At 46.6% G+C, this 219,514-nt stretch overlaps 6 protein-coding genes across 12 annotated transcripts; 5 read left to right on the top strand and 1 right to left on the bottom strand.

The window, feature by feature from the left end:
• The first annotated feature begins 4,957 nt into the window (after nucleotides 1-4,957).
• Nucleotides 4,958-18,280, top strand: RAB29 (RAB29, member RAS oncogene family). Its single transcript, XM_073319869.1, has 5 exons — nucleotides 4,958-5,846; nucleotides 10,434-10,505; nucleotides 12,782-12,963; nucleotides 15,693-15,814; nucleotides 16,880-18,280. The coding sequence occupies exons 1-5, from the start codon at nucleotides 5,723-5,725 to the stop codon at nucleotides 16,995-16,997; spliced, it is 618 nt and encodes a 205-aa protein (XP_073175970.1). The 5' UTR covers nucleotides 4,958-5,722; the 3' UTR covers nucleotides 16,998-18,280.
• A 4,911-nt stretch (nucleotides 18,281-23,191) lies between these two features.
• NUCKS1 (nuclear casein kinase and cyclin dependent kinase substrate 1) lies at nucleotides 23,192-48,118 on the top strand. Of its 2 annotated transcripts, XM_073320259.1 has the most exons (8): nucleotides 23,194-23,441; nucleotides 33,448-33,497; nucleotides 34,452-34,557; nucleotides 37,894-37,949; nucleotides 38,419-38,568; nucleotides 39,632-39,784; nucleotides 40,147-40,296; nucleotides 42,407-48,118. In XM_073320259.1, exons 1-8 carry the CDS (start codon nucleotides 23,425-23,427, stop codon nucleotides 42,607-42,609), a joined length of 885 nt encoding a protein of 294 aa, XP_073176360.1. In that variant the 5' UTR covers nucleotides 23,194-23,424; the 3' UTR covers nucleotides 42,610-48,118. The 2 variants fall into 2 exon arrangements, with proteins under 2 accessions (XP_073176361.1, XP_073176360.1); XM_073320260.1 differs by lacking the exon at nucleotides 40,147-40,296 and having other exon boundaries at nucleotides 23,192-23,441.
• Nucleotides 48,119-71,125: 23,007 nt separating this feature from the next.
• On the top strand, nucleotides 71,126-111,070 carry SLC45A3 (solute carrier family 45 member 3). 4 transcript variants are annotated; one of them, XM_073320081.1, is made up of 5 exons: nucleotides 71,126-71,206; nucleotides 96,344-96,777; nucleotides 97,445-98,272; nucleotides 100,430-100,695; nucleotides 105,528-111,070. In XM_073320081.1, exons 2-5 carry the CDS (start codon nucleotides 96,606-96,608, stop codon nucleotides 105,963-105,965), a joined length of 1,704 nt encoding a protein of 567 aa, XP_073176182.1. In that variant the 5' UTR covers nucleotides 71,126-71,206; nucleotides 96,344-96,605; the 3' UTR covers nucleotides 105,966-111,070. The 4 variants fall into 4 exon arrangements, with proteins under 4 accessions (XP_073176182.1, XP_073176185.1, XP_073176184.1 ...); XM_073320084.1 differs by having other exon boundaries at nucleotides 71,132-71,206; nucleotides 96,349-96,777; XM_073320083.1 differs by lacking the exon at nucleotides 71,126-71,206 and adding an exon at nucleotides 91,353-91,433.
• A 7,271-nt stretch (nucleotides 111,071-118,341) lies between these two features.
• Nucleotides 118,342-136,538, top strand: LOC140901282 (Krueppel-like factor 15). 3 transcript variants are annotated; one of them, XM_073319842.1, is made up of 3 exons: nucleotides 118,342-118,429; nucleotides 122,629-123,713; nucleotides 127,329-136,538. In XM_073319842.1, exons 2-3 carry the CDS (start codon nucleotides 122,755-122,757, stop codon nucleotides 127,498-127,500), a joined length of 1,131 nt encoding a protein of 376 aa, XP_073175943.1. In that variant the 5' UTR covers nucleotides 118,342-118,429; nucleotides 122,629-122,754; the 3' UTR covers nucleotides 127,501-136,538. The 3 variants fall into 3 exon arrangements, with proteins under 3 accessions (XP_073175943.1, XP_073175944.1, XP_073175945.1); XM_073319843.1 differs by lacking the exon at nucleotides 118,342-118,429 and adding an exon at nucleotides 119,280-119,588; XM_073319844.1 differs by lacking the exon at nucleotides 118,342-118,429 and adding an exon at nucleotides 120,087-120,164.
• A 3,169-nt stretch (nucleotides 136,539-139,707) lies between these two features.
• ELK4 (ETS transcription factor ELK4) lies at nucleotides 139,708-161,975 on the top strand. The gene is made up of 5 exons (XM_073320297.1): nucleotides 139,708-139,920; nucleotides 146,409-146,624; nucleotides 149,230-150,117; nucleotides 151,479-151,595; nucleotides 153,622-161,975. Exons 2-5 carry the CDS (start codon nucleotides 146,418-146,420, stop codon nucleotides 153,718-153,720), a joined length of 1,311 nt encoding a protein of 436 aa, XP_073176398.1. The 5' UTR covers nucleotides 139,708-139,920; nucleotides 146,409-146,417; the 3' UTR covers nucleotides 153,721-161,975.
• Nucleotides 161,976-164,600: 2,625 nt separating this feature from the next.
• Nucleotides 164,601-202,780, bottom strand: MFSD4A (major facilitator superfamily domain containing 4A). The gene is made up of 10 exons (XM_073320296.1): nucleotides 202,314-202,780; nucleotides 193,591-193,789; nucleotides 193,187-193,426; nucleotides 180,631-180,799; nucleotides 176,494-176,609; nucleotides 172,515-172,688; nucleotides 169,709-169,856; nucleotides 169,136-169,206; nucleotides 167,174-167,294; nucleotides 164,601-165,143 (listed from the first exon to the last, which is right to left on the bottom strand). The coding sequence occupies exons 1-10, from the start codon at nucleotides 202,541-202,543 to the stop codon at nucleotides 165,079-165,081; spliced, it is 1,533 nt and encodes a 510-aa protein (XP_073176397.1). The 5' UTR covers nucleotides 202,544-202,780; the 3' UTR covers nucleotides 164,601-165,078.
• Between the last annotated feature and the right edge of the window lie 16,734 nt (nucleotides 202,781-219,514).

Genomic DNA, 219,514 nt, shown 5'->3' on the forward strand with positions numbered 1-219,514 from the left:
AGGCACTTAAAACCAGACTCCATCGTAGAAAATGCAGGGGACATCTTTGTGTTGGTAGGGAACTGAACTGGATGGTCCAATCTTAACACTCTTCATCCTATGAAACTCTCCAAAGAAAGAGACTGAATCGCAAACTGGGTTATGCTCCCTTACTTTGACAAGGGTATTGGGAAGTTAAAATTAAATACTTCAAGCATGCTGTGGCCTAACCATGTAAAAGCTTAGTGATGCAAGGCTTCCCTACAGCACTGGTTCGGCAGGAGAGGAAAGGCGAGGCTGCAGATAGACCACTTGGATCTGCAGGCTAGCAGATGGAGGTCTGGGGAAATTCTGTTGCAGTTTCTATAGCAGAGTCCATCCTCAAGGATCCCAAAGAATTTACACCATTACTTCACATTCAGCTACCACAGGGCTGAAGGAAGACACCAAACCAGCACACGCAGGACCTCTTGGAATGCCAGGACAAGCCCCTACTCTTACAGATCATGCCAAGATGCTCTCTGATAGTTACGTAATGCAGACAGAAGGCCGGCTGAAAATTCCCCACAGGACTAGATCCTACAAGCTCCTGATATCCTTGAGGAAGGGAGCTGCCTGGCCCTGCTGGAGCAAGGTCCCATACCGGCAACAGTCTGGATCCCTACCTCTGTTTCAGAAGGGAGAAGCATGCAGCTGTCCCTGCTTCCACCGGAGACGCACATAACTGGTCGAAACATTTTCATGTTTTAAATAGAAATGGCTTTTCAACAAAATGGGAACTTTCTCACACACACACAAAATCCCACTTTTTAAAATTCCGGAGGGGTTGTTGAAAAAACAAATGCTTGTGGGAGGGAGACGGGGGCATACTCCATTGAGGGCGGGGGAGGGAGTATATGTGCAAGACAGCTTGCCAATCAGCTTTAAGGATAACCTTTTGGTTCATGGATTATAAACTTGAACGAGGAAGCGTTGACAGCTTAGCCACTTCGCTATCCCTGTGGCAGGGTCACTGAGTGGACAGCCAGGAAGCTGATGTCTGTTCTCAGTGGATTTCAAAAGGCAGGAGTTCACCCGGTTGGTCGAAGGTTGCTCTCTTGTATCACTCTGAAACCTGTCTCTGGTCCTTGTTTATGCTAAGGGGTTTGCATGAGTCTTATTCATGCGGCACATCTGGCTTAATAATTGATTTGGAACACGATACATGGTCTGAATTAATAATATCTTGTCTAGTACATTGTGCTTTAATGTATGTCAAGTCCAGCAGCCTCTTGATTAAAGATCTTTCTCTGGGCTCATCTTGGCTCTCGCTAAAGCTCTCCAGCAACTCAGTGTTGTAACGATCAATGGAATATATGTAAACATTTGTATGCATAGCAAGCAACACGTGTCCCATGAAAAAGATAGATTGTAGTCCACCAGCTCTACCCTCCCAGCCATAGCTCTGTGTTCAGATGGCTCCCTGTAAATTCAGCGGGAGTTCTAGGCGGAGAATGCCAGGTTTTTTTTAGCCACTTGATGTGCGTCAGAACCCTTTGCTGTTTTTGTAATCACAATCTCTGATGGCAGGGCATCTCTATTAACATGTATCTCCTCTTCTCCCATCATCTGTTTGTCAAGGGATATGCCAGCTGAAGACTCTCAGGCCCATGCACAGTGAATGCTAAGCAACCTCCCAGACCCGCTGGTACTGGAGCCCGCAACCAGCACCACGTTCCCTGCAGCTGCAGCCTTTTTCCTTTTTTTAAGACCATGGACCATTTATTATCCTGCATGTATGTGCTTTTTTACTGCTCGTCTGAGCAAGGGTCACCTTGTGTTGTCTGAAACCAACCCAAGCTGTCTCGCTGCATTAAGGACAAGTGAACACCAGTGCGATCTCATTTACTCCCACAGTCTCTCATCTGAATCTGTGTCCTGCTGCATAGCTTGTCATGCTGGGTTCTGATTCTCCCCTGTGTAAGTGAGTGAGAGAAATTTTACATTTTGCGGCAGGCATTCGCAGGTGAGAAGTAACTTTGCTTTGCAAAGTCCCCTTTAATTGGAAGTACCCATCACTCTGCTTCCTCTAACAAACAGCCCAATATGAATAAAAGCCTAAGCGATTTCTTGCCACTGTCTATTTATTCACTGGAATCTGTGGGAAGATTTCTTAATGGCTGTTTTTTCAGACAGAACCTTGCTTTTGGTTCCCTTCGCCAGCTTTGAGTGTTCAAAAATCTTGGGTGAAATCGTGCCCTTGAGCCAGACTCCTAAAAATCCTGATTTTTTTTTCTAATGTTATTTTTATTTGCCTTCTAGTTTTTCAGCCATTAGGGTATTTTTTAATTTTTCTATACAACTGCAGCGGTACAACTTCAGATTTCATTTTTTTTAAAGTGAGATTCTATGATCACAAGACTCCAGAACCTGGAGCCAGATATCACAAGAGCTGGCGTTACTGGGAGCTGCTTGCGTCTTGCTCGTGCCAGTTGGTCTCACTGTCCTCCGTGTTGTTCCTAGGGAATTTAACATTAGAACAGGTGGTCTGATACCTGATTGGAAGCTTGATGGAGCCAGGTCTGAGACATGGGAGTAAAACCTACAAACTTGCTCGGTTCTTTCTTCTTCACATCAAAATTTTAACAGATCAAAATTCCTTTATCCCTGACCCATATTCTATGAAAATTTTTTTCATGATTATTTCTTCACTCCACCCTTTGTGTTAAATCATTATTTAACATTTAGAGTGTAATAGTCTGTACAGGTCTCAACCAGGGAAGGACTTCACGGTGCAATAGAAACATACAATGAAAAACAGTCCCTGCCACAAACAGTATACAATTGCAGTTTATACTTAATCCTAATGAATGCTGAAATTCCTGGTCTTTGCCAATTTGAGACTTTGTAGCTGGGGTCCAATGCAGTTCCTCCTGCTTTAAATGCAGAAGCCCTTACCCTCTGAGATGAAGGAGAATCTCCATTATCTCTTAGCACTATAGGGCCTATGACTGCATGCTACCCAGCATAAGGGCAATGGCAGCAGTTCATTACAATATGTGCTTACATCGTATCTTCTAACAATTTCCATACCTTTTGTAGCTCTTAATTAAACCTCACTTCATCTCTTTGAAGTCAGTAAGCAATGTGCTTATTGAGCGCTATCTGTGTACTCAGGGGCATACACCTGTAGAGGCTACTATGTCTTTGAAGAGCTCACCGTATTTACTGTAAACTGGATATGGCAAATACAATTCAGACATGTGATACGTGCGCTGAAGATATCATTTTATAGGAGCCCATTAATTAATAGAAATGACTAGAAAATATGGGAAAGAAATTGGGTAATCTACCTTTTTTGGTCAAAATTTGAACCAAACAGTTTTTCCTCAAAATTCAGAAAATTTTGACCAGGTACCAAAGTGGAAGAGAAGCAGGCTGAATTATTTGTGACTTTTTTGGGGAGGAGGGGTGTGTGATAAGTTCATCCTTTTTTATATTTGAAATTTCAATGATAAAAAAGTTGAAAAAACAAAGTTTTAAAAATGTCAATAACTGAAATAAAAAAATTCATTGGGTGGGGTGGAGGTACATGATCATGCCTTTGTGGAATAAATGAATTTCGGCGAGGAAAGGGAAGTCACACAAAGGACTTCTTGAATGAAAAAGTCATTAAACAACAATCGATGCCTATTACATAGACCTTTTCATCAGTAGCTCTCAAAGCACAAAGATGGTCAGTGTCATTATCCCCTTTTTACAGATGGTGAAACTGAGGCACAGGGCAGGGAAGTGGCTTGTCCAAGAGCACTCAGCAGGCCAGTGGCAAGTCAGGAAAAAGAATGCAGGAGTCCTGAGTCCGTCCCATGCACTATCCCCTAGGCTACAGCAAGGGAGCAACAGAGGTGAGATTAGATCTCATGAGTCTTGGACCCCCCATTGCTCTACCTATAGCCTACACTGCCTTTCAGAGATGGAACTAGAACCCAGGAGTCCTGGCTCTCTGCCTGCAAAGTGTATTCTGCACCACGCATAGTGCTGGTTAAATGTCCTTAATGTAATCCTGTGTAGGGGCAGCTCTTTTACTTAAAAAAAAAAAAAAAAAAGGCATTGATCCAACAGTAGAGAGAGAGAGGGAGAAGTAGCTTTACAAAAATCACAGCATTCAGAGTAACAGCCGTGTTAGTCTGTATTCGCAAAAAGAAAAGGAGGACTTGTGGCACCTTAGAGACCAACCAATTTATTTGAGCATGAGCTTTCGTGAGCTACAGCTCACTTCATCGGATGCATACTGTGGAAACTGCAGAAGACATTATATACACAAAAAGAAAAGGAGTACTTGTGGCACCTTAGAGACTAACCAATTTATTTGAGCATGAGCTTTCGTGAGCTACAGCTCACTTCATCATCACTTCATCATTATATACACAGAGACCATGAAACAATACCTCCTCCCACCCCACTCTCCTGCTGGTAATAGCTTGAAAGCTTATGCTCTAATAAATTGGTTAGTCTCTAAGGTGCCACAAGTCCTCCTTTTCTTTTTGCGAATACAGACTAACACGGCTGCTACTCTGAAACTTATCTAAAGTGATCACTCTCCTTACAATGTGTATGATAATCACGGGCCATTTCCAGCACAAATCCAGGTTTTCTCACCCTCTGCCCCCCCCCCCAAACTCACTCTCCTGCTGGTAATAGCCCATCCAAAGTCAGCACTCTCTTTACAATGTGCATGATAATCAAGGTGGGCCATGTCCAGCACAAATCCAGGTTTTCTCACCCCCCCACCCCCATACACACACAAACTCACTCTCCTGCTGCGTGTCCCTTTAAGAATAGACAGTGGTCCCGCTTCTCCTCCCTACAGACTACACTTCCCACCAGCCCCTGCGCCCGCAGGCTCCCCTCTCTGTCTCACTTTTCTCCGCGGTGCCTGATGGGTAATGCAGTTTTCTGGTGGGGCGGAGCTCGTGCAGCCACCTGACCGTCTCACATGACAGCAGCTGGCAAAGGGGCTGGTGGCTGCTGAAAGGGGAGCAGCTTCTGCTCTGTCCCGCTAGGCGGAAGCAGGGTTAGGTCTTTACCTCCATCAGTCCTAGTAGTAAGCAGAGGAAGCAACCATTGCGGAGTGTAGGAAGACTTTCCCCCCAGCCTGTGTGATGAGTGTGGCAGGACTCAGCTGTCCCTCCAGTGCAACTGCATGAAGATTGAAAGGCTAGGAAACGTTCTGGGTTTGGCTGTTGATTTATTTTATGTTCTTCTTCTTCATCCTGTGGATAATTCTTCTTTGGGACTAGTTATTTTTTAACTTGCTTTCACTGCAAGCCAACCAGAGGGGTGTACGTCTGCAAGAGGGAGCAGAAGTTATTAAGAAGCTAATTCTGTCTCTCTGAGCGGTACAGAGAAGGCCATGTCTGCAGGAGGAAGCAGAAAGTTATGCACTGTAGCTAGGTAATGGTATGCCCTTCTCTCTAAGTGAAGGGCATTCTGTATAAAACACTGTATCTCTAGGGAAGAGCAGAAAGTTATACAGAAACTAGACCACTCTGTCTGCGTGTGTTGTGCAGAGCAGATCATGTCTGTGAGAGGGGAAATAAGTATTTACAAACTTTGGCTAGCACATGTGTGTCCACTTCTGTGAGAGTTTTCCACAAGAGAAAGTGGTTTTGGCTCCCTCACCCCCTTGAGTTACATGTGCTCAGATTAGACTAAAGATGCTTGAATAATAAAGAGAGTGTGGTTGTGTTTAGTTGGTATAAAAATGGGGCACAATGACCATATGTTTAAAGTTCTGATCATTGGAGATGCTACAGTTGGGAAGACGTCGCTGGTGCAGCGATATGCCAACGACAGCTTCAACAAGCACTACAAATCCACCGTGGGAGGTGAGTGATCATCAAAAGGTAGCTGCATGCAGCGATCTATTTGTAAGGGGGAAATCAGCAAAACTTTCAAATACTGCTCCACTCTGTTCTAAACTATATGTTCAGTGTCTCTAAATGTGGAATATTTTCCCAGCTGGGGATGTGTATTTCCCTCTCCTCTTGGTATATTTTTCTGTGGATTGCGTTGTCATTTGCTAAATTATAATGTTTGTGCACTGCTTTGAAGGTTGGAAGCACTGTGCCACTGTGAAGTATTATTAAGCTTATTACAACATGCTGGTTTGTAGTTAGAAATCCTTTGTGAGACTTTTCTTTCCTTGCTAGGGCTTCCATTATCTTCCCATCAGTAGTGTCTTACTGGGGCAAATTCTGCAGTATATATGCTGGCAAAACTCCTGTTGATATCAGGGAGAGTTTGACCTGAGTAAGAGCTGCAGGATTTGATTCCCGGAAAGATAGTAGTGGGCGACAGCTATCAGAAAGGAGAATACCTCCGACATCTTTTACCATTGCATGTTTGTCAGCAAGGATTTTTGTCAACAGGGCGAGCTGTCTCCTTCATGAGAAGGCCAAGAGTTTGTAATGGACTGGTCTAATGAAGGATTGAAGTGTGGAAGGTATTACTGTTGTCACAAAGGGGGAAATTAGGATGGTTGTATCTTAGCACTTACTATATGAGTGGACCACTGTGGCATAGTGTTGTTGTTGTGCCATTAAATAGCTGTTGTGTTCCATGTTCCACCCCAGAAGTGCCAGCGTTTCAGTGCTGGTTGAAGAGATCACTGTATCTACTTCGTGGTCTAAATTTTCAAAAGAGATTTTGGGTGCAAAGAGACCAGATTTTTAGAGGGTGGATGCCTGGGACTTCCTGAAAATTAGGTCCTTTTATACTGGGCTCCCAGAATCAATAGTCACTCTTGAAAATGTAGGCCATAATTTATCTCGTGTTTGTAAAGTGCTCTGGGGTCATTTTAAGATGAAAAGTGTTGTAGAAATATACTGTATTATTCTTATTTATTGAGGGTCCTTTGCTCATAGACAGAGATGTGAACATTGTTTCTCCTATACCCTCCAGCAGTAAAAACCTGAAGTAACTCAACAAAAGGAGCACTTTTCAGCCTGCAAGTATAATATTTTGCATTTCCTTCAGCATCATACAACTGAGGACCTCCTGTTGCTTTACACCTGTTATTTAATTAGGCCCCTGTTGACAGATGGGCTAGTAATTTTTCTGATCTTACAGAAAAGGATCTGGGCAGCCTGACTCTAGCCACTTGAGCACAAACACATCCCGATGAGGTCTAACTCTGAGGCCTCTAATCGTTACAAACTGCCCAATGAACCTGAAGCCAGCTTCTCTTTAAGGCCCTCTCTATTCTGGGAGCACTGGCTACGGTTGGTGGTTGGGTATGGGAACTGCTTTGGAATACGTTTTCCAAGGCGCCTTTAATCACTGTGGGCTTGTTGCCCATGGTGGAAAGGAATATTGTTTAAATGGCCGTCCTAGCAGCATGGCTGCTACAAACAAACCTGCTAGCGAATGTATGTTACAACTTCTTAACACTGCTAGGCAACAGTTTTGAGGTCCTATCTCCACTGTAGAATCAGCTGTGCTGGAGGACCCAGTGATGACACCTTAGGCCTGGTCTACACTGGGGGTGGAGGGCGGGAATCGATCTAAGATACGTCGACTTCAGCTACGAGAATAGCTTAGCTGAAGTCGACGTATCTTAGATCGACTTAGAATCACTTACTTCGCGTCCTCGCGGCACGGGATTGATGGCGACCACTCCCCCGTCGACTCCGCTTCCGCCTCTCGCCCTGGTGGAGTTCTGGAGTCGACGGCAGAGCGATTGGGGATCGATGTATTGTACTACACTAGACACGATAAATCGATCCCTGATAGATTGATCACTACCCGCCAATGTGGCGGGTAGTGTAGACATGGCCTTAGTTCCGTGACATGGTTAATGCTTGGCCTTGGCCTTGTTTTCCTAGTTTATAACATAGTTGAAGCCACTCTAGCAGAAACTAAATTTCTGTGTGCAATGAAACCATGCTAGTTATGGCCAGGTTGGAAGACTGGTGTCAAGAATGGTATCCATACTTTGAACACATTTTAGCAACCTGGGATACACAGATAGCTCCCATGTAAACAGGATCGCAATAGACTTTCATCCTGAATTCCTCAGAGGAGAGATTTTGGGTGAGCACAAGGTTAGCACGATTGAAGAACACAGTTAAGAGTGTTTGACACTTCAAAGGCTAAGTGGGTCCTTGAATTTTTAGTGATGGTACCATGTGTTAATTAACTCAGTTGTGAAGTGTGATGTAGATGCAACCCAAATATTTGTTCCATGATGCAAATGTCTGAGTCCTGTTTATGCTAGAATTTAAGGCTGTGTTATGTAACATTGTTAAATCACTACTAAACATTTAAGTATAGACTTACACTAAAATGGAACTGTGTGTTAATTGTCTTGGGGACAAGCGCATCATAACAGAGACTCGCAACACAGTTGACTTTTTTGCATACAGGACCTTAATAGCGTGTGGAAGCAATCCTGTGTTTGAAAACATCGTCCAGCACACCTCTGAACGCTAACATAGCAGGGCTGAATAACAGGCCAAGTGAAGGAGGCACTAAGGCTCCATCCAAACGGTGTCCGAGTGGGACAGAATAATGGAGGCCAGTGTTGGTGCTTTTCCTCTTTTTCAAAGCACACGCTTACTTTAATCTCTCTGCTGGAGAATTCAAGATGAAGAACTCGGTCAGAGGTGGTTAAACTGGGGGCCTGCACCCCACTAAGGCCATGATGTACAAAGTGCCTGGATTTGGTCTTGTAAAACGGGCACTTACATACAGCTTTGATCATTTGCAACAGCGGGGGGATGCATTTTCTCTCTGTGTCCTCAGTCGTTAGAAAATGAATCCCTAGCTTCAGAAAGTTTCAGAACCGCTGAACTAGATATTAGCTCAACTGGACAGCCTTCCTTTGGATTGCAGCCTATCCGATTTGTGTCAGTCCTGAGAAATGTAGGTCAGGTGTGTGTATTTATGCTCACTGGGCACTTGTTGGGATTGGTTTGGTTTGGAGTGGGGAGGTTGTGTGTGAAAGGAAAAACTGTGCCCCAAGTAACAAAAAACACCTCTGAATTGTTTCAGGCAGCACAAAATGGAGACAAGTAAAAACAAAACAAAAAATTGGCTAATTTTGTACATTCTTGGGCATTTATGAAGAACCAGCAAGAGCTTCTGACAGATGGCCGTGCTTATTTTTAATGCATTGATACATTTTGCTTTATTAAAAGAGTATTAAACATAGCTGTTTGCCATTTTCTTCAGTTTTGATCTAGGATCAATAATTTTTTAAAAAGGCAAGATTAGCAAGGCTGACCTTTCATTTCAAACTATCCTCATTGTGTATATTGGCCCCTAATCAAAATGAACTGATTAGTTCTGCCTGCCATTGAAACTGTGTATCAAGGGCACAAAGTGTGCAATCCAAATACACATGACTGAAATGAAAAGTAAATCCAGATGATTGGGGGAGGGGAGATCTCCTGTAAAGCTCTCTGTGTAATAAGATTACCTGTATCTTTTTTTTTTTTTTTTTTTAGTTTACATTGTTATTTCTCAAGATCAGGTGCTGGAGAGGGCTTATTCTTCAGAACTCTCCCTGCGAATTTAATTTTCCTTTGATATTGATATTATTTATTATTTACTCTACTGCAGCGCCAAAGTACCCCAGCCGTGGCCCAGGACCCCGTTGTGCTAGGCGCTGTACAAACAGAACAAAAAGGCTCTCTCTGCCCCAAAAGAGCTTACAGTCTTAAGCCATGGTGCTTGCCCAGCATTGCTAGTTGAGCATGAGACGTGCAAGTGGGGTTTTGAGTCCCATTCTGCAAATCAAAAGCTTTGGGTGGGATTTTCACAAATGTTAGTGGTGGCCCGAATAATGATCCTGTTGAAGTCAGTGCTGGCTTTGGCAGGAGCAGAGTTAGTCCAACAGCGAGCTAATCCCACCTTGTTTGCCTCTTTCCTAAAGGACAGCATGGCTGCATTCTGTGCCACAGTCTGGGGCATATCTTGCACCAGATCAGCCCCAGCAGTGCTAGCAAGTGGGAGTGCTATAGTACTGAAGGCCCGGGTGTGGTGTTGTGTTGTAATAAGCTTAATAACCCTGCTCAAAGTGGCTGTGAACAACATGGCAGTGAAAATCCGAGTGCTTTTTCTATGCTAGTGCTGCTGCAGCCAGTGCTGGTGGAGCTGCAATGGCAAGAACTTCCCACAAAATGCTGATGTAGACAAAGCTATAGCCAGCGTGATACACCGACAGCAGAGGGAGCAGGACGGACATGGGGTTGGCTGTGCCCAGGGAAAGAATAAATGAAAGCAGGGTGTAGAAGGAGAAAAGTCAAGTGTGGCATTCATGTTACGGTCCACTACCAATTGCCATTGCTAGTAAAGCATCCATCAGTTGTAAAGCAAGATGCCTGTAACCACTGATACAAGTGGGTGGGGGAAACGCACAATGGTTTTACATAATCCCTAATCAGATTTCCTCTCTCTTTGGGGCCTTGCAGTGGATTTTGCTCTGAAGGTGGTGCAGTGGTCGGAGTCCGAGACTGTGCGACTTCAGCTATGGGACATTGCAGGTGAGCTCAGACAAGCCGCTGGAGTCAGTCGAGACAGAGTTTCCAAGTGTCCAACTTGTTTGACTTTTTTTTTCTTCTTCAGCAAAAGACCCTTAAAAAACCCAATAACTTTATTTTGGGCTGGCAAAAACAAAGATTCTGTTTTGTGGTGTAGGTTTTGTTTTTTGTTTTTTCCAACGGTGATTAAATGTTGAATCATGTGGCTAGTCTAGAGAGAACACATCAGCATGGATTGATAAATTCCACAGCACTCTTTCCACTGTTTTAAAGGAACACAGACTGAATGGGGAGAGAGGGAAGGTGATGTGTATCAGGATGGAGCGTTTTATCTCTCTAGTCCCCTGTCTGAATACAGCATGGGCTGGTTGCCATGAGTAGAGTGCTGATTCTCCGCTCCCTCAGGGCTAAATCAGGAGTAACTCCTACTGCTATGAGAGAAAATATGGGCCCTGAAAGTTACCATCTGATGGCTGTTTGGTGGCCTGTGTGAAAAGAGTAGTGGTTTCCTAGAGAATAAGTGTCCATATTAGAGATGGGGAGGCCAGCAATCAAGTGCTCATGGAAACAGGATTCTCCTACAGGCCCTGGAGGTGGTTGGTCTGGGTTGGGGTGAGGCGCATTGTTTGAGAGACAGTGGGATGGAGAAAACTTTCATCGCAACTGCATCTGCCACTGTAGAGAACCAGAAGAACTCAGCTTCCAGCACTATCCAAGTTTAGCATCAAAAAAGAAAGGAGACAGAACGCTGTCTCGGGGGGGGTGCAGGCAGGGTACAGGGTTGGAGCATGGAACTGTGGGACTGGGTGACTGAGTGAAACTCCTAGCTGTGGCTTTATCCTGTTTCAGTATTTCTGTGTGTGTGCACATCACAGGCATCAATCTAATCATTAAAAAAGGAGAAGTTGTGCCAATCGCATCAGCATGCAGATGTCAGCTAAAAACCCAAGAAGCCATTTATGGTTTGTGGGACTAATGGCTACTGCATTGTTGTTTAACCCCCAGCAATGTGCTCAGGGCTGTACAAGACGCTCAGATACTGCCAGTCCCTGCCCTGCTGTGCTTACAGTCTAAAAAGCACACAGGGAAGGTAGCAGTTGAGAGGTAGGTAGAGAGTGTATTGTTGCTAACCCCTTGCCAGCATAAGAGCCTGTAAGTGCTACCAAATCTTCAGTGCTGTGTTGTGGCAACACAATCATCATCCACCCCGTGGTATATAATGGTTTGCCTGTGTCGATTTGACCAAGTCCCATTTCAGTTGTGTTAGTGAAGCATGTAACAGGAGTGGTTCATAGTTTGGTCCTGTCTACAAGGTGGGGCACTGCTTCAACACAGATTGTGGCTACCTAGACGGCTTATACCAATGCAGCTGTGCTGCTGTCAACTCTCTAGCAGAGCCGCTCTAAGCTGATGGGAGAGCTCTCTCTTCAACTTAATTAATCCACCCCTAACGAGCGGCAGGAGCTATGGTCAGGAGGAGAAGCTCTCCTGCTGACGTAGCACGGTCCACGCCGACACTTAAGTCGGTGTAAGTTATGTTGCTCGGGGGAACTGCTTATTCACACCCTTGAGCATCACAAATTCTATCGATGTAAGTGGTACTGTAGACATACCTACAGTCGTTTTGGTAGCACAGTGAGGCCCTAAGTGCTTGTTCACCCGGTGGTTAAACCTGTACCGCACCAGCTGCGTAGTTAGCAGGGTCCTAGCAGTTCCTTTAACTCACATGGATAGGTTATTTTCTGAGAACAGTGCTCATAACATTACAAGATGTATACAGCACGTAGCCTATAGCACTGTTGTGCTTGCACATGCTTCAGAAAAAATCCCTGTGACTAGAACCCTCTGAACAGCTGTGTTTAGACCAAGTATTGCTGCTGTTAGCCAGGCTTCACCATGGATGAGGTAAAGCTGCAGGTGGGAAATGAGGTGAGCTTAAATGGCCACGAAAATGACCATGAGAGGAAAGTGGTTGGAAAACAGAGGCTTGGGAGACGTGTGACTTGAGCACATTGGTGGTGGGGGAGGAACTTCTAAGCTCTAATATCAGCTATGCTGCTGAACTGCGTGGGCAAGACACTGGTCTCCGTACCTCAGTTTCCTCATCTCTAAAATGGGGATAGTGATACTTCCTTCTTCAGAGGGGTACTTGGAGGCACAGTGTGAGGTGGCTGGCCCTAGCTGGCTGCAACTGGGGCAAATCCTCAGCATGGACCAATCCAAAAAGGCGATCTTTAAAAAAAATCTTTCCCCTCTTCTCTCCCTCTCCGCCCATGCAGGGCAGGAACGCTTCACATCCATGACCCGGCTGTACTACAGAGAGGCATCGGCCTGCGTTATAATGTTTGATGTCACTAACTTCAGCTCGTTTGGCAACAGCCGGAGGTGGAAGCAGGATTTGGACAGCAAGCTCACACTGCCAGATGGAAGCCCGGTGCCCTGCTTGCTGCTGGCTAATAAGGTGAGCAAGTCTAGATGGACCTCGGGTGTATGCGTGTTTGAGGAAAGGGGGTTTAAATTGAAGTGAGGAAGATGGCCTTCTCCACTAGACTTCACCAGAGCTGTTACATATCTTGTGGTCTCGCTAATCCCTTCCTTGGTCGTTCACCTTTATCTGGCAAGGATCTTGTGATTAAAATGCTGAGCCAGGGCAGTGCTGCTCCTTACCTGGCACCATTTTTACTTAGCTTGTAAAGTTTTGAGGAAGGTGGATCAGTTTAGGAGACCTGGTCATTCCTTGGCTGGGCAGACATTCGGACAGTATTGGCTTCTACGGTATGTCTGTACTGCCCAGGAAGGTGTGATTATAACACGGGCATTTAACCTATCTAGCACAGGTAACAGTAGCAGTGAAGATGCAGCGGCATGGGCTAGCCAGGGTTCCCAGCTGCCTTGTACTCTGGCTGGTTGCCCATGCTAACGCCCATCCACTGCATCTCCACTATTATTGTTATCAGTGCAAGCTAAATTAAAGCTAGTATGGGTATACCTGCTTGCACTACAATCACCCCTTGGCTTGCACTTACCTCTAGATTGAAAGTGGCTTTTTTTTATCCCCCTTCCCCTCTGAGATAATTGATCCCAAGAACAATCTGGGTACAGGGAAGAGTGAAGAGCAAGTGGGGCACAGCTGGGAGTTTCTTCAAATTCCTCCCAAACCACTTGTGTTTAAGTAGGTGTTAGATAAGCTTGTGAGGTGGAAATCATCCAAACAGATTGGTTAGTCCTGCAGGAACTTTTTCTTCCCAATGTGTTGTGCAGGATCAACCTCTGCATAGCTAGATTTCCTCCCTCTGGTCTGATTTGTGACTGGTTCCCCTGTTAGCATTTGTCACTTCCACTTTGTTTACAACTTTGAGTTATTTCTTCTAGCCTGGGCTAAACATTGGAGAATGTGTTCGAGGAGACAGTCCTGCATTGACAGGAAGGATAGATTGAATGGGATTCCCCCCCCCCCTTGGGGTTTATACTGCCATCCATCACCACAGTATCTGAGCACCTTCCACACCTGGTTTCCATGATTCTCCTTGTGGAATTGGTGAGTCAGCAAAATGGTTCATTGAAGATCCGTCAGAAGAGATGGATTGTTATGTCCTTTTGTGAGCAGATTTTCAGATCATACCCATGCTGGGGGCTTGGACTGTTTGCAAAACCATCTTGAAAAGCACTCTGAAACCAGTTCAGGCTAACACTTAAAGATGGGTGGGCTGTCCATTGTGGATGGAGCCATACCATGTTTAGACTGGGCTCTAGCCTCACTGGCTGCTTAGGCTACAATGTGATTTATAAACTGAGCTTAAAAAGGGTCTCATTGGCCAAGTTCTGTGTTGAAACAGAATCAGTCGGACTTAATACAACTCTTTGAGGTTGGTTAGTCAATGTCAGAGCGAGCCTTATATAGACAGAGCTTTGGCCGATGCCTAATATTCTGAGTTGCTTCCTCGTCCTCCGTTGGAGTGTGGTTTGCTGTGTGCTGTCGGATGGCTACTGTGTCTTGCCCCACGGGCAGCACCAGTTTAGATTGCCAGGTATCACTTTCAGAACCGGCAGCAGAGAGTTCTCCCATGAGGGCTCCGTGTCTGGAATCTGCTCCTTCTGCTGCGTAATCAGAGCCAGAGTGTGGTGGCTTTCAGAGGGTTGCAAAGCTTTTCTGTCCACACAGATCTTTAATTTGCACCAGGTTAGGATGAATACGTATGGCAGGGCAGGGAAAGGGTTAGTATTCTAATGAGGTCACCTATATGGGTGACCTGAGACTTCCCTTGCTGAGAGAGATGCCATCTGTGTATTGCTGCTCAGTGTCAAGTTTCATTGTTCAAATCGCTTGCTGCTGCTTTTTTGTTTAATGATTTATTTCTCTTGTATTTAAAAAACCCCAATCTTCTGTGGCTACAGGGGTGTCCCTTCTTTGTGCTGATATCAGCTCTGTGGCCCCTTCAAGGTCCAGATTGGTGAGGCTTGTCTAGTTTGAGTGATAAGGTCTAAAATTCAAGGTGAGCTAAGAGCTGATTATCAAAGGCATGATAAAGGGGACAGCGTGTTATACAGTCATTCTCCTTCTCATTGGGGAGAACACCTCCTCCTGGTAGCAGAGTTTAAAGAGTGCAGGCTCTGTCTGCACTAAGGAAATCCGCACCAGTGCAACTAAATGAGTGTAACTGTTCCAGTGCGAACCCCTAATGGAGATGCACTGCACCTTACTTCTCTATGACAGGTTTCAGAGCAGCAGCCGGGTTGGTCCGTCTCCGCAAAACGCACAGGAGGACGTGGGGCACCCTAGAGACTGACCCATTTATTTGAGCATGAGCTTTCGTGAGCTACAGCTCGCTTCATCGGATGCATCCACTTCTCTACTTTAGCATCCGTGTAACTGCATGAGTGTAGTTAGGTTGATGTGAATTTTCTTGATGTAGACAGAGCATTTCCTAGCCTGGATGAGTGAGAACATTTCTCTTCCCCACTGCTTGCTGTCTCACTCTGGACAGATCTCCAGCACATGCATGCTTGTGCCAGATTACTCTCAAACCAGATAAACATATGGGCTGTTACATTATCCCACTAGGAACCCCTATCTGATCATGCTCTCAAGGATGGGAAGGGTTGGCACTCCATGCTATCTTTTGCTTAAAATAAATAAATAAAACAACTCCTTTTAAAGTGACCAACTCTTTTTTTTTTTTTTTTACACAGTGCGACCTTTCCCCGTGGGCAGTGACCAGGGAAGAGATTGATCGGTTCAGCAAAGAGAACGGTTTTTCTGGCTGGACTGAAACATCTGTCAAGGAAAATAAGAATATTAATGAGTCTATGCGGTAGGTATGATGGCTTCTCGGAGTGCCTCTAAAGCAGGGATACTCAGATTGAGGCTCAGAAGCCGCAAGTGGCTCTTTAATGTGTCTCCTGCGGCTCCTTGCAGCACATGTTATTAAAACACCATGTAATTTAATAATTAACTCATCAAAGTTATTATCCAATCAGGATGTTTTTACTATGTTGTTAACCAATTGTAGTTGATAACCTAATACTTGGTTAGTCATTTTGCTCTGAGAATTATATAAAAACAGTAAATGAAACCATGAATTCACACAACTGTTGCTCTTTGGGGTAATGTCGATTGCTAATTTGGCTCCTGAACCACTGAGGTCTGAGAATCACTGCTCTAAAGGGTTAACCTCCTAAGGAACTGAGCACACTGTTGGCATTTATCATATAGCAGTAATAATGTGTAAGTTAGTCTAAAGGGAAACTGCTGCTGGAAAGGTCAGAAGTTATCGTGCTGTGACAGGCATTGGGAAATACAGGGTTTAACAAAATACAGTAGATATTTTTCATCTGCCGTCTCTATTGGGAGAATGGGAGCGGGGTGTAAGAGACTGGAGATCTGTTTGAAACACAGTTATCCTTCAGTGGAGTTATCCCAGCAGAGAACTTGGCCCTTTTACTTTTCCTAGGGCTTATGAAAAGGTGTTGGATTCTCATTCCTGGACACCAAAGCTCTCTGCTCTCATAATGGCTATGGCAGGAAAATGCAGACTTCCCCATCAAAGCCTGCAGCTGTGCCTTGATCCGGAACAGGGGGGGCTCACCTCCAGAGGTGGGGAGGGTACTTCAGTCTCCATGATTTGTTCAGTCACTGGCCTCTCTACTGATGCTGCCAGCATATGAACCAGCTAGTGTCCCTGATGGTGGTTTGTGCTGGGGACACTTGTCCACAGGAAATTGGATTGAGAGCTGTAATTTGTATTACCTAGTATTGTCCCTTTAAGTCCACAGCAGCCGGCTCTGGCCCATAGGAATGGTGGCTATATCTAGTTATGGACCAGACTGTAGGGGTGTAGTCTCTTGCTGCTTGTTACATCATGTATGTTGTTTCCTAGAGTCCTTATTGAAAAGATGATGTCGTCATCCATGGGTGATGGAGACCTCTCTGTTTCTGGCCACGGAGATTATATTAACATAAAAGATGCTTCCCAACCTGGCTGGGGATGCTGTTAGCTATGCTCACTTCTCCGTCTGCATCAGAGCAAAAGGGAATGTCTTTTTCACTGGTACTGGCTTTATTAAGTGGTGAAGAATTGTCTCCTGTTCAGCACACACTGGCTCTCAGTAAAGCGTTGCAGTCAATGACTGTGGGAGAATTCCTCTTTATTCCAGCACGGTAGCCACCTAAAGCTCTCTGCTGCTCCTATCGTTTGCTTTGTGTCTCCTGATTCCTGACATGGCGTTACAGTAACTCCTCATTATTTCATACTCTGGATCTGTGTATGACTAATTTATCTGTTGTGGAAATGCCCAGGACTCTGTCAGCTGTGGCAATCATGCTTTGGTTGAAAGAGGACGCTCTCGGGTCGCCAAAATACCTACTGGGGTGTTGCCTGATCTGCAAAATGGATTGGTGTGAATTTGAGAGATTCTGTAGCACAGCTTTCATGTGTGTACATTGACTGCAGTGCTTAGTTTGTCCCGGCCTTCTGCTCTGTCTCAAGAATTGCCTCATTGCCTTTTGCCAGTTATCCCTTTTTGTCCCTCTACCCCATACATATAACTCTTCTGATGCCACTTTATTAGGACATCCGGTGGTGAATGAGAAAAAGGTTGTAAGCCCCCTTGTGTTGTAGAACAACAGTACTCTTTGCTTTTATAGCACCTTCCATTCTGCCATCTCCAGTAGCTTCACAAATGCTGATGAATTACTTCCTTGTAACCATTCTGCCGTGGTGAGTAAAGCCTTTGGTGGTAGTCATGGTACGGTTCACTGAAAGCCCAGCTGCTGCTTTTGGCGATCCAAGGAAAAGCAAAGAAAGGGACTTAACTGGTCAGAAGGAAATAATGGAGAAAACTCCTATTTGCCCTTTTGATGCCTGTTGTTCTCCCTGCATATTCTACATGTGATCATGGCTGCTGACTGACTTTGGGGCAAAACATTCAGATGGTTTCATAAAAGCACATATTTGACAGTTTCCAATAAAGGAGTTAATATGGATCTCGGCCCAGTAAAGCAGTGGTTACATGAATTGAGGTGGTTCAGTTTTTAATCCTAACTTAAAATAAGGGCAAAATGAATCCTCTGAAACAGGGGTGGCATTTTTCTGTGGCGGATTCAATAAGGAGGCTGTTTGGAGGAAGGATATTAAAGGGCTACTGTCAAATAAGAGAATGATCTGAACAGAGGACAGTGAGCCAGGAACATATGGGATCCATTGCTTGCTATGGGAGTGATCTCTTCTGTGGCCTTTAGTAAACCACTTCACCCTTCGTTTTATATATATATATATATATATATATATATATATATATATATATATAAAAAAATGGGACTAATTACCCTGATACCACAAAGAGCTGAAGACTAATGAATGCTTGTAATGTACTTTGGACTTAAAATGTTCTATATAAATGATGAGTAATAAGGAATTTAGGCCCAACATTTTGTTAAAGGATAAAATCCATAGGAGAATAGGACACAAGCAAAATCCAAGGATTTTGTTGTGTTAAGTGCATTTAAATATTCCATCACTGTGCAGTCAGGATTCACAGTAAACCCAAACTGTGCAGAAGGTATGAGAGAACTGGAAAGAGGAACTAACCAGCAATGAAGTAGAACTGACCAGTCTAATTTTATTGTCTAAACAAAGTATAATACAAAAAGTAAAAAGCCTAAAATATAAATAAATTGGATTTTAAAAATCCTATTTCTATTTTTAGAAGCCTAAAGATTAAATAGGAAAAGTAAAAGGTCTTGTTTTTAAAAGGGTTGATCTTGACAGCGTTCCTCATGATGTTGATGATAATACCTAGCACTCTGCATCCATAGATCTCAAAGTGCTTTACTAGGGAGATCACTATTAATATTCCCATTTCACAGATGGGGAAACTGACGCACAGGGAAGGAAGTGACTTGCCTATGATGGCACAGTAAGCTAGTAGCAGAGTCAGGAATTGAACCCAGCTCTCCTGAGTTAAGTCCAGTGCCCTACCCAGTAGGCAATATTGCCTGGAGGAATAGATTTAATCACACGTGGTGATGCGCTTTAACCTGATATTCAGCGGCAGCTCTACAGTGCCTGGGTCTCTTAATTTTGCATAGGTCACTGCCTCTCAAAAATAAGCAAAAAGCTTGAAATCCTTAAAGGTTTCTCATATGCAAGACATAAAGATCTGCCCAAGAGCCATGGAATGCTGGTATGTGCACAGATTTGGGGGGGCTTTTTTTGTTTTCACATATAATTCACTGCTTGTTAACTGCTCAATAGGCGCAATAGAAAAAATGAGTGTCAAAAATCAACCCAGTGCAGCAAAGAATGGTCTTTGTTTGTTTTCCTGTTTGGCTGAGTTTTTAAACAGCTCTCAATCTGACTGTGCAAATTTGTGTTTTCAGAGCTGTGTCTCTGACACACAAGGCACTTAAAACAAAAAAGCAAGCTTGTTGTTAACCTTTGTTTAGTTCTTCTGCAAGACAAACTCTGGTTCAAAGTCCCCATCTAAACTCAGGTTTTGCTATGTTAGGCAACCAGTCTTAATGTTTTGTGAGACTGTTTCTGCTCATGTGATTGTCTTGTCTTGTCCATTGTGGTTGGGAGACTTAAGCTTAAAAGTTTGATGGGTGTTTTAATGTGAGACCAAGGTTTCTAAAAAATGATTAACAAAGTTATGCCCCATCTATGCAGGTTTGTATAGCCGTTCTAGGAGAAACATGGTAGGAAACTGTTTTTAAGCAAAGAGACTGTGGATTTTCATCTTATTGGTGCTTATTATGACTTTGTACTCTTTTTGCATGATTCTGTGCCAATTGACCTCTTTCCCCCTTCCCCCTGGTTATTGCTTCATTTCAGAGATCTTTGGTCTGTACCCATGGGACTCAGATTGTTAGATTTAGTTACACATTTTTAAATTGTGAAACTTGGATTACTACAAATCTACCAATAACTAGAAAATTTTACTGCAGTAAAACTTCCAGGTGATGAATACAGTTCAAAGAGCCAGTCAACCATATAAAAACTCTTGAGTTCTTTTTATTGTTTTTTGTTTAAACTATTTGCTGTTATGCATAGTCTTGCATGGACTTTTTTTATAGACAAGATTCCGATTAGTGTTTCTTAAGTTACAGTATTACTTTGTTTATATGAAAAGGAAAAAGCTGGTGATTTCTTCTGTAACCATCAGTAACCAAGGCAGTTTTGAAACAAATTTGTAATAAACATTCTGACATTTTTACTCTTGCTTGTTTAGTAGTTATTGGTTTCCTGTCTAAACAGTCCTAAGTCAGATAAGTTCACAAGTCCAAAACAAAAATATTTCACTGTCAACAACTGTATCTGTAAAGAGAATTGTGTGTATGAACATTGAACTGTTCCCTCTCTGCCCCAAAAATAAGGTTTCTGTCCTACAATGCCAGCAACACAAATGGGTCCGTTTCACGTAAATACACTGCTGTTATGAGATTGTGTTAAGGGTTCTATTTGTTAACTTTTGTTGACGCTTACGAATTCAGAGATTTAAACTTTTGTGTACCACTCTGAGCCTACCTATGCTACATCATGTACAGCGGCACTGCTGTAGTGCTTCTGGTGAAGATGCTCTTAGCTGACGAGAGAGCTCTCCCATCGGCTTAATAATCATAGAATATCACTCCTGCCTCTGCGAGAGGCCCGTAGCTATGTCGGCAGGAGACGCTCTCCCACTGACATAGCACTGTCTACACCTGCGCTTAGGAGGATGGCTTATTCACACCTGTGAGTGATGTTATACTGAAGTAATTTGTTATGTAAACATAGTCTGAGTCTTTCAAGCTCTGCTGTTTCCAAGGAGTCTGCAGCTTCACCTATAGTTTTCTTATGTACTGCATGGGTACACTGTGATGATCATAGCTTGTGTCCCTTCAGCTTTGTTTATATTGGGAAACTGCTGTATTTAGGGGAACAAAAGAAGATGGAGATGAGTTGGCAGGTGTACCCACAGGTCAGAAGTAAAGGCAGCATTTTTCATCCCTGTTCACATTTGAGGCCTAAAGCCATTTTATCCTTGGCCAATAGTGCCTGTGCATGATTTCAGATCACATTACTATTCTTTTGAACAGAGCAGTATTTGCAGCTGTTGAATTTCACCATGTGTTTTGGATTCAAATGAGCCAAGCACCTGCAGCCCAGCTTCCTGCATTTTGCCTAATTTCTACCTGCTGTCAAGGTTGTGCTTACTGCCTACTAAAGCTGAGCTAGCTTAGGAAAATATTACACACCACTGGTGCAACGATGAAATCCAAACCAGCCACAATTCATCTACTTGCAGCTTTCCACATGGAAAATTTTATACACGGAGGCCTTGATTCCACATGAGACAATGGATGCAAATCAGCTATGTGATGTACTGATATAAACGTCTCTTGCTCAGTGTTGCACCATAGCTATTGACCATATTTCATAAGACCATCCAGCAGATGTTTTGTGTATCATATCATGTTTTGTGTATCATTTGAGGGGGTGGAGGGAGATGAAGATGTAAAAGGATGCTGTCAACTTAAAAAGTTGCACGACTCTAACGATAATGAAAAAATTACCCCTATGAGTTTGCGTGCTTGTATTTCAGTGATTTAATTATGAAATGTTCTATTTTCAAATAGGGGCATGGAGTTTTTTATAGATTCTGTTTGGCTGGCAAGTGGTAAGCTGGATTTTTGCACTTCTGGTGTCATCAGAAACAAAGGTTCTGCCAGTCAGCGTAGGTGCTGATTGCTTGATACTGTAGCATGTAAGTGCCTCCCGCCCATTGAAGTATTTATTCTCATACAACCCTTCTCAAATAGGGATGTACAATTATTGGCATTCTAAATGCGGAGAGACTAAGTGACTTGTCAAAAGTCACACAAGGAGTCTGGTATAGCAAGGAAATGAACCTGCATCTGTTGAATCCTAGCCTATTACCCCAACTACTAGATAATCCTTCCGCTCAGGAGGAGACATAATAGGAAATGGGTGCAACACCAGGTAGGTAAGATAGGCAAGGCCTAACACCATGTGTGCTGTTGTTGGAGAGGTGGGAAGAAATCAGGGCTGTAGCAGAGGTGTGAGGGATCAGTTAACGGGAGCCAAAGAATGAGTTACAGGTGAGTTAGCAGGAACTCAGTCATGCTCCTATCTAATCTTTACATTAGGGTAGCACACAACAGCCCAAAACAGAGCTGACAGCACAGGGAGCGATTGAAGTTTCAGGGCTAGCGCACAGGGCTGTGACAGAAGGAAAGGGATGAGGTAGTATAACAGCAGCCATGGGGCTAGAGCACCAGCCTAGGCCTTAAATGACCTGGGTTTTATTCCCAGTTCTGCCACTGGGCTTGCTGGGTTACCGTGGACAAGTCACAGCCCTGCTTTGTGCCTGACATGACAACTCCTTTGTACAGCGCTAATGAAAGGTGCGCGGTAGGAACGAGGTGATTTTGCTATTAACAGCGAGGGCAAGAGCCTGGCAGGCCCTAGATGAAGGGGCAGCAATCAGCAAGGTATGGGCCTGGGGTAGATCTGGGGAAGGCAAGGAGGCATGGACGATGGATAGGGACTGAGAGGGGCTCAGGGCGTAGCCAGGCTGTTGCAATGCTCAGGTACTGGGACAGTGGCATGGGGGGGGAGGGGCTAAGGTATGGGAGCATCAGGGTCGGTGTGTGTGGGGAGCGGCTGAGCCCGACTACATTTTCCCTCCAAAATCTACGCAAGCCAGGCCGCGTGCCGAATCTGCTGATCCGGCTCCATCTCCCGGCCCGTCGCAGACCCCGTACCAATAATAAAACCGGGGCCGAATACACCTGACAGGGCCGGGGGCCTGTAACTGGGGCTGGGCCCCACCGCAGGGCTGCTCGACTGGCAGGGCGACCCGTGGCGAATCTACCGCCGCAGAGATCCCAGCTTGGGCTCGCGGGCTGTTGTCGGCTGTTCCCTCTCATAGCAGCTTGAGTGTGGGGCGTCCTCCTCTTCCCCCCCCCCTCCGCGGGGAGGAAGAGGTGGAGCCGAACCGCCGTGATGGTTCGAACGGACCAATGGCGTTAGACGGGCCGCGCAGTCGGCCAATGAGAGAAGGAGGAGGTGCCAGCGGGCTAGGTTGTACCGCCTCTCCGTTCAGCGCATATCCTCGGCTGGGCGAACGCGACCATTTTGCGGGGGGGGGAGGGAAGCGGCGAGTGGCGGGGACCCAGACGGAGGGCGTTGGGAGAGGGGAGCGGGGACGGGGAGCACCTTCCGGCGGGGACGGGAGCGGTGGCTGCCGCGGCGGAGGGAAAGGCGGTTCCGGCGGCGCGGCCCGAGGCTCTGGGCCCAGGGATCCCGCTTGCTCCCGGGAGGGAGGGGACGGGTCCGTCACCGAATCGAGGCTCGTCGGGTTTCCCACCCCCCGCCTTGGCCGACATCGCCCGCTTCGGGCCCCGATTGGGTTGGAGAAAATGTCCAGGCCGGTCAGGTGAGTCTGTGGGGCGGGGGGGCGAGCGCGGCGGTGGAGGAGGCCCCACTCCCAACCCCCGTCTCGTGCCCCGCGTTCCTCCAGTGCCCCCCACCCCCCTCTGCGGGGAGCGCGGGACGGGGGGACTAGGCCCGGCCCCGCTGCCTCTGGGACGGGACGGGCAGGAGGCCTGCTGCAGGCCACGCCGAGGGGAGGCAGGCATGGAGGTCGCGTGCATTGCTGCGCACTTTAGGGGGGGGTGGGTGGGGGGAGGGAGGGACACATCGTTGCAGCGTGCCCTTGTGCACCCTGTAGGAGGAGGCTGCTTGCTCGGCGGAGGGAGGGGCGGATACATGCTTGCAGCGTGGTGCTCTTCTGCACCCTGTGAGGGGCACGGGGAGGCTACATGCGGGTTAGGGGGGAGGAGCGTCTGCCTGCCCTTCTGCACCGTGGACGAGGACGGGGGAGGAGGACTCTGGAGCTTGCAGCGTGCTTTGCCCAGGCTGGGGGGAGTTGCGTGAAGACAGCATGCTTGTGGTGGGGGGGGAGGAGGGGGCGTGGACATGCATCATACCTTGTTGCACGCTTGATGGAAGGGTAACGTGTAACGTGCGTTGCTGCAAGCTTATTGGGTGGAGAACAGGGCATGCAGTGCGCTCACTGGGAGCTGTCCCTCATGTTATTGCTCGGGGGATGAATGGTGAAAATTTGCAGCATGCCATGACCCACTTTAAGGGGAAGCACGCGGATTACGTGGATGCAATGTGATTGATTTAACACGTTCAGGGAAGAGGCATGTAGTATTCCTTGCTGCATCTGGTTAGGGGGGAGGAGGAGGAGAATGTCAGGGAAGGGCAGACCGTGCTCTACGGTTTTCTTGCGAGGGGGACATGCATGCACTATGCCATAATGACCGCGGCTCCGAGTCCGCTTCCGCTAGACACTGGTGCCGCCAACTGGCTTCACGTTTGGGGGAGGAGTTAGGAGGAGCCGCCCACCTGGGATCGGCGGGGAGCGGTATTTGGACACACTCCCTTTATTTTTCCTTTGCCGTAAAACAGCGTTCCTCTTAGAGTGGGTTTCCTACTATTCCCCAGTCCCCGAGAGACCTGTCATTAAATTGTGGGCTCGGGAATGAGGAACCAGTGAAGTTCGTCCCTAGTCAGGCTTTCTTTTCCCCAGTTCAAAAGAAGGTAGGTGGTGATGCTTATACTCATGTTAGATGCGGTTGGGCCTGGGTTCTGATAGCACAGAGTTTCCGGGGAGTATAAACTACAATGCTGAATTGTGATACGGTGGCAAATGTAAAATTCTATGAAGTTTTCTCATGGTAATGATTATAGCGCGCCCACTGATTAATATTGTGCGTAGCATTTGAAATTGTAGTGTAAATTAATGATGGTGTCTTTCCAATCTTAAAATATGGCAAATGCTTAGTTTGTGGAAGAGGATTGTAATATGCATTATCTTGACTTCTGATTTAGAATAACAAAGATAATCTGAACTGTACAGGTTCTGTGCCTTTTAAAGGTGGGATTCAAGTTTGTCTGGTCTGCAAAGATTTTTGCTGAATGTCCCCAGATGGGGAGGATAAAAGGGACATTGAGTACGCTGATAGTTGAAAACTAATCTTAGCTTTCAGGTCTCTTGTGTATTTTGACCAGTAAGTTGTGCATGCCAAGATAAGGGTGATTATATCTCATAGGTCAGGTCTGGAAGTAATTGCCCAGGGTCCAGAAGGGTTTTTCCCTTTTGCTTTATGAAACACTTAGTTGCCCAGCTACATTAATAGGGTCTGAAGCATCCTTGGCCTTTTGCAAGACAGGATACTGCACTAGATGGATTAGTGGACTGAGCTTGAATGGCAATGCCTCTGTCCTGGAATACAGTGATGATACTACTTTGATGCTCAGTGTGATATAGTATACATTCTGCTGGTGACTTAATTGCCAGTACTGGAACCTGACTACAGGTGAGGAACATGTGTGTTTTTAAAAGTATGGTTTCTAATGTTTTTTATATATTAAATAACCCATAATTCTTTATTATAACCAATTTTAAACAAAAAAAATGGGGAAACTATACACAGTTGTAAAAGATGCAACTTGCCTTAATATGTGTAAATGGGTGTTGGTCTTCAGAAGAGTTCAATGGGATGTTAATAACAGAATACCTGCTGGGATGTTGCAAAATTGGAGCCAGCAACCCACAGTCTGGCTGGTCTTAACAGGCCTATGAAAAATAGAAGATAAATCTTCAACTGCAAATGTGTTCAACATACCCCTCCAGTGTTAGTTAATTGGAAAACTGTACATAATTTTAAACCTGTTGGTTTGAAATATGTAGGATTTACCTGAGGATTGGATCTGTTACTGCACTGTTAATGAGACTAGGGGAGTAAGGTAATACCTTTTGGTGCACCAGCTTCTGTTGGTGCAAGAGACAAGCTTTAAATTTTATGCAAAGCTCTTCTGGTATTGTTAATGGGAGATACAGGTGAACTTATCCAAGGTCAGCGATGATGGAATATTACCATGTTCAGTGGTCTGTGTGAAATGAATTCATGGTCTCAGTTTGCTTCTGGCTGAATAATAAGTATCCATCTAAAAAGTATCACCCTAAATGGAATATGGGGATAACCAGTATTGGGATAGTGGGGGAAGCTTGAGCTGCCACTTTATTCTGCTGGTAGTTAGAGGACTTTAGTCTCAAAGCCTAAATCAATGCTAAAATTGACTTTTAACACAAAACCAGTTTTTTGTTAAATTTGCAAGTTCTTCCTTTTCACAGGCATCCAAAAATACTAGCCCCAGACCTCGTGTTTTTTGGTGCCCTGGAGTGAAATACTGCTTGCTTACTTGTATTGATTTTGCTAGCACCCTTCTTCAAAAATATGTGTATATGTATCTTGCAGGTGTACAGTGATGCTAATACCAATATCAATAGAACATTGCAAAGATCAAATCATAAAGGATGTTGTTCTAGGATCTTTACATAATATGACAAACAATTTGTAAGTAACATCCAGGCCATTTACAGCACATGGTTATATCATCTCATATTTATCTTATCTATTCTGATGTGTAAATTCTTAGGTGCTGTTAAATTAGATGGCTTCTATAGTTCCTTGTATTATTAAATCTTGTATGTGTGTTTGTTTTTAAAATTAATGCAGTGTACTTCTGGTCACTTCTACTCGCACATACAATGTTGTAGAATAAAATGCTGCAGGCAAATATCTAAATCCAGTGTGTTTTAGATAAGATCTTTTAAAATAGGAACATATGTATTGATTCAAAATTCTGTTAAACTTTGAATTTTACAAACATTAAATTTTGGACCTAAGTCTAACATTCATGTCCCTTCAATGGTAAATATTAGCCTAAGGCTTTCATTGGTTTCGATGTTTACTGCTAAGGTGGTGCTCTTGCCTGAGTGATAGGGGAAGTATTCTCCTAGTTAGAGGTGTTAATGTGAAAGTTTACATGTGACCATGTAACTCCTAATACTATACCTGGGCCATCTAAGAGAAAAATGCTCAGACTAAGGTGGAATGCTTCTTGAAAACTTAATTATAGCTTTCCTGCTCCCCTTTTCCTTAGAATTCTCCCTTTCCTTGCTTGCCCTTCAGAGTGTGATTGATTATTTGTGGTCGTGTCCACAGTGGGCCAGATACTCTTCTAATAGGAAAAAAAGGCATGATCCCAGTGCTGAGGTGTTCATGCTCTAAAGAGACAGGCAAAGGGTAGTGGTAAATGGGTACAGCATACATAAAGTAACACCCAAATAGCACATGGGACTGAAAGGCAGTTGTATCTTTCCTGTACTTTTATCCTCATAATATTTCTCCTTTGTTTCCTAAAATGTTCTTCTCAGTAGTTGGCTTAAATGGAGGATGTGCACCAGGCTGCTTAAACTGTTGCTGCATAAATCATTTAAATTTTTTTTTAATGGAGTTGCAAGTCAGACATATCCCTAAAATTTCAAATACCACCATCAGTGCCCAGTTTTAGATGGCTTGTTGCACCAAGTCCAGTCCTAAATGATCACTCTGTAGTTGGAGACCTCTAGGCTGTCAATCTTGTTTGAGTACAGTTATGTCATTTTAAAGAGAATTGTACGCACTAACACTTATGTCGGTATAACTGATGTCACTTGGGGATGTGAAAAAGCCACCCCCTGAGCGACATAAGTTACGCTGACCCAAGTGCTGGTGTGGACGGGGGTGCTTCTCCCGCCAACATAGCTACCGCCTCTCAACAAAGTGGATTTATGCTGATGGGAGAGCTCTTTCCCACTGGCATAGAGCGTCTGTACTAGCAGCGCAGCTGGATTGTTACAGCTGTGCCACTGTAGCGATTCTAGCATCGATTAGCCCTCACACTAATAGTGAGTTGTCTTAGGCAAATAACTGTTGTTAGGCATAAGCATTGAAAATAAAGATTTGTTATAAGTTTGTCTATTTAGTTAAGGCCAGAAATATAGCATTATATTCAGGTGTGGCAAAACAAATACATATAGAAATATTTCTTAGACATAAAACAGCAATATGGGAACATTTCCCTGTGCTGTTGTTGAAACCAGTCTACAGCTGCCCTGTCAACTGGATGAGAACCGGAAAGTGAAACTGAACACTCTTCTGTTTAGCAGTCCAAGCTGAATGGAATCCAAAAAGGCAGTAGCATAAATTGGTGAAAAGCTTACCTATGTTTTTATAAATATTTCATGTTATTTATAATGATGTTAGCTGAACACTGAATAATATTTTTTTGAATTACTTACCTTAACAGTCTGATCAGTCTACCTAATTAGTCTTGCTCATATTTTATTCTCTGGCATCACCTGAGAGGTAACTGAGTGTTTCTACCAGCACTCATTTAACAAATTTGCTAGGCAATGTTGCAAGTTGCTGGCTTTTTAGGATTTGCTCTTCCCCAGCTGCCAGGGCCATCCCTAGGTGGTGTGGGGCCTGGGACAGGAAATTCATCTATATGCATATACTTACCTAGTGAGGCAACATTCAACACTATACACAAACACATTGTCCTGTGCCTTGGAAGTATTGGAATGCCTTCTGTGTTCTAGCACCTTCTGTCTTCATGACACCCTTGCCGTTTTTCTGCCAGTGGCTGTTAGAGGTTGTATTTATGCTCACCTTAGATGATGCAAACATGAGGAGGGGATGGTAGCTGTAGTGAATGTTGGGCCCAGAATAAGAATGCTAGACTGAGGAACAGTTTGTGCTTGACTTGAGTTTGTAGAGACAACAGCTATAGTTAAACAGTCCTTGAATGTTTGTGTGCGCTCTTTGCACCTGTTCCTTTGAGAAGACTCCTTTCCAGAAGGTTCTTTTCTGTATCTACCCTCTTATGTCTCTGTAGTCATTCTCTCCTGCAAGGCAAAAAGGAACAGCCTCTGCTGTACAGTTGTCTACAGATTTCTATCACACTTCCTCTAAAAATCAATATTGCTGTAGACAAGGTAATGAGGGAGCACAGTAGGGACCTTCTTGCTAGCCCAACCTGTAGGGCTTAGTACTTGGAAGCAGGAGAGAAGCTTAGAATGTTTTCATTATTTGCCTGATATATTTTACATGTGTATCCTACATTATATTCTAATAATATGAATAAGTTAGGTGAAGCCCTCTATGACTGCTTGTTTCTTTGCAAGGTGCTTATCCTGCAACTTACACTGTGCTCAGTAGGTCAGTGAAATGTGAAGACAATTGTCTTGTGAAATTGATAGACTGAGTGTGCCGCAAAATTACCCTCTGTTTTTGTTTTAAGGGGGAAATGTCTGTTCCACTCATGCACACAAAATAAGGGGATGTGTACCAGATTAACCTTTGTCATCATGTAGTGCTCATGCTTCTCTTTAAGTATTTTAAAAATATAAATCCTTGTGCTGCTTCACAGCAAAAAAGCTGAGTTGGGCCTAAGGAAGGCGAATTGTTGAAGCAGAAATTAGAAGTTGAGTGTTTGTGGCCTGGCCTCTACCCTCCTCAGTGAATCCTGCGAATAGTTATATTCCCAAATTCATATTTTACAACAGTCAGACTATAGGTGAGTGGGCAGTGTGATACATTGCAGCTGTACTTAAAATCCCCTCTTGTCACTTGCATTGGATTCAACATGGCAAAAGTCTGACTGTCCACCTCTTCAATCTCTTTTTTTTTTTTTTAGGGGATGTTTTAGCGTTGGTTTAACTGAATTCTGGTACTTCTCCTTTCTCTAAGGCTGTTCCTAATGGCTATGAATTGAGGTTCTTGCAGAGAAAGGAAGCTTAGAAGGAATTTGAAGGAGTTGACAGCTGTAGTTAAAGTATGCTTTTAGGGGTATCCTTCTAGCAAAAAGCCTTGCCAAGAGTACAGTGTATTAATCTCAAAGTGCTGCTCCGTTCTGGAAAGTGCATGTAAAATGGCATTGTGTGTTTCTGTTTGTTTTAGTGGCTCCACATCAAATTTAGGAGGAGGATGGGAGGAGGGAGTTGTGGTTCCGGTGCAGGATTGAGTCTCAGAGCTGCTTTCTAATCATAGCACTCTTCCAGTCTGTGTAATATTGGGCAGGTCACTTAATGTCTTGAACATCACTTTTGCCATCTGTAAAAGTGAGATAACTACCCCACCTCATAAATGCATTTGTGAGGATAAGTTCTTCATAGCTTTTGGATTTCTGATACTGCGGTGATTGTCATAGAAAAGCCTATGCTTTTTTAGATTTATTTATTTGTTTTATTTTTTTAAAGGACTTTCCTAGCTGCTGCTTAACCTAGGATCTAAGTCCATCACTGATATTAGATAGCAAAGTCAGAATCTGGACTGCAATTGGAACTTCATTAAGAATATTATTTAATGAGCCTGAATAGAATCCAGTGAGCACTTGTGTACTTGTATTGGTTGTACAGGGCTAATAGAACTGAAAAGTAGTAATACCTCGTCGCTAGCGTAAATGGGTCAGATGCTGAATATGATCTCTACTTAAATCTCAATAAATGCCATTTTTATAGCGTTTTTTAGACTTTGGTCTACTAAGTACAGGTCTCACATTCTCTAGGCAAATGAAGAGGAATTGACATGTCTGCCAAGTCATTTCTATGGTATTAGCCAACCAAATCTGCCAAGAATTGGCACTCATAGTTCATTGTTACAGCTATAACTACTTAACTTTTCTAATCAAGCATAATGGTCTTTTTTCAGACTTTTTGAAACATGCCTTGTACCTCATTTTGTTTTGTCCTTTTTGGTGGTAATGTACAAGGGGAACCAGAAAGGCTTTTCCCAGAAAAGCTTTAACACAAGAAATACCATGAATGTACAGTGTAGTTGTGCCTGACGTTGCTGGGGGTGTGGATTAAGTATGAGGGCAAACCTTAACTAAGTGTTTCCTCAGGGGAGGTTGCCGGATCTCTGTCCCATAACTTCTAGGAAGGATAAGAGCCATGGGGAAGAAAGTGAAACTAAGATGCAGCATCCGTGCTCACCTCTCGACTCAAGCATATTATGAATAGCTTCTTAAAACTGTCTTCTCCTTTCTGGGGCTGTTGATAATCAGTTCACCACAGGAGCAGCTCATATTTGCAGGGCTACAATCTCAAAATAGCCAACTGGCAGGGCCCATTGTATACCCAGAGAGCCCCTAATGGAAGCCACACTGAGGTCCTTGTTCCCTCGCTCTCCAGAAGACTGAGTAGGGAAGTCTCGACAGGAGACGCTGTGTGTGGAGTGGGGCACACCTCTGTCAGAGTTGCGATAAAAAGTTGCTCCCAACTGCAGCTTTGGTCAGTGGGAGGGGTAGCGATACGTTGAACTCACAAAGGTCCAGTGTAATATTTTTTTTCTCCCAAATTTTTATTTTATCACTGAAATTAAGTTGGTGTTAACCATGAGAAACGAAAGTTTTAAACATGACTCAAAAAACCCAACTTTCACTCTTAACGTGTCAACTTTGTTTTGCCTCATTGTTCTCTAGTCATTATGAAGCCTTAAAGGATAAGTGGAAGCTGCTTTGCTTTTTTTAAACCTTTCAGGCATTCTTTATGTATCCTAAAAGAAATTAAAAATGTGGGGGAGGGGGCACAAGTCATTTTCTTCTCGTTTTCAAGGACTGATTTTCTTAATCTTGAAAATGCTATATATGTCTGCTTGGCGTATTCAAATATTTTGGTTGTAGGAAGAAAAGGAGTACTTGTGGCATCTTAGAGACCAACCAATTTATTTGAGCATAAGCTCAATAAATTGGTTAGTCTCTAAGGTGCCACAAGTACTCCTTTTCTTTTTGCAAATACAGACTAACACGGCTGTTACTCTGAAACCTTTGATTGTAGGCTTATTCTGTGAAGAAACTTCAAATATAATGGCCAAAGCACTGAAATGACAGGCTTTGTCACTTTTATCTTTTATTTAAAAAAGCAAAAATATTTACAGTTTTCTCCCTCACTGTCCTGTTTAAAAATTCAGTTGGAGATCACTGAATTTTGTGTAAAGAGCAGCTAATGCCCCATGGGAAACTTTATTTTTGTACAAGCTATTCTCCCTGTCTTGATGGCGCCTGTATTAATGGCATGTGCATGACATTGTGAGCGTCGGTTCACCTGCTCAGTGTGTACCTGGAGTCAATCTTTGATACTATTTCTACAGCAACCGTTTCACGTCTGAGGCTAAAGATTGGGTGGGGGGATACAGATGGATGCAGGAACTCCTAGGTCTGGTCTAAACAAAGTTCCACCTGTTTCAGGCTATGCCTAAGGCCTGTGGCAGTAAAACTTGGTCACTCAAGGGTGTGAATGTTCCACCCTGCTGAGCGACATAAGTTACACCGACATAGGTGCTTGTGTACAGCACTACATGAGCAGGAGAACTGCTGCTTGCGGGGGTGGGCTTTTTTTATGAGCGTCTTCACCAGATGCGCTGCAGCGGCACATCTGTATCGTTACAACTACAGCGCTGTACATATAGACATACCCTAACTAAAGGTGTTTGTGGTTTTTTTAAACTATTTTAATTTAAAATAGTGCAACTTCTGGATGTTGCTAAACCCTGATACATAACTAGTGTAACAAATGCGGCCTCAATAGGGAGGTAGATAGAAAATATTAGATTTCTAACAATGACTAAACTGAATGTTTCCTGACCTGCGAACGTGTTTTTTTAAAAGGGGTAGTGAAAACTCACTTTAATCTTAGGGTGCTACCGGTGTTTTAAACATGGTTCTCAAGAACTGTGGCTGAATAAACTACGGCAACACAATACTGGATACGATTTCATTGTAGTGTTGAGGAACTATGTATGCACAGGTGAGGGTGGCTCTGTTAATCGTGCTCTTAAGCAGCACAAAGAATACTGTTCAAAAACACTTTAAAAAAGGAAAGTGATGGATACCCGATAGCAATCTCTAATAAAACTGGAAATTTTTACCTTTTTTCATTTAAAAAAAAAAAAAAACTCATCCAGCCTTATAAATCCTAATGGCTCCAGAGGAAGTTGCTAGAGCAGCGGTTCTCAAACTGCAGGTCGGGGCCCCAAAGTTGGTCACAATCCTGTTTTAATGGAGTCACCAGGTCTGTTGTTGGATTTGCTGGGAGCCGAAGTCCGAGCCCCATGGCTTCAGTCCTGGATGGCAGGACTGAGGTTACAGGCCTCCAGCCTGGGGCTGACGCCCTTTGGCTTTGGCCTTCCCACCCATGGCGGCGGGCTCAGGCTTCAGTCCCCGCTCCTGGCATCATGTAGAAATTTTTGTTATCAGAAGGGGGTTGCAGTGCAAAGAGGTTTGAGAACGCCTGTGCTAGAGCGTTGATCCTGCATTCATTTCTGACTGTTAAGGTATAGATAGCTGAGTTTCTGGAATTGTTTTTAGGGTTGCCTGTTGGAGGTGTTGGTGGGTAATGACTTTTCAAACTGTGAATTCTGCATCAGAGAATGAGTGGTGGTGGTTTTTTGCTAGTTTGAAAGGGCTGTCTTTATGAGATCATAAGTTGTTAATTAAACTTAACCCTTTCTTTTTCTTTTCTTTTCTTCTTTTTTTTTTAACAGGAACAGGAAGGTGGTCGATTATTCACAGTTTCAGGAATCAGATGATGCTGGTAAACTATTATATTCTTTTTCAGAAAAAAATTACAAAATTTTCACTCTTTACCATGGCCCTGAATTGATAAGGGTTTGAAAATGTAGTGTAAAACTATTCTAATGCTTATATTGTGACAGCTTCTAAAGGCCTTTCTTGATTTGTAATTGGCAGAATCTTCCTGAAATTACTTCCTCGTATTTTACCGCAGCCAATTTATTAGTTGAGCCTACCACACAGGCTTTTCTGTGAATCATCTTTTTTTAGTTATTTGCATATTCGTGTGAATTAGATTATCCGCATGGCTTCCAAAAATATCATCATGTTTTATTTTCTTGGAAAGTAGACATGCTGTGGCTCTGCTAATTGAGGTTATGTTGACACTTAGTGGAAAGAGAATGTGACTGAAGTTTGCCTAGTTCTTAACTGCAGTACTATTGGTAGTATCCTGTAATCGTTGTGCATAATTTGGTACTTAAACGATTTTGCGAAAGACCTTACACCTGTCTGTTCTTGTCATCACAAGAACACAGGTCCATAAATATCTAAAGAGTGGGGGGTTTTTTGGAGCACCTGAAGAAGATAAGAAATAGGTGCAAATTTTAATGGATCTGTGTATAATTCTGAATATAAAAATGTAAGGTTCTGATTTTCCGTAAAACTCAGATCAACTTTTCTCTTGTCGTGAAGCCTTTTCTGCAGTATTTTCTATGACTGCATCTTAAACTTGTTAACTTATTATATGCAGTTTGTGGATATACAGGTTGAGTATACGGTGTCACTTTTGTAAAGCTGAATTGAAGTTTTGAAGACTTGGGGTTTTTGACAGGATGCTGATCTGACCTCCGTAAAAATGACATGGATTGGTAACTTTAAATATACTTGAAGAGGTAGTATTCTATTGGCATTTGGATTGCTGGAAGTTATAGCGTAGTTCACTTTTCAAACCTATTTCCTCTGCTGTACTGTCCAGATGAAGATTATGGAAGAGATTCAGCCCCTCCAGCCAAGAAAATCCGTTCATCTCCCCGGGAGGCTAAAAATAAGAGGCGGCCTGGAAAGAATTCTCAGGAGGACAGGTAAGAAGTTGTTTCTGTTACTTCTGATAGCCCAACATTAGCTAAACCAGACTTGCCATGTAGGTTGCAACAATCATAAGTGATGTGCTCTTCATTGCACTGAAGTCTTCAATGCTAGTGGTATGGTGATGGGCTTTCAAGGGGTTCTAGAAAGACTAAAGAAATCTTAGTCATGGAATGGTTCCTTTCCCTTGCATCGAAGGCTCAGTTACTTGAAGCTTAGGGTGTATAGGCATCTCCAGTTAAATAGTATCCTAGCAGTTTGAAGGAGGTCTGGCAACGTGTGGTACTTTTTCACCCTATTCGACATTCTTCTACCCTTCAGGTGTAGAGAATCTGCCTCCAGATTCTATGTGAATTTCCACTTGCAAGTGACTAACTGGACATTTGAAATTTATTAGTGGAGTCTGCTGTCTAAGGCAGTGGTTCTCAAACTTTTTTTTTCATGGACCGCTTGAAAATTGCTGAGGGTGTCGGTGGGCCACTTAATAATCTTTCCAAATGTTGTCTGTACCATTAGCTAACTATTGTAAAGCACTTTGGATAAAAGTGCTATTAAAAAAAATTATCATCAAGTTTTTTTTGTTCTACAAATAGAAGCACACAACTCATTTTTTTTTTAATAGCAGTAATCTTACCTTTCTAATGCGATGGATGTGCCATCTCTCCCCCGCCGCGGCAGCCCCCAAACTGGGGAAAGTCACCTCTTTCTCTGGCTGCCACAGCCCTGCACATCCCTAATTCCTCCCACCCACCCCCCTTTTTCACCCCACTGCCCCCTCAAGGCCACCACCTCACCTTACATGTGTCTTCTCCAGGGTCCAGGCACCTAAATAGTGGAGCCACACCTGCGCAGCCACACCTCCACTCATTCTCTCATGTGCGGCTACCCAAGTGCACACCTTAGAGGGATTTGTCTGCAGACCACCTGAATGGAGCTCACAGACCACTGGTGGTCTACAGATCAGAGTTTGAGAACCTCTGCTCTAAGGAATCCCATTAATGTGATTTCTGGGACTTTTTCTCCTAAATCCTGAAGGCCTGATAGATCCTACAGCCTTCTTGCTGAGGGGGGGGGGAGGGCAGAAAGGTCCCACAAGAAGAGCATGTTATGTCTGTGCTACATGTGGCAAACCCATTCTGTGAACCTGGAAAGGTGCAGACTCCATGTTGTGTAATAGCAAATCTTATTCGAGGCATAGACCTCCTAGATCTCTTGGACCAATAGATGGGGCTAACCAGAGTCAAAAGATCATTGGAGCAGCCCATCTACTGTAGAGCAGAGGAGTCTTCAGCAGAACTCTAGGGTCTATTGGAATGCAGGACTGGATCTGTGCTGAGTTGAAACATTTGAATGTATTGAGGGAGCCAGGTCATAACGCACACGATTGTGGGTAGGCATAGTCTGTGTAAGCTTCCTAAAATGGCAGGACTGTTGCTGACCAAGCCAGCAAAAGGGGATTGGACACTGAGGTTCTCTTTCTCATTCAAACGGGCATTGAAGCCAGGCATAAAGCATAGGTCACTAGTGCTTTAGCATTAAAATCACTTTTCAGAGCTAGGCAACTAGAACAGGAGCAAGTAGAGTTGCATGAGTCACAAAAATCTTGACACAGGACAAGAGTAGGTGGGCTACCAGTTTGAAGTATTTCAGTCTCTCCATAATTTTATAGTGCTTTACAGTCATTGTTGGATCTGATGAAAAAGCCCCTCAACTATTCTTAGCAATATTTTCTACAGAAGTGGAAGCATTAGTAATAGTGAAGACTTGTTAGTTCTCCATTTTCATAGTTTGTCTGGCATTCAATGTGCTTCCAAAACAAAATATCTTACTTTGATTACTGAGATTGCTCAGAAATGTAAAGGAAGTCAACCCCTTAAGGGAAGACCTGTTGAAAAATTACCTGCATCTTACCAGACAGGACAAAACAAGTCTCTTGACTTCTGCTGTAAACCCAAGGCAACCATCACCAAGAAGTAGTTGGCCTACCATGACTAGTTAGTCTTGGAAATCAAAAGTATGCCAACTATTTCTTGGTGATGACTGCCTTGGGTTTATTGTAAAAACTGAAGTCATGCCTGTGTTACAGCAGTGCAGCCGCAGTGCTGTAGTGTAGAAGTTTCCTACATCGACAGAAGGGGTTTTGCCAAATTCACCTCTCCAAGAAGCAGTAGCTGGGTTGATGGAAAAATTCTTCTATCAACCTGGCTGCACCTACAGTCCCTGTTAGGTTGATGTAAGTTGCACAAGGTGAAAAAAATTTTCACAGCCGGAGCAACGTAGCTCAATTGATCTAATTTTAAATGTAGACTAGGCCTTAATCTTTTTTTTTTTTTTTTTTTTTTTTTTTGGCTGATCCAAAGGGATTTTTAGTGCTGGCACTTCAAGCACTTTTGTACGACTTTCCTGGTTGGTTTTTGTTTTAGCCTTTGCTTGCTGGGTGCAGTGTTGTGAGAACTGCTGCAGTCTACTTGTGCTGCTGCTGTGTTGTCTACTTACCTGTGCTCCAGTAGCTTAGAAATACTGGAGGTCCAGATTGCTGTCCAGGAATTACTCCCAAATATTACCTGAATCTAGATATTTTCGGCCACTTTCAGATGATATAATTTATGAGAGAAGCAGATGTAAAAGCACCTAAATGTTGATTTGTATGAGAGCTGCTAGTTCTGTTCTTTCTCAGTGTGTGGCATATTTTCTCAGTGTCTGTGATACAAACTTAGTTGTTGGTCCCACAAGACTTGAACTTGTAAACAAACTAGCTTATTCAGGTAATCAAAACATGCTTCAGAAATGTGTGGTGGTAAAGTTCAGATTTAGAACTAATTATGTTTTACAGTCCCTGAGCCATTGTTGCCATTGGCACAACCCTTCAGTAGTCTGGAGCATATTTGTTTCACCATTACTGGCTTTTACCTGTGTTTTCACCAGTCCTATTTAAAACTGTTTACTCCTAGGCTGGGTTTGCTGTGTTGGCTTTACATCCTTTAGCATCCAAAAGAAAGATGCTTTCACTCCATGTTGTTTCTTCTAGCTAATTATAATAGTAATTACTTTAGATTTCAGAGTTAATAATTTATTGAGCTGAACTGTGCAGCTCATTTCTCAGAGCTGTTGTTTCAGCTGTCAGTCAGTTTACACTTGCTTCGCAATTTGAAGGTGGTTATTTTTACAATCATAATGACTAGATAACTTTTTTTTAAATGAGAACTTAGATTCTGAAGCACAAAGTGGCAGCCTCTTAAAGTACCAGTTCACCCAACTACCACCGGCTTACCCAATACAGCAGGTCCATCCTCTAAAATACTGATGACACTTTCTCTTTCTCTTCTTTGCAGCGAGGATTCAGAAGAAAAAGATGTGAAGACCAAGAAAGATGATTCACACTCACCAGGTAGTTACCCAGCTGCTAACATAACCAAGTAGGCTTGTTATAGGAATATCGTCCTTGTAATAAGAATATTACAAGGATTATATTCAAAGTAAAGGACTAACTATGCCGACAGGAGTAGTGTTCATAATACATCACTCTGCCATTGCACCTTAAGTTGGACACTATCTTCACTTCTCCTGTTCTTTCTAGTTCTGGTGGACTAGACTACCAGATTTTCTTCCTTTGTGATATAGTACTACTGAGACAAGGTGGATGAGGTAATACTTTTATTGAATCAACTTCTGTTGGTGAGAGAGACAAGCTTTCGAGCTATAGAGCTCTTGCTCATCTAAGCTCTTGCTAGTGTAATACTTGGAGCAGGGAAGACCAAGAATGTTAGTCCACTATGCCTGCCACTCCCTTATGTCTCCAATGTACATGTTCCATTGAGAAGTATTTGAGACTTCATTTTGTCATCATTTTCTCCTAGATGAAGACTTTGGCAGCGAGGATGATGACTTAGGAGCAGATGATGGCAAAGCTGACAGTGACTATGAGAGCTCGCAAAAAAGTAAAAAAGCAAAAAAAGCCAAACCTGAAAAGAACAAGAGAGCCTCCAAATCCAGGAAAAGGGCTGCAGGTAAAGAGCATAAAAACAAAGATCTTTCCCACTGTTAGGCAGCTGTTTCAGGTATGTTGCCCTGAAATCAGTACTGAGCTGGCCTAAACGTTGTGACTGAATGCCAAAGATCCAGAAAGCAAAATCAGAAGTTAGGAACTAAATATACTCTTTGCTCCATCCCTCTTGCAAGTTATGTACTCTTCCTTCCCTCCATACCTCCTTTAGATTAAAATTATGAAAACTCCTGCTGCCCTGTGCCCCCATTTTGTTTATCCCTAAGCTTTGTGCAAGTGGCTCTTGCATGGGAGGAGGGGAAGGAAGCTCAAGGATCGCTGACTAGTGTGAAGCTGTTCCCTGACCTCACTCCCCTGCATTAGTACTGAGAGTCTTCTGCTTTTCTGCATTTTTATTCAAGCTTCAGTCTGTCATCTGGATGGAAATGAGAAGGGTTTAAATAACTTACTACAGTATTTCCCAGTTTATTCTGCTCTAGAATCTCAAAAATATGAACACACAGTCTATAACCATCGTGAGTGAAATATTTTTACAGTGAAAAATATACCACTGTAATGCAACATTGACTTGAAAAATTTGGGTCGGTGTTCAGTTATATTCACTGTGGGAACCATAACTGTCAGATTGTACAGATGAAGTAATCTGTACAACAGCATTTGCTATTAAATTTATGTTAATGATATCTGACATTTATAGAGCACCTTTCATTACAAAGGATCTCAGAAGCACATTTTCAGTGAACAGCACTCTGCTCTGTATGAAGAATGGGTCGGTGGAGGATGCTGGGGAAATATGTCTGTTATGAAAAAGTGTCCTGGGGTTCTTTAGTTCATGGTTAATGGACAGGACCTCGAGGTTGAGCCCTTTCAAAACATATGCTTGATGTAGGGAGAATTTTGACCACACTCAAATAACGAGCTATGGTAGTTGCCCAGCAAGCCTCTCAATTCTCCTGCTTTATTGGGAATGATTTGGCCTTCATTTTGCTCTTAGCCAGGAATAAAAGCTAGGAATATGTGGTATGTTGAGAGTCTTCATTGCAACATGGTGAATTTTTGTGTTACAGAGGACAGTGAGGATGAGAAAGAAGACCACAAAAATGTGCGCCAGCAACGGCAAGCAGCTTCCAAAGCAGCTTCCAAGCAGCGAGAGATGCTTATGGATAATGTGGGCAGTGAGGAGGAAGAGCAGGAGGAGGAGGAGGCACCATTCCAGGAGAGTAAGTAGAGGGGGATTGTAATGAAAAACATACTAAAGCAGCTGTTTGGAGTAGTGTGACCCAGATGTAATTAACTTCTTGGGCCTTGGATGCAGACAGCTCGCTAATCACCACCATAAAATAGGTATCTTTACAAACCTTGTCGTCTGCTATGAAATATTTACAGATAAACTGAGGCACAGTGGTCAAATGACTTGCCCAAGATGGCACAGGTATATGACAGCTTATAGAACTATGGTATCCTGACTCTTACTCCTCTTCCATCCACCAGTCTAACTGCTAGACCACTCTCCTTTCTTTGCACTTGGAAAAGATTTAAAGGCTTCTTCACAAACACACACTTCCTTTCTCTGTCCCTGCAGAAGATTCTGGCAGTGATGAAGACTTCCTCATGGAAGATGATGATGATAGTGATTATGGCAGTTCAAAAAAGAACAAAAAAAAGGTGGCTAAGAAATCCAAGCCAGAGAGGAAAGAAAAGAAAATGCCTAAGCCCAGGCTAAAGGCTACAGGTGAGCTTACTGGACGGGAAGCCACTTGCTTCAAAAAATGAGTATTTTTGCAGCTGTAAGGATCAGTTAGCAAGACTGTGTCTGAGTGTGTAAATGTCACTCTTTCCTAACTGTTCATCTACTTAAATGAACACTAGTCAGATGACTTTCCTCATCGCTTTTTTGGAGAATAATAAAGCATAATTGGATTTTTAAACTGCGTAGCACTTCAAAATTAACTAACAGCCTTGTGAAGCAGATAAGAATTAAATCGGTTTTACTGATAGGGAAATTGAGACCAAAAAAAAGATGAAGCCAGTGGCAATGTTGGGATGAGAACTCCTGAGTTCTTAGCTTCCAGTCCTGTCTCTAGACCACTTGTCCTGTGGTGACTTAAAGTAGTTGACAGTTGGGCCTAACAACCTTGAATAACCGCTCCATTTATTTCAATATGCAGACCTCTGGATGTAGGCATAGCTATACAGAGGTGCACAAATATTCAAATTACTGAATACATTTTTATTCCGCTTTTCTAGCTGACTGTGAGCATGAGAAATTTTAGCCTAAAGGAAGCTTTTCCAGGCTTTTTTAATTTGTTGAAATAGGAGTCTATGATGAAAGTGCCTTTGCAACCCTAAACTATAGCATTACTACTACGACTTTACTGCACCCTCTGTTTTTCACAGCTACAGAGCATGTTGCAGAATTGTGGTTCAGAATTGCAGCTTTCTTAAAAATAAAAGCATGTTTTGTAACTTTCATGGTTGTGGAGAAAAGGTCGAAAGATGCTTGGTTCATAAGGTAGTGTTGGCTGCTGGGAGCTTGGATTACAAGCAGTGGGATTTGAACGGTCTTGTTTTTTGGGGGGAGGGGGATGCCCATGAGCTCCATTGTTCTGTGGAAGTGAGTTTGTCACTCTTTCCGAGATGCCATGTCATTCAGCTTTTGTGCTGCAGGTAGCTGCTTTCTTTTGATGCCACAGTGCTGCCATCCCGCAGCTCATTACGTCTTGCAATTAAATGGTTTTTAAATGTTTTTTAGAAACACTTTTTTTTTTCCCCTCGAGTTCAGACTCTTAAATAATCTTGCATAAGAGTGTCCTTTTTAGATCTATCAGGCATCTGTCTTAACACTTCGTTTTCCTCTGAATGCCTACAAACGTTCAAATGGATCCATAATAAAATAGTAGCCTGTCCTAAAGTAATTCTTTCCACTCAAGGTAAGCTTCAGAAGACAGGCTTACAGCATGCCATTAACGATAAGTAGTTTGGCATGCACTTGCTCCAAAGATGGTGCCTCTTTGCTTGTCAAAGCCAGCTGAAGTATGGGCTGAAATATGTGACAAACTCAAGGTGATGGACCCAAAATAAAATGAATATCAGAAAACTAAAATATTGTCAGATTTTGTTTCTTTAGTGTAGATAACTTTTCTGTAACTTGTGCTTCACAAATCTTTTTTTCTGATGTAAATAACTTCAGCTGTGAAAGCGAGGACACCCTGACTTCAAAATGTGGGTAACATTGGGACTGCAATGAGTGAAATCCCTCAAAACGAGGGACATTTGAGAAGACTGCAGAAGTTTGCTCTCTGTTAATGAAACAGATTTATGATATTCACAATCCTAAGATGAAGGCTAACTCTGAACTGGAACACTATAGTTGCATGACTTTTGATATGTGATAGGCTTTCATCAAGGAGTTCTGGTGATGACTTCAACCAACAAATTGGAGTTTCATCTGATTGAAAATGAAAAGGTGGAGTTTTTACTGTATGTGCCAAATTCAACACCTCTCCTACTGATTTGCCTATCCCTGACTATCTCCTGTCAGCTTATTTGGAAGTAAATGAGAATTATGGACTTCTCTTTTCAGTTGCTTTCCTGCTTATGCTGATTTCTCATTGCTCAAGTCGTCCGTTACTTTGGATATGGCATCATTATCCATATTAACAGTTTGTTGCTCCAACAGCATTAATGCAGGACTCATCTTTGCAAATATCTGCTTACAAAAAACAACCTGGTTTGATTTGGAGAATGCATTTTCCAAATAGAGATTGTTTGTGTAAAGCTGTGTGAATTTTCTTTATGTAATTGTAGCTGATCTCATGAAACTGGTGCTTTGCTTTCTTTAGTGACACCCAGTCCTGTGAAAGGCAAAGGGAAGGCAGGCCGCCCCACAGCTTCAAAGGCATCAAAAGAGAAGACCCCATCTCCCAAAGAAGAAGATGAAGAGCCTGAGAGTCCCCCAGAGAAGAAAAAAAAATCAGCCAGCCCTCCACCAGATAAATCAGGGGATGAAGGGTCTGAAGATGAAGCAGCCTCTGGTGAAGATTAAATGGCAGTTTGGGGAGATTGTTTTTGTTTTTGTTTTTTGTTTTTTTAAATACGAGGAAAAGAAAACATACTTAGGGGTAGAACACGGTTTTGGCTGTGGCTTGACTCATGGGCTTTGAATGCTGTCTTTGCTTTCAACTGTTTAACACGGTATCTTTTTTTAAGAAAAAACCCTTATACAGTAATGTTTTTTGAAGTCACTGTTCTCTGTTGGCCATTCCGTTCTTGTCTCCCACCAAATCTGAAAGCCATTTAAAACTAAATGGATCACTTACTAAAAATATATATTTTTGAAGGGATGTTGCAGTTGTGAAGCAATAGCATATGAGGCTGATACTTTAAAATTATACTTACAAATCATCAAGTAGCATAGATTTCCCAAAGCTGAAAAGGGCGTTTAAAACGACTGTTCCTTCTTGGAACACATAATAAATTCATTTTCCATCATGTGGTTTCAGTTGACAAAAATTCATTTCCCTCAGAAAAAAGGAGGTTAATGAATCCTAAACAGGAACTTTATTACCCCTATTTGAGCTTGTTGGGTTCATGCAACTATTTTTAATAGGCAATATTCAGGAGACATTATAATAGTCCACCTTAGTGTTTCATCCTTTAGAAAGGACTTATCCAATAAGGACGTGATACCCTTTGTCTCTGGCTGGGTAGAATTGCATTCTGTTCTTGGAAAAGCGCATTCATTAGGCTTCAAACCTGCAACTCACCAACTGCTCATACCCATTACTCCTGTTACTCTTTTCATGGCTGGATATAGTTAGACAGAGCATGGGAGAGAGTTTTAAAACAAAATTTTAAAGCCTGGTTTTCTTCTGGTGGTATGGGAGTTTTTTCTTCGTCATTTTAAGCAAAAAAATTAACTTAATCTCAAACTAAACTCTAGTTATGGGGATGAGGGGGTGGCCTTTTTATAAATGTGAAGCAATGGATTCCTGTAATGCCACAGTCTCAGATCCCATGAGTCATGCTTAAGTGTTTCTCTCCTCTCTTTCCGTCTGTCCTCAGAAAGACTGTGTAGTCATAACCTCTCAACCCTCTCCAGGTGTAGTGTTCGGATGGCATACTCCCACCAGTATAGATCATAACTTTACCCCACCATCACTTCTATTTCTTCTCTCTCCTTCCTGCAGTGTGGGAGTGCTCTTCATGCTGATCCCCCCACCCCTATATCTGCACCTAATGAGTCAGCATTCTGCTACCGAAGCCAAAACACTGTCTGAGTAGGAATTGAAGCAGGAATAGGATAAAACTGGGAGGGAACAGTGTTGATGGCAGTGTAGCAGGACTGTGGTGCATAACAAAAGCAGGCTGTCCACCAAATTCAAGACACTTGATGTCTGTGCAGTGGCATTTTAATGTGCTTTTATCCAAGCAGCCATATCTCCTTTAACCTTTAGGAATAAAAGTACACAGGATTTTTCCTTGAAACCTTGATACAGGGACTGCAGTATTTGTTGGTGGAAATATAAAAACTGGACTTGACATCTTTTTAACCTTTTATGTTTTCTATATATCTTGCACGATCTCTCATAGCTGGCAAGCTTGACAGTCCTAATCTTTTCACTCAATTATATATGTTCTTAAACCAGCCTCTTCAAGGTAACAAGACCGCTAGAGAGTTGGATTTCTGGTCTTGTGTTGTTGGATTTTTAAGGCTGTTGGATTTCTGAAAGCTTTCAGGTGAGATGCACTACTATGATCTGGGAGGAGACCTGGCAGAGTATCCCATGGAGTCTAAAGACACAGAATGAAATGTTAGTAGCATCCAAGTCGTTGTCTTATCTGGTTCATGGCTGTGAACTTCATTGGGAGGCTGTGCTTTACCTTGGCGTATACATCTTAAGTTCTCTAACTCTCAACTAGGAGACTAACATTGCCACTATAATAAATGCTATCAGTGTTTCCATTGTAAATCTCTATTTTTAGGGGTTTAACTTGCGGTACAGCTTCAGGCTGGGCTATGATGTGACTGTCTTGAGCAAGAAGTGAATGTGTAACTTCCCATCCAAATATTAGGAGAGCAAAAAGTCTCTTGCAATCCTTAAGTGAAACTTTTCAGATCATAGTCCTGTAATTCTTTAGTGATGTAGAAAAAAAATTAAATGGCCAACTTCCTAATGGTCAGCTATGTGGAGGAACTGTTCATGTAAATTAACTTTTTTGGTAACGTGCTCTTCCATGCCTGTCTTTCTGGTCCACATAGATCGTCCCTCTCAATACAAACTACAAGTATACACACTTAAGCCTTTCTTGTCAATTGGGTTGTTAGTTTGCACTTGTGTTTTTTTTTTTTTTAAGTGTACTAGATTTACCTAAGAATAGAATGAATGCCTCCAGTAGTAGATCTGGTCAATCCGCTAAATGTATTTTTAATTGTCTAAATACACTTCGCCCCTAGACCAGGTTTGTTCTGAAGGGTGTACGTTTTGTAGTTTCCATTGAAGCATTTTTTTCCTTTTTAACAAGTTAAACTAATGTCCAGGCTGTGATATGTACCTGAAACCTGGAAATTTAATTTTCAGACTTGACCTCTGTTATGAACTCAAGTCTTTGGACTATGGATTCTCTCATATCTGCCCTGAAGGGTGAATTATGGCCCTGAATTGTCGTAAAATTGTTGTTCTGCTTGTGTATTCATGACTAATGGTTGACATGACAGGATGGTAGGATCCTTAATTTTGAATCTGTCACAATCTGAACACTCTGTAAATGCTACACTTTTGTTTGGATTTTTGTAACTATTTCTCTGTAGGCTAGTGTTTTGGTAGTACATGCAAACACTAAATCCTCGCGGTCTAGATCCACTTGTCTCCAGGTAACCCTCTCAGTTTGAAAATAGAGAAGCTCCTTTTTCCTGCAAGTTGAAGAAAATTGTGAAGACAAAGTTTTTGGTATTTTTAAGACCGATTGAGCATTCTGATTAGCAGTAGACTAACTTTTTAAACACGTCCTTTTAGAATTTTTGTTTTCCAGCCTTTTAATTCTATGAAGGAAAGTAATAGGGCGCCTCCTTTTAGGGGGAGGATAGGACTGGGTTCCTTCTTGACGGCAACTATTTCTGCTCTTTGCTGTGAGAAGGCTTTAAAAACAATGAACAAAATAGATTGCGGCTTCTGCTCTCTCCCCTCCCCCCACCCCCATCTCCCCAGATCAGTAAAGAGTTGAGTACCTGGGATGGATTCTGGTCTATTACCCAGGTGTACCTTTGGAGCACCTCCATTAAAGAGAATGGGTTGCTTCCAAAGTTGCACTAATTTAGCATCTGTCCTGGTTTCCATCCTAAAATGGCAGCTTATCCATTAACTTCTGTCAGAGCTTTCTGCTTCACAACAACATTTGAGTTTGCATTTGTATACAAACAGTAATGTCTTTAACAGGCCATTCAGTGTGGCCAACAAAGGTTTACAAGCAAGATTTCACTGATGCTTGGAAATTGCATACTAAATCCTATTAATATCAAACAAATATGGCTGTACTGAATTTCTGTTTAAATCCATAAGACACAAATTCAACACAAGAGTGTCAAAATTCCCTTACAGAGGAGTTTTCTTTTTTCAAGTTAAAATTAAATGGGGTTCGGGTTTGGAGTGGAGTGGGGGTGAGAGCAGGATTTAGATGTAGGAGCAGTTTGGGAAGCTTTTAATAATTCCAATTTTCGATCAAACTATCATGTCAAAGCAGAGAAATGTGTGGGGGAGAGGAAATGGTGTACTTCCTTGAGCATCTGTACGGCTGTCCTGGAGTGAATGGAAGGGTGGGTAGGTAATTGTTCTAAGCATGCTCAGTTTCTGCAACACCATGTGGCCGCATCAGGAAGCGAAGAACTGTTTGTGGGGGTGGGGAGAGCTGAAGATATATTTGACTTTTCAATGGCTATTAGTCCAAATGTATACTGGACAGTTCAGCTGAGGAGCCTGGGTTGGGGAGAAACTAAGATGCTAGAAGCTTTTGAGCTGTAGAAATCGGTGTTTTGCTTTATGTAATTTCTCTGTGTAAGGTTTATTTTTATAACAAATCATACTGGTAAACATGTTTTTTTTTAAAGAACACAAATTAATCCCAGACTTCAGCTATTACAGACTTCAGAACAATAATGACACTGATACTGTCCTTGGAAAGCACCTTCCAGAATCTACCGTGTCGTTCTTTTAGATTTCCCACCTCAGTCGATGACTGGCATTTGAATGTCCTTTTTCATTAAAATCTTTATGAAAACATAAATGTTTCTCTTTCTAAGTCTAGTCAAGTTCTCCCTATGTGCTGACTCTATGTATCAACCACTATTGGAAAGATCTCTGTAAGCTGCCTGCCCCATACAACTGCAGGGAACTGAATGGTTCAGTCAGTCTAAGCATGCTCAGTGTGACTGCAAGACACCATGGTGCATATGCTTTGTATGTTAGGGGCAAGGGTTACATATATATTTATATATTGGGAAGGGTAGGGTGGGATGGAGAAATACTCAGTCAACTTAAGCCACACCAGTGTGTGTAAAAGCCCTGGAAGTGTGTGTGTGTGTGCGTGTGCGCATGGGAGTGTCTGATAACTTTATCCCTCCTGTGTTCTGGAAATTTGTGAATTTTACTTTTTCCTGCAGAAGCAATTGTTACAAAAATTGTAAATAAGAGCTACATAATTTGTTTTACCATGAACATGTCACAGCAAACCCTAAATAACTACCCTGAAACAAAGGAGGAAGAGACTCCAGGTGGGCCATTGGGCCCTTAACATCAGCAAGGCATCACTCAGTGGTATGTGATGAATATTTGTCTTGAGTATTCACAACCCTGTTGGGCTTTTGTTAAAATAAGCCACCATCAAGTTCTGCACCTCTTCCCCCATTAGTGGCCAGAAAAAGGAGTGGGACTGCAAATACAGGTCTCTTTCTACTGGTCCATGACCTGAGAGAGTGTTGCTAAACATGGCTCTGTCATCACAGGGCATAAAACCCCCATAAGGGTTGGCAGTTCTTGCAATACCTTGACAATATGAGATCTGCAGCATAGCACTAGGAGTTAAGTTTGAATGTAACGTTAATGCTTTATTTAAAAATTTTTTGAAGGGGTTGAAGTGAACATGACTTCGTTGACCATGTTCGTGAATTATAGATGCAACTGCATTGGTAGAATTGTGTGATGGTCTTTTGTGCTACTTAATTTTACATATTCCAGTCTCTGTATGTACCTGCAAAGAAGAAAAAAGTAACACAACCCTGCTTTGCTTTTATTGAGGGGTTCCCAGGACTGCGTACCTGCTCCCGAGCTCTGTTTTAAGTATGTGTATCCTTCGCTTGTATTTTGTATTAAAAAAAAAAAAAAGAGAGAGAGAAAGAAAAAACCCTTTATCGTTCAGCATGTTGGAATTGTGTCCCCTCTTATTTTTCTCTTTTTGGAATATATTAAGCAACTTATTCTTCTGTATCTTTTATTTTCTTTTGTAAACTTTTTGGTTTTGTTTAAAAATGGCTTTATAAAAGGGCTTTTATAACCCATAAATATGCCTTGTGTAATTTTTCTGCTTTTGTAAGACAGTAGCTATTAATTGTTTTCCAGTGTATAGTAGCTGTTACGCATTTGATTTGTTTTGTGACCAGTAGTGATGTCTGAAACACTGTAAACCTATTTAATTCCTCTCCTTTGCAAGATTTCTGCCTTACTTTTCATCTGCAGAGGCTAGTTGGTCCTTTTGGCCAGAGCAGTTTTGCTGGTTTCACTACCTGCCAGTCTGGGCAGTGATTGAAAGAATCTAATTCCCTTCCTGCCTGTGAACAGAGCACACACACCATGCTCCCATACAGCTGTTCCTTTGAGATGAGGTGGTGGGTCATGCTTTAAGGATTCGAAATGTGTTGAAAACTTAACGGAAATCAATGAAGAGGAGAGAACACTATTTAACTTTGCATATTACACGTCTTTGGGCTTCCTGCAGCAATCGCTAGCCTTTCCTGGCTGTCCTGATATTTCCTACCAGTAACACTACATACTAGAATACATTAATTCTTCATCTGTGGTTGAGATGAGAGAACCCAGCAGAATTTAGGCAGTGTGTGCACATTGTGTCCTTAAAATGTGATGGTTCAAATTAAGGTAAGAATGTGACAAAATATGTTCAGTAGTTCTAAGTGTGTTGCCACCTACCTTACAGGATGTCTAAGTATAGACAGTACACACAGGCTAAAGATAAATTCCCTCCAGTGTCCTGTAAGAAATTATTTCCTCTCCAGCTAATAGAACGTTAAAGCTGAAAAGAAGTTGGCCAGTCTTGTTTTGAGCATTTTAAGCTTAGTCTACCACTTTCTAGACATTCTTGGGACTGTAATCACTGTCAAATTCTAAAAAGTTGCAAAGAAGAGGCAAGGTGATCGTGCAACACTTGCAGTGCAAATATTTCTTTCATGCAGCAGAGGGCGTAGCTTAACCTCTTATCACAATTTTTTCCCTCCTTCCTAGTACAAATAGCTTGTGAGTTGTGTTTCACAATGTATTGTACTGCAATAAACTTTGTGTTCCCATTTGCGATGAGCTGGCAGTTGCTCTGGTACTTTTTACAAGGCCTATTTCAAACAAGTGAAAACGGGAAGTATCAACTTTTGATCGTCAGTTTGTTAAATCTTGCAGCATCTTGCCGTTCTGATCAGGAGTGTCCATCCTCGTGATTCAGGACGGAAGCCACGTGCTCCCTCTCTGGGCTTGGACCAGCTTCCCCCCCCGTAAGTATCTTGGAAAATGGTATCAGGGCCACAATGGACGGCTAAGTGTGTGCATGCATCGTTATTCAGCAAAGCACTTGTGTACATCCTTCAGTGTTTTGCTGAATGGGGACCTATATATGGGGGTCTTACACCTCCCCTGAAATACCTGGTACTAGCTATGGTCAGACTGGACTAGACTAACCAAATCAGTGGTATGGAAGTTATGTTCCAAATTGCAGTGTGGACTGATTTGTGCCATTTCCTGTATATATCTGCTTTCAAACGCTACTGTGGCTTGTGCATTGTTGTGTCTCGGTGTTAATGGAACTTTAATTCCCATTGATGATGGTAAAACAGGATCTGGCTGTTAAGTTCCTCTAAGTGTTCTGAATTACCCTCTCTACTGGACAGTACGATATATAAGCACATTGGAAGCCAAATACACAGCTATACAGATAATACTGAAGTGTGGTCAATAAGTTTCCAACTGAAATCTGATCAGCTCTCTTTCCCCTCTAAATGCTCCCCAATTTCCTGCCCCTGGCAGGTATACTAACTCATTGCTGATTTAACTTGTTGCATAGTGTAGCTCTTGAAATTGGTCCCTTTTTGAGTGCAGCTGTGGCTGTAGTAATATAGTCCTTAAACGTTATTAAACTGCTTCAGTTAGAGGATGGGAGGCCAGTAGCATGTGCTACAGCATTTTTTGGCCTGGCAAGCAAATACTGTCTTCAGTGGCGCAAAGTATAAATCTGTGAAGTGGGGGCTGGCGAACCAGATTATTTTCAAGCAATGCTTTAGGTGCAGGATTTCCCTCTGGTGATGCCCTTTCTAACATAGGGTTGTTGGGATCTCTTGCAGCATTCTGCTCTCATCGGGGTTTGTTTTTTTTTGTTTGGTGTTTTGTTCGTTTTTCAATTGTTTGAGCCCTGCAATGTGTACATACAGCGGTGTGGAAGATAAATCAGGAGTGTTGCATCCAGTTGAAAGGACAGGACATTTTTTTTTTTTTTTTACTTAAGCCCAATGTAAATAACTGCAACAAACTCCTTATTTGTGTACAAAGCATCACATCTAATAGGGGTTCGGGACCTGTGTGTTAAGGCTTTTAGCTGTCTTCCTCTCCTCTGAATCTTCTGATGTAACACAGGCTGAGCATCTTCATTCCTGCTGTTATGTTTTTGGAGAAGCTGTGTTCAAAGATAGGTTTCAGAGTAACAGCCGTGTTAGTCTGTATTCGCAAAAAGAAAAGGAGTACTTGGGGCACCTTAGAGACTAACCAATTTATTTGAGCATGAGCTTTCGTGAGCTACAGCTCACTTCATCGGTTGCATACCATGGAAACTGCAGCAGACTTTATATACACACAGAGAATATGAAACAATACCTCCTCCCACCCCACTGTCCTGCTGGTAATAGCTTATCTAAAGTGATCATCGGGTTGGGCCATTTCCAGCACAAATAGTGGCTGTGGGGGTGGGATACTATTTACAGAAGGATTAAGTACCATTACTGAAGGACATGTGTGGTGGGAAGTAACGGGAGCAATATTCAAGTCAAATAAGTTCTCTTTCAGGAGTTGTTGTAGCTATAGCACCAAACACTAGGCTACAGTGTCTCTGTCTCTGGACGATCAGATCCTCGGCACCAGCAGGAGAGTGAGTTTGGGGCGGAGGGTGAGAAAACCTGGATTTGTGCTGGAAATGGCCCAACTTGATTATCATACACATTGTAAGGAGAGTGATCGCTTTAGATAATCTATTACCAGCAGGAGAGTGGGGTGGGAGGAGGTATTGTTTCATGGTCTCTGTGTATATAATGTCTTCTGTAGTTTCCACAGTATGCATCCGATGAAGTGAGCTGTAGCTCACGAAAGCTTATGCTCAAATAAATTGGTTAGTCTCTAAGGTGCCACAAGTCCTCCTTTTCTTTTTGCGAATACAGACTAACACGGCTGTTACTATGAAATCAGCACCAAATGTGACAACAGGATTGTCCAGTGTTAAGTGCATATCCTGTAATGAGAGTCTGCCTCAGGAGCACCCCAGTTCAAACCTTTCCTAGTATACGGTAACAGGCTTGTAAAAATTTAGTGAGCTAGAGGCCCCCTCCATCCCAGTGAAGAATATAGACTTCCTTAGTAAGACAGTAGTGATTGCTTGTTAGCAAAGGCCACGCAACAGCCATATGCTTTTTTGATACAGGGCACAATGGAGAGAATAATTTCACACCCCATCTTTCTGTTCTTACTGTTTTCTCTAGCTGGGCTGAGACTGCCTTTTATCCTTTGAATTGGAGAGCCAGGAGTGCTGCAGAAAGTGAGATGTCTGAGCAAACCAGCATCTCTTGATGTCTAATTTCTTCGGTATGGTTTTCATGTGACACATGGCAAGCCACACTTAATCCTATTTCACTGAAGCCTGGGGGCCATGTGGCAAACAGTCAAGGTGCATCAAGCATAGAAAGATGCTAGTAGAGATACCTATAGCCGCCTGTAATGTGGGGAAAGACTGCCCATGGGACTATGGAATAAAGAGGAGATATGCTTCTGAAAAGGGTTTGTCTCCTGTACACCTCATGCATTAAATAAGAGCACTAAATATATAAAACCTGAGATATGATCTGAGAGTTTCTCATTAGCTTGGTAATAACATTGTGGGCTAATAAACGTTTCCCACTCTGGAGTTTATGTAGATCAGGAAATGCTAGATTTGGTTTTCTTTCTATAGACACAGGTCACTATTCCAATTCTGTTATGCCCCTTGGGGATTAGGCATTGGACCTGTCTCCACTATGAATGCCAGTAGCTAACCTTAGACCTAAAGACATCAATAAACTATACCTCTTTTTAAACTCACCAGTGAGTAAATTCTAGGTCAAGTTCTGCACTTGGCTTAAACTCCTGCAATTGCAACTAACTTCACTTTGGTCTTCTGTCTGCACAGGATTTTTGATGAACAAGGAAGGATGTCCTGGAATAAAATAAAGATGCAATTCTATACAAATTTTGGAAAGGTTTGTTGGCATTTCATTTACATTCCATAGTTATAAATTGTGCTTTAACTCCCAATTTGACTTAAATTAATGTCCAAGTGTCTCACACAAAAGAGGCTGGTATTTTATTTTAATAATCCTTTTGTCTTTTTAGGTTGAATAACATCATTTATGTTTTGATAGATACGATGCTGTTCCCAACAGCAGTGAATTTCCTGTTGTCACGCTATCTCTGTCCCATATGCAGTTCTCGGCACTGGGTTTTGTTAACTTTGTACGCTGCAAACATTTTCCTTTTCAAACATTTTTGATGAATGGGAGAATTTAGGGTCATGAGAACTACCCATCTCAGTAAAGGGGACAGAATTAATACTGATTGTAATACTTTCTGCTGACTTTCAGCCAAAGGTCTCAAAATGTTTTATAACAAGATCATTTAAACTTTTTCTCATCCCTGCAAAGTTAAGGGTTTTTTTTTGTTTATCAGCTGCAGTTTACAGATGACAAAAGTTGAAGTTACTTGGCCCAAGTTACACAGCGATTTAAGTGGCCCAGCCAGGCATAGTCCAGGATCTTGGCTCCACTCTGAACGCTATACGGCATTTTGCTTTTTTCCCCCCAAATGTCTCTGAGGCCTGGCCTGACATGAGTAATGGGTTAATAATCCATGCTGGTAGACCATTCTAAATGTCCATAAAATCAATATCAACCTCTTATGTTAATACAGCTTAACAGCCCTCGCTGAATCTATCCTTGTAATTCGGTTGCAGACCTGATTTTTGTGAATTCTGAATTTGTGTGTAAACTTGAGTAGTTGATGGGGCCTTAGGATTCACCTGAGCTCAAATATTTTCTTTGATTAAAAGCTAAAGAAGCAAGAGGTGCTTTAAGTTTTATTCCCTGCCCTGCTGCAGACTTTCCTCCCTTGTCGGGGCTAGTTACTTACCCTCCCCATGCTTCACTTTCGCAACCTGTTAAAAATACTGGACAAACCATTAGAGACTGTGATAGGGAACAACTCCCCATTAACTGCAGTCGCAGACCTCATTGCCTTTTTCCAGCACTGACCTCTGTGCATTGACAATTGATAGATATCCCTCTAATAATCCAAATTGGGACAGCTGAGTCCATTTCCAGATGAGATTTCTGCTCCTTATAAATGGGAATATTGAGAACTATATATTTTGTCTAGTGCTGTTGTGGAAACTACTCTGATCCTATTCTGATAATGCCTGTTACCTCAACTGAGCGCTCATTCTATCAGGGAAACGACGTCTCGGCTAGGCTTGTGGGTTTCCAGTGATGATGTGTGCTTCATCCCGAGGCTCTGGCCCCTTTCTTCCCTGGGTACACACGTGCTTTGCTGAACATCAGTGACCCTGGGCTAGGTTTCCTGGTCTACTGGGGCTGAAACTGAAAGATCAGTAATAATATTTAGTAAGATTTATCAAACAGTTTTTTTTAAATATTGGTCCATTCATCTCTTGGGTGTGAGTCGATGGAGCTGAGCAAGAGGTGAATATTTCTTCATTATATAGATAATCATCATAGCTGCCCTGTGGGGCACATCAGGATTGTTAGACAGGCATCAGCTGGGATTAGAACACCAGAGTTCCTGGCTCCTAGAACTGTGCAGAACTCACCCCTCCCTGGAAGGATGGCTGGGGAAATAAAAAGGGGTGGAAAGGACAGGGGAGAGAGACAGAAAGAGAGAGGGGAAAAAAGAGGACAGGAGGATGGAATTAAGTAAATAAGATCTATTGTAGGTACATGATCATCCTGTGCCAATCCACCTGTCTTCCCTGTGATTCTTGGCCTTCTCCCTATATTTGCCATATTCCTCTTTCCTTCATTTACAGAGCAGCATCCTTAGTCTGACACTCCTGTAGTATCAGTTCAGTAAACCTTCTCTAAGGATTGTATCATGCTCTGTGTGTGGGGGAGGGGGATAGTTTTCGCCATCTTTGCTGTGAGCCTGAGGGCCCCAAAAAGCCATCCATGTCATCGGGCAAGGATTTAGCATCTGTAACAGCTGCCTTCAGCCAGCACTTTGTGAATGAACGTAGCCAGGACACCTTCCTTCCGCGACCACTTCCTGCTTCCATGGAGCAAATCTTTCAGAATAAACACCGGGAAATATTTGCACAGTGTTCTATAAACAGTGTCCACGGTGTTTACCTGAACCAAATACCTTTTTATCAGGTCATCAAATGCTTTTATAATAGTAGAGGTGGGACAGGGGAGGAAATTTAAAAAAAAGAAAAAAGATTCCAGATCAGCTGGTTTGACTACAAATTTCTCCTGCAGAAAAATGACCGAGGTGGTTTCTGCAAATATTTCCTTGTTGAGTCAATGTTCCAGGTTTCCTGCTTCATCTAGTAATCATTGACTTTTGGCTGGGTTGTTGTCGTCTTTGCTGCTCCTGCCACCCCTGCAGCTGGGTTGCTGGAGCGAGTCCCCATGGAAATTCTCCTTGCACTCCTCACTCCGACAATCTCCATGTCAGATTGTTTATACACAACACAGCACTTTATCCCACAGGCCCATAGGTTGTGTTTACCTGTTTTGATCTTAATAGAGGCAATAAAGTAAATCATTCCCATTCAGATTGCGGGATTGGGCATTGTTCAGGTTTGCAAACTGAGTTGTGCACGTCTCGAGGGTGCACAAGTCTGTGTATATGGATGTGGTATGTGTGTGTGGATATCTGTGTATTGCTGCCATCGTAGCGGATGTTGGGGTCTTGCAGGCCAGTTTCCCATTGGAAAGATTAAGGCAGAGAGCAAACTCCCTTGCTTTTTGCAACAGCTTTTCCATACAAAATGGTCACAAAGCTAACAGCAACGCAGCATGTCTCCAAAGATTGAACAGTGCTCATGTGCTAAGAAACAGAACGTAGAAAGGCTTCTCTGTGTGGTGCAGTAATGTGTTCCTGGGGTGGCACACCCGTACTCGGTTAATGCACACTAGGGAGTTTCTAGAGCACACCAGCAGGGTCTACACGAGCGAGTTGATGCACATTCGAATTCACAACCCACTGTTGCACATTACCACGCTGTGTAGACAGGTGCTAAGACCACGTGTAACTGTGGCCCCTGGGGACTCCCACCATAACAGTATTTATGTATCAAGTACGTGTGTCTGTAGATAGGTGCGGGTGTATGGATGTCTGCATACTCATGAACATACATCAGTCTGTATATGCCTGTGTTTAGGGATACTCTGCATGTTCAGGCGTACATGGTATAAGCTGCCTTCTCACACGCATGTTTCTAGGCAGCTGTTAGCAGGGGATGGGACTGACATGTACAAAGGAAAAAGAGAGGCCTTTTATCCAACCCGGAAAAGGCTTTGCGTTGTTAAAGTAACTAAAACAGCACCAAGCGAAAACCACGCTTGAACCTCCTGCAACGCGGGAGCCTTGTTGCAGACGTCCTTGCTCTGGTGTCAGTTCAGCTGTGACTATAGCAGGGCTCCAGCCTGGTTTCTCGGACGAGTGGCGCGAGCGTGGGTTCCACTGTAGGATGGGGGGAGGCCTTTGGGGTGCTTGTCATCCAAAGCAAATGTCACTCTCTTCCCTGCAACCCCTGTTTGTGGGGGCTCTGACTGCTGTGCTTGGTCTCCTTCCACTGCCACCGCGAAGAGCAGTGAATAAGCTGCGGGCTGCAGATGACGCCACGGCTCTGCAGGCATCCAGCTCCGTAGCCATGCTATTCCCTGTCACGGCTCCTGCTGTGCACAGCTGCTGTGGGAGAACATTGTCTGCTCAGGAGGAAGGGCTGTCCAATACAAACTGTAATGTGGGAGAGGCCTGAGGCCCAGACTCGGGCAAAGCAGCCAGAGGTCTCTCCGACCCAGCCTCTGCAGTCCCACAGGGCCGCCTGTTCCTCCTCCAGGGAAACGGGGCAGCAAGCATCCTCAGCAACAAGATACCTGCTTTCCTACCCTGTCATACTGCAGGGGATGGATTGGGAAGGGAAGCCGCTGCGGGGGGAGGGGTTTGCAAAACAGCAGTCGAGTTCTGGGAGAATCAGGATTCCTGGATTCGTTTCTGCCCCTGGGAGAGCAGTGTGGACGGCCGCTCACAGACAGCCTTGCCAAGTACGTAGCTTTAGGCCATAAGTTCTGAAAGGCAGCAGGTCTGCAACTTGGTCCTGTCATGTTAGAGGTCTGGGTTCTCTTCCCGCTTCTGCCAGAGTGATCCTGTGCCATCTGATTTATTGTGAAAAGAGGGTGAGAGTAGGGGGGGTGATACCTGCCTCCCTTTTTAGGGTAAAGGTGTATGAAGCCATGTTCAAGGGTAAAGGTCTTAAAGTGCACACAAAAATAAGCTGCTGTCGGTGGAAGAGGTCGGCTTAGAATGCTTGCGTTCCCAGCCCAGTGCACACTCCTCTAAGCCAAAGGGTAGTTAGAGAGTGATGCGGTTTCTCTTATCCATGGAAGCAGAGCGGGGGAATCCAAGGCACTTGAGATGGCTGGAGATAGGGTTGCTTTTTCTTCACCAGGCAGGCTGGCTGTCAGCCTGTTTAGTAAAAAAATATTTTAGTCTGCCGTGGGTTGTCACAGGGTCGTTGACCAAGAGACTAAGTGATATGTTCTTAAGCTGGATTGATCTATGTTCCCGAGTCTTCCTTACCAAAATCTTGGCCACGTGATCTATCTTGGCTTTTGTTTAATTAAGTCTCCCTGAAGTTAATTGCTGCAGCAGCATATCCTAGTCCTGTCCTTTTGCGCCTCTCCCTTCCCCCCACACCCGCCACTTTGAATTCAGTTTCCAAACTGTGTTTGATTAAAATACAGCTATAAATAAAACATGGCACATGCACATCCTGGAAGGCTCTTGGGGCGGTGAGGAAAAACCACCTCCCAGGCTCCGAGGGTGGGGAATGTGTGCACAAGGCTGAACTTCAAATAAAAGGACAAGTTTGGAAAGTGAGACTCTGTCACAAACTATGCCTCACATGCCACCTCCAGGGACAAGGAAGCAAAGGGCTGGGCACTTTAGCTTGCACTCTCCCTGTCTGTATTTTATATCCACCCGTTGTCTTTCATCTGATACTTGGACTGCAAGCTCTTTGGAACAGAGACTGCCTTTTTGTTCTGTGTTTGTACAGCGCCTTGCACCTATGGAGTCCTGGGCGATGACTGGGGTTGGCAGGAGCATCAATCATACAAATAATAAGAGGTTCTGAAAATGTACTACAGTGCTTTAATACTCATGGTGTGTTGCCCTTCCCCTCTGAGAAGTGGATTCAAGTAATTTACAATAAGACACTTATTCCAGCAAAGAGTCTCCACACGGGCAGTGAATCAGGAATAGCTATTCCAGAATAACTTCCCATGCTGACAAGCCCTAAGCCTTTAATGTAAGTGCTTAAAGGGCATCAGTAAACTTGCGGGAGATGCCCCTATCTGCCTCTCGCCTGGCAGTGAAGGGCTGTGAGTCATGCAGCTGCTCCAGGCTGAAGCTGTGTAGGTAGCTATGGTAGACTAGATTCACTGTAAGGCTGGCAATGAGGGATCCATGTTCTATTCCCACCTCTGCCACTGACTCTTTGTGTGACCTTGGATAAGCCACTTCCCCGCTCTGTGCCTCAGTTTCCCCATGTGTAAAGTAGGGGATAATGATAGTTACTGTGAGATCTATAGGCACCAAGAACTAAGTATTTTGAAGCAATTGGGCAATCAGGAGGCCTCAACCTCTTTCATACCAGGACCTCCGCATCCATCACCTGCCTATCCAGCACCCCGAAACCCTTTTGGGGCAGTACTCTTCATTAAAGCCATCCCAGGATATTGACTGAATGGCTCACGGAATACATCAGCTGCAAGTGGAGCAAATATGCTTCAGGGATTGGCTGGAGACAGGCGCTGGGAGCTGACAACTTGCTTGGTGTATGAGGCAGAAGAGAAAGCAGTTCCCTGCCTTCAGGGCTAAGTGGAGGAAAAGTGAGCAGCTGTGACTTGCAGGGAGCAAATACACAGGTGAGAACAGTGCTATTTTCCTGTCTCTCTTTTTATGTCTAACCACACTGCAGTCAAACTGGACTATTAAATCACAAAGCAAAGCGCTACCAACTGCACCCCAGTGAGCTGGAAATCCTGCCCCAACAGCTCTGGCTGCTCCACCGGGTGACAGAGAGGCTTGATTGTCTGTCTGGCACCCAGACAGTGCAGAAGTAAAATAACCTCGTGGAAGAGGAAGGGGGGACCAATGCAGCCCCAGCCCGGAGCTGGTCTCAAGAGAAATCCCAACATGATGCAGCAGCGTGGGACGGAGCGCGCTTCCTTTGGCCTCCAGCTGCTTAGGAACCCTGCAGCGGGGCACATCACTCGGGTCCTAGGTAGCCAGGGCAGCGCAGCCATGTCACAGCGGAATGGAAACTGCGTGAACATGGAGGGGGAGGAGGAAGGAAGACTGTAGGGCAGGGTCAGAAACGCCATCAGAAGGAGCTCAGGCAAAGCAGCCGTGTCCCCGATGGACAGGCTCTGCCTCGGCTTCTGCATCTGTGGCCTAACACGCTTGCTGTCTGTCCAGCAGGGTCGGGGCATGTCACCGTGAGTCTGGTTACAGCTCAGTCCTGGCCCTGCTACAGCAGGACTCCATTTCCCACACGGGAGAGGCCTGGTGGAAGTGCTGCCAAGGCTCTCTTGGGCCAAGCATGCACCCAGAATGGCCCAGTATTCTGGGAGAGGAATGTGAGGCTCCCTGCCCCATGTGTGTGGGGGTCTTCATCAGGGGCTGGGAAGTGGTAATGGAGTGATGTGACCTATTTTAAAGAGGGGAAAGGGAGGGAAGTGGGCATGCCCTTGGCTTGGGGGTTAGGGTGGGGCAAGGTGACCAAGATAATCCCTGTCCTCACTGCAGTCTCCTTAGCTCAAATCTGGTTGTCCTTGGGGAGCGAAGGGTTAACCAGTGGGCGAGCTCCAGGAAGCCAGGTGTTAGCTATCAGTCAGAGTGTGTGTAATGAGTAGTGACAGGCCAACTGCCAAAGGGCCTGTGTTAAGGTTCAGAGAAGCAACCAGAAACTCAGAGACGTTTAACCTGCACCACCTGGGTCTGCAGAGGCTGCAAAACACCAGGAGGGGCCTGGTGCTCCCTGCCTCAGTCATACACGGTGGGGCCTCTCTAACGTACACCTGTCTTACACTGGTGTCAATCCGTTGCCTTCAGTGGGGTTACTTCTCACTGACACTGGTGTAACTAAGAGGAGACTCGGGCCTGTCTGAAAACTAGAGGCACCCAACAATGATGCAAAGTTACAGGAAGAAAAAGTTAGTAGGGAGGTCATTGCTTTCCTTTGAAAGGTTTGGTTTGCATTTTACACAGCTGCTCGGGCAGGCTATCTCCTTCAAAACAGCTCATGCGTCTGTAGCAATGACATGCCTTCTGGCAGGGATTCCTGGTTTGTTGCAGCCAGTGGGCAGGGCAAGGGACAAAGGACAGACCAGCTGGGGCACGGTAGACACTGTTCAAACTTCTAGCTGCACCCCTGCCAGGGAGGGCAGGAGGCTGAACATGCTGCCTACAAGACATGTGATAACTCTATGGGTGGAAGGAAACAGAGGTTAAGAATGCAGTCTGAAGAGCAGCTGAGTGAATGCTAAAGTATTTGTCTTACATTGGGCAAATAGGGTAGATACATCTGAATTTCAAACATGGTTTAGCAAAAATAAAACAAGTTTAATGGGAAGCTTTTTGCATCCCCTGCTGCAGCCACAGCGACGCTGGGCTGCCAACTCTGGGAACCTTTCCAGTATCTATAAGGAACTTAACCACGGGAGTGAGTTTATTTGCTTGGCTGGCAGAGCCCTGGGGTTTCAAAAGGACTCAGGGAAGACCTTGAGGAGCAGGAAACCGGGGTTGCAAGCAGTGAGAATGCAGAGGGATAATCAGCCACTCCAGCCTCGGCTGTCACCACTAAGGGCCCTATTTCCAAGTGGTCAGTGCCCACAACCAGGCAGGGCCAGGTTTTTCAAAAGCGGACAGCTCCCTCTGAGAGGCTGGTGGAGAATTTTCAAAAGAGCTCAGCCCTGGGCCTGGTTCAAAATTTTCTATCACAACTGTTTTTTGTTTTTGTTTTTGTTTTTTGTGTGTGCCAAAACATCTGGTTTTCAGTTAAACACAGTTTTTCACAGGAAGTGTGTGATTTTGGCAGAAAATTCCAACTTTTTGCCAATCTCCTCCCGTCCCACCTAACAGCTGAAATGTTTTGCTTTTTTAATGAATAGTTGACATTTCCCAAGGAACCAAGCTCCACTTCCCAACTCACTGTGCTCAGGTGTGGGGCTAACTGCTGAGCCCTTTGAAAAATCCCCAGTCTCTGCCCAAAATACAATACGCATCCTTGCCTCTTGCCATAGCAGGTCTCCCTCCATGGCTCCCTCTAGGCTCGTCAGGCAGGCCCTATCTGATGTTATCCTTGCCTAGCTCTTCCTGTGACTTCACCTCTGTTCAATGTAATCTCCTGTGCCTAAACCCACTTCATCAGGAGTCTTCCTTGCCTACTTCAGATCCCATCTCTTCACACTCCCCCTCCTCATTAACAATCCTCTCACCCATTAAGCCTTGCCTAGGCACAAGGTTTGCACCAATTATCTACATTGGTGGAAGCCTCTTATGTGGACACTCTAAGTGCCCCATGTTGATTTAGGCTCTGGTCCTGCCGTGAGACCCCATGTGAGCTGAGCTCCATTGAACTAAATTTACTCACTTTCAGTGGGGCTCCACCCCATTGCACAGATACTACACTGGTGAGCATGGTGTAAGATCACATGCAGAATAGGATCTGGGCCTGGGATTCTAAGCTCACTGGAGCAGAAAGAACTGTGTATGAGAGTGTATCTGTGTGTAAAGCATTGTGCACATCTTTAGCTCTGCGTGAGTGAATAACAGCAAGAAATCCCATGCTGTGGCTTGAGCCCTCTATCATCTGACACAGCACAGAAATGCTTCCACCCAACTCCAACATTGCCAACCCTAAATAATATATAACAAATGGAAGAAAGGGGAACTTGATAGTAAATCAGAAGTCAGGAACTGTAGAAAATTAGTAAGGAACAAAGAATGTAGGCCATACCTCCAGGCTGTGGGAAGCCATGACTGAAAAAGATTTGGGGGTCGTGGGGGATAATCAGCTGAATATGAGCTCTCAGTGTGACCTGTGGTCAAAAGAGCTAGCACTCTTTGTACTGGGATACATGAACAGGAGACTCTTGAGTAGGAACAGAGAGGTTATTTTACCCGTCTGCTTGATGCCGGTGCAACTGCTGCTGGAATATTGTGTCCAGTTTGGCTGCCCAGGAAGGATATTGATGTATTGGAGAAGTTTCAGAGAAGAGCCACCAGAATGATTAAAGGACTAGAAAATGTGCCTTAGAGTGAGACACTCAAGGAACTCAATCCATTTGGCTTAACAAAGAAAAGGAATTATTTTGGAGCAGTGAGATGGGGCATCTGCCCCATACTAGCCCATAAAGGGTTAATAGTACCTTAGGCAAGCTGCTCAACAGGCAGCCAATTGGAGAAGATCCTAGGGAGGCTATGAAGGAGACAGCCAATTGGAGAGGGCTATGAGGAGCAGCCAATCAGGGCTGGGCAGGCCCATATAAGAAGAGGAGGACTGCCTGCCTTGCAGGCAGAGGGCACTTAGTACCTTGGACAGAACAATGTTGGGTAGGATCGGGGAGCGAGAGCGAGCTCCCAGGTGACTGCTGGCATGCTTGGGCCCTGAGACAAGGATGGAGAGGGGGCTGTGGGGAAGTGTCCCAGGGATGTAGACTGTGGGTTTGGAGGCGACACAGCACGTGGCTGCCATCTCCAGGGTCCCTGGGCCGGGACCTGGAGTAGTGGGTGAGCCCGGGTCTCCCCCTACCCCCACTTGCCACTGAGGAGGTGGCTGGACAGTGGACTATGGTTCCCCCGTAAGAGGGGAGAACAGAGTATGACACAGCTGGAGGCTGTGTCCTGAAGAGGACACCGTGTTCTTTGGGACAAGCTTCCTGGAGCAGACGTGACTGTGGCGAGACGCCACCAGACGAGGGCGCACTGGCAAACTCAGCTAATTCCCAGGACAGCCAGCAGGAGGTGCTGTGAGTCGAACAGTGAGTCGAACCCTGTCACAGGAAGTTCCATGGCCTGTGTTATACAGGAGGCCAGACTAGATTATCACAAAGGTCCCTTCTGCCTTAGAGTCTGTCGCGGGGGAAAGTCTTCAGAAATCGTGTATGGACCCCAAAAATCATGAGATTCCCAATAATAAATGTTGGGTTCTTTTCATTTGCCTTCTGGTTAGGAGTTAGGCTGCATTCAGGTCACCTTTTCAAGCTCTGCAACCAAGAGGACTAGAAACCGGCTTTTTTTTTTTTTTTAATGAAAACGGAGAGTCTCCCCTGATCACATGCCTCCTGGAACTGGCCCCAAAGACCCAACTCTCACAGGACTCCTGGTGAAATCACAAGAGATGGCAGCTCTATAAAATCGGCCAAGTGTTGCTACTCTCTCCACGTGGAACTGAGGAGATAACCCAGAGAGGAAGCTGCTCCATTACCCAGGGCACAGGAACAAGCCTGTGGTGTGCGGCCACTATAATTTGCTGGGACACACGAGAAAAGGAAATCATAACTTTTTTTTTTTTTTTTTCAAACCTTCAGGCCCAGTTGTTGTGTAGCCTGGCAACAATCCAGCTGCAGTTAATGTCCCTCCCTGGGAAGCCTGGCCTCACACCTCTCACTGGCAGCAAACACCGGGTGTCATTTCTGTAGCTCCTTGGAGTCTCCCCCTTCACCCCAGTTCTGCCTGTTCACCACTCTTGCAGGGTCTAAAAAAGCATGAAAGCTGGAACTGATCTTCCAATAAAACCCCCTCCGTTTCCTAGAGCAGCGAGTGACATTGTTCTGAGGGTTCCTTGGCTAGCCTGGGGGCCTGAGTAACTTGAGCACTTTTGAAAAATCTCACCCTCGGTCTCCTGCCCTCTGAAGAGGGCTGAGGTGAACTCTCCCCAGCATTCCTCCCGGGCTAAAGGCTGCCCTGGACTTCTTTCCATAACCTGTTCATCTCTTTCTTCTCATGCTTGTGAAATGCCTCACAAGGCGTGCGCACGCACACACGACTATTGTGTGCACAAATTCTATTCCGAGCCCTCTCTGGGTGGGACGGTGCTGAAACCTTCTCCGGATGGAGCGGAGGGGGAGGAAAGCTCATTAGATCAGAGCCCTGTCTGGCTCCTGCACCTTCCACTGAGGCAGGACACAAGGATTATTTCCTCAGACAGGCTCACCCCTGCCTCTAGGTTAGGGCGGTCAGTGGCAGCTCCAGTCTTCTTTCCCCTCCTCTCCCTGAGGACGGAAACAGTTGGTCTTGAAGAACACTCAGAACAAAACCCAACTGTTCCAAAGGCTCCTCTTCAGCTTTGCTGGCAACTTTCTTCCAAAAGCACCGAGAAAATCCTCTGGAGCCAGCTGCCTCTCATCTCATGCTGGAGAATGAACATGATGTGGACTGGGAATGAGGAGACATGGGTTGTCTTCTGCCCCTGACCTGCGGTGCAAGTCACTTCACCTTTCCCCTGCACCCTTTGGGTTGTCTGCTTAGACTGCAAACTCCTTGGACTGGGGACTGTCTCTCATTGTGTGTGCAGATGCAGCACCCACCACAATGAGACCCTGCTCTCGGGTGTCCATTGGAATACAAGTAATAGCCTCTGAAGTCCATATCTAGGCACTGAAATCAGTAGTTTGATTTTCAAAGATGCTGAGCACCCAACATCTTTTTATTATCTTAAATGGCAGATACTAATCTGGAAATCTGTCATCTGATCTAGATGCCTAAGTATGGCATGAGCAGCCTTGCTTTAGACCCCCAGCTCTGAAAATCCTGGGCCCTTGTTTCTTCTCCTAAGAGAAAAATGAATGAGAGAAAAATACTTTTCCTGTTTAGGGAGAATGAGAAGATAAGCCCTAAAGTGCAGCTGTCTGCTCTGGCCACCCTCTGTGCAAACAGCTAGCATACCCCTCGGCTCCCTTTGTTAGAGCTGATGCCCTTTTTTCCCTTTTAGATGCATTAGACTCAATTATACACAATCCATCTCCCACGAGGATCACTTCAAGCTGGCATGAGAGTCTTGGGAATCCAGGGAGCACACAGGGAAAGGCAGGAGAAAGCTTCCTAAACTCACAAGTGTCCAGCAAAAATTCGGAACTTAATTCCAGAGGAAACTTCAGTGAGCACTAAATAAATATGATGTCACTTTGCAGTCTGCACACTTTCCCTCCAGAAACAACAACGGGGAGTCCTTGTGGCACCTTAGAGACTAACAAATTTATTTGGGCATAAGCTTATTCACCCCTTTGTGTCAACTGTTGGGAATAGGCTACATCCACCCTGTTTGAATTGGTCTCGTTAGCACTGACCCCCCACTTGGTAAGGCAACTCCCATCTTTTCATGTGCTGTGTATTTATATCTGCTTACTGAATTTTCCACTCCATACATCTGATGAAGTGGGTTTTAGCTCATGAAAGCTTATGCCCAAATAAATGTTAGTCTCTAAGGTGCCACAAGGACTCCTCGTTGTTTTTGCTGATACAGACTAACACGGCTACCCCTCTGAAACCTTTCCTTCCAGAGAATCTCCAAGGGCATTATAAATAACGGAGCCACCTAACATCTTAGGTAAGGTTTGGAGAGAGGACCTGATTTTCTCACTTTACAGAGAGGCACAGAAGATTGAGGTAATTTGCCCAAGATCATACTGCAGGTCAGTAGCAAGTCTGCAATAGAACCCAGGGGCCAGATTCTATGCTGCACCTTTAAGGTGGCCCAGCACAGAAAAGTGCAGCCCAGGAATGAGATGGGCTTTGCCCCTCCTGGATTCTAAGGCTTAAGGCAACTTCCTCACTCCTGCCAGCAGGTTATCCCCATGGAATAGGTGGAGTCAGAGCACTGCAGTCATGCCACCTGCTGCCAGCATGCCTGTACGCTGGAACTGCAAAAGAGAGGTGTCCCGTATGCTAGTGGGTTAGAGTTTTGCCTATAACAAGGTTCAAAAAAGGACTAGATCAGTTCATGGAGGATAGGTCCATCAATGGCTATTAGTCAGGATGGGCAGGGATGGTGTCCCCAGCCTCTGTTTGTCAGAAGCTGGGAATGGGCGACAGGAGATGGATCATTTGATGATTCCCTGTTGTTCATTCCCTCTGGGGCACCTGGCATTGGCCACTGTCAGAAGACAGCACTGGCTCTAGGTTTTTGCTTGGGTGGCCGGAATGCCGCCCAAGTGGGGGGGGGGGGGGAAAGGATGTCCGGAAAGCCGCCCCTGGAATTGTGCAGCCCCAAGCACGTGCTTGCTTTGCTGGTGCCTCAAGCCAGCCCTGGACAGGACACTGGGCTGGTTGGACCTTTGGTCTGACCCAATATGGCCATCCTTAGCTCTGCAGAAGGAGAATTCTCCCAGAAGCCTCTCCATTGCCTTTCCAGCCCTCAGTGGCATGGACTGGAATCTGGCCCAGGTCTCCTGGCTCACAGTCTCCCAGTTGAAATTGCCCTAACAGTTGCTAGGGAGGCTGAGCTGAATCTGCCATGGTCCTTACACCCTGAACCAAATTGCCCAGGTTCAGGCAGTCTCTGTTCTCTCGCTCTGGGTTCTGCTTGCCACGTAAGCTGCTGACACCCAGCCCCTGTCAAGATTTTGGCAGATACAGCAAGCGCAGCATGTACCCTGGTACATGAGATTTGGATAAGACCAGGGCAAATCAGCAATGTGATCTAATCAGGCACAAGCCTCTGAAGTGGCAGTTAGTGGCAGTTAGCCCAGCACTTCCCCTTCCTCCTGATAGATGTAACTCTCGTTAAGTGTGTGTTTAACTTAAAGCATATGGTGTTGGTGGAGCTAATGCTGTACTTAAAGCTACGCTGGATCAGAAAGCGTGTGCTCGGCGCCTTGCAGGATTGAGCCCTGAAATGGTAAAATATCAAATGTTTTTAAAATTCGTAGCTGGGGCACGAGGGTGGCCAGTTTGGCTGGCTCAGGAGATTTGCAGCTCTTCACCTCTAGGTGACCAGCTCAAATACAGCCCAGCGACTGAGAGTTGTTAGTGTAGGGTGATGGATCAGTGGCCTCTGTGTAATGAATTTGGCAGGTCTCAGCCTGACCCCCTGAGCACAAGCATCAATGCCACTCTAACTGTAACGTTGAGGGGCAGCATGGAGGAAGATCTCACTGCCACTGCAACAGTCCTGTGGCTAACTAGCATTGCCTTCCAGCACTTTTCACCTTCATGACAGTCACGTTAAAGAAATAGAATCCCACTGGCCGCTATAGCCCTGACCTTCCTGCTGTGTTGTGCTTGCAGTGTCCAGCTGCACTTCCAATGCACCTGAGCTGCAGCCAGACAAGCACTGCCGATGAGGAGGATGTGCCCCTCTGGTCCATTTACAGCTGTAACTTTCCCAGGCAGACCCGCCCCATCCTAGGTGTCAGTCTGGCACATTAATATTCTTTATTACTTACACAGTGCTGAGTGCTTTGCTGACCGCTAAAAAGGCTACGTCCTTTGCCTGAAAGAGCTTATCACTGAAAATTTTCAACAAGATGCTGTGGATGATAGCAGTGAGCAGTGGGGGTGAGAATAAATGGAGAGGAGGGCAAGGGTTACAAAAACAAGATCCTGCAGCTACTTAAGGTTCCTGTGGGCCTGTCTTGTTCCAAACAGATCCATCCTTTGGCCCCAGTTCAGCAAAGCCTTTCAGCACAGAATCCATCCCCATTCAGCAAAAAACATAAGCACATGCTTAACTTGAAGTCAATAGGATTTAGGCACAGGCTTAAAGTTAATTATGCACTCGCATGCTTCGTCGAAGAGGCATGAACTGGGGCCTGTGTGGGCGTACGCATATCATGCATGTTTTGTACAGAAGCTGTAATGTGCAATGGAAATGCTAGGAGTGATTGTTAATAATTATACTCAGCACATGTATACTGTTTTTCATCTGTTGATCTCAAAGTGCTTTACAAAGGTGTGTAAATATCATTAGCCTCATTTTACTGATGGGGTGAATGAGAAGAGAGGTGTGAAGGCTCAAATGCTCAAGAGTGACCCCTCATTCTGAGCACCTCTGTTTGTGAGAGCCCAGCTGGAGACACTTTGGGCCTGATAGTCAAAGATGCTGACAAGCCATAAGCAGCACAGGGACTGAACCAGTAAATGGTGGTGTGGCACAAACGGGTATCTCCACCGAGCTGCCTTCTCAGGCTCCAGAATCTCAGCTTTCATATCAAGTTTCCAGCTGGGAAGAAAACCATGAAAATGTGATCCAAGAGTAGCTGTTACAGGGCTGTCTGCCTAAGCCTGGATGCTGGGAGAGGTGGGACCTGCCTCCTTCACCTCAGTGATAATCATGTAAATGTCAACATCATTAACCATTTCATTGCTCATGGAAGCAGGCAAGCAACGAGAGGAAAGATCATGGACATGCGCCATCTGCTGTCAGTGAGGTCCCATTTTGGCACAATGAGTGGGTGGTGTTTGGGAGATGCCATCACGTTTTTTTCCCCGCCACAGTCAAGACAGAGCAAAGCCCAAGGTGCCTAGCAGAGCTCCTAAGCATATTCAAACTCCATTGAGGGCTGGCCGTGCCCTGTGAGCTCCCACAACCACGTGTTGAACATCTGCACAGTCTACTGTGAGCAATGCCTCATTCTGATGATGACTCAACGGGCAGCGCTGATGTCACGGTGGAGCTTGGAAGAGTGCCACCACCTTGTCTCCCTCCCTGTCCCCTCCATTCCACCCTTGCCCATAACTCCAGCTGAAGTCAACAGGAGCAGCAGATGCTCTGCACCTTCAAAATTCCAAACCAAGGAGTCTCAAAGTGGGCCCCTCGAGAACAAAGCCCCCCACTGTTACAGGCCACCTTCAACAATCTGGCTGCTTGTGGCTAGCCCAACGTTACACAGAGAGGCAGAACTGGGACTAGAACCCAGAAGTTCTGACTTCCACGCTATGGCTCTAACCATTAGACCTTTGCAGTGCTTAGCAGTAGGTCCTGGAGGCATGGTGTTTTGGGAGTCAGACATGTGTTCCAGCTGAGAATACACCACACAGCGTGCACTGAAATAACACTCACGCTTACCTAATTACCCATCTATAATTATAAGTGAACAAGGTTTCCCCAAATAGAAGAACATGGACAGCTCTGCCCACGCAGATTTACAAGCGTAAACATAACGAGACTCTTTGAAAATGTGCTTCCAGCTAAATCTGGACCGGAGGGAGCTTTTGCAGGAAACAGCAGCAGCGTTTCCACCCGTCAGCCATCCCAGTGAGCTGTACCAATGAGTCAGTTCCCATCGGTTCAAGTGACAACACGTGCAGGTGCTCCTGTGCTTTTCCCAGCAGTGCGCAGATTCTCTTCAGCAAGTTGTTCAAGAGGGAACATCTGCTCAAAGTGAAAACAAGACTGTTCATATACATCTGATCCAAACTGGAATACAAAGTGGGACTGAGACCCAAGCAGAGACCCAGTGATACTCAACTAAGGGACACTGTAAAAATAAGCATCTTTTTCTCTGCAACTGATAGAGCTGGGTGAATATATTGCAAAACAGTGGGCCAGATCCTCAGCTGATGCATCGGCATAGCTCAATTGACTATATGCCAGTTTGACATCAGCTGAAGAACTGGCCCGAGTGACTGTTTGCAAACACTAGTTTCAATTAAGAGCAGCTGTTCGTGTCCACCACATTCCTGCCTTTTTTTCATCCTCTGTTCATGAACATTCACACAAACAGATATTTGTTCACACAGATGTTTGGGGAATGGCTGTTCTTCGTACGGGCGCCCGTCTTCACATATGGATGAGGGGACTCCTGGATGAACAAGAGCATTCATTATTCCTTAAATCATTCCATTCAGGCATCCAATCAAAGAGCAAAATATATATATACCCAGTGACTTAAGCAACAAATCACACGCCATGAATAATGAATAGGGGACAGGTCACAAACTGCCGACAGTGTGAAATGTGTTTGCATTCAGTTGAAACAATTACAAATGATGAACAGATTAGAGGGGAGGGGGGAAGGTCAATACTGTGGATAATTCACAATCAGGGATTTAAAAAAAATTGGGGTTAAATTATTCAAAATGACACATTGGTTTGTTGTTGTAGGGTTGGTGATGGCCTAGGCATTGGGGGGCTGTGTTTTCTAGTTTGTTCAAGGGCTCTGTGGTTCTTATTTGTTATTGTAGGGCTTGTCATAGGTGTTGAGACTGCATGCCCTGGATTGTTGTTGTAGTGTTGCATGGGGGCCATGGGTCTATGTACTCTGTATTATTATTGTGGGGTTGCTCAGTGGCATGGTATTTCATCCCTGTTGAACTGAGTCTAGTGCCTGGAAGCCAGTTTCACGGACCCTGGTGAAACACTTGATGAAGTGGTTCAATGCCCGCTAGACAAGGCATTACTGTTCCTGGGTCTGGGTCAGCCAAGTGGGGTGCTACGGTTCTGGCATGGTTAGCTGGTGTGCCACTTGAGTGAAGTCGTCCAGCACCAATATAGGGGGTGTTAGGTCTCAGGATCCTTCTGGATTGACGGAGTCTCGTGCTGTGGATCCAGCACGTTTGATGTTGCTGATCTACTTGCTTGAAGTGACTTGGCTGGAGCCCAGTGTAACTGGCACTAGAATCAACCATGGTGGAAGTTGAGTTTGTTCCCAATTCAAGTGACTTAGGACCCACCTAAGACTACATAGTTCAGTGGCAAAGATCCAGCACATTTGCTTGTTCAAGTGTCAGGAATACCCAGATCCGTTCCAGGAGAGTCAACGGAGGCCCTGGCATTCCTTTCCTGGGAGTCTCTCCTACATCCGATGAAGTGAGCTGTAGCTCACGAAAGCTTATGCGCAAATAAATTGGTTAGTCTCTAAGGTGCCACAAGCACTCCTTTTCTTCCTCCTGACAAAATCAGACTGGGGGCCTGAGCAGGGCATGACAAGGCCTTCCTTGCCTACCGGACCCTTCTGCTGGGTTATCTGTGTAGGGCTGCTGGAGGGCACCTGGCTGGGTACTCTGTGTTGTTATAGGGTTGCCCCGGGAGGGGGGGGGGGTGGGCTGTGTGCCCTGCGGTGTGTTGTTGTAGGGTTGCCCGGGGGGGGGGGGGGCGGTGTGTTGTAGGGTTGCCCATGGGGAGGGAGGGGGGCTGTGTGCCCTGCGGTGTGTTGTTGTAGGGTTGCCCGGGGGGAGGGGGGGCGGTGTGTTGTAGGGTTGCCCGAGGGGAGGGAGGGGGGCTGTGTGCCCTGCGGTGTGTTGTTGTAGGGTTGCCCGGGGGGAGGGGGGGGCGGTGTGTTGTAGGGTTGCCCGAGAGGAGGGAGGGGGGCTGTGTGCCCTGCGGTGTGGTGTTGTAGGGTTGCCCCGGGGGGAGGGAGGGGGGCTGTGTGCCCTGCGGTGTGTTGTTGTAGGGTTGCCGGGGGGGGGGGAGGGGGAGGGGCGGTGTGCCCTGCGGTGTGTTGTTGTAGGGTTGCCCCGGGGGGGGGCTGCTTCGTGCATTTTAAGCGGCCGAGGGAGGCAGCTGTTGGAAAAGCAAGAGGCTCTCTTCGTCCTCTGGGCTGATACCAAGACGAGGGCGCAGGGCAGGCTGGAGCCCCGCACGCCCCAGGAAGCCCGGGGCCGCGCGAGGATACTCCCCCCCCCGGGGCCGCGCGAGGATACCCCCTCGCCCCCCCCCCCGCGGGATCTCCCCCCCACACCCCGCAGGGGACCTCCCCCCCCAGCCCCGGCGGCGCATGCTCCTGGGAGCGTCCAGCAGCGAGGCGATTTAAAAGGCGGCGGAGCGCGGAGCCGAGCGGGGCAGCTGCCGAGGAGCCGGGCGGAGCCGGGCCGAGCCCCCTGCCCCTCTCCAAGGTAGGGCGAGCGCGCGTGTGGGTCCCCTGCCCGCCGGGGCTGTCAGCGGGCGCGGCTCAGACTCTCCCGGGCACCCGGGGCTGCCCCCCCGGGGCGAGGGGCCAGAGAGCCCCGGCAAAGGGCGAGCGCAGGGTCCCGGGCCGGGCTGCTCCGGGCCACGCCCGGGGCTCCCGGGGGCGGTGTCGGCCCCGCGGGGGGCAGAGGAGACCCGCCCGGGTGAGTGGGACCCGGTGGCTGCTCCGGGGGCACCCGGGCTGCCCCCCACGCGCGGGGGCTCCAGTCTCATCCCTGGCAGGGGCGGCGGTATTTGGGGGGGACATCCGCTGCCCTCCGCTTTGTGCTCTGTCTTTTCCTGGCTTCCCCGGGGGGACAATCGGTTCTGTGCTGGGGCTGCCCGAGGAGGACACACGCTGCCTTTAGGTGGCTTTTTTTCTTTTTCTTTTTACAAATAAATGTCATTCCTTTTCTTACTGGGCAGCGAAACGACTTCATCCCTGGATCTCGTGCGTTCCTTATCACCGTTCAGCGCTTTCCTTTCCCCGGCGTTGTGTTGTGCGGTGGCTAGTTAGTTAAAAAGCCAACCAGGAATTTGAACTATGTGGAACAACCGTGGGGTTGCTGAAGTTTGTCAGTCGTCTAATGTGACTGTAAATATAGATACATATATATTCCGTTTTGACATACTCCAGCCTTTCCCTCTCCTGCATAGAGCAAACAACATGCTTTTAACACACTCCTCATCTGTCAAGGGGGAGAGAGACCACAGAAACTGGCTCGTTCCTAAGGAGGGAAGAGATTTTGAGGGCTAGCGCTCTTCCTGTCTCTGTAGATAAATGTGTCCTACATCTCTTGAGGCATTTGACAAGGCAGTCTGACCTGGTGCCTTTTTAAGTAACATTAATAATAACAATGAGGCTACTGGAGACAGGGAGCTTTTAATATAAAAATTTTGAAGTAGCTTTAGTCAGCAGGAATGGAAGGTGTAAAAGTGCAAGGCATAGGTGAGAATGTCACTTCAGGTAGAGCTGATAAGCAACGTGTGTGTGTCCGTCCGTCGTCCTACCCAGTTTTGTTCTTTGTGGGTTTTGTGCATTGCTTTTCTGGCTGCTTTTGTGCAGTCCAGAAGTTGTTATATATGTTAGTTCTAAACCTTAGAGAGAAGGGGGAAAAGTCTAGGAGAAGAGAGATGAATCTGGACTTTCCAGAATCCTGGGAGTCTTGCAGGGACAAACCAGCCAATACTGTAATTAACCCGAATCAAAGAAAACAAGCATGTCTCAAAACTAGTAATGTTGGTATGACTTGAGTTCTTGATGGGCACGCTGCTTTAACTGAGTAAGGTACCAATTCGTGTTTCCCTATGTGTAGGGCCCTCCTAAATTCATAGCCATGAAATATGCGTCACGGACCATGAAATCTGGTCTTTTAGGTGCTTTTCCCCTATACTATAGAGATCTCACGGGGGGAGACCAGTGTTTTTTTCAAACTGCCCAAAAGAGAGTTGCAGGAGAGTCCCAAGGTTATTTTAGGGGGGTCATGGTTTTGCCATCCTTTCTTCTGCCCTGCCTTCGGAGCTTGATGGCCGGAGAGCAGCGACTGTTGGCCAGGCACCCAGCTCTGAAGGTGGTGCCTCGCCAGCAGCAGTGCAGAAGAAAGGGTGGCAACACCATCCCGTGCCATCCTTACTTCTGCGCTGTGGCTGGCGGCAGCAGCGCTGAAGTAAGGGTAGTAGTACCACAACCCCCCCTACAATAATCTTGCGACCTCTCTCCCCCCTTGCCCCAGCTGCTTTTTGGGTCAGGGCCCCTACAATTGCGATGCCTTAAAATTTCAGATTTAAATAGCTGAAATCGTGAAATTTACTATTTTAAAAATCCCACGACCGTGACATTGATCAAAATGGACTGTGAATTCGGTAGGACCCCACCGATGTGTGACTGCTTTTGATCAAATAGAAAACCAATGTAAGGAATTAGGATTTTTGTGTTAGTGAGAGGAAGCTTGATTTCAGTGCTTCTCCAAAGCCACTTGGTCTGCAAAACTGGACCGGAAATGTTTCAGGAACAACATTTCTACTCCCTGTCTGGAGCTGGAAGGTTCATGGATAATGAAAAGGAATAAACCAAACTCAAACAAGGTTCAGTTCAGGTGTGGTTACAGTCTTAGATAAAGGTTCAGGGAGATGTGTATGTGACACTTGATCAGAACTTAACTGGGAGTTTTTTGGCAATTTTACTCAGAATCTATTTCTCAGAGTGCCTAAATGACATAGGTGCCTAAGTCACTTTCAAGAATGGGACTTGGGTTGCTGAGTCACTCAGGCACTTCTGAAAATCTTACCTGCTAACTTTTGAACAGCTTCTAAGTGACTCACTGTACCTGCAGGCCTCTTTCTGTCATAAAGGATCAATTCATGCCACCAGGTCGTTTCTCGCATCTTCCTGTTGTTCCTTGGTAGCTTTCCTACCCTTAAGGGAAGTGGTTCTTAGATACTTGCAGTGAAAGAGCCAGGGTTAGAAATCAGGGATTCCTAGCTCCTAGTCTTGTGCTGAGATTGCCCAGTTAAACTCTGGAACATATTGCCGTAAGATATCCTTGAGGCCAAGGACTTAAAGAGGATTTTTAAAAGGATTTGACATAATATGGCTAAGAAGAATATCCAGAGTTGTTAATAAATAACTTTATGAAAGAAAGAAATGAGAGCTCGGCATGGGAGAGTTTGATGTATAAAACACCATGCTTCAGGGCATAAACCAACCTTTAAGTACTAGGAGACAGGAGGAAGTTTTCCCCTGGGGAGGGTTTCCCATAAGAATCTACTGCAGGGCTTATTCCTCCAAAGCCGCTGAAGCGGGCCAGTGTTGTAGAAGGGATACTGGACTAGATGGACAGAGCTCTGATCTTGTCCGGCAATTCCCACAATGATATCTTGCCACATCTCTAAAGGGGTCTGTTTAAAACACAAAAGAGCGCTTGCTTGGGAAAAAAACATTGAAACCTCTTGGGATGCATTACCGATAACATAAGGCCCAAGCCCTATGGATTTGTGTTGGAGGTGTCCAGAGCTAGGGATTCTCCATACATAAATCTGAATAAGAGAGAGATTCCTAAAGAATTCTATTGATTCAGAAATACATAGAATTCTGTACAATACATTCCAGACAAACACACAAGGAAACTCCATCAGCAAGATCTTCTAGAAGGAGGGGCAAGAGGATGGCATGACTGCATTTGTAGTTGATGCTGGCAGCCAGAAACACTCGCTACATAAATCATGAGGGAAGCGCATATCATCAGACTCTGAGATAAAAATAAAATCTTCTATAAAATCTGGGGCTGTCTTATTTTTGAATGAGTAACTACAAAATACAGATGCTGAAAATAAACTCTTAATCATTTAATCTAACAACGTACTTCTGTTTGGAGCACTCAAAGGTTCAGTCTTCCCTTGGTTATACCTCTCCACCTCTCTGTTGAAGTTCACCGTGGGTGGAACCTAATACACTGTGCCAGTTTCACACAATCGACTACTAGAGTAACTGCCAGTGTGTTCTCGAAAGGAAAATCTGACATTGGAGTGCAGCTCTATGAAGTCGCGCTCTGGAAATCTCATCCTGTTCGTAATTTGTAATGTTTTATTTTCTCAGTATATGTTGCTGGCAATTGCCAAACTGGATCAGACAACTTGTCCATGTAGCCCAGGATTCCAACTCCCACCATGGCTGGCACCAGATGCTTTCTGGAAAAGTGCAAAAAACCCCTCTTAATGGACAATGCAGAGTAACTTGTGTCTAGGAGCAAGTTCCTTCCAGTCAGTTAATGGCTGGCTCATTCCTTGAGCATGGGAATTCATACCCCTTTCATTTGAATCCTAGCTTTTGTAGCAAAGGATGTTCTTCTTATTCATATACATGTCTAATCCACTCTTTGACTCTTGCTAAGCTCTTGGTTGGCCCCAATAATACTCAATGGCAGTGAGTTCTCCAGGTTAACTATTCATTGTGTAAAGTCTCTCCTTTTGATCGGTTTTAAATCTGTTACCTTTCAGTTTCATTTTGTGTTTAAATTCTCAAACCATATAATTCTGGTGATCCCCAATGCTGCAGCATCTTTCACTCCACATGGACTCTTCCTAGCTGTAGCCCAATTCAGGACTCTGTTTGTAGCTCACGAAAGCTTATGCTCAAATAAATGTTAGTCTCTAAGGTGCCACAAGTACTCCTTTTCTTTTTGTTTGTAGTGTTTCTAAAAGCTGTTTTGACTAACACTTACAAAATCACAAGCCCCTCTTTGCCCTCTGCCAGGCTGTTTCATGTCTGTCTTTGCCACATATTTCTTTGGTGTAACTTCAACCATGATCAGATTTGTGGACAGCTCCAAAACTGGAGTGGGACAGAAGCAAGGGACGGAGAAAGATAAGAGCAGAGCGGAGGAAACAATATAGGGCAAGATTGCTACTAATCAGTGTAAAGCCCTGGATCCTGGGAGAAGACATAAGCGGTGCAGAAGTAAAATGAGGGAAGGGAAAGGAAATTTAAAAAGCGGCACTTGTAAGGTTTATTTTAATCTCTGCTGTCCCAGGGTCACTCTTTCATATAACCAAGCCCTGTAGTTTCTGCGTGAGAAGGTCCAGGGCTGGGATTGAGAGACAAGGACGGGAGGTGTCCCTGGGAGGATCTTTGCTTTAAGAATAGCAGAGAAGCTTGCAAACAGTTGAAGGCATCCATGAAATAATAGGTGTTGCACCAGGAAAATATTGCCTAGAAGTATGTGTGTGAATTTCACTTTAGGATATGCAAGCAAAATCTCCACAAGCATGGAACATCCAGAGGACAGGAAAAAAACAAGACAAGGGCTCCTTGTCATGTGGCTTGTGTCTCACAATCAAACCCCACATACGTGTTTTAAGACTCAGTGCAGCAAACTCTGACTTCCTTTAAATCATAGTATTGCTTGTGTAATATGGCATTACTCACTGCAATAAGAGTGGCAGTGAGAGAGGTGCCTGTGTGTTTCACATCTCAGCCACCCAGGGGCTTGATCGTGAAATATAACTACATGGAACACTAAAAAACTTCTTTGTTATTTTTATGCTGCTCCTTGGAGGTCTCTAAACTTGTGGCCCTTTTTGTTTTCATCTCCTCAAATGTCAGTTCCTGGTTTAGTTTGAAAATATTTAACGTTTTTGCTAATCTGCATAAGAGAAAAAGCAGACCCTATGAATAGTGTCTGGCAAAATAAGAAATGTAATAGAGGCTTGTAGCCCGAATGGCTTCTTTGTCTTGGTGGCAGAGGGAGGTTGGAACATATTCTGCAGTAAGCAGGTGTTTGATGTACAGGCATAGAATAAACATTTTTCTCTTCCTCTAAATGCCCGTATTGTGAAATCACAGTCGCCAGTCCAGTTCTCAAGACCTTGTTCCGTGTCTGTGTGGGGAAAGTACCTCTGCATTGAAACGTGGCACTGATTTCCAGCTGTTTAGAGCCAGAATCCCAGGACTGCCAATCTCAAGAGTTAAAAAAAAATGGTCCCAAAGATCACAAGATCATTTGGTGATTTGTTTGGTTTTTTTTTTTTTTTTTAAATACATGATTTAATCCAATGTTGGGTTCTTTTAATTTGCCTTTTGGTTTCTGAGCCTTTAGCTTACATATTCTTGTATGTGTTTAACTAGCATCTAACTATTTACATATCCTATTTGTATTACTGTAAAACCTGGGAGCCCCAGTCACGGACCCAGGCCGTATTGCGTTAGATGCTGTACAAACCCAGAACAAAAAAAGACAGTCACTGTCCCCGAGAACTTGCCATCTAAGTATAAGATGAGACAACAGATGGATACAGACAGACCAATGAGGGAGGACAAGGAAACAACAAGCCCATATTGGTCGGTGTAATCAGCACAACAGCAACCTAACTGTTGTCAAGTTTTTGGTGAGCATCACACCCAAAGAGAGTTAAGGAGGAGAAGGAGGGAGCGATGCGGATGTTAAGGAGGAGCTGAGGGGCAGCGTGGGAGGAAGCATGAAGATGCTTGTTTGAAAATTAGAGTACTCCCTTCCCATGAAACCTCTGGGCTAGTGTTTGAAATTCCCAGGCTGGGTATAAAAGAGTAACTGAAATGATCAGTGGGCTGACAGGGTGGATTTTCATGAGGACTAGCTCACAGTTGTATAAGTAGAGCTTTGGAGTTGGATGTACCTACCTACAAGAATGTAAAGGGAGTATGTAAGTGGAGGGGCACAGGACTCATACAGGGTATATAACTTGGACTAATGGGAAAGGGAAGGGGGAAACCTCGTGCTTGGTACTGAGGAGAGAACCTTCCTAGCTCTCAGATCTATTAGACTGTCGAATAGTGCCCATGGGATATGGTGACAACCTCAGTGCTTGAGACACATCAAACCAGACTGGACAAAGCACGAGAGAATGTACTTTTGGGAACAGTCCTGCATTAGCCCCTAGGGGGGGATGATGCAATAGGGCCTTTTTCATCTTTAATTTCTCTGAAGACAGCCCACTCTTATTCCCCCTGATACTCCCATTCATCATTGTTCGCACATGCCGTTCATAGCAGGGCATGAGCCTTGTAGGCGAGAGCAGCGAACTCTAGCTATCCGCCTCACCAGTTGAAACCGAGCTTGGGTACTGGTTTGCATGTGTCCTCTTTCCTGGTCATCTTGGCTGCGGTGATAACCCTAGGCCAGGTACTTAATAACGGGCAGTAGTTTTGTGGCTGCAGTGGGCAGAGTGGAAATGTCCAGCTCCTGCAATAATGGAAACTGACCGGATTGTGTGCTAGAGGTATCCCTGGGGAGTGATGCAGAAGTATCCATAACTCACCAGAGGTCTCCTTCTCCTTCATGTGTATCCACATTGAACTTTGCCCCAGTAAATACAGCAGGAGGCTAAGATGCCTGCAGGAGGAGAAAACCCTGCCTTTTCCAAAGAGAGCCATCAATGGAGAGCGCGTCACTGACATCCTGCTAACACAGCGTAGTTGTAAGAGAGCTCTCGCCCGTCTGCCATCTTCAGCAGATGCCCCCTGCATTAACGCAGCCTACTTTGTATCAGTGCGATGCTAACGTGTTAAGCGTGCGCAACAAGAGATGAGCCCCAATTCTGGCTCAGAGCACTCCTGGACTAAGTGGCTGATCCTCCTTTCTCTGGACTTATCACCCTGATAAGAACACAGCACTGGAAGGGACCTCGTGGGTCACTGAGTCCAGTCCCCTGCTACGTCAAGCTACCCCGTCATGTATTCCCATTCATAAATGTATCATGCTTCACTTTAAATAAGTAAGGCTGAGATTTTTACACAGGCATGTAAAAGGAGTTAGGTGCTCAATTCCCATTGGATGTCAGGGGCTTAAGTGAAATCCCAGCCGAAAGCCAGTTCTTTAGAAAGGTGAAAATCTCCTTCCAGGTACGTAGAGGCAAGCAGCAGCCTCATGTGAATTCTTACTGCTGTCTATTAAATCCCTGGGAGATGGGAATTGATGATGGTTTGAAATCATTTTTAAAAAAATGCCAAATTTTGAAATTTTGAAAAATCCTGTTCTTCCTCACCCCATTGCCCCCAAATTACCCACAAACCTCTTTCAGGTTTTTGATTAAACTTGATATTTTGGTAAAAATCTTTGGTTTGTTTTTGCAAAAGCTGGAGAATTTCAACCACCTTGAAAATGTTTGTTTTGGTCATAAAGCCGTTGTTTCATCAGAAAAGCGTTTTGATGGAAGATCTGTGACCTGCTGAATGGATGATGCCAGGACCGCCACAATCTTAATTAATAGAAATGAAGGGATTGGTGCTATAAAGGGGGCTGTAAAACAGCTCTAACACCTTTTCGTGGCAGGGGAGGGTAAATCCCAGACACTTCAGGGAGAACTATGGTTCATTGCCCAGTCCACCTGCTTCTCACACACTCATGTTGGTCTGATAGGACTTATGGAAGCCTCCTGCTTCCAGCTGTCTTGAGGCTAGTCCTCAAATGGCAAGGTCTTTTGTCTGTTTCAAAGCCACGATTTCATTTTGGCGACTGAAAACGGAGAGGGAGAAACCCACCAACTTGCCGGTGGAGGTCAAAGGGCATGCCGAAAGATATGTTCGCATCAGGCTCCTTCAGCAGGAACGCAAATAACTCGAATTGCAGACCAGAAAATTACCATGAAAAAATGTACTAATTACGATGTGATTACAAAAGAGCCTATTTGTTCTTTGTGCATCTGAGATTCAAAGTGGATCCTCCAAGGAAAAGCATGGCATCACACTCTTGAAATGTCAAGCACAAAGGGCTGTATAACTTTTTGAGCCCATTGTTTTACTCTCCCCTGGGATTTTCCTGGATGATTTTTGGATAGTTGTCATGCCCACCCCACAGCACCCCACCCCCAGTGGTGGTCCTCTGTGTCTAGCAAAAGATAGATTTCCCCACGAAGTCCTCAAGACCGTGCTCGCAAACAGCGCCTTCCCCGCCTTGCAATGGAACTCCCTTTGGAGGGAGTGCTACTGGAATCCACTTGCTACTTCTGAATTGGCCAGCAGGGGTATTATTAAGGCTAATGAGTCATTCCCTTCTGCCACCACTCACGGGGTTTGAGCCTTTTGTCTCTGCTGTGTTCCCAGAGAACCACAAATCATTTCACTAATCCAGCCAGGATGTCTTGTATGTCAGTGCAGAACAGAGCCATTCGTCTGGCAATTAACTACATCAGGTGGAATGTCTCAAGCACTGCAGCTTTCTAGCATTGCAAATTCTCCCCAAGGCTGGTGCTGGGAGTTCAAGGCACGATGCTGGCTCAGCGGTGAGTTCAGTCTGAAGCATCTAGCCTCGGCCACTGTCAGAAGACAGGATAGATAGACCATTGGTCTGACTCACTATGGCTGATCTTAAGCTCTTCAATCCCCGATTGTGCAGTATCCACCTTCCTGTTGTAAACAAGAAGTTCAGCTCTCGTTTCCTATTTTCCCAGCTCTGTTCGCAGGCAATGTGGCCTCGAGACAAGATAACCACTAACACCCCCACAGCTGTGATTACAGTCTTGGAGACTTTTTTTCCCCTCATCATCATAAATGAGCAAAGCAACGATAATGCGGATGCCGCGGGAGCCAGGGCTGACTTGCCAGTAGTGTAACTTCAATTCAGTGTGACTTCAGCACATATTGCTCAGCTGGGAAGAAGAGACTGAGTTTAGTTCCATCTGAACTAGTTTTCTTTCCTATTGTGTTTCCAAGAATGGAAATTAGAGGGACAGGCACTTTATAAGTTTCCTTCTTGTTTGTTCTCTTCCCTAACCCCTTTTTATGGCCAGTGCTGGCCTGTTCCCTCAAGCAATCTGTGGAAGCATTATTTTTTGTAATGCAGTGGATCATGGTAAAAAGACCTGTCAAATCTCCTATGTTTCCCCAGGCAGATCTGATTTACACTGGAATTCCCCCTGCACCCTGAAAGAGCTTTGGGGCTGTCTCGCCTTCTGCCAGGACATTAAGTTGCAGAGGGGTGTGCTGGGGGAGGCCCTTGTCCATGGCATCCTAAGTGGAGATTTGAGTGGTCCAGCTTCAGCCATCCCTAGTCCATAGGGTACATCTGTCCAAGAAATTAAGTTATTTTGAGCCCTTTACTAGCTAGTGGGGGGTGGTGCAAAAATGGTCTGGTTTTTAAATGAATGTCTGGTTGGTGGCAACACTTCCTCTGACCCTGTGGATTTGGTATTGACCGTGTTGGTTGCTCTCAAGTTCTGTAATTGCAGGGGTGGGTGGTTTGGTTTTTTTTGCTGCCATTCTCAGTCTCACATTTCTAAGCCTCTTACATTTTTCAGATTCTTGACACCATGGAGAGATGTTAAGCTGGCGAGTTATCTGTCTGTGGAGGAGGGTCAGTGTGGAATCCCTGGATCATGTGCTGCTTTCTTTTAGCTGTTAGTCAGAATGTTTCTAATTGTGGAATGTAATGATGAGCTAGTTTCCTATCTGTGACTGGATGTTTCAGGGTTTTTTTTTTTTTGTTTGTAATTTCCTTTCTTTGCTGTGTGTGTGTGTGTAATATATCAGGGCTGACTTTTAACCTTCTTCCTCCACAAAAGTCCCCAACCGCTCTCTTTAGGACTGCTGGGAACCTACTCAAGAGAGTCTCTCAAAGTGTGTCCCAGACCAAGAGGTTTGGGACACACTTGCTACAAATGGGCATAAACCAACCGGTGCAGCAATGAGCCAGGGGATCTATCCAGAGACTCTGCATGCTCCACGTGGCTCAGGCTCAGATTGACCCCTGAAAGCTGGTCACTACTGGAAATGAGACCCATGGGCCTGGTTCACCATTGTTCTGCACCTTGCAAAGTCACTTGCGCTAGTTGAAAATGCTACCTGGTCAGAACGGGAGCACTTCACACCCACTTTGTGCCAGTGTAAATGGCTGTGCAAGGTGCTGGGAAAGGGCAAATTGAATCCTATCTGCCTTTCCTGGCACCCTCTGTATCTAGCTAAGAGTATCAGTGTCAGTACTGAAAGAGTCTCTCCCTCGTGTAGGAAGAAGGGTGGAGTGGGCTGTATTGGGGAACCTATTTCTCTCCATATGAATTAACCCCTTCTTACCAACAGCTGGGAATTTCGGGACATGGTGGGTGCTGAGCTTCTTTTGTTGTTGACAGGTTTCAGAGTAACAGCCGTGTTAGTCTGTATTCGCAAAAAGAAAAGGAGTACTTGTGGCACCTTAGAGACTAACCGGTTAGTCTCTAAGGTGCCACAAGTACTCCTTTTCTTTTTGTTGTTGAAAATCTGGCCCTGGGTTACAAAAGCCCACGAGGTCACCCGGGAATGCACAGTGACCATGTGCTATTACACAGTGACTGAACGGGGGATAGTCCCGTTCTGAACTCCTCCTGCTTGGCAGCGTGGGCCTGTCTCTAGTGTTGAGAGAGGCAAAGGCAGATCCTGAACTGGAGCCGCCTGAGGCATGGCTACCCTACCCAATCGCTTCCAGAAAACCAGACAGACTTCTTTTGCGAATGAGCGGGCTCTGTGTGTGTGTGTGTGTGTGTGTGTGGCTGGAAGTAGGAGGGTTGTCACATGTCCTGTTTTATTATTCGTCCCTTTTGAGCGCTGCTGTTTCTGTTCCTAGATACAGAAAGGGGAGGAGGGGCGGGAGGGCAGATCCTGAGCCACCTGTTGGATTTCCACACTTGCAGAGGCCGCTGTCCTTTTTCACAGTGTCTGTGTCTTTCTCCTCACTCCCTACGCCCCAGCATTCAGTTCACAACCAGCCCATTGTGATGCCGGATTAGAGCAGCTGGGTGGAGTCTTTCAGGCTCAAGCGTAACTTCAGTCCCTTGAAAAAGCCTCTGAAGGTTTTTAATTTTTTTTATATTTTAAAGAGGACGGCAACGCCAACAAGGGGATAATTTGATGGATTACGCTGTGGGGCTGAGAGGCTCTCCCTAATCCCCTTTGTGCGTCTGCTTGACCAGACGCGCAGCAGAAGCCCCCAGCCTCTGGCAGAGAAAAGGCAGATCAGCAGAATGTGTTTTACACACTGACATATAAATACGGGGCCCTGGTCATGTGGGGCTCCTCGGATATAATCTGTGCCAGTTACCACGCCACGGAGGAGGGGAGGGAACCTGGCTGGAGTGTATTATTTCCCCCCGACTCTTCCAATTCAATTTACATTTTTATTCTTCTGCTAATAATAAAAACTTGAGCAGGGGAGGGAAAGGAGATGGGCAAACTAGGTCAGATGTCATGGTGATGGGCACAGTTGGCGAACCAGAATAAAAAGCAGAACCAAGTCTTCCCTGACTCCTGGAGGTGTTCGGCTCCTGACTTCACAACATGGGCCCATCTCTTAAAATAAAGTCTGAGCAGGCACGGTGCAGTGAGACCCACTTACAGAGGAGTTGGAGTGAAACTCTAGTTAGTTATTGAGCATCATTGACCGGCCCGGTCATCCCATCTCAAAAAAAGATCTTGCAAGACTGGAGGGGGTTCCCAGGAGGGTGATGAGAATCAGAAATGTAGGGCTGAAAAGAACCTCGTGAGGTCAAGTCCTGCCCCCTACACTGGGGCAGAACCAAGTAAACCGAGACCATCCCTGACAGGTGTTTGTCCAACCTGTTCTTAAAAACCTCCAGGGATGCGGATTCCACAACCTCCTTTGGAAATCTGTCCCACAGCTTAACTACCCTGAGAGTTTGAAAGCTTTTCCTAAAATCTAACCTTACTCTCTCTTGATTGCTTCTTGTTTTACCTGCAGTAGACATGGAGAATAATTGATCCTGGTTCTCTTTATAACAGCCCATAACAACTGGAAGACTGTTTTTCTCAAGACTAACAATGCTCAGTTTTTTTAACCTTTCCTCACTAGGCAGATTTTCTAAACCTTCAATCAGTTTTTGTTGCTGTCCTCTGGACTCTCTCCAATTTGTTCACCTCTTTCCTAAAGTGTGGCACCCAGAACTGGACACCGTACTCCAGCTGAGGCCAGTAGAGTGGGGAAGTTGCCTCCCATGTCTTCCACACAGCATTCCTGTTCATACCCCTCAGAATGATGTTCGCCTTTTTAGCAACTGCATCCCTGAATAACAGGGAAGGTGATGATAAAAGTATCTAAAACAATGACTGGGACAGAGAAGGCGGATCAGGAGCTCCTGTTCCCCCTCTCTTTTTGCTCATCTCCAACGATTAGAGATGGGGATGAGACCAATGTGGGAGGTTGATTATCTATCTCTGGTGGGGCTCATACAGCTTCCTCTGAAGCAACTGGTGCTGGCCGCTGTCAGAGACAGGATCCTGGGCTAGATGGACCTTGGGTCTGATCCAGTCTGGCGATGTTTATGTTCCTGTGTTGAAGAAACAGCACAAGGGCCAGCCTCAGCTGTCCTGGGGAATAATGGGTTGTGTCTGAGACCCCCCCCAGGCGCTGGATGCAGATGACGAAGCAGAAATTGGTTCTGGGCAAACAAAAGTTGTTCAGGGCTGGCTTGCAGGGCCGTAGGTGTAGCAGTCCCATTGCTGTTCCCTCAACACTGTCTTAAGATCTCCCTCTTATGGCCAAGTTCAACCCTGGCGTATCTCGGTCAGTGCATTTGGCCCCTCTTTGCTCTAGGGCTGATTTGACCCTTTGAGTTGATTGACGTCTTCTCTCCCTCACAGGATCTCGCTTCTTTTTGATGGAAATGGGTCTGAGCTACAAAGCTCCAATCCAGCTCTGAGCTTCCCCAGTGTATGAGAGTGCTGGGATTGGGAGCCTTGGCTCTGGCATTTCTCCCTTGCACAGGAATGCCCAGCAAGTCACGGTCAGGGGCCCCACCGTGTCTTGGCTCCTACCACTCTGCACTAACCGCTACACAACAATACCCCCTAATCCCCCTTACCCCTGTCCACCCTCAGGGAGAACTATGGTTCCCCCTTACCCCCGTCCACCCTCTGCTCTCTAGCAAGGTAAAGTGGTTTGCCTGGAGAGTATGATAAAAGGAGTAGCCTGTCTGAGTCATACGCAACCTCTAAGGCAATGTTTTCTAGTGGCCTGAGCACTGGCGGGCCTCAATCTCTGCTGTAATCCCTGACTCTGCCACTGACCTGGGTGACCGAGGGCAAGTCATGTCACTTCCCTCTTCTCAGTTCCCACCCCCCTCCCCCCCGTTGAAATGGAGATGACGATGCTTGTCTCTAGAGCTAGTCAAACAATGAAGGGGGAAAAATGTGTTTCACAGGTTTTGAAAAGAACGGACTTGCTGAAATCTTTTACCAAATATTTTCAGTCCTCTTGTCTCTCTTCTCCCCCCTGCCCCCAGTTCTTCAACATACAATTGTAGGGGTTTTTTTTTCTTTCTCATATTTTTTGCCACTGAAAAGGGGCTTAGAAGGAAGAGGCGATTGGAGGGGGGGTGGGGGAAGAAAAAAAATTGTTGAAAAATCCCACTCTACTTGCCTCCTTTCCAAAGCACTCAGGCCTTTGAATGAGAAGCCCAACACAAACGCTCTGTACTGCTCTCATCCCCTCCGTTGTTGACTCAGCATGCGGCCTTGGCAAGTGGCCATGCTGAGCTGTGCCTTAGCAGCTCTGTTGGTCAAACAGGGATAATTACTGACTGGCTACCTGAGGCCTTGTTTGTTTCTGTGCCGTGCTCGTCAAAGACGATGGGACGTACATAGGCAGCAGTATAAAACAAACTGAGCTGAGTCACCCGTTCAATACACAAATGGCACCGGAATGAAACACACTCTGGTGTCTGGAATAAGTTCAGAACTCCTGATTTTTCTGTCTCTCCTCTGCATTTTTTGGCTTTTTCTGGATTCCTGGGTTCCTTCCAAGACCAATAGATCTCAGCCTCTTTCCTTGACCTGTTCCCTAACAAGCTGGCAACTTTCACCAACCATCCCAATTTAGCTTTTCAATCCCCTCAGCAAACCTCTCCTGGTGTTGTCTGGCCTGTGTCTGCTCTTACACGGTGCTCGTGTACTGATATCAGGGGAATCCATCTGAATCCACACCGGCGGCACTGAGAGCAGAACCAGGCCCACGATCTTCCATGAGATGGCCAGAGCTTACATCTTAAACAACTCCATCCAGGCAAAGCGGCCTGCCCAGCTGACCAAGGGTATGGCTGACAGCAGCTTCATTCATCAGCCTCGCCTGCCGAGCCATTCCATTCCAGTCATGGATCAGCCAGTACCGGCTGTGTGCGGGGACTTGGCAAGAGAATGGACTCCGTCACCATAGTTTTGAACAGACGTTGGGCAGCAGCCGAATACAACACTGTTCACTTCCGTAACTGTGGTTCGCTATGAAAGGGCCTACTCCAGGTTATCAAAAGAGCTCTGCACAATGGGTGCATATTAGGTGCTGAGCTCTCTTGAAAATCTACCATTAATTGTGGATGCTGAGCAGTTGAAAGTCTGATCCTTCATCTCTCTCTGGGCCTCTATTCCCCAATGGTGGACAATCCTTCCTCTGTCTCATCTGTTCAAACTGAAAACTCTTTGGGGTGAGCATTAGGGCCCTGTTATAGGTTGAGGCTTCTAGGCGTTATTGCAAGACAAATAATAATGGCGGATAGATTGACAAGGAAGAGACTATTGTCATGGCACTAGAAATCCAAGGCCTTTTTATTGACTAATATCAATGTCCTCCTGATGGTCTAACATCTCCCTGCAAATCAAAGTGCAAGGGTCTTCCCAACCTGCAGCCCCAAACATGGTGCCCAAATTCTACACTGCAGTCTTTGTGCCAAACCCTGTTTTCCGAAGAACTAGGGAAAGCAATGGAATTGCAGGTGGATTTAGGAGCTTGTAGCCTCCCTGGACCTCCCACGTTTGGTACCAAAGGGAAGGGATTTCCAGCATTTGGTTTCCTCTCTTTCCCTAAAGTATTGACTGAATCCAGTGAGGCTGAGATAATGGAGTCCTGGGCTCAAAGCAAACGTAGTGTGAATTCAGAGAGACTCAATAAATTACACTTCTCCACATCCCCTCTTCAGTGGTCACTCCCTCTTCCCCTGCTTTGAGAGGGGTCAAGGAGATTGTGGGGGGGAGTCAGAGAAGGTCAGGTGAGTTTTCCATTTCATTCCGCACAAGCCTGCCAGAGCTATTCTCCACGGGGTCTTTCACAGTCAGCTGCAGTGAATAGACTCTGATAGCTGTAAAGGGATCTGGCACTGTCTGAGCGGCCCTTCCTGAAACACTCGTGCCGCTCTTTTGCCCACACATCCTTGATTCCAGAGGGCGTACAGCGAGAGGGGAATTAATAATCATCCTAACAATGTCCCTCAAAGGTTAGAAATGTAACAGTGTGGTTGTAAATGGAAACCCCATTGGTAGCAACACACTTACCACACCCCTTTCTCTGCCCTTTGCTTGGAAGGACTTTCTGCATCAAACCTTCTGGGTTGTGGGGAGGCAAAGGGGCAGGCAGGATGATGCTGGCTGAAGCGTTATGCTACATCTGCTCCGTGTTCAAACCCCTTCTCCCCCTCAGGGAGGAGGGGACTGGAACCAGGGCTGGTCTCTGACATCCTGGCTGAGTATCCTGTCCACTACACTAACAACTAGAAAGGAGAGCTTTGCCCCCGGCTGTCTTCCTCCTGACCCTGCATGGTTGCACTTAGCCAGCTGAGTGCCCGTCTTCCCCAAGTTTGCGGCTCAATAACAGAGTTCCCTGCAGTCCTGACTTAGGTGTCTATCTCTGTGAGGGGGGCAGGGCTTAGGACACCCCCGGCCCCTGATCAGGGTCTCCCACATGCTGGCTTTATGGATCACCGTCTAAGGCTCCTGTCCTCTCTCCTCTCATCCATCAGAAGGAGAGCCTAGACAGCCAGCTCAGGCTTTGTGGATTGCAGTGTTGTTCCTGTGATTTTTTTTCTAGGTGCATAAAAGTTAGACACCACGACACTCAGTGTTGCAACACCCAAGTCCCTTTGTCCCGTTCCCTCCCTCCTCCTCTCCCCCCCCCCCCCGCCCCGGCAGTTAAGGCTGGAGATGTACTTACAGCTGCACTCACTGCAGGACCTTAAGCAAGTCTTTGAAATTAGGTGCCTCAGTTGCCCTCTCAGTAAAATGGGGGATCCCTCTGACCTATTCTGTAATGTGCTTTGAGACCTGATAAATGAGGCTGTACAAATGCGAAATACCAAGACACTATTCATTACAAAATCTGAGTAATGTCCCATCGCAGGGTGACACTGGCCCTGGAAGAGAGCAGGGCCAGTGCATTTGTGACTGGTCAACTGATCCCAGTTGAGCTTTAAAAGGGGGCATCAGAGCTTGAAAAGACAGAGAGCTGGTGAGGGGAAGCCTGGGTATGTCAGGCTGAGCTGGATATGGGGCTCTCACTGCCTGCTCTCCCTGGGAATAGGCAGTCCAGAGGACTGCCAGGATCCTTGGGGTTTAGAGGGGAGGCAGCAAAAGCCTGAGATATAAAAGCTGAGCTGAGGAACTGTTTTGGTTTGTTTAAGTTTGGACAATAAAACTGCTTAAGAGAGACTTTGCACGTGGCAACGAGTCTTCGGGAGCTGTCTTGTTACTCTCTTTTTCCCCTCCACTTCATCTGCATTTAAGATGATGCTTAGCAGTTCATACCAACCCTTGGTGGCTCACAGAGATTCGCTGGGCCTGATTCTCTGTTGCCCTGCAGTTGGTACAGTCAGTGATACCTAGTGCCAAGTGGGTGAAAGGCTGGACAGACCTGAATGGCTGCCATTTTGATTTGGGAATATCTTTGACCCTGTGGCACTGGAGGAGATGCAGAGCACTGAAGAATCAGGCCCTGGGTCCAAGGGGAATGTGTATTGTAACCAGGAGAGAGGTAGAGAAGTGACAGACTGAGGCAGGCCAAGAACATCAAGGGCAGACAACCTGCTGTCTCTGTCAGCGATTCGTTCCTGTAAGGACATCAGGTTTCTTGATAGAGAAAATGCTAGCTGACCTTGCCATTCAGTCTGCAGAGTATTGATTTGCTAGTTGGGGTATCTCACTCAAACTACTTTGCTTTTTTTAAAAAAAATCAGAAATTGTGATTTTTTTTTTCCTAAGAAAATTATCCACAGTGAGAATTCATCCCATGGAACTTTCTCAGCCAGCTGATCATAGATCGACCCAGATATTGAAAGGACGCCGAGTTAAAAATAATCTCCCCTCTGTCTGAGCAATGTTGTTACTTGCAACTCCCTGGCTTTGAAGAGATCAGAGTAAAAAGAGAGTCCTCTCTTCAGCTAGTTTGGTGTATCTGACAGCAGGTTGTGTATGGGCCATTTCCCAGTGTCTGTGGGGAGGCTGAACCAAAAGGTATTGCTTAAAGCCTGTTAGCTAAAAGGCTTTAAAACCCTAGTGTAGCCAGGGCAAATGGTCTTTTCACACGTTAGCTGGCAAAGGGGGTGTATAGGGGTCACCTCTACCAGCTACCATGAGTCACCCCGACTACTCTAGCTTCCAAGGCTGTCTTACTAGTTCCTTTCATCAGCTTTAAACTCTGTATTGTTCCCTTGTGTTCCCATCTGTCTGTCCCACCTCTGCTCTTTCTATTCCGACTGTGAGCTCTTTGGGGCAGGGATCAGCTTTCTGTTCTGGTTCACAACCAGGGTTCCTAAGTGCTCCCACAACATAAATAATTAGTAACCCATTGAAATCTGCTTTGCAACCTTTTTATAAGGAGAGGACATTAACAAGGGAATTGCAAGAATCTAAAGAAGCCACAGGGCTACTAGCTAAAATGAGTTAGCTTCCAGGGATTGTGTCCCTTAGGTAGCTCTCTTTTTTGGATTTATCACACCTCCTCTGGCTGCTTGAATCATAAACGGCCAATCTTTTCAGGTCACTTTATATTTAGCTGCACCCAGTCAATCCTTCAGTCTCTGAACACTTAAAGTCTCTCCTCTCCCGCTTTATTGGAGAAGCTGGAACAGCAAGAATGTCAAACATCCAGGGTTCGCCCTTTTTTTGTTGTTGAAATGGATCCCCTGTCCACTGAGAGCTTAATTTCCCTTTGTCTGGCCAGGGAGCTCCTTTTCTTCTGGCTTGCTCCCTTCAAATCACTTCAAGTCCCACCCACCTACCTGGTTACCAGGTGAGGAAGTCTTTACAAGCTGATCTGTTGTTTCTCTGAGTGAAAAGCTCTTGCTGGTTCAGTCAGTAGGGTGTCAAAATAATTAAACCAAAATCTTGGATTAAATCTGTAGTTGTGGGCAGGGTACGGAGGGCAGGCAGGGGCAGATCCATAATAGTCAATGCAGATGGCACCCCATGCTCCCCAGCTGCACTAAAAGCCCACTGGTGGGCCAGGTCTGCAAATCTGAGCAAGTTTCAGATGAAAGCCCCACCTTCTGCAAGGAAGGTGTTCCGTGTGAGTCCTGGTGAGGCACTCGGTCATGGGAGGGAGTTCTGCTTTGAGTTTTGGGGGTCTCCGTTGATCCTGACACTCATGGGGATGGAGTGCACGTGAGTGTGGCTAACAGTGAGCCCTGACTCCCCTGTGAATGGAAAATGTTGAGTTTACCCTAGTGCTGTTCCTTGGGAGGAAGTATAGCTAGGGTGACCATATTTCCCAAAGAGAAAACGGGACACCCCAGCCACTCGTCTGAGGCTCCCCCCACGGGAGGCTGCTGCCGGTGGCTGGAACCCTTTGGGGGCCCCCACACAAGGCTGTTGCCCATTGCTGGAACCCTGCCCTCCCCGCCTTCCCATGCTGGAATGCTGCCCCCACCCTTCAACCCTGCCTCCCCCTCTGCGGGGCACTGGCCTTTCCCCCACTCCACCCACATGTTGCTCTGCTCCACACCCCACTTTTGCATTTGTCCTGTTTGCTCTTGACAACTGATCAAGTCGGCAAGAGCAAACTGGGACACATGCCTCTTTCTGGAGGGAAAAAAAAAAAAAGAAGTCAGGATAGCCGGACAGGGCTTAAAAAAGGGACTGTCCCAGTCAAAACGGGATGTATGGTCACCTGAAGCATAGCCTCGGTCCTGCAAACTCTTCCTTAAGGGCAGAGCCCTGTGGTGCTCCATGGAGATTCAGGGGTCCCCTGGCATAGAAAAGCTTGCAGGATTGGAGCCAGTCATATAGTCCACCTTCAGGCATCTGCTTGATTGAAAGCAGAGCTGGGCAAAGCCCTGGGCCCCATCCTCCGATGTGCTGAGTTCCCATCGCTACCATTGCAGTTACAAGTCAGTGTCGCTTCCCCAGGCTGTAAACAGGAATGATGACCATACTCCCTCAGCTGCCTAGCATGCTTGGAGGTGGATGGTGCTAAGCAGTATTACTATTGTTTTGGACCTGGGCTTGAGCAGCAAGGTTTGGATATGGATCTGAACCGGGGGGGCTCCCGTCTGAAGTGAGGTGGAGTTTGCTTTCAAACCCATCTATGTAGAATTTCAAGCAGAAGAACAGTGTCCTTTGTAACATGAAGGTTGTAAGCTCTTTGGGGCAGGGACTATCTTTCTACAGCACCTGGCACAACAGGGCGAGGTCCCTAGGTGCTGCGGTAATACTATAATCTACTGTGGTTCTGTGTTTAAAAGATCAGAGGCAGGGAGGGCTCTGCAACCAAACCCCATAGGTGTGCTGTGTGTGCCCACAGGTTGGCTCCACCTCCCCCTTCCTGCAAACTCTACTTAATTACTTGTGCAAGGAGTGCTGAACTCTCTGCATCCAGGCCAGGCTGGCGTTATTAAATGAAGTTCCTGCAGGGTAAAGATGGGAATTTACCTGGATCATCTGTTAGCTCCTCTCCAGGGAGGGAGGTGAGTCTGGTGTTATGGGCTTCATTTCAAGAGACACTGGTTCTTTGAGGGGTCCCAAGACTACGCTTTTGGGTTATGTTTGGCCAAATCAGTGGTTTGATCCTATCCTAATGCTTTTTAACTCTGTGCCTTTACCAGTTTTAATGGAAAACCCTTTCCAGTTCAGTGAGTCTTTCTCTTGTGGTTCACTCACCCAGCTCCACTTGTGTGGCCAAAACCAAGTTGTATGCAGTGTTGTTGTAGCCATGTTGGTCTCGGGATATTACAGAGATATGGTGGGTGAGGTAATATCTTTTATCGGACCTACCTGGTGAGAGAAAGACAAGCTCTGTGTCAGCTCGAAAGCTTTTGTCTCTCCCCAACAGAAATTGGTCCAATAAAAGCAATTACCTCCCCACATTTTGTCTCTCCAAAACCAAGTTGGCATTTAACTTCAGACTGGTAAACACTCATCCTGAGAGAGAAAGAAAAGGGATGTTTGAGCAAGGTGCAATTTATACCACAAGGGCTCCTGGCAGCAGCAGCATCACCTGTAATTGGGTCACAGTTGGTAGCTCCCAATCCGTGCTTTACACCTGGCATTGCTGCTGTGTACATTGGGATTAATCTTCTTATTAAGTTTAGTGGGGGCTGGATGTGTGGGAGAGAGAGACACCTGTCCTGATACAAGAGAGGCTGAGCCCTTCTGCCTTGGTCTGAAATTCTAGGGCAGTCTGAGATCCTACCTCCTGCTCCCTCCATTCTGGCTACTCTTAATTAATGCTAGAAATTCCACTACAGTACAAAGTGGGAAGGGGGGTTGTGCATCTGAGGTCTTTGTATTTTTAAACCCCAGTCCGTAAACCACCCAGGCATCTGGGACTGCAGCCCATGTAACCCACTGGTCAGTGTACATGTCTTCAGCTCTGTGCCTTATCCATAGAGGATAAGGGTGTGTTTATAGCTCTCAGAGTGGCTGTCCGGCTCAGAGTATCAAGGCTCATATTGTCATATTGCTCAAATAAATTGGTTAGTCTCTAAGGTGCAACAAGTCCTCCTTTTCTTTTTGCGAATACAGACTAACACGGCTGTTACTCTGAAAATTGTCAGGTATGTCACTGCTTCAGTCTCCAGTTTGCTGCTCAGGATGGTGGCTGTCATATGCATGATTCTTGGCCTTGTTGAGATGTCCTGGGTCTAGTCTACATCTAAGAAGGGCGTATTTCTGCCCCTCCAGTCCTTTCCCAATAGATGTTAATGTATCTCATGGATTCAGAATATCTGAGCCAATCCCAAATGGGCCTTCAAATTTCCCATGTTAGTTTAGGGGACAGGACTCCTGGGTTCTGTTCCCCCCTCTGCCACTAACTTGCTATTTGACCGTGGGCTAGTTGTTTAAAACCTCTTTGGATGCCTCTGTTCTTCCTGCTGTGAAAGGAGGATACTGGCGCCCTCCCCCCCGCCCCCCCCCCCCAAGGGTTGAGAGTGTTAATGGTTCGTTTCAGAGTAGCAGCCGGGTTAGTCTGTATTCGCAAAAAGAAAAGTAGCTCATGAAAGCTTATGCTCAAATAAATTTGTTAGTCTCTAAGGTGCCACAAGTCCTCCTTTTTAATGGTTCATAAAGCCCAGCTGTTTTGGACGTGCAAAGTACTTGTGTTAAGCACTCTCACAGAGCAGTAACTACCCACTTGGATGAGGTTTGATCTTATTTCTGTAGCACCTTGCATTCTGAAGACTCCCAAAGCAATTTACAGTTGCTGCAGTTCACTCCATGCGGTTGTACCCTTACAAATGTTTGGGAGCCCCATTTAGTCACTGTGGCCATAGGGGTCCACCTATGGGGCTCACTTTGTAAAATTGATGCTTTGCACTCCACCCCAGAGGTGGGTGAATGAATCAACAATTGATCTACTTGGAGCTCCTGGAATGGATCTTTCTATCAATCCCCATGCCACCTAGAGGCTGGGCTGTCTGTCTGTCTCTCCCACATAATCCTTGAAGGATGATAAAACACAATAAGAGGCACCCTGAAGTCATTAACCCTTGGGAAGCTGAGGGCAAGCAAATGAGTCTCAAAGAATTGAGTGGGAGGGGAGAGACATTAGGCATGAATCCAGGGGCGTTCATTATATGTAATGAGTTAATGACTGCCCATGAACTTCTCAAATCTGTGGAGGAAAGAGGCTCCTCTTTCAATGATCATAATTGCAACAGCAGGGGAAGGCTGGGAATGATGCTCCGTGAATCCTCATCAACATGCTCCAAGAATAGATTGTTCCAAGTCTGGGCTGAGCTATTGGCTGCTGGAGAAATCCCAAACTCTCCCCAACTCTTCCCTTTCTACTCCGTAAGACTTGCTCAGTTACTGCAGCAATGAAGGGGACCCTGGGTAGACAGATCATATACGTTTGCCCTAGGGAGTTCAAAAACCCACATTCTTGTGGTGGTTCAGTCACGGGGGTAAAAAGCACCGTTCTGTCTCGTCCAAGGCTGCAGCAGGAATCCAAACCTGGCTAAACTTAATCCAGTGCCTCGCTCTGTGGTGTTAACAAATCTCCCCAGGCCACTGAGGTAAAGTGCATTCTAAAGTAAAGGGCCCTTGGTTTGTTTTAGTGAGGATTATGCTACAACAAACGAAGTGTTTATCTGCCGCGTGTGAATCTACCCCCCAGGAAAGCCTGCCACAGGTTAATTGTTCATGGGAACCTCTCCGTGTGCATTAAGTCTCGTCTTCATACCACTCAAAGCGCTCTAACAAACTGTTAACATGCATGTCAGCAGGGCCTACATAACAGTCCTTGGCAGGCTAGCACAGGGTAGATTCGCACCCCAGCTTGCTGCAGACTAATTGTTCATGTAGACAAGACCTAAGGCCACTTTACTTCTGAGTGCGAATATCCAGGAGGGGGGAGGGATGTTAATGTGCTTTAACTTCCCACTTTAAGTAAATTTGTCCTAACCTGCCTGAGTGTCCCTGTGTAGCCAACCCTCATGCCGTTCCTCCAGCATTCTTTTAGCAAAACAGTTGACTGGGGAGATCTGTGTGACACTGGACAGGTCCTTTAGGCTATGTCTACATTGTCCCACAGTTCAGACTATGGGGGTGTGAACATTAGTCCTGTTTAAAGAGGACAGTGTTAATGCAAACTAAGGTATCCTATATGTAGTTCACTCCCACAGCGTCCACACAGGGGAGTTACTGTAGTTCATTCCTCTATCGTCTGAACTGTGGGGCTGTAGAGACAAACCCTTAGTCTCTCTGGATTTCAGGGCTTGTACACGTGGGGAGTTTTTTCCATCATAACTATTCCTGATTACCTATCCCCGAATAACTCCATGTGTGGATGTCCTTATTCGGAATTATTTTAATCCACTTCCAATCTGGATTAAGGTAATTCCGAATAAGGCACTCTTATTCTGGAAAAAGAGCATCCACCCATGGAGTTATTTGGGAATTCTACTTAAATTTCACACCCTGCCTTAATCCAAATTTATTTCCCAGTGTAGACAAGCCCGCAGCTCCCCATCTATGAACTGGGGAGCTATGAGACTTACCTCCCCAGGGTGTTGTGATGACCCCATAAAGACTTGGGCAGACACTCCACTGCTGTGGGATATGGGTCACAAAGAACCAAGGTAGAAAACATGCCCCAAGGACATCAAAGAGCAAAAGTGGCCGGATCTCCAGCTCTAAGGCACGTGAACGGCTGATCCCTCATTGAAGGGCGCTGATTCAGTATTGCCCCAGTCAGCAATTCCATTTCCTGAAGCACAGCTGCCTAGAGCCACTGTTCACCCTCCCGTCCTGTGACTGACCAGGCCAGCTCCTGCTGAGTTTACGGGATCTAATGCAATCAGAGTCGGAGGCAGAACAGCACCCTGGTATATCTATTTACAGGCTCACGGCAGAGGGCTCTTTCTCGTCACGCCCCTCCCCTGGCTTTGAGCCCATCCTCACATAGTCCCTGTCAGAAGCCGCATGAGCGAGGCGGGAGAGATGGGACATGTTAAAGGGAAACCCAGATGACTCAGCTGACAATATTAGCTCAGATGACAAACTAATGCTCACGATAATTGCCATTTACTGGCAGAGGAGGCTGAACTGGGTCATATTTATTTGTGCAACTCAATGAGGCACTATCTGTGCTGCTGAATACCATGCCCCTGCCAAGATGATGGGTACATAGTTCAGATAAAAATAATGACCTGAGAGCTTTGTGCATCTAGGCTGTGGGAAGGAGCAGTGGAGCAGAAGGGCAAAAGCTCGCTTGATCTTGATTTTCAATATGAATATAGACCGTGAAAGCGGGGCCTCACAATCCTTCTGACTTTTTGGGTTGGCCTCTTGATCAAGGCACTAGCCTAGGCCTCGAGATCTGGGATCAATTCCTGGTTCTGCCCCAAACTCCTTATGTGACTTGGACAAGTCACTTCATCTCCCTCTGCCTCAGTTGCCCATCTGTAAAACGAAGATAATTCTTCCTTTTGCCTGTCTTGTCTTGTTAGGTTGTGAGTTCTCTGGGATAGGGTTCATCTCTTACGTTGTGTTTGTACAGCATCTTGCACAACGGGCCTTGATCTTTGCTAGGGCCTCTAAGCACTTACTGGGATGCCAATAAGAAATGGAAAAGAGTCTGGGGTAAGTGACCCAGTGAAGGGGCTGAGCCTTCCAAGGCTTGGCCTCTCTGTGAACCATGGTCCTTTGATATTGCCGATACTGATGCTATTTGCAAAGGCTAGTGGGAGTGGTTTTGTGTTGGAACGTCTTCCAGTGCCCTCCTTGTGACTGGAGCTTTGTGTCCCACTCCAGACGGGTGGTGCTGTTGACTTCAGTGGAATGGAGAACTGTTTCTTGCTTTGGTCCCCTAAAGAAGGAACCCCCTCTGGTGTGGATCTCTGATTTCTAATGCGCTCTCTTCTTTTCTCCGTAGTACAGAATGTGAAGCTGGGGGAGAGACCTGGAATATGAAGCCTGTCTACCGGTGCCTGGACTCTGCATTGTAGTGACTGCATCTTGCAACCTAAGGAGGAAGAAGGGACAAGATGTTCACTGCTGATAAAAATGGCAGCCAGTGTGTCTCCATTGGACTGTGAAAGGAGACTTTGGACCTTGATGTCTGTCTGTCTGGGAGCCCCAGGAAGGCTGCTGTCTGGTTGACACAGCCCTCTAATATTAAGTGGAGTGAGGGCAGCATGGCTCAGAAAGCGTGGGTCAGCATGCTCTTCCACAACCGCAAAGCCCAGCTCCTGCTGGTCAACTCCCTAACCTTCGGCCTGGAGGTCTGCCTGGCTGCTGGGATCACCTACGTGCCACCGCTCTTGCTGGAAGTGGGTGTGGAGGAGAAGTTCATGACCATGGTTTTGGGTAGGTGGCTTCTTCCTTTCTTCAACTGAGATGCTCACCCCTTCAGTGGGTTCAGAGGGCAGTGGGGAATCGGGGCATGAAGATTTGTATCCCCACGCTCTGATCAGCTGAGACAACTCTGTTCCAGGGAGAATGTGCAGCCTATTGGCTTAGAGCGAGGGACTGGGAGCCAGGGCTCCTGGGTTCTTTTCCTGGCTTCTGCCACTGAATTGCCTGTGTGGCTTTGGTATGTCTTTGCCTCAATTTCCCCTTCCCTAAGACAGGGATACTTCCCTGAGGGGCTGAGGGCTTAGTGTCGATCAAGTGCTCTGTCACGCATGGTGGAGGGCTGTTCTACTGTGCGCTTACCAAGTTGCCTAGAAGCCTTAAAGTTCAAAGTGGTGAGGGGGCAGGTGATGGTGGGGTCTGGTTTCTTGGGCTGAGCTAAGGCCAAGGTTTTCACAAGTGACTATGGATGTCCTACTTGAGACCGCTTAAAGGGGCCTGATTGTCAGAGGGCGGGTGCTCAGCACTTGGACAGACAGGCCCCCTTAAGGTGTCTCAGATGGGCACCCGCAATCACTTGTCGCTTGTTAAAGTCTTGGCCCTAGCTCTTATTGCTGGGCACAGGGATCGGCTGCAGCACTTGGACACTGCCCCTAAAGCCACATCTCTGTCTCCATTCCAGGGATCGGGCCTGTCCTGGGCCTTGTCTTTGTACCGCTGATTGGCTCCGCCAGCGACCACTGGCGCAGCAGCTACGGCCGGCGGCGGCCCTTCATCTGGGTCTTGTGCCTGGGAGTCATGCTGAGCCTCTTCATCATCCCCCATGCCGGTCGCCTGGCAGGCTTCTTCGCCCTCAGTGCCCACCCCCTGGAGATTGCTTTCCTCATCCTGGGCATTGGCTTGCTGGACTTCTGCGGCCAGGTCTGCTTCACTCCCCTAGAGGCCTTGCTCTCGGACCTCTTCCAGGAGCCTGACAACTGCCGGCAGGCTTTCTCCATGTACGCCTTCATGATCAGCCTGGGTGGCTGCATCGGCTATCTGCTTCCGGCCATCGACTGGGCCAGTAGCTTCCTGGCCCCTTACCTGGGGGGGCAGGAGAAGTGTCTCTTCAGCCTCCTCACCATCATCTTCCTGGGCTGCGTCCTGGCCACCCTCTTTGTGACAGAGGAAGCAGTGGGGCAGGTGGATGCTCTGGCAGGCCCTGCACTGAAGGACTCTTCCCCCAAGCCCTCGTCCCCCAGCGGTTGCTCTTGCCGGGTTTCCAAAAGCCTCTTGCGAGCCAGGCATGTGGTCCAGGCCTTGAGGGACCTCTGCACATTGATCCCACGGCTGCGTGGCTTCTGCTGCCGCATCCCCAAGGTGATCCGGCGGCTCTTCGTGGCCGAGCTGTGCAGCTGGATGGCCCTCATGACTTTCATGCTGTTCTACACTGACTTTGTTGGCGAAGGGCTGTACCAGGGTGTTCCAAGGGCCGAACCGGGAACAGAAGCCAGACGTCACTATGATGAAGGTAATGAATGAGCCAAGTGCCTTCAAGGCTGCAGAGGCAGAATTTGCTTCCATACGCAGGGGAGTAGAAACGCTGAGATGGGATCAAAGATGGGCTCTACCTTTAGGGTTCAGCTCTCCTTGCTCCTGGGTCTGAGCTCAGGTGCGTATCCCGAGCCTCTGCTGGTTCCACAACATCCACACAGCTATTTTTAGCACACTAGCGTGAGTTCTGCCAGCACAAACCTGCCTAGCCAGGCTGGGAGGCACTCTCCCAGTTGCAGTATAAACGTGTCTGAATTGGGTATCCTCTCTAGCTGAGATGTGGGCAGGGAGGTAGGTGTATTTATATCTATGTCTGCCAGCACTTGGTGCTCTGCTTCGGCCACATGTGACTTCACTGCATAGGCTGGGGTGAGAATCTGCCAGGACCAGAACCGCTTGTCTGAATCTACCAGGTTTTTAATGATTATTTTTGGTATTTCATCCCAAAACCTGACAGGTGGGTAAATGGAACTCTTCTCCATTTTACAGATGGGGAAAACTGAGGCATGGGTATGTGATCAGCAGAACCAAAAGTCAACTTCTCTCTGCACGGTGTTGCAAACCCCAAACCCACCCCTAGTTTTTACCGGTGTCCAGCACCTGACAACAGTGTGAAGAACTGAGTTAGTTTCCTTGACATAAAATCTCATGCTCCAAGGGATGTAAGCTGATCATCTTGGGGGGTGGAGGGGCAGGAAGGAATTCTCTTCCTCCCACTCGTCAGACAACATTACACAGTTGCTTGGCTACATTACAGGGTGACTTTCCTCTTCCTCTGAAACATAAAATATGGGCCTAGAGCCTGATTCAGTGGAGCCGCAGGTCTGGTGCCTGAATTCTTAAGAGATACTGTAGTCCAGCAGCTAGCACACTCAGCCGGCAGTTTGCAGCTTTACCACTGGTCCACTGTCACCTCAGATAAGTCACCTCACCAGTCTGTGCCTCAGTTTCCCCCATCTGTACAATGGAGCTCATGATGCCTGCCTACCTCTTGTAAATCACTTAGCGATTGGTGGTGCAAAGCCCTGGGAGTGTTAAGTAGCAGTGAGATGAGCCAAGCTGCAATAATGATGTTCAGACCCCTGTCTCCTGGCTGACTCGCTCATTCCAGCACTGCTCTCTTCCTGGGTTCTCTTCATGTGCATGCTCTCTGGAAGTGTTGGAGCCCTCTGGCTCAGCTTCACAGCCTCTTGTTTTCTGGTCCTCTCAGATCTAAGCACATAGGCCATCGTCCTCTTTGTCCTGTGTGCATTAGTTGTATACTTTGGCCTCTATATACCTTGGCCTCTAGATTTCCTTATTGCTGCCTTGTACATTTCCTCCTTTGTTAGGCTGTAATCATTCATATTAATGTCTCTGTTAGCTCAAGAATCAGCTTAATTGGTGTTTAACAGTTCTGCTGTGGTAGCCCCAGAGGCTTCCACCAGGTCAGGGCCATTGTGCTAGGCACTGTACAAACATCCTGTTGGCGACAGTCCCTGCCCCAAAGAGTTAATGGTCTAATTATCTGTAGTCCGACCTGCCTCTCCGAAGGGGAAGGGCAGGATGGCTGCCAGATGCTTCAGAGCAGCTTGTGGATATCTCACTCTATGCCAGACTCTAGAGCGTCTCACCAGCTTAAAACCATTCTTTGTTCCCTTTTGTTTTGTTGCTGATTTGGTGTCGGATAGCACTTCCTGGTTAGCAAGCAGGCAAGAGATGGATTCTGGGAGAAAGTCAGGGGAAGGTGGGGGAGTGACTTTCTAAGGCACAGCTGCCCAACCCCCCCCCCCCTTTGTGCCTCTGCAAATGTTCCCCTCGGTTCTTCCCCTATGTGTGGGTGGTGTTCTCACCAGCACTGTCTGGGGGTCCTTTGTGCGTAATCTTGGCAGAGAATCAAAGGAGTGAATGGACTATGGAGACTGGCAGGGTGGGGAATCTCGCATGGTTGCTGCCCATCCTGTACCTGTGCTCCGAGCAAGGATGGGACTCTAGTCTCCAGAGCTTGTGTTGAAATGTGCTGACCTCTATGGAGTAGTGCAGAAAGACCCTGCTTGGATCCTACAGAGTCCCCATAGTTGCTTGGCTTTTGGAAAGCGGAGCAGGGGGAGCCTGCCCACCATCCCTTCCCCACCAGTGTGTCTGTTGTTTTCAGGAGTCCGCGTGGGCAGCCTGGGCCTGTTCCTCCAATGCGTCATCTCCATCTTCTTCTCGACAATCATGGACCGGCTGGTGAAGCAGTTTGGGACCCGGGCGGTCTACCTGGCCAGCGTGGCATTCTTCCCCCTGGTTCCCTTCGTCATATGCTTCTCCCAGAGCATCCTCGTCGTTACCGTCTCGGCTGCCCTGACGGGCTTCACCTTCTCTGCGCTCCAGATCCTGCCGTACACCCTGGCGTCGCTGTACCACCATGACAAGCAGGTGGGGGCCACTTCTGGGGGGAAAGGGGGATGATGCACAACGTGATCACAACATGGGGTTGCAGCTCAGCTTGGCCTGTGGCTGGAAAGAAACACACACACACACACAAAGGGTGTCACATGTGCCTCACAACACAAATGGGGCCTCTCACCTGAACCCTCTTGATCTTGGGAATCTGAATAAAAACATAATCTGGCTCTAACCCAGTGCTGGTTTTGGGCGGGGGGGATCCAATTCCCTAGCCCCTCCCTACTTGCCACAGCCAGCACATGGATGTTCATATTGCGTTGAATGAGGAGTGTGTATTTCTAAAGGCAGCGCCTCATCTCCTCCGCATTCTGAATGCTTGGCTGGAAATCAGTCCAGGGTCCCAAGAGGCTTCTGCACGTCTTGCACCCAATCACCTTTGCAGCATCACCAACCCCAGCTCAAAAATCACAAGTCAGGTCCCCAAAACCCCCATGAGACAGTAAGTAATAAATTACAAATGGTGGGTTCTCTGTTTGCATTCTGGTTGTTGAGCCTTTAGGGTTCACGCTTTCAAGCTTTTGTCCGTAACCACCAGGGCGTCTGAAATGAAAACTGAGAGCTGGGGCTTGAAGAAAAACATCCAATGTTGAGACATGATAAAATCACAATACTTGGCCATGCAGCTGTTGTTCCGCAGCGCTGGGAGCCTCTCTCACACTGTAAACGCACCAGTGATTTGTGGCATGACAGCATCTTTCGGCCCCATTGCAGGCACCTTGCTGTGTTGTTAAAGAACTAGGAGCTTTTACTGCAGGCATCCCGGGGCTCGCCTAGAACTTACACTTCCAGGCAGCCCGTCCCAGTGTGCACTAGGATGCCTGTCAAACTAGGGATGCATTTGGAGGGCCTGTTCCACTTTGGTTTCTTCCAAAGTCCTGGCCTTGGGATCTACTCCAGCCAGCAAAAAATTAAACCCACCAGGGCATTTTCCTGTCAAGCAGAAATGTATCCATCTTCTTGGATCCACTTCCTTTTTGTTTTTCTTTTTTACTGGTTTAATTCTTTTTCTTTGTTGCCTTTTGTCGTTCCTTTTTTCCTGCTTTCTGTTTTCCTCTCTTTTTCTCCCTCTCCTCCTGAAGTGAGTCAATGAAAGGGTGCCGCATAACAGCTGCCCCTCCAGCGTTGGGTGGAACATTAGTGCAAGCCAGCAAGACTAACCCCATCTGACGCTGCTCACATGGACTGTGTAAGTTGGTCTCTTTTCGTGCATGCTCTCGATTCTACCTGTACTAGTGAGACCAAAGAGGCCTTGTCTAGAGTAGGATAAAAGATGTTCTAATTAATGCATTTGAATGTCTATCATAGACGAAGCACAATGCATTTAACACATGCTTAGCTAGTTGAGTTAAAACCTAGGATTTCTTCAACTCAACTAACTTGAGTTGCAACAGGGCTCCAGCTGTCAGCCCTGTGTGGGGCAATGGGGCTCTGGCTGTCAATGCCCCACAATGCTCACTTAAGTCAGTGCAAGTGCTCCTGGTGAGGATGGAGGGTAGTGTGGATATGAAGAGCTGATTTAATTACTGCAGTGGCTGTAGGTTGACCTAACTTAAGTCAATGTAGTTTTTTGGTGTAGCTATGCCCTTAGTTTTTAAGTCTACACGAGGCTTTGTGTTCATGTGTGTGTTAGAACATGTACCCCTTTAAAATTCTGGTCTAGACCAAGTCAGAAAGAGCAAGAAATTGTGGCACATGCCTTCAGGGTATTCAAGTAGGCTTCGTGGACCATCCTGCATCTAGTATGAGGCATCTAGAGCTCTGAGGAGTTTGCTGGAGTTTGGCACTCACAGTTTATAACCAACTTCTCTTCTGTGCTGGGTTTTGCACCATTTAATTTCTGGATCCCTCTAACCTTGGTGTGGTAGGTGTAAACTGAGAGTTTCGTGAAGCTCTAGCCATTGCATGTGGGATTCAGGTGGCTTGACTTAGATTCATAAGACCAGTGAAGTGACCAACTTTATTACAAAACACTGTCTTAGGAAGATTCGTGGCTAGTCAGAGTCCATGTAAAGCTGTTTGACTCTCAACAAAAGGTTCTTGGGGACCAAAAGTCTCATCTGGCTTTAGTTCTTTGCTTGGATCTGAAACGGGTGCATTGCAGAGCTGTGGCCGTGGCTTCAGGGAACGTTAATGGAAAATAGCTAGCGATACTATACCACAGCAGAGTCTGTGTGTGTCAGGGGAGGTACTAGATGCTGCCGATTGCTGTGGTGTGGCTTGTACACAGAATGCAGCAGAGATGCCTGCACACCCTGGAGTAAGCTTGTGTAATTCTCCAGTGGCCCCCCGTTTCCCTTGTGAGTGAAAAGCTGATATCGTTGGTCCTTTGGACAGTGCAGCTTCTACCTTTGCACTCCTGGTATAAAATTCTCTTCTCTCAACCAGGCAGTCTTCTTTCTCCTGGCTGGTTTTATCCCATCACATGGAGAACGGATTAATATGTCCTTGGCTCGCCACAGTTCATGGGATGTGTCTAAGCACAGATGTCTCGAAATTTCAAGGCATGAGTTTTGCAGCAGTTTCTCTTGCTGCACATAAACATTGATTATTTGTATTACAGTAGCCCACAGAGGTGCCAGCTGAGATCAGGGCCCCAAGGTGCTAGGTGCTGTACATACATTCAAAAAGGGACAGTCCCTGCCTCAAAGAGCCTACAGTCTAAATAGATAGGCAGACAAAGGGTGAGAGGAAAGGCAGGATTATTCTCCTCATTCTACAGATAGAGACGTGAGGCACAGAGAGACGAAATGGCTTGCCCAGGATCATCTGGGGTGTCTGTGGCAGGGCTGGGAACAGAGTCCCAGTGCAGGACCTTAACTTAGCTGGGTGTCAATGTAAAATTCTAGGTAGCAGTGGAAGGAACTTGGCCAGAAGAGGCTGCTTGGGTTACCCAGAGGAATGATGCCTTTGCAGTGATACTCCCTGCCTCATTCTCACTAAGAGCTTAACTAACCAGCTGTGGAATTTCCCTAGCACTGGGGCCTTGGCAGATTGTCCTGAGAGGCTGCTCTGCTGCCCAGTTGCATAGGGAACCTGTGCAGCCTTAGGTTGTACGGAGCGATGTCACAGTTCACACTGGAAAGTGTCACAGAAGTGATCTAAGGCCTGGTCTGCCCTACAGAGCAAGGTTGATGTCCGGCAGCTTACATGGACCTAACTCTGTCAGCATACACACTACAGTGCTACTATTGCCCATGTGCATCACCCACGACACCAACCTAAGAACTCCACTTCCACAAGAGGTGTAGCGCTTAGGTCACTGTAGTGAAGGTGACACAGTGTCCGTGTAGATACGATGTTACTTACATTGCCCTGTGCAGGGCTGACAGCTACCTCCCCCCCTGCCCCAGCACTGTCAGCCTGAGCTGTTAGCTGGGTGTCCGGCTCACAGCTGGACTCCCCCCTCCCTGCCCCCAGGGTTGACAGCTGGAGCATGGCAGGTGCTCAATTTCACAGCAGGGACCCTACTAGTGGTGAAATTGACATTCTTGTCAGTTTCACGGCTGCTAGGATTTCACATTTTGTTTCCGGCTCTGGCAGTCAGCCCTGGGCGGGGGTACTCCATTTCAGTCGGCACAACCGCTCCTGGTGAGGACTTGTAGAAGGAGGGCAGTGTGGACACCAACAGCCGATCAAATTGCTGCCGTGGCTGTAGGTTGACGTGACTTAAGTCGGCCTAATTTCGTAGTGTAGACAAGACCTATGATGGAAAGTTAATTCAGACTAAGGTAGAGTGTGAATTTGGAGTACAATAGCTAGTCCTGAATAACTGCATGTGTAGACAAGCCGTAAGGGCCATTGCTTGACCATTTGAGCACTTCAGTTATGCAGCTACTCACCTCTTATTTGCAGCAATACACCTTTGAACGCACAATTGCCTGTTTGCCTGCCTGTGCTCCGGTCTTGAGATTATAACTTCGACACTCTGCTTTTGAAAAACAATAGTGCCAAATCCACAGTCCAACACGTGCCTTTCAGTCCATGTGGGCGGTGCCCATGCTTCCAAAGCAAGTACTGGCTGTGAGCAGCTCACGTGTCCTGCAGCAGGAGGGCATTGAGTCCCTTAGATCAGCTGCACAAACTGCACCCACCCCAGATGATTCCTGTAGCCCTGGGCGATGGTATCACTCCCGCATTGGACCAAGTTCATCCCTGGCCTGGCTGCAGTGGCATGAGGGTGGGGAGGGCTTTGGCCCATTCTCCCTAGGTTAGGGAGCACTTTCTATTTAGAGGGATTCTCCTCTCACACTAGTATGTGCTGGGAGTTGGGCCATTGAAGTTCATGGAGCTGTGTTTGGAGCGAGAGGAGAATTGGGTTTGCACCACCCGCTTCTCTGAGAGTCCAGCGATCAGACGACTCTCAAGGCTCGGAGAGAAACTGCCCCAAATGGCAGAGCCTTGTTTGGCTTTGGGTTGAGACGCTCCCTGGCGTTGGTGATGCTTGAAGCGAACACACAAAGGTACCGCTTGGAGCCAAGTTACTGCAGCAGGTCAGTGTCACCTTGAATCTGAAGCCTAACAAAGAAGTTCCTGCCAATCTTACCTGCTGCTGGAAACCATCAAACTTGCCCCAGACTTGCTGCAAACGTCTCCAGCCTTTAGCCAAACCTGACCTGAGGATTTTCACAGGACTGGAACAATTTGAAGCCAGGGGAAGTTTTGCCAGGCCGAGGGGTGTATCGCTCCAGCTCTGCCCTGCTCTAGCTAACGGCACCACTCTCCTGGTCCGCTCTCTGGCTCTTTAGGGCTTCACCACCCCCTGCAGTTTCTCACTTTCCCTCTCTCTTTATTTTGTCTCTCAGGTATTTTTGCATAAGTACAAAAGCAAAGAAGAGGAAGATGCGGCTCAGCTGGATAAGAAATCAGGCTTCCCCAAAGGCCCCCTCTCCAGCCAGAAGCTGACCTACCAGAATGGCCATTCTGGGGGCCTCTTCTCCTCTCCTCCAGCTGCCAGCTCGGCCATGTGCGTCGGCTCCCCCTGCGAGGTCTCGCTCATGATGAGGGTGGGAGACTCTGACCCTGCAGCACCCGGTCGAGGGATCTGCCTGGACCTGGCCATTTTAGACAGCGCTTTCCTTCTTTCTCAGGTGGTCCCATCCCTTGTCATGGGGTCGATCGTCCAGTTTACGCAGTCGGTGACTGCCTACATGGCGTTCGCCACCGGCCTCGGGTTGGTGGCTATTTACTTTGCAACCAAAGTCGTCTTTGATAAAAGCGACATGGCCAAGTATTCGGTGTAAAACGGGGTATGTGTGCACGTGGCACAGTACAAACACGTGCATTGACACTATATAATGGGGCAGGCTGCACGCTGTGCACCCCTCCTTTCTGTCTCTCGTGCTGTTTCTGTGGGGCACGTACCTGGGGAGAGGTGGTTGGGCTAAGCGCGGGTGTATTAGGAAGGGCACCATGCTGTTCTATCTCCCACCATCCGAGTTTGCCCTGTGGTGCCTTTGTCTGAGAGCGGTGTTGCACAGAGGGCATCAATGAAGTGAAAGGAGAAGAGTTTCCCTTCAATCACAGGGTTAAATTTCTGTACAATTCCCCCGAGGGAGGGAGGCAGTTGCATCCCAGAGGGAGAGTGCTCCTCCTCTCATTTGTGGAGAGACCAGCTTAAATCCTGCCTTGCTCTGGCAGGCTTCACCTTGCTTCGGAAATGTAAATCCCCTCTCTGACTGGTGGCTGCTGTGGACTGGAATATTCGGGGGACAGGCGGGAGGGTGCCGCATTGGCAGAGCGGGGGGAAGACCTCCAGGGTTGGAATGGGGCATTGCCGGTCAGGACGCGGGTGCATTGGCAGAGCTGTGTGGAAGCAGTCCTGCATGGCACAGGGGTGCTGGAGGTGCATGGGCAGAGTCTGGCTCTGTCCAGGGCTAGTAATCCCATTGCTCTGGTGAGCACCACACTAAGTGACCACTCGGTGTTAGTGCACCCCAGGCCACCCTGCTGCACTGGCTGGCCGCTCTGTGCACCTCAAGTGCCTGAAACCTATTTGCAGTGGCCTTATAAAATGGCCTGGTTCAAGGCAGTAGGCAGAGTTGATTTAACAAGGCTCCAGGGCCGTGTTTTTATGGCACTGCTCAGACCTCATTAGCCTGAACATTACCCTGTATTCAAGTGTAATAATCCCCAGCGGGATGTGCGGAGTCTGGTGTCCTCTGTACCCTGCAGGGGCTGGAAGCACTTATCCTTTGTCCCCCTGCCTGAGGCATGTTAACGGGACACCCTGTCCTAGGTCACTGCTGTGAAGTCCTTTCCATGTAGGAGATGCACAAAGCCCTTGAATGAGATCCTGTCCCAGCTGCCCTGTTGCATGGCTGAATAATTGGACGTGCTGCCCTCTCTTCGGGCCACGTTCACTGATGGTGTGAAAAGGCACATATACCCTGCCCTTTGAAAGGTGTGCAGGAGACTCTTCCGCTGCATAAACCCCTGCTGGTGCCTAGCCTTGCCATCCCTTCCTTGTCCTTATTCATCCCACATGGCTGTGCCTGCCCCCTCCCTCCCCACCTCATGAGATGCTTCCTCCATTTCAAATCTCTTGTTCCTCACATTCTCTGTCTTCTCCACCCACATTGGGTCCCCTTGATGCCTATTCCCCTCCACTCGGGAATAGCCTTGATGCTGATTGGGTGCAGTTGTTCCCTCCGACAGGAGAGTAAGCTGGAGCAGACTCGAGAGGTGACCCTGTAGCATGTCCTGGGTTCTACTCCTCTGTAGGGTCATTTTTCTGCTTTGCCCCTTTTTCAAAGGGAAGAAGCCAAGAATGACCTTTCCACTGATCTGGCCCTGCTCTTGCTGCCATGAATTGATGGCAGAGCTGTCTGGATTCTGAGATCCTGCTGCTGCAGAGGTCATTCCCAGCTAAGAGGATATTCCCGGATCAGTTATATCCCACCCGCCATGAGTCACCCTTATGGAAACACGGGGTGTCTGGGCTGCAACACAAGCCAGAACTAGTAGAACTTGAGTTAGCAAACTGTGGGTTTGTTCACTTAGGGCCTGAGCATCTGTGCTCGTTTGGAACCCCAGGTTAGGAACTGTTGAACCCTGGGCCCCAACCTGGGGCTCCAGCATCTACACTATATTATGTGGGCCCAAATTCAACCACCCACAGACCGGACTTCCTCACACCCTACCAACATGTGGTTGCTCTAGCCCTTTGTTTGTGGTGCAGTGTTGGAAAACTTGACTGTCCACCAAACTTGACTGTCCAGAAGCCAAAGAAAGTCTAGCCTATGGGATTGTGGGATACTTTTGGCAGACTCCCAGAGCATGCATCCAGGGAGGTTGTGTCTACACTGCAAAGCCATGGGGCTTGAACGCTGGGTCCAGTTTGACTTGGACTCTCCATCCCCATGTGGTTCTGAGCCCTGAATTAGCGCAATTTGTGTGTATGGAGAAGGGGGGTTAGGCCTGAGCCTGAGTTCAAACCCTGGGCTTACACTGCAGTGTAGACACCCCTATAAAGTCTTCAGTGATTAAATTGCACCTGTTCCCATCTCCCATTTTAACTTCAGAAACCCATTAGACCTTGGGAAAATTATCAAAAGCAGAAATGCCAGCTGGGACCTAACTCCCATTGAAAACCAAACTGCCACTCGGGCCTCTGAAAATCTCTCTAATGGTTTTTTAAATCCTTGGCTCTTCTATTTTTTCATTCACAGTGGGACTGGCTTCCCCTGCCCCTTGCTATCATTCTTCCCGTGGGGAACTGCTCCACCAGCAAACCTTTTAAACAAGAATCCTGTGAGTCCAGATAATGCCTGGGCCAAGGAGCCAACTCAATAAACCACCTTCTAACCAGTGGGATCAATGCCCCTATTCCAAAGGACGGGGAGAAGAGGGAAGGGCAGACACAAGGGCCAGCAGCCAGTCAGGAGCTAGTATGGAACTTTACCATGTCAAGTTAAGCCATGGGGCTGATAGCATGGGAAATGAGTTCACAGTGCCCCATATGCCAATAGAGGCCTTTGCTTCCAGCACTCCCAATCTCTTTAGCTTTAACCTAGATCCCTCACTGCCAAGCCTACCCCAAGTCATTCTATTTTCCAGCTGTAGGGAGAACCTTCCCAATGAGCTCATTTGGCGGGGGGGTTGGATTTTCCCCCATGCACGTTTCTGGAGAGTGTGTGTGTACGTGTGCACGTGCCTCCATTCTGGCTGGGCTCATAGAGATTAATCTCCAGCTCACTGAGTAGAAATCTGTGCTCTGGGCCCAGAAGGTCATGTCTTCTGATTCCATCGACAGAATTTTCTGGGGGAAGGGCCAGTGGCTGGAAATCACCCTTCTAATTTCCTTCCATCCCCCACACCACCCAAAACAAAATCCCACCCACCATTTTTTGGATGAAGTAGACCAGCCACGGCACCTATCTCAAACTGGTATGTCATAATGTTAAATATAATGAAGTGTGTTTTAATAATGTATTAGAGGCTGAAGTAACCCACCCTTGCAATGAGCAATTATATGTGGGTTGCAGATGGGAAGTTATGTACTATGTAAGGAAAACCCCTTTACATTGTATAGCAGAAAGGAGCAGGGGGAAATCTTAAAGAGGCACAATGTATTTACCTAAGATGGCATTTGTTCAGGATGCCAGGCCTAATGATCAAACTCTGTAATAACCACTGACCACAATATTCAAACCAAGTCCATTCAGTGGCCTGGTTTTTCGAAAGCGCTGAACACCCTTTAAAGTCACTGGGAGCTGCTGGGGGCTCAGCACTTCGGCAAACCACTTATTTAAGAACTAAATATAAATTAGGTTTGAAAATAATGGTCCATGAGCGCTCTGGACGTCTTGACCACTCACCTGAAAGATGCATGGAAAAGTGATGGGGTGGAGGAGAAGTGAAGGCCTACTTGTAATATGCTCAGGTCTCAGGCAGGCACCGCCTAGAACAATAAACACCACAAATCTTGAACCAGAGCCTCTCCTTTGCCCCTGATTAAACATAGGCTGAGATTTTCAGAGGGAGTTGGGCACCCAAATCCCAGTGTAAACCTGAGCCTTTGTCTCTACTGTCATGCTCTGACCTGGCCTGTCCCAGGAGAGGGCAGACCCTGTGTGCAAAAGGAGCCTAGTCAGTAGCCAAGACATGATGTCAGGGGAGGTGGCTGTGTTTACTTCTTTTGTGTTTGAAAAGAGAGAGTTGAGCAACTGAACTTCTGACTCCCCAGCTAACTTTCGTTTGTATCTGCACCACCTAGTTCTAGGTGGGGCTCCAATTGCCCCCGTTCTGACCTGAGCGGTAGCAGATCCTGGTCTCCTGAGCTCTCCATTTCAACTGGGAAGACACAGCAGGCTCTGGGAATTGCCGGAACTGTGGGGGGCTTTATCTGTCTCAGCCGGATAGAGGCTTTCCCATCACTAGTGGCAAAGGAGGGTAGTGGCACTCTAGTGGGGTTTGTTCATAGTAAATAAGCTAAGAAGTTGTCCTCTCCCTCTTCAGCCCAGTGGGTATCTCAGAGGGAGAAGCTAATTAATGTCCGGCTTGCCAGCAGGGGAGTCCAGATTTCCCCCCTACAGAGCACTGAGTTGAGCAGCTCCCTTTTCCTCACTTTGCCTGCTGGGCTGCATGCCAGGAGGTGGCATGGTGGGAGGATGGGGATGGGAGAGAGGAGTGCAAGCCAAGAGCTAGCCATGGCTTCAGCTCCAAACATCCCTGGCTCCCCTGTGAGGTCAGGCCCAGATTGTCTCAGGCCCATCTCTAGTAGGAAAACTGCTGTTTCTGAGCGAATGCAAAGACCACAGCTCTGCCCGGATAATGAGCACGTACATGGTGCATCTACACAGGGATAAAAGAGCTGATTCAGGCTCGCGAGACTCGGGCTATGGGGCTAAAAATTGTGGTGTAGACATTCAGGCCGGAGCCTGAGCACTTGGAGCCTCCAACCTGTTGCTGAAGTAACTTGTGTGTAGATGTAAAAATCTCTGTAGAATGCAAATCATACCCTCCAACCTTCAACCACTGGTGTAAGGTCCGTAAAGGAAAGGGCAGGCAGTTCCTGGGAACTCTGCTGGGTTTGGATGGTAGATCCATTCCCTCTCCATTGGGGAATCATATTATGCCTCTCCCTTCTTGGTTGCCCCAGGGGTGTTTAAAGGGAACACCTTCAGTGGTGTTGGGTCAGTGGAGAAGACTATAAAGGTAGGGTTGGGTCTTTCTTTTCTAATGCATGAGTGCATTATTGTGAATCTCTTGTCTAGGGACGGATGTTTTGATGCTGTTTTCTTTCAGGAAGATACACTGTCTGCAATATGGTCCTCTCTTATTTATTTAGTGGAGTAAATATTTTGTACAGTGTAAGGAGAGGGATATTATAAAATTTATTAAGGAGGGAAATAAAAAACTTTTACGTTGGATCAGTGTGTGTGTCACTGAGTTAACTGCACTGCTTTGTGCATGAGAGATGAGCCAGAAATCTTCCTCTAATTCCCCACTCTGAACACTGGTGGGCCGGATAAAGCAGTGACCCACATCTCACCTCCAAGCCACTGTTGCCCTTCTTTGTATGGCCTGATTGTGCTGGAAGACATGGGGAACCATAAAGCAGCCAGGGAAGGAGGAGACCGGATGAATGAAGACTCCCTTCCAGTGAAACATGTGCCTCTCCTTTCTTTTCCACCAGCACCAGGAAGACCTTGCAAGGGGTGAGCTCATTTGGGGAGGACAAGCTCCCGACCTGCTGCACATCAATCCATGACGGCTCGGAGTGCGACATGGGCCACAAGCCAAGCCCACAAAAGTGCACTGGCCAAGTGGAGAGCAGGGCATCCTCTGTCCTAAGGAGCAAACTCGATGACTGTTTGTATTCATACAGCAGTAGGAACGGTGTTCAAAACTCCATGCGGGATGAGTTGATGATGCCTGTGCCTCCCACATTTTGGATAGCTCTATTGCCAAGCTGTGCTCCACCCACAACTTTCCCTACAGCAGAGGTTGCCATCAACTTATGTCACCACCGCCTCCCTTCCTGGCAGACTTTTGCCTGGCTCTGGGTCAGAGTCCATGGAAGCCAGCCCAGACTTGGCAATAAATCGGATCCAGTAATAATTTCTGATGTCGACCTCCCTCCCCACAATGTCCTCCCCCGCTCCCCCTGCAAAACACTTCTCTCTGGCTTTAGTTCCTGCCCTGCTCCCTGTGCTCTTGGTATCCGTGTTTGAGGAGACTGTTAGAATTGCCCCTCTTAGGAGGAGAACACAGCTGAGCCTGGCTTCTCTGCTCTCTCTCGCTGTGCCAGCAGATGGTGCTGCAACAGGAGTTCTACCGCAAGAATGTTTTTCTGCTGAATGCATCCGATGAAGTGAGCTGTAGCTTACGCCCAAATAAATGGGTCGGTCTCTAAGGGGCCACAAGTCCTCCTGTTCTTTTTGCGGATACAGACGAACACGGCTGCTACGCTGAAACCTGCAAGAATACTGTATTTCCTTCTGTCCCCAACCTGTTTCCTGAATCTTTTCGCTTCTGCAAACTGCATCCCTTGCTGACAAGTGAGCAGCTCACAGCCTTACAGACACAGAACCAAGACTGGACTGCGGGTGAGACACCTGAAAGGTAGCAGGCAGGCTGCAGCCCTGCACAGCTGCAGATGAGCCACTAATTTCTACAGCATCCCAAGTGTGCTAGGAGTATCATTGGCAAATACAGTGACACCATCCCTGTCCTGAGAAGCATCCAGAGTAAGGTACTGGGACTTGATGAGACTGCAGGCACCCGTCCACAGGGAACACCGTGCAGAGTGGGAGCCTAATGTAGCCCATGGCCCACTGTGTGTTATTTCTCCCCCTTTGTGCCCAATCTACAGAGGACATGCGTCGATTACAGCCCCCAGCACGGACTCATGCTGTGATCCATGATGCCTTTCACCCCTGGATGGGCATGCACAGCAGGTCATAGTCTGACCCAGGATGACAGGTGCTTCTGAAATACTTTAGATGAACAGGCCAGGCTCTGTAGCTCAGGCTGTAGAGAGTCCTGCTTATAGCTCTAGAGGTCCCTGGTGTGTTAGCCAAATTGGGAGCCGAACTGGCATGATGTGATAAGAGCCTCATTGCTGATGTGATGAATAAGGAGGGGAGAGGAAGACCAGGCTAACAATCAGATATCCAGCAAGGGCTAGAGTACGAACCCATGCTTTATCCGGAGTTAAATGTTTTATCATTTGCAATATAATGTGCCGTTGTGTTGCCTAGGAAGGAGCACCAATGAGTGAATCCTCACAAAATCCCTGCAAGGTGGCTAAGTATTGTGTGGCCCCTATTTACAGGGGGGAAACTGAGGCACAGAGTCAGGCACTGACTTGTGTGCAGTCCTCTCAGCAAATCAACAGAAGAGTCATAAACAGCACTTGTCTTCACCAAGTGACCAGCCAGCTTCCCCTGTTCCAAAATTAAAACATTAATGAATTTTTTCATTCATGCCATTTAAATTTAATGCCATGAAAATATTTCAGGGTCAAACTCTGATCTCTGGCCCAGGAGAGTAAATCTGGACTAATTCCATTGGCTTTGACGCAGTTACTTTGCATTTACACTGTAGTAAATGACGACAGAATCTAGCTCCTCTTGAACATATTTCATCCTTAAACCCACCTTTTTTTAAAGAGACTCTTTCCACTTCAACATTTTCAGCTAGAAGAGTTATTTTTTAGAAGCAATCCCTGCAATTGCGCAGAGACTGGAGGAAAACTGATTTTGTTCTAGTCTATCTGGGTGTTTGCCTTGTGCGGCGGACCATAGGTGCTGGAACTAAGGGTGCTGGGGGTGCTGCAGCATCCCCTGGCTTGAAGTGGTTTCCATCATACACAGGGTTTACAGTTTGGTTCAATGGCTCTCAGCCCCAGCTCTCAGCCCCCCCACTATACAAATTGTTCCAGCCCCCCCCCCCCCCCCCGCGTCGGACAGCACTGTGTGTGGTTCCTTTCATAGTTTCCCCTGTTGTTTATGTGCACCTTCCACAAAGCAACAGAAGAGAGGAGGTCATTTATAATAACACAAACGCTTTCCCTTTAAAAAAAGTTAAGCTAGGGCCAGATCTTTGAAGGTATTTAGGCATCAGAAGATACAGACACACGGCTCAGGCGGTTACAAAAGTGCCTTGACAGCTAGGGCCTAGAGGCTGCTTAGCCCCAGAGAGGCTGGAACTTTGGAATGTTGCTAGGGTGTAGGGTCGGTTCAGACTTGCTTTCTGATTCCTGCACCTCTACACGCTGTGTAGTCCGCTCCACGCCACTCCCTGCTGCAGAGCAAGGGAGAAACATAAGGCTTGAGCCTGCAAATCTTTACTACTGGGTCTAGATCTGACTAGGGTGAGTAGGCTGCTGGGGGACTGCTCATGTCAGTATGCACAGCTCTCGGTAGTAAGGGGCTGCAGGACTGGACCCAAAGACTGGCTAGGGAACAGCCTTGCATGCAACACCTGTTTTACAGGGCACAAGAAAACACATATTGGGTGAAATTTAGCCCTGTGCAGAGTCACAACAGAAGGCCTCTCCATCCCTTAAGTCCACGCAGTGGGATGTAGGGAGTCCAAAGATCTTGTGCATATGGGTGAGTTTTGCCCTAATGGAATAACAGAACAGCTGCTACTGGGGCAACTTGTGTGATGCTCAGGTGTGAGTCAAAGCAGCAGGCGGGTGACGGCTTACTTCTGTTATTAAACCTGTCCCTGGTGCTGGTGGCCAGGGAGAGTAAGGGGCATTGGGTTGCTTCCTCTAGGGGTGGGGTACGGGATTTTCTCTTCCAAGGCTGATGTAATTTTTTTGGTCCCTTCTTGCTGCGAAGCTGCATTCATAAAGGAGGCTAAGGTGTAATAAAGAAACTCTCGGCTCTGCTTACACATCACTGATTTATTGGCTTAGCAGCCTGGCTGTTTTACTGATGAAACCTTGTGGTGCCCTCTCCTGGTACATGGACAGAAAATCACATACACAGTTTCAGAAAAGAACAGGGTTGTGGAGGAAGCAGAAATTAGCACAAACTGAAGGTGGGCTCGATTCCAGTTCCTTGTAGCACACCATGGCAACATTCAAACCAGTACAAAGATTGGCTTTGTTAGCCAAGCCATCCAGCTGAGAGAACTGGGGCAAAACATTTCTGAGACGTAACCAAAGGAATCTACTAGGTGGGAAAATGACTCAAGAACGAGACAGACCCTTAAAAAGCAATTACCCTGGAAGACACTTTAAAAAATGACCAGCCTTCTCTAGACACATTGGGACAACGCAAGACCTAAAGAAAAACCTCAGTTCAGGGAAACATGTAGCTCAGATAATAAATATATTAAAGCAGTGGCTCTCAACCTTTCCAGACTACTGTACCCCTTTCAGGAGTCTGATTTGCCCCCAAGTTTCACTTCACTTAAAAATTACTTGCTTACAAAATCAGACATTAAAATACAGTATCACAGCACACTAGTACTGAAACATTGCTGACTTTCTCATTTTTACTCTATATTTATAAAAGAAATCAGTTGGAATGTAAATATTGCACTGACACTTCAGTGTATCATATATAGACCAGTATAAGCAAGTCAGTGTCTGTATGAAAATGTAGTTTGTACTGACTTCATGGGGCTTTTTATGTAGCCTGTTGTACAACTAAGCAAATACCTAGATACTTTGATGTACCCCCTGGAAAACCTCTGTGTACCCTCAGGGGTACGTGCACCCCGGCCAAGAACCACTGTATTAAACCAAGTACTGAAATGCAGCACTGAATGTGTGCAGGGAGCCCTTCTGAAATTATTTAACTTAACCTTCCAGTCTAGACACGTTGCTGGAGTATGACCAGCTGGACTCATTAATACACAGAAGCAGAGATGGCCTCAAACAACATGAGCAACTATTCTGCAGCATCCTCAATAAACTAATATTGCAATGCCTGACCGGCACCAGCATAACCCATCCCAAGAAATAGCTCTGTGATCTTGGTGCTGTAAAGAAAACACTAATTTGTCAAAGACACCTAAGGTCATTTAAAATTGAATAGGGGTTGGATGCCAACTATCTTCAGGCTCTTTTGAAACCCTCCATGTAGATTGATAAAACTATCCAATTAAACTATCTGACAATATAATTCAACCCTCTCTGTTGTAAAGAAGTGAAGTTCAGGGCCCAGATTTGTCAGCAAATCGTTACAATGATTCAGGTAAAATCAAGGCACTGAAGAAAAAAATAAATCAAAATGAAAGCTTGATCGTCACGTATATGATCGCCCCCATGTGTCAACAAATCTAACAGCCTGAGCAGCAGAGCAAACAACCAAGAAAGGCTCATAGCATTAGAACCACAGCGACAACACAAAGGGAACCACAAATTTGAAACAACAAGCTAGACTGCTACAGCTCCTTTCACAAAATGATCCTGCTCGTGGGTTATCTCACGGCAGTGAAATGTGCAAAGCCTTCACCAAATACAAAATCAATTGCCATACACGGGAGGTGGAAAGCACAGACTGAACCTATGAGAAGTGCAGGTGTGGAACCCATGTGACAAAGGAGGGAGAGAAAGAAGTGAGATAGAGAAGTGCTTCCCAGTGTCTGGAATGGACACAGGCTCAAACCCAAAACACCATTCTTGAGAAAACCGTACCTACCTCTGCCAGAGACCTGCAAACTCTGTCTCTTTTACACCCTGGCAGCACTCGTGCAGCTTGTCCTGCCAGCAAAGTGCGACTGAAATGAAAGACTCTTTCAAAATCCATTTATTCAGGAGTCATTAACTGTTCCTACCTGCTAGAACATGATATTTAACTTCTGGAGAAACCTGGGCTATTCCCAGCATAAATTAAGGGAGGAAATGGAACAGGGTGGTAAACTGCAGGAGGAATAAAAGCAGTATCGCCTCAGGAGGACCAAGCTGGTGATCTGATAAACCAGGATACAAGTCAACACAGTATTGTGAGCTTCCAGGAGAGAACATGCTCGGCCATGCCACGAAGAGAAGAAAGGATGAAGGTTTCATGAGGGTGTGTTGAGGAACATGTGAGCTGTTGGATGGCAAGAGAAAAGGTTAGCTGAAGACTAGGCAGGAGTCCACTGCAACAAATTTGTAGACCTGGATATGACCCTTGCTTCTGCATATGGACACTTCGCAGAGGGTTTCAAAACCATTGTGTCATATCCAGATGGGTTTTTTTAAATTCCCCACATGGGACATTTCCTTTTTAGAAAAAAGGGAGTTAGGTCCAGATCCTCAAAGGTATTTAGGCTCCTAACTTCCATCAAAATCAATCATCTTTGAAGTTCTGGGCCTTAGAGTGAAAATAAGTGACAAGACAAGGAGTCCCATGAGAAGGGACTGAGGGAAACAATAGCCTCTGCAACAAGCCCAGCCCCACAGTCTACAGGCAGTGTAAATAGAGGGGAAGAGCAATCTGGACTCTTTGGTGCTAGGACCTGCTCTGCCACTAATTCACTGTGTTACTTTAACGAGTCATTACACTTGTGGGCACAGATGGTAGTTAGGTGCCGTCCTCCCACCGAAAGTCACTACGCTTAAGGCTAGGCCTTTGAATATCTCCCCTTAAATCAGGCTCTAGTATTTTCCCCCCTTCACTTGAATTCCCAGCTTTGCCTGTTGCTAATGTCTCTGTCTGATTTAAGGCCTCTTTGGAGTGCGAAGCAGGAGGAATTCCTTTCTCAAGTCAAGTCCTAGCAGGTGTACAAAACGGCTCCCGTGCAGAGGATCGTATGGTCAGTGCTTTGATGGAGGATGCTCCAGAAATGTCAAATGTGATGGAATCTGTGCATCCCCCACATGCCTGCATGAAGAATGTTATTAATCGATTATTATATCTTATAATTATTCTGGACTGGTGGAGCCTGGATCCCAGTGTCCCTAGTGATTGAGCCTGTCCTTAAGGACTTCTGTTCAAACAATAAAACGACCACGGGGGGCTAGCCTATGGAGGCCCTCCCCTACCTGGACCTGGGGACTTAGGCATTGTGACTCCCTGGAACAGCCTTTGTCCCACACACCTGGAGCTAGATTTTTAAAGGTATTTGAGGTGCCTAAAAGGGCAGCTAGGTGCCCAGTGGCATTTAAAGTCCATGTTAGGCACTGCAGGTGCTTTTGAAAATGACACCACATGCTGATCAGCACCTTTAGGTGCCTACATGCCTTTGCAAACCTGGCCTTTCACTGCCCCTTAATGGCGGATAAAGGACCAGTACTTAAGGACCATATTATTATCCTTAAATAACCAGTATTCCTTAATTAACCTCTTCACTCTTGTCCTTTAGTTATGGTGGCATTGCTTCAGCCTCTAATTACGATTCACCGCTGGTTATTCACTATTATCTCTGAATTGTGAATTAATCCTCACCTCGTGGCTGCTGGGGGGATTGTTCTGCAGCCCTGAATTATGAAACGCGATTATTAGTTATTCGAGACACCCCCCCCCCAACCCCCATGAGTGATGACCCCTCAATGGTCCTATTTTTATGAAATACCCCTCGAGAAACACGCCTCCCCCCCCCCCCCCGCCAGCTGCAGCGAGCGGGGCTCAGCCCAGAGGCGGCTCCCTCCGGCTGCGGGCCAGGCGAGCCCCAGCGGCCGCGCACCAATGGGGCGGCGGGGAGCGAGCCGAGCCCTCGGCGGGGCGGGGCGGGGCGGCGGCTCCGGCTGGAGCTTCCCCGCGTCATGTGAGCGAGCGGAGCTGGCGGTGCCCGCATGGAAGGGGGCAGCGGGCTGGTAAGAGGCGCGCAGCCGGGAAGGGGGCGTCGCTGCGGGGGCAGAAAAGGAGCGCGGGGGGGGGCGGTTCTGAGCTGCCAGGGGGTTCCCGGGGCAGGGCGGATGCCCGGTTTGGGAGGGGAAGGGGGTTGCGGATGTTTTCACTTCTTCCAGCGCGGTGGTTTAAAGAAGAATATTTAGCTCCCCTAAATTCCCTGTCGTTCCCCCCCCCGCCGGAGGAGTGGGCGGGCTCCAGTGATCCTCGGCTACTTGTCTGTGGTCTTCTCTCTTCCCCCCCCCCCCCCCCATGCAGCCAGGGAGCCGGGAGGCAGGGCCACCCCCCCCCCCATGCAGCCAGGGAGCCGGGAGGCAGGGCCACCCCCCCCCCCCATGCAGCCAGGGAGCCGGGAGGCAGGGCCACCCCCCCCCCCCATGCAGCCAGGGAGCCGGGAGGCAGGGCCACCCCCCCCCCCATGCAGCCAGGGAGCCGGGAGGCAGGGCCACCCCCCCCCCCATGCAGCCAGGGAGCCGGGAGGCAGGGCCGCCACCCCCCCCCATGCAGCCAGGGAGCCGGGAGGCAGGCCCCCCCCCCAATGCAGCCAGGGAGCCGGGAGGCAGGGCCACCCCATTAGACCCTGGGGAAAAGCCCCCGCCTCCGCTGGGAGCAGAGGGTGGAGAAACGGAGCCGCCACGTGTGTGACTCTCTGCCCCACGGGGGCTGTTCCCGCACGCCCTGTGCTCGGGCGGGGGATGCCGGCGGGCCGGCCGCGTTCACACGGGGCCGGCTGGCTGGGGAGAGGCTCCGGCAGGGGAATACCCGGGGCTCTGCCGCGGGCAGGCTGATGAAAGCGCTTCTCAGGGCGCGGGGAGGGGAGTTGGGTTTTGTGGGGCCGGTGCAGGCCGAGGGTGCTCGTGCAGAGACCCCCGGGCTGGGCTTTGAAGGCTCCCCGGGATTGACAGGCTGAAGCCCTGGCGTTTCCCAGCTGAATGGCTGCTGTGTGCTTGGCGTCACGTGGGGAGGCATTCCGGAGTGGAACTCAGTCCGGGCGCCCTCGGCTTGCAGGGGGGGGCGCCCAGACCAGCCGGTTGACAGAAGATCTGGCCATTCAGGCGTGCCCGGAGGGAGGGACCGCCCCTTGCCATGAATGATGGTGGCTAGAGGAAGCAGGGAAGTTGCATGGTAAGCCGGGAAATGGCATTAAGGCCATTTAGTGTTGCAGCGTGCATGCTTGCAGTGTGGCTTGTGCATGCTTCCTTTGCGGCCCCTGTCCTTGTGAACTGCGGGCAGCATATGGAGCCGGCCACTAAGCCACGTGAAAAGGAAAGGCGGACTTGTGGCACCTTAGAGACGAACACATTTATTTGAGCATGAGCTTTCATGAGCTACAGATCACTTCATCGGATGCATTTAATAAGTCATGTGAGACTCCAGCTCATGGCAATCACCAGAGATCCATGTGGCACCCAGCCTGTGCTTTGCTGCTAGCAATACCCCACCTCTCATCCAAGGGTCTGGAAGCACTTTACAAAGCACTCCTCAGCCTTGTAACTCCTTGTGAGGTAGGGCAGTTTTATTAGCCCCCTTTCGCAGACCGGCAGACTGAGACAGAGAGAGAAGTGATTTGTCAGAAGTCACTGAGGTGCAGAGAGTAAAGTGGCTTGCAAGATCGCACAGGACGTGCGTGGCTGAGCCAGGGATAGAATCCAGATCTGAGTCGCAGTCCCATATTTCAGTCGTCTTTTTCCTTCGCCTCAAGTAAGTCTAATCCGTTTTGTGGACCCATTCTACCTGGGATTCAGTTGGGAGCAGTTATCTCCTTGTTCTCATTTTTGTAGAGCTGCTTTTGCATGCTAATGCCTGTGCATGCTCACTAGCCCTTGACTATTATATCTGTGGGCATTTCTGTATCTGCTGTTTCTATGGTATCTGGTCACGGATGATGATGGTGCAAATGCCTTAGTATCATAATTATTTATCATTTTATTTTGCAGTAGCTCAGAGGTCCCAGTGCTCTGGACCCTGTTCAAACATAGTAAATTACAGTCCTTGCCCCCAAAGAGTTGATACAGTCATTTGCCATTTTGATATTTTAAAAACAAGGAGCAGGAATGCGCTGTACTGATTAGCGCAGGAGGTTGGAAGTGAGGACTTCTGGGTTCTGTTCCCAGCTCTTGCCTGTTGTGTGACCTTCGGCAAATCACTTTACCTCTTTGTGCCTTGGCTGCCTATCTGTGAATTCAGCATATTTACCTACTTCCCAGGGTCGCTGGGAGACTCAAAATGCTTTTAGATCCTCCCATAACAAAAGGTGCTGTAGAGAGACAAGGTGGGGGAGGGAATATCTTTTATTGGACTACTTCTGTTGGTGAGAGAGACGAGCTTTCAGTTACACAGAGCTCTTCCTGAAGAGCTTGTCTCTCTCCCCAGCAGAAGTTGGTTCAATGAAAGATATTACCTCACCCGTGTTTTCTCTCTAATCTCCTGGGACCGACATGGCTACAACAACACTGCAAACAAAAGGTGCTGTAGAAACCCAAACTAATGTCTAAAGAGCTAACCTAGTCCAGCGATACGCTTCCGTGAAAGCTGGCTTAGGTTTTTTTACACATGACGTGTCTGTTAACTCTTGAATGTTGTCGTCCATGTAGATTGATACTGTGAATTTTAGTTAAACCTGCAAAATCTAAAAAATGCTTCCAGTAGGCAAGATGCTGTCATTGACCCCTGGCAAATCTGGAGCGTGTCTGTCTTAAGTACTTACTTGGCCCCATTGATCTGAGCATCTTATGACTTTCTTAATGTTTTCCTCACAACATCCCTGTGAAGTAGGGCCCTGCTAAGGGGAAGTGAGACACAGAGAGACTAAATGACTTGTCCAAGATCTCACAGAGAGTCTGGCAGAGCAGGGAATTGAACTCGGGCCTTCTGAGTCCCAGACTAGTGTTCTAATGGCTGGTTCTAATAGTCACAGGGTCCCTCCTGTGACTATGCTTCTTAGCTGTCTTTCTCATTAGTGGAGAGCTCAAGAACAAGAGTCAGCTCACCCAGACTGTGCAAACTGGTCCCTGCCATCTCCCCAAGGAGAGCAGTGCTGGCAGGTTTCAGGGAAGAACTGCCTTTTGAGGGGAGAGTGGAAGGAGGTTAAGGAAGGTGCATGGTGTGTGGAGAGGGGGAGGCTGTTGTAAATGTAGCCAGCAGCCTGAAAGGAGTAGATCTGAGGAGGGATGGAGAGGCAAATATCGGGATTGAGACGAGGGGGAGGGAACGGGGTTGGGGGGGAGGATGAAAGGGGAGCAGAGCTATAGGCAGAGTTGGGGCTGTGTAGAGCCTTTAAGTTCAAACTCCTCATCTTCACCTACATGTGGGAGGAAAGCTGGAAGCCCAGTGTAGGGATCTGAAGATGGGGTGAGACAGATATGGCCCAATGCCACCTCTTGCCTCACATGCACCTTCTGGCTTCTGTTCATTGTGAATTGTCCAGGCAGGAGATGCAAAGTCATGCCAAGGACAGAACCGTGTTGCGAAAGGCCTTGAGCAATTTTAGGGTTTTTGTCCTACATTTTGCCCTTGGCAGATCATGAACTAAGTCAGGTGCTTTTTTTATTTTTAAGGCAGGGCTTGCTGAAACTGGAAAGCTCCTCAGAATCTGCCCTTCCTGACCGTAAGGAATCTGGGGAGATGGCACTAGCAAGGACTGGCCCAACTGGTTTGGACAGCTCTGAAGGAATCCCATGCATTTGCTTACTCACGGGGGGGGGGCGGGGGGGGAGAAGACTAAGAGCTCACAAATGGCTCTAGCATGGGCTTCGTTTCTCTCTTAAACTCTCTCCTTGCTCCTTTTTAATTATCTTAGATTTTATCTCCTGAATCACCTCCCCTCCTAGTCAGGCCTAAGCAAACCACTTCCCATCCCATGTGCTATTGCATACCATCCGCCTGGCAACTGCAGTGATTGTTGAAACAGAAGAGCGATATCAGGAAAGTGTTTCATGCATGTGAAGGTGACTGCTAATGCAAATTATGGAAACAAGGAAAAAAGCCTACATCAGGTGACAGTCTGGTTCTCTGCAGACCACTTAGGTAGAAATAACTGGGATGTGTGTTTGAGCAACAGAGCAATTTAAAAACAAAACCAAACCCAACAGTGACTTGTGTGTAATCAAATTGTTCCTAGGTGTTTGCACTCGTAAATAATCTCCTTGGTGTCGCTCCTTTGCAGGTGGGCTAACGCTGTCCCCTCAATATCAGGACTACCAGCTGTACTGCTGCCCAGCTGAATTGTTACACTGGCTTCCTACCCAGTCAGTTTAACATCTTTCCGTGCAGAAGGGACGCTAGTCAACAAATGGTCTCTCTCAATTGCAGCAAGTTGCTCCCTGCTTCAGACCCCGTGGCCCTCCCAGCTGGCGCCTCTTGGCTAGACAGCAACGCGGATGCTGGTAAGACAAAGATGCCGTCTGCTGTTCTGCCGGGAGACTGCGATGCAGGAGCATCCGACCCTCCGGATGGCTCCAGCCTTCTCCTTTGCCATGACAGCTACCCTTCGCAAGACGCCCGCCTCCTGGTGTCCAAGGTAAAGAAAGAAGGTGAGAAATCCCAAGCCACCCTCTATGAGGCTCATCTGAAACTGCCCGACTTCTGCACCGACCTCTCCAGAGATTTCACCCCCACCCTTGAGGAGATTGAGGAGTTCCTGAAGGAGAAGATGGAGCTCCTCAAGGATGAGTTGAGCGAGAAACAGCCCGTCAGAGGGAAGCTGGAGATCAAGTCGGAGATCAACCTGGGGAGCCCTGGGGAGCAGCCTACGCCCAGGGTGGCTCTGGAAGGGGGTGCGTTGAGCTCTACCAAGGCCGCGGAGGCAGCCGGTGCTGCGGGCCTGACAGTGGGTGTTGGGAGCATCCCTATTATCCTACAGATCCAGCCCGTCCAAGTGAACAGTGGGAGCCCCCCACCGCAGAGCGCTGTGGACGGCATCAGGGTGGCCCAGTTGCTGGTCAGCGTGCAGGGACAAAGCCTGACCTTTGTCCCTCAGGCTGCCCAGCCCCCCGTGACTGTCTTGGACCAAAAGTACGTCAAAATAGCCCCCCTGCCCCTCGCTCTGAGGCCAGTGGCGCTAGGGAATGTGAGGGGGGTTGAGGCTGGCCCCAAGTTCCAGAAGGTCTCCCCTTCTGTCATCCGGGTCCACAAGTGCCCACACCCTGGGTGCAGCAAGATGTACACCAAGAGCTCCCACCTCAAAGCACACTTCCGGCGCCACACTGGAGAGAAGCCCTACACCTGCACCTGGCCCAACTGCGGCTGGAGGTGGGTGTGTAAGCGCGGCAGCCTGGCGCTAAGGTTGCCTTTCCACTGGCTGCCAGGCAGCCAAGCCATTGACTGCCTCCTGCAGGATCTGGCCTGTGCATGCGTTTATAAGGACTAGCGCCAGTCTGGTAGGGCCTGCTTTTCTCAAGTGCTCGGAACCCACAGTTGGGATTAGGTTTTCAGAAGAGCTCAGCATCCAGCATGCTTAGGGCTGTGGGTGCTGAGCTCTTGGAAATCTGTCCTGTCTGGCCCTGGCAGATCGTGACCTCTTTTTGAAAATCACACAATTCTGCTTACCCTCTTGCAGCTTCCTGTGCATTTGCAAGATGATTGACTCAGCAGTTGTCTTGTCCCTTTAAATAGCTGGCATTGTCTGCTCTTCAAAGGTATGCAACATCCTCTGCTAGCTCTAACGCTCTTGAGAGAGCTGAGTCTAAAACCTCACCGTCTCTTCACTCTAGCAGTGTTTTCTGGCACTGGGTCCTGGACTCGCAAATCCAAGACTTCCAAGTGTAAATTGTCAGGTCGTGGCTTCCCCAAGCTGTTCATATGCTGACTGGTTTAACTGAGATGGTAACTTTTAAAGCAGCAGGAGAGTTTTAACTAGAAGTAAGCTGCCCTTGTGTGATTCAGTTTTTACAGTAAATTCTAGAAAGCAGAGCTTTGAGGAGGGCTGGGATAGAAAGACCTGTCAGGACATTTAGGTTAAACTTTCAAAAACACCTAAGTCCCATTGAAAGTGATTTAAATGGTTTGGCTCCTAAATCACTCAGGTGTGTTTGAAAATGTTACTCCTAGTCTATTCCCTGGCCAGTGCAGGGTTGTTTCCAGAACTTGCTTCCTATAATTTGTCCACTTATAAATGTCTCATCTATTGGATTGCCCATTGCTTCCCTTAGGAACTTGTCAATCAAATCACACACGGTTTTAAAAAAACAAAAACAAAAAACCTCCTGATTAATTTGCTGCTCATGGCTAGGCTAGAAAATAAGCCAGTGTTTCTCACTCCACATTCTTTTAGTATGTTTCAGCCATATGGAAAAACCCTTTTGTCTAACGCTTCTACCATATGTGTGAGCTTCTCAGAGCTAGAACAGGGAGTGGATCCGCTCCTTGTGGGCGTTCTCCAGTTATAGTTGTAAACATGAAGCATCACAGTGATATCGCATCAGTTCTGAGGCTTTGTAATGCAGATGCTGCCAAACCCAAGCTTGTGCAAGTCCAGTTCTGCAGCAAACCTTAGTGCTGATGGTGCCTGAGGATTTGGATTTCTGTGTGCCCAGTTTAGGGTGGAAGAAAGAGGGTGCTGGAGAAATTGGGTGGGGATTTGAATGCACTTAAAGAGCTTTCTTGAGAGGTTAAGCTGATCTATTTCATCTGTGGAATTAAGGAGCTAAGTAGATGGATCTGTCCAGGTACCATAGTGGAAGAGGGCCATGCGAGTATCTGGATTTTTCAGTAACATGCTGCAGGATGGAAACTTTGAGCCTAGAACTGTGAAATTGGTGTACGTAGCCTTCACACCTGGAGTTCACTGTTTAAACTGGTCCAAGGAGCAGATGTCTGTCCCTGGATTGGAATGTAGCGCACAGGCTGATAGTGATGGGAAGTTGCTGGCTGTTGATCGTTTGAGAAATGAACTCATGTCACAGTTTAGGGGGGGAGCCAGTGTCCCCCATCAGACGAACCAACGCTGCTCTTTATTGGGAAGCCAGGGATTGAGTGGTAATGCAGAGTGAGCTCCTGGAAGTGGTCCCACTAATTCAGGGCTGGGACTCGCTGCTGGGAAAGAGTGCTCTGAGCCTGTGCCATGGGTGAGGAGAAGAACCTTTATGAAAGAGACTGGCCTGACGGCCCCAGAGTCCTTCGTTTACAGAGCAAGTGTCCCCATAGCACTGAGCCGCGACCCTGCCCTGGAGCGACTGCCTCCAAGCCTGAGGGCAGCTCATTGTCCCTGGCTCCATTCAACCTCACAGCCAAGACTTCCAGCAAGGGGGTAACTGGGGCCAGTTGTAGGGGAGGCTTGATGGTGTGGCCACAGGGAACTGTAGTGAGACTGATAAAATCAGCCTGGCCACTGAACTGCTGCCAGAGGGTAAGGACTGGCTTTTGGTCACTGCTGCCCTGGGCTGGCTCTGAAGTGGTGACCTAGAGGTGCAAAGCAGTGTACCCCATTCCCAGTCCCTGGGTCCATCCAGTCCCCAGGGGTTTCCAGGCTCTTTGAGGGGAGAGCGGGTTCAGCTCCACACTCCCATGCCCCAGGGGGTGTGTCACTGTAACAAAGCACTGAGGGACAGAAGTGTGGGAGGGGGCGGGGGGGGGTGGGGGGCTTCCTGGAGCAGGGAGAAATCAGCCTGGCTGTATTAGATGGTAGGCAGCATTTTCCTGAGCTGACGGGCAGGTGCCGCCATATCTGTTCTTCAGCTTTCCCTGCCTTCCAAGGCTCCTGGCTGGGAACAGTCTGACCGAGGGAAGCATCCTAGTCCCCTGCCATGGGGACGGCTGAGTGTGGGCATTTCTTCAGAAACACTTGGTGTTGAGTCTGGGGTTATTTCTAATTAGCCCAGTCTGGGAGGAGAGCAGACACAGGTCAGCCCATTCTAACTGGGATGAAATTCTTGCTGTTGCTGTGGCCTTGTTCCCAGCCACAAAATTGAGACAACTGTCCAAATTCATCTCTGGTGCCAATCCACCCACATCAGTGGTTGAAATTACACCAGGGATCACTTGGCCCAGTATGTGTTTATAGCAAAAGGGGGAAATGCCAGGTACGTGCTGTGGTTGTGAAAGGAGGAACTGGGAAACCTGTAGTAAGTACATGGACTTCAGGCAAGCTGCACTCACCCCTGTGCCTTTATGGGGGTTGTATTTCACAAGGGAGCTGCAGTTTCTTTCATGTCTGCAGAGCTCGTAGGTGGAAAGCGCTGAGCAAATGCCAAGTATTACTTTGGCCAAGAAGATGTTTTCATTCGACCCCTTTGGTGTGTGCTACTTCTGTCTCTCCAGGTGCTTACCTGATCCTCATCACTGTAGTATTCAAGCATCTCTCACTCACCAGTTCCCTCACAGGGGTGTATAATCCACATTTTATAGATGGGATGCTGAGGGCTGGTCTGCGCTACAAAGTTAGGTTGGCTTAACTATATCGTTCAGGGCTTTGAAAAATTGCATGCACTGTGTGATGGATTTAAGCTGACCTAAGTCCCAGTGTAGGCACCACTAGGTCAGTGGAAGAGTTCTTCCGTCAATGCAGTTGATGCCTTATGGAGAGGTAGATTTACTGTAGCAACAGAAGAACCCCGTCGCTGTAATAAGTGTCTACACTACAGCTGTGCCACTGCAGGGTTTCTGGTGTAGGCATACCATTAGAGACTAAGGGACTTGCCCAAGGTCACACAGAGAGTCTGTGGCAGAGATGGGACTTGACCCCAGGTGTCCTGAGTCTCAGTTCTACCCCCTAGGCCTTCCTTCTTACCCCTTCCTAATTCCCACAATCCTCCTCTGCTCTGTTCCGGTTTGGCCCTGGTAGCCTCAGGGAATGGCAATCCTCTCCTAGGTTAGCTAGTAGTAAATGTGCAGCCAAAAGAACCCAACGTACTTCCCTTCTCCCGGCAGGTTTTCCCGCTCGGATGAGCTCTCTCGCCACAAGCGCTCCCACTCCGGCGTCAAGCCCTACCAGTGTCTGACCTGTGAAAAGAAGTTTGCCCGCAGTGACCACTTATCCAAACACATGAAGATCCACAGGGGCCAGCGCAGCCGGACAGCTCAAGGCAGCGGCAGCCGCTAACCCTTTCCTCCCTGCCTTGTGGAACTGGGGTGCAATCCAGCAGAGCTGGATAGTGAACACACAGGGGTGGTTTTTTTGTTCAGAGGGGAAAAATTTTTTTTGTACAAACTGGAGAAAATCCCAAGTCTACCTCTACTCATGGGTGCCTTATGGTCAGGACTTGTCTCTTCTACTACTGTGCCACTTGTAAAGTCACATGATGGGCACCTGAGCTAATTAGGGCCATGTGTGGGAGGATGGCCTCACCAAAGGGCTTCGGTGAGTGAATGGGTGTCGTCTGTTTAGGTAATTCGAATGCTTCTGTCACTGTACTATCTACCTGATATGAGTGGGAGCTAACTGGTTAATAGCACTTCTTTCTTAGTCAGTATCCTGACTTGCAGCCCCCATAGCAGGGAGGATATACACGCAGCAAGTCAGACCAGTGTCCCAGCCGTCCATGGGCAGCCATCTTGGGGGGAAAGCCGAAAGGGATCCTGCCTGAGCCAATGAAGACCTGTGCTTGGAGTCTTGGCTGGAGAGATGCTTACAATCGCTTACAGATTGTACAGAGGGTATGGAAACGGACTGCCTCTTGATCTGTCCCTGTCTCTGATCTCTTACCCCCCGCCCCCCATCCTCCCAGTGTGTGCTGCTCATCACTGATGTCTGCAGGATTGACAAGGCTGATGTCCTTCTCTGTTAAATATTCTTCGTTAATCATGTACAGAGCCAGGGTAAACTCCCAAGATGTCCCTGAGAAGGTGATGCTGATGCACTTACTGTGTCTTCAGTCATATGTGGCAAAAGCTTAGCTGGGTCCTTGCGCATGTCCTTGCTTTGTCTGGTTCCACTAACAAAAGAGCAAGGAGCCTGCTAGCTGCTTGTGGAGTCCTAAAGTGCAACCTACCCCCCACCATGTTCTGCTGAGGTGGAGCCGGAGCGTGGCCTGCTGGCTCCTGAAGTCTGCAGGCTGCCCCTCCGTGTCAAAGATCAGGGTGTCTGCATTCTGTTCCTGTGTGTACAAATCACATGCAGCTCTCAGGCTTCTTGCAGGTTGCTAGTGTGGCCCACAGGCCCAGCATTGGTGACATCTTGCTCCAACAGCTGCCTCTGCGGGCATTGCACCCAGCCCTGAGGCTGGAAAGGGCAGGGAACAGCTGCAGGTACAGGGACTCTTAAAAACAGTGGGCAGGTCTTCACAGCATCTTACCAAAGGGTTTGTCTGTCATTGCTGTTGGCATCTGTGTTCCCAGCTTTATAGTTACAACTCTGCTGTCAAAAAACCCCACAATTACCTTTGTAATAATCTGTTCAATAGTCCTTTTTTGTATTAAAGTGCCTGTAACATACTTCTAACAGCAGCCTGACTAGCCTGTTAATGGGACAGTAGAATAGTGTGTCCGGTCATCCCGTAGTGACTGAAGCTGTCGGCCTCTCTGGTCCTCCAGGGGCACATTGTGCAAGGCACTGTCCAAACAGAACAGAGGCAGTCCTTGTCCCAAACAGTTTACAATGCAAGTAATTATGTAAGTAGGGAATTGTTTCCTCTAAGCGGAAAGTATTCCTCAAGTGTGACGACTCGAAGGAGCACTACTGCTTCCCCAAAGAAGAAATACTGCTAAAAATGAGGGTTGGGGGTTGGTTCTTTATCTAAAAAGCATGCCAGCAGCTGAACAAAGGCCTTTGGCAAATTTCCAGAAATGGTGGAGCGGGAAATTGACTTGTATGTTACCCAGCTGCAAGAGCTACAGCTTGAGCTAACCAAGGCTAATTGATCTTGGGTTGGCTTTCCAGAGAGCTGAAATGTGTAAGAAACAGAGTCTGCAACACCTGCATTGCCCGGTTTCCTAATCTGTAGGGGGAGGGGGTATGACAGAAATGGGTGGAGCTGCAGTATTGGAATCCAGAGCCGACCTTTCCCCAAAGCTCCAGGAGGTCTGGCTCTGAAGATCTTGTTCAGGCTCACCCCTAGTTTATAACTGGATGGATGAGGGGGGGGAATAATTGAGGAGTAAACTCTGCTTCAGCTGGGTCCCTCTCCAGTGTGCCTAAATGGGAATATTTAAAGCTGCAGCCTGATGCAGGTTCTAACGAGGTGCTTGGCTAGAATTCTGTGCTTTGTAGTAGCCTTGGGGAAGCCAGTGTGCTTCTCTGTGTAACTTTCCCAGTGCTCCTCCACCCTGCCCTGGATTGATGTGACCAGAAGCCAAAAAGAACTCCCCAAGTTCAATGCATGCAGTAATGAAGTTTTAATTCTGAGCCAGAGACAGGTATGTGAGAATCTATTTTTGTTTTGTTTCGTTGGGGTTTTTGGTCTAGCTGGTTATTCAATTCATACCCTCTTTCCTTCAGGGCACCTTTTTCAGGCCCCCTGCCAGCATGATTCATGCCAGTCTTGCTCTTCTTTCAGTCCCTTTTGCTGTTCTAACCTGGCCCCAAACCATTTTACAGCACAGTCTGTTCCTTTTGAATCTGCCCCACCTGCTTTCCCCTCTTGGCCTTCAGAATACAAAGGCCAACTGTAGTTTGTGAATCCAGTGCTGTGGGACTGTGGGCAAAGAGGGGCTAGTTAGCAGTATCTGGGCCACAGTTCAGTTCTCCGATCTTTTATTTGCTAAGTGGAATTTGTATGCTCCACTCTTGTCCCCAGCATGGAGTCCCCCGGGTGGCCATTGGGCTGGGTGTGGAATGGGGAGAGCAGGGCAATAGAGACTTTCAGTATGGCTGACCTGCCATGTGGCTCCTACCAAAGAGAACTTGACTAGGGTGGGGAGGGCGTGCATTTCCTTTCATCAAATGCCTTGGGCACAAATTTGTTGTGAAATATTTGTCTTACCTGTCTCCTTAGGGGGTGCTTTTAATAAATGGCTTGGAAGGTTTGCTGGCACTTCTGTAATTACCTCTTTTCTCTGCTACTGTCAGGTGTTAACCTTCATACTGTAATGCTCCTCAATGAACAAAGGATATCCCTGTACAGTGACGGGGGATGAGGAGTGGGACTCTTCTGTCTTTCCTTTTGTTGAAGTACACTAGTGTCACCAACTGATACCTTTGATTTCTTTTTATCCCAGTATAAGCATGGCTCTGGGAGTTGGGATTCATGGTTTCCAATCCTGGCTCTGATGTTGAGACTCTGCTGTTAGGCAAGTCAGGGAAATCTGTGCCTCAGTTTCCCCATTTGTACTGTGGAAATAGTACTAGTTGTACAGTGCTTGGGAGACGAGGGCTTTGAGAGTGCTAAACATTTTTCTAGGCAAAGAAGTAGCTGTGGGAGCCACAAGGGTACTAATAATGAAAGCAGGGATGATCGCATTTGTGTGCATGTGTAGAACTTTATAAAATGCTTTTCACACTGTGCCTTTGGTTGCGGGCACAGCAAAACTTGTGTGCAAAGCCCTAGCGCTCTGCATGCAACTGATGCTGCTGCGGAAGTCCCTGGCCTATGGTCTGCACAGCACTTGCTGGTGGAAAATGGAGAGTTGATTGGTGCTGGTTGCACCCTCTTTCCATATGAGAGGAACCAAACCTGTGTGGGTGAGAACTGTGAGCCTGGTTTTATGGCACCTTTGGAAAGAGAGACTCCATGTATGTTTGTAGCAGCTGGGTCTGCTTGTGGTTTTGCCCCAGGAAATTGATAAAGCTGGGCGTTAATGGGGATTCTTCTTCGATGGTGCCTTTCATCCTTGAAGGGATTGGCACATATTAAGCCTCACAAGACCCCATCAGTGGGTAAGTAGAATGCCTGTTATAGAGGGGTAAATGGAGGTCCCTCAGAGGTTGTGGAAGGAGGCAGTGGAAGAGCTTGGAATGGATCCCCAGAAATCTTGTCTCCACAGCTCTAGCCATGAAAGTTCTCCTGCTGAATAAATGTCTGTTGTGTAATACCAACACCCTCCGTGTAATTCAGGGCACTCCCCACCTACTTTCTCCTCTACCTACAGTTCTGGGCGGGCAATAGGAACCAGCTTACGGCAGCAAGCAAGCTGGAGTCTGTGCTTTCGAAGGAGAGCAGGGTCACGTGGGACTGGACAGGGCCTAGCACACTGGGGACCGCTGGGATACAGGCAGTCATTCACAGTAGCTACAGCAGCTGAGTGTTCTTCTGTTTTGCAGCCAGCTGGGCCAGATCCTTTCTCTGCCCTGCCTCCTTGAGAGGCCCATAAGAAACAAAAAGGTCAGACTGGTTAACATGAAACAAGTGGAAGAGAACATTTCCAGCAGTATCTGCAAGACTTTAACCCTCAAGTGGCTCAATACAGTTCCTTGGGCTTCTGAGCCCGGGGAGCGTGTCCACACCGCAATCGGCGTGTCACTGCAGCACATGCTGACGCACTAAAGCTAGTTGGGATCTGTACAAGCTTGCTGGGGGCTCTGGGTACGCGGCTCCTCGGCTGCCTGTGGTGCTGTGGCTTCCCTGCTGCTGTTGGACCTAGCTAGATCAAAGGTCACTTGAGTGTGGATACTAGTGCTGCAGTCACACCTCTGATCGCAGTGGAGACGTGCTGGGACTTCAATCTCGGTCCCTTCCCCAGTTGTTTGCTTGTGTCACAGGAGCAACAGGCAGTGTGAATCACCCCCCGAATGCAGTCAGGGCTGAGCATTAAACCCTATGCTTCTTCCTAAAGGGTGTATAGTAGCCTCATGCTGCAGCCCACGTGACTTCTCAGCTGATACACCTGCTCCCATCTCACCGCTGTCGTCTCTGAGTGGACAGCTGGCAGGTCTCTGAGCTAAAGAAAGCCCTGGCCTGGAGAGAGGTTAAGGACATGGCAAAGTTTAAAGAAGAACATAGCTAGACTAAAACATCTGGCTTGATGTGACTCAGACTTGCTGCTTGAACTAAACCATTTGCCAAGTAGAATCGTGTCTGCCTTTAATTAAGCTCTGTTAAAGGACAGAGCAATTCTCCATCAACTGGAGATTAGGGAGCATTCTCCCCTGTCCATCACTTGCTCCACTGTGCTTTGCTGTTACAATTCAATAGGACCCCAAGCAAATGTTCACCCAGCTGTGGGTAAGTAATGACCCCTAGTTCACCCAGCTGTGGGTAAGTACCATGCTGTCTGCATGATTGCCCCATGTTCTGAGGGGCTGGTGCTCTCTCTCAATGTACTCAATTTAAATCAAGGTCAGTCTAGGCGAAGCCCTAGGAAGCACTGTAGGGAGTAATGGTGCAATAGCCAGGGCATGGACTAGCTGGGACCTGACATCGGTCTCACCAAGACTTTCAGTAATGACTAGTGATTTTTTTGGGGGGGAGGGTGACTCCTTAAAGGAACCTGAATCTCCGAAGGACGTTGGGTGCTCAATACTGAAAACCAGGCCCCTTTTAAAATGTCCCAAAATCGGCCACCCAAAATCACTAGTCATTTTTGAAAACTTTGGCCTTCTCTCTCTCTCTCCCCGCACCCTCGCCGCCACCTGCAGCTTCAGGGCTTCCTGTACCAGAGACCTGACCATACCACAATATCTTCCCCCTTCTATTTCAAGCAGTGGGTTTCGTGCACAAGCAAGGCTCTGAAATGAGACTATTGGTATGAGTCAAGTGGCCGGTGCGAGTACCGATCTTGTCACATTTTCAGCAGTGCTGAGTGCGCCAGAGGGCTGCTTGATTTGTCTGGGAGTAGGAGCAATGCTGGAAGTGTGACTAGGTTTTTTTGTGTGTGGATCTATGACCTTCCTGAGTGACACAGTATATTTTGTAGGGAAAACACTGCTGAGGTGGTGAGTGTGGGATGAACACCCTGCTTAGTCTAGAAGGGGTTAACGAGGCTGGGAAGGGGCCAACTAACAGGACAGATCAGAGCTGAGGGGAAACAAGTGGGAAGAGAAGAAATAAGGTGGGGAAGGAAAAGGACATGGGGGATGGAGGGGAGAGACAAAGGTCTGGTCTACACCTAAAACTTAGGTTGACCTAGCTACATTGATTGGGGTGTGAGAAATTAACAGTAGTATAGACATTCAAGAGTTTCACATCCCAGGTGGTATTCAGGAGTTAGCTAGAGCTGGTGGAAGTGGCATTTTCATCTGGCTCCCTCTCTCTGGGCCAGTCTGGTCAGGATATTTCTCTGGATTAGGATGGAGGAAGTCTGGGGTCCCAGGAGATAGCGAGAGTGGCAGCTATGATGGGGAAACTTTTCTCCCCCAAGTCTTTAAGTACCTAAAGAGAGAGTGATGAGTGGAACAGCCATTTGCCTTCATTATTTTGTCCACCAGTTAGGCTTAGTTTGACACCAATTTTGGCTCACTGATTTTTGGTTCCACACTTTTCTTGTTCACCAAGAACGATCTTAACATAGTCCTTGAGTTATATCAGTAGCCCTCTTGTTTGGACTAGTTCAGTCTGTCTTGCTTTTGCACTTCATTTGTTGTTATAGGTGAGTGTGATGTTCTGTGAATTTCCGCTCACAGCTGAGCTCACAATTAGGGTATATGTGTAGGCTGAGTTATCACAACAGGGGTTGTCATTGTCTTGAGTGGATCCAACTACCTCGTACTCGTGGAAGGCATCTCTAACCCTGCCATGGAAGATTAATTTGTATTAATGTGCAGGATTAATTCTGTGTGACTGAAAATATTAATGGGGTATGATCTTAGTGCAGCACTAACTGCTCAGGGGCCTAGTTAGTCATAGAGCAGGTACAGCGTGAGCAGCAGCAGTGCAAGCTTCACCTCTGTTGCCCCCCTTCCAAGGGCCGTAGCCCTGCCCTGGTTGGGCGCCTTTTGTAGAGGCAGAGTGCAGAGACTTGAGTGCTATTCCCGACTCTGCCACTCACTTCTGCCTGACCTTGGGCCAGTCACTTCACCCCTCGGTTTCCCCTCCTACCATGTCTGTCTTGTCCATTTAGACTGTAAGTTCTTTAGGAGCAGGGACTCTCTTGTTGTATGTATGCATCCGTCACAGGGGGTCCTGATCTCTCTAAGACCTCTGGGTGCTATTGTAATACAATAACATCAGTGAGAGAGGAGTGCAGCCTCCTTGGCTTCTGCTGAAACTACCAACATATGGGCCAGTTGGGAGAGTGGCTTTTTGATGCCGACTGCAGTAAAATTTGGCTTTTTAAACTATCCTTGCCTGGATCATCTTTGTCTCTGCTTTGGTGCTGCTTGTTGCAGTCTTGATGGCCTCAGGCACCAAATAGGATTGCTTTAGTTTTCAACACAACTTATTTTGGAGCAAAGTGGCAAAACTGTGGTAGGTTCTGAAAATAGTGGGGGACAGGAGCTGCCATCTCTTCAGGGTGCCACCTTCAGACCCTGAGTCGTGGCTGCCATGTCTCCAGATATTTAAGGAAACAACCTGACTCTTGACCACGTATAGGGTTGCCAATTTTGGTTGGACTTATTCCTGGAGGTGCCATCACATGACATAGTCTTTAATTAAAGATTCATCTTTAATTCCTGGAGGGATGGCAACTCTAGACCACGCTATCCGAAGCCCTGCAATATAGAGGCTTCCGAGGCACTTAAGATGCATTCTGAAGTATCTTTGGGAAACATGTTTGCCAAGTGATGTCATAATATTGCATCACCCCGTGAACTCAAGATGCTGTGACCTGCAACTTGAAGGATGAAGTTTTCTTGGCATCCAGAGTTCACCTTGTTGGGAACACTGGGGCATGGCCACTAGGTAACTCGAGGGGATGGAAGACCACGAGTGTCGATGAAGCCCCCTTGCACTAGGCCCCTGTGTCCTTGGCCCCCCCCCCCCTCTTGCCTGGAGGCACTCGCAGCAGCTCTGTGTGCTAGGCCCAAGTGTCCTTGGCCCCCCCGCCTGGAGGCACACCTTCCTGCTCTGTTGTGCAGGATTTGAGATTTTATTCTCCCTGTACTTTTTTGCAGCTGCAAATAAACTTTTCTGCTTCTCCACCCCGTTGTGATTATTGGGTGTAGCACACCGGGTAACGAACCACTCCAGCTGTTGTTCAGCCTCTCGGCACTGGGTGCCGGCAACAACCTGAAGTAGGAAGTTGAGCCCTAACTATAGGTAATAGCGTCACAAGGCATCTCGGCCATTGTCCTGCAAGCCGCATTGGAAGATTATCAGAATCCAGCTAGAATAGGGTTTCTTGCTACGAATCTTGACCACTTGATGACTAGCACCATCTAGTCCCCATGCACAAACTAGCACCCCTGGTTGTGATCCTTAGAACAAACCCGCTGAAACTTTCTACTTACAGTCACCAGCTTGCTGTGGTGGACCTGAAAGTTCCATGTCATGCTTTCTGTGCTGTTGAGAGCTTTATGCAGAACTCAACACCTTTGTGTGTCCGACTGAGTAGCTTGCAACAACATGCCCGCACAAGTGCACAGGAGGACTGGCAGAGGTGAGAAAGGGATCCTGTGATACCTTGAGAGGCACAGCATAGCGAAGTTAGCGTTTGTAGCTTTGCGCTTCAATAAATATCTTTGTGCCTTAGAAAAATCTCTAAGGCTTTGATCCAGGAAAGCACTTAAGCACAGGCTTAAAGTTAAGGATGACCTAAATGAGTGCTACTCTTTGAGAGAGAAACTAGAGCATTGTAAAACACACCACAAAACCAAAGCAACCCAAACCCTTACTGTTAATGAGACTGGTTTTTTGTTTTTTTTTTCCTCCTTTACTTGGGACTGTGGTGGTTGCTAGTAAGGTATGAAACTCTTAGGGTCATTCAGAAAATTGCCAGATATGCAGATTTTCAGCTCACTTGTTCGAGTCAGCTGCTGAGTTCAAAGCTGTTTTAAAAGAGCACTGTTGAATTATGGAACAGGCTAGGGCTGAAGTGCCTGACCTGCTTTTGCATAATGTGTTGGCTACCCCCACATCTACGAGTCTCCCTCAACCAGCCCAGCCAAAGATTATAGGGTTGTGAAGTCAGGAACTTGCTGTGAGATTTCTGATATGCCAATGCTTTTCAAAAACTTTTTTTTTCCTTGCAGTGATCTTACTGGATTTTGTCTTTCTAGAATTGCTCTTTGGGACAGGAACTACTATGTACTCTCTATACAAAGCCTTCCACAAAGGGGCCCCAACCATGCCAGTATAAATCTTTAACCATTAAACTGTTTTTACTCCTTTTAAGCTTCTCTGCATATTTTTTTTAAAGTCTGCCTTGTTCCCTGCTCTGCCTTGTTTTGCCTCCCCCCCCCCCCAGTCTCATCTAAACAGGACACTAACCCAGTAATATCCAAGTCACTCATGAATGTGATGAAAAGTTCCTGACATTTCTTCCCCCCACAGATCCAGATTGATTGTGCACATAATGTCACTGATAGTTATTTTTTTGGGGGACTTATGCTCCTTTCTGTAGGGTTCTAACATTATTCACTCTGAGTGTATTCTGCTAATCAACCCTGATCCTATTATTTTATGCTGCTAAAAATTGGGAGTAACTCTAGTGAAGTCAATAGAGTTGTGTGGAGATAGATCAGAACTGGGCCTGTTTTTTATTTTTATGTGGCAATCGTATGTGTGGTGCCCAGCACTTAAGTGCCCAGTCAGGGTCTCTCTGTGCTACTGCAGTACAAACTAATAATGAATTGACTTAGGGACTGTTTCTGATTTCACTGTTGTAAATCAAGGATAACTCCACTGAAGTAAGCGGAGTCCAGCTAGCCCCCCACTCCATAGCACAGTGGCAAGCAGAAGTTACAGTGCCAGCAGACATTGAGTGGGTCATGGTACATTTCAGAACAAACTTTGACTCTCTCCTTTCTTTACTTGACTTTCTAATATAGCTGGGTTTGGGGAAAAAGAACTAGAAAAGATTGATTTCAGAGTAACAGCCGTGTTAGTCTGTATTCGCAAAAAGAAAAGGAGGACTTGTGGCACCTTATAGTCTCTAAGGTGCCACAAGTCCTCCTTTTCTTTTTTAGAAAAGATTGAGTCCAGCATCTCCATGTTCCACCATGCAACTGACTTGCCAGGCACAGTATTAGGATCCCATTTCTGTTCATGTGACCCCTACTGTGTTGGGTGTATGTGATGAGATCAGTTTCCAGGAGCTAGGATCTGTATTTAATGTACAGTTCTAGTAGGTTTGTTGGCTATTTCTGCTCTTAAGAAAGATTAACCTTCAGCACCAATCGCTGAGGTTACAAACTGGCAGCAGTTAGCCATGCTTGATGCTGTACAAGCAAATGAGGGGTTACAGTCCCCGCCTTCAGGAACTCACAAGGTAAGGGTTCCAATTTTGCAGACCTTACATTTGTGAATAATCTAATGGAGCTCATGAGGAATTCAGTTGATTTCAGGAGAACCGCTCCCCACTGAGGGTGTAGTCTCCTAACTTCCCTTTTAAAGGAATGGTATGTTAATAAAAATGGAGTCTCAGGCTACCTAAAAGCAGTGCATGTTCCAGTACCATAGGTTGAGTGAACCATATACAAGATACAGGAACAGAAAGCTGTCTAGAGAGAGGTTGGGGAACCTGATATTCTTGCATAAGGAATAGATTTCTGTGGGGTTTTAAAAAAAATTATTTATTATGTAATATAGTTACTCTACTGCTCCAAACTCTACTGTGTTTCCTAATGACCAAAAAGAACCAGTGTCATTCCTCAGTGAGGAAATATTTTGCTTATAAACCTCTCTCAGTAGCACAGACAGTGACTTTCAAAAGCAGAGAGCAGTGAAGAGAGAGAGTTAGTGAGAAAAGTGACACTGTCTGATGGTAGCTCCTAGCTTTAGCAAGATTCCCCTCTCTGGCTCAGGGCCTGATCTTCTGCTCTTTTATCACTTTTCAGGATCTTTTCTGCTGCTCTTATCTTTTACCCTTCACTACCATTTTCATGCTGATACTCCACTCATCTTTTACCACTTTCAAGGGGTTCCCCTTCCCTGCCTCTTCAGTTTCTCTTGACCACAAACTTGTGACTTCACTTCTGCTTTCTTCAAACTAAGCACCTCAAGGGTGGAAGCAATTCTCTTGGGCAAGATCCTCATCCTCAATCACAGCACGCGCTCTCCCATTCCCTTCCATGGACTGTAGACTTAATTCTGAAACTTGCTTCTCTTCCTGCACCTCTTCTGTCCTCATTATGGCCTTCTCGCTCCTTCCACAGTGTTGCCCATCTCGGGCTGTACTCCTGCCACTGCTCATGCTGTCATGTGTGACTTGATCGCCTTTCACTTTGCTTATTGAGCTTTCCTTCTTTAGGGCCTAAAGTCTCAGCTTCCCATATTCTGGCTGGGGGAAAATGCTGCCTCCCATCTGTTAGTGCATCATTCCTTTCAACAACTCTACTTGATACTTATTCAATCATGTGCTTCAAAAGTGCAGGGATTTTTAAAATCTTCCAGGGCGTTGCTCTTGTTTATTTCAGTCATTCACCTCTTCCTTTCCCAAACTGATCTTCCATCCCCTGCCTCTGTTCCTCTCCCTGCCCACCCCTGGGATGAATGGTTTGTTCAGCATCTGTCCTCTCCAGTAGCTTCCCTGTACCTCTCTGCCTCAAAAATTCTTAGTCTCAGGCAGCTGACACTAGCTGTCTCCTACTTTTCTCACTCACCTTCTTATGTTTTTCTTTAGTTTTGTAATTGTGCACATGTGAAAACAGTGGATGATACAGCAGGTACTGAGAAAGTCTTTAAGTTTGTATGTAAAAACATTAGCATAATCAACCTAAACCTTGAATGTCCGTCTGCTTTTTCCCCTGAGGATTCTAACGCATACTCCCCTTGTTAATGAATGAAGCAACCTCCATTCCCCCTCTGAAATGAGCCAGTATCATCATGCGGGTTTTGTAAAAGCACTGCCAAGGCTCTCAAAGACACCTTTCTTGTGCCTACGAATGCTGCATACACAACAGCCGTGGTCTTTGGTGTGGTTTCAGAAAGGCTGAGCGCCCCCCACGTTCCAGCTGTTGGGGTGCTGGCACTCACCTGGGAAGGTGGGCACACAAAGGTTCAGTGCTGTGATTTGCCCAGGCTCAAGCAGGGACTGGGGGATCTAGCCAGACAACCCACCCAGGACTCCTTCTGGGTCTTACAGGCTGCTCAACAGCTGGCCTCAGAAACCAGGAATCCACCCTCAGTCTTAGCCCCCTGGCCAGTCCTTAGGCACATGGTCTGGCTGGCCTCTACTAGAGCCAACCCCCCCCCCCCAAAACTACATTCCCCATAATGCTCTGCAGCAAAGGGGGTGGAACAAGCCTTTTAATAGGTCAGTCCTTTCCCCAGAGCCGAGCCGTGATTGGCTAAGTCTATTCTGGCCTCCCGCCCCTCCCCGCGGGGCGGAAGTGGGGCTTACGGCGGCCGGGCGGGCCCGTGTCGCGTGTGAGCGAATGTGCCCTGTGTCCCGCCATGTAGAGCGCTGCCGCCTCCGCTCTGGTTCGGTTCCAGCGCCCGGGATGGGGGCCCGGCTCCCGTCCCGACAGGGGGGCCCCCGGCCATGAGGGGAGCCCGGTACCTGCCGCTGCCAGCGACCACGCCGCTCGGGGAGCGGGGGCTCCGCTTCGGTGAGTGCGGGCTCTGGGGGCTGCGGAGCCGACCCTGCCCGGGACCCCGGTCCGGTCCCTCCCCCCCGGAAATCGCCCCCACCCGCCTAGTCCTGCCCCCTCCCCCCGCGCGCCCTGACCCTCCCGTGCCCCTCCCCCGTGTCCCCCGGTCCTGCCCCGACCCCCCTTGCCCATCCCCTGTAACCCTAGTCCTGCCCCTCCCCCCGGTATCCCCCCTCCCCCCGTGTCCCCCAGTCCTGCCCCCTCCCGTGAGCCACCCCGTGTGCCCCGACCCCCCCGTCCCCTGTGCACTCCTCCTCCCCCCGTACCCCTCCGGTCCTGCCCCCTCCCCCGAGTGACCCCATGCACCCCTCCTCCCCCAGTCCTGCCCCCAACACCCAAGTCACGCTGTGTGCCCTGTCCCCCCTGCCCGTGTCCACCCAGTCCTGCCCCCGACCCTTGAGTCACTCTGCACCCGTCCCTCCGTGTCCCTCAATCCTGCCCCTCTAAGTCACTACATGGATCCTAACACTTCCCCTCTCTTGCCTTCCCCCATGTACCCCAGTCGTTCCCCTTCCCTGAGTCCCCCATGCACGCACCCCCCTTCCTCCCAGTCCAGCCCTCTCCCCTCCTGAGTCACCCCATGGACCCCAACAGTCTCTCTCCATATCCCCCCCCCGTCTTGTCCCCTGAGTCTCCCCATACATCCTGTCCCTCTTCTTCCTGATCCCACCCCCCCAGCCCTGTTTTCTGGCCCAGTGCTTGCGCCTCCTGCCCCTCCCAGTCACCCCATGCATCCCAGCCCCCTTTCCCAAGAAATTACCCCATGATCTGCACTCACCTTGCTCTCTGCTGCTGCCCATTTCCCCTCTTTCTTCCCCCATTCCCTTCTTCCCCTGCACCCCACTAAACTGCTTGCCCCCGCACCAGCTTGCCACCCTGGCTGGGAGATGGGGCAGCAGCAGTGGGCGGCTGCAGGAGGAAGGCGCCAGACATAACAGGATGTTTTTATGGCTGGTTGGGATTGGGTGGAAAAATAAACAAATTTAGGTGCTGGTGCCACTGAATAAGTTTGAGGATGGGGTGTCTTGGGGATTAGTCTGAATCCTCTCAGAAGAGGAGGCAGTAAGTGGCTTATTTTGTGTCAGTCACAGTGAAAAGAAAGCTAAAGATCTATAGTAACTATACACACTCTGTACTGGGTTCGTTTGTGTGTCTAAACACCCGCATGGTTCATATTAGCAAACTTGTGGAAACATAAACTGATTTTTAAATGGCAAGTAAGGTACTGTTCTTTATGGGTGGGTGTTTGCTTTATTTGTATGAAAAGGATGGGGGTTGACACGGGGTGGAGGGGATTTCTGTGTGTTTGCCAGGAAGTTGGAAAATGAAAGCAACTCTGTTAAAAGCTTTGAAATGGTGTAGCTCTCCTCAGGACTTTGATCTGTGTCACTACCATCACAGTTGTTTCATGATTGGTGGAAGCTCTCCCTTTATCTGGTGTGAAGTTTCCTTTCTCTCTCTCCTTGCTTGAAGTGCTTTAAAAAAAATTTCTTTTTTAAGGGAATACAGTTGTTGATAATGAGGATATACCTAATTTACACACACTTCTACAGTCGTTACTGTATGAATGCCTAGTCTCAGATTTACAGTTATCCAGCAGTCATCCCTCAGCCTTTTTATCGAGGCATTTTTAGTGGAACACTTTCCTCTAAAACTAGGACTATTTCCTTTCTGATGTAGTATTTTAATTACAAGACTTAAGCCCTTTGCCATTTGGTACTTATTACTTATTTGGCTCAATGTGATGATGTGAGTTAGAGCAGGGCCATGGTTTCTGTTCCAAAGTTTGCCATGGTCTGTTTGTGATCATAGGCAAGTTTTTGCATGCTTCTCCCCTCAGTATTTTCATCTGTATAATGAGGCTGATACCCATCTTGATAAATTAGTTTGAGGGCCTTGGATTATAGCATTATATAAGTTCAAGATGATATGTTTTATTAGCGTGTGTATTGTTGGGTATGTGTGTACTCGTGTATACATATTACATTCACAGTATGTATTTTTTGCTTCCACTGAGCTAATTCCTTAATTTTATTTTCGATCTCTTCCCACTCAAGTGTGGGTACAAGATCTTGGTGTTAAATAGCAGCTTCTGAAATGTAAAGGGATCGAATTACAAGACAATGCCTCATTCACTATGTGCCGATTGTAGTGGTTACAATTTACTTATCTTCCTAATGTATTCAAAACAAACATGATCCATATAACACTCTGACACTCCCTGACTGAACTGCGTGTTCATGATTTTGGTCAGCCTGTTTATTTTTAGGGTCTTAGCTCCTGTTTGTAGAGAATAGTTGTCCTGTCGCCGTAGCAACCAGGCTATGTGTACTATAAACATTATTAAAGGAAACCTTTTCCATCCTAAATGAGACTTCCTTTTCATAATAAAGTTAGGGTCAACATTCAGACATTTAACCTTTTTGTTCAGGGAGTATTCAACAGCATGCTACAGAGAATTGTCCATTCAGTCATAAACAAGGATGCTTTTACTTTTAGCAGATGTGCATATATATCATAGCTAATTTCATATGCAGCTGATAAACACTTTTTCCTTTTTGTGCCTGCGGACCAGGAGAAAACATGTATAGTTTACTGAGAGCTGAGTGTCGTTAGAAATAAGGGTTTTATAATACATCCTGGAAACAAAAAATATAATTGTCTTCTTTCCCACATCGGGAAGGTTAAAAACCAGATAAAGGCATTTAGCTCATAATGTTTTCTATTTCAGTTCGAATGACTCCTGTGATGTCTCCCTTTAAGTCTAGTATCCCCTTGTGGGGTGAGGGTGATCATGGAAATTCAGACTTCCAACCATGTTGAAACAAACTATGAAAGTTAGGTCCAATGACTACATAACTCATCTCATTGGGGAGTTATCACGTCTGCAGCCAAGAAAGCTGGTGGATCAGAATGATTGCAACAACTGGAGGAAATGCATGGAAAATTATTCTTGATCACAAGAGTCCTCCCTACTTGTCACCTCCGAACAGGGATTGAAATGTTTTAAATGCTAGTTTAGGCAAGACAAAATTGTTTTCAACGACATTGCAACAAGCATGGAAGATTGTCTCAATCATGCTTTCTGTAATGATGTTGGAAAAACAATGTTGGTCCATCTGGTGTAGCAGCCTGTGGTCTTCAATTCCAGGGTGGCTAGGCGATCCCAATTGAAATTGTTACCAATGGCTCATCTTCCTACAGTGTGTGTTGGAAACAAGCAAGACTTTCCCATGGAAATGTATAAAGTACAGAAGACAAGGATATATTTATTTACTTGATGGTAAATGTACTAGTTCTTGGGGGGGATGTATATTTCACCTCTAGTTCTAAAAACCTTTGGTGTAAAATTGCAACTTAATTTTGCGATATGGAGTTGGAGGCTCCTGTGCAGTGTGAGTCTGAAGTAGACATAACTGTCAAATGATAAAACATGAAAGGTGAAAATTATAGACAAGCTCTTATCATAAGGGTGTCTCCTCCAGTCTTGTCCTCAGAGGTGCCTCCTGCCTTGCTGGCCACAGTTTCTCTTGCAGAGCAGGCATGTTTTTCTGTCTGGCATGAAACCCAGTGTTCAGTGGAAGCCAGAGAGATAAGAAGGCTGGATTTTTTAATTCTTTATTTTTGAAGTCTGGCTTCTGGATTTCAGCATTTACTTTTAGTGAAAAAATTACTTGAAGGATATTCCCTGGGAACTAATAAGGTGTGTTGTTTTGTTCAGACTTTTGGTTGGGAGTGTGGAAATCCAGATCTCTAGTTTAAGTTAATATCTGCAGTGAATTGCTTACCTTAATTTTTATTGTAAACAGGCTTTTACTGGCAAATGCCTGTTTGAACTGGAAGCCTTACTGAGTTTTAAGGCAATGTGTAATGCTGAGTTGTGGCTTGCCATCAAAATACTAGCTGATGCAGGCAGAAGAAGTCCAGATGTTGCTCTGGTACATCTTGCATTTTAGTAAAGTTGTCTTTTGTCTGTACTTAGGTTGTAAACTTCTTGAGCAAGGGGACCATCTTTTTGTTCTATATCTGTACAGTGCCTGTCATAATGGGGTCCTTGTCTATAACTAGGCACCTAGACACTATAGTGGTACAAATAATGAATCACAATAATAGAGAAGGAGTACTTGTGGCACCTTAGAGACTAACCAATTTATATACTTGGGAGATGCTCAGATACTACAATGATGTGGGCAAGGAAATGCAAGTAGCTAGTGACCTTAAGGACTAGCATGGAGATGGTGTCCCACATATAATAGGCACTAAGGTCCTTACTTTATTCTAGGTAAAATGAATAAACTTGTACATAAGATAAAACATTAAGAGCAGTAATGCAGGAGAATCCATTTCCCTAAGGCTTAGAAGTATTTATATGAAAGGATTAGCGATAACTGGATATTACATTTTAAGAACTGTGCTAATCAAATATCTGCCTGGTTAACCTCATTACAGGTTGATAAGCCATTAACGCCTCCTTCCCTTTCCAGTGTATTGGAGCTGCAGGTATTGTCCAGAAGGATACAACATCTCACTAAAAGAAAAGGAGTACTTGTGGCACCTTAGAGACTAACCAGTTTATTTGAGCATGAGCTTTTCTTTTTGCGAATACAGACTAACATGGCTGTTACTCTGAAACATCTCACTAGCATATCTTCTTTATCCTGACTCATTTCTGTAGTGCTTTTTCTCCTATTTTTTCACTTCCTGTTTTCACTCTTCCCTCTGTCTTTTCTGTTTTGTCTGCCTGTCTTTTTTTTTTTTTTTCCTTAGAGTGGTAAAATTAACTTTCCTCTCTTCTAGGGGCAGAGAAGTGCTGCTTTACTCTCTTGGTACTCCATTTGCGCTCTTTCTCACTTAGTCATTCTGGGAGAAGGGAGAGAAAGTGCTTCTTTGGGCAGGTACACTTCAAAAATAGATTAACTGAATTAGGATCTGCCCAAAAAAGTGCCTTCCCTGAGGCACCTAATTTAAGTAGGAATGTTGAGCCCTGTGTAAGCTGTCAGCTGTAATCCATTTACAGGACTGACTAAAATCTGACACTCAGACATTTAGACTGCCTGCTCTCTTCCTTAGGTAGGGGCTGTCTTCAGGCCTGTGGGTGGGTAGGTGCTTGGTAGTAATGAAATCATTACCAAAGCCTTTTATTTCACTGGCAACCCCAACTGAATCTTAAACTTACCAATGCAGGTAACCGGCATCTTGGAGAATCCTGACACAGTGTCACCTTGCTCAAGAACCACTTGGAGTACAATGCCTACACATGAATGATAATTTATCTTTTGTCTGATTCATTCGCTTTGGTACACAACTACACCCTTAGGTTTGCCTGTCCAATCGTATTTTTCCATGTAGCCAAGCCAACAGTTACTTCTGGTATAGTTAAACCGATATACCAGTATAACTATGGCTCTTCATTCTGGAATAAAAGTGCCTTTTTGGTTTATCTTAAACTCCTTCCAAAGCAATGTGAGCCAAACAGGGGAAAAGGCTCCACTATGCTGGAATAAGAGTGTCCACACGGGGAGTTATACCAGTATGACTATATTGGCTTAAATTCACATCTACCCATAGAAGAAAGGAAAGTTAATTTTACCACATCCCTGAGCACCGTAGTTAAGCTGACCTAGCCCTGGTGTAGACAGCGCTAGGAAGTATATTGGACTGTGTATTTACCTATACGGGCATGATTGACGTGCGGGTGATGTGTTCAGACCTGCGGGGCCCTAGCCCTAGGAGAGCGCACTGTAAAAGACAGACACAGATAGGACAAGATGCAATAGGTGTTCATTTGGATCTTTATTTTCTTCCCTGTTTTCAAACCCTCTCAAAAATTTGGGGAAGAGCCAATTTGTGGGATTTGATTTAGGAGAGAATGGGGACTAGTGCACTGGGATTGAGAGACTTTTCCATACAGAGGAGGTAACAGAGGCTCTGAATGCCCAAAGGAAAAATGAACTATCCTGCAGTATCAGTGTTTTCTCTCTAATTCCTGCTAATTGTAATTGTTTTGGAGGGACTTGACCAGCCATCTCTTTTCTTTCGAAGAAAGATCTGGGCTTTGTGGGAGGGGAGAAGGAGCTCTTTAACACTGCTGCACCTGCACTGTTTTTCAGGAGGCAACAGAAGCCAGAAGTGGGTGAGCACAGAGCAGTTTAGAAATCCTTTTTTCTAATGATTCAGTGTGACTTTCCCAAAGTGACCTGATTTAGTTAAATGTGGCTAAATATAGACCTTGTGAGAGAGACGGCGATGTGGGAGGCGACGATGGCACCCGGCTCCTAGGCTGTCATTCGGCAGGAAATGTCTTCCACAGCTGGTGACAAATAATTTTTGACTCTTGCTGCCTGTGGAAATAACATCCTTGCCCGCTCCCTTTCCTGGTGAGATGTAGGAAATGGTACAGTTCATAACCCCTTGCCTGTCTGATCTCTACCCCTTCTGCATTTCAGCTCACTGCTATGGACAGTACGATCACCTTGTGGCAGTTCCTCCTCCAACTCCTCCAGGAGCCTCAGAACAAGCGTATCATCTGTTGGACCTCCAACGACGGGGAGTTCAAATTGCTGCAGGCAGAGGAGGTGGCCCGGCTTTGGGGAATCCGCAAGAACAAGCCCAGCATGAACTATGACAAACTCAGTCGTGCTCTCAGATACTACTATGTGAAGGTAACAACACCCATTAGTCCACCTCAGATCTTATCCCTCTTACACCAGCTTCTGCCTAATGAGCTTTGTTTCCTTTTTCATTCTCTTCAAGAAGATAGATGTCAGTTGTGTCTTTGGCTTAGGTGAGGTGTGACCAAAGGTCCCCCCTACCGCAGTGTTACTGTTTTAATTGTTCAGAGATTCCAGAGAGCTCCAAGTGAAATATCACCTCTTTAACTTACTTATCACACACTCCTTTATTAATAGTCCACAAAAACAGGTGTATACTTTGAAAGGGTTTAAAGTTTTGAATGCTCAAAACTAATTAAAATCTTGCCAATAACGATGAGAATTTTGTGTCCCTCTATCTACTTCAGATCTTTCCTGCAACTGTTTCTACAAAGTGGCCGGTAGAAAAACAGGTTTCCAAAGTAGCCCAAAATCTTTTATTTTTTTTCTTTTTCTTGTGCTCAGTATAAATCCGCACCTCTATAGTACGGAATGAGTCAATGAAGCTCAGAGAAGCTTCTCTTGTTTAGCTAATGATTTTAGTTCTTGTTACCTTTTGAAAGTCGCAGGCACCACCCAGACATTGACAAAAGACTTGAAGGAGCTGAATTAGAATTAGAAACGGGGTAGTGACCATAATTTCAATAACCTCTCAATAAGTGGTTTATCCCACAACTCTTATTATGTGGGTGTTTAAGATAAGAAAATAACATACAGTTTCTGAGCTAACTGTTAGTCGGTTGCTCAGAATTTATTGTTACCAGGACTGCACAGTTTCCTTAATCTGTTCTTGTATTAAAAAATCTTAGTTGGTCGTAGGTAGCTGTACAATAAATAAGAATCCATGTAGACCAAAAATGTTTGTGTATTCTTTTCAATACATACAAAAATAAGTAACAACAAATGCTGCATAGGTTGGCTGCAGTTTAGCATACTGTTCTGCTGAATACTTCATCTTGCCTATTTCTTTTGCTTTTATTATAACATCTTATTAAAATAAGCATGGTCTGTTTTGAATACTCACCCCCTGATCCTGCAAACACTTCTGCACATGAGTAGTTCTACTGACGTCAGTTAAGAGGCGTATTTGCAGGATTGGAGCCTACGTTTGTGATTACCTGCTGTGTACTTGACTCATTGCGTTTGACCTTGATGCTGGTGACAGGTGACGTTATCTGCATCTGTTTGTTGTTGCTAATTGTACCTTTTTTTTTTTTATTATGAGACTAAAAAATAATTGCTGAGTAGCTTTAAGGTCCTTGCTAGTAATCAGGGTGGATAAAAATCAATGATTTAAAAAAAAATCTGATTTTTCCCATTTAAATTGGATTTTTTTTATGTAAATCGGATTTTTTTTTTTTATTAAAATGCTTTTTGAGGAAAAAATTTATCTAAAGATAGCTTTAATTAAGATACATTATAGCTCAAAGATATCTCATCATGGAATAGGGATTATAAATTCTAATTCCATAGTATGGGACAATATATTCATGTCATGCTGAAGAAAAGTTTTGTAAATGAGTTCCAATAGTTCATGGATTAGGAACCCAATCTTATGGGGTTCCAGGGGCTTCCATATAGACTATTTAGGTTAATCTTTCTACTTACCCAGTGGGACTCAGTGCTCAGTCCAGAAGACACCATCAGAGATGATTAGTTTTGCAGTTCTCAAACTGTGGATTTGTGTCTCCAGAGTTAACATGCTTGTTAACAGCAAAAATGTTTTTAAATAAATAAATAACATATAGAGGTGGGAAATAACAGACCTCAACTCTATTGTCCCTTTGCAAATTTGTGTACGCAGGGTCAATCCCTTAACTCTCTCTAAAAGTGCAATGAATAGAAGATTGTTGGGGGCAGAATAAATCTGGACAAGGAGAAGTCTGGAGATAAATGTGAGCAGCAAGGGACCTATATGCTTGTTTTGTTAAAATATTATATGTTTGCTGTTGAAGAAAAAAATCCAGAATACATAACATTGTTGTTTTAGTTAAATAAAACAATTTAAATGTCTGTCTGGTGATGTTCTCCTCCTAACACAGGATGGCAAGAAAATCCTCCAAATATTAATGATTAACCTGTTGAATTGGAGATAGTTCACCTCCCAGTGACTTCATAAATATCTGCTTCAATTACCTTTGGTAAATGAAATAACCAAACAGTCATTAATTTTCTGATATAGCTGTAAAACTAATCTGAAAAGTTTTCAAAATAAATCACTGCTTAAAAATGTATCGTGTGTACCTTCTAAAAATGAAACCTACATCTATCCCTGAGTTGTGAAGAATATGTATGAAGGTTATAACAACCAACAAGAATGCACTTTTATGTAGAAAACCATTATTAAATCGAGTCTTCCTGACTAGTGAGTTAAATCAAATCCACCTTGCTAGTAATGCATTTCAGGTGAGATTTCCTTGTGTTTTGGTTGGGGTATTTTAGAAATAATAGTTTTGGTGGGTATTTTTTTGGTTGTTGGAATCCTAATGCTCCTAAAAGTGAAATATTTTTCCTACTGAAGTAAAGATGCCACCTACTCATTAGTCAGTTTTGGGGAGCATCTGTAGCAAGAAAATTAGTAGGTGGAATGATGGAAAATTATTTTCTCTACCCACAGAATATCATCAAAAAAGTGAATGGTCAGAAGTTTGTGTACAAGTTTGTTTCTTATCCGGAGATTTTGAATATTGCTCCACTGATGGTGGGCAGGATTGAGGGAGACCCAGTGATGGCTGGCTTTGCAGAAGTCAGCTGCACTCCGAAGGACCTGGAAAATGGTGTGAAAGAGAAGCCCCAGACCTGTGCTAAATCATCCAGCCGCAATGACTATATCCATTCAGGCCTGTACTCTTCTTTTACTTTGAACTCCCTGAACTCCTCCAGTGTGAAGCTCTTCAGGTCGGTCAAGATTGAGAATCCAGCTGAGAAACTGATGGAGAAAAAACCTGCTCAGGATCTGACACCTTCAGTCATAAAGTTTGTGACCATGCCCTCCAAAAGGCCTACAGTTTCATCCCTTGCCTCGGCCACTTCAATTGTCTCCACTCTTCCTACAGAATCAGAAGAAACTCTCCCGACCTTGGAGACTCTAGTTCCACCAAAATTAACTCCCACTGAAGCTCCAGCCCCTTTGCCAAACTTCACCACCACCTTCACCCCAACACCACCTGTATCTTCCATTTCTCCCACTCTGGAGGTTCCTTCCACACCCCCTTCACCACCCTTGAGTTCTAACCCTGACCTGGACATTGACACGGACATAGAGTCGGTGGCTTCTCAGCAGTTGGAGCAGTCTCAGAACCCTCAGCACCTATCACCAGAGCCCAGAGAGCACGATTCGTCTGTGCTAGAGAAGGATCTTGCCAATCACCTCTCCAGAGCTAAAAAACCCAAAGGGCTGGAGCTTGCTCCCACTCTTGTCATTACAGGCAGTGATCCAAGCCCACTGGGGATACTAAGCCCTTCTCTCCCTACTGCTTCTCTTACTCCAGCATTTTTTTCACAGGTAACCTTATTCCCTTCTCTTGTTTCTGTTAACAGCATCTGTTGTACTTGACAACAGTAAGGGAGGGCAGGTTGAAAAATGAATAGCCAATGGCAATGGTTGTGTTTGGACTCCTGAAATGAGGTGTGTCTGCCTCTTTTAAAACAAATCTATTCTGGAACATAAATGACCAGTGTTACTGGCATCCTATTTGAAAAGTGCTCAGCAGTTCTTCAACCATGGACGTCTGTACAATATTGGTGTACAGGAGGAAGACAAACTGGGGTACCCAGCTGCCTGTTGTTAAATCATTTGCATAGGAGGCACGATTAAAAATACTTTGAAGGTGACCCAGTGTTCTCACTCCAGGGCCATGTCATGATGCACTTCAGGCAGACTTAAAAACGTTTGTGTTTTAGATGATTTAATAGAGAAATGTTGAAACCTCAGCCTAACTGTTCCTTCACTCTATCCAGTCGGAAGCTACTTTCAACAAAAAGGAGGCCGAGTGGCAGCATAATATGGGGGTTACTCTTCTGTGGAAAACCAGGCTTTTACATCTCTTGGGAAAATGTGCAGAATATCCAGAGAGCTCTGAATCTGGTTGTTACATTGTTCTGGTTGGTTTTAATCTCTTTCCTAGTAGTAAATTGAAAGTAGGTGCTTCCCTAAATTCACAGTATTGGAAGTACAAACTGCTAAAGATGTGGGAGAGAGAACCATTGCACTGTTACTTAGCCATTCTTGGTTGGACTTGCCAAAATACTTGTTGGCGACACATGAAAAATCTAGAGAATGCGCCAAAGTAGGACACTAGTTATTTCAGATCTATGGCTGAGGTTTAGAGTGCCACCTCGGGCATTTGGATGTTCAAATTCCCTTTAATTTTAATCACTTTGGTGGTTTTGGAAATATCAGCTTAAGGATACTGTGCACTGAATCCCAATTAGAGCAGGCAGCCGGGAGCCAGGTCATGTCACCTTTGCGGCTCCACTCTTTTCACCTGTAAAATGAGGATAATTCCTGCCTCCTATGGGCACCTTGATTTTTTGTAAAGAACTATGCAGGTGTTAAGAACAAAGTTTTCTGACCTAGGTGCCTATTCTGAGGTGTATATGTAGGGACTGAAATGATTGGCCTGATTTCTCAGCAGTGCAGAGCACCCGCAAATCCCTTTTGAAATCAGGGGGAGCTGTAGTTGCTCAACACATTTGAAAATCAGGCCTCTTTTGTTTTGTTTCTTTCATGTGGAATTAGATATCTAACTGCTGGCACCTAGGGCTTGAGAACTTTGGCCTAAGGGTACAAGTGTTAAGAATGACTAAGTATTACAAGATGTAATAACCTATAACATAAATGACTGTGTTTTGTATCTCTCTCAGACTCCCATCTTGCTGACCCCAAGCCCTTTGCTCTCGAGTATTCACTTCTGGAGCACGCTCAGTCCAGTAGCTCCTCTCAGTCCAGCCAGATTGCAAGGTGCTAACACCCTTTTTCAGGTAAGCTCCAGCAAGACTAGCCAGGCCTGTCCAGTTGAGCTCCACTTATGACTGCCTTCTCAGCGCACTTTGTGGAAATGTGAGGGGTAGGGTTGGTCTAAAATTTTTAGTGCAAGATTATGCAAGAAATATTTGCCATTGAATCAACAGTAAAATCATAAATTGCCAATAACTATCAAATTGTAGATTCATTAGTTGACTTCACTAGCAGTGGCAATTTGTTACTCAATAGCCATAATTGTATGTCAGCTTAAGTAATAGTGTTACAGTGTAAGTGACAATGATATAACACTTTGTGTAGTTTATTACATCTTTCTCTCTAATGCAATCTTCAGAGTATTGGGAGGGGGAGAGTGTTCCTATTGTACAGGTCTGTGACAACCTGGACCACAGGTTTTCTTCATGGACCCTGGATTCTGCACCACTTTATTGCAATGGACTGGAAATTCCGTCAGCTTCATTGTTTTTTTTTCTTTAAATGGATTTTTTTTTTTAATGAACTACATGTGAATACAAATTATACAGTTGGTACTTGGTGCTATTAAATGGAACTGGGATAAGCACGTCTTCTGCTTGATTCTGTGAAAATGAACAGTGACATTTTACTGGCCATCTTTGTGTTTTGAATTTAACATCTCCATGGAGATGAAGGGAGCAGCTTACATGTACTGACATTGTCAGTGTACGTTTTTTTTAATGAGTGTATCTGCAGAACAGTTGGACTCCCCATTGTCTAAATACCTGCGAATAATATTGAGGCACAGTGTGGAATGCTTGTTCTGCTGTGCAGATACTTGCATTCAAGAGTCATAGAACTGTGATTATTTTATTAGTCGAGATAAAGGCTCTGCTCAGTACAGATATAAACTGGCCATCAACAAGTTTAGGATTGAAATTAGATGACGGTTTCTAACCATCTGAGGAGTGAAGTTCTGGAACAGCCCTCTAAGGGGAGCAGCGCGAGCAAAAAAACCTAACTGGCTCCAAGACTCATCTTGATAAGATTATGGAGGGTATAGTATGATGAGACTGCCTACAATGGCATGGAGCCGACCTGCAACTGCTATTAGCAAATATCACTAGACAGTAGATAGGAGGGCTCTGAGTTACTACAGAGAATTCTTCTCGAGGTGTCTGGCTTCTTGCTCACATGCTCAGGGTCTAACTGATTGCCATGTTTGGGGTCGGGAAGGAATTTTCCCCCGGATCAGAGTGGCAGACACCCTGGGGGTTTTCCGCCTTCCTCTGCAGCATGGGTCACTTGAACATTTCAACTACTGTAAAGGGTGGATATGCTGTAACTTGAAGTCTTTAAATCATGGTATGAGGACTTCATTGACTTAGCTAGAGCAGCAGTCCTCCAACTTCCTTGCACTGTGACTCCCTTCTGACAACAAAAATTACTACACGACCCCAGGATGGGGGACCGTAGACCAGGCCCGCACGAGCCCCACTGCTCTGGGTGGGGGGCCAAAGCTGAAGCCCAAGGGCTTCTGCCCTGGACTGGGGGCATGTAACCTTAGCCCTGGGTGGTGGGGCTTGGGTTTCAGACTTGCTAGGGCCCAGGGCTAACACAGCCTTGGTGACCCCATTAAAATGGGATCGTAACCCCCTTTGGGGTCCCAACCCACAGTTTGAGAACCCCTCAGCTAGAGGTTGTATGTGTCTTACAGGAGTGAGTGGGCGAGGTTCTGTGGCCTGCAATGTGCAGGAGGTCTGACTAGCTGAACATGATGATCCCTTCTTGCCTTAAAGTCTGAGTCTAACTTACAAACTTAATCACTGTGTCTACTGCAGCTACACTGATAGTAATGCTGGGGTCCAGGGACACCTGGATGCATTAGCAATTAAAGTTTCCATTGCTAGATGGTGATCTGTAAAAGCCCTTGGTAGTGGAGGAAGCTATATGGGCTTTTTCAAAGCCTTTTGGGCTCTTTGTAGAACTTCTTGTGGAGAGATCCTGAGACATGAGAACAAAGAATCTAAACTAAAAAAAGCAACCCTAACTCTCTGTTTTGTTTCTTAGTTTCCATCAGTACTGAGCAGCCATGGGCCATTTACTCTGTCTGGACTGGATGGACCCTCTACTCCTGGGCCGTTTTCCCCAGATCTGCAGAAGACATAGCACATGAACTCCTGGAAAGGACAAATTGGGGAACAATGGAAAGAGATGACATTAAATGTAATCCATTTTTAAATGAGCAATTTATAATTCCACCTAGATCATGAACAGTCATAATTTTTGCCATTCCCAGTTCAGCTGCCTTTTTTGCAAAATTCTCTTTTTTGAAGACTCAGTTGGGACTGCAGATGGAAATGCCTTAATGGGAGTCCAGGCTCCACAATCTTTTCCTTGCCCCCTTGGTTAAGAAGTCTCTGAAAGGGAGTTTCTGGTGGGATGCAGTGACTGAGTTTGTATTTATTGCAGCAAAACAAGATCTAAGAAGTCTCTCCTCTCTCATTCCAACACCTCCATTCTTCTGCTTCCTGTGCTGGGCATGAAGAAGAAAAGGGTTTGAGTGCAGCTTTGCTATGGGGCAATGATAACTTCTCCTGCAACAACAAAAAGAGCAAATGTCTCATGCTATAAAAACATCTAAACTTTTTGCAGGGAGAAATTTTCAAGGAGTACTTATGGTGGTATAGGTGAAAAGCAGACCATTGTTTGGATAGTGTTGCACACAGGTAATACAGCAGTTAAGTTTCACTCTTTGAGAGGGGGCTGGTGAGCTCCCAGAGGCTACTTGTGATACTGTGAGCAAGCAGGGCTCTGAGACAAATGGATCATGGCATGAATTATTTGGGGTTCTTGAACTGTTTGAATTCTTTGGTATTTCTTGATGGTTATATATACACACATCTCTGATGCCTGATATCTGTGTAAAGCCTGTAAATTGGCTGCTAGAGGATTAAGAAATCATGCTAACCTAGGACTCTCCCCACCCCTGTCCCTGGTATTGGATATTCTGTGTGAGATTGAGGGTTGTCTGTGTATTTGGCAAATGACACTCTGGGGCTGGTTGCTGCTTGATGTTCTGGTCTGCAGCTCAAGGGGAAAGAACACTTAAATTCTCTGCTTTTCCCAGAAATGAGGAACCAGAAGTGGAGGAGCCCCTTTGCCCAGCTCTTGTTGTCTTAAGTTCTACTTTAAACGCATTGCTTTTTAAGTGGAGGAAGTGTTGGAATTCATGAAAATTTGGGTTTGATGTCTGCAGCTAAAATAGGAAGAGAATTATGCAGTATCAACAGTGAGGTAAAATCATGCATGTTCCAAGTAAACATGCCTATCTTTTGGTGGTGGGTAGGTGGAGGTGTGTGTTGGAGGGTTAATATGAGGGTTCTTGAAAGCCATTTCACGCTGATGAGTTAAGACCAGCAACTAGGACAATAACGTCAATCAGTCTGAGATATGAAAAGAGCGCCTAAGACTGGGGGATGTCTCGGGTGTTTGCAGTTGGACTTCTGCCATCCACTGTCTGTCAGGCAACAACTTCCTCTTGCTACCAATGTATATGCAATGAGGATGCACCTGGATAACCTGTCCACTAGAAAGTGGACTGAGACTGCGCTTCTCTCGGTCACCCTTATTTAGGGTGACCAGATGTCCTGATTTTATAGGGACAGTCCCGATATTTGGGGCTTAGTCTTGTACAGGCGCCTATTACTCCCCACCCCCGTCCTGATTTTTCACACTTGCTCTCTGGTCACCCAACCCTTATTAGCTGTTTCAGAAGAGATGCTGAAGATGGGATGAGCATGGAGAGGCAGTATCTTCAGAACAAAGTTGAGTCTTGTTAGTGAGGGAAGCTTGCAGTGTTACTCCTTTCATTGCACCTGGCCTTAAGACAAAGAGAGGACTTCATTCTCCAGAGCTTTCAATCTGACATGTTTTGCAAGCTCTGAATTCACTTTAAAGCATGTGTGTTTGAGAATGCCCAAAACTGAATGTAGTAAGATGAAAGTAGCTTGTTATATTCCAGCACTGAAATACATAAATCTATGTATCATGTATCTTTAATATTTCACCCCTGAGAAATGGATGTTAGAGTTCCTCTTTGGACTGTTCAGCCAGAAAATCTCCTGTCCCAAGTGAATTCAGAGGACAGGAATATCTGGCTTTTGATGAGAGCAGAAGGGAGTCTGTTGCCTCCCTGCCAGATCAAGTTAAAGGCATGTTACTGGTTTTTGAACATCAGTAGCTAATGGTTAGGAAGTCCCATGCCTGTGGCTCTCAAAATTACAATGTGCAATATTTACTACTTTTTAAGGTAGTAATGCAGAAAGAAAGCTGCAGGTAGTAATTAAGAGCAGGCATCTGGGATTCTTTGGTTTGCAGGATAGCTTATTGCCTACTTAAAAAAAAATATATATATATAATCAGCAGCACTTTGTGATGGTTGTATTAGGCTGATTAGCTTTATGCCCAGTAAGTGTGCAGACTGGAGGGTAGTATTGTAGAATGAGGATGTATATTTTAAAAAAAATTCATGAGCACTAAAGAATTGCAATTTGATTGCTTCCCTTTCCTCCATGGAGAAAAGCCAGGTTCTTTGTGTGTAAAGATTGCACGTTTTTGTGTGTGTGTTGTTTTTCATATGTGTGTGGCATAGATCTCTGAGTACATGTATGCAAGAGAACCAAATGCATATGCACGTTGGTGCAGGCATCAGTTTTGCTTGGTCCAGTTTCATGTTCCCCTCTCAGCAGCTTTGAAGGGATGCACTGCCATAGCTGGCTGACTCGTAACATGCACCGTCTGTGATGATGGACATTCACCACCTTATGGATGGGGAGTTGTGTTCTCATTACAGGAGGATACCTTCTGTGGAGGTAGTTAACAAGAGAAGCCAAGTTGCAAATGCAACTTTTGTGCATATGTCAGTGTCACTCTAACTGCCTACTTCCTAACAGATACTGTTGAGGACTATTATTGCTGCCCCTTAATGACTATGGAGAAAAAAATTCCCATGTAGGGTTAAATACTGTCAGGAAGTATGTTTGGAAAGCAGTGGAAATATGAGTTAAAGAAGGGAAGCAGGTTGAGGTGGGTAAGAAGAGGCTTGCTATGAGATTAGTTTACATAGCATTTTCTCTTTCCCCTTCATAACTTTTCAGGTCACTTTAAAAAAGTGTCATTGTCTTGTGTATATGGTGCTTTGTAGTGAAATACTGTATCCTGTAATTGCGTACAATTGCCAGCTTTTCCGATTGGCACATTCCTGACAGCACTTATTGCTATGTGTTATCTTCAGTTAGTTCAGGTTGTGTTTTGCAGAAACTTAGGAAATAATGAAAGATGGATTCCTTAAATTTGGGAACTCTTGCTTGTGTCCCAAACTTCCAAGGCTTCAACAACTGTGCACTCCTTGGCTTATGAACGGGGTTTGCATTCTGAAAGGCCTTGGCATTCAATGACTTTGCTTGGGAAAAGTTATATCTCTGCTATGATTTCACAGCCTCAAAATTATCTAGCAAATAGATTCTTTTTGGTCTTTTTAAATTGAGCTTAACCACAGTGAAGGCCATTTGTATCCAATTCTGTGGTATGTATATCCTCCTTTGAAAAGTTAATGTGTTACATAAACCATTACTTAACGTGGGAAGAATATCTCATGCAATCATCTTTCATGCAAACACTTCTGGGGCAAACCAAAATGATATACAAGAACTTGATCGTAGCATCTGTGTAATTCCACTCACCAGGTGAACACAAATTTATAATTCTGGTCTATTGATGTAAAGGTTTTCCAATGCTGCATTCAACAGTCTACAGTTCTGACCATCTATTGGATATCTGCAGTGTTCTCATAGCCGTTTTGGTCCCAGGGTATGGGAGGGACAAGGTGGGTGAGGTAATGTCTTTTATTGGACCAACTTCTGTTGGTAAAGAGTTAGGCGTCTGAGCTCTATGGAGCTCTTCTTCAGGTCTTATCATATATCTGTATCATCATATATCTACTTTTTAGTTATCTTTTTGCTACCGTTTTATAGTATTTTTATATGTAATCCTATTTTACTATACAGCTTCACAAATTGTTCAATTGATGCATATTTGTTTACAAGACACATCTCAATGTTGTATCAAGAGGCTATTTTGGTATGTGTCAAACACAAAATAAACTAATTCAGTAGTTAAGGGACACTGTCAAGGTTGACAGACATTAAAACTTGATGTTTGGGTTTGTGGATATCTGCAAGGATTTTGCTCGGCATCTTTCCTTCTCGTGCAAGAAATATATCCAAATTCTGGTCTCTGAGACCTAGGGTTATGTATATTTTTACTCTGTCTTAAGAATGGAGCCCAGGGCATAGTATGTCCATTATTGTAAAGAAAACCCATGACCCACCAGCAAAGGTGAATATGCCATCACTGTTGCAATCCTGGTCTTTGGGAAGCTGATTTGGGATACCTGAAAAATAAAAAGATAAGCAGGTCACCCTGTAAATAGGAAGTCTCTTGAGGAACTGATTTTAACTTAATGATGGTGGATACCAGTGACTGCTGCTTCTTCTGGACAGGATTAGCAAAACTTTCACTTAATGTGGAAGCGTTTGGCTAGTGCCAGTGGCTATAGGTGTGAGGTCTTTTTTAGGAGTGGTGGGTGAAATTCTGTGGCCTGCATTGTGCAGGAGGTCAGACTAGATGATCATAATGGTCCCTTCTGGCCTAAATATCTATGAATCTAAGTAGTGGTTATTGTGTAAAATGCTAAGTTTTGGTCCTTTCAGTACAGACACTGCCAAATGAAGATTTAGAGATGCAATACAGTGACAGTTGCTTTTATTCTTTTAATATTGTATGCAGTTCTTGAAGACTGTTGTTTTTAAAGGTCTTTTCTTAAATGGAACTGTTGGGTCATGGCAGTGAGTTGCCGAGTGAGAGAATTCTACTAGGTAATAAAATGGCTATGCCTTGAGCTAGTCATTCTTGATAGGGCCTCTTTTAGAAGGTTGTGGTTCAGTACAGAGAAAAGTCTTTCAAGATGACACCTTGTTTGTGCATTCTTCTCCCCATAACCTGCTGTCAGCAACAAGAACGTAATGCTTTTGGCACTACAGAGCAGTTGTAATTGCAGGAAAGAAAACAGCCTTGCTGTCTGCCTTGTGCATCAACCGGTTTGCTGTTTAAATTTTTTGGCTCTGTCTCTGGTGGTTCATGAAGCAGAAAGAACAGAACTTTATCTTCAGATGACTGATGGAGCTTGAAGTTAGAAACGCCATGGCGCTGGCTTGTGAAATGAACATATTCATGTCCGAGAACGGAGTCGATGCGGAACACAGATCCTTTCTGGAGGCCACAGTTTTGCTGACCGTGACAATGCTTTTAAAAAAGTGACATGAGGTAAGAAAACCAAGCAAAACCTGACGTTCTTTTGTGGACGTGCACACCATTGTACGTCTCCTCCTTTTATGATGTCAGTTTTAACTTGGATAGTTCTACAAAAGCCCGTACGTTAACTAGATTTAATATTAAACTTAATTCCCTCCTCTCTAACCAAAAGAATGCTGTAGAACACATTAACTGACTTTGAAGTTATTCCAGTCACCTGGGTAAATGCACAATTTTTTGACAGCTGAAGATTTGTTTTTATGCATGTTATTTAATTGACTGGAACAGCTCTAATCTCATGAATATGCATATTTATATATATATATTTTTTTTTTTTTTTGAGGGACATATGTTCACTTTTTAGACTACCTTCCAGATTTGTATCATATAAATAATGCTTAAGATGTAGATTAAAAATAAATACTGCACTTGGCAGTTGCCACTTTTTAATGTCTTGCACATTTCAATTATTTTTTAAAATAGAAATAAATACTAAAATCTGTTGTGCCATATTATGGGCTAACCGCTTGCCAAATTTTATTTTTTTAAATCTGTCTTTGACATGATGTACATCTCCCCAAAAGTGTCTTAAATTGGTCCTTGATTAGTTTTATCCTCATAGACCTTAAATTTGGACACAGATTTTATTTTTAAAACTTGGAAATAAATAATTGCCTCTCAGTTGAGACCTTGCATTAGGAAGGGTCATTGCAAAGCAAATGGCTTAACAGCAGAACTCTGAACCTCCGGAAAGCACAGTTCTTTTAGCAGAGATGCTGACATGATTTTAAGTTGCATGGCATTGATGGAGGGAAAAAAAGTTGGCAGGAGTTCTGTTGTAGCCCCATTCAGTCCTTGAGCAATACTTAAAGGAGCACTATACTAATAACTGGAAGCTATTATTGTGAACAATTTCACACAAGAAGGCTTTCTGAATGGCCTTTGCATGGTTTCTAAAACTTGTACTGCGTGTGCGTGTGTGTGAGAGAGAGAAAAAGGATTAGAATACCCAGTTTTGGTGGTAGGTTCCTTGATGTGTTGTGGTTTTTTTTGTTTTGGTTGTTGGTTTTGGGGTTTTTTTGGCTAGAAGTCTTAAATCTATAGGCTACTGCTTTATACAGTTGTGTTGACTTTGTTCTGCTATTGTTCAGTTGCACAAAGTTTTCTATATGATGTACTAGATTCTAATGTTAATTCTTTGTAACCATAGTTGCGGTTATTCTCTATAGTTTAAAAAAAAGTCATATTCTAAAGTTCCCTTTAAAAACTTGTATTTTTATTGCAGTGTTACCAGATGGCCTTATATACGTCACAGTGTTTGTGATAGGTACAGTTGTGTATTTAATGCTTATCCCTCCTCTTACTTTTGTGTGTATAGCTGAGGTGTATAGTCTTGGTAATAGAGATAAGCATACAAGAAAACTCTCCACTTGTATTGTGAGGACTGACTTGAGCGCTGGTTATCTGCATTGAGCTGTATTAAGACAGCAGGAAATACTGACAGAAAACTCTTAAAGAGAGTCAATGAGCACGAGACTTTGTTGGGGTATTTTGAGCGAGCTGATGCCCTCTTGATGGAAAGTTTGAATTGTGGGCCAGATCTGTAGCAGGTGTAACTTGGAATAATTGACTCCAGTAGACCTGAGCTGATGTACACCAGCAGAAAGTCTGGCCCTGTAGCTTTTTATCTAAAAGGCTCAGAGCAGGGGGACATGAGTTAATTTTGGGAGAGCTTAAGCAACATGGTAACATGGCACAGTAATTTTTTAAAATTAATAAAGTATAATCATGTTTGTCAGTAACTTCAGATTTAAATTTGCTTTGTTTACAAGTTGGAAAAAACAAAACAAAAAACACCTGCAAACTCAAACTAGGATCTGAAAGTTGAGCTGGGTTCTTTTCTTCTTTGTGTATCATCACCTGTGGATGATGTCCGTAGCCTAAACTCTGCAGTCATTTTCATTGATGCAGCCCTATTGTCTTCACTGATGGTGAACTCGTGAAGCAGAGGGCAGAATTATCACCTTGTAATTTGATTTTATTTTTTTAACTCTGAAAAGAACCCATCTTACTTACCTGCAGAGCCCACAATGGTAAAATCTAACCTTTAAGCAGTAAAATCAGCTGCTCTGACTGAATACACAGGGGGCAGTAGATGCCATTTTTCACTTATTCTTTCCAGAGTAGAATTGCACTTTAATCTTATACAGAGTCAGCAGATAAAGGAAAGAGTTGCGTACATCTATTAACCTCCTATGCATACTACACATGATCTCTTAGTTTGGGACAAATACTGTAATATTAGATAGTCCTGATGCTCTGAGTACACTAGGGTAAACTTAACTGGGAATAAAGCAGCTTTTTAGTGTAACTCTCTGTTCTTTTGAAAATTGTACTTTTATACTATCCAGTTATCTTAATGCCATTGTGCTGTTACCAGCATTTTTTAATGTAATGCAAGTGCATAAATAGCCAAGTTCTGAGAAACGGTTCAGTGTTACTAAACCTGGTTTTATTTAACCTCCTTGCATAAGAGATTAGGGAGACCTTCAGCATATTAAGATGTGATCAAAACTCATCTGATGGAATTTGAGACACTGACTATGGCTGATTATGCACTTGAGTGTGTTTCAGCTTTGAGAAGAATTATTGGGGCAGAGTTACTAAATGCTAAGGTGGAGAGCCAATTGTTGAGGAATTGCACGTCAGTGACACTTTGCTTTAAAAGGTTGGTGCATTGGCTAAAGTACATTATTCAAACCTAATGAAGGTCTTCCCTGAGGAAGCAGGTGACTTGTCTATTGCTTCAATTTTTTGTGCAGAAGAAAATACAGTGTATGGCAGTTTTTTTAAAAAATGGGGTAGGGAATGGTTGTGGAAATCTATTTTGTGTAAGAATTGACAGAGGGATTTGCTTTGTACAATAATGCAAGCCGGCTTTTAAGAAAAAAGCATTGTAGCAAACTATTCAAGTCAATCATATGTTAATAGATACCTGCAACCAGACATGGAAAACAATTGTATTTTTTTAAATAAATATTTTTAACAAAGTCTTTGCTCTTCTGTCCTTTAGAGGAAACAGTTACAGCTGCTGTACGGGTGTAATTAACCCCCTGATAATGAGGAATGTTCATTACCTTCAAGTGTTTACTGGCATCTTGTCTAGCAGAGGTAAAGATCCTATTGGAGAGCTCACTGCTGGTTTCCTCCAGGTAAGATCTCCTATGACAGCACCCTTCTTAAGGATTTGGAGATGGTAAAAAGCTGGATTTATAGTGCTAGGGAATGTGAAACATGGCAACAGTATTTAGTCTACTGCTATCACCCTGCAAAGACCAAGCTCTGTTTTTTTAAGGATGAAATACTAGGATCTCTAATACAGGTAATATCTTATTTGGAGTAGACCCCTTTGAAGATAGCAAATGACTGGATATTTAAAGTTTTTCATATTAATCCTGTATTGTGTTGGTGCATAACCTAATTCAGTCCGGTTGTACCCACAGCGACAGGTGGTTGACTCTTTCCCTCCCCCCCCAAAATGCAGGAAAGAGACGTGTCTTACGAGGGTGGGAAAGGATCTCTTATCTCAGGCCCTCTGTTAAAGAAGGGTTTTCCTACTGTAAGAGGAGTTTGAAATGCACCCTAATACCAGCTATTGATTGGCTGTAATGGGGAATATTTGCAGAACAATTACTAAGACCTGTTGTCCTGCCTCACTGAACCACTTGTACAGTAAGAGTGGCACCAGCTGGTGGCACAGAGGAATTACAGTGCATTTCCAGTTCCACCTGAAGGAGTAAAGTCACACTAACTAAAAACTGTTCTTCTGGAGGACACCTACGCGTAATGATTTATTTTGTATTTAATCTAACACCTCCATTCTGTTTCCTCTCTTTGGTGAGGGCTAGTGTGTGCTCACCTTACATAATGTATGGCCATAAACTAGTTTTACAAAAGTACTACCTCCTAAGGGAGCTTTCTGGGAAGAGATTTTGCATTGTTAAGTATGGGGAAAACAGTAGGTGGGATACAAATTCCAAAGGGCACTGCAACTGGATTTATAGAGGGCACTGCAGTTTGGAATTCCAAAGTGAATTGTGCATAAGGAACAGAATAAATAAGGACTTAAGTCAAATTGCTCTAGATAACAATTGAAGTTGTTTCATTGGAGAACCCATCCTAGTCTCAGCCTCAGGGTTGTCTGGCTAGAAGGGGTTTGGTTGAAATTGTTCAGGTCCTGTAACAGTTACACTCAGAGCCTAGTGAGAATATAGTAATCACTTTTAATTAACATTGCTTTATATACACACACATATGTACATCCATCCACATACAATCACACTAAAGCCTTTATCTCTTCAAACTTTCCTAAAGTATCTCCAGAAAGTTAGCATCTTTAGATTTGCTAGTATTGTCTTGTAACAGATCATTCTTGGGGTATACAGTACCTCGAGAGTTTCTCTCATGGAAGGCACCTTTTGTAGAGGTTATTGCACAGATTAAATGGGTGGAGGTGGAGCCTAGATACATCTGCTTAAGGTTTCAGATAGAAGCAAGACTACAAACCTCCCCAAAACACTGCTACTTGAACCAGTCACTTTTGCAGCTTACCAGTGACTTAAGCAAAAGTCACTTTTTCCTCTGCTATATAACTAATTTAAATACTTTGTATGCTAGAGCCCATTGATTATGGCTCTGCTGCAATGAACATATCTGATACTGTGTAATATAGATTGATCCTGTTATCAAAGTGCACCTGGTGTTTTCTGCTAATATTGTGATTTCCCGTTTGGGAGCATATTTGAAGCCTGGCTACTCTTCCAGATCTGGTTGCTGGAAAACTAATTCTGAAACACTCTTGCAGTGCAGCCTTACGCAGAGGATTGTTCTGTATTAATTAAAAGCTAGAATTGGTGCTGTAGGTTGTCAGGACCATGGCTACAAAGGGGTCCTGTGCTTACACATCAATAGAGAAACCTATTGGTTATAGGTTTCAGAGTAACAGCCGTGTTAGTCTGTATTTGCAAAAAGAAAAGGAGTACTTGTGGCACCTTAGAGACTAACCAATTTATTTGAGCATGAGCTTTCGTAAGCTACAGCTCACTTCATCGGATGCATGCCGTGGAAACTGCAGCAGACTTTATTTATACACAGAGAATATGAAAAAATACCTCCTCCCACCCCACTGTCCTGCTGGTAATAGCTTATCTAAAGTGATCATCAGGTGGGCCATTTCCAGCACAAATCCAGGTTTTCTCACCCTCCACCCCCCCACACAAATTCACTCTCCTGCTGGTGATAGCCCATCCAAAGTGACAACTCTTTACACAATGTGCATGATAATAAAGTTGGGCCATTTCCTGCACAAATCCAGGTTCTCTCACCCCCCTCCCAAAAACCACACACACAAACTCCCAATCCTGCTGGTAATAGCTCATCCAAAGTGACCATTCTCCCTACAATGTGCATAATTAAGGTGGGCCATTTCCAGCACAAATCCAGGTTTTCTCACATCCCCCCCACCCAGAAAACCTGGATTTGTGCTGGAAATGGCCCACCTGATGATCACTTTAGATAAGCTATTACCAGCAGGACAGTGGGGTGGGAGGAGGTATTTTTTCATATTCTCTGTGTATAAAGTCTGCTGCAGTTTCCACGGCATGCATCCAATGAAGTGAGCTGTAGCTCACGAAAGCTCATGCTCAAATAAATTGGTTAGTCTCTAAGGTGCCACAAGTACTCCTTTTCTTTTTGCTATTGGTTATAGTAACTCTAAACCAGGTGATGATATGCAAAATAGGACACATGAAACAGTAAGACTTACAACTTCCAGCCTTTCCTCTGAAGAGAAGCTTGCTTACAAGAGGAATTTTTCTCCACCAAGCTGCCATAAATTGCAGATTTCCAGGATTCTGCAGTTTGACCTTCTTAGTGGAATAACAGACATGAGCAACTTCTGCTGGCTGTACTTAGCCTCCCAAGGTGACTTGGGATGTTTGGTTGGTTCTGACTTATTCAAATTTAACATTTTTGATTGCAGAAAACTCAGGTAATTTACCATGTCATTAGTGTGAAATCATCCTTCCTAGTAATGCTTGATGATTTGTGTTTATTGCAAATACATAACTCCTTGTCCAGGGTTATACTTTCATTTTAGCGCTGATAAAGTCTAGGGTCGCCCATCATTGCTGGCTTGTCAGGTGAGGAGGCATCCACTGCTGCAAAATAAGATTAGTTCACCTGTCAGTATAACACTATGTGCAGAATCAATGAGCATTCATTCTAACATGTTTGAACATAAAATGAGGCCCTCTGCTCTATTGGATACCTAGTTGCACTATTCCAGAGTAACAGCCGTGTTAGTCTAGTTGTTACTGCTAGTTGCAGTAGTTCTTGAAGTTATTGGTGCAGAGGCAGTTTCCTCTGCCTTAGAGAGGTTTAATTTTGGGAGGCATCCCTAGTACCAATCAATAAAAAGTAAGGGGGAGTGTCAGATGGTTTACACAGCACAAGTTCAATCTATTCCTAGCATTGGGACTGCCTGACTTATCTTGGGCAAGTCACAACTTTGCAGGACCTCTAGTCACTTGCTTTCAAAATGGGTTTACTTCATAGGGGTGTCAGGAGGCTTAATTCCTTTCTGGGGAACAGTGATGTTGGTGCAAAGGGTGCTGTAACAGCCCACTGTATCAGAGACAACACAGGAAATGTTCCATCTCTCACCTGGATAGAATTTATCAATGCTGTCTTTAGCTTCCAAAGAAAGCAGCTGCCCATCTAGAGTTTGCAACTAAGACATTTCATAGATTCCAAGGCCAGAATGGGTCACTGATAATCTAGTCTGACCTGTATAACCAAGGCTATAGAATTTCCCCAAAATAATTCCTAGAGCAGAGCTTTAAACAAGAAATCCAATTGTGATTGGTCAGTGATGGAAAATCCACCATAATCTTTGTTAAATTGTTCCAAAGATGAATTACTCACTGTTAAAAATGTACACCTTATTTCCAGTCTGAATTTGTCTAGCTTTAGCTTCCAGCCATTTGATCATGTTATATCTTCCTCTCCTCGGTTGAAGAGCCCATTATTAAATATTTGTTCCCACTGTAGATATTTAGACTTAATCAGGTGAGCACTTTGAATCTGTTTTTATAAGGCATGTTTTCTATTCCTTTAATCATTCTCATTGCTCTTCTCTGAACTCATTCCAATTGATCAATATCCTTTCTGAATTGTGGGGACCCAAACTGGACACAGTAGTCACCGAGTCCTAAATGCAGAGGTGAAATAATCTCTCTGCCTACTTGAGATTCCCATTCTTGCATCCCAGGATCAAATTAGTTCTTTTGGCCAAAGCTCAACACTGGGTGCTCATGTTCTGTTGGTCAGAAAAAGGTCTGGAGGTTGTGGTGGATAATCGACTGCTTCCCAGAATGCAGTCCCTTATCCTGCAAGTATCTACCACCTTCTTTGTTCCTACATGTATACATTTAAATTTAGCTGTATTAAAAGACATATAGTTTGCTTGCATCCAGTTCACCAAGTGCTCTGGATTGCTCTCTGTGAGTGACCTTTCCTCTTATTTATCACTCCCCAGTTTGTGTGTCATCTGCAAACTGATGGTGTGTTTTCTGACAGGTCACTGTTGATAATGTTAACTAGCATAGGGCCAAGAATCAATCCCTACAGTCCTCCATTGGGAACACCTGCTCTGTGACTATTGCCCATTTACAGTTATGTTTTGAGACCTATCAGCTCACCCCATTTAATGGGTGCCATGTTTATTTTATATCATTCTAGTTTGTTACACAGCATGTCATGTGGCACCAAGTCTAAGCATGTTACGTCAACACTATTACAAGCTCTGGCTTTGTGTCTTTCAGAGGGAAGGTTGCATTATTCGTGGGCTTAGCTAGGAAGCAGGCCAGAGAGACGGTACAGGTTGCAACTGTCAGGACTTGCTTCTACTAGTTACATAGCAGAGTGATTTGGTTTCTCAGCTATCATCCCACTCAATTTATGGTTCCTCCCTTACCCCTTAAAACCTGCTTGATGTCTTCCCATATCAGCAAAGTGTGTCTGCCAGGGTTTTGTGGGCAAGTCAGAGCAGGAAGAGGGAACAGGAAGCAGCAGGAAAATAAACATTTCCTTGCATTTTACTTGGAACGCTGCACACTGGCTGTATGTTAATGCACATGTCATTTTTCCTGTCATTCTAAAGCAGGCCTAACTGCTGGCATTTTCTTACCTGATGAGGGCTTGGGGTACATCCTGTGGAAAAACAAAAGGAAAGTGTAGAACATAAAGGCCAAACCTCCAAAGATCATCCCACAAACCAGGAAACTGTAGCTGCCCTGATCATGGATAATCTGCAATAAAGAAAAATAAGGGTCTTAAGTCCAGTGGGAGAGGTGCTTCATACCAGGGCAAGCCACAGGGAGCAGCAGGCTGTTTACATCACGCCTGGCAGAGGTCAGCAGTGTTCCTTTGTTTGAACATAGGGGAACCTTCAGCTCAGGAATCCATTTCCCCTGCTGGTCTGGCCAAGCCAATCTGTTGGCCTGCAAGGCAGGTGCCAAGGCCCATCTGTTTTCACAGGCTGTGTTGGCTCTCTAGACTCTCTTGCTATCCATCTGTACAGATGGCCTGTTTTATGCACATGTATTATATGTGTGTTATACAAATAAATCCTGCCATGAAATGGCCTAACCAAGACCTACCTGAACCAGATACAAGGTGAATTGATATTCTTGTTTTACCACCTGGCAGACTCTGCTTACTCCTCCATCCCCCCCCCAAAAAAAGTTATATAAACTCATGGCAGAAAGAACAGTGGGGAATGGAGCTTTTGGAAGCCCTGGAACTGGGTAGATTTACATCTAGGGCATGTAGCGAAGCTTGACTCACCGCCATGGTGCCTCCTGCTGGTCATCTTGGAATTAGCTCTTTTCCAGCTTCAGAGCACCCTCTGCAGGCTGGTATCTCACCTGCCTCAGGCCCCCGTGTCCCTCCTGGTGCCCCTTTACCTCAGGGTTCTGCCCCCACAGTACCCCCACACACTGGGTCTCCCCTCCTAGGGGAATCCCCAACCCTCTAAACCCACCTTGCCTCAGTGGCTACTGCCAGTCATCATCTCTCCTTGCTCACCGGGGCAGACTACAGTCTGTAATAGCCACTCATCTTTGGCCAGGGGGTAGGACCTACTGCCTTTGCCTATTCCCAGGCTGTATCTCCGCAGCCCAGCACCTCTGTAGGCCTTCAACACATGGCCTGCAACCTGGCGTTTTACCAGGCTGGAGTTCCCTTGCCCTATTCCCCAGCACTGCTCCAGTTCAGGTACCTTCCTCTCAGGCAGCTAGCCCCTTTCCCTCCAGGACCAGAGAGAGACTCTTCCAGCTTCTAACCCACAGCCCTCTTATCAGGGCCAGCTGGGCCCTAATTGAGCTGGCCACAGCTGTAGCTGCTTCCCCAATCAGCCTAGCCTGGCTGCTTTTAACTCCTGTTTATTGGAGTGAGGCAGCTGCTCCACTACAGGGCATTACTGCTCTAAGGAACTTCACTCAATGAATATGTTGCTTCCACAGTTCTCCCAACTTGGACAACTGAATTTCTAACACAAGAGGTAATGCAAAACAACCCATAGCTGTAGCAGCATTGCTTGGTGATGGTAAGGTGTGGAGTAGAGCAGCTAGCCCATCCCACCATGACTCTACTGCTTTTTGGGCTAGATTTACCCTGGAAACCTGGAAACCACAGTTCCACTGTAGGCATACCGCTGTAAGAGTGGGCACTTTTATAATTACATCTAGCACTCTTCAGCACTTGATGGTAGCTGTCTCTTAGCAGCTCCCACTGATTGTATTGCCTGTTTTCTCTACAGAAGACTGCCCCCTCTTTCCTTGCAGAATGACTATGTAGCTTTCAGAACTGTCTGTATAAAACGGCCATGCACTAAGTGTTCATGTAAACCCTACTGCCGTGCAATACATGCCTCCTAGTGTACTTTAATCCACTAAATCGGGTAGATTTAAAGAGCACTAGGGGACTTTTAGTGCATGGCAGCAGGCTGTTGTGAGGTACGTGTACACCTCATCTTGTGTAGGCAAGCCTTAAGACTTCCATTCACTCAAATACAGATCTGTATGTGCTTGAATTAAAATTCTCGTCAATTCAGGGCATATCCTGGGTTTTTCCTTTTTTCTGCACTTACCGACCCCACGAGTAACTGTAGCACCATCTCTCCAATTGCAGCTCCAGTGACTAATACTGTCGTGGCACAGCCTGAAAACAAATGGTACAAGTTCTAGGAACTGCTGAAATGAATAGCTTCAGAGGGCCAAGAATGCCCCAGGCTAGAGCTCTGTGAGGTGAGACCCACCGGTTCTACATTCATGAGCCTGCACAAATATGGCCCTTTTGCATTCTGATATTCTATCAAGGCTTGTCTATACCGCAGGTTACTGCCTGGCAACCTATTGTGCTGTAAGCCCTTTGCTTCCTTATGGACAGCAGAGGATATTAAAAAAATAATGGCTGCAGCCAGCCAGGGTACCAGTAAAAAGTTACCTGATCCTCCCACTCTCCACTGTGTGCAGAAGGACCTGTGCTCCCTGTTAGCCATTCATTCTCCATTTTCCCACATATCTACCCTACCACGTGGTGCATGGAGGCTGGAGCTATTCCTGGGTAACCCGCAAAGCATGATCTTAGGAACGTGAAAAGGGGCTTGCTTGCTGCTGGTACTTTTTCTGCTCAGAATCTGACAGGGGGTAGGGATGCTCACCTTTGTATTGGAGGATGTCTTCCGTGTAGGCCAGCATGCTAGGGAAGGTGCTGCTGAGGAAGAGACCCAGGCACGCTGTGCCCACAAACAGGAAGACAACGCTGTAGGAGAAAATCAGGAGCAGGAGGAAAGTTGCAAGCACTCCAACCTGCAACAATACAAGCCCAGAGTCACTGTCAGGGAAGAAAATAATCGCTGAGGTAGCACTGGGCTCTAGCGGGCTTTTAAAAAGAATAGTTGAGGGCCTGGAAAAGAAGTAGATTTATCTGGTCTAAGCGAGCTAGCTTAACTGAGCTTTGTCTCTGAACATTGAGTTACAGGCATAATCTGCACGTCACATAGGAATAACTATTCACTGACTGAGCTCACAGCTAGAAATCAGAGTCGATTCACCTTCAAATGCAGTATTCAATACCCTCACTAGAGGGACATAAGCCAGCTACTTTGGATTCTGGTCAAAAAGCCAAGCAGAACCATCTGTCCCAAGTTCATTAGACAAAGAATTAAGATTACCCTCAAGCTCCCTCTGATTTTCTAGATGTTGCAATTTGGTGTTTCGAGTGAGCCTTAAATGCAGATTTTTGCGATTTCCCTCATTTGCACACAATTGTTCTTCAAGCCACAACTCTGTGCTGTTTTGCTGAATTGCTAGTGACCACCCAGCAGGGGGAGCTCTCACCACATTTTGTAATCCCAGACAAAAATCAAGGCGCTGTTTTTTCCCCTTAATTCCTTCAGGACTAAGTGATAGGTGGTTTTAAAAATGTGTGCATGTATAAAAACACACAGAGCAACCTGGAATCTAAAAGCCATTCCTCTAAATTTAACTTAATATGAGAGTTAAGTCAAATTTTAATCCTAAATGACTGTCAAAACTGTGTACATACAATATTAATAATTGCAATTCTAGAACAAATTTTATTCAGTGATCACAGACAGTCAAAATAGGTACATAATTTTCTATCTGTAAGTATACTTGCGTAATGCAGATTTGGTTGCCATTGAAGTAAAAGGCAAAACTTCCAATAAATTCAACAGGACTAGAAGGAGCCCCCCAAATCAGTTCTAGTTAACAATAGAACCCAGGAGTCTGGATCCTTAGTCCTCAGATGTTCAGTCGTGCCAGATCAAACCAGGGAGTGGTCTACCTAGTCTGGTGACTAGTAAAACACTTCAGAGGAAATTGCAAGAATTGTCAGAACTATGGAAATAACCTGGCAGTAGGGGGAAGTTTCTCCCTAATTCAGGCTGTTAGTGACTGATTTATGTTCTGAAGCCCTCTGGGCTTCAGATATTCTTAATTTTAAAAAACGAAGTGACGTGGCTGTTCCTCTGTGGCCTGATTTTTTTTTTAAAGCAATTTGTGATTCGGTGCCTCAGTGTTTGGATGCCCAATTTAAAACACCTCAAAAGCACTTGGTTTTTAGAAAGCACTCCTCACTTTTGAAAAATTAGACCCATAAATATCCAGTCCCATTTTCCCATGATTCTACCATGCTCTTAGCTTCACATGTATATTGTGGCAGTGAATTCCCCAGGTTAACTATACATTCTATAAAAGGTTTCCTTTTTTTCTCCCAATTTTAAATGAATTGCCTTACAGATTCATAATTATAGGGCCAGAAGGGACCACTATGATCATCTAGTCTGACCTTCTGTAAAACACAGGCCAGAGAACTTCCCTGAATTAATTCCTGATTAAACTAGAGCATATCTTTTAGAAAAACATCCAATCTTGATTTAAAAATTGCCAGGGGTGGAGAATCCACCACACATCTTGGTAAACTGTTTCTATTTAGCTGTTTTCCCCCTGGTTCTTATATTAGAAGGAAGGGTGATTAGGAGAGCCTGAATTTCTCTGCCTCATCTCATCTCCTCTTCAACCACTCTAAATCTTCTCAATCCCTTGTCACATAACACTCTCTCCTGGCCTCTAATAATTTTTGTTGCCTCTCGTCTAGTCCATCTTCCACCGCCTTTTTTGAGATGAGGTGACCACAGCTAACAGTATTCTAGGTAGAGGTGCACCACTGATTTACATAAAGGCATGATTACTTTAGCGTTTTCTATCCAATTCCTTACACATCCTCATATCATTTGCTTTTTGACTGTTACTGCATGCTGAGCATTTCACTGAGACAGGCAGAGCACCCCTCCAAGTGATTAGCAGTCATTAGAACCCAGCAAAGTAGATGGAGTAGTTAAAATTATTCCTTCCAATGGGCGTTAGTTTGCATTTGTGATCATGACATTGCCTAATTACTAGACAACAATACAGATTGGTTGGAGCACTCCGTTAAATTACTTATTTCTACAGAATGATTTCATTATAAGCCGAGGGGCACTGCAACCAGAATTATGGGCACAGTGGGCTGTATTGAAATATTTATGGACTTTGAGTCTTCTGTTGTCCTGTCAGAGGACATAAGAGTAAGTAAAGTTGACGTCCACGTCACTCAACATTTCCACTGAGTTCTAGTCGGACAGATTTTAGCCTATGAGAGAAATCAACAATGCAATAAAAGTTAAAAAATGTTTTCAGACTAAGTCCTTTGTCTTGCTTTGGGTTCTTTGTACTCGGTTAGCAGTGGTGTACATGGTGATTTGTGCCGCCTTGCCTAAATTGGGGTGCAAATCACTGCTTGCATTGCTGAGGCATATCCACATAAGGGATATGTAGCTACATTGGTGCAAGAATACCCAGGGTAACCAAGCCTTTGAGCTAGCTCAGTCCGCTTCTGGGGAAGATTCTTTCCCCTCCAGATCAGAAGCGCTGTGCAGAGGGTGACAGTACAGTTGGCCTTACCACATTTATGGTCACCATGGTTGCAGGTTTCATTCGGTAGGACACAGGGATGGAGACGAGCCTGCCTAGTGTGATGAACCCCCAGAATAAGCTCGGCAGGTAGCCAGCCACCTTGTGAACCACAGAGAGAGGTTCCTCCACTGCATAGCTGTATACGAACCCAGAGTACTCGCCCTGCAGGGAAAGCAAACAGCACTCTGCATTAATTTTACATCTCATAGCCCTAGCCCCCTGAAGAATACGGGCCTGCTCTAATATGTCCTCTGTGATGCTGTTTATCGTGTGTCCCCCATTGTGATAGGTGCTGTACAAACAGAACAAAGAGATGCTCTCTGCTTCAAAGAGCATACAATTCAAGTAAGAGTCCATGGAGGGCTTGCAGGACTGAACCCTAAGGGAAAAGGAAGGGAAACGTACTGCTTCTGAAAGTGGGAGATACCATGCAAACCTCTAGAGAGCTGTATCCTGTCCTGAAACAATGCTGCTCCCCTGCAGGCCACCACAAACTCTTCCCTTTGTAAGCTATGCTAGTCTGGCTTTGAACCTCAGTCTCCAGACAGGATACTGCATGTATCCTCCTTTCCTTAACGTTACTGAGCCGCAGCAAATAGACACAGCACAGCAAGGAGATGTGTGCGTGCCATGGCAGCGCAGCTGGGATGCTTACCCAGGTTCAGAATATAAGGATAGTTAATTCATGTTAGAAATCTTGAGCCATGAATCATGCATCTGATTTACCAGATATGATCGCTTGTCTGCACATGGAAATGGGCACCTAAATGGTAGCTGTTGCTTCTCTCTCTCTCACACCCACCCACTCCCCACCTGCCCCCTTGTAAGGATGGAGATGAACAGGGATCTGTTGTCTCTCATGTAAGTGCCCTAAGATAGGAGATATTCTGATGTGGGCTGCTTTTCATCTCTTGTTGAAACTGTTCCACTGTAGTAATGGGGCCACAGACAGCCTGAGAATCACTGTATCGTCCAGTGGTTTGGGTACTCACCACAGCTGGGGGAGAGTCTGACTCAAACCCCCAGCTGCTTGAGGAAAAAGGATTTGAACAGCCGCCACCTACCTCTCAAGTAGCTGGCCCAACTGCTGGATTATAAGGTGTTCTGATGTGGGCCCCTACCCCTCTCAACCTTTCCTCGTGAAACTGTTCCACTTTAATGAACTATGAATTGGGCCAAAGCAAGATGTAAAGGTGAGGCGCCCGCAGTAGCTCAGAGTTGGGGTTTTTTGTGGGATGAAGACCCTGGTGAAGGGCAGGGATCTGAAGGGGGAAGCATCTTCAGCCTTTCCTGTTGAAGTGTTTCCTTGTTACTGAACTATAAATTGGGCCAAACAAAAATGAGACATCCTCACTAGCTCAGGGGTTAACCTCCTTTCTTGAGATGTTGATGCCCTGGTTTCAGTTCTTCTCTCTCTCTCTCTCGCTCCTGTGGGGCAGGATTTGAAGAGGACGCTCTCTTGTCCTTTCCTCGCGAATCTGGTTCCACTTTAATTAACTATGAATTGGGCCAAAGCAAGTACCCCCAAAGAGATGCCTTTTGTGGTGTAGTGGTTTGGGTACTCCCCTGGGCTAGCAAAGCCTCTAGTTCAATCCCTCCTTCTGCCTGGGGAGGGACGGACATTTGAGGCGGGAGCGCCCCCAGCCTTTCCTCTTGAAGCTGGTTTCACTTTAATTAACTATGAATTACTCCAAAGCAAGCTCCTCTAAAGAGATGCCTTCTCTGGTGTAGAGGTTTGGGCATTCCCCTAGGATACTGAGGGCCCTGGTTCAATCCCTGCCACGGGGAAGGGGTTTACAACATGTATTGGCTGCCTCTGGGGCCTTTTACTTAAATATTTGGTGGGAGTGGGGGTGGGGGGGGCGCACCTTAAAAAAGCAAGGTCACTTTTGTCCCCCGCGGCTAGGCTACCCGCCCAGGCTGTGGGAGACCCCAGGCCCAACCCCTCCTCTGCAAGGGGTTGTGCCAAGGCTCTCCCACCTCCCAGGAGACCACCCGCCTCCCGCCTCCCGCTTACACCTCCCAGCCCCACCCCCACCTGGCCCCCCAGCCACCGCCCCTCCCGCCCTTGCCCCCACCCACCACTCTTGTGAAGTGAGTGATCTCTGTTCAAACCCCCCTTCCGTTTCCAGAAAGACAAGGGCCTTCCGCAAGCGAAAGGGGACCTAAACAGGAACCTCCCACTTCTCTTCTGGGAGGTGGGATAGCCTTCTCCAAATCCTTTTAAATAGTCAGAGGAAGGATTTGAACCAGAATCCTCCACCTCTTAAGCAAGCAACTTAACCACTGGACTATAGAGTGACCCTAGACTGTTGCCTGGCCCAGTTCATAGTTAACTAAAGTAGAACAGTTTCAACAGAAAAGATACACGCAACTCAAATCCTAGCTCCTTCAGGACCAGGGACTTGAACCAGGCTCTCCAACACCATAGGTGCAGGCCCTGGCCACCAGGCTATACAAGGCTGCTTGCTAATGATATTTGCTTTGGACCATTTAAGAGTTAATTAAAGTAGAACAACTGCAATAGGAAAGAATATTGCTATGCCAAACCTTTCTCACACAGACAGGGATTGAACCAGGCTCTCCTATACCCAATGTCCACACCCTAACCACCAGGCTACGTAGGACTTCTTGCAAATGAGGCTTGTTTTGGCCTAGTTAATTAAAGGGGAACAGTCTCAAGAGAAAAGAAGCTCCCTCTTTCAACCTGTTCTTAACAGACAGAGGAAAGAGGTGAAGCAGAGTCTCCTCCCTTGGCGATCAGCAGCCTAACCACCAGTCCTTAGAGCAATTCTGAGCCTTTTACTGGCCCAACTGGTAATGAATTAAAGTGGAAAAGCTTCAGCTGCAGTGTGGATGATAACACTGACCTCCTTTGTAAAGTGCTTTGATATCTATTACTGAAAAGTGCAGTGTAAGACCTAGAGAACGAAGGGCTAAATTCTGCACGCTGTTACAATAAGTAATAATAAAACCGCTCTACATCTCCTGAATTGCTGTTGCGTGGGACTTAGGCAAGAAATACAAGCCTGTTTCCTGACTGCATTATGAGAGTGGCTTTCTCCTGGAGCTGCTATGGCAGAACTAAGCCTTCTATGCATTGTCCTTTGTAATGGTTACATGGATTGCAAAAGCAGGCAAGTAGGCTGCTGAGTTAGTGTGATAGATGGTGCCTGGGTGAGGGCCAGGGATGCCTGTGTCAGCAGATGGGATAGAAAAAGGTTCTCTTTGAAGGGGGCTGGCAGTTCCTAAAAGATGTAATAATACCAGAGGCTCAAAAACAAGCTATTCTGATGCAGGGGAAAGATAAGAGCCACAGGATGGGTACCCAAAGTCGTCAGTTACGTCTGAAAATGGAGGGCCAGCTGTGTTCTAGCAGCAGCTGCCATATCTGCTTTTCACAGCGAAGCACGTTTTCAAGACTGTTTAATGCCCCAGTAAGGCTCGGTGAGTTTTGCACTTTCCCTCACACAGATGGGGCAAAATCAGGCACAATTTACAAAGGTAGGATGAGCAGCCACACCTCAGTTCTTGGCCATACTGCCCATTTTTGGGGGTGGGATGGGGGAATCCTCCCTGCATCCCCCACAAGTAGAAAGGAATCCAGATGCAGCAGAGCCAGTGTGATGCCACTGATCAGGGTAGAGGAGGGGCATGTAGAGAATGCACAGTATGCTCTGAAACAATCCAGGTGGGAACTTCCAGCCCAGCCCCTGTAGGCTCAGGAAAGCTCCCTGAACACAGAGCTAGCATCCATTGCATCTGCAAAGCACAGCTGCTCTCAATCCATGAGTGGGGTGATGAGAAAGGATTCCTTCAAACCCCACTGAAGTCCAGCCCGCACTGTGCGCAATGAACAGAGTACGTGTATTTTGCCTGAGGCTTAGCCTGGTTGTAAAGGATTCAGGGTGGAGAGAGTGCCACATAGCTTTGATTCAGAGAGGATTTCTTGGCCAGCAGTACTTACTATGATCCCGTCACTCATGAAGAGGACAAGAGCCCCAGCGACGTGGACTGCGAAGTAGGAGTAAGGAGCTCCTCTGAAGTTTTTGCTTTGGCAGCAGCTAAATAGGTCGTCATGCGCTGGGTTAAAAAAAAGAATTCAAAGCAAATGTAAGTGGAGCTCCCAACTAGCTGCTCGCCCTACCACTCACAATGGGGATTTGTTCTGTCACCTGCCCCTGGACAAATGGAGAACAAACGTACAGCTCTGTTCTGGGTTGCGTACGAGCTGGAACACTGATAAGAGGTTATCAGTATGCTATGCTATGCTATGCTATGCTATGCAGAGGTGCCCATGTGAAATCTTGCCATAGCACATGCTATCTAGGTAGCAGGTAGCGTCACCTCAAAGCTCTCGGAAGCTGAGGAGGATGGACTTGGGGAGCACTAGCCTGGCTGATGATTTAGAAAATCTGGGTTCAAGTCCAGCTCAGCCATGGATTTATTATTCTTATTATTTACATTGCGGTAGCTCCTTGAGGTCCTGCCCGAAATCAAGGCTCCATTGTGCGGGGCATTGTACACAGCGAGAGAAAAATCCCTGTCCCAAGAGCTGACAGGCTGAGGATGGGTCTACACTGCAATCAGTGTTAGTACAAACCCAGGGTCCTCGGCGGGGTCATGCTGCTGCAACTTCACTGCTATTGATAGACGAAAGCTAGCTCAGGATGTCCACATGGGCTGCAGTCACCACTCTGATCGCATTGGAGAGAGGCCCTGGACCCCATGCCCTGATGCCTCTGGGACCAAATCCCTGAGTCTCGCTAGTCCTCAGTAAAATGGGGATAACAACCCTTGGTCTATGCAGACTGTAAGTTATTTGGGGCAAGGTATGTATCTATACAGTAGGGCCATGATCTTGGCTGGGACTAATGCTGCACAAAGAATAATGGGGGGGTGGAGTGAAAAAACCATGGTAGCTTTCAATAAAGTTAATGAAGTGCTTGGCACATTGAGTGTATTTTTCGTCTACAACACAGTTTATAAGGTAGTAACTATCCTGCCTTGTGTGTGGGGGGGGGGGCGGGGGGGAATGGCATGACGGGGAAGTGAAAGGATTTGCCCGAGGCCACAAAAGGAATTAGCATCATTATATATGGGGCTCGATTCTCTCCTGCCTGGCATCTTGTGTCGTCATTTACTCCAGCCTAGAGGGCACATGTGTAAGACAAAATCAGAACAGGAAGGGACCTCGGGAGGTCATCTAGTCCAGTCCCCTGCACTGTTGTGACCATGCTGAGTTAGAACAAGAGCTGGTTAAAAGATAAAACCTGGGTTTACCAATAAATAAAGTCAATTTTGTTTCGATTTCAGGGCATCTGAATTGGACTTTCCGCCCTCAGCTCCCTTTAAAAAAATATCGGGGGGGGGGGTGATTTTATTGAAACACGATCACAAAGCAGGTTTTTGGCAAGTGAAAAATGTCACTAACCAGACACATTTCAGTTGCCAAAAACCTGCTGTTCGTTAAATGAAAATTTGGTAGCCATTTGGGGTTTAAAAAAAAAATTGAAAAAAAAGTAGAATTTTCTGTGCAAAATTTCTTTTTTGGAAAATCAGACATTTTTCCACAAAAAAACCTTTTGACTCAAAAGTTTCAGCCAGCGCTAGTGAGTCATGCTTCACCTGCACTTTTGCACTGGTATAAATGACAACACAAGGTGCAGGACAATAGAGAATCAGGCCCATTCTTTCTACTGTATGAGTGCCTAAAGACCCCAGTCCAGGATCAGGGCTCCATTGTGCAAACACAGACAAACACTACCAAGACTGACTGCCCCAAAGAGCTCAATTAGACAATACCTGAGAGGTGGACAGACCAACAAACTGTGGGGAGGACAAGATAACACAGATAGCTGCATCTGAATAAATTTACACCGAACAGTGGCCTCAAAAGTCATTTAAGAATAGCCGCTAGGAATCCCTGGCCATCCATCCTGTGCTTTGACCACATTTCTCATTAGTACAAATCTCTAGACAGGGTAAAAGATTAGAGTTAAGGTGCACACAGCTTTGGACCCTGTGCTACGTCTACACAAGTACTTAATATACTACACCAGCAAAGCTCACCAAGTGTGGACACAGATTATACGAGCAGCTGTGCTTTTGCCAGCATAGTTGATGTCACTGAGTCTACAGTAGGGATTTTACCAGGACAGCTCTGTTGGTCAGGAATCACATCTCTGCATACCCCTGACTGACAAATGGAAGCCACCGGAAGTCTGTAGCATAGATGTGGTCAAGCATCCACTTCCCTCTCTGCAGTACCTCCTCTCTCCCTGCCCCTAATTCTCTCTGTCTAAAAGACTCACCTTTACTTCATTGTAAAGAAAGAAGTGTCTTTACCTGCGTTATGAAGGCCAGGTCTACCCTGTAGACCTCTGTCAGGCTAGCTGTTGGTCAAGGTGTGCCCCTGACCAACAGCTATGCCAGCAGCAGTCCCTAGTGTAAATGCAGTTCTGTTGGCAAAGCTGGACTTCTATGGATATTGCTTATTCCGCTCAGAGGGGTGGTTTTACTGCACCTATCAATTGTAGCTTGCCAGTATAGCTGCATACGCAACCAGGAGTGCTTTTTTGGTATAGCATACCCCTATTTCTAACCCGTAAAGTGCTCCAAATATAGACATGGCCTAGCTTTAACGTAGATACTGAAACAAAGCATTTTAAAATACCCATTCACTTACCACTAGTTATCCCAATGGTTAAATATACTTGGCATTTGTTTCTCTCAGCTTGGTAAAGAATCAGTTACGTGTGTTTGGTTTGCTGCAGCAGCTTTTGGGATGCACACAATGCAAAGGAGCCCCCACATTCATTTAAGAACAGCTGAATTTAAGCAAAATCAAGGAAATAATTTCTTTTGGTCTTGGGTTTTATATAAGCTTGCTTCCTACAAAGTCAAAATTCAGGACCAAACAGGTGAAATTCCTTTGGTTGCTTTACCCCCTATCCCGTGAGAATGGCTCAAGGAAACAGAAATCCAGCCGAGAGGAGTTTGTTTCAAACTCAGCAAACAACAACAACAAAAGAAATAGAGTTCAATGTTCGAAAGAGCTTATGTGATTTAGCAGCCCAAGTCTCCTTTCCAAAAGTGAGGGAGGCACTTAGTAATATGGGATAGTTATGTAGTCACATTGCTTAATGCACCACCGGAAGGTGGCCAGGTACTACCGTCTGGGCATAGTATAAAAGCTTAGAGAGCAGTACAGTGTCATTGAAAATGGCTGGGGCTCCTAAATCACTTGGGTGCTCTTGAAAGTTTTGCCCTTAGTCACGAGGGCCCTTGCCTTCAATTCAGTGGCCAAACCCCCCTTGACTTCCATGCCACAGGTTCGGGGCCTAAGTTGCTTAGGCTCTCAGACATCTTACCCATAGTCTAGCGCTCTACCTACAGGGCTGGCATTGCACTCCCGCAGCTCAAGCAGTGAACAGAGGAGTCAGGAAACTATTCACAGCTCTGCAACCCACCGGCTGTGTGGCCTCAGGTGAGTCACTTCACCACTTTCAGTGCCTCTGCTCCCCCTCCCACTCGCTGTCTGTCTTGTCTCTTTCAGGCAGAGACTGACTCTCTGGGTGAGTACAGGGCCTGGCATGATGAACCTGGTTAGGGCTTTTAGATGCTACCATAATATAAACAATAATAAAATCTGCAGTCCTGTTTTGGGCAAAACTCACGTGCAGGAATAGGTGCATTGGGCAGTAATTCAATGCCCGATGGACCTGCTGGCCAAGCCAGACAGTTTAAAGGGAAAGCCAGTCCCCAGCCAAGCCCAATCCCCCCAATCTGGATCTGTGACCCAAAATGCAGGTCAAGCCACTAGAGTAGAACACCACAAAGGAAATCCACAAGAGCATGCAGGGCTGAGCACATAGCTTTTCTGCACACCCCAGCGATAGCAACAGACTAGGTTCACCACTGCCCGCAGGATGCCTGCTGATATGAATGGGAGCTATGGGCGATCGGGGCCCCTTTGCAGGTGTTACACTGGCTTGACTTTTCCATGGCACCTCCCCACCTGCAGAGGTTCAGTTTGAGCCCATCCCGTGTCCCCTTCTTGGAAACCACATTCCTTAGGGGGAAGGGGCTGTCGTCATCTCACCTCTGTCTGGCGGGGCTCTCTGCAAAGCGACGGAATGATTCTCCTTCTCGGCTGGCTGCGTTTCCATTGCCAGTTCGTCTGCAGACAGCAGCGGGCGGCGCCCGTTATTGAAACAAGGCACCAGCCTTTCCTTGTAGAGCAAGAAGAACACCGCGATGGGGACTGGCAGCTGGTGGAGCAATGGGAAAAGGCAGGTCAGCCAGCCTGGATTTATTCTCCCTCTGACTCAAATGTCCCCTGCCCAATCTCCAGATTTGTTCCTCCAGGGGCAGGAGCTGCTCCCGCCTAGGGGGGTTATGGTGTTGGACTCAACTTCCAAAGGGCATGAGCTTGTGTGAATTTGAAGCAAGCATAGTGGGTGTAAGCGTCCTCGAAGCTGCAGGTAGCAGAGCAAAGACCCTTGGCTAGCATATACCCCACCTTCCCTCTGTCCCAACCAACTGGGGAATGAAGGAAGGGCTGGAGGGCTCGGGGGGCTGGCAGTGAGAGAAGGAGGCTGTCACTTGCCACCTGGCAGGTTGGGGGTGAACGAAGAACTGGCTGACAAATGTCAAGTTTTTCAGCAGCATTTCAAAAGCTGAAATACTTCAGTTGTGAAATGCAGCAGCAGTGCCTCAGGCTCCCACCAGGGAGCCCAGCCCAGTGAGGACTCCATTCCTCAGGGTGCGCCATGGTCTCACCTCTTAGTGAGAGGAGGCCGAGCATTGTGGCCAAGGTGCATCATGGGGGGTGAAGTCCAGCTGGGGAGCCCAGCTCATAGAAGGGAATGGGAAGATGAAGGCTCCTGAAATACAAATCCCATGAAGCACCGCGGCAGCATTTCACAACTGAAATACTTTGGTTCCTGGGAATTATGGTTTTGATGAAAAATATCCAAGTTCTCCTGTGGAAAGCAGACAGTTTGCACACAAAGTGTTGTTCAGACAAAGAGCCAGTTTGGACGGGACCTCTGCAGCCAGCCCTCATTGTTAGCACTCAGTGGCTAACTAGTGTCTGGCATCAGATGAGTTTGTGAGTCTCCACCCAGTGCCCACATCACAAGGATCGTGGCACTCCCACAAGCAGCTTTCACTGGCCTCCTCTTTGGCAGCCTCAGCTGAAAGACCATGGCCTGAATGGAGACTGAGCTGCCCCTCTTGGCGTTTTTATACTGCAGTGTCACCTAGAAGCTCCCACTGAATTCAGAGTCTCCCTTGTGCCGGGGGTCGTCAAGGACAGTCACTGCTGCAAAGAGCTCACTAACTTTAGTCCTTCCCGGACAGAGCTGCAACTCACTGGCGAACAGTCTCCGGGCTGTCATTGTGCAAACACGCATTGGTGCTGTGCCACCTGGCACTTCCCTGCAGCATCAGTCCAAGGTCACGGCTTAGGTTGGGCTTCTCACACCCACGACTCAGTGGTGCCTTTAGACCCACAGGGATTTATTCCTTTTTGTTTGAAGGGAAAATAAAGGGAATTAAGTAAAGTCACGTCCCCTCCTTCACCGCTTAATTGAAGTCCTGTTTATTCTGTGACAAACCAAGGGAGAAAGCCAGGAAATCCATAAGTTACGGCTCACACTCTGTCCCAGTTCTGGCTACTTGGTTTTGTTTTCTACACATCTGTGAGCAAGTGTGAGCGCTAACGCTGAATTTCCTGGTTTTTGTTGGCTCAGGGTGTTATTTAAACGTATGGAGGATTTCTCTCCCCTCCACCCCACCCGCTCCCCGCACTGAATTCATTTACGAGGACTCCATTGTTCTAGGAACAATGGGAATGGGAACAATTAGTTCAGTCCCATGGAAGAAAAATGTATTCACTTGATAGTTCTAATCCTTCCGGAGGTCAGGACCATATTTTAATTGCGGATTTGCCACAATAATAAAATACCAGTTTAGCAGACCTTGCAGACATTCTCACCATGTATTTACACAGCATCTGCCAGCCTAAAGGATCCAAAGTGTGTGTGAATAAAAGGGAGGCCACTGTGGGTAAGGTACTAGACTGAGAGTCAAGAATCCAGGGTGCAAACACTCCCTGTGTGACCTTGGACAAGTCATTTGACCTCTCTGGGCATCAGGGCCCATCCGTGAAACAGGGATAATAATCGTCCTCTCTCTTCAGAGCAGGGACTGTCTCATTATGTGTATGTATAGCCCATAGCAGAATGGGGTCTTACCTTAATACAAATAATACCACGTGTACCTTACTCACACACACCAGAATTAGCAGTGGGCCTAAACCAAACCCAAGAACTGTGTAACAAACATTCAGAGCCCTCTCTGATACCACCCACAGTCAGATTATCACCCACCACCACAGCGCAGCCACCTCTGGAGTGAAACATGGCAGCCAACTACATGAAACAAAGTGAATCAGAATGGCACATCAGCTGCTCAGTCGCGAGCTGCTTCATTCATGAAGATGGATGGGGTTTCTCTACAGCCAGATTGGATCAGGATATCAGGTCATTCAAATCTGCTACCCTGACTCCAGCAGTGGCCAAGACCGGATGCTTCTCTAGAAGGCCACCATGGCCAGCTGTGCAGTGCAGAGCAAGAGAGAGATCAGTTGAGCTTCCAAGTCCTGAGATGAGGCTACCCTAACTCTAGGATTTATGAGTACCACTGACCGAGCACATACATACACATCAGTCCCATCCTGGTACTCAAGCAATCCAATGTTCCCAACAGCGAAGTGTCAGGAGATGTTTAATTCCTCCAGGAGAAGGTCGTAGTCTCCGCATACATTTGGTTTAATGCACAAAACGTATTTGTTCTTTGCCTTTCTGCAGCACCTTTGGTGCAAGGTGCTCAAAGAGCTTTGCGGGCATTAGCTGTTCAAGTCTGACAACAGTCTGGTGCAGCGGACAGGACACAGACCTGGGAATCAGGTTCCAGTCCCAGCTCCACTAGTGACTAATCAAGTGACTTTGGGCAAGTCTCTTAGTTTCTCTGTGCCTCAGATTATCCCCATTTGGGAGCATGGCACGGATCACTGTAAATCACTTTGAGACCTCTGGATGAGAAGCGCTTCCTAAGTGCCACGTATTATTAGTATTATTGTAACCCTCATACGAGGAAGGTAAAGATCATCTTCATTTCACAGGTGAGAGGAAACTGAGGCACAGGGCGAATAAGTGACTCGCCGCAGATCACACAGCAAGTTGGTGCCTGGGGCAAGAATAGAACCCAGGAGTCTTGAGTCCCGGTCTCCTGCTGTAGCCATTAGACACACCATTCCCTCTCACATATTAGAAAATACAGGGTGAAATCCTGGCCCCGCTGAAATCAATGGGATTACACCCACCACAGCAAACAGCTACTGATGGGAAAGGCCCTGCTGAAGCATGGATTGATTCCTAGCCTTGTGCCGGAAGTCAGGACACCGGTGTGCCCGGCTGCCGCTGAGATTGGGCATTTGAAGCGGAAGGAGCAATCGGAAAGGGGCTCTGTGCAGACAATGGGGGAACCAAGAGAGCAGGCTCCCGATCCCCAGAGGCGGCTCTGATCTTAAACCAGCTCCTGGCCTGTTGGATAACAGCCTGGGGCAACGTCCAGGCGGTGTGGGAGAGGCTGATGTCACTCAAACCAGCAGAGGGCGAGTGCATGGGGTGGGGAGTCAGCCAATCGAAGCAGCTCGTTGTTCAGACGAGCAAACAGAGATCACCACACTAGCTTTGCAAGGGAATGTTTCACTAAGCAAGGAGCCAAACTCACCCCTGGCACAAAGTGCCTGACTTTAGTGGAGTCACACAAGGGGACAAACTGGTCCCTAAGGCTTTACCCTGGGATTTCTCATTAGTTACTCGCACCTTCTGGAGCGCGCTTATGCTGCTTGCCTGATCCAGCCAAGTGTCTTATAGAGCCAGCTGCCCTCTGTCCTCCTTTGATATTTCCCTATGTTCCACCAGAAAAGGGCAAACAGCGAGGAGCGGCGTTGGCTCACGGATGTGATTTGTTTGCCAAGATATATGGGGCAGGGCCGAGGCGTTTATTACAGGAACTTGCTCCTTGGAGAGGCTTGGTTTTCTTAGGCTAACACACTGGTCACCTGGGCTGCTTGGCACATGGTTTAATGAGACTTCCTTATACCCTGCAGCGATCCTAAACAGAACTATAAAGGAACAGACAGCAGACACAGGTGTTACATGGCTAACTGCCCCACCCCCGGGGCTGGAGATGCACCCCCATGGATGTGGTAACACTCATTGAAAGGATAACCTTTCAAGGCTCAGTCTACCTTTGGAAAGGCTCCTGCTTCCCCAAGCAGCTAGCAGAGCCAGCCATTCGGGGTACAGCCAGGCAATGAAAGTTGGTTCCTGGCTCATTCTTCCATGGGGTAATCCCAAGACTTCAGCAGCAATGAATTTGGCCCAGAGTTTTTTTCAGCTTAGCCTCTTGCTGGGAAATGTTGGTGGGTTGCATTGCTAAGGAAGCGGTCAGAATCTCTCTCCTGATCTTGCTGTTTTGCATCAGCTCTCAATAAACTCAGGTGTTATTCCTCTCTCCTGGTCTCTCTTAGGGACTTCTTATAGCCCACATCACCAAAATATGTGAGTGTATCACAATCTTTGCTCTATTTATCCTCACAACACCCCTGGACAGTAGGCACTGCTACTGTTCTCATTTTAGACATGGGGAATTAGGCACAAAGAGACTAAGTAACTTGCCCAAGGACACTCAGTTCGTAGTGGAACAGGGAACTGAACCCAGCTCTTCTGAGTCCCAGGGTAGAACCCCAATCATTGGACCAAACTTCCCCTCAATTTGTCTCAACTGGCTCTTTATTCAAAACGCAATAAATTGGTTGATCAAGGCGGCAAATGCAGTTATAATCATAGCTCTCTTCCATCTCTAGATTCTATTTCAGCCAATCTCCCTCCCGGAGCACGGATTACCCCCAGCCCCTTCTTCTTAAGAATCCGAGCAAAGGAGCTTCCACCAGTTCCTTTGGGATAATTACCCCACAGACAAACAGATCCCACCCTCAGGAACTTGCACTGCCAACGCGGGAATGGAGTTTCCATTCTGCGGAGAACCCTGATGCGTTGAATCTTGCTTTTGTTCAAATCAGAACGAAAAGCTGAAATGTCAACATCTCCTGCAAAATGAAGGTTCTGAACATTTTTGATTGAAAACCATCGAAACACTTTGGTAATGTTGAATCATTTTGCTTTGATAAGACACAAATGTTTCGTTTTTGATCATTTCAAAACATAACACAAAATATTGGGTAATACAATAAACAGGAATATTAGGGTTTTAATATCATATAAAAGTTGAAACAAGAAAGTCACAACAATTCATTTTGACTTTTTCCTATAGGAAATGGTGTCACATTAAGACACATTCCCCCCAAAATGTTTAGATTTTGACAAAACTGCATTTTTCAATGGAAAATAGCCAAAAGTTTTTCGGCCACCTCTAAAGCCTACTTCATTTCATCCCCTTGTTCCCAATTTCATTGTACTAATTAGTTTCTCTCTCTTTCCTTGATGTTTACACCATTCAAACAGGGGTGGTGTGATCACCCCTTTTCCAAGCTACATATATTAACCTGATTAAAGTTTGATTCTTTCCATCTAAAAAGATTTTCAGCATGTTTGGTGGCAAGGCAGGGATGCATAAAGAGAAGAACTTGCTTTGGGAACTCCGGAATGCAAAATTCCTAAAGTATTTGAGATCTGGATTTATCTCCCTTCATCAGGGATAAAAACTTCATTGAAGAAAAAAGTGGAAACTATAAAGTTTCCCTATATGAGGCTAGTATCTCCTCCCACCTTCTGCCTTCAATCTAACCAGATCCCTTCCAGCTATTTGCCCAGATTATGCCCGTATTTTCTCTGAAATGTGGCAGAGACCGTGCCAATCCCAATCTCACACTGCTCTTGTTAAACTAAAATTACTGGTTTGGATTATATAATTCAACAGGAAGGCCAAATTTCGTCCCTGTGCCATAGGACAACTAGGGAAAGAGAATAAGGACGCTACTTTGGCAGGAGACAAACACACACCCCAAGAAGTTTACAGAAGGTGTGCCCTGCTTCCCAGCTTTCCTTCACATTTGTTACCAACGTCTCATGCCACATAAAGGACTAAGTTTCAAAGAGGGCTTCACTAAATGGGCCTCCAGTGGACATCATTCCGTTTTTGCATCCACAATTTTTCAAGCCCAAGTCTGCATGTTTGAAAACCCCACCCTGATGGAAGTGCAAACTGGATTTGTGCTTGTGAGTCAACTAGTTACACACCACACTTCTTCCTTGGTGTGCACAAATGTGGTTTCTGAGGGTATGCCCATACGGCAATCACAGGATGTGACGGCAGCTCAAATAGACATACCCACGCTGGCTTTAATCTACCTAGCTCTGCTCTGGTATCACAGTAACGAAGCAGGGGCTAGCCCTGGGATTCAGGGCTAGCCCCTGGGTTATCCAGGGCTTCAGGTGGGTTTACACAGCCCATGCTGAAGTGTGTGCTGCTGCAGCTTCATTGCTCCGTGACCCGAGCTAACTTCATGCAGGTCTCCTCGAGCTGCAGTCCCACGCTGTGATTGCAGTAGAGACACCCCGAGTTTGCATGCACAAAAACCAGGATGCAAAGAAAATGGTGAATACAATTCTAGAGGCCATTTCAGAACATCTGAACTGAGACATCGTTTGGGGCCCAGTCCTGCTCCTCATGAAATCAACAGCAAAGCTCCCATTGACTTCGCTGGGAACAGGATTGGGCCCCAACAAAAACTAACCCATCAAGCACTGCCTCTGCACTTCAAAGCCTACATTAACTGCAGCCTTTACTCGGATGATCAGGGATGATTGCTAAAATAGAGAGGACACCTCCCGCCACAGCAGACCCAGAGTTAGAGGTAAGTAACACTGGATTCTCACCCGAAGGAGGCTGCACCTCGTTGAGTTCTTCTGCAATGACATTCTCGCTTTGTACCATTTGCTTCACTGATGCAACGAGAAGTGCATCAAACAGGCTGCCTGGACCCCAGCCTAATGAACACCAGCTGTGAGATGCACTTGAGCTGTGTTTTGGTTTATAAGCACATGGACAAATCAAGATGGTTTGAAGACACCTGTTCCCCTGCCTAGCACAGCATGTAAGCAGCAGGATACGGACCCTGGACTTCAGGAAAGCAGACTTCGACTCCCTCAGGGAACGGATGGCCAGGATCCCCTGGGGGACTAACTTGAAGGGGAAAGGAGTCCAGGAGAGCTGGCTGTATTTCAAGGAATCCCTGTTGAGGTTACAGGGACAAACCATCCCGATGAGTCGAAAGAATAGTAAATATGGCAGGCGACCAACTTGGCTTAATGGTGAAATCCTAGCGGATCTTAAACATAAAAAAGAAGCTTACAAGAAGTGGAAGGTTGGACATATGACCAGGGAAGAGTATAAAAATATTGCTCGGGCATGTAGGAATGTTATCAGGAGGGCCAAATCGCACCTGGAGCTGCAGCTAGCCAGAGATGTCAAGAGTAACAAGAAGGGTTTCTTCAGGTATGTTGGCAACAAGAAGAAAGCCAAGGAATGTGTGGGCCCCTTACTGAATGAGGGAGGCAACCTAGTGACAGAGGATGTGGAAAAAGCTAATGTACTCAATGCTTTTTTTGCCTCTGTTTTCACTAACAAGGTCAGCTCCCAGACTGCTGCGCTGGGCATCACAAAATGCGGAAGAGATGGCCAGCCCTCTGTGGAGATAGAGGCGGTTAGGGACTATTTAGAAAAGCTGGACGTGCACAAGTCCCTGGGGCCGGACGAGTTGCATCCGAGAGTGCTGAAGGAATTGGCGGCTGTGATTGCAGAGCCACTGGCCATTATCTTTGAAAACTCGTGGCGAACCGGGGAAGTCCCGGATGACTGGAAAAAGGCTAATGTAGTGCCAATCTTTAAAAAAGGGAAGAAGGAAGATCCTGGGAACTACAGGCCAGTCAGCCTCACCTCAGTCCCTGGAAAAATCATGGAGCAGGTCCTCAAAGAATCAATCCTGAAGCACTTGCATGAGAGGAAAGTGATCAGGAACAGCCAGCATGGATTCACCAAGGGAAGGTCATCCCTGACTAATCTAATCGCCTTTTATGATGAGATTACTGGTTCTGTGGATGAAGGGAAAGCAGTGGATGTATTGTTTCTTGACTTTAGCAAAGCTTTTGACACGGTCTCCCATAGTATTCTTGTCAGCAAGTTAAGGAAGTATGGGCTGGATGAATGCACTATAAGGTGGGTAGAAAGCTGGCTAAATTGTCGGGCTCAACGGGTAGTGATCAATGGCTCCATGTCTAGTTGGCAGCCGGTATCAAGTGGAGTGCCCCAAGGGTCGGTCCTGGGGCCGGTTTTATTCAATATCTTCATAAATGATCTGGAAGATGGTGTGGATTGCACTCTCAGCAAATTTGCGGATGATACTAAACTGGGAGGAGTGGTAGATACGCTGGAGGGGAGGGATAGGATACAGAAGGACCTAGACCAATTGGAAGATTGGGCCAAAAGGAATCTGATGAGGTTCAATAAGGATAAGTGCAGGGTCCTGCACTTAGGACGGAAGAACCCAATGCACAGCTACAGACTAGGGACCGAATGGCTAGGCAGCAGTTCTGCAGAAAAGGACCTAGGGGTGACAGTGGACGAGAAGCTGGATATGAGTCAGCAGTGTGCCCTTGTTGCCAAGAAGGCCAATGGCATTTTGGGATGTATAAGTAGGGGCATAGCGAGCAGATCGAGGGACGTGATCGTTCCCCTCTATTCGACATTGGTGAGGCCTCATCTGGAGTACTGTGTCCAGTTTTGGGCCCCACACTTCAAGAAGGATGTGGATAAATTGGAGAGAGTCCAGCGAAGGGCAACAAAAATGATTAGGGGACTGGAACACATGAGTTATGAGGAGAGGCTGAGGGAGCTGGGATTGTTTAGCCTGCAGAAGAGAAGAATGAGGGGGGATTTGATAGCTGCTTTCAACTACCTGAAAGGGGGTTCCAAAGAGGATGGCTCTAGACTGTTCTCAATGGTAGCAGATGACAGAACGAGGAGTAATGGTCTCAAGTTGCAGTGGGGGAGGTTTAGATTGGATATTAGGAAAAACTTTTTCACTAAGAGGGTGGTGAAACACTGGAATGCGTTACCTAGGGAGGTGGTAGAATCTCCTTCCTTAGAGGTTTTTAAGGTCAGGCTTGACAAAGCCCTGGCTGGGATGATTTAACTGGGAATTGGTCCTGCTTTGAGCAGGGGGTTGGACTAGATGACCTTCTGGGGTCCCTTCCAACCCTGATATTCTATGATTCTATGATTCTATGTATGTACTGAGACCACGGGCTGCTCCCCGCTTCAGTCTGGGGCTGGGAGAGGGAATGGGATGGGATCTTAGACAGCTTGGCTAGGTGGGCAGCCGCGGTCAATGCTCTGGGAGAGCAGGACTGTCCTGGCAAGCACATGGAAATAATAGAGATAAATAAAATGAACTGAATTCACCCACCACTCATGGCTGTGCTTTGAGATCTTTCGAGGGATGGTGCCACAGGGATGCAGAGAATTATCATCACTCTCTCTCTCTCTCTCCTGGAATTTCTCTGGCCCCACCACCATGCTATCCAAACACCTTACAATCGTTAATGAACGCATCCACACAACCTCTCCTCATAGGCAGGGCCATTCCCCCCATTAAAAAGGAGGGCCTGAGGCACACGCAGCTGAAGTGACTCACCCAAGGCCAGACAGTCAGACTGTGGCAAAGCCTGGAACGGAACCCAGAACACCCGAGTCCCAGTCAAGTGCCTTAACCACAAGGTCTCCTCTCTTTTGGCGCACTCCATCCAGCCCTATGGATTACCTGCACTGCTTGCTACTGAGCCCTGGGGTCAGAGCCTGCTTTGGACAGCTGAGCTCAGATGGGTTGCAGAGCAGGCAGACAGGAAGTGCTCATCTGCTTGATCAGCATCATTTACTGACTCTCTTGCGGCTAGCACCTCCAGGGAGGGCACTCAGCCCCAGCGGGAGGATGAGGCCGTCAGCTTTGGCGGTCTACGAGAAGAGGGTACGTCAGGGGTATCAGAACAGAGTGGGTGGAGGAAAACATGAGCCCCTTACCCAGGCCGGCCATTGGGCTTGAGACCAGCGGTACAGAAGGAGAGATCTGGTTGCCTGGTGAGAAGAGTGCGAGACACCCCTTTGTTTCACAGGCCAAAGCTGGTGTGTACATGGCGTCAGCCAACTGAGCACATTTCCTGCAAGTGTATTCCAGCTGTAACTCAAGTGCGGCTCGCTGCCCGAGAATGGCCAGACTCCGTCTCCGGGGGCAGACGGAGAGACACATGTCTGGGACTCACTGCTGCGTGTGAAGATTAACATTCCCTCTCTGAGCACTACTTGGAAACATCACACTGACCCATTCTGCTGAAATACCGACAGGGTGGGAGGTTAAGGCATTGTGACTCAGGAGATCTGGGTCCTGCCTCTGCCACAGACTCCCTGTGGGGCCTCAGCCAAATCACTTTAACACTCTGTGCCTCAGTTCTCCACCGGTCACACAGGGATACTACTGCTCCCTGTCTCCTACCTGTGCTGGGCTACTTGGACTGCAAGCTACTCAGGGCAGGGACTGTCTCTCACAATACACCTTGCACAGCCTGATCTCAGCTGGGGCCTGGAGGTGCTACACAAAACAATCGTAACGTCAGAATGTTTCCAGCCCCAGTTGGTGACAAGGCAAAGCCGTGTCATTCTAGATACCATCTTGTCTTCTCTCATTTCAGTTCAGGTGCCATTTTCAGCAGCTGATCTCTGACAAACTGGGCATTACTGCTTCATGCCGTTGGAAAGCCAAGATCCTCAGCGCCAAGAGAGTATAGCGCAGTGGATGCTAGCTGAACAGACTCTCAAGACGATGACCCCTTAATATCCATTTGAATTGAAGTAGGGGGGGAAAGCCCTCAGGCAGTCTGAAAGGGTAAGCCCAGGTCAGAGATCGTACAACTTGTCAAGGCCAGAATAACGCGACATCCACTGATGGAGAGCTGGGCTCTCAGCTTCCTTGCAACTTACAACACTTGTCTCCCCGTGGACGTTTGCAAGACACCAAACCCACTAATCCTTTCACTGATCTCTAGGAACGGTCTCCTGGCACCAGACCACGTGTGAATCTAACCAATCCCAGTCCTCAGGACAGGAAGTGAAGACTATTGAATCCAAAAGAGGGGTTGCGGGGGGGGTGGAGTGGGGGAGGCAGGAGGCAGGTCCCTAGGTTGGTCGCTGGCCAGGACACTGGGGCTAAAAACCTCTACTCTTGCAAACAGTGCGAGATAGAAAAATGCCACCTATTGAACCATTAACACAGCTTCCCACTGCACCCTCCCTGCTCCTTCCAGGTCTCCCATTCAAGCACTGCCCTGCCCTGGCCCTGCTGAACTCTGGGTCTCGGCATCAGGTGGGAAGAACAGGATTTATTGTTTCACATTCTGCATCACACTCCCCTTCAGGGCAAACGCGCAGCTCCCCCCTCATGGCCGCACATCAGTGACGAGCGGGAAGTCTGGCTGCACCACAGGGTGATGATCAACAGCTGGTCCGGGCCACCCCAGGAACGTGCCGCAGGGGAGAGCCTGGCACACGAGGACCAGACGGCTGAGCGAGCGAGAGGAGCTGGGCTGGGCTGACAGCGGATTCCTTGCTGCCCATCTCCCAGGGAAAAGGCCCAGGCTGGGCATGTGGGAGGTTTACACCAGAAGAGCCTTGAGGGCATGGAAGGGCCCAGGATCCCAAGCCATCCAGGTTTCCCAGATAGCTGCTGGGAAACACCACAGCAACCCTATTAAACCTTTGCCCTGCATGGGGTGAGCAGGGACGGGGGCGGGTAGTGGAGGGGCCCTCACAGAGAGGTTCCAGTGTCCGGCGCAAATTGGAAAGCTCCGAGGGGGCTGCTGGCAGGAATCCTACTTCCCTGTCTGAACATTCACCAACCGCAGTCACCCGTGCCGGATGGCTGAGCTGCCAGTGCGACCTTTGCAGTGATCTCCACCCCCAACCTGGGGGCCCTGTATGGCTGCGGGATGAGAGGGGAGAGCTGGGAACTGGACTGGATTCCAGTGCTGGGGCAATGACCACTCAGGGGATCTAGTTCCTGGCGGGGGCATGGAGTGGCTCCCCGCATCTCACTGCCTGTTAGATTCCAGGTCAGGATGCAATGGGACGGGGACAGGGCCTTAAAGTCACCATCCCACAAAGCATTAACCCTCACAGTTTAGTGCTGGCCCTCAATTGTACAGTAAAATCACAAAGGAACTGAGTCCCTATGGCCCAGTCTTGGGCCTCAGTAACTCAGCTAGGCCCTGGAGAGCTCCCTATGAGAAAAGAGGGTGTGAATTCTTCTCCTGCCTACTTATTCCCAGGCCACGGAGCTAATCCACAGCCTCGACTCCAGCCTGGCTGCTGGAGGGACTCTTTGGCCCTGGTGCTTCCCGCTGCTGCTTGGAGGCTGGCAAACTGCGGTGCCCGGAGGGGAGCGGGAACAACAAGAGGAAGAGCTAAGGCATGGGACACAGAGGACTCCCGTTGGTCCACCACGCCACGATACTCACGTTGATCAGGGCCATGATCCAGAAAGCATAGGACACGCGCGTCACCACCATCCCTTTCATTGGCAGCTCGTACTGCGACAGGTTGCCGGGATGGTGGGGGACCAACGACTTGCGGATGTGAGGGAGGTTGCTGGTGGCATTGAGCGTGGAGTTAGACAGGATGCAGTTGGTGTCCGAGAGGAAAGGGTCAGCTATCAGTGGGCTCAGCAGGGCCCCGAACCCCACAAAGAAGTGAAGGGCCTGGAAGAAAGGACAAATGCCAAGAGGTTAATTTTCTGCTCTCCCCTGCAGGGAAGCTGCTGGAACCTCCTCCTGAAAGAACGAGACCTGACAACAGAAATACAGCAAGAGCTGCCGCGTCCCGACAGAACTGCCCCAAGGGGAAGCCAACGCATCTGCCTCACCTGCAGGAAGATGGCCGAGTCCTTCTGGTAGATCTTCACTAGCTGCATGTTGGAGATGGTGTCGATGCATCCCATAGCCAGTCCCGCCACGGCCATGACCACAGCCAGCACCACCACATTGTGGCAGAGAGGGATGATGGCAAAAACCACAGAGATGGCGAGGGACGACGCAAAGAGGGCGACCAGGGACTGAGACAACCTGAGCAGGGAGAGGGGAAACAGAGGGACAGAGTTACCTTGGGGAGAGCCCTGTCCAGCAATGACATGAACCTGCTCACTAGGGACACACCCATAGCTATCCCCTGGCAGTAGCATTCTTAGTCTATTAACAGGCCTGCCCCGTCCCCCGTGCACTCGGAGTCACTTGAGCATGGCACATCAGCCCATGGTGCACGTACCATTCACTACGCTGGCTACGTTACCATTCAGCACATGGTGGGGAAAGGATTATGAGGGATATTCCTTGATCAGACAATGGACAAAGGATCCAGCTACGCTGCAGGGAGGCAGGATGTGGCCCTTAGCATGGTTTCCACACATGTTAAGCCCAGACGGGACCATTACAATCACCTAGTCTGATCTCCTGTCCAACACAGGCCACAGAAATATGTCCCATCACTACCCTATCCCTCCAGCCATCCCCATCTCTTGCTAGTCTCAGAGGCACTGTGGACTGAATGCATCATGGACACTTAACTCCTTGCTCCCCTGTAGAGGCCCAGAGGGGGCATATTGGCAGGGAGACTATGGCGCTGACCATGCTGCACCTGTGCTGTGGGCAGTCTCCAGCCCCCAGGACCACCAATCGCACTGATGTCACATTAGGAAAAGCTACATCCATTCCGTTTTTATTTAAACATGACATGGTGCTCTATTTGCTGCTGCCTGTAGGCCACATATAACCCAGCTAGGGTCCTGGGCACCATAATGTCTGATTTCAACAGCTCATTTATTGCTTTAGTCGTCTCCCCATTTGGCTTGTCTCGTGCCCTAACTTTGGCTCTCCGCAAGAACCTGCCTTCTGGGAGTTCAATCCTTCCTCCTTCCTTTCCTGGCTGCACCACCACAGAGCAAGCAGGACGCCCGTCTGAGGCTTTCTTCCAAGCTTTGCCCTGCACACCCAGCCCCAGGCACCACGTTAAAGGTTCTCGTGCCCACATCCCATGATCTCACCCAATGTTTGCATGGAGGGGAGGTGATAACCTTGATCACCACATCAAGGGCTGAAACCTCTTTAATCAAGTGGAATTTACCCAGGTACCTAATGGTTGTAGGATGGCTAGAGGACAGGCTGCAAGCCAGTGGGACGTGCCCTCTGTTCAGGAGGGTTTTGCTCCGCTAGGGCCCCTCTACACCACAAGCGTTATATTGCACATTGTGACCATGAGATGGAGTCAGACTGTACCCAGCCTCGTGTGTATCTGACACGCTGCAGGTCCATTATTTGCTGCAGACTCTCAAGTTTCTTTTGAAATTAAAAGTTTCTAGACCGGACAGGTGTGAAGAGAGCCTTCCAACCATGACCTGAGTGTAAATGGTGCAGCAGTGCCAGCCTGAGTCTGCAGACAGCCTGAAACAAGAGCTCCAGGAGTCGTGACCTGCTGTGGTCCTCTCAGTGAGTGTTAATTCTGAAACCTACTGATACCAGGTTCAGTATCAACTGTTTCCATTACTGATCATTTTAACATCATAATACATCTGACCTAACCTCTGCTTAGACTGTAAGAGGCTGAACTGTCTCTTTTCTGTGCTTGGATAGCCCTAGCACAGTGGGGCCACAGTCCTGACTGGGGCCTCTGGGTTCTACCATAACAAATATTTGCTATTCCTACAATACCTTCCCCAAAGCCCCAGCTACAACCCACCCAGGTGCCAGAAGTTCCATCTTCCCCAGTGGATCCCTTCCTCCGTTCACAGTCTGGTTACATCCCCCGTGAGGATCACCTCTTCATCACAACAGCAGGACCTGTTCAGTCTTTCCCCTGTAACCAACTGAAAAGGTCCCGAACTCCTACTTCCCTAGGCACTCCCACAGGCGAGTGGTCTGGAAACGCTTAAAGGACCTTAGCATAAGGCGGGCAAGTGCATCGCGTCACAGATCCTGTGGGTAATAAGCCCACTCCCTGCCTTCTGTCCGGACTGCTATGAGCTAAACAGGGAGCAAGGCTGCTCTCACTGTCAGCTGAGAGCCGGCCAGCTCTCTGAGTTAGAGAACCGAGCCCAGGCTGGCATTGCATCGCTGCAAAGCTGCCAAGTCTGAAGGCAGGAAGGAAGGAAGGAAACAGAGACCAGACAGCAAAGCACTGAAAAGACCAAGAGTAGCAAAATGTGAGACTGTAAAACTTCAGCAGAGAACAGCTAGCACAGACAGGTCCCCCTGGAGAGATCGCATCCCAATTAGCACCTCTCCCCACCTTTAGGCACCCACAGCTTTCTGATGGAGCAGGGCTGGTCCCTTTGGCACATGAAAGCATCACTCATTAACCGACCAGAGGGGGGCGTTGCTGGGTGATGCAAGCCACTCCAGTTCTGGCTGGAGACAGAGAGCGGGATCAGCAGTAACAGCCAAGCCCCCCCTCGCACAGGCATGCAAACCATATCGTCTGCATGCACAATCCATTCCCCTCGCTCCCAAGCAACTCACAGCACAGAGGAAATCCACAGCCACGTCTCCTTGGGGAGCAGCTTGGCTTGGGGGCAGCATCTCTGGGTCACAAGTCACAGCTTCCCCCGACCCCCACCCCGAGCTGCCACTGCCAGGCAGCACAGAGGGACACCTGGGCCATTCACGACGACGCAGCTGCAGAGAGGAGACCCGGATCAGAGGGACCCTGGGCCCGTTTCTGGGGGTCGCTGAGGCGAGTGTTTTGGGTCATAGGGGAATAACTTGTGTGTCCTAGCCAACGTGCTGCCCCCTGTCGCTCAACAGGTAAGACTCCCGGCTGGGCAGCAGCTGATCGCCAAGCTCATTTGAATGCTGAGTCTGTAGCTATCTCCCTGCCTTGCCAAGGGCTTTAAGATAAGAGGCTGAAAAGGGCTGTGGAAACCAAAATCCATTCTCCAAAGCAGGTTGCCTAGAGCAGCCGGCCAGGAGCCAGGACATCTGCTATGTAGTCCTGACTGCTATTTGCTGGCGGGCTGGCCTTGGACAGACCCCTTCTCCTCTCTGCACTTCTGTTCCCCCATCTGCAAAATGAGGGTAATTCCTGCCTTACAGAGTGCATGAGGCTGAATAGTTTATAACACACTTTGACATCCTCGGGCAAAACAGACCTAAGTGCAAATTTACTTTCCTACTCTGCTGGATGGCATAAACTTGGTATTCTGGACTCACAGACACATTTTATCTTGGAGCCCAGCTCCATGTATTCAAATTAAAAAACTAATGTAATTGTTTTTGAGGGTCCAACATTTTGCAGGGCACTAACCCAGCCTCTCATGCAGTTTAGCCCTTTTTAAAACCCTGATCCCCATGAGCAAATTCACAAGACAAAGAAAAAACAAACCCCAAAGACAAAAGGCCATGGAATAAAACAACAGGCAAATAAGAGAAAGGAGCCAAAGAGGTACAAGGCAGCACCCGTGGGGTATGGCAAGAGCCCACTGGGGAAGAGAACTGTAGGGATTAGCAGCCAGTGAATATGAGATGGTAGAAACATGCACCTAGAGATCCCAGAAGTGCCTTTTATATTCTGCAGTGTTAGCAAAACAACTGCAGAGCTGCCTCGGCTTGGTTAGAGAGTGCATTCATTACTGGAGTTAAACATTAATCGCTAATTATTTCATGTCCTTAAAAAGCACTAAAAAGATTTTTTTTTTTAAATAGCAAAAGTGTGTGCCTCCAGAAACATACCACTAATGATCCCATCGCTTCTTTATACAGCCCCCGGAGCAAGCACCAAGAGAACCCACTTTGCATTGCGCCCATCGACCCCCACATCCCCAACTCTGGCATTAGTGAGTATGAAGGAATTGCTCTCTTCCAGCCACTGAATCCAAAATGAAGTCATTTGCTTTCAGGTAAGTTTGAAGAGTGGACTCCTCAACACCAAAGGTGGGATTTGGACTCCCACTGAAAGGCAGTGTGAGTTGGATGTCTAACCTGTTAGGTTCCTTTGAAAATCTCAGCTCTTTCCCTATATCTTTGTAACAGGCATGACATAAACCCAGGTCTTGAACATGAAAAATCATTGCACACCTCACCAGACAGTTAACTCTCTGTCTCCCCTACATCTGGCTGTAGTGGGATACAGTGGTAACCTGTGCTAACCAGTTGTGGAGCATTGCCTTGCATAAACATCTGCTACCTCTCCCCTCGCCCCCCGAGGCTGCATTGCACTGCGGGGAAGGGATTCCTGTACAAACAGAGAATCTGATTTTCAGAAGTGTCCACGTTTTGTTGAAGCCAAGGGGAGCTAGGGGAAGGGATATGGAACCTCATGCTTCAGGGTTTCAGCCAGTCTCATAATGATGGGGTACGATGAGACCTTCACAGGGAGACAGACTATCCTACTTCCGTCAACTGCAGGGTTTCTCGCACTGTCTTTGAAGTAGCTGGTGCTGGCCACTGTCAGAGACAGGATACTGGGCTGGATGGACCACGGGTCTAAGTCCGCCTGGCAATTCCTATGAGCCGCAGATGTTCGGTTTCCCTGCAAAGTCAGGCCCAATGCTCAGAGAGCTTTCCCAGGGTGCTTAGGAATGAAAGACACTATACAAATGTGTCACCCTCAGTCCCTCCCAATACTGGAGCCACACATGGCGCCAAATGAAGGAGACGCTGAAACAAAAACCTTAGAAAGATGGGAAGGGTGGAGGAGGAAGTGGTTGTAGGACCAGTCCTGGTGTTTCCCACTGTTGCCTTCCCTAGTGACAGACACAGGCCTTGGCTTCAGTGGAGCAGGATCAGGCGCCAAGAGGGGAGAGAGTTTAGGATTACGGAAAGTTGAAGAATCTCGTCTCATCTGACCACCTAGGGGAACACACCTTTGGAGGAAGCCTGAGCAGGGTTACACCACACAGGGCCAAACATGCCTGTGCCGATCCACATTAACACCCCCAGCTTGGCTAGCCTCAGTGGGGCTAGCTCGGTGCTGTGCCAACAGCGGGAGAAACGCTACCAACTCTCAGCACAGACGCAGCCGCTGAAAAGGCAAACAAGGGCACAGGCGCCCAAATACCACTGCAATGGGAGCGCCCAAATACCACTGCAATGGGAGCGCCCAAATACCACTGCAATGGGAGCGGCAGGAGAGCAGAGACTAGATGGCAATGGAAGGGCAGCACAGAGGAGTGCAAGGTGGAGGGGGGAAAATAAGATATTAGTATTAATAATGGCAGGACCCAGTATTCAAATCAACCATCAGGAGAAGTTAGAGGAACAGAGGAAGGTGGGGGTAAGCAGAGAGTGAGACAAGAGCTTCTCAAAAGAGCGCAGGGCCAGGTTTCCTAGCATTCAGCACCCACAGTCAGAGCTGGATTTTCCAAAGAGATCAGCTCCTATTCAAGCACCTAAATCAGGGCCAGATTTGCAGAAAGGCTCCACCCGGACCAGCTCCCCGTGTGACACTTATGGCCAGATTTTCACAAGCGCTCAGCTCTCAGCGGGTACCCACTGTGCTCAGCTCATCTGATAATCCGGTCCAGAGAACACAATAAAATGGGATTCTTTAATGCATTTCCAGCCACAGTGAGCTACGGGGCTGCTTACAAGAAGCCAACCAGCCAACTGGAAGATGCGCATAGACCTCCTTTACCCTAACGGATCTGACATATAATTTAGCATCTCTCTAACAAAGCTAAGGTAGTGCTAGGGTGTGATCCAGGGTGCGCAATAGGCTTAAAAGCTGTTACCACCCATGCAAGAGAATACCCTGTTCATGTCATCTTCTAAAAGCTATATTCTTCTGAACTCTGTACCACGGTGCAATATAAAAACTACAAACACACTGAGTCATAAGACAGTAACATGCCAGTCTTATGAATAAGGCTCACAATTTTAGTTCCTTTCAGTTATACAGGGCATTTCTCGCCCTACAGTTTCAGTGTAGCACATTGCAAGAGTAAGACGAAAGGGCAGCTCCCAGCGTCAGTAGGAGGGGTGTACAAGACTGATATTTTCATAACAACTCAGGCACAGTAGCTCATGTTCTGCTCTGTTACATGCCTGCAAATGTCTAGATTTCAGTGGGGTTACACAAGCTCAGAGTTTGGCCCAGCGTTAATTCAGCTCTCTGCTTAGAGGAACGAAAGGCCATCTTGAGCCCCATCTATGCTACAGTTACAACCAGTGGCCCAGTTAACAGCACTGTTATCCCCTGACTTGATTATAACATTCCATTTTGTAGAGCAGACAGAACCAGAACCATGTCTTAGGATTTAGCCCATATAAGAAACAAAGCCTAGACGCCATCTGCACTACAAATTAGAGCCAGGTCTCCTGCTTGATTGTGACTGTTATGTCAATGGGGCCTTAGCAAGCTCTAGTAGAAGCTATCACCTTCTGAACCGTAGGAGGCAGGGACTAGTGCTCTGGCCACAGGACTGGGAGCCAGGAGCTCCTGAGTTCTAGCCTTTATAACCATGCAGCATTCTAGCAAGCGGTGACTTCAGGCAAGTCACTTTACCACCTTGTGCTTCAGTTTGCCCATCTGTAAAATAGCGATAATACCAACTGCAGCAGGGCGTTGTGATTTAAATAGCTAATATCTAATATATGTAAAGTCGAGTGCCATGGCACATTTTGAAGATAGCTCTGTAATGCTGCTCAGTGCACCTCGGACACATGGGAAACACCCCCCACTGCCCAAAATACCTGCCACTTCCCAATAAGAATGTCAGCAACCGTTTTAAGAATCTTGCCCGTGCACTGAAGAGCCACAAACAGGGCCCTGGTTTATTAAGGCAGGAGGGGGTTGCTCATTTTGCCCCGCACAGGATTATAAATCCAAGACACCAAAAATCCATTCTTAGGGAAACCCTAAAAGGCCCATGCAGCACAGGCTGGACACCAGGAAGAAGCATATCAACATGAACGTGGCATTTCCAACTGAGCAATCATTGGTCTGTATTTGCATAATCTCACCTTTGAACACACAGGCAGTAAATTAAGTGCTGGCAAAAGATACTGACCTGGGAATCTGAAATCCACTATCCATATCACAGGCTGGGCAAGCTTCCCGCGCACCGTCCCCTTCCAATACGCACCACCCCTGACTTGGCAAGTAGTTCGGTCTCCTAGTCAAGATGCTTCTGCTGATCTCCTCTAGGACATCTCCAAGTACAATCATCTCCAAGTACATACAGCCCTTGGCTCCTCTGCTCAAAATGCCATCAATGCAGCTCCGGGAGCGCCGGCTGGGATGGCAATTGCCCCTCTATTCTAATTCCAAGACTATTTACAGGTACTAATCAGAGTTATCTACCGAATGCCTCCTTCATAAGTCAAGAGAACAGTTTCAAAACAAACACTTTATATCCACAAGAGTATCATGTAAATAATGATACAGATAGAGACTACAAAAGTCAGCTACAGGGATCAGTAAGATGGTAAATAATCAGCTGATTTTGATATGCAATAGCTGTCCTCACATCCAAGTGTCCACGTCTGTGTGGAAACCTCTCACAGTGCTGTTGCACGTTTTCTATTTAAGCGAGATCTTAACACAAGATTTGCTACTGATCCCCTGCCTGGCTGCACTTGGAAGCCTCAGTGATTTGTGAAGAATGCTGCTGTCCCTCACACATGCCTTGTGTGAAGTTGAAATCGGACTGTACCCTCTTCAACCCTGTAGCAACTTCATGTTTAGAGTGTTATTGTTTGAGGTTGAATCTTGTTTGGCCAACCTCCCCGTGCGTAAGATAACAGTGTGATTGCTGACACTGGGGTTATTAAAACAGGCTTTCCACAATGTTTTTAAACGATTGGGTTAAATAAATACATTGGGAAGTCTGGAGTAAGACTTGCAGTTTCCCCACTGCATGCACCATCTCTGCACTGAGCTCAATAAAATCAATGACACTCCACATGGATGCAGCGAGGTACTAGCTGGATGGACCCAAGTACAGAATCAGGCTCCTACAGAATGAAACCTGCAGCCTTTACTCTCATGAGCAATTCCACTGACTTCAATGGAACTGCTCAGGTGAGTGAGGGCTACGGGTCCATTACAAAGGGTTTCGCTGGTGCAGGATCTTTCACACAACTTGTCTCCCCAGATGCTTTGAGTTCCATACCGCAATCAGAGAAATAGACAAAAGCAAAGAGAAAGTCAGGGGGGAGTGGAGAGAGAGGGAAAAGAGGAGACATGAAAGACACGTTTTCAGAGGTGATGTGAAATAGGGACCGGAGACGTGGAGCCCACGCATGGGGCGTCTCAAGCCAGAAGGGGGAGAGTTGCAAGCTGCTGGAGGAACATGAAATAAAAATTGGAGCTGTTAGAGCAAAAGTGACGGTACAACCTGAACTAGGGCCCTGCTCTCCCGGCTGACCTAGGGGGGCACAGAAAGGAGCGTCCCCACAAGGCCCCATACAGCGCCGGGAAGGAGGCTACAGCCAAGCCACGTGGGAAGTTCAGGGTCCCGAAGCTGGCCGGAGAGGGAAGGTGGTGTGAGCAGGGGGACAGGGCAGGCGCTCGGTTCTCGATCAGAGCCGGCATGGCCCCCGGGCCGGGGGGGGGGGGTGAGGCTAATCGGGGGGGCCCTGAGCTCGCCGGGGGCCTTACGTTCTCTTGAAGACTCCCCCGAGGCAGCTGCCGAGCAGGAGGCAGAACTGCTGCGAGAAGAAGACCCAGGTGATCTGGGAGAGCGAGCTCTGGGTCTGGCAGCGCAGGTCCAGCAGGGTGGGCCCCAGGAAGGCGATGCAGAGCCCGAAGCTGAAGAAGACGCTCCAGTAGGTGAGGGTGGGCTGCAGGTTCCTCCGGAACAGGGCAGCCACCCGCTCATCCCACACCATCCTGGGCTCGGGCTCCGGCGAGGAGAGCCGCCCGCAGCGGGTTCCCGGCCACGGGCAGGGCTCGGCTCAGCGCGGGGGCCGGCGGGTGGACAGCGCGCCGGATCTCATGCGCCCGGGAGCCCTTCTCCCGCTCCCCGGGCAATCCGGAGTCGCTCCGCTTTCGCTGCAGCCGGCGCTCCGCTCCCCGGGCAGCGGGGATCTGCCTGGCGCGGGCAGGCAGCGCTGCTGGACTCGGGCGCTGGCCCCGCCCCTGGGCCCGGGGGGCAGCGGCCACCGCCTCCCGGGGCAGCAGCGGGGCGGGGGCGGGGGCTCGGGCTCGCCGCGGTGCCCAGAGGCCAGCGGGTCGGAGCCTGGGCAAGGAGCTGCGGGGCTGCAGCAGTTTGTAGAGTGGGGGGCGGAGACCGGGGATTTGGGTTATTGGTCCTGTGCAAGGAGGAAAGCGGGGAAATCCCCGCCCCGGCCAGGCACTGGGTCAGGTCCCTCTGCCCGCTGGATCGTGGGCTCCGTCAGGCTGCAGCAAAGGGAAATGTGAGCGCCCAGCAGCCCTGGCCCCGGCCCTGCTGGAGCCTAGGCCACAGGTGCTGGAACTAGGGGCGCTGCCTTTGCACCCCCCTGGCTTGAAGTGGTTTCCATCATGTGCGGGGTTTACAGTTTGGTTCAGTGGCTCTCAGCCTCCCCCCCCCCCCCCCACACACACACAGATTGTCCCTGCACCCCTGGGCTGGGCTGCAGTGAAGTGCCAGCCAGGAGGGCTCCAGCAGCCTGGGTCCCGAGCTCATGGCTCAGGCTTTCAGAAGGGAGGCCACCCAGCTGAATGTTGGGTTAGTTTCTAGGCCCTTCGCCCTTTACATGGCCTGTCTGGAGGCTTTTAAAAGAAACCCAGGGGGGAAAAAACAAACCCACTTTTGTTCCGGGGTTCTTCTTCCCCTAGTGTGGCTTAAAAGGCTCTTTACAGCAAACGGAAAACCCACTAAGGCCCTGCACCTGCAAACATGTATGCATCCGCTTAACTTTAGCCCCATGCCCATAGTAGTAAAGCTGATCACCCATTTAGCCCCTGACCAGTGATTGTTCCAACACTCTTCCCAGGCAAAGCAGTGTCCCAGAGTCCAGCCAGGCTGGATGGGTTAGTTCTGGCCCATGTGTCAGCGTGACATGCGTGAGCTTTATGGCATGGCTTAGGAATGCTGCTGCAGAGCCTGTCGGTTCTAGTTTGCACAATAGGTTGTTATTTTAGAGCGTGGGGAATCCACACTGCACCTGACCCCTGGTTCTTCATCGTTACATTCATTTGCTAGCATGTCACACATCCCGGGAGGCCAATAGGAGTTGGGACTGATTGAGGAGTTCAGGATCAGGCCCTCATTTCCCAGCTCACTCAGAAAATTGTATCCAAAAGACTTTGAGTTAATAAACAAAAGCAGCCTAAGAAAGGAAACAATGAATAGGCATAGGCTAGTGAGAGAACTCCCTTGTTTGTTAAGTGAGTGAAAGATGAAACCATTAAAGAAACCTCTCAACTTCTCTGTGAGATAGGTCAGTGTTATCCTATTTTACAGCTGGGAAAACGGAGGCACCCAGAGGTGAAGTTACTTGCTCAAGGTCACTCAGTGAGTCAGTGGCAGAGCCAAAAAATCAAATTGCACCCTAATGATTTATCCGCCACTCACATTTTTTTTTACTAGGCAGGTCAGGTAACCTACCCATGTCACAGAGGAAGGGTGGTCAGAAGCTCTGGGTTCAGGTCCTGATTCTGCCACATCATAACTTTTCATTGTAGACAAAACTTTTCCTCTCTCTACCTTAGTTTCCCGATCTGTAAAATGGGGATAATGATTCTTATTGACAGCATGGAGGGAAGTTTGTCAGGATGTTTGTAAAAGGGCTGAGAAGAGAGATTTGAAAGCCAGAAGGGATTGTTAGACATGCATTGTCTGCTGTCTCAGTTACTTTTCTCTAGCCTTGCCTCACTCATATTCCTTCAGAACGCTGCTGTGCAGATCTTTTCTTAGCCTGTCTTGTTGACCATGTCACCTCTTCTTTAGCACATCAAACATAAGCTCCTTGTCCTCCATACCCTTCACAGCCTGTCTCCACCCTACTGCTCTTCTCTCCTCCACTATCAAAAGGTCCACTCCTGCCTCCTATTGGTCAATGAGCATCTGTCATCCACTTGTTACATTTTCAAACAAGCCCCTTTGTGCTTTACTTTCTCTCATGGTGCCCCACCCGCTTGGGAGGCGCTCCCGTAAACTGCCACACAGCTACCTCCTTATCCACCTTCAACTCCCTCCTTAAGATCCCCAAGAATGCTGATAAAAAAATCTGACCACAGTTAGGCTGCTGGTGAACTGAGACCACTGTCATGCTGACCAATATAATCTCAACGTTTCCTTGTACCTCCTGTTGGTCTGTATCTATCTGTTGTCTCTTGCTTTATGTTAGATGGTAAGCTCCATGGGGCAGGTCTTTTTGTTCTGTGTTTGTACAGCACCTGGCACAATAAATAAATAACAGTCTGACCACCTGTATAATGCAGGCTATTGAATTTCACCTGGTTATCCTGTATTCAGCCCCATGACTTGTGTTTGGCTAAAGCATCTCTTCCAGAAAGGCATCCCAGCTTGATCTGAAAACCTCAAGAGATGGAGAATCTACCACTTCCCGTGGTAGTCTGTTCCAGTGGTTAACCACCCGCTCTGTTAAAAGTTTGTTATTTCTAGTTTGAAGTAGAATCATAGAATATTTGGGTTGGAAGAGATTTCAGGAGGTCATCTAGTCCAATCCCCTGCTCAAAGCAGGACCAACCCCAACTAAATCATCCCAGCCAGGGCTTTGGCAAGCTAGGCTTTAAAAACCTCTAAGGATGGAGATTCCACCACCTCCCTAGGTAACCCAGTCCAGTGCTTCATCACCCTCCTCATGAAATAGTTTTTCTTAATATATAACCTAGACCTATCCCACTGCAACTTGAGACCATTACTCCTTGTTCTGTCATCTGGTACCACTGAGAACAGTCTAGATCCATCCTCTTTGGAACCCCCTTCAGGTAGTTGAAGGTTGCTATCAAATCCCCCCTCACTCTTCTCTTCTGCCGACTAAATAACCCCAGTTCCCTCAGTCTCTCCTCATAAGTCATGTGCCTCAGCCCCCTAATCATTTTCACTGCCCTCCGCTGGACTCTCTCCAATTTGTCCACATCCCTTCTGTAGTGGGGGGCCCAAAACTGGACGCAATACTCCAGATGTGGCCCCACCAGTGCCGAATAGAGGGGAATAATCACTTCCCTCGATCTGCTGGCAATGCTCCTACTAATGCAGCCCAATATGCCGTTGGCCTTCTTGGCAACAAGGGCACACTGTTGACTCATATCTAGCTTCTCATCCACTGTAACCCCCAGGTCCTTTCTGCAGAACTGCCTCTCAGCCAATCGGTCCCCAGCCTGTAGCGGTGCATGGGATTCTTCCTTCCTAAGTGCAGGATTCTGCACTTTGGCTGCTTGTCAAGTATTAAGTTATAGCAATATTTTCCAAAGTTGCCAGGCATTTTACACACACTACGCAAACCCCATGGGAAAAGCTTGGAGATTGTTTTCTGAGAGACCTGAAGTGATATAGTGCTTGGAAGAAGAAAAGCGCTATAGACATTTTTTGTATGGACGCTGAACTGGTATGAACAATGATGGATTTCAGCTATTTTGCTTTTAATCACACCAGATGGTGAATGAGGAAACAAATCTATTCGTTTTATATCTGTCCTGTATCTTACGCCAGGATCAGTTCTGTATTTGATCCAATTTTATTGAACCAGTGGACGGGGAGCTAGACTGGGCACGTGTTCTCTTCCCAGCTTTGAATTAGTGCACCACCTTAAGCAACGCCGTGCCTCAGTTTCTCCAGCTGGAAAATGGAGATAACAACCCTTTGGTGCTTCAAATGAAAAGCAATGTCTAAGCTCGGTGTCACGGTTAGCACATTTCAAATTCCAGCTACATCTGACATGGCCTTAGCAAGTAAGGATTTAAATACCAGCACTGATCCTGGGAATGTCAGGCCATTTTAAGCAATACTGATAAGGGAGGTGACAGAAGATATGTTTGTAAAGGCTTGTCTGCATACGAACACACAAACCCCCTAGTGTCCCCAGTGGGCTGAGCCCCTGTACTGAGTAACTCATAGTACATATAATGGTAGCCCCAGGGCCTGCATCTAATAGCAGAACTAGTTTTACAAAGAGACACTTTCGCTGATTTTCAAATCCTGGGATCAATTTTGTACGGATAGTGAATGAACAGCCACGTTTCTGGGCCTGCTGCGAACTGCATGGTAAAACCAAGAATGAATTATTAATAGCAGCAGACCTACAGCCAACAACATTATCTGATGTTTGCTAACATGGCTCAAAGAGAGCTGAGTATTTAAGCAACATCGTCTCTTCACTTTCTGCTGCCCTCGGCCACTCTTGTTTGGGGAGCATGAGGCATGAAAGCCTGTTTCAGCCTCCCCTGTCCAGACGTGGTCCTCTTTGTGGCGGATGGGGTGATTGCTGGCTTACTGTGACGGGCCATGGTTTGTCATGACTGTATTTTAATATAGCTCCAAGCAGGAAGCTGGCTGTCATCATTCAATCTAATATTGTTATGGTGCTGGTGCTGCTTCCCTCAGCCGAATCTCTGGAGGAGAGGGGAAATCACTGCTTACGTAAGGGGTTGATGAAGGCGGGGCTCTGTGGGGCAGTATGTTTCAGCTTTTCACTTGGGAAGACACCAGTGCAAACCGTGAAAACAAACAGCAGCGTTGGCTGGACTCTCCTCCCAGGCCCAGTTGCAGGATTGGTTGGTCTCTTGCTCACAAACCCAGCAGCAGTGGGACAGGACAGCCTGTCTTCAGACAGCGGAGTAGGGAGGGATGCCGCAGGTCAGGACATGGGGACTACTGGCAGAGCTGACTAGCGTCCCAGCACTGGAACAGAGACCCCGAATGGAGAAGCTCCTGCCAACACTGGCCAAAACATTCAGAAATGGCCAGTGGTTCGGGATGCCTGGCACTTGTTTTTTTTCAGAATTGCTGAGCGAGCATCGACGTCATCTGGAGTTGTGGGTTCCCAGCACAGTACCGCAGCCTGGGAACCACCCAGAATCACTAGCAACTTCTGAACATTCTGGCCACTCCAGGCAGCAGGTCCCAGCCCTCACCTGCCCGAGGACCAGCTGCAAGATAGGTGCCTCTGCAAGGGAGGGTGCTTGTTCACTCGGAGTTCCCATTAGCTTTTGGGCTCGGCTGAGGCCCAGCTCAGAAAAGGTATTTAAATACCAAATACCTATTGAAATCAATGGGAGTTAGGTGCCTAAATACCTTTAGGGATGAAGGCTGCAAGGCTTTGGGGCAGTACATCCCCAGGAGCAGAACTAGGGTGCTCACCGGGCATTCTACTTCCCGTCTGACGCTCCTGGCTGAGGAACCCTACCCCTCTTTATGAACTCACAGGCACAAGAGCATGTGGCCTGCAAAGCCTGTGCTTCTATGGGGTACAGCACGCCCTCCCCCAGCTCTGCTGCCCTTCCTTTGTCCTTTCCCTTCAACCCTTTTCAGGGATCCACAGATCCAGGCCCAGTCAGGGCCAATATCCTTGCAAGTACTCCTACACTGATGCACTGCGCCTGCAGCCAGATACAGTGGCACAGCGGGAAGAACAAGAGATGTGTGTGCTTCCCCCATGCCCACTGAGCGTGAACTTCAAACCCTTTCAACTGCTGCAATGGCCAACCTAAGAACCTTTAAGCGAATTTGTGTGGAAATGGAAACACCCAGCCAGAGTCATCGAAACTTAATGAGAAAAGACTTTGTTTCTTTTACCCACAATACAATGGAAACTCTCAAACAATGGGTCGAATTCCTCCAGAATGCACACGTTCAGTATCCGTGCTTGTACTCTGGGAATGAATGGTCATGGGCAGCTAGGACTGCTGCACGTTAATGTCATATTCTGGAGAAATTATCAGCCAGATTTTCAGAACAGTTCAGCACATTGGGTGCTAGATGCTCTGAAAATCTGGTCCAATTGTGGGTGCTGAGTACTTTGATGTCTGGCCCTAGATTACACCTTCCTGGTTAAAGGTAACACTAAAATCATGGTCTGGTCATTAAAGATCCCATGACTCTTGTTTCCCGGCCATCCAATTTGAATAATTCCTCTCATCTAAATTCCCTCTGCAGTTTCAGATGCATTAAAAATTCTTCCTCATTTACCAACCTGAAACTGTTCTGCATTATTGCTTTGTGCTGTTAAAGAGCTACCACGCTCCTTCCCAGGGGTGGCTGCATTTTAATGGGTGGGGGAAGGGAAAATAGTCTCAATACCTCATTCAGGACGGTAAATATCATCCCCATTTTACAGATGGATAAACTGAGACACAGAGAGTGAAGTGGTTTGCTCAACCCATATGAACAGATCCTTGGTCAAGCTGGGTGGATCATGCTGTGTAGAATCACTGGCAGGCAGCTGTTTAGAAAATGGCATTTCTATCCCATGGGAAAGTCCAATGTTTCTATGTTTGTTTTCATCCCCAAAAGTCAAAATACCAAAAAGCCTGGGAAAATTCCAGTTCAGAAACATCAGAGTGAAACATTGCAACATCTTCAACCAAGACTAAACATTTTACTTTGAATTTTCCCAGTGACAAATCAGAAAATTTAGTCAAGATTAAACATTGTCCCTTGAAAACTAAATCCCGTAGTTTGTCAGAAAAATTCCAGTGGGCTCTATTGGTGTGTTATCTGGGGATGGACAGCAGAAGATCGCACCCAAGGGGAGAGCCATCAGTCAAAAAAGGAAACAAAAATAGATCTGCTAATGAGGCTCAGCTCATTAGAAGAAGTCAGAGTTGTTTGGGTAACTCGTACACCAAACTCCCATTAGTCCCACAGGGGAAAGACCCAGATTCAGGACTACATTCCAACAGTACCCTGCCAGCCACTGCCACAGCCGTGTGACTGGAGCAATTAGGAAACAAAGACAGAACAGAACCAGTTTGACAAACAAAACATCATCATACAGCACCTGACCATGCGTCACACCTGTGTCAGCTGCAACCTTGTTTGAACATGAGTGAAGCTGGCTGGGCTCCAGTATGGGATCCCTCAGCACTGCACTGTGGACTGGGATTTCTTTTCAGCGGCATATTATAGTCCCCAAATTAGTCCAGGACCTGGGTCAAAACCCGGCTAGCAGTGGTGTTTAAAAACGGCTGTGGCTCACACAGCTCTGAGCGCCAGGAGTAAGCACTGTTTAGTGGTCAGGGCTCCCAGGGCAATGGCAGCCAGGATACCTGGGTTCTATTCCCAGTTCTGCCCTCTACTTGCAGGGTAGTCATGGGTGAGCCATATCTGTGCTTTGCCTCAGTTAAACCATCTCAGATCATCACCCCCCTCACAGGGTTTTTGTGAGGCTTCGTGAACTATCTGGGAGGCACTTTGAGATCCTCAGACAACAGGGGCTCTGGAATTGCCTGTGGTTTCTATTGTGGGCAAGCCCCTCTATCCTTGTGTCTCAATCCAGGTTGGGTAAAGGCACCTGAAGCCTCACCCCACAGCAAAGCATTGTGTCTGACCTGAGCTTTCACCACGGGGAAAAAAACGGGAAGTCCTGCGACAATGCCTTGTACGAAAGGTTGCCTCTCCCACAGGGCCTATTGCATTTTTGAGTCTCTCTAGGAGGACCATGCAAAAGTGGAGATAAAGGAGAGAAACACAGTCACCTGTGCTAAGCAAAAACAAAGCAGGTCAGCTGCAAGGCTGTGGTCTCCAAGTGTCTGATCCAGGGATGATGAGATATGCTCCAGCTGGGAAAGCACCACATTTACTGCCTGCCCAGGCCCACTGCTCAGATATTAATGAAGGTAACACACCTCAAGGTAGGACAGCTCCGCACTGGGCATGAGCTAGCTCCAAGTGCCCTGAATGTGCACTGCTTTGCCTTGCTACAGCACCTCTAATCAGGGGAACTCTGTGCTTTACACACATCATGGACCCAATTCTCCGCTGCTATAAACTGGCACTGCTGTACAGATTTACACCAGTGGAGAATTTGGGCCAATTAATTCTCACACAGCCCCCCAGTGATGTGTCACTGTGTCCATTTGCAGCTCGGGGAACCTGATATGTCTAGCAACCTGAACGAACAGCATATTTCTCTGCGGATGAACCCGGTACTCCTAGGTAACTAACAAATTGCTCTCCTCCCTTTAATCTGTATTCCTGCCGTGTGGTTTAGCTTGAAGTCTAGGGAACAAACATGTTAGCACGAAGTGGCACAAGATTATGGAGCAGGGGAAAGGTGAAAAAACAAAGGGTTCCAGGCCTGCATATCCTAGGAAATGAAATTATGGCGCTAAATTCCTGCAAATACATTGTCCTGTCCCTTTAAAGACCAGATGAATACAAGTAAAACAACAGTTCTCAAACTTCACTGCACTGCAACAGCCTTCTGACCACGAAAATTACTACATGACCCCAGGAGGGGGGACCAAAGCCTGAGCCTGCCCAGGCCCCACCACCCCGGGTGGGTGGGGGGCAAAGCCAAAGCCTGAGCACCACTGCCTCGGGCAGGTGAGGGGCGAAGCTGAAGCCCAAGAGTTTCAGCCCTGGGTTGGGGGCCTGTAACCTGAGTCCCACTGCCCAGGGCTGAAGCCAAGGCCTGAGCCCGCCGCTCAGGGCTGAAGCCCTCGGGCTTTGGCCCTGGTCCCCTGTAAGTCTAATTCCAGCCCTGGCGACCCCATTAAAATAGGGTCCTGACCCACAGTTTGAGAACCCCTGCAGTAAAACTGTCTTCACATAGAGACCGGACAGCAAAGTGGCTCACCTTAGTTTTCTGCTCAGCTCTCATGGATCTTCTCTGTCCAAGTCAGCTCCAGGCAGCACAGTACAGGAAAATTAACCAATTAATCCCAGCTGGTCCAGCCCTCCAACTCCAGGCACTCAACGATCCTTTTTGACCAACAAAGTATTAACCTCTTCCCTGCCAACTCTTGATGAGGTCCATCAGTGACCCACTATCAGATAGCAACATCTTGCAGGCCCTACACACTTGGGCCCTGATCCTGTAGCTGGCACCAGGTGGCTGGGTCCTTAAACATGTGGGGAATCCCACTGATTTGAAGGCTATGTAGACTTGATTGCAGAATTGGGCCCTTGGTCTGGATTTAAACTGGGAACCTAAGGCCAGATCCTCCAAGTTATTTAGGTGCCTAAACGTGTTTGAGGATCTGGGCCCTAGGACCAGATTTTCAAAGGTACTGAAGCACCTAAACACACAGATAGGCACCTAGGGGGATTTTCAAAAGCACCAAGCTACCACTGAAATCCTAGTTGTAAGGGGAAAAACTTCAACCAGCTCTAGTGAAGGGACTGCACTAGCCAACCTCACTGATTCAAAACTACACACCAAAGCAGACATTTAACCCTTCCAAACAGATAAAGCCCCAAACAAAACTACCATCTACTCAATAAAGTTTATTTTCCAATCTTGGCTTCGTAGCATTCACAATACATTTGTAATATAAGCCTTAGCAAGAAAACAAACACATTCTCAAAACAGTCCATGGCATATCTGAAATACAAAAATTGCAGGATCTTTATAAAAACATTCCAACACAAGGATACCATCTTTTATTTATTTTTGTACCTTTCGATTAATTCCAGAGAAACTTTCCATACAAAAAATCATTGCAGCTTTTGGAATAAACCTTTAAAATGATTCCTTTTAAAATTCATCTTCTGTTTTTTACAATAATAGTTAAATATATTATTTGTATTTGCAAATGAATCACACCAGAGAACATTCACAGTATGGGTACCCTTGGTGGCTGGCGCACATGGGTGTGTATATTTCCCCTTCCAGGAAAAGCAAGATGCTGAGGACGAAGAAGGTGACGAATAAACCAGAAAGCGGGCTTCTTACTATTTGCACCTGTTAACACAGGACACCACTAGCAAGAAATTCTGAAGGGACAGCAAGGTGCATTCAACAACAAGACTCAAGAGTACAGGAGAAGAACAGGTAAAGTACAGCTAAAGCAATATTTTCAGGCAAAGATCCGTGGCTCTTGGCACGAGGGGCCTTGTTAGTTTCAACCCCAATTTGCACAAAGACCGAACTGCATGTGTTGAACCCCCTGGGCCAATATTTTGCTCTGAGTTAGACCAGTGTAAATCCAGACTTTAGCAGAGGGATGCCAGATTTGCACTGGTGAAACTGAGCAGACTCTGGCCAGCTAGGGCTAGAAAATGGTGGTAGTGTGGGGTGCGATGGTTTCAGTTCTCTGGGGACTTCACCTCCCTGGGGGCTGTGCAGGCCCCTCGGGATTAAGATGTCAGAGGCATAGCAGCATGCCTACTGAAGGCAATGGGAGGCTTTCCACAGACCTCAGTGAGCAGTGGATCAGGCCCTATGGACTGAGAGATCTCACTAGGATCCGGTTGATTGAACTGATATGAATTATGCTGTAGCATTTGGTTATGGCCTGGTTCTAGGACTCCACTGAGGATGCTCCCCTTGAGTAGGGATCACTCCAATGAGTGAGGTTTGCAGGCATCAAAAATTTGCAGCTGCACCTGACATGGGATCTTCCTATCAGAGGCCACAGTGACAGCGTCCTAATTAAGATAAAGGGATCTATTTCTGCTTTCAGTTCCACCAGTGTAATACCCACATGAGAGCAGAATCAAACCCATGGGGGTCCTGGACTCCACTCCACACGCAGATATTAAGGCACAAAGCCCACTGAGATGCGAATCTGTAGGGCTCAGCCATTTCCACCTTCCTGCTGTTTCTCCACCTGTCTGCTTTTTTCCCGAGCCTTAGTGACTCAAGGTTCTTGCATCACTGGGGCCTTGTCCTCATTCAAAAATGAGGCTGTTAGAACATGACCTTGAGGAGGCATATTAACTAAAGTGGTGTTAAATACACCTTTGCAGTCAGTGCAGACAGAAATCTGTGTGTGTTAATATATGGTGCCAGCTGGACCCCTAGGTTTAACCCCAACCAGCTGGTCTGATCTTAAGCACCATTTCCCCCTACGAGATGACATGGATTGCAAAGTCATGTTAAACATCGTGTTAGTTAAATCAACTGCTCAAGATCATGTTCTAACAATGACCTCATTTCTGAGTGAAGCCAAGTCATGAGAAAACACACACACAGCTCGGAAGCAAGGAGAAAATGGTTTCTCTAATTATCCACCTTAAAGGAGAGGGAGCAAAATGCTTATTTCCTCGTTACCATGAGAACAGACACACTGCAGTTTTGCTATTTAAAATCGCAACAAAAATCTGCAAATGTGTCAAGCCAGGAAAGGTGCATGGGGAGTCGGAAATAAAATGACAAAGTTTTATTGTTGCCCTGTAACACAGACATTATTATTGACACGAGCGTTCTCAGCATTACTGGAGCCAGAGATCAGCTGTTGGGACGGAAAAATACAGCGTTTTAAAGGAGTACTGCCTAGATTTGAAAGAAAAATCCAACTCACTTTTTTTCTAGAGCTGGTCAAGAAATTTAAAGAAGTCTACCAAAAAACCAAGAAATTAAAAAAAAAATGTGCAGAAAAGTTTCCTTGAAATTCCAGTTGTTGGAAAAATTTCAACCACACTGAAGGCTGGTCAAAACACACACAAACCTGTGAACATTAAAAAAATAAAACCATAGCAACCTCCAGTTTTTCAACCAGCTTTACTTTTAACCCACTATTCCATGTATGTGTTTCATCAGGCAATATTAGACTGATCAGTTTCATTTCCTGGTCTTAGTGCTTTTGTTCTGGAGAATGTTTAAATCCACCGATTTAAATGTATTGAGTTAATGAAAGTCATGGCCATTTTTCTATTAGGTTTTATAAAAAGCATTTTTAAATGCGGGGGAGGTCCTATTATTAGCCAAGGGGGCCAGGGATGCAACCTCATGTTCTGGGTGTCCCTAAACCTCCAACTGCCAGAAGCCAGGATTGGACGACAGGGGACGGATCACTCAAAATTGCCCTGTTCTGTTCATTCCCTCTGAAGCATCTGGCTTTGGCCAGTGTCAGAGACAGGACAGTGGGCTAGATGGACCCATGGACTAACCCAGTATAGCTGTTCTTATGTCCTTTTAATTCTACTTGCTGGCCATGAGGGGGGAAAAGGTTCACATATCACTGGGGATAGAGCAGGTTTCGGGTAAGACTCTCTCCAAGCCTTGCCTGAACTGGCTGTCAGACTGGGACAGAGCTAAACGAAACCCAGTTTCCAGCAAGGAACTACTTGTGCTCACAAACCTAATACTGGATTAGCCTTGAAGACAGAGCTGGATCAGCCTTGAAGTGTGCCAGCTCATGGCAATACCATATTACAGTACAATGCATGCTTCTTGTCAAACAGACGAGGTAGGTCAGCGATTCCTGGCTGAATCTCTATTCTAGTTCTTGAATCTATGAAATTATCAATTGCATTTGCCATCTCTCTTCTGCAAATAGCTCAGCTGCACGAAGCAATTACCAAATAATGCCCATGAAACTCTAGGAAACAAAATCTCAGTGGTTTGAGCATTGCCTGCTAAACCCAGGGTTGTGAGTTCAATCCTTGAGGGGGCCATTTAGGGATCTGGGGCAAAAATTGGGGATTGGTCCTGCTTTGAGCAGGGGGTTGGACTAGATGACCTCCTAAGGTCCCTTCCAACCCTGATATTCTATGATTCAAAATACAACCAATGCTTCAGCCTTGAAAACATTCAAATTAATGCAACGCTCTACATACACAGTGGAACAGAACTGGATTCATTTGCCATAGGAGACAGAGCTGAATGCTCAGCAGATGCAAATCTGCAGAGGGGCCAGATTTATAAACATATTGTGGCACCTAAGCATGCGGATAGGTGCCTACTTGGATTTACCAGCGAGTTGGATACTTATCGCCTACTGGCTTTCAATGGGAGTTTGGCACCTAACCTGCTTAGAAGCTTTTGTAAACCCCAGTAGGAGCCTATCTGCCTCTTCAGGCACCTAAATACCATTGTATATCTGGCCCTAGCTCCACTGGCTCCAGTGGGGCTATGGCAATTTACATTTGCTCCGGATCTGACCAGTGTCCTCATGCCACTGTACTAAAAGCTTCTGCTCCGATGTAGGTGTCTGGAAGGCATTTACCGGCAGAGCATGTGCAGGAACCCAGAGATCACACAACTAGGACTCAGCCTGCCAAGCCCTGCCAGGGAGTGAGTCCTGGGGGCTTATAAATCAAACCCTGCTCAGAGGGCTGCCAAATATTTACATGTGCTATCGCTCTCCTGAACAGGAATAATGCAAAAAGAAAAGGAGTCCTTGTGGCACCTTAGAGACTAACACATTTATTTGAGCATGAGCTTTTGTGCTACTCTGAAACCTATCATTATGCAAGGAATAATGCAGTGGAACAAAAGGTGTTATCTTAAACTCACCCAGATAGCAGCTCAATAGGCTAATAAATAACAGTATCCCGCCCAAGAGATCTCCTTCAGGAAGGGTGTGGGGGGGAACGGACAGAGCTACGCAGGAGTAAAGAGCATACAGATCACAGGCTTGGAGATAACTTTCTCGTTCACTGGAGAAAACAGTCCCGGCTGCCCGGTCACGGTCATTCGATACCCTTCTGTCCCAGTCTGCAGCCCTGGATGACTCCACTCGTCGGTGACATTGCCTCCCTTGCTCTCCTCTCCCTAGTATTTCCATGGTGGGCCTCTCTCGAGTGGACAGTGGTGGGGAAAGGGGCAGGCTTCCAGAGGCACTGAACACCCACTGATTCAGCTTAAGCCAACAGGCGCCTCAGATGCTCAGCAACACCTTTGAAAATCAGCCCTATCGGCACTGGCGTGGGAGGCAGGGTACGCACTATGCTGACGTGTTTGTCCATGAGACTGGTGGCGCTCTCCAGAGACCAAGTGCCTGCTACTGATGCCAGGTAAGGGAGCTCTCCTTTAGCACCAGAGCGAGAAGCCTGTGTTGTTAGAGCCAAAAGACTAAGGGGGATGGATGAGCTGACTTAATAACATCTTTTCCCACCTTTAATTTCTTTGATTCTATTGACCCTACCAAGCCACTGGCCCTTGCTCCCCTGTAAGCCTTCTTAAAGTCTGGTCTGTCCTTTATCTGAAGATCTGGTCCCTAGGCTTGGAAGGATTTAAGCTGAGTCAGACAGGGCCTGATTTTCAGAGGCACTGTGCACTTCCGACAAAAGTTAATTTCAGTGGGCGCTGCAGGTGCTCAGAAAACAGACTGCAAGCACCAGTAGACCACTGTTTCCTCTTCTGCCCCAAAGTCAATGAAAACATCGCTGTCGTTAACAGTGTAACAGATCGTTAGCTGCCCCAGAACCTCACTATGTTGGACATCAAGAATTTCTAGGGCAACTTCTACAGGATGGAACTAGACCTGCCTACCTGGGCTTCATAGGTTCTATACTCAGAAAGTTCAGTGGGGATCCCCCTTTTGCTCAGGTGGCAGGAGCCTGTGACTTTGGAGCAGGAAGCGCTGAGTTCTATCCTTGCTGTGGCCAGGAAATTCCAAACAGACTTCAAGCACAGAATTGTAGCAACTGTGATTCAGAGGTGGCCACAGATGTTACAACATAACTGATCATGACTTACATGACTAGATGAGTCCTCAGAGCCTGGGGCTGATGAGACCAGGAAGAACACAGACAAGGTATGTAGGAGAATAAGCAAGAGACATTGGCACTGGGTATGAGTGCTCTACATTCCAGTGATGAGGAGCATTGTCCCAGGCTAGTGATGGACTTGGCCCTATAACTCACAAGGGGGCAGATGGATTAGGTCCATATTCACCCCTAGGCTGGGACATTACGGGACCCAATTTAGCACAGCTCCTTAAACAAGTGCCTAACTTGTAACACGTGAGTAGGCCCACTAACATCAATGGGATTACTCGGGTGCTTAAAACTGAGCCTACACTTAAGTCCCTTGCTGAATCAGAGCCCACAGGAGAAGTTTCATCGATGGGGTAAACAGTCAATTGAGTTACTCACCCACAAATAGAGGTGTCTGCAATGGAAAGAGTAAGCCCATGGCACAGATTCCTGCTCTACCTAGGAAATGCTCATGCAAAAAGCTTCGTTAAGGGATAGCTAAAGGGGAACAGGGGTTAAAACTTACTCTAGCTAACACCAACCAAATATTGTAAACCTTCCTCTTACACATCAAAAGAAAACCCCTGATACAGCTGACACAGAGAACACTTTTTCTATGTGCATGCAGAAAGGCTGGCCGCATCACTCACGTGCTACCCAGTGAAGTGCTGAATGTGTTAATGGATGGAAACAAAGTGTTTTCCCCAACTTGCTGTATACTGGACACACACCGAAAGAAACCTACCAGGGATGGGCAAATCTCAAACAATACAGAGGTCTGGATGCTTATCTGGGATGAGCCTAACTTGGTCCAACCTGCTTTGGTGTCTAGAGTGGGCTGGGAATCTCATGGGGATGATCATGCTGAGCATTTAGAGTCTGACCTGCATTGGAACCTTGGATCCAAACCTCCTCAAGCTTTGGGAAAGTTCAGATCCAGGCCCATTTCTAACTTATGCTTTGCCTCACAGTGAGGCAGCTAATGATTATTAGCCCCATTTGACAGATGAGGAAACTGAGGCACAGAAGAGTGCCATCACCTGCCCAAGGCTACTCGGTGTGTGAGTAGGAGAGTCTGGATTAGAACTCAGGACTTCCTGCCTACCAGTCCACAGTCAGTCTACCAGCCCATGATCCATGCTCTCTAGAGCAATGCCCCATCATTTCCTGGTGCTAGCTGGGCCATGATGGGTATCGGAGAGGATGAGGTAGCCAGACGGGGAATGAAAACTTAAAAAAATAAATAAAAAAATCCCCAAATCAACCAACCAATCAAAAAATTCTGACAAATTTTTCAAACTTCAAAAAAAAAAAAAGTTTCAGGTTTGGTTTGAGCTTTGGAGGAAGGTTTGAGCAGGTCCTTCTTGTACCAGAACTGATTGAGCACGGCCTGGGAATAGAGGGGGAGGAACATATGCAAAGCACACAAAGCACTTGAGTCCCATTGAGTGCAGTAGGTGTGCAATACACGGGGCGAAACCAATATGCTCAGTCCTAGGGAACCGGGTAGGTCGTGAAAGGTGGGTCTGTTTTCTGCTTAATAGGGTGTGTTGTGTTTGAGTTGGGTCATGATCCTGCAGCCTTGCAGAGGTAGGGTCGGCACCTTTGCACGCCCACCACAAAGGTGGAATGACGCAACATTGTGCATTCACAGCTCATTTGCACCAACAGGTGAAACTACTTGTGCTCGTTCACCTTTTGCGGTGAGCTCAAAGATGGGCCCAACTGGCTGGACAATTTGCTGCAATTCCAGAGCCGCATGCTGGGAAATGGGTCCTTTTCCTAGTAGGAACGCACCTTTCCGCGCAAGGCAGATTAGAAACACAGCATGATTTTGATGTAGGAAACGGGACTTCACTGGTTTCTCGCTAAATCAGAGGGGCTGGGAACTGCTGCAAAACAGGTGTCAGAGCTTAGAAAATAAACTTGTGGGGGGTGTGGGGGGGCGGGTTGTTGGGGAAACTGAGGAGATCAGAGGAATCCAGCTAATCTGCATTTTCCTCTTAACAGCCTCTTTCCTCTGCACCTCCTGGGGCTGCCGTTCAGGCAATCCCAGGAACTGTGCATGAGACTCAAATTATGGGGTGGGGAAGAGGGATCCCTGGTTGATAACCATGGGGGAGGGGCTGAAGGGGAGCGCTCCCTCGTTAAATGTTTCCGTCCCAACTCAATGTCTGATGTCAGGAAGCCCTGGATGGGGCTCACCGTAGGGCGCCCCCTGCTGGTGAGAGCATGTCCTTCATTCAGTGCAATGCGTCTTGCCAGGTCTGACTTCCCCACCGGTGGGCATAGCAGGGTGCCCAAGCAGAGGCATGCCGTGCAT

Source organism: Lepidochelys kempii, chromosome 21 (genome assembly GCF_965140265.1).
Source record: "Lepidochelys kempii isolate rLepKem1 chromosome 21, rLepKem1.hap2, whole genome shotgun sequence".
NCBI classification, from domain to species: Eukaryota; Metazoa; Chordata; order Testudines; family Cheloniidae; genus Lepidochelys; species Lepidochelys kempii.

Excerpts from the sequence above, each read along its gene's own strand:
- LOC140901282 (XM_073319842.1), top strand. The coding sequence starts at position 122,755 with ATGGTCTCTCTCAATTGCAGCAAGTTGCTCCCTGCTTCAGACCCCGTG. Across the intron at positions 123,714-127,328 it reads TGGCCCAACTGCGGCTGGAG|GTTTTCCCGCTCGGATGAGC; the intron begins GTGGGTGTGTAA and ends TTCTCCCGGCAG.
- SLC45A3 (XM_073320081.1), top strand. The coding sequence starts at position 96,606 with ATGGCTCAGAAAGCGTGGGTCAGCATGCTCTTCCACAACCGCAAAGCC. Across the intron at positions 96,778-97,444 it reads GTTCATGACCATGGTTTTGG|GGATCGGGCCTGTCCTGGGC; the intron begins GTAGGTGGCTTC and ends TCTCCATTCCAG. Across the intron at positions 100,696-105,527 it reads TGTACCACCATGACAAGCAG|GTATTTTTGCATAAGTACAA; the intron begins GTGGGGGCCACT and ends TTTGTCTCTCAG.
- NUCKS1 (XM_073320259.1), top strand. Across the intron at positions 37,950-38,418 it reads AGATGATTCACACTCACCAG|ATGAAGACTTTGGCAGCGAG; the intron begins GTAGTTACCCAG and ends ATTTTCTCCTAG. Across the intron at positions 39,785-40,146 it reads GGAGGCACCATTCCAGGAGA|AAGATTCTGGCAGTGATGAA; the intron begins GTAAGTAGAGGG and ends CTGTCCCTGCAG.
- ELK4 (XM_073320297.1), top strand. The coding sequence starts at position 146,418 with ATGGACAGTACGATCACCTTGTGGCAGTTCCTCCTCCAACTCCTCCAG. Across the intron at positions 150,118-151,478 it reads CTCCAGCATTTTTTTCACAG|ACTCCCATCTTGCTGACCCC; the intron begins GTAACCTTATTC and ends TATCTCTCTCAG. Across the intron at positions 151,596-153,621 it reads GTGCTAACACCCTTTTTCAG|TTTCCATCAGTACTGAGCAG; the intron begins GTAAGCTCCAGC and ends TTTGTTTCTTAG.
- MFSD4A (XM_073320296.1), bottom strand. The coding sequence starts at position 202,543 with ATGGTGTGGGATGAGCGGGTGGCTGCCCTGTTCCGGAGGAACCTGCAG. Across the intron at positions 193,427-193,590 it reads ACTCGGCCATCTTCCTGCAG|GCCCTTCACTTCTTTGTGGG; the intron begins GTGAGGCAGATG and ends CCTTTCTTCCAG. Across the intron at positions 169,857-172,514 it reads CCATGGTGACCATAAATGTG|GTTGGAGTGCTTGCAACTTT; the intron begins GTAAGGCCAACT and ends GTATTGTTGCAG.
- RAB29 (XM_073319869.1), top strand. The coding sequence starts at position 5,723 with ATGGGGCACAATGACCATATGTTTAAAGTTCTGATCATTGGAGATGCT. Across the intron at positions 10,506-12,781 it reads TCAGCTATGGGACATTGCAG|GGCAGGAACGCTTCACATCC; the intron begins GTGAGCTCAGAC and ends CCGCCCATGCAG. Across the intron at positions 12,964-15,692 it reads GCTTGCTGCTGGCTAATAAG|TGCGACCTTTCCCCGTGGGC; the intron begins GTGAGCAAGTCT and ends TTTTTTACACAG.